Below are 212,467 nucleotides of genomic sequence, written 5' to 3' on the forward strand. Positions count from 1 at the left end.
AAAGATTTTACATCTGTGTGAGATTTCTGCCCTTCTGACATGTTATGTCATGTTATTGAGGTTACTTGAGGAGTGATTGAAGGCAAACTGGTGGTTTTGATGACAGAAACCTTCCCTGGGAGACCTGTGCCTCAGTCAAATAAAATGTGAGCAGCAAAACTATTTGCTGGTATGTAACAGCAGCAGGATTCATGGAAGGAATGAGGAAACTTCTGCACCTTGGGGCTCAGCTTGTCAGGGGCACATATTTATTCAATTTCTTATATAGAAAACCAGGTCCTTCCCAGCACTTCAACCAACCTTTCCCAGGCCACAACACTCTGCAAAGTGAAGGAAAGCTTTCTCCCCTGTGTGGGCTCTGGCAATGCCCACGGGTGCCTTTCCTTGTGTACATGGGGCCCAGGGTGGCAGTGAGGAGGAGCAGGAGCTGTGCTGGCCAGATGGGCACTGCTCTCCACGACCTGCCTGGGCAGAAAAGCAATGCTGAAGAGCTGGAGGAGCAGAGGGGAATATTTGGGATGTGTTTGGGTTTGACTTGCCAGTACTACACATTCAGGAGGATGGCATAAGAGTCAGAAAATCCCTCTTTGAATAGACAGATTATATTTGTATTTAGCTTGTGATAGTTTCTCTCCCTTTCTCCTCTTTACTGCCTAATCCACCAAACTTGCCAGCTGCTGCACTAAGCACACCAAGCAGTGGCAAAGGATCTCAGGACACATGGGGAAAACCCCTTGTTTAATCTTGTTCCAATACATTAAATAGCCAGTATATTTACCAAAGGTTGAGAGTTAAAAAGGGGATTTGTGCTCTACTGCATCATCTCTCAGGATGCAGGTAGAGACATTCCCTAAGCTTGATAGGACTAAACCCAGCCCCCAATCCTACAAGAACATCAGCTACCACTGTGCCATCCTACACCAAATCAGTGAAAGAAAACTGTTCCCCTCTGTTTCAGGCCTCTCAGATGGTGCTAATTTGCTAGATATCATATAAGGGCTGCAGCTAGCACCCAGCAAGTGAGTTTTAGAAAGGAAATCACACAGCTCCTACAATCTGGGTAAGGGGCTGTGCAGAAAATGGTGCGGGGAGTTTGCAAAAATATTCAGATAAAATAAACAAATAAAAAAGTAAGAACAAAAACCTCACAGCATGGTTAGAGACAGAAGTCCTGAGGCAAGCAGCAGGGTTGTTTGCAGCACAGCATTTCCCTGCAGCTGGGGCTGGAGGAGCAGCAGTGAGGCTGAGCTGTGCAGCCCAGCCGTGGTGACACAGCCAGGGACTGCAGGCTCTGCCTGGGGCTCCCTGCTCTCCCAGGCCTTGCCAGTGTTTACTTGGCCTGGGGATCCTCTGGAATCCGATGGCACAGGCTGTTCAAGAGTGCCCATTGCTGCTGTAGCCTGCTGCCACCTGATACAGGGTTTATGCCACTAACAGCGCCTGAGGAGGAGAATTGCTAAAAAGCAGGGGGAATATTTACTTTCTCCTGCTAGTGCAGGTAGCAAGCAGAGGATTTCAAACCCTTTGTAATCTGCATGTAGTCAGCTGCAGACCAAGCCTGGCTGGGGGCAAACAGAAACCACGGGATACAGCACCATGGGGACAAACAGCTAGAACACAACAAATGCTCAGGGCCAAGTGCTCAAAGAGAGGCTCTGCAGCAGCAAACCACTGCACTGCCTGCAGGGAGTGACCATGGGAGGGATGCCAGCCAGCAGGCTTATTGTCTTGGAAGAGCAGAAATGAAGCAAAAAGAAAGGAAAAGCCAATTAACTGTGAGCCATTCCTCATTCCTGTTCTCCAGGACAAGACCTATAGCCTCTCTACATGCACATATGCAGGTGTATGTGTATATTTGCAAACACACACAACCCCTGCAACTGGAAACCTTGCAGATTCCTAGGTCAAAGCACATTGGAAAGCCTAAATTGGTTAAATCAACACACATCTCAGTGAGTCCCAATTTCTCTGTAGCTCACAGCCTCACACCCATCACTACCACAGGTTCTCAGTCGAGCCAGCCCAGAGGCCCCTCTGCAGCCTCCACTCCCACGCTCCCACCAACAATAGAAACACAGAGCCGCTGTGGAGGAGTAAATACTTGGTATTGTTTGTCTTGACACTTGGGGAAGCACTGGAAAGTTCAGCCACCTTGCTATTTCACATTGCCCTGTTAGCATCCATTGTCAGACTTCCTCCTCCTGTTTGCTTTACAATTGCTCATCCCTTGGGGCAGCAGTGGGAAGGAGACTGGGCACGTGGAGCAGAGAGCTGCAATTTCACTGAGAAATAATAGCAACCCACCAAAACGTAGTGATTGCGTGGATGCATCAGCTCAAACGAGACAAGAACCGTTCCCAGTTGTGTTATTTCCAAATTGCTCCCTGCCAGTCTCTGTGCCTGTGATTAACCACGTCAGACTCAGCAGGCTGGCTTCAGCACCCCGTCCTTCTCCTGCTCATTAATTTCAGCAGCCATTCCCAGGGCGTGAAACAGCAGCGAGTTGTGTTTGTTTGCTAAAAGGCTGTAAAGCTCTGTGGATGGTGGGCTGAAGCCAGAAATACTGAGTCACACTGAGCTGCGAGTTCCTGGGGCTCCACAGCAGCTCCTGGTGTGCTGACCAGGTCCCACACTCACTGTGTGGATGCTGCACCTTCCCCCAGCCCCTCCTGCACATGCTCCTCTTTGCCTTCTCTTAGCTCACATGTAAAAGTAAGGTACCTAACCTGGCCATACAGGATCATTCCATTATTTCAGTTGAAAAGATTTTTTTGGAGGTCCCTAGTCCCACCTCCTGCTCAGAATAGAGCCATCTTCATATTTAGGTGAGGTTGCTCTAAGCCTAATGTGGATATTTGATCCCCAAGGATGAAGGTCCCACTGCCTCTATGGGCCCCAATTCCAATATTTGACCATTGGGAAATTTTTTTAACCCCTGAAGTTAAAGGGCAAGTCTGCTACTGCTCATTTAGACAAAGCATTGAACAGGTCAAAAAAGCTCCTCTATCGATTGTGCTCTGGTTTTCCTTCTGGCAAAACAGGAGATGAAGAGTTAGAGTTGCACATAAGACATGAACTGAGCTCTCAGGAAGTGTGATTATCTCCCCAATATCAGTGCAGCCACCCCAGCTTTTCAGCAGTCAAGGGGAGAAACCAATTGCAGGATTTATCACGTCAGATTCTGCTCTCCCATCAGACTGCATGGCTGGAAACCTCACCTCAAATCTTTTCTTTCTGGAAGCAGTTTTGCCTGCAGAGTCACCTGCTGAACACTCACACTGTGCCCTGTATGAGCAAGGCACACTCCTCCCACCAGCAGAGTGACACGATGAATGTATCCTTTCCAATAATATTTCATTTGAAAATCTTGGAGAAAAATAATTACTCATGCTCTCCATCAGAAAGGGAAAAAAATAGAGTGGTGGTAGCAGTGCCTGTAATTAAGGAACTGCCAGCATTTTAATTATAAACTAATATCTTCAGTGGCTGACGATCCAGCTGTTCAGCAGACCCGATAAAAGTGAGATTGCCAGTTCCAGAGTTACAGAGCAGCAATTAAGGTTTTAGTGAGGTTTTCTGTGCTCCTTGTTTATTAAGCTGTGTTTCTTGTTTGTTAAAGGCTTTGGGAAAATTTTGGTGAAGTCCTTAGGTGAATGAGTGGTGAGCTTTTCTTTCACTTTCAATGATTCCTGTGTCTCAGCATTGGGTGGGGACATCCTGAGGCCAGCAAGTGTCTCACCAGGCTTTCCCCCATCACACTAAAACCAGCTCAGTGCTGCTTTAACATTTTTCACCTTCAAGTCATTGGTCCAGCTCTAGCCCAGTATGAACAAGGAGCTTTGCTGAACCCTTTTTAGAGGGTACCTCAAGCACCAGTGGGGATTTATTTAGTTATTACATAAAATTTAGAACTATATTTTAAGCACTGAAACATCATTAAGCATAACAAGGCTAAGAACTCAGCAGTTTGCAATATTAAAAATACTAAAATCAGGATGAAGCATATCACTTCCCCAGCTTCTCCTTCTGAGCCACTGCAGAACGAAACTTTATGGTTTCATAAAAGTGATTGACTTGATGTTTTTCTTCATTCAGAAGAAAATGGTTCACTTTATGTTTTTTTTTCATTCAGGAATGCAGACAAAGTGTTAAGATGCTGTGGACATGGAGTGCCTCTGGGCTGTCCCTACAAGGATTCCCACTCTCCAAGCCCAGGCTGGAGCCAGCAGTGGGGCAGCTCACGGGGGCAGAGCAGCCACCAGCACACGGCTCAGAGGGAACCAGGATGGGCCCTGAGTGTGCTGTACCAGACAGCAGGATCTTGCTGGCTGCTCCCAGAACACCCAGGTTACAGCAGGAAAGGCTCATGGCAGCTGATGGGACCTGCCTGCACTAGGAGTGTGCAGCCCCTCCATCTCCTGACACCCAGCACGATGAGCTTGGCTTACACAGTCAGCCCTGTCCTGCTACAGGAGGGACAAAACCCCAGCCAGGGCATGCCCTGTCCTCATCTCCCTGCCTTTTCCAGCACAGCTCTCCAGTGAGGATCAGCACAGAGGCTTTTCCCTCTTCCCTAGCCTGGGGGCACCCAGGGGTGCTCACATTGCCCACAGAGATGTTCACTGCATGGAAAATCACCCACGCTGGCCTGTACTTGGGAGAAGACATTTCCATCCTGCAGGCCTGCCTCAAGGGAAAGGTCCCCACAGAGCTTAGCAGAGGCAGCCCTTGGGAATAAAAACCTGCTGAACGAGACTTGCTGTGTCTCAGTTACATGGAGTCAGTATTCCCAGCAGCACCAACACGAGGATGGGAAAATAAAGATGTGAAGCCTGTCAGGCAGTGAGTTTACCACAGTGCACCCAGTGCAGGGGTCCCTCAGATGGACAAGGCCCCTGCTGCCACCCACAGCCTCTCCCTTGGGCCATCACACCCCCCAGTGACCCTCCCAGTGACCCCCACATCTGGCTGGATGGCAAGAGAAGAGCTGTGATCAGCAGGCAAGGGCAAGGCATCAACCTCAGCTACAAGAACTGCTGGGCAAAAGTTCACTCATCCAGCTCCTTCCCACTCCTCCAGACCCTCCAACTCTGCTTCCTCCAGCAGCTGCTGCCTTCCTGCCTGGGTGTGCCTGCCCTCCCCAGGCTCTGCATCCCCCTCCCCTCTGCAGCTCCCTCATAAAGCAGCAGGACTGTGCTGTGCTGTTGGCAGCAGCGCCTCAGCCTCCACAGGAACACAGAAAGATGTGTTCCACAGGTGTCTGTGGGTTCTGAAAGGAAATGCAACCTCTCCAGGTTGAAGAGTGTTCTTCAGGTTCCTTGAAGAGTGGTAACCACTTTGGTAGAACTACCTTTACAAAGAGAGGATAAAATACATGCATTCTAGCCAAAAGGAGATGTCATAGAAATTGTTCCAATATCATCAACAGTAAATGCTTTGTTCCTGCATAAAAGCTCTAGGTAGTGCTGTCACATACATGAAAAGAAGAATGCTGCAAGTTCTGTGGACATAATCCCTACATTTCTTAGTGTACTCTACTGTGAAGACATTAAGTCCAAACATAAGACACTTAATAGCAATAAAATCCCAGCCTTCACCCTTTGCAGTGAGTCTATTCTCTGCTAGCATTGAATGTCACTGCAGCAAAGCTTGAAAAGAAAGATCTACACTGTAAAAACTTCATTATGAGGTTTTAATAATATGAAAAATAAATTCCTTGGCAAATGTTAGGGCTGACTGCTGTTCTGAGATGTAGTTATGCAAAATCTGCTGCCAGTTCAAATTAACATATCTCGTACTAGCCCTGGAATAAGAAGTGATCAGCTGAGTGATGAACAAGCCCCAGTTTCTGTCCTTGCTCATGACCTGCCTCAAGGCTAATCCTCCCTCCTTCACCACAGCTCCAAAGCTTGTGGAAAAGGTGTCAAATCATGGTTCATAAGGTTCCAGCATGAAACAAAAGTATTTTTTTATAGCTTAAATGTCACTAGTGCCTGCTAGAAGCTCACATTTGAAGTGCATTTGGTGCCTGCACTCTTCTGTGGAAGGGAGACAGATTCTTTCTGCCCCAGAAGAGCCCAGCCCTGGGCCCTGGGGTTATCTTTGTGGACAGCAGGTAACCTCACATGTACCTGTCACCCCTGTGCAGGGCTCAGTGCTGGCAGCAGAGGCTCATTTGTGTCTGGAGTAAACTGGAAGATTTGTGAGGTACTGGGTGCTATGACAGACCCCTGCATATTTGGTGTTGGGGCTCTCCAGCATGGAACATCATGCTCAACAACCTGAGGCTTAGAAAAATAATTTGAAATGTTGAAAACAGGTGCTTTGCATTTTTTTTTCAAGCTGGAAAAAAACTCTGGAACCCTAAAGTTGGATGTTAAAAAGACTGATGGCAAACCCTGAAGTCACTCATTTGTTCTGCACATACAGCTCTTTAGGCACCACAGGGTTCTTACCTATTTACTTCCAGCTCTTTGTTCAGGCCCCTTGTCTCATATTTTTAAAATAAAAATAACCAAGGATCAACCCTGTGAAAGGACTTGTTTTCCTCTCTGCCTATGTCTGTGTTGTCTGCATGGGGCTGCCTTGCACCTTGCCTTGCCCTTGGCCACCTTCTCTCCACTCACATCTGCATTTGGAGCAGAGCTCTTCTGGCATCCCCTCCCAGCAGGAGCAGAGCTCCACCTGCTGCAGCCTGGCAGGTTCCTGTGCTTGCTGAGTAATGACCCACAGTCCTGAGTGTAAAAGAGCAGCAAAAACGGGAGAAAGATTGCTGCTCTTTGCTCGCACTAATTATGGATGGCACTTTCAAACACAGGCACAGTGTTAATGTCAGGAAAGCACATTTCTGTCCTGTCTTTTCCCTTACTTATTCAGCACTCTTCTTAGGATACAGGAGAGAGCAACTCCTACATGCAATTTATATATATCTGTAGATATGTGTGAGAAATTTTTATTAAAAAGAGGATGACAGTTGCCACGGGAAATTATGAATACATGCATATATACATTCACTGAAATATGCACCCTGAGCCTTTGAGACCTTTCCATTTCTTCAAGGAAATACTTTTTAAAGAAGTGTGATACCCCCCTGTTAGATCTTGCTCAAACCAAGAGAACAGGGGGTGAACCTCAGTCTTCCTCAAGAGTTCTGATATAAGAGAACATGTGACAAAAGACACGTAAAGAGAACATTTTGTGACATGGGTATGTGAATAAGTTGTCTCCAAGTCAGCCATGGCACAGCTACTCCAATAAATATGCACTTACCCTCCCATTACTGCAAGGTAGGACATGGGGGTGGGTAACTGCTTTCTTTGACAACTGAGAGCATCAGCTGTCCTCTACAGGAGAGGGGATTGGGGTTTCACACCTTCCTCGCTTTCAGTGTAGCTAACAAAGACATGAGACAGCTCCACCTGAGATCTCCAGTCACTGACAAATTACACTGAAAACCCAGGGCTTTTGTGTTCTTCCAAAACTCTTATAATTGCTACATAAAAAATCAGTTTGGTGTAGGATGGTTTAATCAATCTGGCCCTGGGAAAACACAAACCAATAACTTCTGTGCAAACTGCAGAGCAGAGCCCTTATTAAAAAACTACATCAAAATCTGTGTTCAGTCCAGTCTATTCACGTCACTACTTTCATTTTAACCATGCTCACACACCAGAGAGTCCTGATGGATTGGAGCTGTAGGAGGTAGACCAGCAGATTGAAGAGGTTAGATGTATTTCTTTGTTAAAATGGGCCTGATGCTGTTCAAAGCTCCCATAAAAATTCAGCATGAGCATCTTCCTAAGCTCAGGGCCTTCATGATCATTCAGCCTTTAAGCAGATACAAAGAAAATTTTTCTCTGCCTCTCTCTGAATATATCCATCTTCTCAGAAGAAAGGGAAAGACTTTTATAGAGAACTTGATAAAATTCCTGAGACAGCTCATTAATTCCAGTCACTTCAGCAGTGACTTCCCTACCACTTGTGGCACTCAAAGAAGTTATAGATTGCCTTAGTAATAACAAATCCTATTCATTAGCCATGTCTCAGCACTTGCATATTAATATTTTCTGGCCTTGTTAAATATAGAAGCCTATTCTCTTTAATCTGTTTTTAAAAGGCATTTTTCCCTAAGGTTAGCCATGAAATAATTGATAATGATAATCATCCCACCTCCAAAAAGCTTGTGAAATTCCTCTTATTGCTGCTGGGAAGCTGGGGCAGGCCATTTACCTCCATAGGTACTGGGATTTTAACCCTATTTTGATGTGAAATTTAGAATTTTTTGTGCTGTACACTCTCCACTTTACGGAGACATAATTTAATCAGCAGAACTTTTCTCTCCATTACATGTGTGCATCTAAACAGGATCCAGTGGTGAGAATAGGAAATAATCACAAACAGTACAAGCGGTGGGTGTGAAGGACCTGGCACAACCCCTTGTCCTTCCTGGAGCTCCACACAGCACAAGCCAAGCAAGCACCATTCATCACACAATTACAGCAAGGTTTGGCTTGGAAGGGACCTCAAAACTCACCCAGTTCCAACCTCCCTGCCTTTGGGACCTTTTATTAGACCAGGTTGCTCAAAGTCCCAACAATTCCAGGGATGGGGCAGCCACATCCATCTCAAGATACTCTCAAATAACTCAAAACCAGAAAGACGTGGCAGCAGTAGCAGGTAAATTGATACCAAAGTCTCCTCTGCAGGGCAAAGAGAGATGTGGTCACTTATTTTTCTAAAATGAGAGCTGGTTGAAACCTCTTAACTGTGTTCTGTTGAGCAAGGCTTTTCATGGAGACAGAAGTTTTGAAGGACCTTGGAAAGAGGAGCTGTGTTGAAGAAAAGATCACTTCTTTAACAACAAAAAATTTAAAGTATTGGAGGTTTCTGTGAAAATTATGCCTCATGCTGTTAACTGTTAGGAACAGTGTTATACCATGAAATAGGAAATGGGACTTTTAATTTCTTTTATCAGCTTCCAAGTTCAGTAGCTTTAAAAGAATCTGGTAATTTCAGAAATCCACAAAAATTTTTTCCCTTTTGCACCTTAGATTAGATATAAAGAAAAAAATAGGGTTTTTACCATGAGGGTAGTGACTCACCAGAACAAGTTAACCAGAGAAGCTGTGAATGCCCAAATATCAAAATATTCAGGCAAAGCAGACACACAAAAATCTAGCCCTATTTTGAGGAAATTTGGCCATTCTGACAGGGCTGCAGGAAAAGAACAGAAGTCAGAAGTATTACAGGAAAACTCTCAATTATCAAGTGGCAGCCAAACCCTCCCCCTGTTACTGGCAATGCACCATAAACCAGGAGCATTCAAAGCCATGGCTGCTGCTAAGCTCCTGATTGTTGGTGTGGCAGTATTTTCAGTATTTATTATTATACTGAGGAGTTCCTGATGAACTCTTGCTGCTGTTTATAGCACGAGCCCAGGTACAGCTCATTTTCCAAGAATAACTTTGGCAAGATATCAGTATCTGTTGCAGCCTTTTGACAGCTTATAAATATGGTTGAAAGTGCAGCTGAGCAGTTTCAGACAGCAGAGCAAATAATTTCCCAGAGTTATCCACTAGGGCAGAACCCTCCCCATCTGAACACCCGTGGAGAAGGGAGCATTCCCACAGCTCAAGTTCCTGCTGAGTATTTCCATGAGGAAAAAAAGCACTTTTTTCTCTTAAGAAAAAAAAAAATATCAGTTTTTCTCTCCTCTACAGCCTTAAATGATTTTCTGCATGCTAAAAATACCCCAAAAATCCCAGTGTTCCTACACAGCACAATTGTGGCTGTCAAGCTGAGTCCCCAGGAGCCCACAGCTGTGTGCTGGAGCACTGATGGTGAGCATTGCACTTCAGCTTTTAATTCTGCAGTGTTAGTGACTCACCTCTTCTCACCTGACTCAACACACGACACAGCCACGACAAAAGTCCCTTTCCTGCTCTTTTGGGAGTGGCTGCCCACCCTCAGTACCTGTGCTGGATGCTTGATTCACTCCATTCAGGCTCTATGAACAGTGAATCAGCTCCTCTGTGTTCTCTGGAGCTGGCCCCTCGTGGGGCTGCACACACAGCTCTGGGGCAGCACAGCGAGACATAGCATCATTTAAATAATTTTAATAATTTAAACCATCTAAACTTCAGCGCCAGAACAGCCGAACCTGCAGCCAGCATATTTCACCACTAGGCTGCTGCAAGACTGACATAAATGCAATCACAAGTGTGATTCATCACTTTTAGAAGCTGCTTTGCTACGTTTTTCAAGAATCATGACACTCACTCATATAAATCTTACCAAGAAATCAATTACCTGCTGGCTATTACATTTATCAGCACAGGTTCCCAGTGATGTAAATGAGCATCTCCTTGCTGAAGCCATGGCAAGCACCAAGCCCACCCTCACCAGCCAGGCCAGCAGCCTGTCTCCTGTTAGGATGGATGGCAAAATACGAGCCTTGTACAGCTGACAGACATTTATGGAGGATAATTATGGAGACTGCAAGTACATCAGTTACTTTGACAGGTTAATGGTTTCTTTTTAATTTGATGCACAGGCACAGGGGTGACTGCGAATAATTTGCTTGTGTCTTTACCAGGACAGGTCCCCAGATGTACCTCATCCTGTGCCAGAGAGCAGTCCATCAAGGATGGGGAAGCTCTTCAAGCAAAATAAAGGCTGGGAACACCATCTGTGAAGTAAAACTCAGCCCAAGTGCCTCGTTTGCAAAGAACTACCCAGTTTGTGGTGGTGTCCAGCCTGAGCCAAGCCCACACATAGCTGGAGGCAAGGTGGCTGTGGTACAGAGCACTTGGAGCTACAGGATTTGGGTCCATGCTGCAGCAGGCAAAGGAGGAGAGATACCTGGGGAAGGGGATGCTTCTGCTGGGAATGGAGGTGGCTTTGAGCAGGAGATTGATTTTTGCCTCTATTTTCGGAGTTAAAAAAAGCCAAAACATAAATGCTCTTTTGCTTTTGACCTCAGTATGAATGCCTCACAGAATTACCTTGTCATTATATGGAATGTCATTATATTTTTAACATTCACCTAGAACTGGAGGTCTGGTTTGCTTTATCAGGCTTTCAAGGTCACTGAGTTTGTGAGGATCCAACTGAAGCTGCAGGTGTCAGTGTACATGAAATTATGGTATCTGTAATGTGACATGAGGCCTTTCCACACAGGAATATTTTTAATGTTTTTTAAAATCCTTTATGTTATTTTAAGTCCTTATTCAAAGATTGCTTTTGCAGACCCATCTGATTTTCCTGTGCTTCATACCCATCAGCTGGATTTCACCAAAAATTCAATTCATTTCCAAGAAATTTGGCCAGTGGAGCAGCTTCCCCCCCAGACACTACAGCTGTGTTACTGTGACCAGTCGTCATCCCCATGTTCCATGTCCCCAGGATTGCCTTTTTTGCTGTCTGCAATGAATGCTGCTGAGTAAAAGAGAGCAGTGAGTTTTTCATTGGTATTTGATCCCTTGTTTCTAGGAGTAGGATGCAAAGTTGGCTGCATTTCCAGAGTGGATGCTGACTCAGTGAGTTTTTACAGTGTCCTGTAACAATCCCATTGGCAAACATCACTCCCTGCACGGCCACCACGAGAGCCTGGACATGTGTGAGTGCAAAACCTACACGGCTTCAGCTTCTCTTTTTTAACCTAAATGAGGATAAGGAAGCATGGCATGGAAAATCCCAGTTTTGCTGGGATTTGAGGCAAGAAAATCCCCTCTCATCCCCCTGCTTGCCTCCAGCAGTATCAACACGAAATTGAGCTAATTTGTTAAGTGTCCTCGCTCAGAAAGAAAATATTCTTTCAAGGCATACAATTACTACACATGGCACTCATAAACAATGCCATGTTTAGCAATCTGTAACATTAAACATTGAAAGGAATTTTCTCTGATGGAGTTTGACAATTTTGTCCAAAAAAAAAAAAAAAATTTCTGATTAAATAAGCTGATAAGCTGCAAATAGTCTTTAATGGAAACAGATTTAAATACAAACTATAGTTCCTTCACACTATGCTGTAAATCACAAGGGAAACAAAATTCATTTGCAGCAGTTTTCAACAAGAAAACTTGGCAGTCTTTCAGCAAGTTTCATAATTGCTCTATTTTAAACTTCATCTTGAAAAAGCTCAAGATAGCTTTTAGTTTTATTGAAAGGTTAATTTCACACCTACAGAAAAATATCAGCTTTCCATTAGATCTAACAGAGTGTTAAATGCAAAAATTACAGTCCCTTCCCTATGAATGTGCAAAGTTTGTTGAATTTTTAACCCACCCTGATTTTCCATTCTGTCCTGGTGGAGCCAAGGCACAACAGGCATGGATGGGGCTGCCTGGAGCAGCAACACCAGTGGCACATAATCCCAAACCAGCCCAGGGTGAGAGCTGCAGGGCAGCACAAGCTGCAGCAATTTGGGTGCCAGCTCTGCAGGGTGGGGGCTGTGGTAGCCCCCACCTGAAGAACACCCTGCACAGAAAGCAAAAAGGGCACATTTCCCTGGGAGAAGGCTTGAACAACACTAATTCTTCACAGACTTATGCCAAGCATTTTTGATTTATCTCAAAAAGCACCATGGCATCTCTGAGCTCATCTTAGTGCTGGGAAGGTACAAACAGGGCATATGTAAAGAAGAAATTTGCTCATTCTCTTTCCCGACCCATCAGCTGGATTTTCTGTTGGAGTGAAACGTGCCAGTGGGAGCCAGCCTGCTCCCATGCTCATCTCCCACTGGAGGGGCAGGATTAGGGCACAAACAGTGAAATATTTCTGGTGGTAACACCCCATGCCACCGAGCTACACCGAGGCCATCACTTATTCAGGGTGGGGCAATGTTTCCCTGGAGCCAGTCCTGAAGAGCCAGAGGAGGCCCAAGAGGACACTTCTCAACATCTAGGGCTATACACCTTGTTGTAATTATTTGGTGACACAGCCTGAACTTCAGCCTCCCATGCTTTGAGAAAGTCCCTGTGAATGCGACACCTTTGTGGTTTTGTGTCTGGCAACCTGCACTTCCCCAAAAGCAGCACTTCCCCCTCTGCTTCTCAGATCCCAGCAATCCAACACTGAGAGCACTTGTAGCAGTAGTTTCAGACACCTCTGATGGATACAGACACCTCCTGGCTCCCAGAACCATCATCCCTCCATGCAACAAGTGCCTGTGTGAGCATGAGCGTGCACAGAGCTGGAGGGGGCGGCTGCAGGCAGAGAGGGGAGGGTTTGTGCAGCCCCAGGCACAAGGAATGCCATTAGGGAAAAGAATAGATTTTGCCTCCAAGAAAACCATGATTCAGTCATTACCTTATGGGGGGAGGGGGGGGGAAAAAGTCACACTGAATTTCATTTAGGTATTTTAAGTTCAGTCACACCAGAAATTACTTGTCAAGGGAAGAGGAAGAGGCAGGGGATTAATTTATCCCAATGAGTTGTGGTGCCATTATCCTTGCACAGTGCTCTCTGTCATTGCTAGGGGCTCCTGCCTGAGGAACAAGGGACAGAGGGATTGTTCCCAGGCCTCAGGGGATCTGCAGAGCTGCCATCTCCCCCCCATCTGACTGAGGTGCAGCACAGGGCCACTGTCACACCCAGCTGGGATCATGTGTGGGCTGCTCCTTGCCTGATCCAATTAATCACTCTTTGCAGACAAAGGATTAATGCAGCAGAAGAGACAGGTTTATTGTCTGTGAGTTACACCCTGCCTGTGCTTCTCTGTGGCAGGGCAGGGAGCTGAGAGGAGGCAGTGTGGCACAGCTCAGGCATGAGCATGGAAGCACCTTCTCCTCCAAAGCACCTTCCCCAAGTCCAGCTCGTTCAGAAGCAGCTCTTGGGTTTGTAGCACTTTGGGGAATTTTTGTTGCAAGCCTTAGATTCACAGAAATAACTGAGGGCATCCCATGCTCCAGGGTGTTGGCCTTAAAGCCAGTGAAATTCTCCTCCCTGCAACAGCAAAGCAAACCTCAGTGTGGCAGAGAAAGCCAGGCCTGCAAACAGCTCAGTCTGAATCCATCACCAGCAAGGGCATATAGAAAACAGCTTGGAGAAGCAGCTTTCATCCAGGTGTGGATGGGAGCAGCCAGTTGTTCCTAAGCTGTGCTCTGTGAGAGCTGGGACCTTGCCTTTGTAAAGGCTGGGATGGCTGGGAAGGGAGGCACAGCCCTGATAAGGAAGTGCCAGGCAAGAGAGTGATAAAATAACTGGGTTTCTTTAGCTGCTTGCATTATTTTTTAAAAAGAGCTGTAATTTCTCTCCACAATTATGGGAATGAATAACTTTGATGTCTTGGATTCTGTTGTCTAGAAACAGCAAGAAAAATGTAGCTTAAGGAAGAAGCCTTTTCAAAAGTAAGGCTTCCTTTTAACATTTTCAAGTTATCAGCATTGCCAGGTTCCTGGTAGCAGGTGAGCCATCCTGCAGGAGATGGATGGGCAAATGCTGAACAAAGGCTCCTGCAGTTCGGCTGAGTTAGTGGAAAATTGGAGTGGGGGGGGAGGAAAGTTCAGTCAATACTGAGAGCACCTCTGAAAGTCCCAGGTGAGCTCCATCCCCCATCCCAAAGGCAGATAACCTTTATATTCCACTCTGGTATTCAGTCTCTAGCCTTTAGAATTGCTGCTCTTCCAATCTTCCTTGTGTAAATCATGACACTTCCCCTTTTTATGATATTCTAATTAAGAAAACTGTGATAACAGTAACTAATTATGTCCATAACACATTTTGAAGTGCTCTCTCCGCCTGTCAACACTCAGAATGGGAGTCTAAACTTTGGCAAGGGTCCCAGAGCCAAAAAAGGGTCTCGAGCAAGATGCCACTAACCTCCTGTCATTAATCTCAGATAAAGAAGTTCCTATGTACAACCAGCAACCAGAATCCAGGATCCTTGTTCAGCTTTTCTGCTCCAGCTCAGCTACATTCTTCTAATCACTCACTCTGAAGCATGCAGTCATGATCATTTTACTATCTGATTTTCCTGAATAAATGATAGCTGTGTGAAAGAATTGTGAATTAGGATGGACTACAAAGCAGTATTTTGTCTTTTGGGAGATTCTGCACTGTGCCAATCCTTTAAAAAAACAAACTCCTAACAGAGCAGGGGAATTGAAGAGCTTCCCCAAATACACACAAACATGTCATGTTTTGTCACCTCAGTGTTTTGGTTGCAACATCGGTGTCCCAGCTCAGAGCTGCTCAGTGCAGAGGAAGCACAGCCTGAGGAGCCCCTCTTGCTGTGGCCAGAAAAGAGAAGTTAAGACAAGGAGTTTCCAGGTTGAGAGAATACAATTTCATTCTAGGGTCATACCACAGCAAAGTTCTTGAGCCCATTTAACAAGCTGAGAAAACAAACTCACACCTCTGAATTTCAGAAGTTCCAGCAATGAGCAGGGACTCTCAACCTGCTTTGCTGGGGCTTTACCAGAGAGGTGGTGGCCAAAACACCTCGTGGGAGGCACCTCGAGGTGTTGCCATCACCCACCAGCCTCCTCTGTCTGCAATTCCTCCAGGTCTTCCTCCACCAGCAACAGGCTGGAGTTGTGACTCCAGCCTCCCCCCACCAGTCCAAACTGGGACAGCTGCCCCTGCTCCCCAGTGCCTCCCTGCCCCACCACAAAGCACTGCTGGCAGCTGGAGCCCTGCAGGCACCTCAGCCTCCACGGGGGATCTTTGTGTTTCAAATGATGGCACACAGATTCCTGTATGTCAAACAGGGGGTTTGGGTTCCTCTGTAGCATCTCTGGCTAAAGATGTTTATACCATTCTCCCTCTTGGTTAAATTCCCGAGAAAATAGTTTAACACACTGGATTTCATATAGCTAAAAGAGATGTAAACTGTCTGAGTGCCACAGCCCTGGGCTGCACCTGCAACATCACAGGAAACCCATTTTGATAGAGCAAGGGTGCAATCTGCAGGGATCTGGCTGCCTAGATGCTGGGAGTGCCTCTCTAGGGAGTTTGAATATTTTGGCCATGTCAGGGCTCTGAATTGCAGCTTTTTGCAGAGAGTAAATTGATTATGTAGATTCACGTGGTCTATAGGACCTGTGATGTGCACAGAAGGTGACATAAATACACATTACAGTGCCAACAGCTTGTTTTATTTCAGTGCCTGACAGGTTACAACTGACATGGAAGAGAACAGTGATGAGCAGCCACTTTGTGAGCCCTCCCTGTAAAAGGCAACTGCACCCAGCAGTGGAACTGGTGGGACAGAGCTCCAGAGCTCCCAGCTAATCTGCAGTGCTGGGGTCTGGAGCAGCTCTGCACTGAGGATTCAGAGAGGGGTTGGTAATGTGCTTCGTACTCCCCTGTGCTCACTGCAATTAGGGATGTGTTATTGGTCATTTCTTTTGGATGAACTTGTCTGTGCAACGCAGCAGAGTCCTAGAGTCCTACCTCCTGTTTAGAGAGCAAAATGCATTAAAAGGACTAGGATAATGAGCCTATCAACCATGCTAATTTCATTTATGTTATCAGGGTTAAAAGCCACACAGCCATTGCCAAGCCCATGGGTGAAATTCAGTGTGAAAAAGAGCAAGTGTGAACTCAAAGAGCAGCCTGGGTTGATCAGGGCAGCCCAGCCAGGGGCTGCAGGTGCTCCCCACATCTTCCATCACACACTTGCAGAACAACCCCCTGCCCCTCTGTGACCCACAAGACACCATGAAAAACTGCAGACTCAGACCCCAAAACAGCCTGGCTGGCCATGCTTGGATGGGGCCAATCCAGACACCTCAATCAGCCCTTTACACTGAATGCTGATGTGCTGATTGAGGTGTCTGCACACTGATTGATGTTCTGTGTCTGCACACTGAAATCTCAGCCCACGGGCTGCAGCATTTGTGTGTAAAGTGGAAACGACTCTGGGATGGAGACTGACCAACACAGGCTTGCAAAGCAACAGTAGAAATACATTAGCCATTGCAAAAATTGTAGAATCATTCAGGTTGAAAAAACCTCCTGAGATCTTCAAGTCCAAACGTTACCTCAGCACTGCCAAGCCCACCACCAAACCATGCCCTGAGTGCCGTGTCTACGTGTTTTTTAAACTCCTCCAGGGCTGGTGACTCCACCACTTCCCTGGGGAGCCTGTTCCCACACTTCAATCCTTTTGGTGAAGACATTTCCTAATATCCAACCTAAACCTTCCCCAGTATAACTTGAAGCTGTTTCCTCTTGACCAGTCACTTTTCACCTGAGAGAAGAGGCTGACCCCCCCCAATCTGGCCACAACCTTCTTTCAGAGAGTTTTGGAGAGCAATGATGTTTCTCCTGAGCCTCCTCTTCTCCAGGCTGAACGAGCAGTGCTTACTTCCTGTTGATGCCACTTCATACACACAACTATCTATCATGGGAGGCTTTATATTTCTTTTATTCTATTCCATGGCAAAGCAAAAATAAAAAAAAAATAAAACTATAATAGCGGCCCCATGTGAGTACAGCAGGTTACACTCTGCTCAAGGAGTTTCTAGCAGCACTGGTGGTGCTGGGCTTCCCCTGGGAAGATGGAAGTTTCAGGGGTTAAACCATGGCTGCGCTCACAGGGATGGATTGGCACTGCAAAAGCTGATTTTTTTACACAACAGGAAGTGTTTCACACTCTGATTACAGCAACAAGAACAGGAAAGACTCTATGGAGTCTCTGTCTCGGGGTAATTTTGCACTAGAATGCAAGTATCTTCTAAGATAGTGTTGGTGGGGGGGCTAGTGGCCTGACTGGGAAAAGTGAAGGAAAAACTAAAAGAAAAACATCTAGGCTTCAAAAGGAATGTACTTAATGATTCAAAGAAGCTAAAGAAAAAAAAAAGAATTGTTTTCTTCTACCAAAAAAACAACTAAGCAATCAAAAAATGCTTCAGAACTTCTTGATTTCACAGACAGGAATTACTGTCTTACTTCTAGTGCTCTCTTATTCTGAGGAACTAGAATTTTACAGAATGAGACAAGTCTGTGAATTCTCACTTAATAGAAAAGCAAAATGTTTGGGGATAATTAATTTCTGGGAGTTTTAACCATACAATGGGATGCAACACAGCATCTGCTCCTTTGGCAAACTATTCCCTCACATTTGTTTTGGTATATCAACAGCTTTATTCATTATTAAGGATTATTCACATGCCAAGGAGAGATTGGCATTTCTGAGAGATGCTCACAAAATCTCCGTGAGTTTTAGCACATGCCTCCTTATTAAGTTTACACCAGAAATATGGCATCCACCATCCTCTTGTCCTCAAAAATATTTCTCTCATTCATCAGCGCATGGTTTAGATCAAAAGCAGAAGGCAGGAACAATTCCAGTCAGTGATCTGTGAGCAGTCCCTTGTCTGAAGCACACACATCCAGAAGTGATGAGTTGTTGATCACTTGGATTAAAAAAATAAAACCCAAAAACAAACAACCCTGGAAACGCTTTGTAAATTAGCAGCTATTGAGGGAGATTTAATTTGCAGCTCATCACCTGGCTGTGTCAGCTCCACACCGACTGCTGCTCCCACCTTGCTGGTGGTGGCACTTCCCCCTGAGACTGGTGTTGCTGTGATGGTGCTCCCTGCCCGGGGCCAGGGCGTTTGCACACACTGGAGGTGTTTTCCCCACCTTTGTGCACAGAACAGGCAGAAAGGTTATCAAATAATCGATAAAACCAGACCTGTCCCTGGTCTGCAATGAGCTGTACTTGAAATCGGGAATGTTTCCTGACACAGGTGCCCTTGAACTCTCCTGGCACACCCAGAGGAAAACCCAGCTCCTCTGTACACCAGCTTCTGCCTGCTGGTTCTTCAGGGCTGGAGGAACAGAGAGGCTTTGCCCAACCACCATTCCCACACTGACCAAAAGACAAGACAGCACCACTCTGCATAGGAAAACTTGGCCAAAAACACAGAGCAGAAGATGCCACTCTTCCCAAGGTGATAAGTGACTGAGTTCCATAAAAGCCAGAACTGATTCAGAAAAGGCAACGAGAGACTCTCCATGAGCAAAGCTCAGGGCTGACCCCTTTCACACAAGGTCCCAGAAGGTGTTAACTGCCATAATCCTCTCCCAAAAACTCTTAAGCCACAATTTCACAGACCTTTTAAAACCATACCCTTGAGTATTTTCATGCATATAAAAGTCTACTTTACTACCCTTGTAGGATAAACCCAGTAACCAATAATCCCTGCATGTGAAGTGTATCTGCTGCATTCCCATTCCCATGGATGCTGGGGTATCTCAGGCATCCATTGAGAGGCCACAGCTCCAAGCACAGCAAATTGAGGCAAGCTGCAGCAATGTGCTCCTCTGCCCAGTGCAGCAGCTCAGCAGCTGCTCTACAGCCAATTGAGATGTCTCTGCCTCTGGCAGAGGAAAAAAGAAACCCTACAAAGGCACTGTTTGTGAGTTACAGCCAAAGAACACAGTTGTGTCAGGCTCTAAGTTAAATCACTGCAGGCAAGGGTAATCTTCTCTCCCTGCACATACATTGCCATATCCTCTCCCTCTACTGCTCTGTTTGCATTCCCCAGCCCCAGGATGTGCCTTTTGTTAGATGTCACCATTTAGCAAGCACAGCACACCCTCCCTTTCATTGGGTCAAGCACAAGAATTAACATTTATAAGCTTTCTCAGCCTTGGACACCTAAGGTATCTTTCCATGACCATACAGGGAACCAAAGCCTTCTCCCATTTGGATCACAGCCAGCTGTAGCTTGGTTTTTTCATCAGACAGACTCAAAACCTGTATTCAACCCTGCAGGCAGGGCTGCCAAGAGCTGAGACCCAGGGCAGCACAGGAAAGATGCACATGCTGTCAGGGCTGCAGGGAAATCTCTGTGTTGATGACCACTTACTGCTTTGCCTAGCAGTCATTTACAGAAAGGGGCATTTACTCTGAGAAGGCTCCTTCTTGGAGCAGTGCTCTAATATTCACACCTGTGCTTTATGTTACAAGCTGCTTTTGGCATTTTCTAGACGACATCTCAATGAGTTGCTCGAAGATGCAATATTGCAAAGCTAAGGTTATTCATATTTATATCAGGAATCATTTACCCTTCAGAGGAAAAGGTGTTACAGAGTCAAGGAAAAAAGTAATATATAAGGTGGGGATAGAATGTGTGGTGTATGAGACACAGATTTCTGCAATGATTTAATTTAGTGAAATATGTTGTACTCAAGTGTTTAAATTAGAAACCTGCTCTGAGCTGAGGAACTTTGATTAGACAAAGAGAACAGTAATCACTTGGAGCACTGCATGCAAGGGCCAAGCAGCAACTCAGAATCCCTAATTTGTAAGTTATTTATGCACTGCAGAGCCCACACACCTTAATGGTTTAGATATTCTGCTTCATGCCAAATGACTAAGCACTCCTCATGTGAGCAGACTGTGACTTGCAGTCAGGTCATTTATCTTGTAAAAAAGAAACAGACCAGTCCTGACCTCTCTGCTTGGAGGTCTCTTGAGATACAGACATTTCAAGGTGGCTCCATTTCAAGATGCATCATTTGAGAGCCTGCTGTGGACAAGTTCAACCAGGCAGAAAGTTGCAAAGGTGTTTTTCCATATGCAAACTGTGATTATTGTTTTATGCTGTGGAAGAATTAACACATCACAGTGCACAGTGACCATGTGAGAGCTGCATCTAGAATCACTGTAAGAACCCAACAATAGACCTCTATTTCTATCATAGAATGGTTTGCATTGGAGAGGATATTCAAGATCATCTTGTTCCATGGGCAGGGACACTTTCCACTAAATCACATTGCTCCAAGCCCCATCCAACCTGGCCTTAAATGCTCTAAGGGGTGGGGCATCCACCTCTCTGGGCAGCCTGTGCCAGCACATCATCACCCTCACAGGAAAGAACTTCTTCCTAATATCCAATCTAAACCTACTCTTTCCATTTAAAGCCATTTCCCTTTGTCCTGTCACTACATTACCTTTAAATAGGTTTTGTAAAGTTATATAAGGTATGTGTGTTAGCCTGAGCTAACGAGCTGCCTACTCAAATACATCAGGAACAAAGCACCATCTCTCCTCCAGACACTTTAACTTGGCCTTTTGAACACAGTAACAGGAGCTGGAGCTCCTGACTTGCCTTCAAATCCAGGTTTTTCTCTGGGCTGGAACTGCAGATGTTACAGCTGTGAACTTCTTTCCTCAGGCTCCATCAATCAAAGCTGCTCACTGCAGGACCAGAGCCCTTGCAGCAGGAGGATGCACTTGGGCAGCCAGTGCAGGAGAAGCACAGCCTGCAGCAGCTCCAGGATGGGCTTCATCCTCCACAGCTTTAAAAGAAACCCTCTGGAAGGGAGGTTTGAGTGTCACATTCACAGCGTGGGCACCTCTGTCCACTGCATTCGAGAGCAGAGCCCCAGCATCCTGCACTTCTTTCTCAAAGACAATTGCCCACAGTCTTATCCAGGAGGGAGAGGAGAAATGAAAAGCTACAAACACCTTCCTGTAAGGCTGCACAGATACTGCTGTTATTTTAGTGGCACCAGCAGCAGCTGAAATCAGTCGTGTCTGAGATCAGCAGATCTTTGCCTGCTGTCTTTGCTGGTACATTAGCACTTCTCACATTAATTCATCAAATTAAGAGCCCTGCAGTAAGGCAAAGAAAACTTGTTGGGGGAAAAAAAAAATGTTGTTAAATGCTCCCCACAATTTTGTTTTGGATACTTCAACCAGCAGCATCCCTACCCTGTGGTGCTGCAGTCACTCAACAGTCTCAGGGATAAATCTGTGTGTGGGGAGTCAGAATAGGTTGGAAGAGACCTCTGTCCTCATTGAATCCAACCTCTAACCCAGCCCTGCCATGTTCACCATAAAAACACGTCCCTAAGTGCCACATTCACACGTTTTTTGAACACTGTCAAAGCCTGACCATCCTTCCAATGAGGAAACATTTCCAAATATCCAGCCTGAACCTCCTCTGGAGCAACTTCAGGCTGTTTCTCTTGTGCTGTCACTTGTTACCTGTGAGAAGAGACTGACCTCCACCTGGCTGCAACCTCCTTTCAGGGACTTGTAGAGAGCAAGAAGGTCCCCCCTGATCCTCCTTTGGTCCAGGCTGAGTTCCCCCAGCTTCTCCTCATCAAATCTGTGCCCCAGACCCTTTCCCAGCTCCCTTCCCTTCTCTGGACACGCTGCAGCCCCTCAATGTCCTTCTTGTGGTGAGGAGCCCAAAACTGGGCCCAGGATTTGAGGTGTGCCCAGGACAAGGGGCCAGTCCTGGTCCCTCTGGCCACATGAGCAGTCACTGTGAAGGCTCCCCATGACCAATGACCACAAACCCTCCTTGAAATCAGGCTCACACAGGGCATCTCCAGGACATCTGTTCTTGTAAAGATGAACCCTTTGTATCTTTGGACTTGTATTTCCAGACAGGCTCCTTGCAGTCCCAGCCTTCCTTCCATCCCCAGGGAACCATTAACTAATGAATAATTGAAATACACGATTTTGGAGCAGTGTTTCAGAGCTAGCACCACGTGAGCATTTGGCTGCTGCCACAGGCAGCTGGGGGAGGTGTGGGGTGTGTGTCTGGAGCAGGAGCTGATGACTTTTCCATAGTAATTACCTTCAGCAAGGCGCAGTCAGAGCGCAGCAGTGTGTCACAGGCAAAATGGCAAAGCAGCAAGGCTCTGCTATCATCACGGCCCCCCTCCCTCCAAACTAATGAGCTAGATTACAGTGGAGGAGCTTCTGAGGAGAACAAAAAGAAGAAAAGATATTTAAAAAAAAAAAAAAAAAGTGGTATGTGCCAGGAAAGTCCCAAACCCTCATGAACTATTTGGCACCCTTTGAGTTCTAAGAAGCAGGAAAGGAGAGAATAGAAATATTAAGTTATGAATAAGACTAGCTTTGTACTCTTTACACTTTCACTGGCAGTAAAGTAGTACTCAGCTCACAGATATTAAAAAAAGAAAAAAAAAAAGGGATATTTTTCAAGGATCTTCCACCACAGATACCAGTCACAGCTGCCTGTGGTGGGTGGCAACCCTGCTCTCATTAGCATCAATATCAGAGAAATGACAACTGTGAGACTAGGTCTAAGAGAGAGCCTACTAAAGGTTGAGAGAGCAGTACCTGTAAGCTGGAAAAAAGCTTTGTCAGAAAGAGCAGCAGCAGGGAGGGACCAGGACGTCTCCTGGCAGAGGAAGGCACTGTCACACCAGCAGAATGATTGCCTGCTCTGCTTAGCAGCATTTTAATGCCAAAGGGCTTTTAACAAAGCCCCTCTCGAAGGCACTTAAAGCTCCTAGGATGTCACAGGATGAGAAGGAGGATCTTTTAATGCATTACTAAACAGAGGGATAAAAAACCCAAACCCCACAAGACTAAGTATAAGCCCCAGTTTTTCAACAGAAAAGGAAAATATCCACTGACTTGTACTGCTCACTGCGGTGGCCTAGAAAGTCATTTAGAAGCAAAATGAAGTTTTTAGGTGAGATAAGTCAGAACAGTGAAAACTGGAAGAGATTTTATATGTGTATATGCACAGAGAACTATATTATATGTAGCATGTGTATGTTAATAGTTATAATTATACATATTACACATATTATAATATAGTCTGTGTGTAGATAAGTCAAAACATATTATATATATATTTAAATCAATATATTTTATGTACATACACAGGTCTACACCTAAACTAATACCCCACCCCATTTTCTGCCACCTTTCCCTGGGTACCAGGCTCCAGGGAGGGAGGCAGCACAGCAGCGTGTGGGGCTCCACAGCAGAACATCAGCAGAAGCATCTTAGCAACAAGTTAAATACACTCCCTCAGAGCAGAGCGAGTGCCAAACCAGCTGCTTGGGCTCCCTATGACCCCAGGAGCCAAATCCTCCTGTTCTCCCCTGGGGCAGCACCAGCCCATCCCCACCACAGCTCCCAGAGGGGCCCTGAGGGCAGCGCTCACTTTGGAGCGGCTGCAGAGACTGAGAGGTTGCAGCAATGGGTACTCAACTCTTCCAATGCATTCACTCATGAGCTGAAGTTCAGGCTCTTCTCTTTACATTAACAAACTGACTGTGTGCTCCCATCGATCTCCAGGCACCTTCTGGCCCCCGGTGCTCATCAGGATGCACACACCTAGCCAGGAATCTGGTTACGAAATAATTGTCAACAGCAAAATGCTCCCAGGTTGCAGCACAGCACAAAGACAGATCAGGAGGCTTCCAGCTCAAGGGGACAGTCCTGCCTTTCCTAAGCTCTTGCTGCTTACAAGAAAAAAAAAAAAAAAAAAAGAAAAGAGAAACAAGACCTCCATGGCCATTTCTAAAGCTACCAGGTTGCAAGTTTTGTGCTCAAGACAGCTGGACACCTGCACTAGATCATGGCCACCAACAATGTCCCATCTCCAGTATCAACAGCATTTATTTTCTGGTCTTTTAACAGATCTCTCATGCAAGGAGGTATTTCACATACCTGTAAGGCAGGACAGAACAGCTCTCCATCTGCTCAGCTGGGAAGGCCAACACCCTGACCTGTCTCCCAAGAGCTCTGCAAAAAAAGGGTGTTTGCCTTTAATCAGGATTTCTGAGCTGATCTGAAATATCAGCTGAGAGCTCCCAGTTAAATGCCTGAGGAAGAGCTGCTGAACATTTCTCAGGGGCAGAAAACAGGGGAGACCAAAGCCAAAATGTTGTCCTGTGAGGGCTCTGGCTATAGGTGGGGGTGAGGGGCAGTGGGGGTGTCCATGGGCTGCCACCCATGAAAGCTACAAGCAACTTTCCTTGGGAGCCCTTTGCCAATGTGTTAGATGTCTGCACCCAACAACATCAGGAAAATGATCACTCAAGATAGCAAAAGTCTCCAGTCTCAGCCTTCTTCCAAGTCCAAAGCCCACTGTCCTGTTCCATCAGTCTCTTTACTTTTGAGGTGAATCAAAGGGGAGGAGGTGAATCCCCCCAGCCCCTGCAGCACAAACCTGCCTCTCTGCCATAACTCCAAGGTACTGCCTACTTGTCCAGGGCATCAGCAGCCCCCAAACACCCACCCCAACACCCCCAGCCCCACTTTGCACCCACACACTGCCCAGGCTGGGGGGCAGCCTCTCCCTCCTTGGGGGGCAGCTCAGAGCACCATTGCTCCTCAACCTGAGTCCAGCACCCTGCACACAACACAAGCCTGAGGCTTCTGGATGAATTCAGTTCCATGTGGAAGAGCTTTCCTTTTGACCTTTGCCATCCTCCAACAGGGATAAGGAGTCTGCAATATAGCTCAGTCTCAAGGGCTGGAATTATTAGAAAAGAATTAAGCATTTCTCTTTAATTTGCTGTGCTTACCCATTCTTTCCTTCATATCCTTGAGCACTCCAGCACTGCTTGGCCTCAGGCTGCATTCAGCAGAAGGCTTTAGGTGCTCATTAATTAATGCTTAATTTGTGTGGGCCTCTGCTTACAATTCTTATGCAAATCCTTATCAAACTGTGTTCTGTTTTCAGCTGAGCTGGATCCAAGCCCTAAAAAGCTAAAAGAGGAAAGACAAATTGAGGAGTACATGTGCAGGTAATCAAGCCTTTCTTGTCCTCAGAGGTTTTGCAGCAACCTTGGGTCATGTGTACTATGAGTATAAATTTAGAGGAGAAATAAAGAGTGCCTTAATGGTTCAACCTTGCAGAATGCTGGAAAGCAACTACCAATAAACACTTACTGGTGTGTTGTTTATTAATGTAATGTTTTTATATGTAAATGCTTCTTCCCCTAGAAAGTAGATTTTTACCAGAGGAGAAAAAATGAGCTTTTTCTGTATAATTTAATCACTGCGTATGTTGCCTAGTGCTAACACAGCATTTGATAAAGCCACATCTAGTATGATCTGTTTTTAATTTGTGGTCTTTATTACAGTTTGTTGTAGCTACCTAATTAAAATTTGTCAGGGAAGTAATCAGCCTTATTTCTGCAGTGAGTTTAATAAGAAAGTAATTTTGCAATTTGGTTTCATTAATTAATTAGGCAAAACCCTATATAATCCATGTAGTGGTGTATAAACCCAGGGATGCCATGACACCAGCTACAGTGTCCCAAGAAAAAAGAGATATTTATGAGTGGATATTCTATCCCCACAGTGGTTTTTGCCCCTGCCAGCTTCAGAGAAAAAAGCTGTCACATAATGCTTCACCTGAATGTGTCTGCTAGTGCAGGTTTTCTTCAAACAAATCTCAGAAGAGCATTATGTGAGGATGAAGGCAGAAGAACTGGATCAAGAAAAATTCACCAACAAATGCAGGCAATGGGTCAGCATCTGTACATGGACTTTGTCCAACAGTCCCAGGTGTCCAAGTAAAGATGTCAAACTAAACAAATCTCATACCCCTGCAAAAACAAATCAAAAAAGCAGTCTGGGCAACTATTGGAGGAGGAGGAAGGGTCTCAGGGTTGAGTTGTAGATTTTTCTGCTTGTCCCTGCTGTAAGAATGCTTGGACTGCCCAGTTTCATTTTCCAAACTCAAGCAGAGACCTGGCATCCATCAGTTTGTCCAGTCAAGCTGCCTTTCCAGAGAGCTCCTTTTTCAGTTTGTAACATTGACTAATGCTTAGCAAGGCTCTCAGTGCTCACATGCAGCGAGACAGGACTCACTGAGATCAGCTCCCATGGTGCTTGTTCTCCTTTGCTTCAGTGATGCTTGAGTGCCCAGAGGCCAACCAGCCTCTGTGTGTGAGAGGCTGCAGGAGTGGAAGAGCTCCTGGTATCCTGTACATCATTTATTGATCATCTCAGGGCAATCAGAGGCTTGATTTTGCCCCCTGATGAGCTGCTGCATCTGTTTGGCTGCTGGTTTTACTGGAGGGGTAGAAACAAGTTCTCTTGAGGAGCTGCCCCCCTCCACTCGAGAGGTCCTGCCCTCTCCTGATTCCAGCAGCAGCTCCCCAGGAGCATGTGCCAGGTTTTGTGTTTCTCTACACATCAAGATCCAGCAGACAGCAGCCAAGAAAGCGGGATAATGGCAAGGGGAATGAAAGGAGGAGGGAATCACAAATGGGATTTGGTCCCTTTGTGCCAGGGTTTGCGCTGTGAATGTCAGAAATGTGAGGCTGCTCACTCTGCTGTGGGGTGAGAGACAGCTTGGGCATTGGGGTCCCTCAGTACTCCAGGCCCTGTCTGAGGCCCAGTGGATCTTTGATAAACAAGCACACACTCATTTGTTATAACCCCAAATTTGCATTTTGGCCCCGATGCTGTTGGATTTTTTTTGCTGTTTACCTTTGCTGGATGAGGACTCAGTTCTGGGGGTATAAACCCCCAGAGGGACAGGGGGGAGGGAATAGCAGGTGAGCAAAGTGAGCAGACAGCTTCACTGGAAACCTTGTAAACCACTGACTGCAGTAAAAGTCAATGCAGGATTAAAAGCTGTCAGTTCAAAAAGCCATAAACCACCACCTCTTCTACATCTGTGTTCCCTGACTGAGCTTGAAACAAAGAGATTTTATTTTTCAAGAGACACTTCAGAGCACTCCTTTGAGGCTCACAAATTATCACACTTTGCAGAGAACATAATTCTGGGACAAAGCTTTTCCTCTGCTCTGTGTGAGCTCCTAAGGTGTTGTACCACATAGCATCTTTCCAACACTCCTGGAGAAGTCATTCCAACATTCCTGGAGAAGAATTTCCTACCATGTAGCCACAATTTAACCACTTTCCTTGCAGGCTACAATGCAAAACTACCCCTCCCTGCAAAGAGACCTGCTGCTACAACCACTTGAGTGGATGTAGCTGCTGAGAAGCTTTCATGGGCCAGGACACATGGCAGCACTGAGGTGGGGTGTGCATCACACAGGTACTTTCAAAGTGTATGCACCCAGGGCATGTTTGAACTTACACAAAAAAGTAACACAACACTTCCTCTGAGGGAGGAAGAGACAAGGAAAACATCCCAGACTACAGAGTTCCCTCAGCATCCATAATCCAGTACCCCAGGTATGAGGTCTCACTGAAGGCACAGGAACAGCAAGAGAGTTGAAAAATGTACTTCTCTTCCCTGAAAGACTTATGAAAAATTGTACATACAGTGTGTGTGGCCCTGGGCTCCCAGAAGAAAGTTCAGCCTGCAGAGCCCTGGCCTGACTCACCTCCTCAAAGTCAGTGCACTGGGATGTGAGGGTTCCCCTGCAATCTGTGGGAACCCCTCAGAGATCAGACTAAAGCCAGATTTTAAAACCTTTCTAAATTCAGCAGGCCAAAGAGTTAAGGCCAAATACCAAGTAAGAAGTGACAGGGAGAAGCTGTAGGTGGGCTAATTAAAGAATGAGAAGGAGCCTGCCTTCCTGAGCTGGTATTTGGAAATGGAAGCTGAAGATCTGAGGCTGAAATTCTCCCCGACCCTCATTTCTCCTCTGGCAGTCATCTGAAAGCTCATATAAATGCAGAGATAATTCAGATTTTTCAGAACAGAACTTAAAGCTTAGATCCAAAGTCCACAGAGCCTCCCAAGGCTCATTCCTGAAGGGCACAAATTCCAACACAACCCCAAGCACCCAGAGCTCAGGTCTTGACTGGCTGCTCCTCACGCCACTTCCACTTCTGAGGGTACCAGACACTGACAGGATGCTCCCACTTGCTGAGGCAGAGGAACCTGCAGATTTCATCAGCTCAGCTGCTGCTCAACTCCTTAGCACTTGCTGGGCTCTATTCTGAGAAATCAATGACAAACTCTATTTGTTTCCAACAGGAGTAAGCTAGGAGCAAAATAAATCACAACAGTAGCCTTTTAAGCAAGCTCACAGGCAGCTCCCTGAGGATGCAGCCAGACATGCTGTCTGCACCAGATCAGCTTCAAAGCCAACAGCTGGGAGGGCTCAGGGCAGCCACAAATAGTCTGAGTTAATAAAAGAGCATCTTCCACAGTCAAGGTGCAAACTTCTGCCTGCTTGTAACTAAAAGAAGATGCTGAGGCTCTTCCAAGTACATCCTTCTGTTTTTGAGCATCAGGTGGGACGTGCAAGGACTGATGCAGATGGAGCCTTGCATGTCCCACTCCCTTTGTTCAGACACTCTTGCAGAAACTGTCCCAGTGCCCTGGCCTCTGTGTGAGGAGCCCAGTGTAGGCTGGAATCCAGCTCCAGCCCTGCTACACGTGCTCACGGTGTGCTTGGCTTTTCTGTGCCTCTTATTCCTTCCCTACCATTTGAACATCTCTGCTATTGAGTTGCTCAGAAATTGCTTCTTACTTTGAGTTTTCACCGTGCTTAGCACAAGGGGCTTTTGATCCAAGCCAGGGACTCAGGATGTTGCTCACAACACACCGAACTGGGATAAAAAGGGTTTGCACACAATGAGATGACAGAGTGAACTGATCTGACAAAAGGCTCCTAAGTCATTAATTCAAGTCATGCAAGATTTAGAAACATTTCAGCAATAACAAAAACTCTGCTAGAGCCTTAGCAATTTCAAAGAACTTTTTCTTAATTGGCTTCACAATATTTTTTTCCTTTCAGGTTTTTTTGGTTTTTGTTTTTTGTAAGACAGGGATGTTAGGAAACTTATGCTTCCAGCATCACCAGTGCCTCCCAAACAATCTTTTCAGGGCTGTGCTGTTTTCCTTGCCTGAGTAATGGGAAACCTGCCTAGAGACTTATACTCAGTCCATCTTCCTACCCCAGAAAAGGAGCATCAGCTGATATTTTAGGCTTTCACAAATCTACCTGGCCAAAAAGAAGGGGACAGGGAAAGAGACTGGGTAACACCAGGGACACAGTATCAGTATCAGTGTGGGTGACCCTCAGGGCAGTGGGACACCAGTCCCTCAGCAGGGGGATGTGTCTCTGAGCAGTCAAACAGACAGAAATGCTGCGTGCTGGCTTTGTCACTTCTTGCCACAGGCTGGATGCTGCCTGTTCTTGCAACCCACCACCACAGAAGGGGCTTTTAATAAGAGGTTAATAAGAGGTTTTATCTGTAGTTGTAAATGTTGTAAATGTTTAGCCTCCAGATGAGGCTGTGTCCTGGCTGAGGTGCAAACCCAGCTCCTTACCTGCTGAGCTTCATTTCAAAACCCACCATATCCATTTGCATTTCTTCTTTCAGCTCCATCCCACATTGCACAGAGACCTTCCTTCTCCAAACAATTGGCTGCTGGTCTTCTATTGTAGTCCTTCCTTCACATCAAAATCCATTACAAAACATTGTCTTAGCTCCTGAAAACACTAAGAGCCTTTTTATGTCACAGAGTTAAATCTTGTTACTCAGCTGGCTTTAATTTCCCTCTTCTACACGAGAGGATTTGATCCCTTCCTGTTAAAAATTCAAGAACCAAGGCTAAATCATTCTTGTCTTCTCCTTTCCAAGAAGAAGCCAAGGAGGAAGAAAAACTAAAAAGGCTCCAACGTTTTGCTGGCTCGTTCATCTTGGTAGAGTCTTCTTAAATCCTTACAGAGGCTGTTCTGCTCCTGGGGCATGAGACTACTTTCATGTCCCAAAGGGATGTCACAGTGGGATAAATGTTGGCTCTGAGTCAGGACTTTGTAGGTAGGAATCAAACCAAATATTAGGATGATGAACATTTCATACTCAGGCTCTTGCCCTAACCAATATCACTCAGTTCCAATAGAAACAATTTATTGGCCACCCTTGTTTCCCACCATCCCTGTTCTGGATCACCTCTCAGCTGCTTTCTGCTTTTCACAGTTTCCTGGAATGGCAGATCCAGCTGGCTGGCATTCCCCAGGTCATACAAGCACAGCACTGCCAAAGATGCCCTGCAAATGCTGGACTGGAAATTCCTTCTGTTGTGATCTCTAAATGAATAGAGCAGTTGGAGGAGGAAATAAAAGTAAACAAATGCTCCCTTCAGCAGGTGGGGTTAATGGTGGAGTGGAAACCACACAGACTAAAATCAATCTTCACCTAAGACAGCAACAGATGTTGTAGCCATTGCCCAGTGTGAAACCATCACTGGCAGTGCCCTGCTCAGGGCTGAAGCCCCTGTGGTGGCTGGGAGAGCCTGGGGAGCTGGGCAGCCCTGCCTCGAGGGATGGGGCTGCACATTTTGGCAGCTGCCTCTCCATCATCTCCCACACTATCGTAGGAAGAGGATGGAGAGGTCTGGGAGAGCATGGGCTGCCTTCCCCTGGCACTAACCTGGGCTGGGGTTGCCCCCAGCTGTTAACTGGTCTTGCACCCAGTGGGAGGCAGTCACTCACCCCCCCAAAGCACAAATGGAGTGGACACAAATCCCCGAGCACCAACTCTGTGGAGTGTTTCAAGAGAGGAGTAAGTTCAACCAGGTTTGGACACAACTTTATTTCAAGCACAGGGTATCCAGGCACACAGTGGTGGCTCTGTGTGTAGCTCACTCATGCTTTCCTCATATGGTGCCAAGCCATTCTTCTTTAAAATCACAGATCACTTTGTGGTTTTCACATTTTTGATCTCCTGCAGCAGGTCAGACATTAGAGTGAGACTGACTAACAAGATCATGAAATCTTCAAAATTAATTTTGTTCTCTGACTCCTCATCCAAGGAAGAAATTATTTCCTGGTATTTTGGTTTGTTTTCTTGGCCCTATGGAGGATTTTAAATGAAAACAAAACAAAACAACAAAACATGAAGTTCCTTTTTAATTGCATCATTAGATAAAAAGAAAAAGACATCTACCTATATAAACATGAATGTATTTTTAATTTTCCCATTCGGGTTGTTATGTCCACATTCATGTTAGTTTTTCAAAAGGTATCCAAAGAAATTCAAACAGAAATATTATTGCAATCAGAAAGGAGAACAACCAGTCCTCAAACTTTTCATCAGAATCCAGAATACATCTTTTAAATGACACCTAATCATGACTGAAAATCTGACAATGATGATGACATAGCTGGCAACTGCTAGGAAAAAAAGGGAGTCCTGTATCTTCATAAAACTGGGAGGAGGAAACAACCAACCAACCCTCTTAAATTAAATATTCAAATATATACAAATACATATTGTGAAGGTCTCAGAAATTGTTGATTTTAATGGCATAACTTTTGCACTGCTACCCTTGATCCTCTTGGGCATTCCTGTTGGAATGGATTATTAACATTCTGTAACATATCTATTATTCATATTTCCTTACAAAAAAACCTTGCTACAGTTCCAGGGTAGTTTTTTAGCTTAATAATTTCCAAACAATCTCAGGATCTCAAACTTAATTGCTTTCAGTGATATTTTCAATCCTTTTTCAATAAGGTGCCTGGTTTCTAATTTGGTGCCAATTTCCCCTCCCCAACCAGTCATGTGATTTTGTTATTTTTGGAAGTAAAGGTATTACCTCTCTCATTTACTTATCTGAGCTCTTTTTTATTAGTCCTGTATAGCTTTTCCTACCACTTGATTTTTTCCCCTTGTTTTCTTTTTCTTTTTAATTTAGGGAGAGAAAAAAAACCCAAAAAAAAAGCCAGCCACAAGTCCTGCCATAGCAGTTTTTCACCATGCCCAGCCAGGTGGGTGAGGGTTTTCTGCCCCCCTCTCCCAGGAGCCCCATCAGTGACCACAGCTCCATGGGACAGGGCTGGCTCTCAGTGCTAGCTCAGTGCTCTGGCAAACCACCAAACACCTCATTAAATGCCATGGGTTTCTTCTCTTCATAAATCCAGCCTCTTGTCATCATCCAAGGGTTTTAATTTGGTTGGTTGTTTCCTCCTTCCAGTTTTTTTTTTTTTGCAATTGCTCTGGTTTTTTAAAACAAATTCAAGCAGGCATCAGTCGTGGTTTATTGCTGTCCCCCTCCTTTGGGGACACAGGCTGTGTTAGACACAGGCTCAACATAAAGCAAGAATATATAAAGCTCAACATAAAGCACAGAATATGTTTGTACCAAATCCCTGGAGTCTCACTTGGGATTACCCCATGGACTGATGCTTGCCAAGCTGCAGGACAGAGCCTGAGCTGCCATTCCTGCACCCACAGTGCCCAGGCAGGGCTGTCCCAGTGCCACCCTCTCAGCAGACCCCCTCACCTGTATGAAATGCCAAAACTGGGACTGCAGTAAGCTCTTGGTGTCAGCTTTGCTGAGCTTGCCCTCAGGGTCAGCATAGTTGTTATACACCAAAGCTGCTGTAGCAAAAGCCTTTTCAAGGTCTGAGCCTTTTCTTAGAGCTGGAGGGAGGAAAAGTTTATCCAAAAAAAAAAAAAAAAAGGAAGGCTTCTGAGATATAAGTGAAAGGAATCTGTTAGAACCATCCTGGGTGGGTGGAAATCTGTGTTGTTTCATTAAAGTTAATGAGACTGAAACTGTTTATACCCACAGAGGATCTGGCCCAGATTTTATTTGGAGTGGGCCAGCAACATGCCTCATATCCCATGCAATCACACCCTGAAGGAAGCCTTCCTTTGGAGCTAGGGCTGTGACACAGCATGGGGCCTGAGACCCACCTGGTGTGTCCTGACCCTGGGCATCCAGTAAGGACCTGCCACACCATGGGGACAGGCCATGGTGACCATGTCCTGGATGCATTTGGACTCCCAGAGACCTGCATCAGGGAAAACATGGCCCATTTGGAAGCCTGGCTGCACAGGAACATCTGTGTCTGAGCATCAGTGCTGCACTTCAGCATTATGGAACACTTGGGATTTGGGCTGGGTTCATTCCCCCTGCTCGTGTATGACTCTGAAAGACTGCATGCTCACAAGCCTCTGTTAGCAGAGGTTACACAGATGATTTTGTGAATTTGTGATGTTTTATGAAAAGGTAAGCACAAGAAGAGATGTGACAACACAGGAGCACGTGGCACAGGGACCCGTGAGACCATCTTGATCTGAGGATCTGCACGGCCTCTGCACACCCTGTGACACTGCCAGAACTTTCTGCACGTGGGCTGTGAAAGACCTGAACCCCAAAGGGGCAATAAAGGGGTCCCCTTACCTGTTATTGATGCCAGCTGCTTGGCTATGGGTACACTGGTGGTAAGAAAGCAGAGAGGCACAATTATCACTCGGTAAATTGTGTCAGGTATTTAATTTCTCCATGAATGATTTTGCTCATTTCTGATTTATTTAATCCCCACAGCAACTCGGGGCTTCCCAAGGGAGAGTGTTTTTCCTTCACACTGGAAAGGAAAATGGCCTCTACAAGCAGCACAAGAACATCACACAGCTTCTAATCCCTCACCTAAGTGAGTAGCCTGGAGTTGTTACCAAAGCTGATTATTGATTTTAAGTGAGGGACACTGCAACACACTTCATGTAATTTCTTCATGAACATGAAAGAAGTCCCAGAGATTTGTCAGTTTTATACCCATTCCCAGGAAAGTAAAGAGGGGTCTGCCATCCCCTCCTCACCAGTGCTCTCAGTTTGGAGCAGGCACATGGCTTTTATTTCTAGCAGGATTCACATTTGTGAGAAGCACCTCCCTGCTTTCAATCAAAACCTGCTCACCTTGTGCTGAATTGCTAGAAACTAATTACAGAGTGTGATAGAGACAAACACACCCAGATAATGAGTTTCAAGACAAATGGCAGCTCACCCAGATGCCACAACAAAGCCATGACTTACCCCTTGGGCATGCCTGCAGCAGCTGGAGGGCCTTGTCTGGTGGAGGCAGGAGGTGCCTGAGTGACCGAGTACTGCTTGGTACTGGGAGCACTGGTTCTGCAGCCACACATCTCGAGGTCAGGCTGTTTGTGATCTCCAGGCAACCGGAGTGAGAGCCAGCAGGTGGATTGAGGCTCTGCCCCGTGGAAGCAGCCTGCTTGTAGCCATGCCTATCAATAATGTAAACACTTCCTAGGAATCGTGGAGCCAGTTAAATACACCGGGCAACTGCAGCCCTGGCAGCTAGTGGGGCTTGTATTTTACAGGGGAATTTGACAGAAACAAACCAAACTCATAATGGGACCTCGATCCTCTTAGACCTGTGGGGGTGTAACTTTGCATCAGGAATAACTTCGACACTGCATCCATTCATCTATACAAATTATAATTTTAATGAGACACTTTTCCTGCGTGGGATAACGTAACTTGCCCCAAGCTATAAAGTGAGTTATTCCTACAGCCAGAGTCGGAATCCAAGCGTTTCCTAGCTCCTGATCCAGCATTTATCCTAGGTGAGCACACTCCTACTCTAATATTTATTCCATTTCCCTGTCACAGTGCAGAGAGACCTGCTCTGCCTCCAAACCACTTCCAAAGCAGCATCCAGCACGGAGCCTGTGCTGCGGTTCCCACCCGAGCAGAGAGTGCCTGCTTCCAAAAGCAGCACGGAGCCATATGGCAGAGCACTCGCACATTAGCAGCACTGGAAGGGCTCCAATGAACTTTGTTATTTATTGGCATGGATATCGCTATTAGAAAACACAGCTTGTCACACTGCCTATCTCCATGCACGGGCTCCTCTCGGAGGATCCTTTGCCTAGAGGTGTCTAGACAGGATAACTTCAACTTCAAAGACCAAGCAGGCACTTTAATTCCAGGGTGGTCTGTTAATAGGTAGTGACTTCAACTACCTCATCCAGCTCATCGTTCCTGGTGAAAGGATACAACACTGATGTTAAAACTATCCATGATGAGACTTTATGTAACGGGACACACAAAGGAGACTGCAACAGATGGCCTAGAGAATTAAAATGTTTTCCTCATTTAGTAGAAGCTAAATTACTGAAGGCTAATGAATAAGGATGTTCACCACCTTACCGTTCCTGGATTTTAATTATCTTAAAAAGCATGGGAAAAGAGAACCTTTAATTTTCCATCTAAGAGTGTCATTACTCAAACAATTCAGAGCCTTTTTCTGAGAGGTTTAAGCTGTCTTAGATCTCTAGCGCATTCTTTAGGACTGGCTCATGAATAAAACAGAGCCTGTAATTGCAATGACGAAGCCAAAACACATATAATCAATGCTCATTATTCCATCAATTAACACACTAAAATTAAACAAGAATTCAGGCTTAGTAATCTGCCATAGGCTAAAAAAAAAAAAAAAAGTCTTGATATCATGTTGAAGTGATAATTCCCTTTCACATCTGTTGAACCATACAACGAGGCATGAAAAGCATTACATCCTGGTTAATATGTGGAATGGGGATGCTTGGTCTTAGCGTCCAAGGTGAAAAATGAGAGTGAGAAGCAGACTCAGTTGCCTGTTTATCAGTGGCAGGCAGTACTGTGAGCGGGCTGGCAAACCCGGCCCTCTCTGTTTTGGGATCTTTCCACCGTAGATCAGATTTCAGCTCACAGTTGTTTTAATCTCACCGACTTTTGAGAGCCTGAGCTCTAGAACAGGTGATTTGCTTTGCTGGGGTAGTAGCAAGTTCAAACAAACCTGGGGTTCATTATCCCTCTAGGATACACTAATTAGCGTATGCAGGAGCGTTTGTGCCTGACAGATAAAGGGTAGCATGAGGATAACCCTTGTCTTTGCAGATGATCAGCTTTGAAGACAGTGAGATTTTTGGCTGTTGCTCGAGTATTCTGGTCAGCAAGGTGTGTGTGGAGCCAGGCCATCTGCTCTGTAGCTATTTTGGTACACGCTATTTATGTTCGAAATATCCAGGTGCCTTTATCGGTCAGTTTTTAGCATGTTTCACACGTTAACAATCCTGTCTGCACAAAATACGCAACCTGCCACTTCAAACTGCAAAATCTTTACAGGCAGTTCACTTAAAATAATTGCCACTGCAAAAAGTCACAGCCTCTGCTTCACTTTTGGTATTTTCCCGGAGTTTTCCCCTCTTTTTTTAAGGAAATGCTGTCTGCATTTCGAGAAGGTTGATGTTGTGAAACGTGTGTGTGTGACAGGGCCCTGACTCCCTTGGAGATGACCTGGGCGGGGCAGGGCAGAGCCTGCCCACAGCAGGAACAGGCACAAGGGAACACCTGAAACAGGAGATACACTCACCCTCGCAGGCTTCATTTCATCAGCAAACCCTCAGGAGCTGCAGAAAAGAGCTGCTAACTTGCACCCAGGCAGGTGATGGCTTGAACTCCTCACTCAGAGAAGCCGTGGCTGTCCCATTGCTGGAAGTGTCCAAGGCCAGGCTGGACAGGGCTTTGAGCAACCTGGTCTAGTGGAAGGTTCCCTGCCCATGGCAGGGGGATGGAACCAGAAAAATACTATTGCCAAGTAATTTTCCCTCTGAGAAATGGTTTATTATAGGACATTTAAACTTCAGAAAGGCAGCTATATTCTTAAAAACCTAGAATCTCACACAACAATAAAAATGTAAGAACAGAAACTAAATGCAACAAACAGGATGCCTCCCAGCTGAACTATTAAAATTTCCTGTCAAAATGCTAAGGTCTTCATAATAATGATAGATGGCATTGACAAATGATGGGATAATCAGCACCAGATATTAATAGCAAAATACAAATTATTGCTGATGTTAGAGAATGCCAAAAGGAAAAGCTCTTGGGTTTAGCAGAAGTAGGGAATAAAAAGAAATCCTAAAAAAGAATATTTAAGTTAGGGAGAGCATGAGCTAAGTAGACCATCTATTCACATACATAAGGAATTTTGACTCAAATCTATCTTAAAACTAGTGGACAAAGGGCTAAATGCTTGTTACATCATATGGCATAATATGAGAAGATTTTTTTCAGAGAAGGATTAAATAATACATGGCAGTTTTTACTCAGTAGTTCTTCATCTGTCTGTCATATTAACTGTGAAACTCTGGAGATATTGTCAGGAGCAGACTACAGGGAGGTGCAATGCATGTTGATGCCACTGCCTCTTTCATCAGCCTATCACAGTTTCAGCCAAGATTGATGCAGGGCTACAGCCTGGATTGCTCTTTCAATTTGAGAGCATATAAAGATTGGAAATAATTAACCTAATCAGGTCAGGCAATTGCAACATGAATTCATGCAACAAGAGCACAAACTTTTTCCAAGTCTTACCCACCCCTGAGGCTCTGTTATGTGCAGCTCAATGGCCACACTGAAGGAATTTGGTCATCAGGAAAAGTATCCCACACACTAAAATCCCAACCCCCCCTAGCCAGGGCAGAGCCCTGTGGGCTGTGTTTGCACCTGAACTCATCCTTGTCTCCTTGATGTGAGGGGCAGGAAGTGAAGCAGGCTGCAGAGCCAGTGGTACCAGAATTACCCTCCCTGCCCTCTTCAGCACCCTCCCATGGAGGCATTGATGCTCCAGCTCTGCAAAAGTGCATCCCCTCCCCAGCCAAGAGCAATGGGGGAAACCCAAACCAGCAGGTGAATGTGCCCCTTCCTTGGCCTCTGAGGCACCTGGAGAGAAAGTTCTGTGCTCTCCCCTCCCTACCACACTCACCAGAGGTACCTGCCTCTCCCCCCTAGCTTCTCACTTGATAACACAAACATGCTCCTAACTTGGGTGGATGAGAAATGGCTATAAAGAGAAACACACGGGAAAACAGGAGGGACAGCACAGAAGATCAAGGAACATGTTTTTTCTCTCTCAGGCTGACCTAGTTATTTAACTAACTGGCAGAGATACTCACTAATGATGAAGCAGGAAAGCAACGAGGCTGCCAGCAGCAGTTTCACAAAGGATGCTCAAGTTGAGTTTGCTATTTGCCTTAAATTCAGGTAACATGTCTTTTTCATCAGTTGCTCAACCCTTGGCTATGCAGGCACCATCCCCAGCTGAAATAAACTTTCAATTTCTCAACAACTGCAAAAGGATGTGATAAGACTCAAATCCGGAGGAAGACAGAGGAAACATTCAAACACGTTTTCTTACATAAGACAGACAAGTGCATGCATAATTTTTGTTTTCACTTTTGCTGCTGCCATACTTTGTTAATCTGAGAAGCTATGGATGACGAGATTTTTCTTCCCTCCTAATTCAGAGTGAAGATTACAGTCCCCAAAGGGTAACAACTGGCTCAACTGTTCTGTACAGCAGCAAGGAACTGAGGTACCTGTGAAGATCTGGCCAGATCTGGGTAAAGTGAGGGCAAGTCTTCTTGTAACTACATCTTGTTAACTCTTGCACCAATTCTGCCCTTCATGAGAAAACCTTAGACCTGGAGTTACACAAATAGTACCCAAAATATGGCATAAGCTTAATTCTGCTCCCAGCCTTGTATTAGAAACTGCCCTTTCTCCAGGGGTGTGAACTCCAGAAAGCTGCAGTCCTGTGCTCACATGGTTAGACAAGAATTTCATCTGGTTTGAAATGCAGGAATAAACCAAAGCAAAAGTAATTTCCATCCCTCAGCATTGGATAGAAAAGTTTAGGAATGGGGCCTTGCTGATTTGGGTGGAAAAGTTCATGAAGAGAAAGCTAGTTGACATAAAAACTATTTCCAATGGAGAAGCTTAAATATGGGAGCTTAGTCTGGGATATTCCCCATCATCTAATAGAAAGGAAATTCAACAGAACAACAATAACAAAAAGAAAGAGTAGAAGCAGGACTATGTGGGAGGGGGCATGAAGAATACGCATCCTATCACACCCCTTGCCACACAAACAGATTTCACTTTCTCCTGACTTGCTGATGTCTAACTTTTTTCCAAACTTAAAAGAAGAAAAACCAACCAACCAGCCAACAAAAAAAAAAATCTCCCCAAACAAACAAACAAAACCCCAAACAACCAACCACAAACCCCAAAAACCCACAAACAAATTAACCAAGAGCAAAAATAACATTTTTCATTAACCCAGAAAATTGTATTTTGCCCTCATTTGAAATAGGAGAACATTTAGATATTCCAGTTAGTTTTCTCTACAACTCATACATGTTTTCTCTACAACACATAGCTTTCCAGTAATCCTCAAAACTGGGATGGTTACCACAGAACTGGACTAGTCCTACTGCCAGTGGAAAGAGAGGTAAAGAGGCAGGCAGGTATTAAACTGCACACTTTTAATTTTTTTAAAAAACTTGTGATACTGACCTTTAATGACAGGTGTCTGCAGAAGTGTTGTACTCCACTGTACATTACAACAATCCCCACAAAAGTGTTGGAAAAGAGTAAGAATATGACCAATAAGGTCAGGCACAGGAATAGTTATTTTTCTTTAATAGTTATCTTTGTTATTTGGCAGTGACATTTCAATATTAACATACTCTGAAAACATGCATTGTATGCAATAACTTTATTAGGGTCAAATAGATATCACAATATAGATTCATCCACTGAGTAGCCATAAATTGGTTACAACAATCATAGAAGAGACTAAGCTGTTTTAAGCTAAGATGCTTTCAACATTACAGCTCATACAATAAGATTATATACTGATACACTTTGATCTAGAAATGCAGATGATCAGTTTTGATTAGTACATTGTGCTTCAGGCTTTCATTTGTGTCAATGCATCCCCTATGCTGTAGCAAGGGAGGGTTGAATTTCCCAGGGAAGAATCCAAACAGGCTACAAGTCTGGCTCTGGCTCTCTTAGGATGAGTTCCTCTGAGCCTGGGTTATTTGGTCAATCCAGTTACATTCTCCATTAGCACCAAGCTAGCGCTCAGAGCAGCAACCTAACAGAGGGATATCTAACAATCTTGAAACAGCACGGACAGAAAGGTTTTCTTCTCGTAAGAGGGCATAAAGGAACATTTATGCTTCATAAGGTCACAATACGTGCGGTTTTCATGTTGCTGTGTCAAGCAACAGGGCGTTTTCACATGATTTTGTATACTGATATCTGCACCTCTGTTATCTTAGTTAAATAAATACCTTTGTAAACATATAACACAGTTACTTGGTCCTTATTCTCCACAGCTCACGTTAAAAGATTCACAAAACATCCATAGAAATAGTGATTTATAGAAGGAATACTTAGCTGAGTTAAATGGAATAAACATTGGTCAGGTACCATATATACTACTGAATGCCATTTCAAGGAAAAACAGTTTAGTTACAAAGCATTCAGAACTTGGGTAAGCCATATATTCAACTCTGCAAAATATATAAAAGATGCATACTTCTTTTAAACAGACATTTAACAAAATGTAGTGGCAGAAGTCGAGAAGTTCCATTTACACAGTCCAGACACCTGGTAGTATGAAACTGCTTATCCATGCACTAAATTACGGATGGATGACTCAGTTAACTGAAATAATAGTAAAATCTTCTGAAACAAAAAGGTATAACCAAAACAAATGCTTTGAAGAGTCACAGACAGGCAGTTTTGAAAATTTAGGTGCAATGTTACATGCATGGATATACAGAATAATCTGTAGAAATCATAGTTAAAACACTTCTGTTTTTCACCAAAATGCAGAAGGAAATTCAATTATATTATGCATATTAAATACTACAGACTTGAGGCTACAAAAAGCTTCTACCATCTTAACACATACAAAACTACCATAAAGTTATCTCTACAGTACGTACTACAACAGCAACCCCAGGTCACCGGCGAGGAGCACATCCCCTGTGTCTGGCTAGTCAGGGGAAGAAAGGCCAACTCCAGCCCACTGGTAACCTCCTAGCTGCCAAAGGAGGTGGGCTTAGACCTTCAATGGACATCAAACACCGTGTTGTAGTATTAATTTATGTAGAACCCTTAAAAATCTGGTGCCACTGAAACTTGAGACTTGTTAAACTCTCTACTCGTGAGGGATGCAAGAGCTTGCGCTGCACGAACCCTAAATTTGATTAGCGAAGGAGGTTGGCCCGCTCTGCCCATAGCTCTGGGACTGGCCATATTCACCCACCTGGCCATAGGAGCCTGGCTGGTTGTAGCCACCAGCTGGCCCGTAGCTGTCTTGGTTGTAGCCACCTTGGTTGTAGCCAGCGGGCTGCTTCTCCATGGTGTCCGCAGGGTGCCGCTGGCCTGAGGAATGCCAGCCCGTCTCCTTAAACACAAACCAAATGTTGCCTGCCCACAGGATAAAGTTCAAGTAGCCAAAGACCTGGGTGGGAAGAAGAGGAGCTTGTCACCAGCAGCCACAACCTAATGTTATGTCACAGCTCAACCTGATGTTATGGACCCCGCATGGTCCCTGGAGAAGGCAAAGCTGTTCCCAAACCCCTCCTTCCCACGGACAAGAGGAAATGGCCTCAAGTTGTGCAAGAGGAGGCTCAGATTTGTTATTAGAAAAAAATCTCTTCACTGAAACTATCGTCAAGCACTGGAACAGGCTGCCCAGGGAAGTGGTGGAGTCACCATCTCTGGGATAAGTGTAGATGTGGCACTTGGGGACATGGTTTAGTGCTGGACTTGGCAGTGCTGGCTTAGTGGCTGGAATCTATAATCTTAGAGATCTTTTCCAACCCAAGTGATTCTATGATTCTCCCAAAACCCACTGGAAATTTTTCTCAGCTTTGAAGAAAACTACCAAATTCACCTCTCTTAGGTGTGTAGCTCACAAAGTGTCTGCTTTGCTTTTTGTTGCCAAAAAAAGGTTGAGTTTTTAGACCAATTTTTTTTTTTTGTTTGAAAACATAATCTAGTTTAAAGAAGTTGTGGAAAGATAAAATTGAAAGAAACTAATTAAAAAGAGAGATCTTAATTGGTCAGGTGGCCTAGAGGGATTTTTTTGTGTTTGCTTTTTTTTAACAAGCTGAAGTCCAATTCTATGTTGTTTTTTTGAGGATTTTTAGAGAAATCTGTAAGGGAAAACCTTTCCTTCCTAAAGGAGCACACAGACCCCTTTGCAAAACAGTTGCAGTGAGTAAGTTAAAAGCAGAGGGGCAACCAATGCTCTTGGACAGACACTTTGCCTTCTCCCCATCCCAACCCTGCATACTCATCCTGCTGCTGCTCCACGGCAGAGCTGCTGTGAGTTACAGCCTGCCTTTCCCTGCAGCAAGACTCCCAATTAAATCAGCTACCTGGTTTACACCAGTCAATTCAGGTCAATACACGGGTAAAAGATGAAAATACATTTCAAGGTAAGGGTGAACAGCAGCAATCAAAGTCACTTACAACCGAGGTGTTGAGGCTTGACATAACAGGGCTGCGAACAGGCAAGCATTTGTTGGACTGCTGTTTGCAGGCAGACATCAGCAGCAGCACTTCATCAGGGTCAGTTGCAACCTTTACATCTGACAGTCCTTTAGCCCAAGCAGATGAGCTCACTAGCCACAAGAATGAGAAGACCACTGTCACAATGAAATCCTAAAAGACAAATTAGTTAGAAGCATTATACTGGTGTGTCCATTGGAAAGGAAAAAATATTAAAAGTCACCAGAAAACTGAAAGCTTGTGTCAGAGGAGAGAAATACCAAGAGCTTGTTACTTGGTGGAAGGTTGTCTTACTGTCACCACCCGCAGAGCTAATTTTCAGAAGTGCCTGACATGCCTAATGGGGCAGAGCCCCTTGGCTGACATTTGCACCTCTGGCTTTGAGGCAAGATTCTCACAAACATGTGGCTGGTACCCAGGATGCTGAACTGACTTGAAAATGTGGCTGTTCACAGCACCAGGCTGATGCATTGGGATGAATTACAAAATACACATGCCTGTAAAGAAGCTGGGCCCTCCTGTGGGCTGGGTCTTGCCCTGAGTACTCCTACAGACAGTCAGGGTGGGTTTCCAATAGGAAGTGTTTCTGTCTTTGGGAAAACCTGAAATTGGCTAATTCTCAGGTACCAGATGAGGAGTTTTCTCACCAGCCACAGGTAAGGCCAAATGTCCTGCTGCATAAGCCATGCAGCCACTAATTACCATGAGTGAGCAAGTAAACACAAGACTTGCCAAGCAGAGACTCCCTCCTGGCCCGGTAAAGCACTGGTTTCTAATTCCCATCCAGGTGATAAGAGGGGAGAAGGTGGGGTGGTCCCTCCAGGTTCCAGCAGCTCTGCTCTGATCCACTCTGCTCACTTTCCCCTCGAAAGGCTCTCGGGAGCATGCACAGGCATAAACTTCTCCCTGTCTTAGCCAGAACAAGTGGCCAAGTGACACTGTTGTTGTGTGGGTTTGGGGGGAAAGGAGGGAGGAGGTGTGATTTTTCAAGCTTTCTTGTGTCTTGCTAAAACAGAAGAGCCTTTCTGCTGTCATATTTCATCCCATCTGTCAGCCCACAACAGATGGCAGAGGTGCCAAAGTCTAACATACCACTAACTGCATCGCTGCGTCTTGATATCCCACCTCCCATGGGGCTGCTTCCCCTTCCCCCTTGGAAAAGAAAGGTGTGCATGGAAGGAAGGGAAAACACTCATTAAGAACCCAGTGTTTCAGGTTGCTTCTCAAAGAAATAAGCAGTCCCTAGGAAACACCATTCTCATCTACAAGCACACCTGACATTTGGGGAAGGAGCTCCCCGTGGCACCACAGGGGAGGCGGGTGAGAGCCTCCGTCATGACGGAAGAGGCACCAGTCGATAAAGCCGCCGCGCAAGCGAGCCATGAACAAAGGATGTCTCCACTGACGCAGATGGGATTAAATTAACTGTGCTTGGATGCTTTCCCAAAGGATACATCCTTCTCTTTTAACAATTTGTTCTCTGCAGGCCCATGTCTGCCACCGAGCTCTGAGTTCCTCTGACCTCCTTCATGCTGTCCAAATGGGCTCCCTTGAAGAGCGTGAAGCCCAGGAGCTGACAACTCCCGTAACACCACTCCGTGTGGGCAGAGCCATATAGCCCAGAGTAATTCTTCTCAGGGAGATTTCCAGCAAAAGAAATTACTGTATCTCATATGTCTTAGCAGTGAATGAGAAACAGATTCCTAGAGGCAACAGTTCAGTTGCAAACGTTTCCTAAAAATTCCAGCTGGTAGAAACAAGAGATGTCTGCTGAGCTGTGGATGATGATGGGAGATGCTCTTTATTTGCTGTGAGGTTTGACATGTTATCAACCCAGATGCCAAGCCCCCATGCAGTTTTGGACTGACACAAGAGATGGGGACACAGCAGAATTTTGGGGAATGTATTTTTCAAATGACAAGCAACCCAATGCCACCACACTCGGAGTAAACTAAATCCAGCTCTGTAATATGTGCACTGGCAGTGCCAATTAAAGAAATGCATAACAGCAGGTAGAAATTTGATGCAAACAGAGACAAACTGACTAAAACTAATGCAACACAGGAGATCAAACTTGCTAAAAAGAGAGAAATTTTAAAAGTGAGCAAAGTTCTTGAAGCAGGTGACAGCAGCAGGGGTACAGACCTGCTGTTGAGCTCATAGGCCCTGATCCCATGTTGGTGAGGCTCATTGCACAAATTACTGCATCTGCTTGAGCCCCTCAGTCTGACTGACTGGTACAGCCCAAAGCTGTAAGTCCTTCTAGAACATCCCATGGCACTGTGCAGTTGAGGGGATGGCCCTAGAGGCATTAAGTATTTAATATTATTTCTCAGGTCTTGTCTTCCCCATCACACCCCATGCTCCAGCCTTCTCCTGACTTCCTCTGCTCCCATGTGCCAGGGTGTTCAAAAAGTCTAAAACCCTGCCCTCTCTGCTACAAACTCTCCTACTTCAGAGAAGGTCAGAGCCTTGGGGAAAGGGTTCCAGCTCCAGGGGTTCCAGGATCAGCTCCTGTATAGAGGAACTCCCAAAAACTGCAGAGTCAGTCTGGGTGCAGGAAACACACTGAACCAGAAGTGAAAGATGGCACAGAGGGACTCAAAGAGGAAACCATGGAGCCTGCCCACCAGCTGGCCAAGGAGACAGGACAGAAAGGCTAATGGAACACTGGGACTGTTTCAGTAGGTGTCCTAATCAAGGCTACATGGCCAGACTCAGGCTCTTGGAGGACTTTTTCTGCCTCCTCTGTACAATGCAAGAAGCAAAATGTATGATTCTATGACTAGAGTGAACTTGAATCTTCCTATTTATTTGGAATCTTTGTGAACCTTCGGCTTTGGCTGGAACTTGAACCTCTCTTGTTTTCAAGTGGGTTTTCATTTCTGGCTCTGGCTCTGTGAACATTTTCACAGCTCTGGGTGGAACAAGAGTTACAAGATAATGACATGCTGAAAATAAAAGTGAATTTCAAGCTAAGCTGTTCTGTGGCTTAATGTCTATCTGGGGAATTTCTCCTTGGTAATTAAGGCCAGAGTGCCTGCACACTAAAACAAATCTTGCATTTCAATGTTTAATATCCCTATAGCATGGGTGAGTCTTTTTTTTTTCCTTTGGAACAAAGTAATTTTTTGTAGTTGGTCCCTTGAAGTGGTGTCTACAGGTCTCTTCAGTGTATATTGTTTTACGATTACACTACACTCCTAATTGCCAAATTTCTCTCTCAAATCTCAGCTGAGATACTTTGCTCTGCCTACAGATGCCTTTGGGAAAGAAGGAAAATAAGAACATGTAAAGAAAGGAAAAAACCAAAATTTAAAATACTCTGAATATACAAGGAGGGACTTTTTAAGATCCTGAAATATGTGCCAAAAAAAAAAAAATCAACTTGCTGCCTTTTTCAAGTTGAAACTTGTTATTACTGAGTTCGCCAAAAATGCCTACTTGGAACAATTTTAGATATTATACATTTTAGAATAGAACTGTGAATGCCTTTTCACAATAATTGAAATAGTTCTCCTTGCATCAAGCTACTTACTAGCTTCTGAAAAATGCCCCTTTTTGAAAGGGGCAGTCACTTACAGTCACTTAAGCCCCCTGAGCACAGTTTTGGACTGTCCAGTGTCTGGCACAACCTCATCCCACCAAGAGCCTCTGCAGAAGGTCCTCATTCACTCAGAAAGGGGACGTGTTTCATCTGCTCCAAGCTGGTCAGTGGCTTCATCAGCCCCTGAAGGCTGTGACACATCATGTCCCTGCGTGCCCTCTGTGCCCTGCTCTCCCTCCCAGCCAAGGCTGGCAGGATGGTCTTGGGCTGTCACGGCTGAAAACAGGCAAAACCTCAGCTCTGGCCTGGCCAGAGTGCTCCTGGCATCCCTCCTCTCTCACAGAGCTGCAGCTGCTGCCTTGTAACTGGCTTCCATGCAGGGCTCATGCTGCAAAACCTTTCCATTTGTGAAAACCCTCTCACGCATTTACAGCCTCTGAGGGAGCAACTCCTCAAACGCTGAGGTCCATAAACCCTCCTAGTCAGAGCCTGTCTAGCACTGCCAACAGGTTCCATGGCCAGCCACGCAGCAGCAGGGGGAGGTTTCTTTACCCAGCAGAGGCAAACCACTCAGAGGATTTGTTTCACAGTCACAACCATCCTAAAAATTCTAGAACTACCCCAGCCAGAGCCAGAGCCCTGGTCCCAGCCGGGAAAGCGGCCAACAGCAGATTGCTGCAGGCAGCAAACGCCTTCCCACAGTGGCATTTTAGCTCTTTTTTGGTTTGAACGAGGTCCCACCCCAGATTTGCTGCCGAATGAAGCTTTGAAAGAATTACATGCTTCTTGCAATAGTGTAAGGCCTTGCAAGCTCACTTCTGGCAGGGAAGTGCAGAGCCTTTTGGGAGGCCACCAGCATGTACAGCAAGGTCACCCTGGCTCGTGTTTGAGCCTGGCTTGAGCACAACTCTTTGAAATAAAAGAAACATTAAGGTTCTTCCTAATTTCATTTTTCAACTGTAAAGGATTCAGTCTTTGTTTTTATATATGGCTCTTCATTCTTTTCCTGTCTATTTTTGAGACAACTGGACACTGGTGAGGAAGTACAACATGTTTAATCAAAGAGGTGTTCAAAGAGCAGACCAGGGTGTACTTAGCTCACTAGATCTGCAACATATGTAAGGAACCAAATGTCTTTCTGCATAATGTGATTATTCATGGGACTCCAGATGCAAAGGAAAGATCTCATCTTCTTAAGATATAAGCATCTTTGTGAACCATAAGAATAAGATTATCAAGTAATCACTATAAAATTGAAGTATCTCTTTTCAGGGCTATATCAGTTACCTTTCTTGGCTGAATAATTTTATGCTTTTATATTAATTGACTGGAATATTAATAAAGTGATTTACATTTATACATTAATGCATGCGGTTTCTCATGGCCAAGCTGTAACTTCCCAGAGACAAACCTGAAGGCACATAGGGCTGTCAGCATGTGGATTTTAAATGGAGCACATATGGGGTAAAGAAACCATAGGAAAAGTAAGAAACCTCAGTGATGAGGACTGATACACATTGACTGTGACTATTCTTTCTTTTCTGAGAGACATATGGAAGCATCCTATCCCTGATCCCCTAAAATTCCAGCACAACTAGGTTGGTTACTCTTTGCTTGCAAGAAGCTCCAAGGTACAGACCTGAAGCAGAGATCAACACTGGGCTGGCAGTCCCAGGGTACAGCTCATCTCTGCTCTCATCACAAACCAGCAGTGCCTCCCCAGGTATGTGGTTTTAAACAAGTGGAAACCAGCTTAGGTTGGTTTGGTCTGAGAGATGGGGTTGTACTGAAAACTGGTGCCATTTTGTACATCACATTCTTTAACATCTAAGTCACCATCTCCAATTAATTTCTTTCAGAAGTTTCTGACTCTTGAGCACTAATCAGTCACTTGAGAAGTTGCCTTGCCCTTGTTGTACCCACCAAGGTGAGACCCCAGCTCCTCGCTGCACACGTGCACCATGTGGGAGTTTGCAATGGGATGAAAATCAGAGCAGTGGTTTGCAGAGCTCAGAAACACACAGCACGTTTCTGTGAGGCACTGAATCCCTGGTAACCTGCTCCTTGTTCCTTCAGAAACTGGGAATCCAGGGTCCTCTCTTAGTTCATCCATCTGTACGAACACCCTCAGATGATCCCTCAGGGAGCCAGCAAGGGAAGCAGGGGGCACACAGTGCAAGGACTCACTGCTGCCAGCCCTGTGGGAATGGATGAGTACCACAACCAGGGCCCTGTGCCACCAAAACAAAGACTTCTATCCCCAAAACCTGAGATGGGAATATTAGCAACAGAAATGGCTTACTGCAAAGTGAATAAACACACCACTGCCACTCAAACAGATAGGGAAGGAGTTAACTGCTTCTCCCACTGGAAATATTTCCTTGCTATCATGCCTCACTCCACACTGAACGCTAAAATATTTTTTCACAGTTAAAGTGATGCTTTGCTGAGATCTCAGCACATGCAGTTCATTTCCCTGTATCTGTATAAACAAAGTAATCTTGAAACATTTGTGACTGAAATTTTCCCTGCAAGTTTCTTGTGATTTAATGGTCTTTAAATTCCTTATAATCATATCTTCTGTATCCAGTCAGGCTTCTGCAATTTGGTAATGCATTGATGGTGTTCCGACTGCCTGCGCAGGGACTTATTGAAAAAATATTATAAAATTTCAAGTGAAAGGGGTTATTTCCTCTCTCGACTTCTCCTGTCATACTCATTTTTCAAATCCCTAAAATTTGTCAGGAGAAAAGGCAGCTCTGAGAGGGTGCTGCTTAAAGGCAGATGTCATCCCAGACTGAGAAAATATGAAGCCAAGTACAAAGCTTAAAACAGGAATGGTTTAAACTATGAAATTGTGATTGGGCACTGCAGCAGAGGCAAGGATGGATGAAACTATCATCTTCAAACTCTTCACTAAGAGAGAATTGGTAGTCTGGATAAGGTGCCTGATGCACTGATCCTGCCTGCTGATGAAACAGAACGAGGGCTGCCCTGCCTCCTGCACCAACACGTGCTGCACCACAGATTTCTGCTGCACTTTTCTTTGGAAGGAACAATCTCAGGGATGAGACATACTCACACATCTGATCTGATACACGTCAGTTCAGAGCAGCATCTGCCTGGAGCTGGAGGATACATTGCCTGCCTCCTTCACAGAGCTCGTGACATCCCTTAGGTGAGCACTGCAGCCCTGAGAAGCTGGTTTTCACTCCAAGTTTTCTTTTTCCTTGACCACTGAAATCCTCCTGGCTACAGCTGCCAGCCTTTTCCGTGGCTGGGGCTCTGCAATTTCTCTACAACACTACTGCACAGAGGGACTCAGACTTGTCCTCAGCCAGGCTGTGGTGCTGCAATCACTGCACTGGACAGTGTACAGGAACACCAGCAAGGATGTGCTCCAGGCAAAAAAGGTTATTTTTTTTCTAAAAATACCTAATACAACAGAGCTTGCAATGCACAGGAGTTGCAGGAGCATTTGGTTGGGGAGGATGGGACTCCTGTCAGGCATAACCTGACCATAATCCTCAGCCATCCCCAGAACCACTCACCAGCAGGAGCTGCTTTTACTGTAGGACCAAACTCAGAAGCGTTGTTATTTTCTGAAAAAATAAGGTCATATAGCCTTGGTTTAAATAGTTGGAAATTGCAAACAGAGGCTTTAGTAACAGACACTAGTTAAATTTAACCTGTAGATTCAATTACAATCTATTACACAGAGCAAATTAAGTCAATGTGACGTTAATGCTGTAGTGGATTTTGCCATGCATCCTGTGACAGACACGACTGCAGCAGCTGCTTCAGGAAAGTCCTGGACAAAGGCAAGTGGCCACATCATAAGGTGACATATTAATACTACTGGAGTGGGTGGATGCCAGAGAAAGCTGTGATCCAGTGGGAGACCCAAATAGAGAGAGAGGGCCCCTGCTTCCAAACCAGAGCAGCCCATCCTTCAAGGACTGCACCCTGTGCAAGAGTGACCCACGTCACAGCAGTTTTCAGAGGACATTTTGCCCATGGGAGGGACCCACGGCATAGCAGAAAAAACACTCCTCTCCCTGAGGAAACAGAAAGAGATCTCGAGTGACAAACTGACCAAAACCCTCATGCCCTGTCTCCCTGGGCTGTCAGTGGGAAGGAGGGAGAGACTGGAGGGGCAAAAAGGTGTTTTAAAGACATACTTTACTTCTCATTACCCTCCTCTGTCTCTGTTAATAATAGATTTACTTTATACCTTTAAATTTCAACCTGTTTTGCCCTCAGAGTGTTTTTTTCCTAGTCCTTATCTCAACTCATGAATCCTTCATTAATTCTTTTTTTTTTTCTCTCTTCTCTGTCCAACTGTAGCAGAAGAGTGTAAGCAAGTGACTCTTGTGGGTGCCTGGCATTTGGCCAGTGTCAAACCATGGCACCCAAGAACCCCCAAATCAAGAGGATTAACTTACTTTGATATGGAAGGAAAACTTTTTTTTTGTAATAATTCATCAGTTTTGAATTACACAAACTCAAAAAACCAGTTCACATCTCCCTGCAGCAGGAAAATCTTTCCCTCAGACTTTCAAGATGCTGAGTTTACTTTCCTACAGTTTAATCTTTTGCTAGCTGTTATTGTAGTTACTTCCTTTAATAGCTTCAGTATTTCTGCACCAGCAATTTATTTTTTTCCCTGTTATATAATCCTGATATTTCTTTACTGGTGGCTTTTAGCAACTTAAGTCTCAGCAAAATGTCTGGTTTCTGTCAGTCATAAACTTTAGAATTTTCTGAAATACAGAACTGATTTTTCCCTTACATGGGTCCTTGATAAACTCTCCCCACTTTCACACTAGGACTTCTCTGAAGTATTTTCTCTCCCTTAGTATCTTTCTCCTTGCAGTCATGAGGGAGAGGGCTGTCCATGGAAGGGAGACTGTGCTGCAACTCTACAGCCCAAAGATGGAGAGACTTGACCCAAATTCAGGTGAGGGTCAGCACCCTGTTCTTGGCAGCCCAGCAGGACCATGGGGTGCACTGACAGACAACAGACACCTGGACCAAAACAGCCCTCACTGGCTTTACAGTCTCAATTTAGGAGAAAATATATGCACAGCAGCATTTGCTTTTTATCACAAGCCTTCATAAATCAGTAAAAAGAAAAATAAATTCATGAACAGCTGCAGCATGATGGGTGCAGACGATGATAACTGGAAGGTTCATAAACCAGTGTGGAGACACAAACATGCTGGGAGCTCAGTGCCATGCCAGGAAATCAGCCACGTAATTCTCCAAAGCAAAATAATTTGGCTTAACTCTGCAATAATTAGCAATAAGCAATCTCCCTGACTAGGCTTTGATCAGGGGCATGGTTTCATCTGTCTGCTAGGACAATGCCTAAGATCTCCTCTTCCCTTTTTCCCCATCAATGAAGCTCTGCTATCACAGACATAGGGCTGAGATCCCTATCCTGCTACCACTCAGTTCATTATTTGTGTGATCATCGTCACTATGGGCAATGGGAGAGAAGCACAGAATTTCATGAGTATATGTGGGACTACACTCCTCCTGCATACAGCCTCTATTACCTCTGGTGATAAAATATTAAGTCACCATTATGATAAAAAAGCAGATGAACGCAGAGATGCTTTGGGCAGCAGAACACCTGGATCTCCCAAATCATGCCAAAATCCTCAACAACCGAAAAAGCAAGGTGAAGACCTATGCCTAAAAACACTGCAAATGCTGTAAACACTTACAATTAAAGGCCCTCTGTTGTTTTCACGGTACTTGTTCTGGAAGAAGATATAAACCACAGTGGCAGCCAGTGAGTAGAGGAAGGCGAAGACCGCGATGGTGACGAAGAACTCCGCCGAAGAGGAGAAGTCCCCTATCAAGGCGAGCGTTTCCCGGCGCTTGCCTTCACAAGTGGGAGCCTCAAAATTCACTTGATGCAACCTGGAAAACATCCCATAGAGCAGCAGGTGAAGTACAGAAAATGGAAACTGTCATCTGAATAAAGATGAATACATTTGCTCTGTTTCATTCCTGATGCACATTGACCCCTGTGAATAACTGGCAGCTGTGGGCTGTGCTCCTCAGAGCTGCTTGTACATGTGAGGTTACTTCCCTGTGAGTGCCAAGGTGAGCCTGAGCACATGAACACATTTTTTAATCAATTCCAGAGAAAAGTTTATGTTCCAGTGGTTTGGTACAACCCTCCCTTGTCCTCTCTGGGGTTTTGCCATGGCAACAACTGAAAAAAGGATAACATGAGAAACAGTTGGATTCTCAAATTCTTACAATCCAGGCAGCAGCAGAAAACAGGTCTTATCCTCAGTACTAAGCCCATGGGATACCCATGCTTGGACATTCACAAATTCCTTGCAGAAAATTGTCTAGTGCAGAGCTACCTGTGGCTGTTAGCCCATAGGGATGCAAGCCACACAGTGCTTCTACACTAAAGCCTTTTAAAATCAAGCTGCAGCAGAAATACACAACTTGGATCAAAGAAAAAGTCTGCATGCCCTGGTTTAAGCAACCTAAGCCCTAACTTTATACCCACATTTCGTTCATCAGCGACTGAGCTAATAGATTTATAGTTCTATCTGGAAGCTCCTGTGAGAGCCTTTTTCTCTGTAATAATTTTAATTTCTGAATCAGAAAAAGAAAGAGGATACATGGAGGGGTGATTTTGGCAGTTCCCCAGATTCACATCAGTGGGGACGTGGAGCCCAATAAGGGATCATGTTCTGCTCTACACAGGGTGAGTGGAGGGGACGAAGCCAGCAGCAACTAAAGAACTGATGATCTGCTGAGAACGGATTAGGCCTTCTGGGAGACATTCCTCTGCTCAAGGACAATTAATGTTTGCCACAGCAAGCCAATGGCAGCAGCAGCCATAACTGTATTTGGCTAAATAAAAAGTTAGTTCTCCAGAGCAAAACAAAGTATTCACAGCAGAAATCACAGAAGATGGGATAATGAACATTGGAGGCCTGGATGACTTTTTGCTTTTGCTAGTCCTGATTAAATGTACCCATATATGTAGGAAGAACCTTTTCATCAGTGGTTGATGAACAACGCCAGTTATTTGCCTCAGAGATTTTATTCCCAGTCATTGTAGTAGTGGTGGGATGAAAGCGAAACCCAAGTCCGCCCAGATTGCAGAGATGAGCAGTGGCTGAATCACCTTTCCAGTGTAAAGCCAGCAAAGCCTGATGAAATCTGAACACTTGAGAGAGATCCTAATGCTCATGATTGGTTTCCTGACTTCACTGTTTCCTGGCATCACCACACACACACTTTTAATCAGGGTTTATTGTTCTTTTCTAAAATTGGGGGATAAAAGGAGAAGTAAGGTTTCCTAGTGCCTGTCATGCAAATTTTGCAGTCTAGAGAGAAAGTGGTATTATTTTAACCATCACCACGACAATGGAAAGATTTGAAATGCATGATTTGCATGGTCTATAAAGGAAGCTTTCTCTGCTTTCCTTTTACAGCTGTGTGTTGGTTTTGCACAGCCTGGTTTTTGGTAGTGGGGGGCCATAGAGGTGGCTTCTGTGAGAAGCTGCTGGAAGCTCCCACCATGTCCAGCAGAGCCAGTCCCTGATGGCTCTGAGCATGGACACGCTGCTGGCCAAGGCTGGGCCAATGAGAGAGGCTGATAATGCCCCTGTGATAGCAGATTGAAGAAGAAGATCAAAACAAAGGGCACACAGGTTTTTTTCTAGCCAGAGAGAGGAGGAGGTGGGAACATGTGCAGGAGACACCAAGGTCAGTGGAGAAGGAAGGGAAGGAGGTGATCCAGGAGCTGAGGTTCCCCTGCAGGCCATGGTGAGACCATGGTGAAGCAGCTGTGCCCCTGCAGCCCATGGGGATCCACAGGGATGCAGAGATCCACCCACAGCCCCTGGGGATCCACAGGGATGCAGAGATCCACCCAAAGCCCCTGGGGATCCACAGGGATGCAGAGATCCACCCACAGCCCCTGGGGAGGTGCCCAGGCTGGAGCAGTGGGTGCAGGAGGAGGCTGTGACCCAGTGGGAGACCCAGAGGAGGGAGGGGGCCCTGCTGCCAGGCTGGAGCAGCCTGTCCTTGGAGGGCTGCACCCCATGGAAGGGTGACCCAGGGCACAGCAGTTTTGGAAGGGCTGTGTGCCCCTGGGAGGGACTCACGTTTGCAGCAGTTTTGGGAGGACTGCTGCTCGTGAGATTGGAACCCCAGGGCCTCACAGGGGAAGGACTCCTCTCCCTGAGCAGTGGAAGGAAACCTCAGGGATGAACAGTCCAAAAACCCGTGCCCTGGCTCCCTATGCTGTCAGTGGGAAGGAGGGAGGGGCTGGGAGGTAAAAGGTGTTTTAAGGGCTTATTTTACTTCTCATTATCCTCATCTGATTTTGATAGTAATAAATTCACTTTGCAACTTACATTGAGCCTGTTTTGCCCTTGGAGTGTTTTCTCCCAGTCCCTATCTCAACTCATGAACCTTTTGTTATTTTTTTTCTCTTTCTTCTGCCCAGCTGTGGCAGGGGAGGGTGAACAAACAGCTTTTGTGGGTACCTGGTGTTGGGCCAGTGTCAAACCACGACAAGCTGCTTGGGTGCTGTATTGAAATAGAACAAAACCATGTTTCAAAGCACCTTGAAAACTGTGGAAGGCTCTGTGGGGCTCTGGATCAGTAGGAAAGGTGGGCCATCCCTCCTTCCCCAGGGAATGCAGTGCTGTGCAGCCAGAGGCTGTCCTCACAGTCCTCGCTGGGGCTCAAGGCCAGGTTCGAGCCAGGTTTCACATCCCCCCCAGCCCACAAGTTTCAGTCTCGGGCAGGAAGGACACCAGCAATGGTGTGCAGAGCCAGAGGTGGGCACCACTGTCTGCTTTCACCCCAGCAGACCAAGGGTCTCCTTGTCAGCCAAGACTTTGCAACTCAAGGCCAGGAGGGTTTGCTTTGGCTGGTTGTTGTTGTTGGTCCAAACCTCCAAAGTTCTGGTTCTTCAGTAACTCATGACATTTGCTGTGTTTGAAGGGCCACACTCAGGTAGCACAGCTGCTGTTTTAGGGTCTTGCTGCAGGATGTGGGATCTGTTTCTCCAGCTGAGCCCAGCAAAAGCCAGGCTTTGCTGCAGTGAGGGGAGCTCTGTGGTCTTGCTACCATGGCCCCTCACACCACTTGCACAAGCACTGTGAAATTGGGCTGAGTTACATTAAATACAATCCAAGTGCTTTGGGGAAAAGAAAAATAAAAACAAGGCAATTCTGCATGCATTTTGTTGTGTACAACATGTCTTTGTTTTCTTCAGAAAGAAGAAAAAGAGTTTTCTTTCAGAAAGAAGTAGTGTTTTCTTCCCCTCCCCAGGAGCCCTGAAACTCAGACTGGACAACACGTAGTGTTGCAAGCAGCATCTCAAACTCCTGCATACCAAAGAGGAAATAACTTAGGGAAAATTTCTATCAAGACTTGGAGTTGCTGCCCACCCCTGCCCCTCTGACTGTCCACTGTCAACACATCCCAGTCTCATCATCAACAACCACCAGCCTTTATAAAAAACACGATAAAGCAACTAGATCATTTTCCTTTTCTATTCTCTGTTTGCTTGACTGCACCATAGTTCTGAATCATAAGCCAGAAAAAAGTGTTCATACATTAACACCACACTTGTACTTTCCCAGCAGTGCTTTTGTGGCCAGGCACCTGTCAGGGATACGAGATCACAGAAACCTTCTTCCATCAAGTTATTTTTATTCACTTACTTTTCTTTTTAGATTTCCTTGGCCTCTATGAGGATGTGCAGTAATTGGTGCCTCTTGTGGCCACCTCACCTCTGTCAAAACAACCGAGATCTCTGTTGTGCAAAGGGCCCCAAAATAGACCATGATTCAGACCTGGGAAGAGGAGCTGTGACAGGGAAGAGAAGTGAGGGAGCCAAGCCCTGCGGTGGGTAGGGTGGATGCTGGCTTTACATGATACATCTGAAAAGTTTCTTTAAGGCAGGGGAGGATCAGTGACAGAAGATCCAGTTTCACTAATAGAAATCTTTTTGATCTGGAATGGCATCTTCAAGAGAAAACTTTTTTTTCCCCCCACTGATGTTGCTGAGTCAGCCCTTCGAGGGGCAGGATGGTTTGGTGATGACTCACAAAACATTAATTGCCTCTGCCTCCCACTTTTGATGCAATTCTACCTGTTCTGTCTCTTACTACCTCTTACTTACTCTTCTTTCATCTTCTCTTATCTCTCTTTGTTTACACCCCAACTTTTCCTTCAAGTCACCCTTGGCCAGTGTTTTCCTTCTGCTGCTTTTCCAATTTCCAGCACCACCCCTCCATTCCACCTCTGACCTCCACTTGCTAAACAAAATCAGGAGCCCCAAGAGTGACCCTTTGCAATAACACCCTTGGCACTTTGTTAACATTTTTTAGGCTGCATTAACAGGAATTATTTTCACTGACTGATGGGCAATGCAAATAAGGAACATAACAGTAATGAATTTACTTAATTAGGCAAACCTTTCCCCCTGTAAGTTCTTCCAGGTTTTTTTTTTTTTTTGCTGTGTACTGCTCTGGGCATTGCTATTAATTCAGAAATAAAGCTGCTGACTTTGGAATGTGACCTTACATCCCCACACTCAGCAGAGCTGCACGAAGGTCATCCTCACTGCCCATTGTTACCAGCAGCATCCCCTTTGTTAACAACAACTGCCATGGTCAGGCCCAAATTCCCTCAAATTCACTTCAATCTGAAGCAAGTCCACCAAAAGCAGTCAAGTTTCTCTGATGAAGTCACAGTAATTAAGGGCTTCTGAGGTTTCTTCCACCACTTGGCAAACTTTCCATTGCTGTGGGAAATATGATGACAAGACAGCTGCATTGTCTAGCTTGACAAGATCAAAAGAGGGCAGGAATGTTTTACAGTGAAAAAAAGGGATTTTTACATTATTCCACAATAGCGAAGAGCAGTTACGTTTTCAGATGCTAATTACCCTTTTTATTGCTCTCAAAACAATACATGAAGGCAGACACAGTGAACAAAGCTACAGCTGTTACGTGTGCATGGGGGAGCAAAAGTTGTGCTCTCCCCATGTGAATGTGAAGTTGCCTTTTCTTCCTGAACTTCCCCTGTACAATATTCAAGCCACAGCTTTCCTTTAACCCTAGCTCACCATTTTTTTGAGCAGCTTAGTTCCCTTGATGATCCTTGAGCATGAAAATGTCAGAGCCAACTGCCCCAAAGATCTGCCTCACTCCTCCAGCACACAGAAGTGCCCAAGCAGAAGGGTGAGTGATCTAATTGTCTGATTCATCCCCCAACAATGCACACAGGGCTTAGACTTGAAGCCAAGAGAACATGCAATTAACACAAAAATGTGCACAAATATTATTGATGAACCAGCATAGATTTCCCCTCCTGGGCTTAGATCAATGTGTGGATTAATAAATAACAGATAAAGTTCTGCCTCCAAAAATTCTCAATGAGGGTTAGTGTTTCTCCATTCCTTTACTAGGATCTAGTGAAAAACAGGCATAAAAAAGCATTCTGTTTTGGTAGGTTGTCCTATTTTCTGAAAATAGCATCTTGTAATCCACCCTCCAACCTGTCTACAACATGCTGGAACAAAATCTGCAACACCCACACACGTGCTTGCAAAAACCCAGAGATCTATTATCTTTTCATTGGGCTGTGTTTCCCCCCTACTTGTTTCTGGTAGTCAAACTGTCAATTGTCTTTACTGTCTGCAAATCCCTGAGAGAAATACATCTCTAGAAATGAGTTACTGCAGTAGTGCTTGTGGAGGGGTTTCTTGGGAAATGTTTATCTTGGCTGATAATCTCCAAAATGAGGGGAAAATGAAATTTCAAAATACAGCAGTGAAATGCTGACATGCACAGAGCCCCTCAGCAAATCAAACTGCTCTGTTGAGGCACAAAAACATGACAAGGGTTTACATCTTCCTTTCCATAGGATACAGAGTAAAGGCATTTCTTCTACGTAGCCCTGAAAACACTGGATTTCCCTCATTTCAGAGGACTCTGCTGGTGTGTTTTGACACCGGTGCCTCCAGCCAGCCAGCCAGTCCCTGGGCAAATGTACCTTTTTGAGGTGCCAAATATGGATTTTTTGTAGGTTTAGTGGAAGAATAGAAATAAATGGGAGCCTTTCCTCACAGAGCAGAGCTCATCACTTCTGTAAAAGTCCTCTAGAGATTTTACCTACATTAAGAAAAACACTTTACTATCTGTAATAGTCAAGGCAGAAATCTGCCTGCAAATAAAAAGTCTTTTCTTTAAGGAAATTGGGGTCCATTGACTCTTCCAACACTCTTCCTTGTTCTTCTCACTGCAAAGAACACTTCCCCCAATGCTGGGCATTCCTGAATGTTTGGTGTTAAATCCTGCCATCTGCAAGGCTGCTCACACAGCAAAGAACAGGCTTCCTTCCAATCTTCAGGAGGAGGGATGGAGTGAGCTCTGCAGTTTTCCATCCTCCTCCTCTCCCCAGATCTGCTCTGCAATGACAAACTTCTGACTGGGGGGACCCTGCAGCATTAAAACCATTATCCAGCAATCCCCATAGGATCTGAATCTTTGTACTCAGGCATCCAGGGGCTGCTGAAGGCTCAGCAGACAGCCTGTTAATACCACACTTGAACACCTTGAAGCCATTAATGCTGAAGTTTTCTCCAGCCCTTCAAAGTCAAATAGCTGAGATGTTATTCAAGCCCTGGACAACTGTGGGGATGAGATGGGGTTTGCCCCTCGGCAGGACAGCAGCTGTCATGGAGGTGACTATTCCCTGGCCCTTTTGCACCTGTGCTATTCTGGTAAAATCACAGGTTTCTACCCTTTTGCTAACAATGACAAGACTGTTTCTCACCCCAAGCTGCTCTCACAGCTCTTTTCCCAAGATGAAGAAATTACCATTTACTCATATATTCCCATCCCTTACCTTTTTATTGCCCATCTGCCATGATGCACATCTCAGTGCTGCCTGCACATACCACAGCCTTTCAAAACTGAGATGCTTATCCATCCTTCCTAACTATCCCAGCAGTTTTCCACACCTCACTTTACCAGCTGCCCCAAAAAACAACACCCTTCCAGACTCCCCAGCACCCAAAGGTGCCTTCAGTACCCTCCCCCCCTACAGAGCAGCTGCACATTCGTTTCCACCACATGCCTGCCCCTAAAAAATCGGTTCGTTTTTCTCTGGAGACAGAAACCAAAATTAAAATTCACCATCTGACTCAGCAATCCAAGCCTGGTCTTTTGTTTCTTTCCTTTCCAGAGGAAGAAAGACTAGAGTTGGCTGATCAAAGAGTATTTGAAAATACTTCACTTTGAACTTCTATCCGCTCCATAAAATCTCTCCATTTATTACAAAATAATGAATTCCAAAGCCCACATCACTCTAGGATTATTCAACACTACCAGTCATTTCACACAAATACATATACCATCTTGCAAACATTTATTCCTAGCTCCTATCCTGGATATTTGAACATCCTAAAGATCTCCCCTTTCTCACAGCTGACCTAAGTGACTTATATCCATCCAAATCTATGTCCAGAGCAGCAAGACCAAAAAAAAAAAACCCAGAAGGTGCTGCTGGGAAGCTAACCAGGAAAGCTGTAGCAACCTGCACTCCTTTCTGGTTTATTTCCAGTAAAAATAATATAAAATATTTCCCTCCTAATACTTCCAATTTCTGAGCTCACCAGGGTCCCAGCCCTCACTAGCACATAGCTGTGCTGCAGATGTTTGGCCAGCACTATTTTCCTACAGTACAGGTTTCTCAGGACAAGCTGCCAGGCACAGCTGCTGTCCCAGCACACCACACTGTGTGCTGCACTGGGACAGGGACAATTCCCCCAGTGCAGGCAGCTCAGAGCAGGTTCACCACGATGCCTTCCCAGAGGTGGGCACCAGATGGGTCCCTTTGCCTCACCCCTCATTTCATTTCTCCTGTTAAGACAGTGAGTCTGAGACCCCCTGAGGTGCTCAGGCCTCTGGGCAGAGAAGCTATACAACCCTTCTGAGGACAGGGTCTGAAGGCATTGAACAGGGACAACACCAGTGGTGGGGAAAAGGCACTGGTGCCATACCCCCAGCTTGAGACCCCCCTGCAGGACCCACTCCCAGTGACTGCATGCACAAAGCTCTTGGAAAACAGCCTGCACAACATTCCTGGGGGAAGAAACATCTGGACTCATGCCAGCCGTGGGAATGAGGCTCCCCAGACTGTGCACGTAGCAGGAATGCAAACCCTACTACTCCATCGTAGCACCAAAAAGCCAACAAAAAAGGCTCATTATAGAACACACACTGCCAGAGTGCTCGGAAAGCTGAGTGGGTGATCCCAACCCCACTTCCAAGCCTTTATCCAAGACCCAGATTTATCTCCCAAGATAATTTCACAGCTCTTCTCAGGAACACATGCTGTGCAAGCAGAGCACAGTGTTCAAAGACATGCTCCACCAGTCTTTACAGCCCAAATATCTACCCAGACTGGGAACTTACATTCTTTGTGGTACAGACTGGTGGCATTATACTCTGATTTCCCTCCACAGAGCTATTTTCTTGGGACAAACTGCTTTCTAGTCTCTGAACTTTGCTACTATCTCTGAAGAATGGTAACCCTTAATTATCTTTTAAAAAAGTCATCAAGTTCACGGAACAAGGCAAACTACAGGACTTGGAAATGCCACTGGCATACATTTGCATCGCCACATAAATAACTATCCAATGTTACCTGGTCCCATCATGACATCCTAGCTGAACCCATAGCTCTTATGTCCCTCCTGCTGTCCTCTCCTCTGGACAGACACAGGAAACAGCTTCCAAACTAAGAAGCTCCTGTCAGAGCCAAACAAAAGCTTTCACTTGGAGAAAGAACATCTACAAATAAAACATGAGCAGTAGAAATCATAAAGAAAAGGCCTAAAAAAAGTCATTGAATATAATAAGACCATTTCTGAGAAGTGGATGTGTCAAATCCCTGGGCTGTGTTTCTGCGTGGAGCAATGTGGGACTGCTGATCCTGCGATCAACACATTCTGCAGCTGCTCACACCACCTCCTGTTCACCTTCCCTTCCACCATCAAATGGGCTATGAACGCCACATAAAAGTATTCCAAATTCTTGGGCATCACCTGGTGTTCAGCCAGAACCACCTGAAAGCATAAATGCTTCACCCTGTCACAAGCAGTGTTCACACACATTTTCATCCAGATCTACAGACCCTGAAAGCAGCAATTTCACCCCCCAGACCAACTGATATAATTACAAAAGCAATTCCAGAAGATGCAGCAACATTTACTCATTTGTGTTGTATTTCAATATTACTTTGTATTTAACTATAATTTTGTCAAGTATATTGTCCTAACGTACTTAAAGCAATCAAATTAAGTTCTCTGTAGAGTTTTATGGGATGAGTCCAATGAAACTCCCAGTCACAGTATGTACATTTGGAAGGATGTGACAAATCCTTTCCTCAGGGAGCTGTTGGGCTCCAGCACAGGCTGAGCATTGTGCCAGGCAGGAGCCAAGCAGACTTGTGGGTCTGCTGATGGAGCTGCAGACAAATTGGCAGCACCTTCACACCTTGAATAGTCCAGAGGTGTGAATCCAGGTAGGACAGGCACTGAGTGGGGCTGTGCTGCATGGGGATGGATGCACATCCTCTCCAGAGTTTACTGAATGAAAAACATTGCGTTTATCTCCCGACAAATAAATTAACATAGAATCCAGGAGTGAGAGGAGAACAAAGACATCCCATGCATCCCATTCCCTACAGTCCTGGGGAAATCTCCCTGCACAGCAAATGCCCATTTTGGAGCAGGGAGAAGGGGAATGGCATGTGTTTGATTGTCCCCCAGCTGGGCCACCTTGTGCCATCCAGGGTATGGGATCAAATGCCAAACAAGGCAAAGACAAAGGTTGGCTGCTTTCATTGCTTCTGTACTGACAGCATGAAAATGTGCAAAAATAAAACTGCAAGGGAACTTGCCTAAAGTCTGACTTTTAGGAAAAGCCTTTGTGGCAGGCACAGATAAAACACCATCACTGCACAATACCACAGAGACTATTCATGAATATATATTAAAAATTCAAATTCTGAAAAAGCTGCATATATTAACAAATTCAAAATCAACTTCCACTTTAAGAACAAATTTGGCCTAAAGAATTAATGAAGAACTTTTCTGGCACTAAACAGTTTTAAGCATAAAATATAGCCTCTGTGAAGAAAAATCAGCCAATCTGGATCAACTGGACCATCCAATTTCACAAAAAAAAAAAATCCAATTTTTGAGTGCCAAAAGAAAAGCTCTGCAATTTAACGAAGTTTTAAGAAAGTGTTCTCCCTTATCTGCAGCAGACACCATCACCAGAAAGTTTCTACCACTTTCCTTCCCCCTCCAGCTGTGTGCCCATGAGCTCTGTGCTCTTGCAATGTTTATACACAGACAAGGAGACAAGACCTGACCAGTCTGAAAAGGGGTGAAGCAAGACAAGCCTCCTCTATGGCCCCACTTCAGCATTCAAGGATGTGTTTATTTTGAGTTTTAAGGGACTAAAAACTACAGAGTAGAAGCAGGAAAACACTGATAACAGCAACTGAGATGACCTTAACATCTGGAGAAGTCATCTTGTCTGCAGAGCTGCTGCCGCATCACAAAAATACTGCCTGAACCCATGAGCTTGCCCTTGGTCATGCAATTAACTGGAGACTTCATGGTTTTACAAATCTTCCTGCTCTGACCTCCTCAAGCACTGAATTGCTGTTCACAGCCCAACACACCAGTGCCAGGAACGAGCAGAGGCTTTGCTGCCCTTGGGCTGCACCTTCTTGCCTGTTTACGAAACAGAGTGACCCAGAGGCCAAGCCATGAAATTATGGGGGTGGTGGCTGATCTCTTGCTTCAACAACACAGTCGTGATGAGGACCACATGCACAGGGTCAGCCTCAAAGAGAAACTGAAGATGTGGTTTTATCAGATTTCAGGTGGTTTTCTATTGATCTCATGCAGGAACAAAGGGTCACTAGAAGCATCTCTGGTCCCTCTCTTGTGAGAAAAGGGCACACACTTGCCTTTATCCACAGTTCTAAGAGTGCAACTGGCAGTAACAACCATTTTTTGCCAATCTTGAAGATTTCTACAAAGTGGGAGACATTTTGAAGACTGTAACTGGGGTCAGGAGGAGGCCCTCAAAACTAGAGGAGTCACGAAGTCATTCTTGTTTTTATCCATTTTAATCAAACCAGCAATAATTCCATCAAACTCTGACAATAGGAATCACATTGTACATTGTACTCACGGACAGCTGTTACTGCAGACCACAGCTGTCCACGTAAAAAAGCCCATTTTCTCCCATTCTACTGTTCCCTTTGTCTAAAGACAATATTTCCGAGTCAGTGTGGTCCTTGAAGACTTGTGGACATTGGAGAACACTGATTTGCAGTTTTCAATTACTTCACTAGTCTGTGACCATGCACAAGCAAGCAAAAATCACATCATGGCTCTGAATTATGGGATGCACTCTCTCATCACTAGAGCCAGTTATAAAAATGTGAAATATTCTTTCCTATTACAAACAGTGTTCATTCAAAGCTGCAAAGAAAAGTACTTCTTCTGCAGACCTGGATCACCTTTTCCCCAGCCCAGGAGATCATCTAAGAGCAACAGCTCTAACTAAACCAACAGCTCATTGATCAATGCTCAGTTTAGCTTTGCAAGCTCCGTGTTCAGATTGCTTCCAGACTTGCTTCAGTACAGAGACTTGACCAAGGTCTCTGATGCCTTCACTGCCAGGGAAGTGCTGCAGCCATACTTTAAATAGATCACAAAGTTCTTGCATTCACGTCACAATGGCATAAAATCTTTTAGCTGGCTTTCCATTGGGAAAAAGAAAAGATAGAAGATTTTCAAAAACTGAGCTGCGATTTTCTGGTTAGTCTTATAAATTACCAGAATGTAAAAATCCCAACTGAGAAAAAAAGGTCTATTTCCTAGTTAAAAATATATCTTAATGCTTCAATTTGCCTCATTAAGTCACATTAAATATGAAGATACTTTGTGAAGGCATCACAATCAGAGATATTTGTAACTTGAAGGACTTCCTGAATTTACTCAGCAGGATGCAACTTTATCTTCCTCATTAACACAATTTCCACTTTCCACTAACAGTATTTAAAATGTGGAAGTTCTGGTTAGGCAAATTATTCATTAAGGGGTCAAAAATCGGTATAAAAAGCACTTCTGAGATCAGAGTTTGAAACAGTTGTGGAAGAAAATTAAAGCCCTGACTGAGCCTTCAGTGCCCATCCTACATAGCCAGTTTATATAACAGGGATATTGGTGAAAATCTCCAGCTTAGCTGATGTATTATTGAACACTTTTCCTCATCAGTTGAGCTGTTAACCCCAGATCTGTAGTGCTAGATGAGGCTGTCACAGTTTGGCAAGAAAAGGGACTAAACTAATGCAGCTTTCACAGACCAACCTATTGCAGATCCAGAAGGGACCACTGTGACACAGCTTGTGGTCTTCTAAACTCCATCCAATCGTCTCTGCAACTTCTGCTTGTGCAAAATCTGCTTCCCAAAAGCACTGAGTTTTGTTCTAAGAAGTTCCAGGGTGGAGATTTATCCCTTCATTAAGCTGGAATAGGTCATGCAAAGTTTAACCAGCACCTCTCAGCTTCCCAGGAGCTCTGCCAAATCCACCTGGGAAATCCACATTTTGGCACAGGTTACACCTGAAGCCAGTGCACAACTCCTGCTGGCTTGCTTTTGCTCCTGTCTACACACAGGAGGTTTATGCGGCCACAGTTTGGTTTTGCAGAAGGGGCATCTTCTGTAAGATAAAGACATCCAAAATAAACACAAACCTTAAGGAGTTTCACTGACTCTGTGTTTTTATTCCTTCCTATCTCCAATGTCCCAAAAAGTCTGGGAGCAGAGCTCACCACAGTTGCCTGAAGTCAGCACTGCAGGCAACTACTTAGTTGAAAGAATTTCTATTTATCAGCAGCTCTCAGTCTCCCAGCCATCACAGACATTTATAATCTTTCAGCCAGAATGTTTCTCACTGAATTCTGAAGCAAGATTTACTACAAATGGATGACAAAAAATAGAAGGACAGTACACACTGGCACAGAAATGTGTTAACATTAGCAGGAGCCTTTTCCAAAGAAAGATAGATGCAAAGCTCAAAAAGTTAGATGCTTTCTCCTTAATTATAATTTGTAGCTTCTAAGTAGGCAATTTAGATCTGGCTGTCATATTTCAAATGGAAGACTAGACTACCCATCACATGCAGATGAGGTGAACGCTTTCAAGGGTGCTCAATGGGAAAGTCTTTATTCAAATGAGATGCTTGAAGTGAATGAAAAGCTCCCATAAAACAATTTCCTTTTCCTTCAGAAGGAAGAATCACTTGAAGAGACAGCTTTGCTAGCACACTGAAAAGATACTAATAGGTGATTTAGAATAAAATGGAAAACATTTGTTTTGCTCACTGCTATGATACAAAGATGTGCAAAGACATTTTCATCGGGGTCTCAAGTTAGCACCACCAGGAAATCCCACTCTGTCCTTCTGGTAACTGTGGCTCAGTGCTCCTAACACCTGCAGTGCTCCTAACACCACTGGCTTAGGTGAGACTGTTTAAAATTTAACAATGTCATCCTCCAGGCCAACTGTTTCCAAGTAGTTTTCACACATTTAACTTGGGGATATATTGTGTATGTAAGCTTGGGTTAAAGCACCTCCAAAAGCTACAGGCAAAGAGATTTTAGTCCAGGCTCTGCCTCAAGACTTAACAGGCAGCACACTTAGGGGCTTGCATTGAGATGGTTCTCCTTTCCCATTGCCCTGCAGACCCATCCAGAACATCTCTGCTCATGGGACTCCCACGAGCCACAGACCCCATCAGCATCACCCACAGCCAGTGTCTGGCACAGCATTCCTCCCCTGGCCAGGACAGGGCACAACCACAGAGAGCAGGTGATGGCATCAGCACAGAGTACCTCTCCCAGCACATCATCATGAGAGCACTTCTGAGATGCAAAGGTTCATTTAAATCTCTAGTTGAAGAGGCCCAAATATTTCAGTGCAACTCTGCCAGTTGCAAGTAAAAACATCAAGTTATGATACGAATAATTATGTAGCCGAAAACCTTCCATGCAGACTCAGTAAGTTAAGCAAAAAACAATACTTGCTTCTAGGATGACTGATGAAAAAGCATCTTAAAATAGTGAATACCAGTAACAACTCTGTACAGAGTAGGTGTACTATTCAATCACTTATCATCAAAGTAAACCCAAGAAAAAACAAAGTACATGATGCTGGGATCACAGAAAATAATAAACAAATAGGACCTTCACTAGGACTCTTATTACAAACAAAACATATTGCTTCAGGGCACTTGGATGAGTGACAAATCTAATCTGAAAGGGTGATGGACTGTGAGAGTAACAAATAATCCCAAGATGCTGAATTTTTTTTCCACCCCTCAAAGAATCATTGCCTGGGTGAGGGTCAAGTTAATGAACCTCTTAATGTGTGCCAAATTTGCAATAGACTGTGTATCAAGCACAGCTCCTAATGCTAGAGAAAAACTGCTACTGTAGGGCCAGAGAAATTGATTCCGTATTTGAACTTGTAAAACTTTCAAAATGCATATAGAGGTATCCAGAAGAATGATTTGTGCCTTAAAACATGAGGAAGGAAGGAACGTTTTGTGATAAAACTAGAATCAGGTCAAAATGAGAAAAAAACTCAGGTGAATATTTGAAACATTTTTTTAAATATCAGATTAGGCATGGAAGAGTCTGGCAGGATCTGTAGAAGAGTGTGGCAAAGCTCCAGGAAACACTGTTGAAGGTATTAGGATTTAGACTTCAGGTTAATTTCTAAATTAAAGGGTGACTACAGGGTCATCGGCGTGGGTTGCAGGAAACTTTAATGAATCAGTGTAATTGTGGATGGAAAAGCATCTATCTTATCTCCTGTTCCAGGAGAGATGGTGGAGCCAGGTTTGGGATCAATTATGTCAGTATTGGGAGGACCCTGCAGTGGTTACTGCACCCCAGTGACATGAGCTCAGAGCAGAAGCTCAGATGGGAATGGCTCAGCCTCCTCACACTCCTGACACAACCACCCTGCACAGGCACCACAGGGGCTTTCTCCAGGGATCCTGTCTCCCAGCCATGCAAAAGCATCACTGCACCAGATTACTCAGGTAGTGTCTAGTGATTAGTACACTTTTATGCTTTTTCTCACTTCCCCCTTTGGAAAGGGTAAATTAATCCAGGTCCAGAACTAACTAAGAAAGTGATTCCAGCAGAAATGAGAAGCAGCCACCTTGTGAAAAAGGTTTCTTTGGGTTTTCCTTTTGGTGCTCCACAATTTCCTGCTACCAGGGTTACAACAGCAGTAAGATAGCACAGGAGCCAAGTGTAACGTCTATATAGCCATAACTTTAAAAAAACCCCAAGACATAATTAATATTAGTTTAAAGGTACATTTCAAAACTCCCTGTCTAATTGTACTAATCATTTCTCTTGGACTCATTTTATTTCTTGCTGCAGACTTTTGCAATTTGTAGGTTGGGGCTGAGAAAAACCTCAACAAGCAGATGTGAAGATGCTCCTTTGTTTTGGGAGCATCTGGAGCTGCCTGCTGTGGAGTGCAGTGCTGCTTCAGTGCATTCAAGACTGGCCTGGGGCCACATGAATCACTCCCACACAACACCAGCACTGGTTTTGCCCTCGTGTGTCCTCCTTTTCTTTAGGAGGTGACTGGCCCCAGAAGCATGTGCTCACAAGTGCAATGTCCTTTCAGTCTGGAAAACTCACCCCCCCATTCTGATCTTGCTTTAATAGGAACCTTTTCAGGTTCCTTCAATCTCATTTCCAAAACATCCAAGGCTTTTTGCTTTGCCAAGCTGTCCTGTTCAGCCTTACCACTTTGTTTACCAGCTTAAAGCTCTCGACACTTGTCATCTACTGGCCAAGGCCTAGCAGTTCATCTTTTGGGAGAAGAAAATAAAGCCTCAAATTCACAGCAACAGAAATGAAAGCAGCTGGTAGCACGACTTTCTTTGTTTCAAGTCATGCTGGAAGGTGCAGCTCACAAAAAGCAGCACTCAGGTATTTTGACTGCTTCAGTGTCACTGCTGACAGCCCCAACAGCAGCGGGGTGTCAGATGCTCAGCAGCTTCTCTGCTTCCACCTACACCTCCCCCAGCTGACAGACAATAATCAGGACTGTGAAGGCATTTGAAAGGAAAATGCCATGGGAAGATGGACCTGAACACAAGACAACTGGTGGGAAATTCAGCCTACCTAACAATGCCTACAAGCCCATGCAGGGAGATGAGCCTCAGCCTCAGGAGCACAGTCTTGATTAGAGAGCCTCAACTTTTCTGAGCTGCTTTTTCGAAGTGGATTCACTGCTCTGAGATGTTACCTTTCCCAACTAATCTCACTTCTGTTTTTAGAGCATCCCATCTCCATTCTGTGGAAGGAGCACTGGAGAAAAGCAGAAATAGCAAACACATACGAAAGTCACAGGAATATTTAGATAAAACAGTGAGATGACACCAAGTTCCAAAGGTAGCACTGGGCCAGATTTTCCAGGGACACATCTGCTGCCTCATGTAATCTGCACATCTCTGGACACTTTTTGCCTATGCCTCAGGTTTGCAAACAAAATCCCAAATTGCACAAAATCTGAGTATATTCATGTTTCTCCTATAACAGCAGCTAAGTGTCATCTCCCCTCTCACCCACACATCTCAGGTATATTTGTACCACCCCATTGTGTGTGCCTTACATCCCATCTGTGCATGCTGAGTTCAAGGGCCAGCCACAGCCTCAGTTGGAGCCCTCCTGCAAATAAACCTTATTTTGCTTCATCTCTGCAACATGCTGGAATGTTACATTACCCATGAATTACTTCCAGTTTTCTAATAAGTAAAACTGTGGGAAACTGCAGATCCAGCCACTTTCTTCTAGAAACAATGGTCGATGTGCCTGCTGAAACACCAGGAGACACTTGGTAGCTACTTCTCTCTGTTTTATTAACTTTTAAAATAAAATACTATTTTATAACCATGCAAACTAGAAGCACTTCACTACAGGGTGTATTTGTAATGAATGTTGGAGAAATGACCTATTTGGAAGTGAATCAAATTACAAACTCACATAACTCAATTTTCTGGATCTCTCCTATGCATACTAAGCAGAAATGAAAGAAAATGTGGACATGTTCAAGACAAAAATAAACATTTGTAATACCAGGAAATGTGTCTTTTTTGAGTAATAAATGTATGTCAAGCAACAACATTTCAAGGAATCAAATTCAGTTCCCACTGTTTGGATTTTGCTGTATCTTAGAACATGCTAAAGAAATAGATGCTTTCAAGCCTGGTCTGTGCATACCAATCACAAGCAAAACAGCATGTGATTTCCCAAGGAAGAAAAATAATTTTAGCGTCATAGTGTATCAGACTTGAGATTAAATTATGCATTCTTTTCTTAATCATCTCAATTCCTTGAAGAAATCACTTATACAAAAGTGAGAGGTTTCTGCAGTGGACTTGACATATCTAAAAACAGAAGACTGTAGATGCTCTTTTGAAGCAGGATCTTAAATGGCATGAACATTATATATATAACACTATGCTACAGTTTTCAGATGTACTTAAAAAACATAAAAAACCTATAAAAACTGTTTTCCTAAATCACTAGGTTTAAAGCATTCAGACACCAAGAGATGCAAACAGGCAATTAGTAAAATTTTCAAAAAGCATTTCAAAGTTATGGTTCAATCTCATTTTGGTTTTTTACTTCCCCCTCCCTTGGAGTAGCTATTTCAGATCCTTGCTACTGCAACGTCGGGAAACCTCTCCCATTTCCAGCTTTAAGTTAATGGCTACACTACAATTTTTCATCATGTGTTGTTTCATTTTTTCCTTGCCATTTTCCATTCCCCAAGCTTTCCTGGCCTCCACAGGGCTCTGGAATCTGTCTTCTCCTCAGCTGAGCTGCCATGGCCCCATCCACACCAGGTCTGGCCAAATTCATTCCTCCTGCACAGCATAGGAATATTGCAGAGCCCCAGGCTGTTCCTTGACTGCAATGTGCTATAAATGAAGGAAAGCTCAGCTGGGCCAGCCCCAGCCCCCGAGAGCAGAACCGCCGCGAGCCAGCCGGGGTTACCTGAAGGGGTAGGCAAAGGCTATGTCAATGCTGAGGTCACTCTCTGACTTGTTTGCACAGTCCACACTGAGGCGCAGCTCTCCAGAGTACCCGCCGCATGTTGCAAATGCAAAGATTGCAAAAAGCTGTCAAAAACAAACAACATTTTTATTTCATTTCGTTTCAGCGACCACCACAAGCACATCCATGCAGTAGCTCTAGCTGCAGCACCAGCCCCCTCGGGTCAGGTTATCCATCACTCCTTGCATTTAAAGCATTGCCATACATTATTCCTGCACCCTTCCCAAAAGCAAAGAACAGTGACACATGAAGCTCTGCTGCCACACAGACAGACACATCACCATTTGCCCATGCCAGGCATCTCAGCTCTTCCCTCCTGTCTTGAATCCCATTTGGGATTCACAACACAAGCAGTTATTTGAATAAGAGAAGAAGACAAGAAGAGAAGGACGAATATTGACTGAACATAATGAGTAACTCTTAACCCAAACAAAATACTTGCAGAAGTACTTAAAAGGTGCAACCAGAAGTAGCAATAGCAGACCCAGACAGTTCACACAGCTGCCATCCCATTATATGGCAAAACACAGAACTAGCTGCCCCTCTCCCAGTTCATGTATGACAGAAAAAAACTACAGTGTTTTTTAAAATTACTTTTTCTAAATTACTACCATAATTCAAAGTGGACATGGAGGTCAAGTAAACTGACTGCAAAGCAGAAAGAATTCCAGACTTTGGCTGAAGTCAGGCAAACTGGAAAGGAACAATGAGCTTCAGGGGTTCTGATGCAAACCTATACCACATCTTAATCTTCCAGGAGAAAAATAATGAAGGAAGGAGCACACAGGGCAGAGACACATCAGCTTTTCTATCAATGGTTCAAAGAAATGAATTGGAAGCAGGCATAGGTATCTTCAAACATCAATGATGTAGGCTTCCTTGGAAGACCCTAAGTAGAAGTGGGGACAGTTTATTTATGCAGCTGTAATTTAAATTAAAGGACAGGTTAGATTTTGTTGATTGCAGCACTATAGCCCTGAAGTAACTCCATTAGCTTTAACAGAGTTCCTGTGAGATCTACAGAGGGGCAGATAAGGGAAATGGCAAGCAAATGCCCAGTCCCAGCCACAATTAAATAAGCTAAAATCACCAACCCAGAGGAAACAGAGTGTACACATCTGGGAAAGGAACCATGTTTTTGGACACTGAAAAATGATGCAGCCAGCAGATGTAATGGCAAAATAACAGACTGAAAATACAACAGATAGAAAAACTAGATCTTTTCTTGCTGCACAAGGTTTCGTGAAACATGCCATTAATCTTAGTTCTCCCAATTTGCAGCATAAACAAAGTCCCAAGTTTCACCAGCCTCCTTGGAATTCAGCTTTGCATGTGCACCTTTTCCCCAGAGTGACAGATTATTGGGGTGACACCTGAGCACTGGGGCAGGGACACCCTCCCTGGGTGCAGGAATGTGCTGAGTATGATGGAGCACAGGGAATAACAGGAGAATGATGCAAATTTCCACCCTGCCACTCACTTCCGATGTAATCAGGGCACATCATACATGGAGGATAGATTTGCAAAGGTATTTAGGTACCTAATGACAAGAGAAGTTCATAAAAACTTTGATGGAATCAATTCTTCTTGCTGAGCTTACTGCAAAAGAGGAAAGCTGAACTTCACTATGAATTGACTTGTTAAATATGAGCCACTAGAAAGATTTATATTTAATATATAAATATATATTTATAATATTAAAATATTTATATATAAATATTATATAATATATAAATGAATATTTTCAAATATTTCAAAATAAATATTTTCACTACAATTTAAATAGTGTTCTTTCATCCTAAACGAGACACTTCCCCTGTACACACAAGAACTTTCTGCCCTTACATGTAGCACAGCACTGAAAATCAGCATTAATCACCTCAGGTTAATTTGTGAGGTGATGTCAGAAAATAATATATTAAGGAGAACAGGAGAGAACGCTGACCTGCTTTCTGGACTAATTAACAGAGTTGCAAATGCAAATGTTTTGCAGGTACATAGGCACAAAGATTAACAGTGATATATAAAGAGGGAACTTGAAAGCCTGCGGTGTGAGACCTGGCATAAAGGAAGAGACATCGCCTCTCAGCGACCACTCTCAGCAAGGGCACAAGCAGAGGAAAGAGGTGCAATTGAATGCATCTCCTTTAATCACACACTAGAATCACACACTCAGCATAATGGGTGTCATCATGTTTTTTCACCAAGGGCACAGAGCCATGCCCCAAAACACAGCCCAGGCCATTCCTTCCCAGGAAGTTTCTCCTCCAGAATCCCCTGTTTTTCCTCTCCCCTCTGGGGAACATCCCTGACAGCAGACTCACACCTGGATCCTTGCTACTTCAGATCAGACCCAGCCTTTACTCACCTCTTAGCCCCACAACCAGCTCTTAACCAGAAGCTTCTCAGCGAACCCCTCCAGGCACAACCACCAGCTCCCACCCTTACCCAGGTCAAACTCTGCTCCAAGCACCAGGCAGCACCCACAAGGCAGGGGGGAAAAGGAAAAGAACCGTGCTACAGACTTTTCTACCAAACTTAGCAATGCCTCAGCCAATTCCCTGCTGATGGCTGGATTAGATGCTGCTGATGGCTGGGATCACCCAGCTGCCAGTGATGCCCAGCCAGTCCCCACAGCTGCGTGCTGAGGACATGAAGCACCTTTAGGAAGCATATTTACAGTTTCCATCAAGGGAGTGCAGAGTGAGGACTGTAAATCAGTTTCCCTGGGGGTATCTTGGCCAAGCAGCAGCATAATCATCTTCTCCTACCTCTGCATTTCCTCCTCCCCTCCACTCCAAGTTGTGCTGCTTTATGTTGTCAGAGGAGTGCCCAGAGCAATAAGCCAAGAATTACTAGCTGGTTTTTTGTGCACACAGTAATTCTGTGGCCATTTCAGGAATACTGTAAACACCACTGTATTTTATTATAGCAAGATTTGTGTAAATGGCAGTCGTAAACCCCATAATGGGAGCTTTATGGGCCAGATTCAATAAAACCTCCATCTGTGAGATAATTTTATTGAATCTGGCTGCTCTGAAATTGAAAAGTTTATGGAGAAAGGGAAAGTGTTTCCCCATTTTCCTATTTACTCTTTGCCTATAAATCCACACTCAGCACTAGGCCTATCTGCAAGGTGTGCTCACATCCTGCTTCCCCCCTTCACATGAGACAAATCTCCCCATGCACAGTTACCTCTGGTTATCCCATGGCTGCTGCCTGCCCAGGCTCAGGCCTGACAGCCAGCCCTGTGCCTGGCTTCCCTGGAGCAGGAATGGGAGAATCGTGGTGCCCTTGAGGCAACAAATCCTTGCTGCCCTGGCTGTGCCAGGCTACTCCTGCCCAAAAGAGTGGGAGCAGGGCAAACCCTCTTTGTGCTGTGCTCCCCATCCCTCCTGCAGCTGCAGCTATTGCCCTGCCATTGTTACACAGTGGGGAGGTTGGTGCCTTCACATGTTCCTAGACCCTTGCAGGAAGATGGAAAATGCCTGTCCCCAGGCTGGATCAGTGGTCCACATTCCATGTGGGATAACACACCAACCATCCCACGAGTTCAGTGTGTGCTATGGAAGCAGCTACCAACCCATCCAGTGAGGCCACAGACTGAAGGGAGGGAGAGCAAGGAACATTATTTGTGCTTCTCAGCACAGACTGGAGCAATGCACATCCCACATGTCCAGTCTAGCCTGGCTGGAAGATTATCCTTCTTCAGACACAATGCTGAAAAGACAATGAGTTTCTGTAAAGTGATTAACACCATTCCCAGATCCTGTTACGGTGATATTCCCTCTTTAACCTCCAGCCTCGGCCCAGACTATAGGTATATCTTTGTAATGAAGTATAATCCCACAGTATAACTTAACCAACAAAAATTATATTTATTATGGTACTGTGCAACAATAAACCAGCCTTCCCTGTCATATCAGACAAGCATGTTTTAAAGACCAGTTGGGTCCTTTGCACTTTGAGAAAAAATAGCAATGTAATACCCAGCAGAGCACAACACTGCTTCTCACACCAGCACAGGGCAGGGAAAGGTTCATCATATGATTTATGGGATCACCTCCCTTCTTCCAATGCCAGGTTTCAATACAATGGCAGTGAATCCTGTAATTCAGCATTCAGGTGCTGTCATTTATCCAGGCTGGTTCCTTCGTTTCCCAACCCAGTGGCCAAGGGGCTTGGGGTGTGTGATGCCCTGAGGGAGCCCAAGTCCCAATTGCAAATTAAACAGTTGGTAGGGCCTCAGCATGTGACCCTGGACATCACTCATCCCACCATGGAAGGGAAAAATAGGATGATTTCCTATCACTTCTCCCCGTTTGGCTTTGTGACAATTCCCCTCAGTGCCTGCTGAGCAACAGGCTCGCTCTGCACACCAGGAGAAGGCAGAGCAGCTCCTGACAAGGCAAGTTAAAAGGCTTATGTGGTGCATGTTACAGCTGAAACATCCTGGTAGGAAGACAACACTGTCATTTAGAATTGATGAAACTTCTATATAAACCACTTGTTTTTCTCTGGGAGCACGTCTGCCCTGTGCAGCAGCCTGCAGGCTGACAGGATGAAGCCATGCTGAGGATGCACCCCAAAACTATCCTGTTGCAAAGGAGAGGACATGCTCTGCCTGAGGGCTCCTTGGTGGGTCCTCCAGGAGGGCAAGATCTTAAGAAGAAAGTGTTAGTCTTGCCTGGAGCTGTGGTGGCCAAAAACAGGCTGTGAGGGACGCAGTTCACTGTGTGGGTTTTTGCCAATGCTTTCTCTTGGCACTGAGGAAGGAAAATGGGAGTGAACCTGCTGGATGCTTTCCCAAAAAGGTCCCCCCAGTCCCCTACTCCTGCCCTAACACCAGAAAGCCGAGGGGAACTCCTGACACTTTTAAAGAGCCGCCTGAAATATTCAAAACGCCTGCACTATTATTAGTCATTTTACATGTTCAGAGTGTTTTAAAAGCAGACCTATTTTTCTGGCATAATTTCTGGATCTGAGACCTCCCTTTCTCCATACCACCACAACAGAGAGACTGCAAAACCTTTGCCAAATGTTCCATTGCCTTACATTTCCCACTGTGGCCAAGAGCGTGTGTGGAGCGAGGAGGGAGCACATTGCTCTGAGGGCTCTGGAGACGTCCCCCCGCAGCCGGCATCGCTCACCCAGCAGAGCGTCTCGTTAAACTGAGATTATTTATTTATAGGGCAGAAACAGTAATTGAACGTTATTATTAGGGCTGTAAAGGGAAGGTTCGAAGGCACTAAATGACTGTATGGGAAACATTTACTGCAGAACTGGTGGCCCAAAATATGTCACCACTGAAGGATTAGGAAGCACTCTCTCTTCTGGGTCTCTGCCTGTTTCTTTTTTAAAATCTGGCATTTTTCCTGCACGAATCTGAGCTGCAGACTTCCTGGAATCACTTCTCCTACATACAAGCCTTTGTGCACTGGAGATTATCAGATTATTGACTTTGGGATTCCTAATTATATCAACTTGACTGGTTGATGAATTGGAGGTGGATGGCATCGCAGCCAACGCAGTTCAGAGGGGGGTGACAACTAGCTGGAGTAATTTTCCTTCAACAGCTACACAGGGAGAAAGCTGAAATATATTCTGCTCCTGCTGAGAAACAAACCCTAAAGCCATAGTTCACTGATTGCTGGGATTTAGTGTCCCCTCTCTTATAAATAAACAGCAGCATTGCTAACAAGACTCCTGTGCCAGCCCAGCCCTGGTCTGTGTGGAGTGAAAACCCCAGAGATGAGGGAGCAACTCAAAGTTTGGGCATGAAGAACCACATGTGTCTCTGTCATCCACCTGGAGGAGACCAATCTGCTCCACGACTCCCCCACAGGGCTGTGGGGCCTTCATGAGGCCATCTACAGCAGCAAACCTCTGTCTGGCATTTTAGAGCACCCACAAACAGCAGCCCTTGATGCCACGAGCTGGATGGAAAGACCTGACCCCAGAGCAGGCAGTAACCCCACAGCATCCTCTGTTTAAAACACAACACTCCATTTAATACTTAGCTTTGTTTTTCATGAAAAAAAACCCAACAACTTGATTTGATTCTTAATGGAAAGATTTATGGAAATGAAATTGGGGTATTTTTAGTGAGTTAAGATCATTTTATAACTTGGTTATACAATACTTTAATCCCAAAGAGACAATTTTCTGTCTTTTGCGTTGAAGAAAACCTTTATCTTTTTCATTCATCTTCCATTGATTATTCTAAAAAACCCATTTAGCTCCACCAAATAATGGTATGGTAGTCTTTTCTCATTATATTTTAATAGAATAAAGCCCAACTGTATATGACAGGGTAAGACAGCCATTTATTGGGGTAAAGAACACTGTTCCTCCAGATGGCCAGACAGAACCTGTGTAATGCCTTTCCTATTTATTAAGTTCAAAATGTAATGCAAGCTGTTTCATCCAGTATTTAATGGGTCAGCCACAAAGTTGAAGGCTAATGCTAAGGCTGGCAACATGCATGGAAGAGTTAACAGGCAGAAAATAGAGACACTTACAGAGCATCTCTTCTTGGACTCAGTGAAAAGCTGTTGGAGTACAAAGGTACTTACACAAGCTGGGCAGAGCTGCCAAGCTCTCCCAGCACCTCTAACCATTAGTCAAATGTTTGAGGTAAGCGTTTACATGAGGGTTTTTTAAACTTCTTAATATAAATTTCTTGTATAAATTGATTTCAGCACATGGACATTGACACATCGGTGACGTGTCTTCCATGAAACAAAAGACTCTGATGGGTGCTGCAAACAGGATTAGGAGTACCTGGGGTAATTACTGGGTGTACATGCTTCATTTGGGATGTATCACAGGAGTACTTGCAGCTTGCAGCCCTTTTCCCCTCTGGCTGCAGAACAGCCTGGAAGTTACAGCTCTTGCTCTGCAGCCTCCACAGCTTCCCCTTTGTGCCCTCTACATTTAAGGACACAGCAGCACAAGTTGGACAGACATGTTTTGATTTGTACATATAATCCCTGAATGACTCATGCTGTGACATATGTCACTGCAGCAGAGATGTGCTCCTTTTTTGGGCCTGAGAGCTTTTCTAGTCCTAGACTTCCAGCAAAAAAAAAAAAACCCCAAACAACCGTGGCAGTCTCTACCAGGATCCACACTGTGACAGTACCCAGAGCATCACAAGTGCCCAGAGTCCTGAGAGCAGCCACTCCCAGTCTGTGTCCCCTTCCTCTTGTTTCATGAGCTGTCTTGGTACCATGTGACCACCGTGGGCAAAACCATGGAAAGCCACGGTGAGGTACAAGAAAGCTTTTCTAATATGTCAAGTCAATTCTCATTTTAGTAACAGGTAATGTGCAACAACCCAACAAACACTCAGGTTAATGCATAAATATAACAGTTTCTGCTCCCTCCAGAAAACAACAGGTTTTGTGCAGACTTTATGGCCTGATTATATGAGATTTATTGTGTAACAAGTGTAAACATTTAATTATAAAATAAAAAAGGTTAGATGGCTGCTCCTTTCCTCTTTTGCTTGGTGGGTTCAAAAGCATCTGGGCTTAAAATGGCCCATAATGTAATATAAATGCATACAGAGCATAATCCAAGTTATTACTGAGTAGGATTTACTCCCTCTAATAATCACAGGGATTTACATTATGGCTGAGTGACATGCACACATGGGAAGCACTCTGTGAAGGAAAAGTGTCCCTGAACTTAATGACTTTAAACCCAGTCTGGCTGATGCAGGTGCAGGGACTCAATCACAACCAAGGCTACACCACACTGCAGCACTGGATGGCAGGGACCACAAACCAGCTTGCAAAAGCAGCCTTGTACACAGCGTGCACAACATCTGCCCTGGGCTGGGACAGGGCACTTCTCCCAGGCAGGGAGCCCAGGCCCATTCTCAGCTCTCCCAGCATCACCACCAGACATCACTGTCCCTTGGCAACATTCCGTGATGGATCCTGGAACTGTTTCCTTGCCTAATTTGTGCCTTTGTTCTTCCCATTAGCTTCAGCTCTCTTCCCAGCACTACTCCGTGGACCTGGGCTCCTGAGGAGAATTTTCCTGCTCTGGTGACAGATGCATGCAGTGGAACTGAGAGGCTGGAGCACTCCTCTGACCAGAAAATGCTCTGACAGCAGGGACCCCGCAGTGTGGCACAGTGAGGGGGCTGCAGCCCAACCCTCCCTGGGTCAGCACTGACGGAAAATGATTATTACAGGAGAGGCTCTTGTCCTTCAATCACGCTGTATTATTTATGACCTAATGATTGCCCATTGACTAGCAGGGATTATACATTCCTGAAGATGTTTCTGGGTGAATGAAAGGGCATTAACCTCATTATTATCACGTCCATGCTCATCAGAGGCCATTAGTCACTTCCTCTCAGCTCCCTAGGCTCCAGTGTAACTATCTGGTGTCATCTACTGCCTGTCACCTGCTGTCTCACACTCCTGCCCTGGCTCTGTCTCCAAACATGGGGCCCATTGCCTCATCTCAAACCAGTTTTGGATGGAAAAATCCACTGGAGTTGGCTTTGACCTCAACACCCACCTCTGTGCAAAAGGCTGGAATAAGAATTTGCTCCTGGCTAAATATCAGCCCACATGATAAAAATAATTTATTTTTTAATAATTAAGGTGATGGGCTATAAATGAACATTTGCTTTGCTGAGCTCTGGGAATTCACAGGGAACATTCTGAGCAAGAAACATTTTTTAAAATTAAAACCTCCCCCTTGTCTTTTCTGCCACTCCTCTCATACTCTGTCCCCAGAGATGGCATTGCTCTCCTTCCCACACTTAAATCATAAAAAGCAACACCTAAACACAACATATTTAGGAAATGCTAACAACATTGTCCTTATCTCACTAGCTCTGAAACACTTCATCTGGACAGGTGAAGTTAAACAGGACAACTACATCTTCCCTACATCTTCCCCCTTCCTGTGCTGCTCCACATCTCTTTCCTTGTCTTTTGTTCACACCCCTTAATTCACGTTGCTTGAAATCTGTACCCAGACCTGCTTCCAAACACAAAGAAAAAAAAATTTCAAAAATCTTGCCTGAATGTTCTCCATTTCCTTCATGGTTCAAAATACTTAATTCTGAGACAGCCAGTCATCCATCCTTTTCTCTCAGCTGCCAGCAACTGCTGCAAATCTGTGCCACTTCTCAATGTACTTCAAATCCTCCCAGACCCCAGAAAAGAAATAGACACTTGTACAAAACCGATAACGCATCAATATGTTTTTGGCCATTGCAATCTTTACATCTGCACTGCTAGAGGTGAATATCCAGCTTCTTTTTTAATGTGTAGACTCTGGCCTGTGGAATAAAGCCAGGACCACTAAAATAAGGAAGCAGAGAAAACACAAGCAGAATGGAAAAAGCAATTGCACATGCTATAAACTTAGAATCAGGTGAAAGCTAATTATGGCCATGCTCACTGAAAAGATAAGGACACAGGAAGGGAGATAGGCTTATTAATTATTTGTGTTATGGTAGCACTTAGAAGCCCCAATCCTTTATCTGGGACTAGCTGTACTATACACGGCAAACACTTAGATATATCTTTGGGTACTGGTACAGAGTTTTAATGAAAATGTGCAAATACTCTCTTCCTCCGCTTCAGCAGTTTCTGGTTTGTTAATGCTTTTAAAGGAACCCGAGTCTACCATCAGACTCATTCTGAGCAGCTCACAGGATGGTCTCATCGGTCAAAGAACAAATAATTCAGCATGAAGGCAGCCTGCACTCAGGGCTGAATTGGGCCAACCCCAGCAAACCCCCCAAATTGGGCATGAGCTGCATCCATCGCCATCCACATCCCCTGCTATGGGGGACAGAACGCTCACTGCTGCCAACAGAGATGTTTCATCCTCATTGACTCTGTGCAACTTTGATTGCTTTTCTAATTAAGATACATTTTATGGTAATCTACCAAGCCCCTTAGACTAAATCATTCACTTAATCTGTTGTTAGTGCCCATATGTTTACAGCTTTACAGCCTGCTGCAGCATATTTGCTTTGCCACGGCGCCGGGGAGTTTCGGTGACAGATGAGGCACTGCAGAGCTGTTCAGGTGGCACAGGGCTCTGCCACCCACCCAGCCTGTGCACGGACAGATGGACAGACAGCCCTGACACACACACAGCAGTTTGGAATAGAGAGGAGAGGGAAGGCACAGCACTGCAGATACCCCATGCTGATCACCTGTCTCCTCCTCTGTCTCTACAGATGCGCTTAGCACATCTTTCTCATTTTCTTTCCTTTCCTTGCACTGTTTGGTTTTTTTTTTTTCCTCCAAAATATGAGGTGGCACATGACAGGAGAGGACTGCTGAAGAGTTTCACAGTACTGTCACGTCTCTGGCCCCTGAGCTCATTTACCAAGGAGTTTCACTGCAGGTGCAAGGGCTCTTTGCAACCTTTTGGTCACATCTGCAAACTAAGGACAGGCAGAGCCAGATCCTCCATCTACACTGGACACTGAAGGAAATAAAGGTTGAGCAAGTTTCATGGTATTCCAGGGGGGTGTGTCCCCAGCCCCAACCTCACCTGCAGCTCAGACACATTCCAGTGTCTTCAGGCCTGGCACTGTGCCACCACGTGTCCCCTGGGCTCTCCTGCAAGCCTGCCTCCTGTGCAGGGACACACAGCTGCAGCACTGGCAGGCAGCAGCTTCATCTCTTCATCTCACATCAGGTGCCCACGCTGGCTCTGGATGAAGGAGCAGGGATGCACTGAACAGAAACGTGGCCCTTCCCTGTTCCCAATCCACGGCACAGCTCCCAAACGCCTGCATCCCACAGTGGTACCTCAAGCTCAGGAGGGACCCAGAGACCCCATTTCTGCTCAGACCAGCTGGGCTGAGTCTCCAGCCCACCCTGCACTAACAAGTCAAATTCACAATGTTTGAAACTACTTGTCCTCAGCTCGCTGAGGGAAAGAGAGCCCGCAAGCAAAATCAGGAAAAACCAAACTCCAGGTTAGGTTGTCATCTACCATCCTACCTTCACAGAAAAATTCCCTGGAAAAAAAATGGTCATATAATTCTACAGGAATTCTTAATAAAGAGTAACATGAAGAATAAAGTACCACCTGCCATCACCAGCACTGACAGGCAGCTGCTACCCAATATCAATACAAATACCTTTCCCCCTGTAGAGTTTCTATTGATCTGAACTGGATCAACAGAGGTGAGGAAAGTACTCACTACATCTTCCAAAGACTTGGCTAAAAAAAGAGTATCGGTCATCCAGAAGGAGACATATTTAAGAAATCAATCTTTTAAAGGGTTTATGGTATTTCTCTAGGAATTTTTTGAGCTGCTAGAGGAGCAGCCAGGAAGACAGATCTCAAAGGAAATTAGGCTCCTGGGATCCAAACACCCCTAAAATAATGTTTCAAACCCTGGTACACCTCCTAGCAGGGGACAGTGATGCCTCCATCCCACTGGCACAAATCTCAAATTTTCAGTCCCAAGGCTTGCAAAGAACCATGCTGGGAACCTGTCCCTGCAGTTGCACCAAGCCTAGTTTGCACACCAGCCTGAAGTCATGTTGCAGAGTGGGTATCACACTCCTGTGAGGTAATGGAGGCTGCTCCAAGGTCTGAGAGCTGAGTGGTGGTTGGTGGTACTGCAGAACAGCTGCCCCCAGACCTGCTACCACCAAGTAGGTGGAGATGAAGGATCACCAAATGTTACAGCACAAGGATGGGCAAAAGGAGAGACAAAACCCCATGAAGACTTCTGTATGTACAACATGATGAGCAGAGCAAGCTTGGCTGTCCCCCTGAGTTTGTGTCAGCCATAGCCTGTAGAGATGTAGGGCTGATGGGATCATTTCTGCTCAGCCAAGAGAAAGTCTTGCAGCAATACACTTAACCACATTTTCACTTTGTGCCTTAAGTCCCTTGGCTGCTGGCAACCTGCCCTCAGGGACAGGGATGAGACTTGCCCCTGCCTGCAGTCAAATCAGACATTTTAAGCCACTTTTCCTGCTTCAAAGCTATTAGGATGAGATCAACTGCCTTCCTTAATAAACCACAGCCTGGCTTCAGGACAGTCTGGCACCCCTGCTATGAGGAGTTATGTGGCACAGAAAAACCAGGCCTTTAGTTTTGCAGAGTAGGAGCAGGAATTGTGCTTTTTAGCCCCCTCCCCTCCTGGGTCACCCAAGCACGTTCTCTGACCATTGCCCTGCTCACCTCAAGGACTGCACTGAGATACCAGGGCTGAGCAAAGTTAGAAATGCCCAACGCTGTCCTCAGGCAAGCAGCATTATGCTTAGAAAGTGTGTGAGATGTGCATTGCTCAGACATCCATACCCTCCACACTTGAGGAGCTAAAGGGCTGTGAAAAAGACAATTATTGTTATGTACCTTGTTCTCTAACACAGTGGCACACAGCACATTTTGTGTACCATGTTTTCTGTGCCAAGCACACACATTCAAGCTATGCAGCTGCTCTAAATATATATGGTCCTTATGAAACAGCAATCACAAAAACACCAGAAAGCCTCTGAACTGAGTGCCTATTAACTACATTTTCAGGAACAAAGCACATGGGCTTGCCTGTGGAATGCCCTGGCTGCCTGTGGGATGCTGTGCACCCACACCAGCTCAGCCCAGCCAGGGCACAGACTCAGCAGAGCCTGTGAGCCACTGTTGAGGGGCACACCACCAAATATCCCTATCAGCTGCTCTTCAAGCAGGTGAGAAGGCACATAACTATTGCATTAAATAAAAAATAAAAAGGAGGGGGGGGTGGACAATTAAAGCTGTCCAAAAGCAGCTTAAAATGACTAAGCAGTTATTGTCAATTTGAAATTTCTCTCAAATTTTAGAAGAGTTTAGCTTGGGCTTACACAACATCCTTACCTTCTCCTGTGGGTTTAATAAACTCAGTTACAGCCTTCTAACATCTTATTAAAGTATACTTCATATATCTATTAGCATACCCTGTTATCATGAGAGTAGCAGACTATTCTAGGTTTAATCTGTTGATTTTCTGAGCAGATGCACACTCAAACATGTTCTCATAGCAGCTCCAACTTGTGCTACAGCTGGAGTTCTTAAAGACTTCTGGAGCACCAAAGCTATTGACTCCCATGGATACGGTTCAAGTATGAGAGAATTAAAGTGTCAATAAATTAACCAATATAATGCTGTAAACTCAAGCATTAGGTAGACTGAAAGTATTAAAGCTATACATCTTGTTTTCCTCAGCCTACTGTTAAAGTCCCTGACTTGTGCTGCCTGGAAAGCTCACCAGGAGCTGTGATGGGAAGAGAGAAATAACTGCACCTCGCTGTTATTCACAGGTAACAAGGAGGTCTCCAAGTTAACCAAGAGGGCTGAGGAATGAGGCTGCTGAGGTTTTGCTGTAAAAGCAAAGGCATGGAGCAGAAGGTCAGAGCAACAGTCTATTGACCTGTACTAATGATGTTTCACTCTGGAAAGTAAGATATTTTCTCAATTATATATTTTCTTTATTTCATTAACATATTTTGATAAGGAGCATGTTGCTGCCAAGCTGTCATACTTTAGATTGATCTAAGGTAATAGGCAGTCAGATTTCATACTTCAGCTTGATCAATATTAAATAGCTCTTACTGATTTTTTTCTATCAAATATTGCAGCATTATATTGGAGGCACTTTTGATTTAAAATATCAGAAGGAACACAATAAATAAGAATTCCTTTTCCCTTTAATCATCACTGTCCATATTTCTGCAGTAAAATGAAGTGCAAAACAAGTTTTCAAAGCAGGCAACCCTCTCTGCAAAGCCAAATACAAATGGAAAATATTTCAATGTATCTAAAAATCACAGAACAGTTTGGCTCAGCATGAGACTACAAAGAAACCAAGCCTAAACACAATTTTGTGGGCTTCACGATTCCTGAAAAACCCCACTTCTCCCCCAAGCAGTACAGTTACACAAATAAATAGAGATGCAGATAACTTACCGGAGCAAATATCACCATACACATTTACAAAAGGATTTATAATCCAACTTGCGTCTCCTGAAATAAAGCAAGGTTTGTCTCATACTAAAAATAAAGGCTCCCAAAAGCTTCTCACAGGAGAGAGAGAGAGAGAGAGAGAGAGAGAGAGAGGGAGGGAGGGAGAGGGAGCAAGCGAGCATCAGCTCCTTGCCTCGCTTTTTATGAAGCAAATAAGGAGAGCAAGAAAATCAATGCTGAGAGAAAGTGAGATGATATACCAATCAGGCAGCAGCCTCAGACTTGTTTGCAGAGGGATGGCAAAATGCTCATATTATTAGACACTGACTACACACAGCCTGAGCGGAGAAACTGTTTCCCCTCGACTGCTTTGTTGTGGTGCAGGTACCACCATGGTGGGCTGGGAGATGCAGCCCCTTCCCACCCACTGCTAATGCAGCATTGCTTTGGCCCTTGCGTGTGCTCCACAGAAAAGAATCAGCTCACAATTTTGGGCTGAAGTTGAAAAAAGCTTGTAGATACTCCAAACTGTCATTGGAGCAGTGCTTCTTCATCGTGGGGTTTGGGGGCTGTTTGGACTCTGTTACATTTTGAGATGCTTTTCACTGCACCTCAGACAGCTGCCCTGCAGCAAGGAGCCCATCCAGACAGGGGAAAAGACTTCTCAAGACTCCCATACCTTCATGTGTGCTGAGCTCACCCTGAGCTTGTACAGCACTAGACTTCCAAAGCATCCTCCTGGAATTTGAGCTTTTGTCCCCTTTTGTGTATCAGAGAAAACCAGTGGGAAACCCACAGGTTGCCTTGCACCAAGAGGGAAAAAAATTGTGCTATTAATCCACACAAACAAAACCTCTGCTGTGCTGCATGTGCATTGGGAGCAGGAGGATGTATCAGGGGATGAGCTCAGGCACCTGTGTGTGAGCTGGACACAAGGGTGGCAGGCAAACACCACTCCTTTGGGAAGGTGCCACATTTGCTCCCCCCAGCAGCTACACACGGACACAAACCCCACACCTTGTCACAGCAAACCTCCTCACACCTCTGCTCTGCGTTCAGGACATCAGCACGTTTACAGCAGGAACGGATCCATGGATCCCTCTTGGAAAGGTGTCTGCCCATGCCCCAACACCACTGGTGTGACCAAGGCTAAACCACACTGTGCTGTTTATTGATCAGTGCTGAGCTGATCACTGTTTTACCATCTTTTCCACCCACAGCATCAAACATTTATAAATACATGTGACACAAGGCAAATTTCCCTTTTATTAGGAGACAGAAGTTACATGCTGGTATACAGATACACCTGTGGGGTGACAACAGTTCTCTGCATTGCAAAATTGGAGCACAATTACTTTTCCCCAGTGGCTTGGGATTTACAATAAGTGCTGGAATTCACAGGGAACATTCTGAAGACAAAAGCAAGGAGGCTGAATTCATCTGATAATACAGTTTATCTGTCGGGGGCTGGCACTTCTAGCACAATCCAGGCACAGAGGAGGCTCTGACAACCCTTTATGAGCACAGTACTCCAGGCCCGTTTCCCACAAGCAGGAGCTGCACAGCCAGGCTGACAGATGTCACTGCTGTCGATGTGGCCCTGCATTTCCAGCAGATACAGCCTGATGCTGGTGGATGCTGTAATGAGGAGATGCTGTGATGCTCAGAGAGTTCCTCAGGCTAAAGCACTGCTCTACTGTGTGGTGCATTTTAACATCCACAAAAACATTCACCAGCTACCTGCACACTGCCTGAGCCCCAGCCACAAAGATTAAACACCAGAGCAACTCTGGTCTGCAGAGCTGGGCAGCATTTTCCTCCCCCTGCACTGTGAGCAGCCCTTTGATGCCTTATAAATGCAGGCAGGAGCTGCACTCTGCAGTCACGTTCATGCTCCACGTGGTCAGAAGTGACCAAGGACCACACAAAACTTACCACCCACTGCATCAGCACAAAGAGTGATGCTGGCTCTCTCGCAGCCCTGGGAGCTCTTCTCCAGCCTGTGGGTGCACACTGGTGGAGGATGGCAGGAGGATAGTCAGCTTGCCTCAGCTCCCCAGCTGATGCATCTCACTGCTCCTGGCCTTCTTCACTGCATTCAGTTCTCCAGCTGGCACTCAAATGCACTGTATCTCATGGTGACCAGCCTCTTGCTGCAAGGTGTGAGAGTAAATGAAATGCAAACACCTCTCATTTCATTTTCCAGTGAGAAAATTTATTTTCCCTTCCCACAGCTAACAACTGCTTACTTAAACTCACTAAAGTCTTCTGAAAACTTCGAAAAACATACATTAAAAGAGTTTTGCTGAGCTGAGAGCTGCCATATCTCAGCCCTCTAAAATATGTGTGCACATGGGCACCTGTGTGGGATGTAGGGATGCAGCTTTAGCCAGAGCACAGTGGGTTGCAGCAGATGAGGACCTGTCCTGTCACCTCCTCCAAACCACGCTGTAACACAGACTCCACAGGACACAGAAACCAAGGGCTGCTTTTTTTCCCTAACAGGTAACACACTGTGAATGCTATGGATCAGTTCTAATATTGCTGAAAGTGAATGTGCCGGTGTTTGCTGACAAGGCAAAACACTTGTCAGGCTGCAGCAGACCCTGCAGCACTGCAGCCTGGTCCTTTCTCCAGCTTTATTAGATTCCTTTTCCAAAAATTCATCTGGAATACTGGATGGAGCACTCAGCACCACCAAGCACAAGTGATGCTGCCAACACCAGCACTGCCATGCCATATCTCTGTGCTGTATCAGAGCTCTTCTGATTTTTGAGTTGGGAGTTTCAAAGCAAACTGAAAAACTTCCTGGGATTGAAGCCCCAAAGGACTTTAGGTACTGCTGAAAAGCAGTATACATCTAACAGATTTTCATCAACTTTGTGCAAGGTTCATGGCCAGTGTTGCTGAAAGGGATGCAGTGACACCAGCAACAGCACAGGCAGCAGCCTGGGAAGAGACTTATTCCCAGATACAGCAGGACTCAGGGGAGGCATCTGCATCAGGAGAGCTCACAATCACAGAAGTTGGAAAAGACCCCTGAGATTACTGAGTCCAACTTAATACAGCACTGCCAAGTCCACCACTAAACAATATCCCTAAGCAGCACATACACATTTTGAACACTCCCAGGGACAGAGGTTCTACCACCTCTCTGGGCAGCCTATTCCAATGCTTGGCCACCTTTTCAGTGAAGAAACTTCTCCTAATATCTGGCTCCCCACCACTCTTTGCTGTCTCTTCCCACCACAGAATATCCAACAGCCACACAGCAGAAGCCCAAAGGCACTAGCTACCCTTAGACCCTCTTATTGCTTCAGTGCTTTATCCTTAACGTGCTTGTTCACATTACCCCACAGAACCCCTGTTCATGCCTGCTCCTGTGGGTGTGTGCAGATTTACAGACACCTCTAAAATCACACACTGCACTGTGGAGATGGAGTTTCATCAGTCTAGTCATGGAGCACCTGAGCTGGAGCTTTTCCACATCAAGGTCCTCAGCTCTGCCCAAGGCTGGGTTGCCCTGCCCAGGTAAAGCCAGGAAAAAGGCAGCACCACCAAAGGCCCTTTGGACCATGCTACTGCATCGGTGGCCACTTTTCCATTTGGAAAAGTTAATTAATAATATTAAAGTGTCCACTCCACCTGTGCTACAGAGAAATCAGCAGTGGTGTCCAAGAAAGCTGGAGTCTGGCAGAAGGGCTGGAGCCCCAGCTGGGAGAAGATAATCAGCCTACCTGGAGCCACTGCTGTAAACAGCCCACCAGTACAGGGAATATTAAGATAGGCTGCCTGTTTGCCAACAGAGATTTTCACATTTCTCTCTCAATCTTTATTTAAATTTGGGAAGACAGAAAATTAACGGAATCTGAGATCTATAACTGGAAACCATTTGTTTTTCTTGTGGAAATGGAACGTTTCCTAATGAACTTCCCCTCCCCCTGTGCCACTCAGATCCGGATGCAAATATTGCTGCGAGTTTATCAATCTGCGGCTTGTTTCACGCAGTTTGCAATGCTAATGAGTAAACCAATTTTGACATATTATGTAAGCCAGTTTCTGAAACAGAGATTCTTGGCAGGCCAAATGTAAACACAGACACCCTCTTGCATCCAATTTAAATGAGCATGTTGCTGAAAGCACTAAGGGCTTGATTCTGTTGACTTATTCCTGATTTACTCCAGTGAAAAAAAAACGGGGGGGAGAAGAGAAAGAAAACTAACAAAAATATCCCTTCAATTCAATTACTAGTGCAGCAGCAATTTGCAAAATGGATCTAATTTTGTAACAAGGAAATGTGCTGGAATAAGCTAATACAGGGTGGTGACTCGGGCACCGTGTGAGCATCAGCTCAGCACACGCCCGGGAGCACACATGCCATTCCAGATGGAACTGAAGGGGGAGATGACAGCTCTCCTCTCCCTCATCCCCCTGAGCCAAAATTAGGTCCAGGTAGTGGCCCCCGGGTTGGACCAGTCCCAGAAGGTGACTCCTTCCAGCCTCTTGCTCTTCCACCAGAGCTTTGCAGAAGAACGGTGCTGCCTATGGGGGCAGCAGACACAGCCCAAGGGTAGCACCAGATGTTTTGAGCTGCCCCTGTCCCTCACACAAGGGCCAGCAGGAACCCAGAACATGAGGGAATATTTGTTCCAGCACACACTAAAAGTTTGCACTTCACCAGTGCATGTCAAGACCCCATGAATTACACACTGCCTTGTCCACCTGGCTCAAACCTGGCAATGGGCCCCAGTGCAGAAAGTCAGATGCTGTGATTAAGGGATTATATTCACTTTTTAAAGACTAGCACCAGAAAAATATGCTGGAAGGTACCCACTTTGGATGGCAGACTGCAACAACCAGCAGAACAACTCCCACTGACACAGGCATGAGCTGAAAGTCACAGGCTCAGAGGTAGGGGTAGGAAAAAAAAAAAGTGAGAGGGGATACATTTTTAAAAGCCTCTAATAAAAAAAGGCTCTACCAGAGAGATGAACAGGATTTTATTAAAGTGAGGAAGGGCCGAAATCAAATCTTTCATTTGCACTTTTCCCAGTACCATCTGGAGCATTTGCATCTGCCAAAAGCACAGCACATTTCTTCAACTCGTGGAACCAAATGGGGTAGAGGCAAACCTGGAGGTGGCCTTTGCCCTGCTATCAGCTCTGGGCACCTCCACAGTGCTCTAAAACTGAAACACATGTGTGAAGTTGAACCGTGATGCTCCTGCCATGACAGAGTAAAAGCAATGAAATCAGAGACATGCTGTGCTGGGAGGTCGGGTGTGCTGCCACAGAATGTATTTATTGTGTGTCAGAGATCCCAACAAGCACCAGAGCTGCAAAACACCACCTCACATTAAATTACCTGCTCAACATCACAACCAGGATACCATTTATCATACCTGCACCTTTTACATTACAAGGTAAAGGAGAGGAAAAAGAAGAATACTTTTAATCTCCAAGCAAATATCCCATCCTGAGCTTTCACAATGATGAAAACAACCCTGAGAGTTCTTCCCTTTGTGCTGTGCTGCATTTTCAAGCTATGATCATAAGCAGCCAAATGCCACACATTTGTTGGCTCATTAAGTTTCACCCTGCAAGTTTAACAACTGTGTATTTCTAAAGTAATTCACATTTTTTATGCCATAAGAGAAAACTTACTGCTGTCTAGACACAGAGGAAAAAAAAAAAAAAAAGGACAGTGCTTGAAAGGAGGGCAGCAGACAAGGAACATCACTTGAGATGTGAACAACAGGGACATGAGATGCCTGTACAGCCCCAGCATTGCAGGGCACAAATCCCAGCACTGCAGGGCTGTGGAAGAGCAGCAGAGACTAGGAAGAGAAGATGCCCTGAAGATCTGAGGGACTTCACAGATTTTTGTCCAAGTCCAGCTCTTTGCCAGCCAACAAACAGCCCCACTACTCACACTGCCATCCCAGCACAGAGCCCAGTGTGGGAGTGAAGCCCAGAATCACATCACAGCATGGACTCCCATCCCAGCAGGGAGATGAGGGCAGCAAGCAACCAGTGCAGACTGATGTGCCATAGCACCTCCCTCCATCCCTCCTGCTTATCTACACCTGGCACATTATAGTAACAGACAGGTAAATGGGGATTTAATTCCTAACATCTCATTTTTTACTGTAATTTTAAATGATTTGGAATAACTCCTGTGGTTCGAAGTCCACCTGTTATTCAGAGTTAGTCAATTTGGAAAGCTCTCACTGTCCATTCAAGCATCCCCCGGATTTCTCATGCTCAGAAGAGTGTTACTGCCATTGCCTCATTCCTAGTGCTTTCTGCATTTTTTTAACATTGTCCCATTTCTGCATGTGTTAAATACTAGATATGAAAACCATATAAAGAACAATCAGAAGGCCAAATGGATACTGACTAGATGATGAAAACAGCACGAAATAAAAGAGAATTGGATTATTTTCTGTTATAATTTTTATAGCTATTTAACAGGAAGAATGGAAAAATCTAATTACTGTCAACTGCAAGTTTTCAGCTACCCAGCCAGCAGCGTGCTGTTATTAAACTACTGTATAATTGCCTCTTTTACTGTGCTTCCCACAGAAGTTGTGTTATTTCACTCATAGTTAAACTCATTGGCTTCATAACTAATCCTGTCAATCGAAATCCCCAGGGGCTGGCGCAAGGATAAAAATAGCAAGGAGTTGTTTCTTCCCTCAGCTCTCTTTCAAAGCCCATTTCTGCAGGCACTGGGGCTGCAGCTCAGCACTGCCACAGACCTCGGCACTGGCCCGTGAATTCTGCTCCTACAGCTCAAAGGAAGCACAGAAGGGAGGGACAGCTCCTTCCAGCAGGAGATTCAGCCCCCTGCACTGTGCCTGTCCCAGGAAGGGCCAGACCTGCTCCCCTCTCCCTCCTGACCCAGGCAGCTCAATTAAGGTATTTGATGTTGCATTGTTTAACCTCACCTCCAAGCCCAGCTGTGATTGCCTGCCCTGGGACTTCTTGCCAGCCCTGGGGTTGATATGTCACAAAGCCTTAGGATACATGAAAAACATGGGTTTGCTCCTTCCCCAAACACTGGGACAGTCTCACATACAAAGCCCCACCAAGACACCCAGCTACCTGTTCAAACATCAAAGATAGCCACTGAGATGTCTGGTGGGCTCCAGGATCTTAAACTTCTTTCCCAGACTAAATAATTCTGTGCTTCTCCAAGATAAGTACAGTTTGTCTATGCACTTATAGGAAACTGCAAAAGGCACCAGATTTTCAGCCATCCAAATAGTTAAGCTCTGTCTGAACCCTTATTTGCTTCCTATACATCCTGAATTGATGTCCCTTGCTAATTCATGGCATGGTCCTTTCCTGGAGATGGTACTGAATTTGCTGTAGAAGACACAGCCAAAATCTCCTACCTCCCTCCTTCATCACTATCCTCCCTTCCCTGTGGGATACTCCTCTTGCCCAGGACATAGAAGGCCTAAACTCACTGCTTAGCTCAGGTTTGGGATGAGGTGATAGGGCTGGAAGGGGTGAGGGAAGATGGATTTGACCTCACACTCAGCCCTACAATCTGTCTCTCTAGAGACAACAACCCTGTGCTGGGGTTGCTCTCTGGTGGGCACGCACAGAAACTGCTGAGAGCTGGCACGGAAAAGATGCGAAACAACATTTCCCAAAGTGGAGTCCCAGAGGAAGGTGCCCACACCAGGAGGGACCCAGTGCCAGGGCTCTGCATGCACCTGGACCAGCTCCAGAGTCATTTGTCTTGCCTGGAGGAGTCCCTCCCTGTGCTGGGACTGACACACACAGACAAGAGCACAGAGCACATCAGCACACTCACTGCACCACCAGATCCATGTGGGAATCATGGGAGACTGGTTCATCTGAGGTGTTTTTCCTCCTGGGAGAACCACCACCCCGCCTACTACAGCCAGAGGCAGGGGGTACAGCATCCCAACCTGCAGTCAGCCTGCTCCTGGAGCCATCCTTGGGATGGACAACAGCAGTGCCCATCAACACTGGAGGGAGAGAAACAGAGTAGCAGTTTAAAAATGTGTAAAAAAAAAAGCTCACCCTTTCTCCCATCCCACAGCAAGGATGGACTAGCCCCAGCACAATGCTCTGCAGCCACACAGGAAACTGCTGCTGTGCCAGCCTGAGACACCCTGACTAAAAGTCCAGTGGGACCCCAGGGTTAAAAATCCATTGTGTGTGCTGTGAGAGCCCTCTGGGAAGACAGCTCTTCCCTGAGCTGTGTTACTCTGTCCTCCCCCATCACTAAACTTGCCTCACTGTTTAAGACAAGAAGATAGAAAAATCATTTTTGCCATTTCTTGGGTTGCCAAGAAGCACCGTGGTGCTCACAGGCAAAGCAGGAGAGCTCCCACCATATCCAGCCTGGAGAGCCCTGGTTTTCCCAAGGGCTGGGGGACTGCCTTGGCTGACAGAGCACTCAGCAGCCCTGAGATTTAAAATAAACATGGCCCAACACAGTGTTAGATTTCTCACCCATGGTGTTTGTGCAAATCAGCTCTCAGGCTGACAGACCTTTCCCTACTCAGAAAGCTGCTGACACAGAGAAACTGTGCTATGGCCAAAGTCACCCTAGTGGTGGCACTGTCAACGAGCTGCCACCTCCCTGCCAGCAAGCAGTGCCCACAGCCTCAGCTGTGCCAGGCACAGCGAGGACAGAGGAAAAAAGCACCAACACATCAGGGCTGAAGCAAAGCATGACTGAGAAGTATTCCTGTGTCCAAGTACAGGAAGAGAGTAAAGGACAAACAAGGAAAACAGGTTGCCAGGAGCAGCAAAATCTCCTATTGTTCCTACAAGTATTGGTGATGGCACAGCACACAGAGAAGTGTGACATAGTGACAAAACAGATCTGGTGGAATGAGCCAGCCTGCTTCAGTGGAGGTGACAATGTTTGTCTCCCCTTTGGATGCTCAGCCAGGTCCTCAAGGAGAAAATGGCAAAGCAATCACTCTTATAAAACACAATCAACATCCTTGGGGTCTGATTCTTCAAAGATTGAAAAACTGCCAGAGCTCCCAATCTTCCTCCATCTCCTCTTGACTACACTAGTTGTGGTGTGTCCATTTAAAATTGTCAGCTCTTCATCCTCAAAGAAGAGGAACAAGAGTCCCAGGCTGTCCTATGTTCTTTGTGAAGTGACGCAGTGTGTTTTGATGAATTCCCATGAAACAGCAGAAGATCCTTCAGGATGAATCTGGAAGAGGAGAGCACAGGCTGTGTAAGCAGTGGGTAAATCAAGGCCAGCCCAACTTTCCCATTTGCACAGTGGCCCAAGCACACAAGAAAACATGTGTAGGGTCTCTGTATTCCCCAAGTTAAAGTAATATGGATAAAAGGATGAAAATGTATTTCAATTGACTCATTAGTCAGGGAAAAAATGAAAAGGAAGTACATTACTGCTTCCATAAGTTCTAATTATCTGTGGATTTTAGATGCAAGAGCAAAACATCCATCTAGCTACCTATTTTTCATTAAACATAGTTCAATCTAAGAAGCCATCAACTTTCTTAGATGGAAGTAATTAAGGAAAGCACAGGCTGTTGTGTGTGCAGTGGAGACGGGAGGCTTCCCCTTGGCAAATCATATGCTCCCAGATGCATCCAACCCACCAAAGGCTTTCAGCCAGCTGTTAGCCCAAGGCTTGTTCCCAGATGTGGGGCACCCTGCTGCTCCAGCAAGCAACCCACCCATTGCTCCAGCTCCATGGGACATGCAAATCCTTCCCCCCTGCATAACTGCATCCATTACGGGAACAAAACGCAGCTGCTTCTGTGAAGGGCACACCATGCCACAGACGTGGCACAGGGGAGAGGTGTCTGTGTGTGCCCATTTCATGCTGCAGGACAGTTGCACTCAGCCCTGTGATGGATGGACTTCTAGTCACACCCAAAAAAGTAGCTGGTCCCTTGTAACACAACCAAGGACCACCAAAGAAACTCCACATGGAGAAAAAAGCTGAAGGAAAGCAAGGGCTGGGCCATGTGGTAAAAGGTTACCCCTCTCCAAGTGATGTCCCCAAAAGTGCAAGTGTAGGATGATGTGCTGGGGACATCTTCAGCTCTGTCTGAGACATGTTGAGTACTGTGTGTCATCAGGGTATCTTGTATTGCCCCGATGCTCAGAAAAATCAGTCATGCCCCTAACAGAAAGTAACATGGCCAATGCAAACACCAGGCAGTGTCTTACCTGCATCACCATCAGCAAGGCTCTTCCAAGCTTCGGCTTCAGGAAGGTCAGGGGCTGAGGTACTGTATTTCCCCTGTGAACGAAGGCGAATGGTGCATTTTTTAAGTTTCACATTAGGCAGCCACACAAGGTTGACCTTCTCTGTGGATCGCAGAAGGCTGTTCTTGTCCAACCAGCAGAGGCTTTCTGTGCAAAGCAGCTCACTGTCCTTGGGCTTTCACACATATTGTGTGTGTGAGATTCAAGTATTTGTTATTATTTCATGAAATGAGAACCCTCCCAGAAGCAGCACTTGGTTTACATGGATGACAACATTCTCCCACACCAGTCATTTCCAGTAAGGTATTCCACAAAAGTCTGTGTGTTCAGTACATGCTTGTTGGCAATTTATGCAAATCTAGTCTACAAATAATCCCAACAAATAATGCTAAGAGTGAATTTGAGCTGAGGCTGTCTGAGATCGCAGGTGTTAGTTAGGTTATCAGACACAGTGGGTGGCATGGTAATGTGTTCACATCTTAACTGGTGGGTATAAGTGAGAGGCTTGATCTACAACTGAAAGAAAAAACTGAAAGAAAAATTGAATATAGAGCACAACAGATATTGCTGAACAGATTCGCATGTGGGCACTTGATTTATCACAATGCCTACATAAATATGTATGGAGCAACTGTTTCAGAGAGGCCCCATGCATGGACAAGCCTGTAAAATTAGTTTTCTGATCTAAATATTAAAATTGGCCCTTGGCAAGTAATATATGTAGATGTCTTACAAAATCACTGTTTCAATTAATTTTACTGGCATCACCTTTATCTGTGCAAGAAGGTGAGAGAAGCATCAAACAGGCCTGAAAGCCAGCAAAATAAATTCAGAGTTATTTTCAAGAGGTCTGCTTGTCTCACAGTTAAGAAAATGCACCATGAGATGGAAAAACAGGTTTAAGTCCCACCTCTGCCAGGGTCTAATTTTTCTGTTAGGAAAGTAGGATGTATTTCTTGCAGCAAACACAAAGCATTTTCTCTTACTTCAATGAACAATCATTTTTTCTGAGCAGTTATATCAAACAAATTATATTTTTTGCATCCTCCAGTAGCTTTGTTTTACTGCAATTGTCATAGTTTAAAAAAAAAGCCACCAAAAATCAAAAAAGTACCTTCCCCCTTCCTTAAACCGATTAGAAACGTCATTCACATTACCCATTGAATTGAACTATTCCCAACAGCCACTCAAAAAATACATAATCACCATAATTACTGGTGGCATCTAATTAACATTCAGCTTCCTCTCTACAGCAGCTACAGCTGGACAATCCATTTATTTCAACCTAAAACTAATGCTCTCCTAATTATTTTCCATCTCACTAAGCAGCCCACCTGTGCCCGTTTTCCCCGACGGCTCCGTCTGGCGCAGCGCGAGGGCAGAGCTTGGTGAGCTCAGCCTGGAACAGCCCTGCTAACAAATGCCTGCTGCTAACACGGGGACCTGCTCCCACTAATTACACAGCTCCTGGCTCTCTTAGCCTGCTTAACCAGGATTCACCAAAAAAAAAGGTAAAACAGCAGCGAAAGGCTGCAGCCAGCCCAAGGGACTTTGTGCTCTGGGTTTGACAGGACAGGGCAAAGGATAAATGAGCCCATAAAATGCACATGCCTCTGGTTTGATGCTGTGGACAGTCTTCCAGAAGGGCATGGGGTCAGGGTGGACACACCAGTGGTCCAGAAGCCTGGCACATCCTGGTGCTGGTCTCCAGGCTGGGGCAAACCCTCTGCTCCCACCTTTGTTCTCCTTCCCTGGCCACTCTGTTGCAGCAACAGGAATAAAACTGCTCAACCCAAGTACTATTTTAAAAATAAAGACAGATGTAGCAGCATGCTTTTATGAACTGCCCACTATCAGTCACTGAATAAAATGAAGTACATGCAAATCTGTGATATTTAGTTGTTTCAGCCTACTCCTAGCCCTTTCTACCCCCATATCACTAATCAGGCAACTTTTTAATTCACTTTTCTTTTCCAGACATACATCACCTCTTGTTAGGAAAAGTAACGCCTGCTGTTGCCATCTAGATGAGCTCCAACTCATTAGCTCTGTTTCCTTTCAAAACTCAGCTAAAAACTTACTTTCTTTTTTGCTCACTCCTCTCTTTGCTATTATGTTTCTACTTACATTATTTCAGCCTGTAATGATTGTAGCACTCCCAGGAATGATGATCTGCAAAATTATCTTGTAATTGCATCCCTATTTGAACTTTCATCATTACAACAAAATATATCAAGGGGGATGAGATGGAAACTGACAGTTACTGGGGGAAGCTTTGGCTGAACTTCTCCTCAACTCAGAAATTACTAATGCCTCTTTCTTTCCCTTCGCCCCCACTTTAATTTGTCAGCTCTAGGGTGAACGTCTGAAGGCACCAAGAAGCCTCTGCTCAGCCCAGCCAGCTGGGTTCACAAAACCCCCAGTGACACAGTGTTCACCCCCAGCCAAAGTGGGTAAGACAAGTTAATGACGTTCAAAATCTGTGGGGAGAAGGAAGGAGCTCAGACAGCAAAATCTTGTAGACGTCACTTGCTTCAGAGATCAAAGAGAAAAATACAGCAGGTCAAGAGAGGTCATAAGAGTTGTCAGAGATGGCCTGAGTGTCAAGGGGAAAAAATACATCAGTGCATGCATATTGGAAAGTTATTTATGCGATAGTCAAATAATGGTTTTGATACCAAGGTAAGAACTCCAAGCACCAGGTAAGATCAGAAATTCAGTGTCTTCAGGCTGTGTGCACAAATTTTTCCCTTCCTCGTCACCTGCTGAGCAGTAAAGTGCTCCAAATGGAATGTCCAGACTTCCCCAAATAAATTTTCAATTCCACAAAAGATAACCTAATCTTGGCAGATGACCTGTAAAACCTTTTAGATACGGCCTTAGGCAGAGGACCAAATTTTATGGAAATGGTCAGTGCAAATCAAGCTAAGATGAGTCAGAGAATTGAAGTTCCAGCATTTGTTAAACTCAGGAGTTGCCCATGTACTCCCCTGACTATCCTGGAGCACTCATGTTTGAAAGACTAACTGCAAACCAGTGTACTTTTCTTTGCAATTTCTCCAGAAAAGAATTTAACAGAGTTAACACAAAAATCTCCAGCCAGCAGAACATTGCCAAGGTTCCTTAGGTGAACCTCTTGCACCTTATTTAGCTTTGTAGTGAAGCCCAAGTCTGCAGACACCAGGTTTTTGGGCTACTGGGCTCCCCACACCAGCCAGGCTCACATCTCCCACTGCACGTTATCTCTCATGGAAAGGGCACTCAAAACATCAGCAAGGAAACAGCCCTTGCAAACCCCAGAAGTTCACAACTCAGCAGAGGAGGAGGGATGGGTGGATTCTCTGGTTCTAGTGGTACATACACTATCTCTGCAAGTACTCTCAGCAGGGACAGTGTGGGACTTGGGAGGTTCCACTTATTTTTTTAATTTACTTTTACAAAACGTCCAGAAATGCAGATTCTTTGAAACCCCACTATCCTGCCCCATCAAGCTGAGGCTGTCCAGCAGGTTCACAATGTATTTGTACCCCTTGTCATGTTGCAGAGTGCCAGCCACAACCAAATTACTTCATCTGATGTTTAAAGACAGGACTTAAAGATGATAAAACATCTCCTTCAAACTAATGGCCCCCTCCAAAAGCCAAGCAGGTAGCAACTTATCACTTCCAACCTCAGCTAGCACTCACTTGCATTCCTATTCGCTTTCAGCCTCTTGTTGAGGCAGTTAACTCCATACCCATTCCCTGACACTCTCTCACTCCAAAAAGCAGTTCCCAGTTTACTGCCACAGGACTCTGCACTTGGATCTCAAGCTTGTCTTTACTCCCTTTCCTCTGCAGGGTTCTGCATGTGTTTGCATCTGGGCATGTGTTTTCTCACCCTGATGAATTCATTATTTATGGGGCTGAAAGAGCAAAGCTGCTGAAATCATTTAGCTCTTCTGCATGTCTCCCAAAGGCATAACAAACATAATGGGAAAGCAAGTATCAGGCTAAGCGGGGTTGTTTGAGGGAGAACACAGAAATGAACGTGGGGGTGCTGTGCAGCAGGTATGCCAATACAGGCCATGCTTTCCCCCCTGGTGTGGGGCTAAAACCCTCCTGCCCCTGTTCCAGCTGCTCGCAGGAATGCCCAGAGCAACCTGGAGCAGCACAGGTCCGTGTGCTCCAAGGGACGCTGTGTGTTCCCTGGATCATTGACATGTTCAGCTTTACCAGATCTGGCTAACGGCACTAGAGGGCAGAGCTGTTTACCCTCAGCACATCTGAGACAAGGGAAAAAACCCACGACTTACAGGCAGCTTCTGAATTCTCCACAGTGCTGTCCAACACCAGAAGCCTGTTAATACACAAAAGCCACCAAATATCTTTCCACTCAGAGTGACAAGCACAGGCATTAATGAGCCAACCAAGCGCCTGCAGTTCCCTGCTCTGTCTTTACTAAGACTGCAGACCTGGAGTTGTGTGACAGCCTCCTGCAAGGCAGCAGCAGCAGCTCTGCCTGGGCCTGCCCTGGCTCTCTGCATTCCAGGGTGCACTGGGCAATACAAATAACACAGGTCCCTCAACAGCAGAGGGAGGTAACAAAGCCTGTTCTCTTCCCATCACTGATGTGGATGAACAGGCTTTACTCATCAGGAAGCTTTGATCACAGAGACCAGAAATTATGGACCACACTGATGCTCTGCTGCCCAGACTTGCTGCTAAGCGTCTCAACAGATGGGAAGTGCTTCCAAGCTGGTGAAGCCTTCAAGGTTTTAGCTTTTGTTCTGAGCAGACGACCAGAGGCCTAGAGAACCCCTGTAGGTAGGCAAACAGAACTGTTTGAATGCACATCTACCCCATGAACCACAGGATTTACATTTCAGAGAGCATGTCCAAGAGCCACCACTATATCTCTTGGACCTCAGCTCACTGCGCTTAGCTCAGGAGGGGTGGGAAGGGCTGTAATTCCCAAAACTGACACTCTTGTGCTGTTACATACAGAGGTTTTTGGATGGTATACACTTGTTAACTTCAACAGACTTTTCCAGTGGCCTTGGTACTGAGAGCTCCCTTGGATGAGGATTATGGCCCTAAGAATCCCACTCCAAACCACTCATACATCTTTTTCTTCTTATTTCCCCAGTGCACACAGTGTGCTTTTCTTTATTATTATCAAGATCAGTCATCCTGCAGGCCTGTCTAGTGTTGAGTAAGGAAGCAAAGGACTCTTGCTCCAGAAAGTCATTGTTCCTTCCAGAGTCTAAGGAACTTGTTCATGAAGTACCACACTGCATCATACCCTAGCTCTGCTGCCAATGAGGGTACTTCATAACCAAATCTCTTGATTTTGAGAGGGGAAGGAAAATACCTGCAAAATACAACTCACAGCACAGTGCATTAATGGCTTAGGGAACAGCTTAGAATAGTGTTTGCTATCTTAATAGCGTGGAAAAAAGGTCTATTAATATTTAAAGAGAAGGAAGGAAATAATACTGGTTTCAGGTCCCAGTCGCATTTTGTCCCTTGCCACAACCACTTTATTCCACATCTCTTCCTCCTGGGCACACCCTGCATCTTCTTCTTTGCAGAGGAAAGGCAATGTGTTGTCTTATTTTTGTGCAGAATCTGATTTCAAAGTCATCATTGCAAAGAGGGCTGAAAGGACCCTCAGAGCAGAGGCCAGGCAGCTCTATCTTTTCTGGCAGATGTTTATCTAACTTCTGACTCCCAGTGACTGCAACTCCACAACTTCCTGGGGCAAATCTAACCCAGTGCTTCTCCATCTGCTTCTTAAAATTGTATATCCCTTAACAGCATGTCTTCTCCTCCCAACCAGCACAGACAAGAGAACTGCCCATTCCCTTCCTCTCCTCTCTGCAGCAGCCTAAGAGAACTCAAACGTGATCTTACCTCCTTCCAGTTACCTCTTTTTTCCCCCCTCACAGTAAACAGCCTGAACCCCACAATCTTTCTCCCCACAGCCTATACTCTCAGTTCATTTTTAGTGTCCCTTTCTTGACTCTGTTTTCTCAACTATCTCTTTCAGGCTGAAGCCCAAAATGTGATAGTTTCCCAGAATCTAACCAGCACAGAGCCAGGCAGGAAGGACTGCCTCACCTGCCCATCACTCAGCTCTCCCAGTTTGCTGTAGCCCCACACACAATCCGGCCACTTTGCAGAAGACTTCTTCTTACTTCCAGTCTGTGAAGCATTCTGTCCTCACCAACACCCTTCCTCAAAACTCCCTTTCCTGCAGAGTCCCATTCCAAGGAACTTGTGAAGCTGTTCCTGCACCTTCCCAAATGATGCTTGCATGAAATCAGACGGCTCCAGATATTTTCTCAGCATCAACCTCATCCCTTCACTTACCTTAAGGAGCAGCCTAGCTCTTTCCAATGGCTACGCAGAAAAATCAGACTACACAGTACAATTTAGTAAGCCTAAAATCTCTTGATGCCCTTTCACACTGACTTACCTTGTGCATGTTCTCAGTCCTGCCCCACAGATCTCTGCACAGGAGTTGTAGAGAAAGCAACAGCAAGGACCAGGCAGGTCTGGCTTATCTGAGCACATCACCTGCTCAGCTCACACCTGCACCAGCCACTGGGTCAAAACTGCTGCTCCTTCCCTCTCCCTCCCTTAAAAGCAATGGCTGTATGTGGTTCTGCAGTGGTAATTAATGATGGCCTCTTAATTTCCACTTCACTTGCACTGACCCCAGGCATGCTGGGCTTGGTGACTATGTCCATGCTCACAAATCCCAAGTGCACTCCAGGTGTGGCTGGGTTCTTCCTCAGCCCATCAATCACTGCTCCTTGCTCCTTCCCTGGACACTGGCTAGCCTCCCCAAGAGGCTGTGCAGTGCAGCTCTGGGATTGTGTAAAACCTGAGCAACATTTCAATTTGCAGACAAAATATCTTCACTCTGTCTACTTAACAATTTAGCATGCAGTTACTGTCTTTAAATACAGTGGGGCAGAGAATGAAGATGGATACTATTCCTATTCTTCAAATAGTAACTAATAAATTATAGTAGCACACTAATATTAGAGGGTTTTTTTTTCCTCTAGCCACATGATCCTCCTCTAATTGTGACTATGGCTATCATGTACACTGGTGTAGGAGCACTGTGCTGGACTCATTGAATTTACATTTCATCTCTGGGGTCTGCTGCACAGTCTCATGACCAGCCTGAAAAAAACACTTAACTTTCATAGAAACTGGCTCTGAAGTACAATAGACTACTCAGAAAAACAAAAACAAAAACAAACAAAAAACTTTATGAAAACTGAAAGTGAGAAACAGTATGTATATATGAATAATAATTCAGGAACAATATAGAACACATAAAAGGACTAGTTCCCTACCAAGGAAAACACAAAATACTAACACCCTGCATAAAATTAAATTAAGCCAAAGAAGGTTTAAGCAGCATTACAAAAATCAACATCCTTTTAATGTCAATGACCAAATATGAACCTGGTTTCAGCCACCTTCCAGGTTATTAGCATAATTTAGTAATTCTTTTGCCCAAACACACCAGCCAAACCTGCCTAGATGCATTTACAACAACTCAGATGTGGCTGTGCAACAAAATATCTGATTTGCACATGCAAATTCTCATGAAGACCATAAACAGACAATTGACATAGACAATTTTTAAGTGTGTGCTCAGAAGCTGACAATTTAATCATTTTAAGTGTAAAACAGCCTTTTTGTCACTGGGAAACACAAGGCCTGTCATGAGGTTATAAATGAAACACATAAATTGCTATCTGAGGAGTATGAACCATCAAAGCCAAAGAACACCAAGGTCTGGATGGATTTAAAATAAGAGCAAGGCTGGCACGAATCAATAGTGGTAAACAACAATTTAAAGCACAAATCTCTGTGTGCATTTGACTATACATACTACATATTAAACAAGACATTTATAGCATCACAGAATGAATCACAGACTGGTTTGGGTTGGCAGGGACCTTAAAGATCATCCAGTTCCAAGCCCTCTGCCACGGGCAGGGCTGCCACCCTCTAATGCAAGTGGATGTGATATTTCAGCATAGCTGGCCATGAAGGATCCTGTGGAGAACATGTGCAGGTGCCATTTCACGTGATGTTTCCCATGTCCATAAAAGCTGTCTCTCCCAGAACCTGTGGATGCTGCCAGTGTTGCCTCCCATGGCAGGGAGGAAAGGGATCCAGCTCGGGGTCTCTGATGCAGAGGATCTGGGCCTTTGGGCAGATGACAGATTGTTCTCCCCGTGCCCCTGGGTCACTCCCTTGATCATCCCTCTGCCTTGTATCTGCAACTGACTTCTTCCCATATGGCTTCCAAGTATTTTTAAAGAATTATCTCATCAGCTGACATTTTAGCTGACAATCACCTTGTATCTGCAAATCCAGATAGTTAACAAACCTATTTGCTTCTATTGTGAAAGTAGTTTTAAGTTCAGGAATACAAGCTTTACTTATGAAAGAAAAATAAGTTGCTTTATTTGTAATCTAGTCAATTGCTTATTTTTAAAAATATTTGCATAGTTTTGTTTAATTTGTAGAAACCTAAAATTGAGACTGAGATCAAAGAAACCAATTTCACCAGAGAATAGGTTTTATACAGCTCTGCAAAGTTGTACCATCGTCTGAAGACGTTTTAATTCAGGAAAGACCTTTACATTTCCAGCCTGCCAGTTTCAGTTAAGACTAATAATTACACTTGTAAATGGACTGCTGGCTCTTACCTGAACTGTGATTTTAATACCCAGCTTGGAGGTCACATCTTGCTGTTCATACTGGACAATTTTGGGCTAGGGTTAGAGATGTTTCTACAAGCCAGGTCACTTCCAGTATGTCATGGTTTGACACTGGCCAAACACCAGGCACCCATGAGAGCTGTTTGCTCACCATCTCTTGCTCTCAGCTAGGCAGAGGAGAGGGAAAAAAAATTAACGAAGTGCTCATGAGTTGAGATGAGGCCTGGGAGAAAACACTCTGAGGGCAAAACAGGTTCAAATTTAAAGATATAAAGTAAATTTATTATTAACAGAGACAGAGGAGGATAGTGAGAAGTAAGTCTTTAAAACACATTTTTTACCCTCCAGTCCCTCCCTCCTTCCCATCGACAGCATAAGGAGACAGAAAAATTCAAAATTCAGTAATCTTCTGCGGTACGTGATTTCAAATATACACAGGCCTAAACAATACTCTGTAGACATTGACACTGAGGGGTGCCAAAATGATTGCCTTTGCTCAGCTTTCACGAAATCAACACTGATTTATGACTAAAGCTAATTGCATTGAAATCAAATGGAAGTCAGGCTCTGCCCACAATTTTACACGCATTAAGTGCTGGGAGCTGATGGGGAAAATGGCCCATTATCCATAAGGCACATGATTTCTGAAATAACCACAGCACTACAAAATTAGATGACGCTGACCCTGTGGTAAGCAACAGTCTCCTCCAGAGTCTTTTTTGCTCATCAGTTGCCTTTTCTGCAGATCCACCTAGTTCTACCCAGGTTTCTCTAGGTTTCTCATTAACTCTGGTCCCAGTTTGAGGCTTATGGAGATAGGGCCAGCTGGAGCTTCCCACAGGAAGGTCAGAGTGGATTTCAGATGGGCCACATGTTTTGGAGCAGGTGGAATTAAAAAAAAAAGAGCAAAGGCTGTCACTTCCATAGAGCTTACAGCAGAAATAACAACAGTTATTTAGCAATCTTGTAATTGCAGGCGAAGTTAACAGCTGAGTCCTGATGGTGCTTTGATTTTAAAGCTCAGTCCTTGTAAACATACTGACTGAATTAAGGATATGGATATGGGCAGTGGGAGGCTTTTCCCCTGCGAAGAGCAGAAAACAGTTTGTCTTGGAAAAATTAATCATAAAATACATGCCTCTATTTAAACAACTATTTCCAAAATTTTGGAAGGGATTTCATCTCCTCTGGAACTCGACATTACATTTGGGTTAACAAGCACCAGAAGTAAAACCAATTAAAATTTTACAGTCAGTGAGGACAGAACCAACAGGGTATAACAGCCTTCCAGATTTTCATTGATATGGTCATGAAATACAAATATTTATGAACTGAACGCTGCCTCCAATAGAAAGAAAGAGTTCTTTTAGTGGTCCAACTAACCTTTCAGGATTACAAGAGAGGAGGCTTGCAACAGATAAACTGTTCACCCCAGCTCAGCCTGAAAGTACTTTATCACCACATGCATCTCTCCTTCATCACTGTTATGCAAAGGAGAATGAAAATGTGAGACAGAATAATGCTGTTAAAAAAAAAAAAAAAAAGAACAAAGAATCTGGAGATAATTGGAAGTGATGGATCAAACTCATACCATGCTGATTTTTGCCTTTTTCTTTTATATATTCTCTGTATTCTTTGCACATATATTTGAGGCCTATTATTGTATTACTGGCTAATTTTCCTAGCAGTCTTTCATGTGCTTTCCCTAGGCAGAAAGACAAAACACTTTCCAAGGGTCCCTATCTAACTTGGTTCCCCCTGGCTACCAAGGCTGAGAACAGCTCTTTGAGACACTTTTTCATGAACAAAGTACAACCATTACCAAGAGGAGGGCTCCAGAAAAGGATTGAACCAGAAGGGGGAATTACCTCATCACCTGTGCTTCTAATTGGGAATTCTTGTCAATAATGCTAATTTGCTAAATTTAAAGAAACTGTATTCACCCTGTGTGGGTGGGATTTTGTGGACTTTTTCCATATCTGCCCCTGGAGGCCTCCGATAAAGATCAACCTTTATATTACCTCCTCTACTAATATTATCTTGAAAGCGTGTGTTGCTTCATTTATAGGTTCCTTAAGGCATCAAACTACTGCACAGAAATATGCAAAGAAAGCCTTATTTCCATCATAGCATTGAGACTGGTGCATTATTAAAAGGAACAGCCTTGAGCTCCTGACATAAGAACAAAAGATCTTCTCATTCACAGCCAAGGCACAAGAAGAAACTCCTTGCCAGCATCTCATGGTCTGTGACCCAGCCAAGAACTGAGCCCAGATTTCTCCGTGGCAGTCCAGGATCATGAACACATCCTCCCTAGCAAAGGAAGGCTGGAAGAAATGCCCCGAGAGTACAAACACATACAAGAAAATTAAATCTACCTAATCAAGAAAACACTCCTCTGTGCCAGTGAAATGTAACATTGCAGGTCAAGAGGAATTTGTCTCATCTAATAAATGTCACACACGTTCCTCATGCTGCTCTGCACTACCTCAGCAATGTGCTGGAACCTGGAGAGAAATATGACAATCATGGCACAGCACTAAGCACTCACCCAGGGCATCTTCCACAGGGCAAATGGGGTCTGCCCAAGGTTCCACCTCAATGCCCTCTCTTCCCTCTCAGAAATTACCTGTGCCAGGTGACACTTAAGAAAAGGGGAGGAAAGAGTGAGAAGCCAGGACTGGTCAATATACAAATGCATGGAAAACTCTGAAATAGGTGCAAGTGCTGTATTCTTGTCTGACATGGCACAGGACTTAGCTTTTTTTCCTGCCCAGGTCATTTTCTTCTCCATACAGAAGAAGAAGGTAGGTGCTGCGACGTCTAGAAAATACAAGCAATAAACTTCATTTTAAACTAAGGGAAGGAGATTCCGGTTTGACCTAAAGGGAAGAACTGAAGGTTACTTGTGATGCTGAGGAAAAAAATCCTTTACGATTGCTGTACTGCTTTTCCCATTTATCAGTCTGCAGTTTTGTTCTACTTTTGTAAATTAGAATTTGTTATCAAGCACATTATTTTGTGTATCTACCTGGGTGGCATATGAATTGAAGCCTGAAGTGTGTCACAAAACCACACTTCAACCTCTGGGGAGCCCAGCCCAGCTTAACACCTCCTCAGCCCACAGAAGCCCATAGGTGCCAGACAGCAACAGCAGGATTCACAGGCAAGGTAAGGAGTGCAGCACTTGGGAGAGAAACAGGAGTTTTCTGATCATCAGCAGTGAGAAGGAAACTCATTTGATGCACTCCAGGAAAGAAGGGAGTGCACCTGTTAAGCCAGGGAGTTTGTTACAGTTGCTTAAACAAATATGGAACAGAAAACATATGCTTTGCTTTAAATTCTACTGTAAGGGACCACCATTTATGCTTTCACTGAGAAAACAGACTAAAATTCTTTTAATAGCTATGAAGACTGAAATGAAACTATACCAAACAATGTCAAAACATAGGTAACAAGGAAAATATTTTCAATTATAATTCCCTTAAACTGAATTGACACAGAATATCCAGAGGCAAGTTTCCCAAGGTGTGAGTGTGGGATTACACACAGGACTTCTGCAGCACCAGTCTGACTTCAGGGAGCATCTCCTCAGGTACTGCTTTGCCAGTCGAGCCACAAAAAGCTGGCAATGCAGAGAGGCACTTACCATGAAAAGCCCAGGAAGACAAAACAGTGGCAGAGAGTTTTGCAGAGCAAACCTGTGGCAGTTGGGATGCAGATGCTGTCATGCCACCTGCCAGACCATGGGCATGCTGCATCATCCCTGCCTGCACCTCCCTTTTACCTGCTGGGAAAAGGAACACCAGGCGATGAACACCAGAATGATGCTTTCCTTGTGATGGACTACAGATGGGGCTTCTGAAGTAGCTCCTTAAACTCACTTCTGACTTTCCTGACTCTCACAACGTGCACAGCATGAGGTGCTTCTGGCACACCCAGATAGCTTGGTGTGGAATAATTTGCTATGCCCAGGAATGTCACTGTTCACCTCTTGACAGCAGTGATTTTGCATCGTTCCCCTGGCACTGAAGACAATTGGTTAGTAGAATAGCTTGGAACACCAAGGAGCACTGAAAGAAAAATCTATTAACAGCAAGGGAAGTCTCCTAAGTGAGTTACAAAGCTCCAGTCACTGCAGAGGCCATGAAAGACAGACAGTGAAGTTCATTAAAGAGCTCTCAGCAAACATTCCTTGTGTCAATTCCACTCTAGAGTTATCCTCCAGCTTCCACCTATGCTGCCTGTACACCTGGTTCTTCTCGGGTGTTTCCAAGATGAGCAGCTCTCAGGAGAAGGCATTGCCTGTGTGCTCTCTCCAGGACATCTGCACCCTCAAAGCTGTGAACCATTCTGGGGCAGAGCCAATTTAGAAGAGTTTGACTTTCTCTAACCTATCCCTACCTCACAAGCAGCCATTCCAGCAGCTGAGCTCAGTCTGTTACAGCATTTCTCTGAGAAAACAGCATTGGATCTGGGCTGCATCAGGGAAAGACATATTTGTTCTTTTTGTACTCTCCATCCATGAGGACAGTCCCCTCTGGGCCAGGCTTCAAGCATGATCACTCCAAATATACACACATGCTGAGGACTGGCTGGACACAATCCTGCTTTTTACCCATAGTTGCCCATTTTCCATCAGTCCTCGCTGCTGAAGAAGATCTGGCTGCCTCCTCACTCACTTCTGAACATCTGAATTGATCCCCTTGTACTTGCCTTGAATTATCAGGGTGGTTGAAGTTCTCCAGATAAACACAATTCTCTTCATATGGAATTATCCCCCATGCACAGCTCCCCTTGTGACTGGAGCAAGAGGACTGAAATGAGTCTGAGAGCTGTGCACATTCAATATAAGGCTGAGCCTTTGAACTTCCCCATGTTTCTTTTCTGATTTTTGTTTTGTTTGGGCGGTTTAGTTTGGGTTTTGGTGTCTTCTTTTGCTGTTTTTTTTTCCTTTTCCATATTCTTACAGCATGTGCATTGGAGATGGGCAAATAAACTGTGGTAGTAGGTGAACAGGCAAAGGAATGGGGACTGAGCCATTTGCAACATTTTGGATACTACAAGAAAAAACCATGCAAAATCTTGGGTTTCTAAAATCCTAATGACTCCACAGCTGCTGTCAAGCACAGGAATTTGATCCCAGCAAGGAGGAGTATCCCAGAGGAGAGGTGATTGGCAGTCAGACTGTCCTCCTCAGCATCTCAGTGTCTCACTGCAGCAACACAGGCCCCTTCCATACTATTTAAAATCTCATTAAATACCACTCTTGTCATCCAGTACACATAAATATGCACTAATCCATGCACAGGAATACCTTTGGTTGTCTCTGATACTGGAGCTATAACCGATGGCACAGCAAATGGGGGCCAGTGTTCCTCATAGCAAATAGCTTTTCTTTGTATTCAACTTCATCACAAGTAGGTTTTTATATGCTAAATTTATGCAAGCAAATGCTATTTTGGCAAATTCTTTTGTCAGCATTTTTATGACAATGCATACATACAGAATATAATGACTCCAGCTCACTGAAGAAAAAAGCCAGCACTTCTGAGAAAATTAGATTTAGAAAAAAATATTCTGGTCTGGAATAATGGTTAGTATTTTCATAAAATTATTCATTGTTTCCTTCACTGGTGAAATGCATTGCAAATAAACATAAACAAAACAGAATTAAGGAGAAGCGGGTAAGTTTCTTAACAACCTGCAGACATCCCCTTGAACTTTCCCTGCCATTCTGACTCCACCAAGGTATGCAGGGAAAACAGTGCTCTGTCACAAGCTTGTGTAGTGCATGACCACCAGCACCAAAGCTGTTTGGAAGCTTTCCAAGGCCCTGATTCACCATCACACACATCTGTAGCACATTAAGCTGTGCGTTTGTTATCTTGGAGCTTTGAGATAAATAAGGTTTCCTATCTGACGAAATAAAATCACATTACTACTTTAAAAGGCATCACCCTAAGGGCTTGAGACCCAGGCAGATCATGTTAGTGGAGCTTCTCAGTCCAGTGCCTTGCAAGGGTAGAATCCCTTTGATCAAGGCTTGGTAGACAAGTAGAACCTGTTGCATCTGGAGTCTGCTCAGGGCAGAGATATTTGAATGCCCTGAGAGCAGGACATCCTTCCCCTGCAGTGCTTTCTGAAGTGGTTTCTAAGCCACACCTGCAGGGAGACCTGCAGCCCTCCAGGGCTCTGTCCCTATTTCTCATGAGGGTGGCAAGGCAGTTTGTTGCCTAGATAAGGCCAGATATCTGGTGTTTTGTTTGCTTTGGTTTGTTTTCCAAATATGCCATAATCTGTTGATCTGTGTAATGCAGATTACAGACCCTGCTTACACATAAAAATAGCTACTTGCTCGGTTAAAAGATCAGAATCAAGGTTATCCCAGGTCACAGAAAAAATGCAACATCTTTCCTCAAAACTATTTTAAAAGTAATTAAAATACTGACTTTCATCAACCTGGTGATGCTACATCAAACTGAGAGATGTTTTTATGAAGAATATTTGGAGTCCTCCATCCATGTGGCTTAATCACACGACCTGGAAAAATCTCTGGAATTATGATCCCATCATTGTTACCCCTAACATGTAAGAAAAAAGAACTAACACTTTTTAGTTTGCTTTTGTCAAGATTTTATGGGATCCAACATGAATACAGCTCCCTGGGCAAAATCAGGGAATTCCCAATTGCCAAGGTGGCCCAGCTGCAGCAATGCACAGTGAAACACAAACCAGAGAAGGCAGTGACAGTTCTCCCTCTGCGCCACCTTCCTGCCATGTGTGCCTGAAAGGCCATTTCCCAAACTAAAACTGGGGCAAACTACCAATTAAACATGGGCTTTTAGATCTTCATATTCCATCTGAATAACAGAGTACAGACACAAGTTGCAATGCTAACAAGTTTCAGTGCTTAGTATTTTCACCTTTATTGAAGATGAAGCATTAAAATGAAATCTCTAATACAGATTCAGAACAGTTCCAAAAAATTTACAGCAATTCCAACAATGACCCATGGAATACAGCAGATATACTTGGCCAGTATATTATTAAAAAAGTCACCTAGAGTGGAAAATGTTGAGCCAGATGAGCTCAAAAAGACATCTCTCAGTGTTTGGACCAGGAGAGCTCTTTATTGACTCTTTCTGCCAGGTATACACAGGCTTAACCTTGACTGGAACCAGTGGTCATCTTCATCCATTCACAGGCTGAGCTGCTCACACACCGCTATAAATGTCTATATATGTTAAATAAATATATATATATACACATTACGGCATAGATAGATAGATAGATAGATAGATAGACAGACAGACAGATAGATAATACACTGGACTTCACAAAATAAGCTTATACCAGGACATGCCTCCCCACTGGCCTTAGCACCACTAAAACTACACAAGATGTTGTACACTTAATAAACATGGTTTCACTGCTGTACAGAAAACAGCAATACACACAAAAATGGACACACATCTATTTTCAGCCCACCAGAATAAACAAAAAGATATGTAAAGAACTGGGAAGCAGGGAGATAATGAGCTGTCACAGTGAGTAACAGTTTGGCACCAGTGGTGCAGCTCTGAAAAGTCACAGTTACCAAATAATAATGTTTACTTCAGCATTTCTGTCAAGATCAACTTGATGCCTCAGGCAGTTTGGGGAAGAATCACTTAGTCAACAAGCAAAATCCAAATTCAATTGGAGGAAACTAACTAAACTGAGCAGGAAAGTCTTCCAAAACATTAAACTATGTCTGAAAAGACACCTTAGTACAGCTGAACTGACAGGATTTTGGAAAAGTCTCTCTTTCTCTGAATTTAGAACACTGGGATCTTAGGCTGTCCAAGAAATATGTTTTATAGTTCATCTCTTGCAATAAAGCCATCACTGAGAAAGGATAGCAGCAACCTTCCCGAGAACCCTTTCATGTCATTCCTCTGATATAATGCTGCTACATGTCTGGAGATGTGACTGTAAGGGATGAAAAGTCTTCAAAGAAAACTTCAAGGATCTTTTAATTGGTTTTCATTTTACAGAGTTTTGGGACTGTACATTTTACTTTTTGAGATGCACAAGGATTCTGACTGCAGCCTGGCTGAGTCACTCTTTGGCTCTGCAAGGGTGAACACCACCCTGAACAGTGGTGGCTGCACATCCCAAACCACTGCTCCATATGTGCACCATCCTGGCAGGCTCCCTCTGGGTGCAGGAAAGCGTCCTTACAACAAAAAGGGTCACTGACTCCAAAAACCCCCTAACCAGGCAAAGGTTTTCCTCCAAGTTAGACTCTGGTAAGCACAGCAGGTATGGATTAATGAAGGCATGCTATTATATTATTTTTAATTGGTTCCCTGTGTAAGATGATCCACATACTCACCAGTGGTACAAAACTTAAGAATTCTGATATGTAGAAATGGCATTTATTTTCTCCATAGTACACCAGATAAGATGCCAGTTGTACCTGACCTCTGTTACGGTCTGTTCTTCCCCAAATTTCTCATCCTTTACAGATAACACACTCCAGATGATGTGAGACGAGGGAATCTGCCGAATTCAAGCAGCAAGGCAAAGGCGTAGACAGTGTCAGGAACATGATCCTGCCTGCGCAGACGCGGAGCCACGGCAGAGCAGGGATGCTCCTGCCGCTGCACAAAACCACCTCAAACGGGTTTTATCCCTGCTGAACCTCGGAAAACAGCAACTCTGACGTGGAGCATTTCGCCCTTGTCAGAGAACAGCATTAACTCTGCAGCAGCCCGTTCAAAGGCCAGTGACTGAATCTGGGTCAGGCAGCGGAGTCCGGGTTTGGCCAGCGCCCGCCACCAGGTGTCACCAACTTCTTGATCAACGCAGATCTGATCCCAAAATGCCGCTCCATCAGCCTGTTTATCGCTCACGGGGACGACTGTCACACGTACCACCCATATGACCAGAAAAGACCGGCACCTTCCCCTCTAAAACCGCACGCTGTTTGTCTCTGTCCCCGTTCAGGTGTCTCTGGTTAACTCCCCTGTGTTTACAGTCACTCCGACAGCCTGTCACCTTACAGAAAAAGGGAACCCAACCCACCAGCAAAGTTTAAGTCCTGTCCCCATGAGGGATGCGGGGGACTGAGGGTGCTGTCTCTGAACAAGGAGACCCAAGCCTGCCCCAGCCCATAGGGAAACCTACTATTCCAACATTTGCTTTACTACCAAAAAACAACCCACTGAGCATTTATGGTCTAGATTTCCAGAGGGAGAACGGTTTGGGTCAACTCCACAATTCCAGCTGAAGAGCAGTTAGCTCCCAGATGTGTAAAACAAGGTATAAGACATGAAAGTTAAAAGAGTATCTTGGAAAAAGGTAAGGGACAACCGTAAAAAGCACTGTTATTTATCCTGATGTCCAAGCAAATGGTACTGCCCCAAAAGTGGGAGCAACAGAAAGAAAACCTACTCAGATGGGAAATATCATCTTTCCAGTCTCATATATTTATGTACATGTATGGCATTTAACAATCCAGGTAAGAGCTAGAGAGAAACCATACTAATACTTCTGCATCAGTTACAGAACTTTTGGGAAACAAAAAACAAAACAAAACAAACCACATTATCACAGGAGATAATCTATCCCAGGCTCCCAGTGAAATACCATGTATGGAGCAGGGATGCACAAAACCAGCACCCAACACCAGCACTGGGAATGCTGCCACTATACTCGGTGCCTACAGACATTGCCACACTTTGAAGATGATCAACAAGGAAATATTCTTGCAGCATCTGGACACTGCCTCAGCATATGAAAGACACTCCCGGAGGGACTCAAAACTCTGTGTTTATTCTGATTTGAGCTGCCATGCTTGCAAATGTCTTTAACTGGGAACAGACCTCCCTTACTGGTCAATAAGCCCCAGGTCCTTCGGCTGAAGCAAGCAAAGCCCTGCTGAGGGAAAAAATGCAGTGGCCTTGAAACCTTCAGAATCATATGAAATCAGGACTTTCTGTTCCTCTTCTCTATCCCTCTGATTATCCATCCCAATGTCAGAGCCTTGTCAAACACCTCAGAACTCATAGCATCCATCTGGCAGGGCCTCACGTCATCATATTCTTTCAGACTGTCACTATAATGTCAACTGAAGGCACCATCACAGCACACACTATACATTAGGGTCAAAGAGGATGTTGTCCTTATCTTCATATAAATGAATCCCTGGAATCTGAATTTTTTTTTTCAGATTAGGCCTTGCAGATGCTGAACTCAAGAGACAGACACAAAACCAGAAATGTTTTACTCTGCTTTCAAGGCATCACCTTACATGGCATCCATATCAGGAATATCTTCACTTTGGAGAGCCACCAAAGCCCCATATCAAGTTTAAGTTGAAATCTTCATACCAAGGTGGCAAGAAATGCTTCAAGATTTTCAACTGCATTTAAAAATCGGAAAATTTCCAATTCGAAGGAAAGCTGTAAGTAAAAATGCCTCCAATCCGTATTGATTCCTTTGATGTTATGTAAAATTTGCAGACCAACCTTGCCTAATAGCAACAAAAAATCTCAAGAGTATTGTACAAGACATCAAAAAAACCTTGTAATCTGGGACAGTAGAGATTTTCACAGTCTGAAAAGCAGAGGTGCTACCTGTGGTATTAGGACAGACATATGAGCTGAACTGTTCTAGTGAGACCTTCGACAGAAAGTGACCTTGGTGTGTTCAGTTCATTTATCACCAGGAGTCACAAATCTCTGCCCCCTCTCTGGTTCTCTACAGAGTGACACAGATGCTGCATGCTGCACATGGATTCTGCTGTGAAAGACGTAAAACACCAGAGATGCACAGTGAGTGAGGCAGAAACCTCCCAGGTTTGCTCCTGCTCCCACCATGGACCAGGGCAGCAGCTTCTGCACAAGGCTGGGATCAGGCCCTTTGCACAGGGAGCCTCAGAAAGGGCTGAGCTGTTTTTCCCAGGAAGGCATCTCCTCCTCTCAGAGTGCCTGGCTCAAACAAGCAAAGAGGGTTTGTGCTCTGCCTTGATTTTGCATCTCATTATCCCACTCTTCACAGTGAGCAGATGTGAGGAAGCTTTTCACTTTTTGGAACATTGCTGCATCCATACCAGATAGAAAATACTGCACAACACCAGAAAACTGCCCTAATACATCAAAGTGCTATTTGCTCTTTTCCCTTAACCTACTAGTTTAATCTAGAAGTAATTCCAGATCTCTTCCTCAGGAACCCTGGATTAAATTCCCAGCTCAGACACCCACTCCTTGCATAAGCAAACACCAGCCTTTCCTGCCCCTTGCTTTCATGCACAAAACAGAAGTGGTGACTGTTCCTACAAAGGCAGGGAGGATGCTTGGCAGTCCTTAGAACACATACAACACAAGCCACACTTCAGTACAGCAAAGGGTGAAGTTAGTGCCTAACTCACACTAAAGGGGTTTAATTGTGTTTTTATCAATGGTGAGGCACTGCAAGTCAAGAGCTGTGACAATATACCCTAAATCATACAGGATTACCACATTGTGTCAAACAAACATATAATTAAGGAGCTTTAATATGTTAACAGTTTGAAATCAGATTAGTGTTGTATTAGGCTAATAGAGTCGGTCCCCATTAATCCAGATCAATTGCTCAATTCTGTTTACTTGGATTTTTTTTTCCTCAGAATTTAAAAACGTAAATCTGATTCTCAGGAGAACGTGCACATGCTGTAGGGCAGGATGAATTCATCGAGATCTCTGGGCACATGGATAAACCAGGTGCAGCTTAACTGGTTCAACCACACAGTGAAACACTAATTCCTCGTAGTGAGATTTTTGTACCACAAGAAGAGGCAATGTATCTGGGCCCTGAGCAAGGTGCTGAGGCACCTCTCCACATTTACAAATGGCCCTGAGTTCTGTGTGGCCCCACACACCTCCAGGGCCAGTATTAGAGTCCAGCACCACTTCATGTTGCTGAAGCAGCCCACGGAGGTAATGTTGCTTTTGTACTCAAAATACAGGGATGCAAGGCACAGATGCATGTAAAATCTGCTGCCCAGCTTCCCTGGGCTACCCAAGCTTTAAACAAAAGAACTTTAGGGATCACACACATCATGACAGCAATGCTGGGATGTCTGCACACATCCACAATGCATGAACCTAAATACAAGGCTCACTCTGCAGCTGGTCAGAAAAGGTCTTTATGACTCCCATTCACAGCTTACTCGTAAGGATGCATGGAAGAATCCAGGCAGAAAGAAATGTGAACAGTGGGGCATGGAGGGCAACCAAGGCCAACCCATATTGCTCATGACCTGCACAGCACTGATGAGATTTAATCCAGCCTCATCTAAAGCAGCTTGCTATTGGCACATCCACACACCAGCAGCAGAGTGAAATCTTGTGACATTAAAGGTTTGGTTCAGATGTCAAACTCAGAGGTGACACTTCAAGGCCAGACACTGCAAAGTCGTTCCTACACATGCACATACTTAATTTCCTTATGTGTGCATGCACATGTATGAGTAAATATATACATCTTCTCCCTACATATACATCAAAATACATAATCTATCACAGAATTATTTGGGTTGAAAGGCACTTTAAATATCTTCTAGTTCCAACCTCCTTCCATGGACAGGGATGTCAGCTACTGGACCTATATATAGATGTATCCTATGTTGCAGCAGGGCGATGGCAAGATTTTACTTCTTAATATGGCTAAGGCAAACATACACATTAAAGATGCAATTTCTTTTCAACCAACTCTGTAGTGCTTTATAATCACAAAATATGGACTAGATTTACACAAAATCGACGTCTACTTGTCTTAAACTGATCAATTGTCACATTTTTCTATATCCATCCAAACAATTCATTTTAACAGCAAATTTATGCTAATAAACAAGACAGTTTCTAAGAAGACAAATTCTGTTGCTGTCTACATTCAAAGTACCATTCAGCCAGCAGGAGAGATTTGATTTACATTGCATGAGTATTGGGGAGTCACCCAAGCACCCATAAAACAACTACACACACAGAGGCTGAGTTCCAAACACTTAATTCATCACACTCATTCCAAGACAAATCCTGTGGTGCAGAGGGCAGGATGCTGTAGTCGCCTGACATATGGACACTGAGCTTTTATTCATGGCAAAATGTTATTCACAGTAGAGAGTACCAGGCCTTGATTTACAACACATAAATCCTAGTTCACACTGTTTATGCTACTGGGGACAAAACGTTTCCTCAGAAATATTGCTGGGAAAATGTCAAGCAATGAGTTATCTGTGATAGAGTGACATGGAGACGACAGGTTTTTGCTGAGAGTAAAATGGCAAAATACAGAATGCAAAAAGGTTTGGATGGCACTGTTTCTTCTGAAGTCTGAAGCTCAGTGCACAACACTAAAATGAAAACCCACTTGCATCTGTTCCATTTACCATGGAGTCATAAGCAGCAGTCAGATACTTTTTGTTGGCCATCAAGCAGTTATTGATGTGTAGGTCAATAAATGAAAATATTTTATCACAGAGATTTCATCAAGCACCCTTGTACCACCAGAACACAACACTGTGCCAGAGCAATATGGCACTTCACATTTATTGGTATCTACAACATGCAGCAGTAAATGACACAAAAACCCATGGCCACCAACACTTATCTTCAAGGGCAGCTTCAGAAAAATTTGCAGCTCTGCCCCTCTTCCCCACAGACTTTGACCACTTTCTGATGGCCAGGCATGTTCTCATTAATAGTAGCTACAACACCAGTATTGAACACAGCACTGCACGTGGGCATGTCCCCCCCAAGGGAAAAGAAGCTCCTCTCCATTTGGGAACACACCTTGGGTAGGGTGCACTCACTCCTGTCCCCTCTGCCCTGATACACAGATGCCTGTTGCTTCTGGAGGAAAACAGCAGCACCCATCAGAAAGCTCTGGGCAAACCTGTACTCTCCAAGACCTGGAATTTCTTCTGAGATCACCTTGTGAATCTTATTTCTTCCCAGGAGCTGCTTGCCTGACCAGTGCCTCTTCCTTACCTTTCCAACTACAATGAGGAACCTGCACAGAGCCAAGCCTGCAGAGCTGCTGGCTCCTCAGTTCTGTCTTTGCATTCAAATGCCTCTACATTCCTTCAGTCTTCAGTAGATAAAGCCACATGTCCCACTCGGACTGTGACAGTGCTGCCATCAGCCACATCATTCTGAAGGCTCCTGTCAGTGGAGTCAGTGGTGGGAGGTATTCCTGAGAATTCCCCCAAATGCTGTTGGGACAGCAGCAGGTCCACCTTCCCCTCCCACCAACAAGAGACCAGCTGACTGAGCCCCAAGAGGAACTGCCACTGATTCTCAAAATACATAGGTCTACACTAGCCCTTTCCTTTTCTATTAAAATTGAAATGATGTATTAAATGATGCAGCTGGAAAGGAAAGTCCCAAAGAACTGCTATTGCACATGTGTGTTTTTCCCTTAAAGCTTTGATTTGTCCCACATAATTGTAGACAGGAAGGATGACATGTTCTCTACAGAAATTTATTACATTGTCAAAATCCTTGCTCTGAGTTTTCAAAATGAACAGTTTTGCTTGAAAAAAATACTGTGCTACAAAATTTATACACACATGAAAAAGACTGTGTAACGCATCAAAATCAAAGTACTTCAGTTGACCAGATCTGAGTTTTGGGGTGTTGGTATCTTTTTTAAGGCAAACAGACTTTCAAGATTTAAACATTCCTTCCTGACTCAAAACAGACAAAATTTTGGCAGTCTTGCTTTTTTCAGTGAGACGTGAAGGCTGTTTCACACAGGGCTTTGCCAAGCATCACTGAGGCAGAAATTACCCTCATGTGTGAGGAGAGGGCAGATTGTTCTCCTCCCATGCCCCACACTCTGAGACAGCCCCTGAGAACATGGTGGTGGCCATACAAGGAAATGCCCAGCTGTGGCAGCCAGGGCCCCGCCCCATCCCATCCCATCCCATCCCATCCCATCCCATCCCATCCCATCCCATCCCATCCCATCCCATCCCATCCCATCCCATCCCATCCCATCCCGTGTCCTCCTGGATCTCAGAGGGCTGGAAGAAACACAAGGGCCACCAAAGACTCATGCTGCTGAGAAAGCACAGCACCAGCACCTCTCATCAATTCCTTCCTTTTCTCACAAAGCTGCCTTTCCTTCTCTTCTTCTCTCCATGTTGGCAGAGGAGCGTTGTGCTCCCAAAGGCTGCAGTTCTCTGCAGGGTGCCTGCAGCCACACCAAGTTGGCTCATTAGCTCAAACAGCTGTTCTCCCCTTCATGCATCTAAACAGCAGAGTTATTTTTAAGTGTGCCCATTACACCTGAAAAACCTCTTTTGTCTCCCTCTTGTATAGCATTTTCTCATCACACCAGGACTTTCCCGTATCTTTCCCTGCTATCGGAAAATTTAAAATCCAACACCAGGCAGGACAGTTCTCCTTGGCCACCTCTTTTGCTGTTTTGCAGGGTGTGGCCCAACCATTAATGGGTATTTTCACAAATAGAGCTTAACCTCCACAAATGCAGAATATTTCAGCCTTTTCAGTGTGACTGCTAACAGATTTAGCACCTTCATCTATTACCTGGCCCATCACACTTAAGATTAATCCAGTTTGTTGTACATTGAGAAGCAGACCATGCTGAAGAAGAGTCTTCCCCAGAAATCATACTTCTAGCAGCATGCAGGAGGAAGGAAATACAAGGACACCTGACAACCACCCTGCTATCTTGAGAGAGCCAAGTGTGTATGTCTACCACATTCCAGCACTCAAATGGCTCAGTTCCCAAGGGGAGACCAAAAGCCCTTACAAAACCCATCACAAACTTCACAATCTTCATGCTCAGCATGAAAAAAATGGGTTTGTTTCTCTCATAAGCTTTTCCTTTTGCACTTGAAACATGTAGGAAATACTGTGGTGCCGCTGGAGCCAGGATACTCCTTACACAAGGATCACAAAACCCACAGCCAAACATTTTATCCCACACAGAGGTAGAGGTTGTGGTCACCATCTCCAGCTCAACCTCCCCTCTTAGGCACTATTGTTTGAGTATAATGAGAGTTTAAATCATTGCTTTTAAGACTGCCACTTTTAAAAAATCAGATGGCATCTTGGTTTCATTTTGTATTCTGGTAGGAAGGAGGGAGGATCTGATGTTGCCAAATAAAAAAAAAAAAAAAACCCCACCAAAAAAACCACATAAACACTCCCACATTTGCTTATCAATATCAGTAGCTTGAACTAGCATTTTATTTGTGTTTGTATACAGTGACATCATTCAGGTGAGACCAATAATAAAGTACTAAGTGTCACAGGTTCAGAAGTAGTTTTCTAGGTAAAGAGCATTTATGAAGAAAAATCGGCATCACAATTCCATTCATACTCAAATGTGAGGAAATGAGTTGGCACAACCGACAGCTCCATCTTTTTGACATATTTGTACTTTGCTTTTAAAAAGTAATGCAAACACAAAGTAAAAATGTTCAACACAGAGGATAAAGAAATACACGATCCATGTCTCCCGCTCCCCACAGCTGGAGGTGACACATTTCCTCAAACATGGTATTTATCTTGGCATTTCTGAATTGTTCACTGTTATTACTATACTTTTTTCCTAAATACATGCCAAAGTATTACTTTCCAAATTATTGGCCTCTATTGTTAGTTACCTGCAATTTTTCATCTCCTGTGCAAGTCAGGGCAGTCACATGAAACTAAAGGCTGGAGTGTGAGGGACTGTTGCCCATGAAGCCCATGGCCTTGAGGGTGCCACAGCTCCAGGACTTCTCCAAAAACACACTGGGAGAGCTGCTGCCCAAACAAAACGAGCTGAGATCAAAGGGAGGGGAAGGCAAACTAAGTCATGGGGCTGTTGCTTTCTAGGGACTGTCCAGAAGAAGTGAGTGAGCCATTCTGGCCCTTGACTGACCAATTCCCACTTTCTCCCACCACCACAAAAGCAGGTTTTATGAGGAATTCACCACCTTGCACATAGCTACAGCCTCCGCAGAACATGTTGTTTAAACAAGGGACAATTGTTTGGCATTTGTGAGAAATGTGGCCAAGCCCCTTAAAAAAATGCTGTTTGGAATCATGTTGATGCATCATCCTCTTGCCACAGTATTTTTAGAGATCCCTGTGATTTCTAGCCCTTTCCAGGGTAGGAAAAAAATCACACTTTGGCCACCATGGGCACGTGTCAAGGAAAAGCAGCCACAAAGGCACCATAATATGATGAATATGTAGCAAATGCTGGTACCCTTTTGCTGTAAAACAGAGGGAACAGACACACGGAACATTTGGATCCAGATCTTCTTCCTCCAGGTACTGACTTTAAACACTTTGCAACAGCTAAAGCAGCACAAGGATTCCACATTCAGTTCTGAACTTCTCGCTAACCTTTGTGGTGGCATTAGCATAAGGCAAGGAGACATATTTTGACTCCCATCTGTGCAAATCCTCCCCGTGCTGCAGAATCAACATTCTGTCAACCAATTATTTTATGCTGTATCACAGCACCGGGGTGTGGGGGGGAGAGATGAGGGGGAATCATCACACCTACAATCAAAAGAGCAAGGTTTTGCAACATAGCATGTACTAAAGATGTCTGTCTTAAGTCAAACTAGCAGCCATATTTTATTCAAGAAGCATGTAAACAAATCTGGCACATTCATTATAAAAAAACTGTGTACCTAGCATGTTCATCACATTTCAGATATTCCATTCCTCCCTCCCCACTGAGCTCCATGGAGACAAGTCAATCAGAGTTAACCATCTGGTAATCCTTAGCCCAGGCTGTGCAGCTGCTACCTACCATTTTTAATCAGGGCTATGTCTTCCATTCATGCTAAATAGGAGGCATGAACAGCTGCTTGGCCAACACTTTCAAGCAAGCGCTCTCTCTCTCTCTCTTTAGTATTCCTGGCTTCTCTTCTTTTCAGCTTTACATTTTGCCCATGTTTTATGAGTATTCACTTTACAAAAAAAAAAAGTAATTGTGAAACGAGGAAAATGCTTCTGGTCGTTAAATCTTTAGAGAGTGTATCTGCTCTAAACAAGGTCCTGGGGGACACAGAGTCCAATCACAGGTTCTGATTTTAGAAAATAAAAATTATTGTGTCCATGGAAATACCTTGTTTGGGGTGGGAGTTTAACCTGCAGATCCCTGAAGAATGGTTCTGCATTGCACATTTCAGGTAGAGAAATTTTAAGCAAGTGAGAGGTAAGAGAAGTTTAAAAGAAGAATATATGGATTAATTTTTAAAATGGGCACAGCAATTCCCTAGCTTTCAGGGAAGGTTTCCTACAGGCTTTCCTGTATCCCAGCACCCATGCAGAAGCATCCCTGCCTCCAAGAGAGGCAGGGGACAGGCACATGCCAAACTCACCACCAAATCACCTGCCCCACCTCCTTTGCTCAGTTCCAGAGGAGATGCTTCCTTCCCTGTGAGCCATGCCTTAAGCTTCTCCCATCATCCAAAATGCTTTGGAGTTATTTTTGCAGGAAATCCAACTAAATGGCAACCAAATCTTTTCCAGACATCAAAATACCCCAGCACAGCACAGCAGTATCTCAGCTGCAACTGCTCCAAAAAGCAGCATGTATCGTGCCCAGGTGATGGGTACCAGCCCAGCTCCATGCTGGGCACACACACTCATCCCTCATTCTCTGCCTTGGATGCATCCAGAGCCATGACTGTAAATCTCTTACTGCAGTAACATGAAAAAACACCAACTTCTATCCACTGCCACTGCAGATTTGCTGCAAATGGGGAGATGGGTCATGACAACCCATGGTGATGCCATCTAGTAAGAATGACTCAGAGAATATTGGAAGCTGGCCCAGCAAGATTTCCACCTGGATTTTGTGGGTGCAGACACTGAGGTGTTGGCTCAGCCTGTTTGTTTAGGCCAACTGCTCCAGCACAGGTGCTTCTGTAGAACATGTTTTTACATCTGTTTTTTTCCTGAAATCCTCCTTCAGCCACGAGATGTTTTACATGTACTGGTCTTTCAGAAGAGCAGGATTTTGGGAGCATGGAAGTCACCCATTGCTTCTATACTCCATGCAACAATAGTCACAATTTATACCCCCCCAACAGTGCTAGAGAATGTTTCATCCCTGTAGAACATCATTACTTGCTCTATCTACCAACAGACAAAATCAACTTGAAGGTCATACTGAAAATAATAATAATAATTTTAAAAACCCACAATGATATAGATGTTAGAAAACACTGTCTTTATTAATTACATGTCACTGGGGATGTCAAATCTTACATGGCTTAATCAATTAGTTTGCCTGAACAGAAAATAAACAGAGGACATTTTCAGTATACAACAGTACATAAAGGTTAATGCAATCATGCATTCCTCTGAGCCCACCATGAATTCAGCATTTATCTTCCATATATTTGCCACAAGTAAAAAAATAAAGAAATAAGTTAGATGACAGGATGGTGTTTCATCTTGTGCAGGGAAAATTCCTCCAAAACACAAACATGTCAGAGCAAATTTTAAGAGAAAAACAGTCTAGAACTGTGGTAGAAGGACCCTGTGAAAAAATAGCTCTAGGATAATGAGTGCCATCAAATCGATAAGGTCCACTTCTCCTTATGGCCTTTATGCACACACACACAGAAAATTACTGCAAACATTCTGCTTTAATGGCATTTTAGTTTTTCATCAGCGATAAAAACAGTCTTTGCTGTATCTAAATGTGCAGATTCACTTCAACTCTTACATCAATCAGAGTGAATTGGAAGAATAAAATATGAATGCTATATTAGCCCTTCTGGGAAGATTTATTTCAATCAAAAAACTCCTCCTCATGAGTGATGGAGCAATGCATGTACATCTCTAAGCAATGATCAGGCTGAGGGCAGTGAAAATGGGACAGGAGAGGTGTGGAAAAAGACAGACAGTGAAAAGCACAAGTGCAGATGATTTCTTGACTGGAAAAAAATGCATAAAAGAGTGGAACAGTATTCTGCCACAAACCAACCCAGTTAAAGTGGAACCATGGGCTGTACATATCAATCTGGCCTTAGTTGTCTTCTGCTGTAGGTCAATATTCCCAGGCTGCAAATCCTGTGAATGTTCTCTGATAACCTCTGATGCACCCTCCCCCTGGTGCATCCCTTCATATAATGGAAGTGAATACAATTTAAATTTAGGATGTAAAACACAGTAAAAGCCAATCACAAATTTACATACACTAACCAAAGGTAGCACCAAACTAGAGGAGTATTAAAAGCCATGAGAGACTACTCATTTTATGGCACTTGCCCTGATTGTGCCAGCTGCTCTATGGGCAACACTGAGAACAGCAATACATTTCCAGAGGTCATGTGGCAGAAACTCAAACCCACCAACTCTTATACAAACTAGCACATGCCAAAACAGTGCAGAAAACACCTTCTGTGACTGAAGTGAAGCTCGAGAGATGTCCTCAGTCACTGCAATGCTACAGAGTTGTAAAAAGCCAAGCCTTGCAGCCAAAATACTCTCATGAATTATCCTAAGCAGCAATGCCCATGCTGTAGCCAGTGGTTGCTACTTCTGGCAGAAAAGCTGATTCTCTGATGATTGCTACACAAAAAAGGGACATCTTTTCTGACATGGAACCATTTCTTCCTCCAAGCCCTTGATTTCACTGCTACAAAATGAGGCTAGGGATGTTACCCCTTCTCCCAGCCAGGGATATATCCTGCAACTGGGAAGAGCTCATGGCACTTAAACCCCTTGATGGGCAAGTGAAATCGGTGAAATATCATTAATCCTCACAACAATTAATTCAGTATGGAGCAAGCCCTGGACAGACACACATCCACCACTGTAAAGATTAAGAATGGCTCTGTACTTTCACACTTAAACACAATGTGCACACCTACCTCAGATTTTAAAAAGTCTAGTGTGCTAATAGAGGATGTGCTGGGATGCTGAGCCTCAAACCCATGGGTTTAGTTTTAATAACTGGAAGGGTTTGGATTTAATAATCCAACAGATGGGGAGTATTTGTCATAAAGTAACACCTTCTCTTTGAGAAAAGTCTGATTTTTACAGAACATGGTCACAATAAAGACTGCATTCTTCCTTAGATTTACTCCTGAAAAACCTCAGCCATATCACAACCTCCCGGATGTGAGCTGTAATAATGGTGGTGGTGATGATTTTGTTTTCTCCCCTTCCCACCAAGTACACTCGTTATGAAACAGAGACTGAAAGGACTGAAAGGGAATTTCAGCATCTTTAATTCAGAAAACAGAATGAACTAGAAATCTGGAAAAATAACTTGTGACTAATATGCAGATTTTATCAGCTTGTAGATCGGAAGCCACAGTTTGCTGGAAGTTGTCTCCTTTTCTGCTAATTTGCCTCAGATGAAAAAGGCACTTGTGTTCTCTCTCTAAGTGAATACTTCACCTCAATGCCTTTTGCAGCATATGCTCAAGCTTGCAGTTACTATTGATAGAAGGGGAAAGAATGACAATTCTCAAGATTTTATAAAAATTCTTCATAAGCCAAAATGCTGCAGAATTTTATTTATAATTCAGATATTTACACTCAAACATCAGTCCTGACACCTCCCCTTGCAACACTCCTACCATAGGTGGAATCTAATTTTAATAAAGGCTGCGATGGTGTGTGTTCAGACTGCGGCCTCATCAGAGTCTGTCGTGAAAGCTGCTGATGACCATACAACAGTAGAAGTGTTCAGACTATTTTAGGCCAAATGTCCAGTGGGATATCTGAGAACTGCTAATTTGGAAGAGGACAGACACGTGATTTTAGAAAGTGTGCTCTGTGGTCATTGGCTGAAATCCTGGGAATATCTATGAGGAGGAGAGGAAGCTGGTTTAGCAAGAGGGCAGAGACTGGGGGAGCAAAGCCTCACAAGGGAAGAATGACAATGCTCTCTGTATCCACCATTTTTTGAACCCACCAGCCCCAGTGCTAAGGCATCATAAAGGTGAAGTCATCAACTATAACCTGAAAAAGAGGCAAAACCTGCATCATACAGATTATTCCTGCAGGATCAGACTCTCAACCACAGATTTCTGCAGCAGTCGAATCCTTGGTTTTCTCCATCCTAAAACCCACACATCTCAGAGGCTCTGTGACAGGAGGGACTTGCCCTGACAGACCATTACCCCTACCTCAGGTGTCAGTGCAGCACTGGGAGCTTGGAGGGGAAACCACAGGAGATGGTGCATCTGGAACCTGCTCTGTCCCTCCCACTCCTCCCCTCTGACCCCACAGCCACACCACAGGAGATGAGATGTACAACAGGACAGTGAGATGGGGCATTGCACTGCCCATTTCTCTGTTTCTACTGCTCTGATTGGAGAATTTGTGAAGGCATTTCTATCAGAAGATGGTAACTATGCCAAACTTTGATCCCATCAGTGTGTAACAGAATACAGCTCTGATTTCCATGCTCTTAGGCATGCAATAAACTAAAGGCACCACAACTAGGAGGTACATGCAGACAGCTATAGGAATGCCTTTGGCACAGTGGAAAACTATGAATTACACCTGGAAATAAAATGTCCATTTCCTAGGTTTTTTCCTAAAGCACCATGGTGTGGATAGATGCAGGTACAGGAGCTCACGCAATCTCTTAGACAAACTATAGATAGTTTGTCTAATAGACAACTATAGATAGACTAAAGCTATCAAAATATGTATGCAACATGATACTGTCATTCAGTTAACAGCACCACAAATGAGAGTCTAACACAGAAAATGTATCCCTGAGGAGTGTGAAATACATTAACTCCTTGATGCTCTTCACAATCCATTGTCAGCTACAGGAGGCAGGCCATAATATCCAAATCCCCAGCATCAAAGATTAAAGTCACGATACACAGCCATAATCAATTTTAATTATAACAATCACCCTGTAAACAGGTCAGGAGCTAATTGGATCAATAACTGAATTCCCACCAAGTGCAATGAGCTGCACATTCAGCAACCTAAGTTATCCCTGCCTACGGCTACAGAAGGAGTTTGTTCTCAGCATTATTGGGACAAGATCACTTTTAAATTGGCTGGGGCTGCAGATCCCAGCATTGCCAGCCCTCTGCATCCCAAAGGCTCACTGCAAAGGGCAAGTCTTTCAGAGCGGCTGCAGAGAGCTACCTACCCACCACAGAGGTCTTCATTATAATCGATATTTGAAGCATAAAACATTCAACAGCAGGATATTTTAACTCCTGAAACCAGTCAATTATGTTGGCTGAATTAGCCTGTGTGACTGAGTTGGTGAGTGCAATGAAGGAATAAGAGTGAAACAAAAGCCCTGTTTAAAATAGGTCGCTCCTTTAGAAAATTTTGTAATTACACACTGCAAATACATTTGCATGTTCAATGAGAAGTACGTTTCTTGTGATGAGAAAGCCTGGAAGAGCTTAATCAAAGTCTAGCTTATCAGCAAAGGCTAATTGGCTTCCATAGCACATCATCCATCAGAATCTAGCATTAGAGCAAGCTTCGCCAACCATTAGTTGGCAGAAAATCCCAATTTATTTTGATAACAGAGGTCTTACCTCCAGGGATTTCCATGACCACATAATCAGGTGGTGCATCAGTGGCTCGTCCCATGCCCTCCAGTCAGCATCACCCAGTTAATCAACTCAACAGTAGGGAAGATGGGAACTGACCATGATGCAGAGTAATTTGGGAAGAAAGAAAGGTGCAAGGGTGATGAATAATGAGTTCAAATCCTTTTCTTTTAAGAAAGAGTGCAAAATAGAAACTAATTAATAAACTGCCATGAGTAAAGCAACCCAAAAATGCAAAATAATGATGGACTGAAGTTTTCCCTACAGCAAGCTGTCATCTCAGTTTGTGAACTGTAAGGCTGATTTCCCCAGTGTTATGCAAAGAAACGGCCCTTTTTCTTTTATTTAGACTTCATATTTCAGCTACTGAGTGTTCTTTACACTAAGTTGGGTTTGCAGGCAAGGAATAAACCCAAGCCTTCTATTCCTAGGCATGATCTGCCTATGCAAAAATCTGGAATTATTTTAGGGAAGCACATCTTAGTACTTCCAGATTTGTATTTCCACCACCACAACACATGACTATAAATGACAACATCTAAAGACAGTCAGACCTTACAGAGGGCAGAGGCTGAAGACTCATTTATTAACGTAACACTTCATCTGAAATCATCTTACAACTGTATCACAGCTTGAAATTCTTATAATTAACCTAGTAGAAAGTACCACAAGATGCTATTGGCTTGGTACAAGACAACAGCAAGGAGACAGGACCAGAATTTGTTGCCATACCAAACTTGGCATGCAGGAAACATTATTGCCATTTCCATCCAGTGACTAATTCAAGGGTGAAGAACAGGTCCTGCCAGGATCACCTGAAATCATCTTGTGGCTGCGTGCCACCAGGCCACAGCCAAATACTGGTTGTTTTGGAGTCTCACATAGCGATAAAAAGACAATGAGACAGCTCTGTGTATTACAGATTCATCAGTACAGCACTTATCACTGCAAACCCGAGCTAATTAGCACTGCCCCACTGACAGCATCACACCAGGATCCATCCCATCCCCTCCACATGGCACTGCCTGGTGCTGAGTCGGTCCCCAAGGCTCACCCAGAGCCGGCCAAGGCCTGCTGGGGTGACACGAGGCACATGTCCCAGTTGCGCCTGTCATTCAAATCACCCAGCTACAAAACTCAACTACAACGGTTAAATACACGCAAAACAATCTAATTTTGTGCTTCAGAAGATCAACTAAGAGTCCTCTCACCATCTATAAATCCAAGAGCCAGACCTGGGCGATTAGGACCGCGTGTTTCCTAGGTGATAAGCCTTTCATTTTTCTGAAAGACATTTGAAATAGAGCATAGGAAGATTAATCCTCCCCAGAGAAGGGAGAGTTCACTGACTAATTTCTCTTGCATTTAGATGTAATAATTAGGCGTATTGATTCTTCTGCTTTGTTCCTTACCATTATAATGAAATAATTAAGATGACTTCAAGGAAATATTTGAAAGCTCATTTCACTTTGTCTTCTCAAACGTGGGCCACCTAACACTTACGTGCACACTCAAAGGGAAAAGCAAAGGTAGACTCTCGCCTTATTTATCTCTGCAATTCATCAGGCATCAACTTCAGGCAGCAAAGTGCTGCCTCAGGCTCCACTCCATTTGCTGCCTCTCATGACTATGAACAGCAACACAAATGAGATCCATCTGCAACCAGGACACACATTGCTCTGCTAAGCTCTCACAGCAGCTTGTTATCAAGGGGGACTGGAGAGAGGCTGACCCCCTCCAAGAGTTATGAAGAAAAAAAAAGCAATACTTGTAATTCCCCTTGAGGAGCCTCATGGTAGCGTTCTTACAAGATTTTACGCAAATGTTATTTCCAGTTCAAAATTTTTTAAGATTCTTGGAAGATAATGGTGAAGTGTCTACACTGAAGAGCACTCGTGATCTCTCCAATCTCTCAGACAGCAGTACAAGCAGGTTTTTCAAATACAAGTATGACATTATCCATGAAGGACTCAATCTTTGCATCCACAGGAGGAAAACGTTATAGAAATGGTTTGGGGGAGTTCCTGATGGTCCTCAGGGATGTAAAGCTTGGCTGAATGGATAAGGGCCTGAACAGTGTGCATTGTGCACATCTGCACGGATACTCAGGGAGTGCTGAAATTGGAACAATTATGAGAAGGATGAATGAAGATATTAAACATGCAAAAAGTTCCAAGAAAAGCCACTTAAATTGAAAAGGATTTTCTCATTTCTAATTCAACATTACTAATTCAACAGCTGATAAGAGTTCTCTGATCTCTCCAGCATGCCTCAGATTTAAACAATTTTAGGCATTTTTGTATTAAATAGTCTTTCAAATATTAATCTTGTAAAAACAGAGGGAAATGCATATGCATTTTAAAACATGCTTGCTTCACAAATACCACTAAAGCGAGCTGATACAAAACCATGGTCTCATAGCCCCTGAGGGGCCAAGGCAATGACTAAAAAGAAAGAGGTCATTCCTCCAAAAGCACTGGGATATGACACTACATGTGCTACATGTGGATGAGTGTTTAGGTCCAAAGGGAGCAAAGAACTTTCAGAAGTGCAGAAAGAAGTGGGGCATTTACTGCAGGCTGGGATTGAGCACTGCAGTATCTTGACCCAAGAAATGACATTGCAGCCTCTCCACATTTTGCTCTTCATGTCAAGCTCACCCAAACTCTTGTGACTGATGTAGCTCTGGCACAGTATGAGCTGTTAATGTTTAATAGGCGTCTCCTATACTCAGTGGTCACTGTGACAGCAGGGAACCAATGTTTATGATTCAACACTTCAAATGGAAATCTTAGATGTGGCTACCTCTCAACAGGAGGAAACATCTGAAGAATGTGTTTTTCTGATATTTTTATTTCCTGAGAAATGAAGGGTGCTTTCTGTATGACTCACATCCATGTTTTTCACTTGTGATATTTTTAAACTCTGAGATCCAGCACTGATTGGAATGCAAAAAGTGTGACTTTTCTCCCGTCCTACCCTAAAGGGCCTTTCAGCCAGGGACAGGTGACAGTAGGAACTGAGAGTGGGTCATCTCCAGGTTTACAAATGGGGGTAGAAAGCTTAAAAGAAACAGCTTTAGAATTTATGAATGTCAGTCACATGTGAAAGCTATAAGGTTTAATGAAAATGAGGTACACAGACTTCTTTCCTATGAGAACATCATGTGCATTTGAAAACAAACAGAAAAACCCATCCAGAATAAGGACTCCTTTCTCTCCTCTCCAGCCAAAAGTATCTTTACAGTGTAGATGAGAGCTAAATTTTAAAAAATGCAGTTAATTAAATACATAATTCAAAGAGATATCCTCATGATAAGTGATCCAATGCAGGTTTTTTCACATTAATTTCTTCTCACTGCACATTCCTTTCCAAATTCTGAATGCTTATATAAGGGCATCATGGAGAAACCCACACCTATCCTAGCTGCACCCAGACTGTGCAGATCTAAATTGTCCAGTCCTCAGAGAATCAAAAGACGCAAAAAACAAATAGAACAATGATAAAAGTTTCAATGTTTTGAAACTGCTCCCCAGAGTCCAGCTTCTCTTTCAGCTTGGAGAAGGCTGAAGGGCTCCTTGCTGGACCAAGGCTCACCATGAAATCTCATTGGTGGGCTAAAATGTATTTAGCATCAGGCCAATGTAAACACTGCCTTTCTTTAAGTACAGTTTAGTTCCTTTAAAGCACCATTCAAGAGACCTAAATGCCAGCCTCAAGCTCAGACAAAAGTAAGCGTTCAAAGGAAATTCACGGGCAAGGTTTTGCTCTGGGCAGAAAGATTTTGCTAATGGTTTCCCAAAACTTTTTGTTTTCTCCGCAGGAGCAAAGAAGCAGAGGAAAGTTGAGGCAGAAGAACCACACAAGCAGTCAGAACAACAATACAACCTGGAAACTCAAAGGTAAGAGAGGGGTTTCTGCCCAGTCAGGGGGAAGGTGGCTGCAGAAGCTCACAGAGTGCAGGAGCACACCAGGCTCCTCTGTACTGCCAGTGTGTATAAACAAGAGTGAATCACCAAAACATCTGAAGCAACTTCTTTTAAAAGAAATAACCTGCAAAGGGCTGAAAACCTGACTAACGATTAAGATCAAAAGAGGTTACATCAACACAGAAACCTATTCAGTCTATACAAAATGCCCCCAGCTCTCCAAGTGACAGGGAACACACTTTGCTTTGCAGCAACCCAGAACTGTACAAGATACAGAGTTTAAATACATTTCCATTCAGATAAGTTATCTCTTCCCCTCCTCACCAGCAGCTTTTAAAAGATTCATCTTGAACTTACAGCACTGGAGGGTTTTTTCTTCTCAGATTTTTAATTCACTGGCATCATAAAGACCTTTAGCAATTTGCAGTGTGAAGAGCACTTTCTCCTCAGATTGCCCTGCTTTGAGTCGGTTTGTACATTATGGTTACTTCATTACTTACATTGCGTTACCCAGGGACAAATGCAGCAGGCACTGCTCTCTGCAGCAGATGTGCCCCAGGGCCAGCATGAGCCAGATGTTTCCCAGGGCCCCACATCAGGAGCAGGGGCTGGGGCTGCGTTACCCCAGCTGCCCCTCTGCAGTGCTGAGCCTGGCACAGACCTCTTACCTTCCTTCTAGTTAGAAAGTGGGGTAAATCAGAGAAACTGCACAGGACACAGCCACATCGGCAGGCTACACTAATCAAAGAGCTGCAATTAGCAAAATAAAAAACAAAGAAACAAAAAAAGCCCCCCAAAACAATAAACCACCAAGCCAACAAAGCAAAAACCCCTAACCTATGGGAGACACCCAAATTCTCTTTAACTGCGGAAGGAACACTAGATGAACCAGAATATACATTCTTATATATATTCTTCCTGCCTGTTGTCATGATGGTCTCGGGTGTTTGTCCTCCTGTAAGTCAGAGGGATGCAAGCCAGACTCCTCAAACCCTCATGCCACGCTCCCCCCATGCAGTTTTGGCAATAGTTGCATGAGGGGTAGAGTCAAAAATTACAGGTTCAGCAACTGTGACCAACCAATGCACAAAGTTTTCACCCTGCCACCCAGTTACTGTCTAACAAAATGGCACCTGGGCCAGAAAATCCCATAGGTTTTCTTTAGACATGTTCAAAGCAGAGCATTCCCACATCTTGTTGCTTGACTGTTTCTTCCGTGAGATGTCTCTTTTTCATAAGCATTTGCCATCTCAACATGCTACATGTTTGCTTTAAACATCACAGACAAATACAAGTGGTAAAAATCAGAATAGACTGCAAGAATCTCACCTTCCTCTTTGAAGGTACCTGCACTTCCTTGGTGGGGTGGTGAGCTGCTGCAATACCAGGAGGCCAGTCCATAGGAAATATGTGACCACTATATGTGGCATGCTGAATCTGATTTTTCTGCGTACCACCATATGGAACAGAATCTCAGCGGCATCAAACGTTTACCTAAACTCCATTAATGTCTTCTGCAAGCCAATATTTATAGCATACACACCAGTAGCTGCTGTCAGAGTGTGTATAAATGTTAAACTGAACTGTTAAAGAAACATAATGACAGATGTAGAGATGCTGAAGAGTGCAATCTATTCTAATTTATGATAATTTATTTCCATCATCTGGAGCCCTATTCAGAAGAGAAAGCTGAATGCATCCCAAAGCGCATCATGGGGTGGAGTGTAAAAATCCCCAGAAAAAAAATTAAATTCTCTTTTAAACGAAGCAAAAGTACTCTTGTCCTAACACCCAGGACATGCTTAGCAATCTCTCTGTGCAAAAGCAATACAGATGTGGGGTACTCAAGCCCTGCCTCTTGGCAGCCCAGTGACACACGGGTTTCAGTGCAATCTGGGAATAGCTGGGAACTGTTTGTCCCATGAGAGATGTCTGATCACTGCTGAGTCACTACTTTTGGGGGACTAAGCTGCACAATGAACATTTATGAGCTCTGTCAGAGTCCCTCCAGCTGCATGAACAAACAACACTGCACCCATGGGTGGCCAGCACTAATGAGCACATAAATTTGAAGAGGGAAAGCCATTTTTAGAAATGAGTGAACTATGCTGTGGTGAGCTGTGTGGCAGAAAGAGCTCTTCTGTTTGATTTCTCAGCAACACAAGCTGTGCTGGATCAGTTCTGCCCTGAGATCCAAACCCCATCTCCCTCTCCTGTTGCTGTCATTCTGCTGTGAAAGCCATGGTGGAGAGGATGAAAAAAAGAGAAGGGGAAAAAAAAGCAGTGACAGCACTTGGCCCCTGCAGTGGGAACCACTGCTGGGCCGTGGAGGACCACGGGTGTTGCAATTCCTGGCTCTTTCCTGCTCTAAGGTCAGGGCAAATAAAACTCAGGAGACGTTGCTTTTGAAGTCTCACTCTGAATTTATTATCTTTATCTATTACAAACTCAATGAGATGCGAGTTCTCTCTAACAAGTCAAGAAAGTGCCCTAAAATGGTGTCTGCTTAAGGTTATTTAAGCCTTAATTATCCAATAACAAGTTGACATCTATGTTATTTATGTTTCTAACCCAATAATAATCACCCAAAACCTGCAGTGCGGACTTCTTTCACGCAATTGCAGAAAACCACCCAGATTCGAGAAGAAGAAAGAAGAAGGTGAAAAAAGACAACTAATCCACACCCAGAGTTCTCCATCTTGGTTCCCATATATCACCATACACTAAGATCCCAAATCTAAATTCTTCACCCTGTGAGATCATCCAGTACTATCCAAACTACACCCCCTTGATTCCAGCACTATCACTCATTTTTGGAAGCCTGTGTGAAGGCCTCAGGTCAAACGCAGTGCTTCCCTGACGTTCTGTGCCTGTCAGCAGAGAGAGTCCAAAATTCCCAGCATCTAGAGCTCCCACACACAGGCACGGAGCTCATTTTCATGGCATCATCCCTGCCTGGGAAGCAGCAGCGGCAGGAGGCTCATACCCCGTGGCACAGCCAGCGTCCCCTGCATATGTCAGCCCGCCGTGGAGCCAGCTCCTGCTGCCTGCCAGGGCCTCGCAATCTGGACAGGCACAGACTCGTGCTGGAGCAGGCGCCCTCTCTGCAGAGCTGCCTGCCACGAGTGACAGGCTGCACAGCAGCCCTGGACCCTGCACAGCACCCCTGGACCCCGCGCAGCAGCCCCGGACCCCGCGCAGCACCCCTGGACCCCGCGCAGCAGCCCCGGACCCTGCGCAGCAGCCCCGGACCCCGCGCAGCAGCCCCGGACCCCGCGCAGCAGCCCTGGACCCCGCGCAGCAGCCCTGGACCCCGCGCAGCAGCCCCGGACCCTGCGCAGCCCGTGGCGCCAACGCAGCACAACACGGAGGCTGAGGAACGCTGATTCTCTGCTGAGTGGACTGTGCTGCCCCTGCACAGCTCTGAAAACCTCCAGAGTCGGCCACAAAAAGGGCCAGGCACACAATAGATGCATAGACTACTACACCAGCATGTACTCATGGACTTATGTGTCAGGTGACTATTTTCAACCAAAACAATTTTCTGCATTTTAGACTCACTTGTTTTTTCCAAAAGTGTTGTCCTCTCTCCAAAAAATCTTGGCTTTTCTGAGTGTCAGTGTTAAGGGCTTGCAACATCTACCCAGGGAACACCACTTCTGTGCCTTCAGCAAGTTTGGGTTGGCCCCTCACACTGCCCCTGCTCTGGAAATCAGGTACCATAGCCAGACTGCCCCATTGCAATGGGCAGAGGGGGCCATCACTGACTCCTCCAGAAGGAAAGAGCCTGGGGCATCTCAGCAGGGTGTGCAGAGGAGGAGAATACAACCATTTCTGTAAAGAATATCTCCTTACAAAAATATTTTGTGTTGAAATATTGTAGTTTCTGTCACAAATATTCCTCCATTCATGATCTCACCAAAGTGTCAGTTTTCAAAGGAAATTAAGAATTATTTTTCCCTCAAGTAAATGAACCTTCTTTTCCCAAATCAGCTCTACCAGTGACTTCTTTTGATGTGGCAATGACAGTTTCTTCCCTCCCATCTTAGGAAAAACCCAAATCGCAAAGGACAAATACTCCACATGATCCTCAATCACCTGTCCCAGCCTATAATCCACAAGGAAACTCTTTCAATACTGCTCCTGCTGCTCTGTGCCTGGCTGCAAGGAAAGCCAGCTGCCTGCCAAATGCTCCCAAACTGGGCACTTGGCTGGGATTAATCAACGGATGTGCCCAACCAACAACATATAGCATTGCTTCTGTTCTCTGACTGAAGAATCAAAGTTTATTAATTATGCCACTTGAAATTAAATCCCTTCTGTCATAAATCTCCACTCTTAGCCTCAACCCTCTCAATGAGTAATTCCATCAAGGAAACTCTTCTTGCATCACCGTTCACAGAAGATTAAAAAAGGGAGTGAATATGTTTAGAGAGAAACTCTACTGAGCCATACTTGTGAGTAATCCCTCTGTCCACATGCCCGTGGGTCACCAGTTGGAAAAGGCAGCTTGCAATGCGCTCAGTACTTGGCAGTGCGCAGTTTTTGCACTTTTATCCATCCTCAAATGCATCCTTGCATCTGCGTGAAAGATTAGAACAAAATGCTGCTACGACACACAACGGCACACACCATGTGTATCAGCTCACCAAGATCAAAGGCACACAGCAGCGAAGAATTTAATTAAAACGTTAAAATTAAACAGGAAGGCATCCATTGTTTAATTTTTTGGCAGGCATTTTCTTTCAAACCGGGTCCTAATTCCATTCCAGCACGCAGACTGCCCTTGGAGATGGCAATCGGGAGAGCTCTGCCGGATTTATCAGCTGCTGGATTTGGCGGTAGGGGAATCCCACGCTTGCTTTGGCTTTCAAGCACAGTCCCTAAAAAAACACTAAGAGAAACTGCTCAGCTTCAAAGGATAATTATTGCTATATACATATTCTGCAGCAATAAGCCAATTTCCAGTATTAAACCTAAGCCCCTTGGGCTGGGCACAAGATACACCCAGGAGCACCATTTCCCCTTACAGTCCCAACAGGGAGGTGTGACCTTGCCATGTTCAACGACTTCAAGACACCCTTCCCTCCATAAAAAGGGTGTTTGAAACGGGGTAAAAAACTGATGCAGAGAAGTGGTGTTTTGTGTGCAACATGGCCTCTGTGTGGGGAGGAGCAGGGGTACACAACGATGTAGTTTTATACCTGCATGCAGATGAGGGCCTTGTCTTTGGTTTTGCTTTGAACATACCTCCAGCAGACAGCCAGGGAGAAGATGGTTCTGAAAACAGTTCAAGCAATGCTCAAGTTTGCTTGTTCAATAACTGTAAGATATTTTCTGGCTTCCTGGGGTATTTTGGGCTGAATGCTTAAGGCAGCCATAGACCATACAGCCCACCACAGGGAGGCTGAACCAAGAAGCCAGATGTCTCCTTGGGTTTTGGGAACCTAGAAAGGAAGCTTTTGCTACTTCTTTAATACTATTTGGGATGCCAAGAGGCTTTTCACCTAACACAAAGATTGTCAAACACAGTGTCAAACATGGGGCCCCAACACAAGCACCCAACAGGCATGTGATAAAGGATTTGAGCTGGGGCTTATCACTTCAAGCCAAAGATACTTTGGATTTGCATCACCTGAGAAATTACACAGGAGGGCAGAGCATTAACATCAGGGAAAGAGAAGACTGAGGACAAACACAATAAAGTTCTCTTTGAAATTCAAAGAGCTACTGTAGAGCTGTTACTATAAATTACTTCCTGATGTATCAATGATCTCGCCGATGTTGGGTAGCATTTCATTTTGAAATCTTCTGGGCAGAATTTCACCCTCAATAATTCAGACTTTTGAGTACCTCTAGTGAATATTCAGTCAGGCTGTTTGCAGCAGGCTCTGGTATTTCTCATAGAATAAAGATCAAGTTGACAGGTTGGGACTTTTGCAAGAGAGTCAAATCAGATTTATTTCTGACAGCAGGTCTGGGACTGCACACCTCTTCTCTGAAAATGTCTAACACCTCATTGAAATCTTCCTGCTTCAGTTTTTCTCCTGCTTCATTAGCACTATCTCCCTCCTACACATTTTAGTGACTAGGATGGGGTGTTCTTATCAGAGGCTTCTCCAATCCAGCAAAAAGCCCCATGTCATGGTCTGATCACATAAAACATCCTCACTAACTTCTGCCTTGCAATGGTCCTGCCAAACTGGGCTGGAACATCTGCACCAGCACTCATCCAGGTCCTGGAGACCTCAGAGCTCCCCCAGAGTGTTTATCCCAAGCCTCAGGCTGCAGCAGTTTATGCTCCCCACAGTGCTAGCTCAGCAGCTCCCACAGACTCTGCCACTAACACAGCCTTCTCCCATATCCTAAGGCATTCTGGAAAAGGCACAGATAGAACAGCTTGCTCAGAGAAACACATTTATCTATCCATTAGAACATCAGAAAAAAGGAAAGGTAAAACAATAAAGGGCAATGAGCTTGGGCAAACATTACTTTAGCCTTTCCTGAGCCTTTTTCCTGGGTCTTGCACCTACCCTGCTGCTTTAAGGGCCAAAGCTGACATTCATCTTGTGAGACCTTTCTGCTTTGCTCTCAATACGGAGGTCCATAACATTTGTTTCATGCCACAGATGGCTGCTCATCTGGAAAACCCTCTCTCCTTAGGGGCCACGCCAGTTTAATCCTCTGCTGATCCTTCTCCCCTGGCAGCATTATGAAAATACTTCACCACGGCAGAACCCAAGCTGTCCAACACAACACTCTGTTCCCTCCCACCACAACCAGAGTCTGACACACAGGAGTTCACCATCCATTCCAGCTTAGGTTTGAGCACCTGCAAATGTGTGCAAATACTCCATCCAAAAATCTGGAGCATGCACTCATGATGTGTCTGCATCCATAGGCTGCTAATGATGCAACACCTAAATATTTTTGTTTATATAAAATATTCTTAGAGAATACTTACTTAAATAAATGTTATCTATCAAAGCCTTTTGATGGCATAAATAATATCTACAATTATAATAATTGGAATCCCCATCATTTTAAGTGATTTAGGATTTTCCTTGAAAATGGGAGGCACTATAAGCTTTGTTAACTGAGTGATGTATTCAGAATGGGAAAGCGCTGCTTCCAAACACAAACCTGAGAAGTCTCTACAATGGCCAGAAGATAAAACTGTGCAAATTAAAGCAAAGCCTTACCGTTTGCCTATATTCAGTATTCTTTTGCTTTTGCCAAAAAGCAAGCAAGCTGTCACCTTAGCAACAATGTCACACTTTGCAGCACATATGCCACTTTGAACAAACACCTTAAACACAGCATCTCCACACTGTATGTTCCTTTCTATAATGTTCTTAACAGCACTCTGTAAATTCCCCCTGGGAGTAAAATCCATAAAGACCCCTCTGGCAACTGCTGGGCTGGACAGACAGACAGCCAAGTGCTGTTTTCCACACTGCACCCCAGGCCCATACTAAGAAGCATTTCCATTCGATGTCCCAGGGGAAATCTTGGCTTGCAGAGGTGGGGTTTTGTCTTCCACCACCAGCCCCATGTAGAGCCCAGTGTTACCTGTTTTCTGCCTCTCCTCCTTCCCTGCTCAGGACAAGGTCCCCTGGAGCAGAGTGGAGAACTTTGCCAAGCAACATCTCCTGCCCCTTGGGATCACACACAGTGCCATGAACGCAGGCTAAGCCAGGGACCTGAGCATCCAAATGATAAAAAGGGTTTTATTGGAAGCACCTCCAAGCCTGTCCTCTCCAACTGCAGCATCTGAATCCAGAGATGTCAACATGCAGGGCTTTTACCCGGAGCTCCAATTATGCAGATGCTGATTTACAGGAGTGATGACTGAAACATCGCCCTCATAAAAATTGTCAAGGAGACTTTAACTGTGTTTGTCTAATAGCAGAACCCTCTATCTCCACACATCTTATTGCTAGTTTGAAAGTCAGATCATTTTTGTTCTTCTTTTCATAGAAACCTGGTTTGCATATATAATCAAATTTAGCATTAATGAGTCTCTTTCCTCATCTTCTATTCCTAATGCTTCAAACAGCCACACTCGGATGAGAGCAGCCATTGAAATGGCTTACCATGAGATTTTACCACTTTCTCCCAGGTACTTCCACAGCAGCATGTAACTCCAAAAAGTCCTGCTCCTGGAGCCCTGTCTCTCAACCATATGTGCTAATCCTACATAATTATTTTATACCAGGTCGCACTCTGGGCCACTTGAGAAACACCAGGATTTAAATGAATTATTAGGTGACCTTTTAAAATCAGATCTTCCATGATCACAACATGGTCCTAAAATGGAAAATGGTAGGCATTTTCCAGATGAAAGATGTCATTTATTTGCAATGTGGTCAGGCACTGCTGACCTTTTCTCTTCCCCTGTATCAGCATTTGTACCATTTTAACAGCAACTTGCTGATAAGCACAGTTCTCAGTTTCCAACCAGATATGCATGCAGATAATCATGGATGTGAACAGCAAAGCAGCCAGCTCTCTGCAGACTGCATAAAACATGGGACCACAAGAGAGATTTCCTGTTCTTTCACTTGTGTTCTGGGTTTTCAGTTTTTAGAGCTCCCATCTTTCTTCTGCTACCTTGATCTAAAACCATATCTTTTATCAAAGCCAGAGGTTTCAGAATCATGAGACTGACAGAAGGTGACATTTGAAGACTACAAGGTAAAACACCATGTAGGCACTGCTAGCGCTTCTGCTGCCTTTATGCCAGTCCCACTGGCAGAGTGACGTGTGGCTTCCACATCTGCCTTCAGTGAGACTACAAAAACTTTTCAGATCCTTCCTACTGCACACCACAGAGCCTGATGTCTAACGGCAAAATCCACTTCCTGAGTTTTTCCTAATAAAAATAACTCATCTGACAGAGTTCCCTGCCTGCAGACTACCCCAATAAGTGCTCAGAAGTTGCAGGCCCAAAGCCAAGGACAAATGAAGCCTGTTCCCAGGGCTCAGGTCTCTTGGATGCTCACATCTTGTTGGTTCATCGTGGTAATTTTTGCCTGCCCAGAGCTGCAGTGTATTTTGCATGCATTATGCTAAGCTGCCTATAAGAAATCATCCAATTAATGACAGCTTACAGAGAAGGGTTAGTTACACGGTAATTACCTTTCTAATATTAAAATACCATAGAAATGGATTTACATTTTTTGATTTAGTGGCACATGTTTTACTGACCTGACACTATACATACAAGACCATTGAGGTAGCAACTGGGACCCAGTCTACAAGAACCTGCATCCCCAGGCAGACATCAAAAGACTTGACAATACATTTTTAACACGTGTATGTGCTTCTTACACATCAAGATGGATTGGCCCAACACTAAATGCAGCATCTGATCCTACCACTGTATAAGCAAAATCACCAGGCAATAAGAAATACTACTTTTTTTTTTAAGGCTTTTCTTTCAATATGTGGGTGGAGAAGATCAAACACTCAACTCTTCCACCCCGCATCCATGAGGAGCATTAAGGTTCAGCAAGCTAACCCTGCTCCACCAGCTAACTCTCTGCACACACCAGAGTAGCCAGCAGCCTTCTGGTTAAGCAAAAACCAAACAAATATATGCAAATGTGATGAAGAGTCTCAAGTAACTATAAAACATCAGGCCTATAATACACTAGACAGAGCAAACCACTCATCACATGCTTCATGCATGCATTACCTTCTTATTTCTTTCCCATTTATTTTCAGCATCTCAAGATATCTAGGCTTTTCTAGGGCACACTTGAAAGCACACAGCTACTTATGTCCATTCATATGCATGCAAATACAATCCAACAAAAGTGCTCCATGGCCAGATGAGCAATCAGCACTAGGACAAAAGACAAGACTTATTGTCTGTCATTCAAGATTCAGATTCCCTCTGCCTTCTCAACACACATCTGTGTGCAAGGCAAGAGATGCTAACTCTTTCAGAATCTCTACCATCAAGGCAAGCTTGAGTCGTGCCAGGCAGGCAACAGCCTGGCCTTGTTCCTGGCTCACCAGTCAAGTGATCACAGCGTGAAGGCACAGAGGCAAAGCAAGGTTAGCTTGATCTTGATCAATGTGCACCACACACAGATTTTTCAACCATCTTCATCCAATTTCCCCCAAAGTTTTGTTGTCCAAATGCCCTGCAATGCTTTGTAACGCTTTGGTACATCCCGTGAACTTGTTCACGAGCAGTGATGAAAGCCAGTTGTGCAATGCCTGCAATGTTTTTTTGCACAAAGGCAAGAAATAAAACAACTCAGACACATTTGAGTTCACTGACCATCCTAATGTTCACTTCCAAGTTGTCCTATGAAAAAAAACCAAAGTGTCCACAAGATTTGCCCTGCAACATAAATGATTCACAGGTGCCCTGATAAAAGCTGCACTAGCTTATAATATATAGTTACATATACAGTTATATAGTTTTTATATATATATACACATATGTAGTTAATATAAAGTTACAATGTGTCCTTTGTGCCCCGGCCCATAACAGCCCAGACACAGCTGGAAGTTGGTGGAGATGGGAGCTCACTGCAAGGTATTTTAAAATAACACCAACCTGTAGATAACCATCCAGGCAATCACAGCATCTCCTGACTGGCACAACAGTGGAGTTTCTGCATCCCTGCTATTTATGGAGGAATACAGGGAAACACATAATGGACTGCACTTCAGGTCCTGTTACTTTACAAGAAACTGGACAAGTATCAGGTTGCTTTGGGTTTGCAGAAGGAAAGTTGTTTGTGGCAATTCACAATGTAATTAAACACACACACCCACACACCCACCACCACCCATGCCCCCCTCCCACCCAGCCTAAGTATACAAAGTTCCCATTTTTACAAACATATTTTTGCCTGAGTACAGCAGGTAGTTCCTATACCCACCACACAGCATTGGAAGAGCCTTGCTTTTCACTTAATTTCCTCTTCTAGGGCTCCAGAAAGGCAACGAGTGCAAAACAAATAGACAAAAGTGACAAACTTGCTTGTCTTTCTCACTTTTTGTGGACCCCAATAAAAGCAGTCTAAACACATCCAGAGAATCACAAGACTGAAATTGATCCAAGGAGATGAATGGATATATTTCTTCTCTTTCATCTTTCCTTATTCATTATTGTCAGGTGCACTTATAAGAGAGTTATTTTTCAAATGAAGTTGTAAGAGTGTTTGTGACATTGCTACTGGTAGTGCCACAGTGGATTATCTGAGAAATAAGCTTCAGAAGAACATTCCTCTCATGCAAAAATCTATGGAGTAACAGTCAAGGGACTAAAGAGGAGCAAGAACAAATACAGCTTTTTAACAGCTCTTCCCTGCCCCCAGCATATGCCATGAGTTGACTCAAAGCTGGAAACACGCAGGCCTCACCCAGTACAGCTGTGTGCATTTTTCCAAGCTCAGATTTGTGAGCCACATGCTTTATTGCCAAGGCAGAGTTCAAAAAATGCAACTCTTGCATAATTGCTACAAGTTGATGTCTTGGTTTCTTTTCTTTCTCTTAACCTTTCCCAGGCCTGAGCCAATGTTGTCTCTTAATGGCTTCTAAATGCAATTTCTTGTCCGAAAATAAGATTACAATGTACAGGGGAAATACAAATGAAAACATATTACAGTGCTATGAATATTCAGAAGAATCAACCTTCTCTCAGCAGCTTCTCTCTGGGTGTTATGTGAGCATCAAAGCAGAAAACTGAGAAGGTCAGGTAAGGTCCCTGCTCCTCAAGACAGAGGTCCATGTCTGAGCCAGACCACAGGTAAACTGGAATCTGCACACCTAAAGATTAATTCTGCAACAGTTAGTTTCACATCTGAGAAACCCACAGCCACTTCAGTTGCCTCCACACCCACAAATGTGTGCACCCACAAACATACGACTTCCAGCAGTAGAGGTTCACTAATAAAGACATGCTCACCCCAGGGTGAGCCACTCCAAACCACCCAAACGAGTGAAAATTCAGGGCTGGTCTGCATGGACAAGCTGAGGACATTTTCAGCCTGCACCACCTCCACCCTACCAGCCTTTCTGAGGAACTCCCACAGCTCTGCCATCTGTGCTGCAACACCACAGAGCCTTCCCCCAGGCACGAGAGCCACCCAACGCCCAGAATCGCTGCGTCACCAGCTGGGCTATGAACTTTATTTCCTTGCAGATGCAATCTAGGACTCAAGTGGGAGGTGTTAAGGGGTGTAATTTGACTGTTCTGATCAAGTGCAACAAGGTCTGTGAGGCTGCTGGGGGACATGGAAGCGGACACAGAATTGACTGGAGCATTTGGTCTTCTTTTAAAGTTTAAAATTATGATTAGGCTAATAAAAGGAGTCTGAGGGAGAGGTGGACAATAAGTTGAGACTGGAAATGGTAGAGAGAGGTGGACAGCAGTTTGGAGGCATGGTGAGAAGAGAAGAAAGATGAGAGTAATAACATTAATTGAACAGAGATGGAATATCAGTAATCCAAAAAGCCTTTTAAAAATATTAAAAATATAAGGTCTACCACACTCTGAAATATCATAAACTAAACTGTGCTTAATTCTACTTATACATACATGCCAAATGGAGAGAAAGTAATTTCTCAGATCATCTTAAATATTAACACACTCTGCACCATTTCTCCTGTGCTCCCTTACTGCCAAGGACTGGCCCACCTTGGCCGTGTCAGAAGAGCTCTGTTTACACACAGCCGCGTGTGCATGTATGTGTACACACACAGGCAACGTGCACTTGCAGCGGCCAGAAGAGTTCTACTTGTGGCTTCCAACCATGACAAAGGCAGCTTTTATATTTGGCTGCTGGAAGAAGTTACAGACCCAGGAAAGTGCCAAGAGAAGAGTTCCCACTCGCTGTCCCGAGGATGCCAACACACTGACTGGGGCGGGAACAATTTTCTCGATGGCACAGCCCATGCCCATCAGCCCAGAGCCCTTCCCAGGAGGGCTCACTTTCCAAGCTCCATCAGACGTAGCCTCATCAGGCAGACAGCCAAAAGACCACGCTCCCAGCAGCTGTTTGCCATAGGAACAGCTTTGCTACCCATCCTTCTGCCCCGCAATGGGCACTGCAAGAGTGGATGAAGCACCCTCAGACCTGGGGCTCAGCCCCTGGATGTCCTGACTTCTCCTTGAGGCAGGAGCAGCAGTGCTGGGTGGGTTTGTAGAGCTCTGGGCTAAGAATACAAGGGACCTTGTCCATCCACTGCTGCATACAGGCGACCCCACAGTGGGGCCACCCTGTCCCATCACCCAGCTCCACAGGACCTGATGCTTCAAGGTGCCCAGCAGGGAAGAGGAGCTGCTCCTGGTGAGCAGGGACAGAGTCTGGGGCGATCAAGTGCCCCCGGCACACCAAAACACCCCCTCAGAGGCACCCTGGTCCAGGCTGCACGTTGCAGGTGCCAACATGTGGGTAAATGCACCCGCGCAGGGATGCGCCCCCCGAAATACACGCCTTACATAATTCCCCAGCCAGTCGGCGTTAGGGGAATGTGATTAATCCTCCATGACATGTTCTGAACTTTCCGTTCAGAGAGGCTCTCTGCTCCCGCAGACCTACTGGCGATGGATGTCATTTGACCTGCAGACTTCACTACGAATGAGCATCAGAGCAACACACAGTGACATTGCTCCGCACACCAATTATCCGCCTCCTTCCCCGCTCGGCCCAGAGACAAGTTTGCTAAATGCATAACGAGGATTTTGTTTTCCTCCGTGTTGGTGTTTTTGTTGTTTTTTTTTTTTTTTCCCTTTAAATTCGTTTACAGACAGCACAAGGATGGAGGGGGGGTCACCCACAAACCCAGCCTCAGCCCGCCCCGCCAGCCACAGCGCTGTAGGACGCGAGTCCCCGGCCCCTCGCCCCACGTCCCTGCCCAGCTCCCACCTGTTCCGCCGGGCGCGCACTTCGGCGCCAGCCCCCCTCACAACCCCTCAGCGCCCGGGACTCACCCACTCGAGCACCCTGAGGAAGGCCAGCGGCTCCTTCACCACGCGGAAAGTGCCCGCGGAGGCGAGCTGCGGGCAGAGAGAGGGGTCAGCACCGCGCCCGCTCCGCGCACCACGGCCCCCCTCCCCGCCCGCGGGGCTCCGCGTACCTGGTCCACCGCCTCCATGGCGCCGCAGCCCCGCGGAGCGGAGCCGAGCGGCGCGGAGCCTCCCGGAGCCTCCCGCCCGCCAGCCGGGATGCGCGGCGCTGCCCCCGCGCAGGCCGGGCGGAGCAGCCGGGCGGGGCCCGCGCCCCCCGCACCGCCCCGCGGAGCCGCCCCGACCCCCGCCCGCTGCCCCCGCCGAGCGCCCCGGCCGCCGCTCCGGCACTTTTTATAGCCGTGGTAATCTTTTGTGAAATTTCTGTGGGGTTGTTGTTTTGGTTTGGTTTTTTCTCTTTTCTTTTCTTTTTTCTTTCTTTTTTTTTTTTTACTTTTTTTTTGGTTTTTGTTTTGTTTTGTTTTTTGTGGTTTTTTTTTTTTTTTTTTTTAGTTTTATTTCTGGCAGGAAGGAGAAGGAAGGCATGGCGAAAAATAAAATTTAAAAAAAAAAAGAGAAAAAAAGAAAACAAACTGGCTCCTCACGGCGCGCACAGAAACTATTAATATTGCAGGGGATGGCACTCGCTGCCCTGTGCTCTTCCTTCCCCTCTCCCCCTCCCGGGACCAACGCGCTCGTCTCCCCCGCGGCCGCAGGGCTGCAGCTCTGCGCTCTCAGCCTTCGCTCGCTCCTGCTTTTCGAGCATTTCCTTGACAGCAGAACAGCGTTTTCTGCCTTGCTGTTGTCCTGGCCTCGTTTCCCGGCAGAGCCTTAACAATTCTAATGCATCCCGGGTGGCACAGCCCGGCAGGAGCGGAGGTTCCCTGTGTTCATCATCCACGCTCACTTAACAGCGTTTCCAGCTGCTTGTGACATTAAATCGGCACCGTGTGAGGATTTTGCGATGGAGCAAATTCCTGCCCCAGTAAAGGCTCAGGACACAAATCCATCACCCCATTTAAGAGCACGACAGGCTCTAGATTGAGACCCCGAGCCTGCAAATATTTGCATATTCAACTTCACTGCCACCCTGATAACCGGTTGTGCCAGCAGAAGGGCACCAGTGCTCAAATAGGATTTCGGCCATAAGTAGGTCAGAGATGTGCCTAAAAAATACCTGAAGCTTTTACTCCTTGTAAGGAATCAGCCATCTGCAAAAGTTAAAGTCAATTAGTTTTGCTCAAACTAAATCTCTATTATAAAAACCCCAAACAGTAATATAAACGGACTCTTGGAGTAAACAAGATGGGGGGGAGAGGGGGGTGGGGGAGGAGTCGGAAGAAGATGAATTTATGAAGTTTTCAGTGGAATTTGAGGCAGACGATTTTGTGTCAAAATCACAGATCTGGAACAAACTCAGCTGAAGTCTGGTAGCAGTGGGATTGGGTCCAGATTTTTTAAAAAAAAATTTTTTTTTTTAATCATATAGAAAACAGCTTTTGGGTCAGAATTACGTTTAAATTTTTTTCAGTTAAAAATTCTTGTATTTTCTGTGCTTCTTTCTTTCTACCCTAGGGAAAAAAAAAAAAAAAAAGAAAGAAAAAAAAGAGGATAATTTTTCTTACAAAATATTATCAAGTATGCTTTTATTTATTTATTTAATATCCTCTAGGAAATACAAAACACTTTCAGCAATCCTAGGAGCTGCCTGCTGGTGGCCCAGTGCTGTGGGAGGCAGAGTCTCCTCACAGAGGCAGAAGGACAGAGCATCCATAAATCTCCAAGATGCACAAGCAGGCAGGGATGCACAATCATCCATCTGACTTTCAGCCAGAACTTCTCCAACTGGTACAGAGATGCAGAGCCAGGTCACTGCAAGCCACCTGCCTTCAGGTCTCATGCCTGAAGAAGAAATTACCGTGGAATATCCCATGTTGGAAATGGCCCACAAGGATCATTGAGTGTGAATTAGTCCAGTCCCCAAGAGCAGCAGGGTAACCATTCTCCCCTCTGCAGAGATTTCCAGCTCTGGTGTCTGGTATTCCCACCAACAAAGCCCTTGGCTGTGGGAAGTTTCATCACTTGCTGTTTACTGTGACTCTCATGTGCTGTTTCCTTTAATAGGTTTCTTTCATGGAGAGACTTACAGCTGTGGATGTATTGAAGCAGTTCAAAAACCTCCCGAGAGATTCAAAAAAATGCTGAAACATTTAGTAAAGGCATAACTTAGCAGCAGAGTGAGGAAGATGTGAAGAATATTTTTTTCCTTAATTTTATCAGTAGTGTATTCTGGAAAAAACCACCTGCCCCATCTCCATTGACTGCCACAGAGAACTGGGAGCCTAATTCTCTAAACCTTAGTTACCTCCAATTATAAGCCTGAGATTTAAGTAGCACTTGAAATTCAGTCTTCAAAAATTGTCAAAGAAAGGAAAACAAAAGCAAATGCTCCTGAAATCTTTACCACTGGCAGGTTGTAAACTGGGATGATTTCCCCCACTGTTCTCTAGATCAGCACACTTGGGTTTTCAACAGATACAGGAGCTCCCTCATGCTGTTTTGGGGTTTTTTTTTCATTCCCACTCCACCATCCCAGCTGTGTTTCATCTTGGTGCTCCACAGTGCTTGGCCATCCTCACCCCATCTCCTCCACTGCCTGGAAATCCTTGCAGAACCATGGCAGGAACTTGGTTTATAGCCAGTGTTCAGTGCCTCTTCTTGCCATTATTAACTCTTCCAGCTGGCTATTAGCATTTGTTCTTGGATATGGCAGGGTGTTTCTGGCTTTCACAGCTTCTCTCACTAAATACTATCCCAGTCAGGTCAGAAGTGAGAGCACCTCCATCCCAGCTCTTGAGCATCTTTGTACAGACCTTGCTCTGAAAATGACATTAAAGTTCCACACTTTTTTGATCCTATGTAGTAATAGACACTCTGAAATGCATGTTATGGTTAGCAGACATGATAAATCTGCAATTACTGGTGATACAGCAGGAAGCTGTTCCCTGGGACACTACATTATATTCACCTTTCTCACACCTGGAGGACTGGGCTTGACATGCATGGATCAATAAAAGCCAGAGAGGTGCAGTTACAAATCTCCATGAAAAATAGGCTGGAAAGAGTCAGAGTATTTCATAGACACAGAGTCTCACTCACAGGAGGCTCCTGCTCTTTCCTTTCCTTGGAAAGGGTCCAGCAGTGCTGTAAGGGGAAGCAGCCAGTCTGCATCATTGCTGGGGGGCAAAGTTTTCCAGAGGACACCAGTGGAGCTTTAGTGCTCATCAAAAAAAATAAATTCAACTGGCTCAAGTCCTAATAGAGCAAGTTTAAAAGCTGAAGTCCTAATTTCAGAATTATCATTTTGTCCAGCTACAGGCAGTAATTTCTTTCCTGTTTCTAGGAAGCACATACCTTGATTTTTCATTTGGGTAGAAGGTGGGAAGCTCCCCTGATTAATGGCAACTGTGAGAACTGCATCTGTTAGATGTTATGTGTCAGTAGGACAAGCATCAATATGTGCCTACCCCTCATTTCTACCTTGGAAAGGTTTTCTCAAAGGGCTTTGCCAAGAGGTGTGTGTTGGACTTCTCCCAGGCTGCCTGAACCTGTGTTCTCATAAATAATTTCCTGCAGTGTGGGAAGCACCAGATCAGGTGAATTCAGGCTTTTGCTGCACACCACACAGATCTCTGGAAGCATGACTGTGCCAGCACCACTCCTCAGCACATGGCTCTGGATCAAATTTTCCCTGTGGGAATGGAGAAATAGCCACTACAAGATGGGGACACTAACTTAAAGGATGGTCAGGCTCCTGCCCTGCCCAGTACTGCAGCAGTGAGAGCCATGCCAGTCTTTTGAGGGGCTGGAAAGGACACTGAGGCTTTGTTTTTCCTTGGGATGTCTTTGATTTAAATCTTACTTCCACCTGCTGATGTGGAAAGCATAAGGGTAGTCTCTTGTTCTCCTAGGCTGGACATTAAAGGAATTCCAGGTGTATCTGCACACAGGTGTGTGCACAAGGGGTAAACAGTAGAAAAGGTATCTTTCCTTGCATGTGGCAGAGCACAGAGCCTACGGCCCATAGGTCATCCAAGCTGCAGCAGCAAGGGCCAGATGGTGGGGTCACCCAGTTTGAAGCAAATTTAAGGCAACTGGGGATAGCACCAGTGCAATTTTTTTGTGAGCAGTTGGGTGTGGAAATGAGGTCTCGCACACGCGCTAGGAGGACCATATGGCGTTTAGCACACCAGATTTCCCAGCTCCAGCCAGGCCTCAGTCTCACACTCTACCTGTCACTCTTCTCGAGATCCACACTGCTGAGGGTCACTTCATCCTCTCGGGGTCTCCATCAAATTTGTTTGCAATACATTATCTCCTAGAAAGGAGAGCTTGGTGCCATCTCTTGGATCTTTCAGTTGTTTTTAAATCTCCCAGTCATTTTGATTAGGTTTCAATATTTTCCCCTGAGGCTGTATTCTGCATCATGGAGCTTTTCACCTTTTCCTGGCACAGGAGAGTTCTCTCACCCATCCCAAAGCCAATTGCCAGTCATTTCATGGCTTGGCTTCACTTTTTTTGGTGTGTTCACTCTAAAATTTAATAACAGAAGAGCAACAAAATATGAGGCCTTGGGATAGCCAAGAATTGCCTTCCATGTGGGCAGGAATCACATATGGTGATAAATGGGAGAGACCAGACTCTTAGGTCCCAGCCAAGTCCTGTACCACATTTTCCAACACTCATAAGCTCCCTCTCCCAGTGCATTCTCAAATCCTAGGTGTACACCTCTGCCTAGAAATAATCCTTATTAAACCTAATTTCCCAGGGAATCTCATTTCTCAGTTTTCCCTGCGTGCAGATGATAGGGCCGAGCATGGATATCAATCCCCCCTCACTGTATGCTAAGGTAAATAACTTGAAATGCCACAGGACTGCAGAATATTCCATCCTCAGAAGCTCAAAAAAGTCTGCATACAGAAACCCACATATGCTTGTTTTAGAGCAAAATAGCCTGGAAAAAAAATGCACATCTCAATGTGTTGCCAGACAATAAAAAGTCTTCAGGATTCAAATCAGCAGAGCAACAAGGCTATTGCTCATTATTAAGCTAAAGGTACAAAAGTATTTTTGAAAGGAGCTTTGTTGAATCAGCATTTGTTTTTCTAGCAACATGCACAATTTCTTTAAACAGGGTTATTTTCAGAGTATGGCATGAAAATAATTATGGAGTACTTTCTAAAGGTTCAGTGATTAAGGCAAGAGCAGCCAGCTGTTTGCCTGCACAGCTGATGCTGACCAAAAGTATCATGTCTACAAGTCAAACTATCTTAGTAAGATTTCTAGATCTCACACAAGGCTCACAACTATTTCTCTCCTGATGTCTAAGAATAGATGCGTAAATAATCTTTAGTTTTTTGTTTTGGATTTCAGTTATTCGCCTATGAAATAAAATTCAAAATTATGTTATTGAAAGTCAAGATTTCCTTAGTCCAAAAGGTTTGCCTGACTTGGCTTGCAACCTTTGTTCCATGTACAAAAAGCAATCCCGATTTGATTTTAAAAACTAATCAGTCATTTTTTTTCCTTCCTAATCTTTCACTGCCATCCTGTCTTGTCATTTATGATCCTAGCTTCCAGAGCACATTGTCTGGTTTTAATCAAAAGCATTCTGTAATTAGGTTCCAGCTAATTTAGCTTAGACTATTTAAAAGCAAAAAAAATAACCTTGCTTCATGGTAAAACCTAGCTAAGTTTCAAAGGAGCTGAACAAGGGTAACTTCATTTCATAAATGTATCACTGGCAACCAAATTCATCCCTTAAAATCATGGAGATGTAATTTGTCCTGGCCATTTTGAGGGTGATTTTATACACAGGAACATGAAGAGCACAAATCAGCACGAGAAGAATTGCTGCAGTCATATTCAGTCTCTCCCCAAAAACCTGGGTCTGGAGCTCTAGAAGGGACACTGTCAGGGCTGGGATCCTTCAAATCTGACCTACTTTTCCACTTCATCCTTTACCAAAGCAAATGTTTAAATGATAGATTTTTTTTTTCCTTAAAGGAAGAGGGGAAAATGTCAGTGCACTGGCTCCAAGGAAGAGCTGCAGAAACCAGAGCTGCTTTGGGTTAACCACAGAGGAAGGGTCTTGAACCACATCCTGCATGGAGATGATGCCCTCAGCTGTCCCAGCCCCATGAGGGAGATGTCCCCATGCTGTGCCCTGGTCCTGTTTAGGGCACAAGAGCAATAACAAAACCCTAACCCACCTTGCTGCTGAGAAAAATCTCTTTTCAGGATAAGGAATTAGAGGGTCAGGACTATCCAAATGGTGGGGAGGACTCATCTAGCCAGCTCCAGGATTGAAAGGGAAATACCACAAACCCAAAATTTGCTCCGCAATAGTGGTATAAAGCACATTCACACCACTTACATCCTTAAGGAGGGAGGAGGTAGGCATACTGCACACACATCTCTGTATCCCAAGAGGTATCTCACTGTCCTTTCCTTGTTAGGGGAGCATTTAATTACCTCCTTCAGTCTGAATTAAAGCTCTGACAGTATGGTAGGTGCAAATCTCCCATAACACAACGTGGAAAATACAAACCCACCAAAATCCCCAAGTTCACACCAGCACAGCCTGCAGCTTGGAAGGTGTTTTTCACAGCTGGCTGTGTAAGATAGCAAATAAAAATGCAAAGGACAAGAACCATCCCAAACACCATCACTCTCCAGGGGATACCCACCCAACTCCCGGTGCACCCACAGCCCGGAGTCAGGAGCTGGTGCCCCATCACTTCAGAGAACAACAGCTCCTTCTCCTTAAAACTGCTGCTTGCTGGCCTGAGCTCTTACACAAACCATGAGAGGAAAATTCAGCCTCTTCTCCAGCCAGGGAAAATTCAAGTTCACGTCATCCTTTCCAGAGGGTGCCCCAAGCACAGGGCTGCAGATGAGGCCAGGCTGAGAGGCAAAGCATCATCTGCTGTGCAGCCCAGGCAAGGTCACAGCAGCAAGGGAGGATGCTCCAAATCAGATCAAAACACTCAGCAGGTTCCACTGGTGGAAGCCTGGGCATGCATGGCATTAAAGACAGTGATCTGCTTGGGTGTTCTTGTAAAAGGCACCTAATTAGTACTTGATGGGGGGATAGAGGAGTTTCAAGCACAGCACCAGTTCCTGTCATCTGCAATAGAATTTCATGAAACTTTTAGGAAATGAGCAGTTCTCTGCATCCTGCTTTCGGGGATCAGAAACATAAAATGAACTACACAAGTGTAAATTATGGGAAAGCAAGAATCTACAGACCTCAAAAAGCTGCTTGTAACATCCCTGAACATCAGCCCCCACTCTTGCCCTCCTTGCAGGCAATTCACACATTATCTTTGCTTTCCTCACACTGACTACGGTTTTCCCAAGTGCTTTCTCAGGCTCTGGGGTTGAACGAGAAACAGTGTTGTAAGCTTTCAGGTTTTAATAAGGAGGTCTCTGCATCTAGTTGGAAATTTTGCTAACCATTTGTCAGCATGTGCTGAAGCCATTATTGGTAACATCTCAAAACACGAGATTATTAATGTCATAAAATAAACTTTTTATAACTATAGGTAATTTTAAAAATTATCTGGGGACCTTTCTTTCCGTAACAATGAATATATTCTCATGCTAAATACTGTCTGAATTTCCTTCAGATTTGCAATCTGGCTAAAGCTGTTTTACCAGTCATGCTGGTTGTTGACGTACTATTTATAGCATTGTTGAGAACACTGAAATCCATTCTCTGCTCCTAGGATGATGTGTTTTTAGAATTGGGTTTCACCAAATTGGAACTAATAAAAAATAAATTTTAAAAAAAGGTCGGTTTTTAGGCTTGGTGGAAAGATTAAAAAAAAAAAAAGAAAAAAAAGTGCACACTTTTCCCTGGTAATTTCAACAGCTTTTTGAGTTCACTTTGCTTTGCAAGGCCCTCACAGGGAGGGGTACAGCTCACCCAGCACAGAACCAGCTCTTCCCAGCCCAAGGTGTGCTTCACTGAAGCCTAATTCCCCACCAAGGACTTCACAACAGCTTCACAGGCACCCACAAAAGTGGAGAAAGGACTGGATCCTCACCATTAGTCAAACTCTGATCAGGTTCTCCTCTGCCCCAGGAACAGTGAAAGGGGAAAGATCCTGCTCTCAATTTGTTTCTGAGGGAGTTTAGTTAAAAAATTAACCTAAATTAACCTAAAATTATTTTAAGGGCTGTAAAACACAGAGAGCCAGCCAGTGTATTATTCCTACTTACCAAGCAACACCCAGATTTCATACTAAGGATAAATTAGCCTTCTCACCTGGTTAGAAACACCCTTTTAGAGTTGTCCAATCACCCATCAGTCCCTGATGCTACAGAGAAGGTGACTTGGTTTTGTTTTGAAGAACTCGGACCCCACTACTTTATTGGAAAGAGAAACATCAGGAGACCCTGCAGGACAGAGAGCAGGCAGGGACTACTAACACAAAACCCACAGTGAGAGGGTGTTACCAAACAGAGGAAGCAGCATGAAATATGAAGTGAAAAATATGGGTGGAAACATAACAAAAAGGAATTTAAAACTCAGAGATCACAGCCCATCACAAAAATCCCAAATAGCTGCAGTTGAGCAGAGGTAGAGAGGGCTGTACTGGAGAAAGGGATTATATTGAGTTTGTGCCTCCCAAAGTCTTGTTAAGTCAATCAGCAAGGGGTGGGGAAAACACTGGATAGTCCCCCAGCAGGACAACTGCCTGTTTTTTGGAGGGGAGATGAGAGAGGTAAATAGAGTTTTGTGTGAGGCAGCAGTGGGTTATGCCCAGAGCTGTTCCTAAGTCTGGGTAGCACTGCTCAGTGTTTCCTAGTCTGTTCATCTTTATAGTTATGTGTCTCCCAAGAGACATAAACTTTTCTTTTCTTGCTGACGGTTATTTTTCTTAGAAATGGCAGAAATCTTGAGTTTTGAGACCTTAAAACAGTAGCAGCAGAAGGGAATTGTGCAGCATCTTCTTTCTTTCTGTTCTCCTGCTTGTATGTTATCACCTCTTGTCTCTTCCTCAAGCTCTGGCTTTTGACTTCATTTCTTGCTCCAGTTTTCATAAACATTTGAAGTCCTTCAAGGACATCTCTTCAGGTGCAGAAGGAGCTGGGGGCTATTGCAGCTCTCACAGAGTCATTCTCGGGGATGGAAAACAGAGGCTTGAGTCTGTGAAATAACTTATCTGGGAGAAATGAAAAGCTCAGGCTGTCCAAGGGCATTTGCTAGGCCTACAGAAGAATGAGAGGCTGGAGAAGGAAATAAAAAAAGTTCTTTTATCCCCAGGCTGTTGTCAGCAAAAGGCGGTGTAGTGATACTGTGCTGTGCTTCTCCAAATCTACCCTGGCAGGAGGAACTTCTAGAGCAGTCTGAACTTCATGAAGGCCACAGAGTTTATTTCAATGACCTCTGTACACCAGAACTTCCTGGAGAGGCTGGAGATGTGTAAAGAATCTCCATCTGTGCAAAGAGAATCACAGAATAGTTTGGGTTGGAAGGGACCTTAAAGACCATCCAGTTCCAACACCCCTGTCGAGGGCAGGGACACCTTCCACTGGACCAGGCTGCTCAGGTGGCCTTGGACACTTCCAGGGATGGGGAAGTGTATATAAATAAATAAATAAATACACACAGATGTATATTTGTACCCCATACTTTAGTAGGTGACAGCCCTAACATTTATAAGGAGCAGTGACCTCACTGGCAGTGTTTGCCCATGGCACTGTAAGCCATAAAAGGGCTGTGTGTGACCAAATAAGCAAATCCAGCTGTTCTGGTCTTAAGCAGGGAGCTCAGCAAGTGTGACTAGAAGGACAGGGTCTGGCTGTTCATGTTTCAGACCACAGCTTTGAGTCAGTGGTACGATACAGCCATGAAAGGGCACAAGTCTGAAGCTCAGTCTGTCTGGCCAGGAGCAGCAATTCCCTCCTGGCTGCTGTTGGTCCCTGGTCCAAGAGGCCGTGTGAACATCCCTACACTTCCCTGGATAGGTATCGTGGTGTGGGAGGTGTCAGTATAAAAGATAAAAAAGACAAATCCAGTCTCCAATGGACAAATGTTGGTATTTTCAGAAAGGGAGCTTGCTGTGTGGTTCTTCTCTCTCTTTTTGTCCTGACCCTCCAGAAGCTGTCACTGATGTGAGAGAGCCTTGTGAAATGGTGGTTGTGCTGTGCGAGTTTAGTGGTGGGGTTTTGGTTTGAACCTGAAACCAAGTCTGGGTTCCTGATAGAGAGGGGCTCTTGAGAGAGTGTTAAGATCCTCTGCTGAAATGTAGGCTGTCTTATGGTTTCTCTCTGAGGCTGGATCTGATGGTGCTGGTAGTGTTTAGACTGAAAGCTCTGTTGTGTTTTGACAACATCTTTTCCTGGTGTGACGGAGAGGAGCATATCCCAAAATCTGTCTCCCTGTGCCCAGACTTGTTCCTCAGCAGTATTTAATATTCTAGGTTTGGATGCTCTATAAATAAAGCAAAAGCCTCGTGAGCCTCTGTGGGACAGTCTCTTTCCTCTCCTCCTGATTTTAACACAGGAACCCTGGAAATTCAAAATCCAAATATGTGCATGAGAAAACTGGAGTGTGGCATCCAGCTTCTTCTACTCCCCAGTCCTGCTGTTGCACTGAGGGGGACCAGATCAGGGAGAGGCAGTGGCTGAAGTCTCCAGGCTCTTTGTGTGTCATATGATGGAGGGATGAGACATCACATGAAATGAAGGAGAATAAGAATAAATTCAGTGGAATTTGTTAAAACAAGGAAATTTTAATCTTAAAATATCAATGAGGTCTTAACCAGAGTGGATGAACATATGTATGTGTAAGAAGTGCCTGATCCAGTCCTTTTGTGCTGGAGGAAAAGATTTTAAAAAAATCAATCATGGGCAGGTAACAGATTGAAGGAGCAAAGGACAGGACTTCCCCAGCTGAAGGGCTGATCTCTCTCACAATTTTCACTCACTGTTGGAGGGTTTGAGGCCTCAGGACCAGGACCAGCTACATCTCAGAAGAAAAAATCATGGTATTTACTGTGAAAAGGTTGATATTGAATGTCTTAATGTGACTTATTGATTTAAAACCAGGGCCATATCTGCAGTGTCATACTAAACACTCTATCAGCTCCAATAATTGGATTAATTTGAAAATATAAGGTCAAGAGATTTAAATGCTTTTCAAAAAGTATTTCATAACACATCTTTTTTCCTTTGATGGGAAAGCAGGGAGAAAGCTCCTTTTATTCTACTGTAAAATCTCTATTGCCACAAACAACCATATCACCGAATGAAGAATGCAAATAAGCCACTGAATGAACAAAAATAGAACAACATTCTTTTGTTTTTAAAGGGTGTTTTTTTATTGTTACAACCCTTACCAGTAATGAAAATTCTCTGCACATAACAACAGGAGGAAAATAGATTCTTAGGACGATTTTCATGGGTCCCAAGCAGGACATCTAGTGCAAAATCTGCTCCATGTGAATATGAGAGTTGCAGGGTTTGGGGTGGTTTAGTTGTCATTCATCTGATTCTTTTACACCAATTCACTTTGTTATGAGGAAATCCACATTTGTCTTATAAAAGCAGAACATTTAGGTCATGGGGGAAAGCATAAATTGACAACTATTGATAAGCAATAAACATTTCAGTAATAGATGTTAAAATGCATGAATTTTGTATTTTAATGTTGTACTACTCTGGTATTTGAACTATTTTTTCTATCCTTTGTAATTCAGGTGAAATGTAATTCTAATTCACAAAACAACAGTTCATTCTCAACCCTCATCTATACAAAATCCCTTTTACACCTTTTCAGTAAAGCAAAAAGGGCCTCAAACTAAGATTATTTTGCTGGCACAACATGAAGAATGCAGTGAGTAAGATTCAGACCCCTTACCTAAAATATATCAAAACGGAAACCTGCCTGTTTTCCATGGTGTCAGGATAATTTTTGCCTGTATTGGCCTAATTATACGCATATTTACATGTTAATCTAAGTTTGCAAGAAAGAAGTTCCAAGTGAAAACCAGGGAAGCCTAAACATTAAAAAAAAAAATTATTATTATTATTTTGTTAGTTTTGTTGGGCAATTTGTCACAGAGGCTATTATTTAGCCAAACTAACTCTATGCTGCCATCATAATGCCTTGACATGCCTGGCTACACATACCAGTTAGCATCTCCATCCCTTGTGCCAGAGCCAGAGGGCACAAGGGGGTTTTCCTCCACCTCTGGCTTTGAAATTTGGATGGGTTTGGGATAGCAAAGAGCAAATTAAAAAAAAAAAAAAAGGATAGGGATGAGAAAGCTGTCACTCAAAGGCTTTAAATAGGTGATGTGAGCTCTGGAGAGAAGGATCTTGAAACCACAATTTTGAAGCGGAGCCCCAGCGCCTGGCGGGTAACCTGCCCCACTTCTCCCAGGCCATTCCCAGTCTGGTTTGCTGCGGGGTTGAGATGTGTGTCAGGAGGTTGGGGCAAGCTCAATTTCTGCCAGGGGTCAGGAATTCCCCTCCTGGCTGCATCCATTGCGCTCCTGCGGCTCCCGGTGCGTGCCCTGCCCGGGGATGCTGCAGCGCCCGCCCGGGGCTGCTCCGTCCTTCGGGGCCGGCAGCCCGCAGCAGCTGCAGCCGCTCTCGTTCTGATCCCACACGGAGCTAAATCTGGAACAAGTCCTCCGAGATCAGTGGTGCTTCCCTCGCACAAAGCCACTGCACGAAAGGCAGATTATCCCAGACCAGATGTCACTTTCTGCAGCCGCCGCGGCGCCGGCACAGAGCGGGTTTGTGTCTGCACCTTCCAAGTTGTTCCTGGGTTCTTGCCTTCACCTCAGCTTCAGCAAGAGAATCCAGGAGAGCCAGCCAGCATTTATTGTTTGTCTATCTTATTTTTTCAGGAGCTCAGTTTTGTTGTTCCTAAGCACAGGTCTGGCACCTTAAAAAATGTTTTGCTAAAATAAACCTTAGAATCATCACAGTCAAATTTAGGATACACAGGGATCAATAGTTTATATTAGGGGTGAAATCTTTCATTTCATCAAAAAACCTGGAACTGTTCCTCAAGTGACCACAACTCTAAAATATCCCTAAGTAAGTTTCAAGGCTTGTGATTAAATAATGAGATCTGTCAGCACCAGAGCGCGCAGAGTCCCCTTTTAGTCTCTCAGCCAAATATGATCATTGTTTTTCATCTCCCATTCCTTTCTCTGGTGCTGGCCACACATAAACTATTTTCTCCTACTGAACAGTCTTTTCAACAGCACCAAACCAACATGAAGTCCCAGGTTCCTTCTTGGTATGTCTCTGCCTCTCCCAGAGGGTGTGAGTAAACAAGCTTCATACTGTCCAAAGCTGCTGTCTGGGCAATTCACCTTTTCTTCCAGAATGAAGAAAAACCTTGCCTGGTTCTGATGAGCATATGATTTCCAAAGCTGGTTGCATTTAATTCAGAGTGAAGCAGAGACGGAGTTTATTACTTGTGTTGAAGAGTAATTTACTCTCTTGGTCGTGTGTTGGAAGCTGTGGGAATGGAGAAAAAAATGCTTTGTTTGAAAGCTTTGCTAAGAAAACCAGGTCCATATTGGATATTTAGCAGATTTGACATTTGATTTTCTTTACAGGTTATTGTGTTGTTGCTGAGGGAGAAGAAATGGTTCTGTAAGAACTTCTGTACAGACCGGAATACATTTGCTTGTGCAGGAGCCCTTGAATTTGCACAGATAAAAGCTTCTTCCTAAAGGTCTGTACAGTCAGACCCTGTCGCGTACATTATTGTGAAGAAAGTGAAAGAGAGAAGGTGATTCAAACATGACAAGATTTGGAGATTGCAAATGATTTGCACACCTTTGTTCCCACTCTAATCTGCGGCAGAGCATCTGGACCTCTGTTTTTTGGAGGCTTAGAAGAGCAAAGCATGTGTATATTCCAATGAACTCCTTTTGGTTTGGATTCAGGCATAGAAAGATATCAAAATAACATCAAGGATAGCAAGTGGACAAAATATACATATTTTTTCATTGTACAGATTCCTTAATGACACTATGCATATGCATTCTCAAATACATGTTATAGCTGTGACATGAAAAGCTCTCTTTGGAGCTATTTTGTGCAGGTGGACTAATTTGGGGAGAGAGAAATGGAGAAGACATCTGTGCTCCATTACACAGCTCGAGTTTAATTTTGAACAGAGAGAAATGGAGCAGAGGAGTGTGCTTTTCTCTATAGCTGGAGTTTATGCCTAGGGAGAGAGAGAGAGAGGTTTTTCCCTGGAAGTTCATACCTGTTTTGTCACCTGAGAGGGGCAAATTTGCCCATGTTTCTCCAAGCTTTGCTGTACCCTGATTGTGTATACCTCATGGGGAAAGGAGCAGGAATATCTGACATTCTCCTGCAGTACGTGTCGTATTTCACAGCAGGAGTTTAATGCCTTGCCACAATATTTTTCTTTAACACAGCATGCAAGTCAAAATTCCCAGTACTTTCAATTACTGGACACCTGAGTGAGGAAACTGCTGCTGACAGGATTAGCAGTGGTGCAGGGTGAGTGGCACGCAGTGACCAGTGAGGACTTTGGAGCGGCTCCAGGATTTGGTTTCTGCACAGGAACAGGGCTGGGCAGTGAGTGAGGGGTGGTCACAGGCCATCATACCAGAGGGGCTGGGCAGCTGGGGCTGCTGTTTGCAGCAGAGATGGAGGACTGGATGCTGTAGGAGTGTGAGAGCAATTCCAGAAACGATTGCTGGTGGCAATAGGAGTCCCGTGAATTTCCTGGGGGCAGGGTTGGGTCTTTGATTCCCTGCATGTTTCAAGCCAGATATTTCATCTTCAAGCTGCCACCAAAGGAGACAACCTATGTTGTCTCTTGTGCTTATCCAGCAGCATGAGATCTCATCTGATGTGATAATACGCTGCTGATTCTGGGAGCTGCAGCAGGTCTCCATCCGTGGCTGAGCAGCTCAAGCTCATCATGTGAATGTCAGGCTGCACCAATCATGGCATTCCTTTGGAATGATCCTGCATGCCACAGTATGGAACTATGAACAACAACCCAATTATCCCTCATTCAAGATAAATGGTGTGATCATAATGACCATAGATAACACAAGAGGTATCAAATGGCAGAGCACCAGACAGATCACACAGTCCAGGCTCCCCAGCTTCCTTCAGATGGGCGTGTGGTTTGTGCTTCCTCATTACAGGGCATGGTTTGCACAGAGAATAAACAATCCTTTAGATAGGCTGATGCTTTAGTACTCTGAATTTCGGGATGAGGACTGAGAGTACAGGTGAATATACCCTGGAGCACAAGGAAAAGCAGCTCACCTGAGGTAGGAGGGACAGAAATATCTGCCACCTCACGGCATCTGAAACTGCAGAGCCCCAGCTATGGTTTGGGTATTTGGATTTGCCTGTCAGGCAGAAGTTAAGTGATAACTAGTGCAATGAGTTCCCAAGAGGGTGCAGTGAGGGCTCTGAGATGTGGAGGGGAGGCAGAAAGGAAGAAAATTGCAGCCCGCTTGCTTCATATTTCTCAGGGTGTAAACGCCAGAGGAGGAAAAAGCTTCTGCAGCCTTCAGTTCCTTATCTTCAGTCAGAACACAATCCAAAGACATTTTTATTACAGTAAAAAAGAATCAAAACCAATATCAGAGTGTTATAAGAAAAAAAAGGGGGTGGGGGGGAAGTGATGGATACCCACAGTCAGTAATTGGCATCCAACAGATAATCTCACCTGTTACAGCATTTACAGTGGTCACCACCAAATAAAATGACACAAGTGCATGAGTTAAAAATGATGTTTGAAAATCAGTTGCACTGGGAAGGTGCACAGATCCAGCAGCTGAGGGGCAGCAGAGCTGCCATGCATCAGCAAGTTTTCCTGAAACTCCCTCATGCCAAGGTGCTGCTGGCTGCCCTTAGGTAGCTGGATGCCTTAGGGGTTTCACTGTAATTACTGCCCTACAATCTGTGTTCAGGAAAGCTGTGATTCTGAGAAGTCTCTAAAGTTTCTGATTCCTTAGTCCTGTGTCAGGCAGCAACTGTGTCTTGGGCTGTGCATTACATTTACATGCATACCCAGGCTACTCTTCAAAGGTCCTTTTGCACCTCTTTCTTCCATTTGCCTGTACAAAATTGAGAAGTTTTCATGACTAACCATCTGAGGTGGAATAACTCACTCCTGGTTCACCACAGAATAGCCTGAGCCCATAATCTCACAGTAGGAAGAGTTATGCCCCTGTGTTTAGTAACTGGGGCACTTCTTGTTTTTGCTCTGTGGGTAGAAATATCCTCTCAGATGCAAAATCTGAATTCCCTCACAACAAAATTCAGCAATCAAGAGTTTGACTAGCTCTTAGTGCTTCCAAAATGGATGGCATAATTAAATGATTTAAAGCCTGCTGTAATCAGGAGTGCACAGTCAATGAATATTCAAGCTGTTCTCATTGTTAGGGATGATAAAGAAACATCTTCTCTTTAGGTGGGTTATTATTTATTGTCTAAAGAGTCATCCAGAAGATGGTGCCACAGTTCTGCCTGTGAAATGAACACCAGCCCAGAAGAGAGTCCTTGCACAGAAAATAATATTTCATAGAAATTTAAGAGCAAACTTATTTTCAGGAGCAGTTCAGAGCTCCAAACCTGATATTGAGCCTGTGTTAAGGCTCTTACTGAAAACTAGGGCAATGTATCTTCATTGCTTTTGCTCTGTGTCACTCCAGGCAAGGTCAGCCAGCACAGCAAGGAAGAGAAAACCCTTCCCACCTCCCCATTCTCTTCTGAAAAAGGGACAGATCTTCGGGTATTTGTTAAACTGCTTGTCCTGGGTAGCAGCAAGACATCAAAAATGATAAATAAGATGAGGACAAAATAAGCCTTGTTCTGAATGCTTCACGAGGCTTCAGTGGCAGTAGGAATTGCAGCATTAAATAGAGGCTGTAGCTGTTTCTGTTGGTTAAGGAAGGACAGTGTTTCTGAGGCTCTGTGTCACTGAAGAAAATGATGAGGTCAAGCCTGTAGATCCTTGTAATGAGATTAAATAATCTGATTTCCATTTCACAAAGCTTTGCTCTAACATAGAAGGAAAAAATGGAAACTGAGATTGGTACAAAGCAAAATCTTTGCTCCTACCAAAAGCAGGAATTTAATTTTTTCTTCCATTACAATTTTCTGTTGTCTGAGGTTTCTTCTCTGTAGCTCAACCAATTTGTCATCCGATTAGTCTGATGAAGCATAGAGAAGTCATTTGAACTGTAAATTTTCTGCAGGCAAAATAAAATGCAAACAAGAAGAGCTTCCTGTGCCTGCCAAAGTGATGATACTCAGAATACAAATAAGAAAAAGCCATGCTGACAGCATAAGCTATTTTTATATTCTGTCATTGGCTCCCGGGCACAGCAGTTTGAACAGGACTGCATCTGTATTCCCAAACCCAAATAAACCATGTAGTCTTAAGTGAAGTTCATGTCTTACAGAATAGCTCTTTAATCACAGTGAAAGGATCCATTGCAGGAAGGATGAATCACGATGTTGATTCACACTCAAGCTGTACGTTTACTGTTTGGATTAACCCGGACACAACAGCTCGAGAGAGGAGGGTTTCCTGCTGCTGACAGGAGATGTGCAGGAGGAGCCAGCAGGGACGTCTGTGCTGGCAGCAGGAGCTGATGACACTTCACAACCGTGGTTCACTCCTGGACCTTTCAGAAGCCCACCTCACAACCTGGGTTTTTGTGGGCTGGGCACAGACACGTGAGCATGTTCAGGGTGTGGGTCCCCTGTCACCCTCCCACGGTGACACCCCAACCTCCCCGGGGTGGGGGGATTTCTCACCTAAAGGTCACCTCCAGGGCAAGTGGCCCCCACCTCCTCGCTTGGATGACAGGGATGAGGAGAGATGCTCGGCTGGGGCTGTCCTTTCCCACAGCCTTAGCAGCTCTCAGCTTCACTCTCACGTGGCTCCTCTCTGAAAAGCAGCTGTGGCCTCATTCCCTTCTATAAAACCTACAGCGTTCAGAAAACACAAGCTCTTTCTCAGCACTCTTACACTGCTGAATTGTTGTGCAGACATACGTCATGTACTCGTTACCTGCCAGGATGCACTTAACAACTCTGGCTAATTGCAATAACATCTTGCTTTTATGAACTGTTTGCCACTGCTGGACCTCAAAGACTTTTGGGAGGTCAGTAGCATTAGCAACAGGCAAGATTTCCTGCAGCAAGTGGAGCTGAAAGGAGCACTAATAGCACTGTAGCTAGCAAATGGACCATGCAGTGACACAAAGGCCTCGATCCTGCAAATTCTTCCAAAATAATCCTCTGGAAGATATTAGTGGAGCAACAGGAGACTTTTATGATGCAAAGGAACTGCTGCTTATGAACTTCTGGAAAGTAATCTGACTTTCTCTAGATAATCATCACAGGGGAGCTCCTGCCAAGCCAGGGAGTGTTTTACTATCCAGGCACTATTCATTCAACATATTACAATATTAGTTAAGTAATTCTCTCCTGAATTAGAAAATTACTTTGATCTCTACAACAAATATCTCTGTAAAGCCAGGAACCTGCCTGGGTTTGCACAGACATTCCCACAGCACTTTGCACTTCAGGAAACCATCCTCTGCTTCAGCAGAGCTCGGTACAGCTTCCCACTGGGGCTGGATTTGGCAGCCGATCATCCTGGAGGAAAGCCCTGTTCAGTTACACCGGGGGTAATAACCAAGCCTGTCACCTCTCTTGGGTTATGTAACCAAAAAAAATGTGCATTCTATTTCATCTGTAGGAAGAAGTTGGGGGATGGTTTGTTTTTTCTTTATCTCTTGTAACTCCATGGGGGAAGGGGGTAGATGCCTTCTGATAACAGGCCAGTTGTTAAAACCAGGTGGGGCAGTGTTTCTTATCTCTTTCATCAACTTTGTTCACCCTCTGTTGGGATATCTTCTGTTAATGGGCCATTAAGGCTCACCAATGACATGACACACCACCTCATTGGGAAATGCTCCACTCAGTGGGGAGGAGCCAACCATTCCCTACTCAGATATAAATAGGGACATAGGGACCCCAGGCATCCTGTTTTCCACTGGATTCCCAGAGGAAGATCAGACTTATCTCACCACCACTGAACCTGTCTGCAGGATCATCTGTACTCCAACAGAACCACATCTGTCACTCCTGGAGGACTTATTTGGACTGCTTCCCACACCCTGGCCAACAGGGTGTCAGGTCGTATCTCTGATTCCCTCAGAGTTTTCTAGGACTTTTGTTTGTTTGCTTGCTTTTTTGTTGTTGTTGTTGTTTTTGGTTTTTTGTATTACTGCATTTGCATTTTTAATATTCCTAGTAAAGAGCTGTTATTCCTATTCCCATATTTTTGCCTGAAAGCTCTTAATTGAAAAACTACAATAATTTGGAGGGAGGGGGTTTTACATTCTCCATTCCAAGGGAAACTCCAGTTTTCCCTGACAGATACTTGTCTTTCCGAACTAAGACATCACCAAATTTAAATGTAGTTCTTACTTTAGTTGGGAGTAGTTGCTGAAGGCTTTGCTGCTCCCCTCGCTGTCCCCAGCACTTGCCTGGCTGACTGCTCAGCAGCTGCTTGGGCTGTGTGGTTTTCTGGCAGCTGTGGGTTGTTCACTCCAAGAGCGGCACCGCTGGCTGCGCTGTGCAGGGATGATTGATGATCTGATCGGAGCCACGGCTGTGTTCCCACCCACACTCACTGCCAGCCCCTCTCAAGAGAGAGACACTGTCCTGCCATGCTCTGCTCTGATGAGTGACTACAGCAAAACTCCCAGCAAGATGAGTCCACCAGGCTTTTCACAGCTTTGGACAGGCCTGGCTATGACTTTATCCCCACTTTGCTTCTGAGCGGCTGAGTATGGTCAGGGTTGCTCCCAGTGCGTCCCAAAACCAGGAGTTCCCTGGCAAAATGCCTCCCACCCTGGATGCCCAAGGTAGATATCAGCCTGTCTATAAAATACTGTAAAAAGCCTTGCCTGGTGAGGATGTGAAAGGGGCCCTGAAAGGGTGAGTGACCAAACCTGGGGCCTGTAACACCAGTGATCTCCCAGGCCCCAGACACCTTGTAAAACCATCAGAAGTATAGATCCCATGCACCCTTTCTGAGGAAATGAAGCTTTTTGATAGGAAAGAAGTTGATAAATTGATTTTATTTTCATTTTTATCAGCCATTTTGCTGCAGGAGGAGGTGTGTTTAGGAGTTTGGCAGATCCTTTCTGGTGCTGGGAACTGGAAGGTGCTGCACCAGGAGATGTCAATGTTGTGGTGACTCAACCAGCATGCAATGAGGGCTTGTGGGAGAGCTCTGAACTGTAAATCCACTTGCTGAAATCCACCTGACTCAGGCTTGAAAGAAAGGAAGGAAAAATACTACCCAGATTATTAGCATTGACTTTTGCCTTTTTCATTAGGACTTCTCCCTGCAGGAGAAAAAAATGAAGGCAGAGCTAATGTCATGGATAAAATTGCAGCCTAAACCTGATTTTCATGCTCTATTTATTACAGCAGATCAGAGGTTTTGTATGAGATCCTTGGGAATGTAAAGAGCAGGGAGTTTGTTAGACCCAAGCAGCAGTTGCATATTTCTCCTGCCTCAACACAAAACTCAGCTGTTTTCTCAACCTGAACTTGGTCCTCATCCAAAAACTGACCTCAGGAATGAAGGTCCTTGTTGCTGGCTGGGAATGTGACCCCAAATGTCCCAGTCAGCTATGGCTGGCCTGGGGAGCAGCCGCTTTCCCTGCACGGGAGGGAGGATGTGTCACCCGGGTACTGCAAGAGGAATTATTTGGTGTTCAGCTGGTGCTGGTGCCAGTGCCAGTCTCTCCAGCAGTGAGGACAGAGAGAGCCAACAGCCTGGATCACCTGGAGAGCCCCTGGCTGGCTGGGCATGCCATGAGCATCAGGCACCTGCCAGGGCCACAGGAGCAGCCCGTGGGCACTTTGCAGAGCTGCTGGCTGCAGGCAGGCATTGTGGCAGTGCAGGAGGGACTCTCTGAGCCCCAGCACCCTCCGAGCTCCTTCCCTCTTTGTCCAAATGCACCCAGAAATAGAGCCCCGCTTCCTCCCTCCAGACAAGTGCTTTCCCCAGCAATGCTATTGTTTTTTGGCTGCTATTTCAGACGCGTGGTAATTCACTGGTGCAGCAGTTAGGAGCACGAATCCGCTCATTTTCTCTTTCTGGGATCCATCTGGGTGCCTTGGGGGTGTTAGAATTCCTCGAACAGGAAATTAAACCAAAAATCCCAGCTCCCAGTGAGAGGGCTGTGTTTCTAGCCCAAGCTTTGTCTTCCAGGGAAAATGGCCCCACTTATCAAGTTATCTGTGAGAATGACTAGGCCTCATGCCAGGAACGCTATCGGCTGCCTGCTGAATTACTCACTATTCAGTGACCTTTCAGCAGATTATTGGAATTATTTTGAATTTCAATGGAGGATGCTGGAGCCTCCTTGCTTTCAGGCCGGCTCTCTGCCCTCTATTAAATCCCTGAGCTGCCAGCACAAGCTACTGGGTCCAAGGCAATGGGAACAGTTCTAGCTCATGTGATGGCTTTCCATGTGTGTGATTCATCAGAAAAGTTGTGCTCTGAATCCAAAAGCAGGAAGACTGTCATGATCAATATTCATCAAAAGTGAGGTTTTGGGTTTCAGTAGCACAGGTGCAGGGTTTTCTTGTGGGATACCTCACGCTGAGGTAGATGCAAAGGAGCTGATCTTTTCTTGAGGGGGTCTGCATTCATTTGCACAGAAGAGGGAGAGTTTAGATTGATATTTCCTTACATGAACATAACAGAAGGTGAGGAGGAGAGAAAATAATTAACAGATTCAATCACAGAATTGTTTTCAAGGCTTTTCAGAGGTACTAGAGAAAGAAAATACCTAACTAATGAGAAGATTTTGAGTGTGCTGATGATAATAAAAAATGGCTCCAGGCTGGCTGAGTTTGAAACATGGACCTCTAGTTGGAGAGGAGCTGCTTTCCCAGCAGGACAGACTCCTTCTAACCACGCCAAGAAGCCATTATATTGTTGATGGGTCAGTGTGTGGAGGAGGGAAGAGAAGGACTGAGAGCTGTGGCTTGTGAACCCTTCCAGCAAGAACTGCTGGAAACTTCCTCCTGTGCAATCTTGTAGGCTTTCTTATGACTTTCTCTCCTATGAAGATTTCTTGAGTGTACTTGAAACTGAGCTGGGTTGTGTTGCAAAGACTTGCTAACAGCAGAGCCTTTTCTCTGCTCTTCCCTACCTGTGTAGGCAGCATTAGAAACCAGGATGTCAAGCATCTCAGCTATTGATTGATGACAAGCCCCAGGACAGCCCTTTGATGCCAGTAACAGCATCATTTCATATCCATTTACTGCTGTGACAATGTTCAAGTGCTGAAATACACACCGGAGGTTTCTAAGCCTGTACTCCATGTGATGGGAAATACATCTAATAGTCCAAAATTCATTTTGTACTGAGCTTCCAATAGCGAGAAAATTGTTTTTGCAGTGTTACACTTGTGTCTCTACTTTGGCTGTGCTGGGGTGAGAGTCAGGGAATGGGGCGATTTGCAGCCTTTATTGGAGCAAAAACCAACCTTTCCCCAAACAGTTTAATTTGTAACCCACTTATGTAGGACATAGGGTGGTTGTACACTCATTTGTGTGAGAAGAGACATATACTGCAATCATAGCTACATTTCTAGGAATTACACTACATAATTGCATCTGTATTACACTGCAGCCTCACAAACCTGGCAACACTTTCAGGGAAGAACAGCTGTTATAAAAGTCGGTACTTGGGAAAAACCCAATTAATACTTACATTAACTGAACTTACTATTGCAAAGCAAATGAGTATTTCTTATGTTTGCAATTGAGCAAGTGTAACCATTTAAATCGGTGCTGTTACTAGTGGCCAACAGCCTTTTTCTCGCCAAAGAGCATAACTCTGGCTGCGACAGGGCGGTAGGAAAATACATAAATACTTAACGTTATAGTACAAGCAATTGAGCTGCGTTTTGCTGCAATTTGCTCGGCTGCCACTTGATGGGGCCGAACGTCTCCTTTTGCGGCAGGAGCCGCTCGCTGCCCCGCTGATGGGCCCGGGGATGCGCGGGGAGCGCGGGCCAGGGCGATGGGCGCTGGTGCTGGTGGAGCTCAGGCTCCGTCTTTGGAAACCATCACCATCCCGGGAGTCTGTCGCGCCTTCCCAAATCTCACCGTGCTGCCCTTGCCTCCTCCTGTGGTGATTCCTGGTTGCACATAATAAAATTGTTCCCTAAACCCTTCTGCTTTGCTCAGGGAAAAAGTGGTACCTGTCCTGCAGCTAACAGCAAAGGAGAGCATCTGGCTCTTCTGGACAGGTCAAGTGGCCTCACAAAATGCACATGCTTCGCGAAGGAGCCAGGGGAAATAGTTTTCCTAACTTTACTTGCTGAGTATGTCCAAAACCATTCATGAAATCCTTCCCAGCAGAAGGGAAGTAATCTTCCTCCTCCCCTCAATACACCTGATGTAAAACATCCAGTTTGGGTTCCTCCAATTAAAAGAGAATGTGGAAAAATAATAGAGGGACTCTTGGAGAGCTGATAAGGTGCCAAGGGTCTGGGTACACACTAAGGGGCAGTGTGCTGGAACACCATATCTTGCAGGTGTCTGTGGAGGAGTTGCTGCTGAAAGGGGCTGTTGTCTCCTGCTCCCTTCTTGCTGGAGCAAACAGCCGTGGAGTTGTAGGGTATTAGCTGGGCTGACCACAGGCCTTGCATGTTCTAAAACTAATACAAAGAAAGGTTTGTGTCAAGGGAAATAAGAGAAACCAAACCGAAGCCTTGTACTGCTATATGTGGGTGGGGCAGGGAAGCCACACATCCGGGGAATGGGGCTGCAGAAATGGCACCATGGCACTTGGAATTAACTCTGTCTGAGCTGGTGGTGGAGTTGGGGCTCAGATGTACCCAAAAAAAGCCAGTATTCTGTTACATGTGCTCCAACTTGGAGTGTCCTTGGCTGAACTGGCAAATATGTGAAGGTTCATGAAGAAGAAACATCTGGGGACATGAAGAAAAAAAGAAAGTACTGTCGCTATGGGACATGAAATAAACCACACTGACTCTGTGAATTCTCAGAAGGCTAGAAAGAGCGAGTAAGGGGTTTATTCAAAATGCAATTTCTTTAGATACTATTTACAGAGACCAGTATGATTGGTGGGCAAAGTTAACACCTCTTCAACCACATTGGTTAACCCAGAGGGCCATCAAGAAGTCCCTCCTCTAAGAAGAATGAATAACATATACTTAACAAAACATCTGCTTTTGTTTACAGCAAATCGCTTGGGAAAGAAATTTCATAAACTAAAACATCTCAGGCATGAGATCAGGGCTAGAGCAAACCAGTGTCTGTGCCCAGGTGGGGCGAGTAGGCTCGGAGGCCACTGGAGCAGTTCTGTGCTCCAGAGTTTCCAGGCTGTGCAGCATTCATGGTCTGGCTGAGGGAGAGGTCTCCAAACTCCCCATTCCTTCCTTGGCGTCGCTTTTGGAGCGCAGCGCCCGACGGGGCCAGCGTCGCTATCTCAACACTCTGCTGTTGGTAAAGAAACTCCCTGATATTGCACAAACACGCCGTATGCTGGCAGGCAAAGCAGTGGTGCTAAATTGCTTCAACTCTGAGGATGAGTTTAAACACAGAGCTTTTTTTATAGCACCAGAAGCATCGCTGCATGGTAACTCAGAGATTGCAGCTCATTACCAGCCCAGCGCAGGAACAAGGCAGGATGGCAACAGCACCACTGGGCCAAGGGGCAGCAGCTTGTGAGGGAAGGGTTAATCAAAGGCTTTTTCCTCTCCTGTATGATCACAGCTACTTGCAGACAAGTGCTTCTAATTGCTTTCACCAGAGTTTATTGCTTTGAGTTACTCAACAGTGAATTGTGACCAGATGAGCAGATGGTGATAGAACAAGGGGGAACAGTTCTAAGCTAAAACAGGAGGGATTTAGATTAGATGTTACAAGGAAATTCTTTGCAGTGAATGTGATGAGGCTCTGGCATAGGCTGCCCAGAGAAGCTGAAGATGTCCCCAATTCCCTCAATTGTTCAGGTTGGACAGGGCTTCGAGCAACTTGGTCTAGTGGAAGGTGTCCCTACCCATGGCAGAGGGGTTGGAACAAAAAGATCCTTAACGTTCCTTCTAACCCAAGCAGTTCCATGATTATGTGATTCTCTGACTTTATATACCTTTCAGACAAATACAAAGTTGATTTGTAATACAAGTGAAATGTGGCATGTTTAACAGATTTGTACATCCATAAGTTGCCTTGTGATGGTGTTCCCAGGACATATTATTGGTTATGATAGTTAAGACATGATTATGGGAAAACTGGATGATGATTTCTAAAAGTTAGTTAAATGTGAGAAACTAGCATCTTTTTAGCACAACAGACTAAAGAGACAGTAAAGGTGCTGTTCCTCAAAGAGCAGAGCAGGCTTGAGCCTGTTCTATATATTCACAGCCTTTGAAACCAGTGTAAGGTTCTAAAGTTTAGCAAAAAAGGAAAGCTTGAGGTATTTTCACCACAAAGAAAGTCTGAGCACTGGGGAATAAATATGGGACATAAATAAATAGAATCAAAACACCAGGTAATGCTTTTAATGAGCACTTCTACTGTTAGTCAAGGGTGTATTATTTGGAACTGATTGCTCTCCATCTATCTGTTGCTAACAGGCTGAGGGACATAAAGCATGTATGGCAGAAATGGGAACCAAGGATGTAGCAGCAGAGAGTGCCTTGTAATCCTACCATGGATCTAATGGGTCACTGGTGAGCCCTGATCTCAGAGATGTCCTGAGTGGGGATATTGTGATGTTGGGGGTGTAAAAGAAAGGCCGATGAAAGCTCAGCTGCTTTAGCCATGCTGTGTACAGTGCTTAAGGGAAGGACCTTGCCCAGAAGCCCCAGCTGTAAGTGGCACAGTGCCTGTGGGACCTGCTTAGCTCACAGCACAGCTCTCTGCCTCAGCAGGTGATGTGGTTGGTGACAAGCAGTGTGGCACAGAGGGGCACAGCATGACACATCACCTCCCTTGGCCCCACCGAGCACAGCTCTGACTGATGCTGGGGCCTGAAGGCTTTGCTGCCCATGGGGCTTTGTGTCCAAGAGTTTGTCAGCCCTGAGGGGCAGGGGTGAGTGAGAAATTAGGATAACTGGCAAAAATAAGCAGATGTGCATTAAGTGCAAAAGAGCAATACTTGGTTGATTAACTTTCTAGGCCAGTGAGATTGCTGCAGCTGAAGGGGTAGAGCAAGTGCCTCTTGCAGACACCTCAGTTCCATCCCTAGCTATGGGGACACTGTTGAGCCTGCAGGTGCCCCTTGTGCTGTCAGCTGAGACCATCACTTTGTTGTGCAGGTCCCTCTGTGCCTTCCTCACTTCAAACAGTGGGGCTGAGAGGGGAAAGTCTCTGCAGAGGGATAGGCACGGCTGTGTGTTCACATCCAGCTACAAGAGCAGTGCCTGGGGGCTTCCAAAGCCAAACCCCTGGGCCAGTGATGCTGGCTCTGCTCCCTCCTCCTCCTCACACTCCCGTTGGCTGGGTGCTGCCTCTGGGAGGAGGAGGGATGCAGGGGGCCGGGAGTGAGGCCGGATGGTGCTGCCAGCAGAGCTGGAGAGGCTCTTATCAGTGCAACACAGAACCAGCCATGCATATTCATTTCATCCCCAGTCATTTTGATTTTCTCTGGGTTTGAGAGAGCTGGCAGGGGACCCCCCTTTGAAAGAAAGTCTTAGTAATAATCTTTTCCTGTTCCTTCTGCCTTTGCCTCAGAAACAAAGGATTATTTTACATATTTTACACAATTTTCTTGGTAGCATATCTGTGGCTGACATGGAAATGAAGACATTTTGAAAAGTAGCTGGTCCTGTGTTATTCCAGATCTCTGACTGGCTTATAATGCTCTGGGACAGCACACCCAAGACTGTAGGGGTCTGTGGAGGAGAGATTTTTATGAGAGCAAATCTCAGGAACATTTCTTCAAGAGGAACTTGAGCTCTTTCAAAGTGTTTAATGAAAAAGGCTGTATTATTCCTATGGCTACCTCAATTAAATATGTAGAAATAAATAATTGTATAAAAACCTCTAAACTTTTTAGCATGCAGAGAAGCTTCTGTGAGCCTCCCTGTCACCAACTCTGCCAGTGCTGGTGGCTTCCTTTAGTTGCCTTTCCATTTTCAAAATATCCCTACAAGGCCCAGACCTCTGGGAGGCAAAATGCCAACCATGGCAGGGCAGCCTCGTGTGGCTGATGCCAGTGAGGGGAGTCCCTGTCAGCTGGACGTTGGGCTCTTCTTTTGGTGTGCCTGTGCTAATTATCTGAGTACAAAGTCCTGTATTTCCAGGCACATTCACCACCATATAAATGTTGGATATTTGTTAAGTACCCTGTCACGCACAGCACTGTCCCATTGATTTTGATTATGCTCAAAAGCAGTTGAGCAAAAAGTAACAGGGGAATGTTTTAGAGTTCCCTCTACAAACAGCATTCAAATATCTGCACATTGTCCAACTATTTGTAGTAACATTGTGCTGAGTTTAACAAGATGAGAGGTTCATGCACTAATGCATTGACAGCTTGCACAAACTTTCCTTCCCTCAACCTATGGCATGCAATGCTTTCAGGGTTTTGAGAGTTTCCTACAGGAATGTGTTTTATTTCTCACTATTTTAAAGAACCATCACTAAAAAAGTCAAGACAACATAAGCTCGTATCTTGTCTAAGCATTACTTGAGTCTGTTGCTTAATCAATAGTATCCTTACATAAACAGCACCAGCTTGACCCATTTCTCTGCTCTGTTTTATATTTCCTTCTGCTTCCTTATCAGTCAAGAATCACATCTTGACACTTGTTTTGGAGTAGGGCCCTTTTTGGTCTCTGAGAGTGTAGTGCAGTGAAAGTTTACATGTGCTCAGAGAGAAAAGAGAAAGAATTTTTTGCTTTGAAACTTGCCAAAATTTGCAGGAAAATTCTCTTGTCAAGCAGAGGTTCGTGTCTTATTTCAAAGAAGGCAGCTTTGTTTCAAGACAGTGTGTTTGGTTTGCCCTGGCTGAGTGACTGCAGGATCCTTGGTAGGGATGTGGGAATGGCTCTGCACCAGAGCACTGCAGAACTTTGCCCTGGACTTGTCTCCAGGAAAGCCAGGTCTGCCCTTCTGGGTTTTTTGTTGCCTTTGTGGAAAGTGTTGCTGTCAAAGAGATTCTAGTGCCTGCTTTGCACAAAACACAGGCTAAAATACCTTCTAAGAAAGCCCAGTTTTTACAAAGAAATCAGGAGCATGAGACTTCTGATGAATTGACACGATTTCCTCCTTTGAAGCACAGTAATATTTAAAATAAAGGGGAAATTCTTTGTCCTTAAGGAGACTGCATTGATTTTCAACTATGATTTGTTAGTGGGAAGTTGAAAGAACCAGAAGTTGAGGAGAGGGTCTCTCTCTCACATCTGAAAACTAATTTTCTGTTGGTTTGTTTACCAGAATGCAAATGCAATAAGGCTCAGAAAATCTAGATTTGGTTTGATTATGCCTCAAGAAATACATTTGCTCTGTTTGGAGCACAATTCATTTGTGGCATTTTAATTTGTTTTACTTTTGATGTATTTATTGAGGTATGCAGGTGTTCAACAAGCTTAAGTGGGGAGTTTCACAGGAGAAGAGCTGTTATGCAAAACCCACGTTCAGGCACATTTGGGCTCTTCAACATTGCAGAGCAGCCTATAATGTTACAGAAGATCACATGTCAAGGGAAGAATCAACCCTGCTTTTGGCCTGTGATTTCTCTGCTTCTTTGGATTTTCATGCCCCAAGACTCTCTGAATATTTGATTCTTCACATGTTGTGGTTGCTCTCCCAAGTATGAGAAGCTGTTTAACTTGTTGCTGTCTCTTTCTTGACAGATCTCAAGACCAGCATATTTTCATATAAAACATTACAGTACAAACAGAAGACAACTCAGAAACACTGAAATACCACCCCAAAAATCTGAAGGGTTTTAGGAAGCAAATAGACAGGCATGGTGCTACAGCCATATGAGCTGTGACATGTGAAAGACAACTGAAGGGAACTTGGGAAGAAGCATTAAAAATACTCTGAGAAGTTATGAGGGTGTCCAAGATGATGAGAGACGCTTGGAAGGGTAATAAAAAGGAAATATATTATAATGAAAGATGGGAGAGAGAAGCAGTTTGCTCACTGCTGCTGGCACTGCTGAGCCATGCAGGGCAGCTGAGGCCTGATCCCCAGCCCGTGTGATGCTCAGGCACTCGGCCACTTCACAAGCTGACCACCAAGGGTGTAGATCAGGGCAGCAGTTTATGTAACACAGGATCACACAGCACCCAAGGGGACTTTTCAAACCCAAGGGGACTTTGGCACCTGTCACCAGCATCTAGGAGAAACATTCCCCCTAACTGGATGATTGCACTTGACATGTTGAAGGTGTGACAGCTTCATGTGTGAAACAGCACTAGCTTGGCTGCATCTTTGAAAGGCTGATACAGTGGGCACAGCTTGGAATGTATCTGAGAAGAAAAGGAGAAAAGATAAAGGTCTCATTAAGTCACTTCAGTATTTTACACTTAACAAATATCTTAGAAGGTTCCTGCTCTTACACATTTTCAGGAAATGTTTTTAGGAGAAGGAGAGATTAAATACGACAGCAGGTGAAAAGCTCCTTTTCTAGCATTACTTTAGCAGTGTAGTAAGCCTCTTGGAGCTCAGATGTGCTAAAATGTGCAGGAGGGGGATTTAGCTCATGAGAATCATGGGTTTAACCAGAGAGCAGTTGCAGAGAGATGCCTCTGAAGCCGTGAGCAGACTGGCATTGGGCAGGACCCGGGCTGTGCCCTCCCCTGTACCCGCAGAGAGAGTCACACGCTGGAGCTGCTGCCAGCACAGCTGTGCCACCTCCTCCTGCTCCTCCTCCCTCTCCTGCAGGGTGTTCTGGAGCAGACAGCCCAGCTCTGCAAAATTAACAGGGAATCAGAACAGGACTGGGGGGCGTTTCCTCAGAGAGAGGCAGAGAAGAGAGGGAAAAAAGAAGCACAGCTGCAATGAGTTGCCCCTTTCCCTCTCCTGGCTGCACACAGCTGGTCTGATGCAGGCTTGGTGCCAGCAATCCTCCTCCTGCTTCCTATGGCCAGCAGACAGATCTGGGTGACAGGAGCTGTGGAGACAGCCACTAGCAGAGTTGTGCCTCTTCTGGGAGGTGCCAGACACTGCTGAAATCCAGGAAATCAAAGTACAGGCAGGAGAGGGAGCAAAGCAACAGTGGGCAGGGGATGGTCTGGGAGAGCAAAGGCTTCTGTCTCAGTTTGAGAAGACAGGTGTCTGCCAGGGAAAATTGGGGCTTCCCTTGGAATGGAGAATGTAAACTCCCCTCCCTCTAAATTATTATAATTTTGCAGTTAATGGCTTTCAGGCAAAGTTTTGGGAAATGGGATAACAGTTCTTTATTAGGATATTAAAAATACAAATGTAGTAGTACAAAAACAAACAAACAAACCCTGAGAAACCCTGACAGAGTCAGAAATACGACCTGACACCCTGTTCAGGGTGTTGGAAGCAGTCCAAATAAATCCTCCTGGTGAAACAGATGTGGTTCTGCTGGAGTAGAGATGGTCCTGTAGAAGGGGTCCAGTGGTGGTGAGATGGGTTCCTCTGGAATCCAGTGGAAAACAGGCTACCTGGTGTTCCTGCATCTCAGTTTTTATCTTGGTAGGAATAGTTGGCTCCCCCCTCACTGGGTGGAGCATCTCACAATGGGATGGTGTAATGTGTGATGTCACTGGTGAGCCTCAATGGCCCATTAACAGAAGATTCCCTGTTAGTGGAATTCCCTGGAGGGTGGACAGTAGTGAAAGAGATAAGAAACACTGCCCCACCTGGTTTTAACAGCTGGCCTGTTATCAGAAGGCATTCGCCCTTCTCCCCCCCCGGAGTTACAAGAGATAAAGAAAAACATCTCTCTAACTTCTTTCAACCGATGAAATAGAATACACTTTATTATTTTTTTGGTTACATAACCCACCACAGATTCTTGTATAAGGACGCTGGTGACTGAGGGCTTTGCTGCCCTCTGCGTGGTGGGTGCTGGGTGCAGAGGTGAGCAGGAATGTCTGCAGTGGGGAGTGGAACCTCAGTGTCCCAAAGGTGTCAGGGACATCCCTGCAGCAGGGGGACAATCAGATGTGACGCTCTTGTTTGTTTCCATGCACATTTTCCCATGGAAAGTTGGTTCTTTCTCAGCTTTCCAGGCTGGAGGATATTTATTCCAGAAAACATCAGGCAGCAGGAATACCCAAGAGCTCTCTGGGGTCAGAAATCTGTGTCTGGAGAGGTGTAGGTTCCATGGAGGTGCCTTATCCACTGCAGACATCGACTGGGGCATGGCCCCAGACTCCAGGCACTGTGCTCCCCTCACCTGCTTGGGGAGCTGAGTTCTCGGGCTCCCACACTCATGAAACAGAAAGAAGCCCTCATGGGCTAAGGGTTTTTTTCCTTGCATGAGCAGTTTCTAAAGCCTGGAAACCACACCCTAATGTGATGATGATGGAGCACTGTGCTGCTGAGGGTGCCCACAAACAGCACAGGGCACAGAAATGGGAACCTTCTGCGTCATCCCAGGCTACACAGGCACCCAAAGGCTGTGATGGAGCTGGTGACTCCTGTCAGGTTGGTGAGCAGCCCTCATCAGATGTTCATGATGAATTAAGAGCCAGTGCTTTATAAAAAGTACTCCTGAATTAATTTGGTCCTTTTTTTCTTATACCTCTCTGCTTTTTCCCCTCGAAATGCATTTCTTTACACTTCATATTCTTAAAATTTACAATGGTGGGACAGCTGCTACTTATGAACAGAGTTCTGTTGATTTAGTTTTAAAAATTCACCATCAGTTTAATGATATTTTAAGAATTCTGCAGTTACATCAGGTGATTAAAATGTACAGGGCTCTTCTCAAACTTGCTCTGTGCTCTCTTTTCCCACAACCTGTGAAAGGGCCAGGACAGTCTCCAGGATCCAGGAAGAGGCTATGCAGCCTCTTCACAAGTCTGCAGGTGAAAATGAGCCCAATTCACCTGAAAGCCTGACAGGAATGCTCACCCTAATTTGCAAGCTGAGATAGCCAGCATTAGCAGCATTTTGGAAACTCAGAGCACAGCAGATGCCTTGTAATCTTCAGGAAAAGACAAAAAGTCTTCCAGAGGCTGATTTTCACTGCTCAGCTCTGTCCGAGTTTGCATGTTCCTGGGAAAAAGAGTTTGGTCCCTGAAGGGGATGGGTGCGAGACGAGAGCTCTGGTGATGCTCTGGTGATGCTCTCAGGTTTGCACAGTCTGCACCTCCCTGCTGGCAGCTGCCACATCCCCAAAAGCAGCAAATCTGGCTGCTTATTATCTCTGCCTTAATCACCCTGGGACATGAGCAGCATGACTGATATCCATGCACCCAGATGGCTCCCAGCCACAGCCCCTGGCTCCCGCCGGAGCTGCTTTCTCAGACCAACTGGCTGCACTGGGCATTATCTCAGAGACACAAGAGAACCAGAAGACACAGCAGACAATGTCCAGAAGTAAATAAATGCCCAGGCTGTAAGGTGCTGGAGTCCAGGCAAGACCTGCCCTTCCAGGCAATAATGTTTGGGTGGGGCTTTAAGTACAATAATTACTAAAAAACGAGGATTTTTATTCCAGAAGCACATTTTGCATGAGATTGAGACTCTCTATGACCTGACTCATATTTTATGTGAGTCTCTTTATCTGAAAGAGACCTGAGGGAGGAGAGTGTGTGAGAGTTGGGAGCATGTCACAGGGGTTGGGCACTGGGACACTGCTCCATGTCCTTGCCTTGAGCCTGCCTCCCAGATTCCCATCTGATGGACCACACACCTTTGTAAAGTCTAGGCAATCCAGGGAGTCTCAGAGAAGGCAAAACTGAGCAGGTGGGGAATCTCACATCATCTGAATTTCAGGAGAAATGTAAGGTTATCTGTCTTATAACACACAAACTTCATTCTCTTTAATGTTCTGCACAGCACTTGTGAGCAAGGGGTGTTTTGGCAGCACCCTGGATTCAAATGAAAATCTCTTTGTTCTCCCAATTGGTTTTGTGAAATTTTTGGACCCAGTTTCTCTAGTAAATGTACAGTTTGCAAACTATTTTATCAGTAGATGTTTTTATTTTGCAAGAATTACTCCTGTTGCAATTTTCAAACCACTTGCAAAAACTGTGAAGCACAGCTCTTCATTCCAAAGGTGTGACCTGCCCGTTCAGGCTTCTTATTAGGTTCTTTTTCTGAATTATGAAGTCTCTCAGTTTCCACAGGTCTCTTTCCATGTACTTTATGGATTCCAAGACTTCCTAGTTACAATAACATTATCTCATATTTTAAGTTCTACTCCACAGCTATTAACATGGCAGTTAATGTCTGGACCACCTTCCTGTTGTTGTGGTGGTTTCCTGGCTCTTTCTGCCTTGCTTTGCAAACAGCAAGCCTGCATATAACAGGTTATTTTTCTAATTGATAGATGACAGCTCCCCTCTCTGTCTCTTTGCTTTGGATCAATTTGTTCGCTGGTTTTAGTTTTGCTGTTAATTAACTTATGAGCTCTTACAATAATGGAGGTCCCCATTATGACAGTGTTTTTTGCCACTGCTGAGGATAAGGACACAAGTGCTGCCCTGCAGGTAAAGCTCATCCTCCTCCATCTCTGTCATGGCTGTGCCTGCTGCTGCCTGAGGCCAGAGGAGTGGGAATAGCTGTCTCTAAAGCCTCTTCATACCCAAACAATTCTGTAATTCTGTGATCTACCCAAATGAGAATCAAATGCCCCACAATTAAACATGCTCCACATCATTTTCTTTGAGTAGAAAATGTAATACGGGTACAAAGAGAAAGGAAAAGCCAACATTGCAAAAGATATTAACATGCCTGAAAATTAGTACCTAGTTCAAAAATTGCAGAATTTTTGTGTGATCTTTAGTTTTAAAATATATTTGAGGAAGAAGGCCCAGCAGCTTTTGAAAGGGCTGTAATTTCCATCCCATGGAACATGTACATCAGCAAAACATCCAGAAAACATGAAAAGATATGCAATGCAACAAAACCCTGCATCCTTTTTAAAATATTTGCCTTTAGACACTACACTTCTGTAAATGACTCACCCTCAGATTTCCTTTTGTATAACCGATGCACAACACACATTACAACGATGGGGAATATTAGAGACTTTAGATAAACAATCTTTGTGCTTTTTTCTCCACAGATGACACCTGTGTGACCTGGACACTCAGTATAACAGGGAGGACACTCCTGACGCAGAAGGGAGAAGCAGCTCCTGGGGGCAGAGCCAGGCAGCCCTGCAGTGTTGCTGGTGGTCTGAGGTGTGTGGGCAGCAGTGCTCAGCCCTGTCCCAGCACAGGGAGCCAGGACTGCTCTGGATATGCTGTAGATCTCAGGAATATGTTCTGTATTTCCAGGAGCTGTCTAGCTCTGTGCACAGATCACAAAATTACAAGCACTCGGCTCCCAAATGTCGTTAAAAATTTCTTAAAATCTGTCTGCAGCATTGTGCCATTAGATATAATTAATGAGTGTGCTGTGCACAGGGGTAACTGCTCAGATCAAAGCTGCAGCCATTTATTTTTTCTGTTGCAAACAGCAGCATCTGCAGAGCTCCCTTTAGTGACTCCATTTTTATTCAGTAGGCACAGCTTTGGCTGCCACTGTTTGATAAATTGGGGGGCAAGGGCAAGTTGTGGGCCAAGGGGTGAATGTGTATCTCTGAACATTCAAACAACCACGAGTATAATGATAGGAGGGTTGGTAATTATAGAAACCCAGTACATTAACTGGCAGAACATTAATGGCAAAGAAAAAATACAACCTTATATTCCCTCTGGCTAAGAGGGTAAATTGCATTTTTAATTATGACAAACTTTACATTTGTTATTATCTGTTATTATATTATTTATCTCCTTTAGAGTATTGTTGCTATGGTTTTCGGACGGCACAGAAATAACAACATGACTCTCCATGATGGTAAAGATGAGAGCAAACTTTATTCTTCTAAATTCTACTTTTATAGAGTAGTTCGGTACAAAGAACATCATTGGTTATTCAGCGTCTACACTCTTTTGTAAATATTTCTTTCCAGTAAACATGTTGGAAAAACACCACCTGCAGATAGTTTCTCACTTCCCAAGGTTTGTTTGAATTCCTCTTTAAGATTTCTCAGGCTAACATGAGAAAGTTGCTCGCTTGCCTTTCACACAGACACTAGCAGAGCCTGAAGCCTAAATTCAGACCAATGTCAGGCCCACAGAGTATCATTTAGATACCTCAGCTGTGGTCAGGATCCAACCGTGCTCTGAAGAGGTTATATTTAAGTCCCTGACATTTAGGATATTTCCTGCTGTCTTGGTCCTGTCAAGACAGAACTGAAGCTGATTGGGAAAAGGTCCGTGTGAGTGTGTGGAGGAGTGTGAAATGCAAATGTGAAGATTCCAGGTATATATTACTATGCAGCATCCTTCCTAGAATCATCTCAAGCACTTGCAGAAGGCGTCCCCATGAGGTCCCTGGGGTGTGCTGGGCAGCAGGGGCCTCCCCACGGGCAGTGGGGCAGAGTTGGGTGCATTCCTGGGCTGGAGCTTTGTCTCCTGTGATGCCCACACACACTGTGGGTGCATGGAACAGCTGGAATAAAGACTGGACAAAAACTGGCTCTCTCCTGTGAGTTGTGCACACGCATTTGTCACCCCTAAAAACAGGCAGATGGGAACACAGCAGCCCCTCCCATGCTGACTGTAAGTGGGGGACTTCTGTGCTCTGCCTGTGCAGCAGCCCCGAGGAAAAGCATCCCTGTCCCTGTCCCTGTCCCTGTCCCTGTCCCTGTCCCTGTCCCTGTCCCTGTCCCTGTCCCTGTCCCTGTCCCTGTCCCTGTCCTCTGCCTGTCTGCAGCTTTTGCCTGCCAGTGCCTTCCTGCATGCTGGACCAGCAGCCCCCAGCCCATTGCTCCTCATCAGCATGTGTCACCATAATTAACAAACGTGATTAAGAAGTGCAGAAGTGCTGGTGTTGCACCTTGTCACTGTGGCAGCATTTTCTTTTCTCACTTGGTGTTCTGAGCTAATAATTAAAGCTTTAAATTTTTAGCAGCTTCATGTAATTTGGAGCAAATTTTTCATGGCGTTCCCTGATGTTCCCTTCGTCCTCATGGTACCTAGCCCAGGCTGCTGCCACACCAATCAGTAGTGATTTTGTTGTTAATTACCGCATCTTAAAATGAAAATTAGATTTAAAATAATATTGAACAGAAATAAACTATGAACAAAGTATGTTCAACATACTTTTCAGGCTAACAGGAATGGCAAAAGAGAAACCTGTCCTCCTCATTTCTGGTTGTACAAGGATTTTGTAAGCTGTTTTCATAGAAACATAGAACAACCCAGGCTGGAGGATTATCTTCTTGGACTTCTTGAATGATCTGGCCCAGCCTCTATTCTTTAATACCCACCATAAACCAAAGAGCCCCCAACTTTTCAAGATATTTTGCTTTTCAGGCAGTATGTGGACATAAGAATAAAAATTGGTTTAAATAATTATTTACAAAAATAAATACTCTTAGGTCCTACATGGATGCATAACTGTAAATTAAACTCACAAGAAGAATTGATGAGAGTTTTGGAGCTCTAATTTAAGACATGACTTTAGGGACAGTGGATGGAAGTGAATAAAACAAACTGGGTAGCAAGGGGACCCAGGATTCTGCTTCACTTGAACTTTAAAAATACAGTGATTATTGCACAGGCCAGGAAACACTGGGCAGCAGAAAAATGAGTATCTTACTAGCAGCAGAGAAGTCAGTTGATTCAGGTGCAGTATAATATTTCAGCCTAATTTATTTACAGGTAAGAACAGTCACGGATAAATATTAGAGAATTGGAAGGCCAGAGCGAATTAGCCAAGGAAGCCTTCCAAGATCCAGAAATCAACTTTTGTTGCAGCAATAACCATTTCTAAAGGAAAAAGCCAGTAGCCCCCATGGCCCAAGGGGCTGCTGTGGATCAGTCACTTAGCAAGAGCCTGCACTTTGTCTTTTTGTCAGGTGTGAGTCCACTCTTCCCTCAGGTTGCACTCCAGACAAAGGGGTTTATTATCTGCTGCAGTCTGATTAAAACAGATGACAGAGCACTGCACAGAACCTTGTGGACTTTAACTCAAATTTAATTATGGTTCTTCCTGGAGTAGAGTCTTGTGGCAAATATTGCCACAAGTCTCTTTTGTGGCAAATATTTGTAATCAAGCACCTTAACCAACCCCTCATCAGCCGAGTCTGCACATTGGAGCCACATTTTTGTGCTACTCCATCAGCTCATCCAACTTCAGCTTTCATCTCCAGATGCCCTGGTCTAGAACAGTTTACTTACAAGGTAAGCCCGGGTTGCCTGTGAAGTATTAGGCGGCTTCATGCAGAGAGAATTAAGGAAAAAATCCCCTTTCTTCTGCAAGTGCATTCTTTTGAAAACCCAGGATGGGCTGAAATGCTCGTACTTTTCTTGGTTTTAAACAGCAACATCAACATCTGGCTCATTTTCTGGGAGTGCAATGCTTTGTTGTCCAGTGTGGATTAGTGAAAGCCTCCGTTTATTATCATTACGTCAGTAATGTACCTCATCCTTGCTCTTTGCTAACAGCTCCAGCAATAATCCCAGGATCAGCTGCTTGCTTGGGATAAGAGGAGGCTTGTGGGAGTGCAAACCCTTGGGACCTGATGACACCTGAGGGATCCAGAGCCTGTGGGGTGGAGAGAAAATCTTCATCAGCAAAGGTAATTGTGGCCCTCTTACATGCTAAATAAATTTTATGTTAGCACACACCCTGCAATCTCATCTAAAATCCACTATAAGCTCATGGATAAGCATAGCTGCAACTGCAGTGTGGAACTAGCTAATAAAGTGTAGGAGGCTCATTTTGCTTTGGTTGGTTTTTTATCCCCATGTTCACATTTCTGGCTTACTTTGTCATTAAGAGAGGTTTAGGTGATTCCTCGTGGCCATGATGCTGCTGGACCCCCATCAAGGGGTCTGTTCCTCACTACTGCTCTCCCACCACTGCTAACTAAGTCTCCCACACTCAGGAAAGACAAGTAGACAAAAAGAAAACATATTGTGTAGTTTAGCTGTGTACCCAGCACATTCAATACACTGGATTTTAGACAAAAACAGTCTGGCTTGACCTTCATCCCCATTTGTCAGGATTCCCAGTCTTTAGGGTGCAATGGAAGTAATGATCTGTGGATCAGGGGAAGGTTCCTGAGGTGTGTGTCTCCGAGGCCAGGAGCTGTGCCTGCAAAACCACAGCATCACTAGGCTTGGGACACCCACCCTCCTCTCTCCAGTGACCAGTGACAGCAATCTTTGGCAAGCTTTTGAGCAGCTGTCAGAACCACCTTGCTCAAGGGAAGGGAGAAAATCCAGTCTTGGTCTGGGTCTGGTGGCACTGCCAAATCCAGCTCTGTGATGGCACTGTGACTAAAGACTCAATCTTACATAAAATTCTAAAATTCAGCTAAACCCCTCACCCCACTCCATTTTGTATAGAAATCACAGAGTGCTTCAACTTGGCCTTCACAGCTTCTTTCCCCAGCAGGGCACAGAGCCAAAAAGCTCATCAGATCTATCAGGGCCAGTGGGATTTTCTGAGATGTGGCAAGTTTTGTAAGGGCAATTGGGACTGGGAGAAAAAATATGACAGGAAGGGCTCTAAAGGCTGCAGGACTGGGCTTATCACACAGGTTGGCTCTGGTACAGACCTCACTGGGTTGTGGCAGCTGCTGCACAGTGCCCATTAAAAGGCACTGCCTAATTCTTTGCCTACAGCTTTCATTACAGACTGTTAGTCCTTCGTTCTCAGCTAACATTGTTCTAAATGCTGAGTTTTGCAGGGCCTTTTTACAAAACTGCTTCAGTAACCTAGTTTGAGTTTAAAATAACCTTATTAGTAACACCTTAATGATAAGTAGCCTTCCTACATATGATTTGACTTCAAGGCATTGCTTCAGCGTTAGGTAATCTTCACAGTGGTTGTTTGAAGTGGGTGCTGACTGCAGTATTTTGAGACAATTCTGTTAAAAATGGAGATGATGCAACAAAAATTTGTTGATTCTTGGGTCTGGCACCTACTCAGTTCTTACTGGCATGAGGACCATTCTCTGCACTTCAGTCCATCAGAGGCTCCTTTGGGATTTAAATCTGGGGGAGCTTATCTTTCCAAATTGATATTAAGATATTGACATCCTCCCACAGCAGTGAGCCGGCTTTCCTCCGTGCCAGTATTTCATTTGAATTCCCTGGAGGTAAAACTTAGATAAGGAATAATAAGCTTTGTGATTCATTGCTCTTGTGTGTGGAGGAGAAAACACCAGTGCAATGGGAGCAGCACCATGGAACTGTAACTACACCAGCAAATACAGGGGACTAACAGGACCTGGCCCAGCTGCAGTGGGAAGCACACACCTATTTCCATCCATTTGCTCTTCAATGCCTTTGTGATGGCCCTTACTAACAAAAAGACCTTATTGCATCTCTAAGTACTTCTCAGGAAAGCTGGCACAACAGAGGAGCTGACAGTATTTGCTGCAAATGCAGAAGCATTTGGGATTTTCCTACTTTTTGCTTGATCAATTCTCATCCATTTTAATTCTTCTAATCACCTCCTGGCACTTTGCCACCAGCCACTGTGGGAGCTGGACCTCACTGTGACTCACCCCATGCTTATAGCAAGGGAAATGAGTGGACAAAGTGATTCCCATTGATGAAAGACAGGAAGTTTTCTCCATCTCCTGGCATTTTCCAAGTTTTTATCCAAATGGAAACATTCTTGGCTTGTCAAGCTGAAAGCAGAAGTCAGCTCAGTACCAGTGAGTTAATACATTTTTGCTAAAAAGAAGTGTGTTTGAAAAGACCTTTGCATGGAGAAGACTAAGGTGATAAATTACGTTGACTTGAAGGATGAATGTTTTTTCAAAACTAAAATCAGAGTTGCGCTTTGTTCAAATGCAGTACTGCAGTGTCTACAGACCCATCTTGTCATTATTTTTGTTAGAAAAGCTTTTTATTACAGGCTCCAGTTTTGCTGAATCACTTGAAGAAAATCCCAAGATGATTTAGCTGGTCTCTGCTCCCACTGAGTTTAACAAGAGATAAAACAAGTGGACAAACCAGGAGGGGACATGTGAGGGCACCTTGCCAGGGCCTCTGGGAACCCAGCCCCCTCTCACCTCCAAAAACAACTATTCCACCCCACCACATTTGCTGTGAGTTGAAAAATTAACCCAAAAGTAGGGAACCTAATGCTTTGCTTATCAAGACATCCATCACTCCGGAATTCACACTCATGTCCGTGGAAGCTGGCATTGCCCCTCATGTATCACAGCCCTTGGCATGGCAGAATCCCTCAAATTCTCAGTGCTGGGGGGAGGCAAGGCTGTGCCTGCCAGAAGGTGACCCCCTGCTCACTGATGAGCTGGTTTTTGCAGGCAGGTCCTGTGCTCTACCTTCAGCAAGGCTTATGCTGGCTGCGTCACGATGCTTAAAAACAGAATATGGCACCATGACTCATTCCATATAAACCTGTTAGTCCTAAGCACAAAGACGTGCTTAAAGTTGTTTGCTTCAAAGTTTATTTCCCTTCTCACAGAGCTGAGCAAATGTCACAGCACTGCATAACCCACTGTTTTTTGCATTAAGTTTTTCTTCACTTTGCTCTGTTAGTAAATTAAAATGGAAAATACCTGCAGGAGATCCAACAATTCTAATTGTGCTATGGAGTGTTGAGTGCATTGGAAGGCTGACCTCTGAGACTTCCAGTAATATCAATGAATTGACCCTCTTTGAAAGCCTTATTAGCTCTGCATCCTAATTCTTGAGTGGTTTGAGTGGTTTCTGCAAAATGAAAATTACAGCCCCCCATATCACTTAATACAAACACGCAGATCCTTTAGTTGTAGCCAAACATCTCAAAGATTGTTTACAAAGGTGGGTTAACACTGAGGTTTTCTGAGAAATTGAGAAGTCATGGGGTGAAGACATGATGTGTGAAGCCAGGCTGTCCTCCCTGATCAGAAAATGTTGAAGTTGTTTGCTTAAAAAGGGAGAGGGAGGGGACAGCCCCTCACCTAGAGAGGTTCACCCACAGCTTCTACACAAACAAGAGGGGCTCCATCTCTCCCACCACCACCCTGGGTGGCACCTGGGAACCCCTGGGAAATGTAACCAAGGGGGTCCATGTAGGTCCCTGGAGAAGGACTTTTTACCAGCGTGAAGTAGTGACAGGATGAAGGGAAATGGCATTAAACTGGAAAAAAAAGGAGGTTTAGACTGGTCATTCAGAAAAGTCTTTCCTGTGAGTGTGATGGGGCACTGTAACAGGGTGTCCAGAGAACCTGTGGTCCATCTCTGGGAATGCTGAAATCTAGATTGGATTGGGTTTGGAGCCCGGAACCTGGTCCAGTGGAAGGTGTGCCTACCCACAGCAGGGGGGGTTGAACTGGACAACTTCCACATCTCTTCCAACCCAAACCATTTTATGATTATGTGAATCTATGACAGTTTTGGTTTCAGGACAAGAAACCTGCTGACCCTTGCAGGGAGAGACCTGTAATTTCTTCTGCGTGAGAGACATGAGGACTTTCTGCTCCAAACACAGGGCTTATGGATACAAAAAGGCAAATCAGGTTTGCCACCCTCTCAGATCCTGACATGGACACTGTGGGAAGGAGTGTGCCCGAGGTCACTGTCAAAATCTCCCTCATCTTGCACAGTGAAAGCCAAGTCCTGGTGCTCTGACTGTCCAGGTGCAGCAAGGAGAGGTATGGAGGGACATTCCCATCACACATCTTCTGCAGCATCACCCAGGAACCTGATGTCCCACCAAAAGCTGCTGAGCCAATGCTCGAGGCAGAAAACCCTGGGAGACTCTATTGAGACAGAAATTGCTATTAGACGTGCACAGAGAAAAACATTAATTTAAACAGAAAATGAGATTAAACAGAAATTTAGAAATGCGGGAGATGGCTGGCTGTCTCACCAGGAAATTACTGTCCCTTAATGCAATTAAGCAGCCAGAGCCCAGAGCAGCTGGACAGATCACCCTGAGCACAGAGAGATTGATAGAGATGGATGCCCTGGATGAGTCCTGGAAGGGCCAACATGAGCAGGCACATTTGAACAGTGGATTGTAGAATGCTTAGAGGTGGCAGACACCTCCACAACATCAGAGCAGCCTCCTATTCATTTGTAGACTGGTGGGAGAGGGCTGATGGTCACCAACAGCAGGTGAGAGTCCCTGCACAGCCCCAGGAGGCCCTGGTGAGGAGGGTGCTCTCTGCAGTGCCACTGGGGCCTGGGTGTGGCTGGGGCTGTCTCTGAGGACAGGCTTCCAACACAAGTTCAGATGGGTCCCCCTCTGCACACACATCTCTGCAGTGACCACCCTCACCTTCTTTGTCCCTCCCTGATGTTTGCTCCAACTGGCTCTTTTGGGGCCCTCAGCTGGTGTTCATCCTGTGTGCTTTGCCCTGTGCCATCTCCCCAGGGAAAAGGCTGTGAATTAGCTTCTCCTAGCCCAAGGAGCTGTCATAAGGGAGCACTTTGCCAGGTTCATACTCCTTCTTCTCATGGGCAGCAGGCACCACCTAACCCAAACCTCACACCAACCCTGTCTGCAGCTGTCTGCCTCTCCCTCTGGCTCTGCAGCAGTTTTAGCTTTGAAATTCCACAATGGAGTGCAGCTGCTGAAAGAGAAGGGCTCCCCTCACTCTTTCCTTGTAAGGCTGAAAATGTTGAAGGCACTGGAGGGAGGGCACAAAAAGGCCTCTGAGTGGAAATGTCCATAAAGAGAAATAAATGGATTTAAAAAAAAAAGGATTTGGCTTTCTTCATCATCATTTGCAGCACAGACTAAGCTCTGAACATCTCCAAGGACAAAGTGTATTACTGATAACCCTCAGGAACAGGGAATAAAGTGTGTAATTGAAAGCACTGTCATCTTCACAGTTAGAGAACAGAGCAGTTAACTCAGATGGTAAAAAAATGTCAGCTCAAATATCCTTTTCATCTGTAGGTTGTTTAGTGCATATTTCCTATAAGAAACAGCAGGCAATTGTGAAAAGGTCTTCCATCAGGTTCCAAGCTTTCTGTAATCTTAAAATATATCTCACCAGCTTACAGCTATGTTCATATTTATGCTATTAATCCCTCTTAAATACCAATTTTAACACAAATTTCAGAAGCTGAAATGAGACATTTTTGTAGATGAGTGCTGAAGGTCTGAGAACTTTAATATCACATACTCTAGTATGAGAAATAGCAGAAATCTAATAATACAACAGTGTAGTACACATAATGGAAAGGAGCAGAGAACACTGAATCCTTAACACAGCTCCTCTGGAAGTGTTACAGACTGCCTTAAAACTGTGGGTAAGGAGGTGAGCACTTGGCAGCTTCTTTATATGAGTTAAAGCAAAAGATGTTAAATTATGCATTTCAAGATCCAGAGAAATCAATGAAAACTTCTTTGAGAACCCTTAATTGTCATGATTTCCTATTTTCTGTCTTTTACTTGTTCTCACAAAATATATCTTTATCCCAGCCTCATCTTTGGTGGAAATTTGGGGTTATCATACATTTGCAGAGTTCACAGTGGAAGGCAATTAGTAAAAGAGCTTGGGCAGAGGCCATCAATATTGCACTGCTTGATTAAAAAAAGCATCAGGAGCTGGCAGTGAACTATCCTGCTATTGGCAGGGGTTATTTAGTGCATCCTTGTTCCTCTGCAAAAATGCACATTTCCTCTATTGTCACAGGGTAAGATTCCTGGGGGCAGAAACTTGGGACATGGTTTAAAAAGTGAATATGGAACTGTGTGAGACCATGACACTTTTCCAAGAGATAAGCCTCAGATGCTGCTGGCTCCCTGGATTTGGTACAACAGAGCTAATTCCTTCAGGTCTTTACAGAAATCAGCGAGATAATTTCAGAAGTATTATTTGACCAATTATTTACTCTAATTAAAATGATTTTTAAAGATCAACAGTCTCTTTAGGCCGTATTGCACTTGCAGCAATGACGACATCAATTTGTAAACCCCTGGGATCACTATTTGTAGGGAGAGTGGCTCTGCCTTTTCCTTTTCAGAGTCATTGACTTTGTCTAATTTTCTTGTTTATTTTGTAAGGCAAATTTTCTCCCTCTACCTCTGCTGCTGTTTATTATTTTTAAATTAATGGGGTGTTTATCCATACTGCCCATCCTGGTGACAAAATCTTTTCTTCCCTATTGCAATAAAGCTTCTCTCTACCAACCCATGGTTTGCTTGTGTTGTGTGTCAATCACGTAGTCAGGGAGCTGTGATAAAGAGCACTGTAAATTAACAAGCTGCCCTGACCAGATTCAGTTCAGAGGAGAGGCCCCAAAAGGCCACCTTAAGAGTAGAGGCTGACTCTGAGTCTTGCAAGATATTTTGTGTTTTCATTTAGCATGTCTTCAGCAGCTGAGCCAGTGAGCAATCTCAAGGGACACAGGTTCTCAGCTCTGAAGAATATTCTGAGGTTTGTTTTCATTCTAAATGGAAGAAAACCCAGGCAGAAAACAACTTACATTTTTCCTGTAAACATATTTTTTTGGCTTTATTTGATTTGAGAACATGGGAGTATTTCTTTTCATTAATACTGGACCGTGTAGTTGTGGTACAGGACTAGGTTTTGTTTCAATAACATGAAAAAGCTATAGTCCAGTACTTATCCTATTATTACAGCTATAGTCTACTATACCAAGGTCATTTTGACACACACACACAAAAAAAGAGTAAATCAAAATTATTCACTTCAGGTTTCAAAACTTCATCTGAAGCCACTCTCCCTTGAAAGAGCATTTCTAATCCAGCTACTTTGGAATTATTTATTAGCCTAAAAATACAACCTTTTTTGGCAAATGCAGCCTAGGAGAAGGGGGGCACATTCCCAGACTCTTTCTTCTGCTGCATCTGCTGTGGAGAAAACCAACCCTGAGCTGAGGACGTGGATAAATTGTGGCTCAGGAACTGCAGGTCCTGTTTAATGCTGGGGCTGCACCCAGACTGCAGAAATATCCTGTGTGGCTCCAGCTCTGCAAGGAAGGAGAGAACAGCTTGGAAATTAATAATGAGGTTCAATCTAATTGAAAAGATTATCTTTACTTTTGGAAAGGTTAACATCCCAACTCAGCCAGTGACCTTCAAGATCTACCGTGGAAAGTCCAACAGCTCCGACGATCGTTACATAAATTATCTTCCCCAGCTGCAGAAAAATCACCACAGTTAACACAGTTTAGTTGTTAAATTTACTTTATTGTATTTCACACAGCCCTATTTACACTTTAAGGACACTTTGCTTCTGTCTATTAGAATACATATTGATTATTTCAGTCATAGAGTGCTGCAGTGCCACTTGCAGGACTATTTACAAGAGAGACAAAGCCCAGGTGTCCTGGAGGATGCTCTGTACTGCTGGACCTGAAAGACTGAATTTTAAAATAGTTAATAAAAGCAAGACCAACATGGAAAATGGCATGCAAATGGCCAGTAGCCAGTCTATGCTAAAGGTTTGTTTTCTAAGCGTTCATGTAAGGGATTAATTTAATATTTCAAGGTCCCAGAGAAGGACAAGAGGTCCCTGCCTGCCTTTGAACCCCAAAAGCAGTGCAGCAGTGTGACTGCAGGTGCCTTCAAAGGAACTGACTTTGAAGCTGTAATTTGGGGCAGTGCTTTCTCACTGTCACATTAATTATTAACTCTGGCTTCAAACCAGAGATTTGGAACTGAAACATTTCAGTTTCAAAACTGAAAAATTTCGAGGATTAACCCAAACATCTGTTCAAAGAAGAAATAATCATTTTAGAAAGCAGTAAGTAAATTTAGCTGAAATCTTACACAACTTCTTAACACAAAAAAATACACGCTCTCCAACAAAAAAAATATATTTACTTTTATCCTCCATTTTTCCCAGTCAAATTGATGATTAAATATTTAGAAAGACCAGTATGATTAATAAGGAGCAGCAGTCCATCTTGGTGGATTATTTCAATGTAACCAAGGTCAGGAATGAAAACTGACTGAGTTACTCTGTCTGCCTATGGAGAACTTGTGGGTTGTAAGTGAGAAATTGAAACCATTTACATGGGCCCTTGTAGGAGCTGTTAATGTTTTGGCCCTTTCCATGCAGCAAAAGTTGCCTTTTGCATAATGATCTCACTGAAACAAGTATTAAAATCCCTGCATAAGGTGTGTTTCAAAGGGGGGAAAGTATGAAACTTTCAACTGAAAAGAACTGAGGGAATGGAGAATAAAATAAGGGAAAATATGATGTTTTGGCAATTTCAAAAAGAAATATTTTTGGAAAGTTATAGAACTTTGCTTTAATACTTTCAAATGGATATCAGACTCTTCATTTGAAAGACTAGCTTTTTTTCTTTGTAAAAACTGACTTGAATTTTTAGTGAAAGATAATCATTAAGTTGTTTACAGTGAATCAGAGCTTTCCATTCCAAGCCAAACAAAAGTTTCAGGTATACCCGAATTTTTTTTCTTTAATTGTTTCATATTATGGTAAGTGTTCTCACTTTGGTCAAATGTGAACAACTTTGGAAGAAAAATACATTTCCACCTGCAAAGTTTCAGAGAAGGCACATGGCAACTGCACTCTTTTTGTGAGGAAAAAGATGAGGTGATAATGATTTAAAACTTGGGGTTTGCCTAGGAATAAAAGAGACACAGAGCAGCAGCAAATAGTTATAGTCCCTCCAAATTTCTCATTAGCTGTTTAATCCTGTGCAATGACATTTCTTTTTAAATCTCTAATTTTAAGTAACTCAGGTTCCTCTGAGTTCCTGTGGGTCTAGGACTGTCCTAGACCAGTTCCCCTTCCCTGAAAGTCCTTCAGTCTGGATCCTGGGCTCCAGCCAGCCCTGTGCCACGGGTGCTCACCAAACCAGGCTGTGTTCACAGGTCATGCAACAGTCAAAGGCAAAAACATTCGTTTGAATGCAGGTATTGGGATACATGTAAGTGATTGGTATTTATCCATCACAAATGGCACCAAATTTTTCTTTAGAATATAGTAACAGCTCAATTTAACTATACTAGAAAATATGTTTGCATACTCAAGGGCAGTATTTGGCACACATTACAGTGTCTATGGAAATACATGGTTTTATTTGCTTAGTATCTGAAATTCAATGGCAGACATCACACCAGAGCCTTGTACTGCATAGGCACATGCAGTCCCACGCCCTGTGGAAAACATTGTGTGATCAAAGGGTTCACTGGAGTTCACCATTTTATCTGATTCTAGGGAAGCACAGAGGATCAATGAGCTCCTGGACAGCTGAATGATTAGATTTGCTAGTACACAGCAATTCTTTTTCCCAAATACTAAATATTTGCATTAATACATAAATTCTACTCAGAAATGTCTTGCAATATTACTAACAAAAAAACCCATGGTGTTCCTTGCCCCAAGTTATCTACAATTTTAACATAACATGAAAATAAAAAACAAACACAAAAATGAGGACAAAGTTGTTCAGAAGGAAGAGAAAAGATGATGTTTTAGCTGATAAATGAATTTCACAGTCCACTTGCCCATGGATAGCACACCTCAAAGAACCTCATTTTTGCATAGTGTGCAACTCAATATCTGTGTAGACTGACATTGGAAATGTCAGGCAGAATTCCTATTGAAATCCACAATACTAATATGGATTTAAAATAATTCCTTTGCAAAGCAGAGAAGATGGCAACTCACGTCCATAATCAGCATAGAAACGCAGCTTTCTAGAGGGTGTAAAAATATCTGAGTGGGGACAACCCACAGAAGCTACTTAGCTAAATGAAAATGGAATTTAAAAAAAGAAAGATTCTGAAGGATCCTGCCTGTAAAAATAAATCCCATGTAGGAAGCAGCAATGACAGAAAAATCAAAATTGTCACAGATGACTCTTCCGCACTGTCAACACTAAAAAGCACTTGGAAAAAGGAACCCTCAGTTCAGCTCCCAAATTTTCTCTGGAAATAGCAACCACAGTAAATTTTAATAACTGCACTGTTTGCATAGGAGAAAGCAAAAGCAAGAACTTGCCCCAAAGCTGCTGTTTTGGGTTTGTTTCCAGGCCCAAAGGTTTTGTCATTAGTCCTAGACTTTATACTTCCATCAGCATGCAGGTCAGACCCTGAGAGGTGCTGCTTCTGCTAAGCCACCTATTCCTAGGGACAAACCAGGAAAGAGGGGTGAGGATAACCATTGTGATGTGCCCCAGGCAGGACTGGGCCCTGCATATCCCATCTGAGCTGCAAGATTGAGCCCTATGGAAATGGACAGTTCTCACTGATGGGTATTGTAAGTAAAAATATTAGGGGAATTTGATCCTCCAAATTAGGACTCCATATTTTTTTTACTGTGTTTTTTTGGGTTTTGTGGAGTTTTTTGGTTGGTGGTTTGTTGGTTGTTTTTTGGTTTTGGTTTTGCTTGGGTTTCTGTGGGGGGTTTGTTTGTTCTTTGGTTTGGTGGTGGGGTTTTTTTGGTTTGGTTGGTTGGTTGGTTGGTTGGTTTTTGTTTGTTGTTGTTGTTGGAGGGGGGGGGGGATTAATAATTTTGCACAAATTCCCTGGTGCTGCCAGGCTTGTTCCCTTGTACAAAACACCATTGGTTGTAGGGTTGCCACAGGGGCTTAGGCCTTCTTCTCAAACAAGGCAGTCTCTCAAATACGATGCCAATATTTTTAGACTTTCCCTTGCTATTACCCTCATTTACACCGTGGAATGTTACAGCCCCAGGCAGGAGGAGCCCTCCTCTCCCACCCACATAAAGCTCTGTGGCACTGCCTGAAATACAGCACCGAGCTGCAAAAATCATCCTGGAGATCAAGTGCTTCTGAGAAAATTCCCTTCTCAGACCACTGCAGATGGAAAAGAGGAAGAAAGGATGAGAGATTTGGACAGCCTCAGAGGGGTTGGTGCTGGTTTTCTCCTACCCATCACTGTGATGGAGAATGTTCCCGTACTAGTTTCGATCATGCAAATTTCTGCTGGTTCTGGGGATGAACTACTCACATGATTCAGAGCATGAGAAAGGTTTGAAAATAAATCCCCATATACATATGCTGATAACACTTAAAATATATCCCCAGAGTTTTATCTGGAGAAAGTCTGGGCAAGCCATTATGGAGTGACAAGGTAACGACCGCTCAGCTCTTCGTTTCTGCCTGTGTGACCATCCGTGTCCAGAATACAGCACCAAGCACCAGGCCTCAGCACAGCAAAGCTGAGGAGAACATTCCCTCTGACTCTCAAATCTTCTATTCTTCGTGGGACTGAGGCATTAGTGGGACACTGTGGGGCACAGATGCTGAAACACTTTATGGGAATAGACTGAAGCAGGAACGCACAGGCTGTGCTCCACCAAGACATAAAGTATTTCTGAAGCAAATCAATGAATTTTTCCTTTCTTTATGCACATGCATAAAATGTGGACCTGAGGTGAACACTAAATCACAGGGTACTTTCTCTCCCAGTCTAAGTAAATTCCCATTTGTTCCACGCTCAGCTCCTGCCGGGTATTTTTCATGACTCTTGTACTAAGAGGAATATCAGGCTCAGTTTTAGTATTTTTAACCAAATTATTCTGGCAGGCATGATGGAACACATGCTGCATATGGCACATGGAGAAATAGGTACATAGGGCCCATTAAAATACCACTTTGCCACAGTGAATCTAATAAAATAATACAAGTGGAGAAATTAGAATCATTAATCTGTCTCAAGGTCAAGACTCTTATCAGTGTGAAAAGGAAGATCTCTGAAATACGAAGCTTTCAGGAGTGCACCCAGGTAATAATAAATTTGCTCTCCCCCATCTATTTTTAAGCCCCACTGCTTGCTGGGTATACAGTAGGCACCTACTATCTTGCTGCAGAAGAGGCTTTGTCAGCATTACCATTATTAAATCCTGTTTTCAGAGTTTTATATCTTGCCTGTGAATATTTATTCGAGGCTCAGAGTTGATATTTAAAGTGTCATTTAAGAGGAGATTAATTCTTGGACAGTATTTTCGAATGCGTAAAGTTAGGAGTTTTGAAAGATGCATAAAAATAAAGGGAATTGGAAATTGACATGTTGCAATGCTTTTCCTAGTAACAAATATTTTCTGCCCCCTGGGGAACCATCTAGTTTTGTTTTTATGTAAGGCATAGACTTTGTTGTGGCTCATCAAGGGCTTGACTGAAACCAGCTCGTTCCCTTCAGAGGAGCCTGTGTTGGGGATAGAAACTGGCTGGATGTGAGAGGTTTCCACAGGGCATCACTCCACCTGGGTGGAAGTTCATACTCCCTGCTCAATAAAGCCTGTGCAGGAAATGTTCCGTGTAGGAAATGCTCCATGCAGCTCCTGGGGACAGGATGGCTCCAGGACAGACTGCCCAGCTCTGTCTGTGGCACGAGGGAGAGGGGAGCAGACTCGCTTGGCAGCATCATGGGCAGCAGACTGACAGTAAAAGCCACATGAGAGATCTGTGCCTGGCAGAAGGATCGAGGAGAAAAGGCCAGCTGTAAATGGGTCCCATTGCCTGGCTGTGTAGGTGGCTTCTGCTCCTGACTTGAGACCCCACCTCCCTGTTGACACTCCTCACCATGGGGCTCTGACCTTCACCTGCACCTTTTCTCCCCCAAAAGTATAAAATCAGGGACCTCAAATATAATTCCCTGTGAGGCACCAGCAATTAATATTTCTGATGTAAGCAGAAAGGTCCTTTAAGCATCCAGTTGATCCTGCATGCCCTACGAGGAGGGTTAATTTTTCCCACTTAACAAAGCCTGGATGATCAGACACAGCTCCTGCTTCCACAAGTGATTTATACAGCGCTGTCCTTAAACCAAGGAGAATGTTCCTCTTCAAACTGCGCAGCTTCCCAAGAGCCTGATGCTGATGCAGCACCTCAGAGAGACATTGTGACACTGCTCCTGGTGTCTGCAGGAAAACCAAGGTTTGATCCCTGCCTGGCTCACTTAAACCTCCCTCTGTCTTTCACTGTTGTTGTGACACAGCCTGGACTCTCACAACACACTTGCTGGATGTATCTGCTTTTTAACCTTACCTTCCTGCCCCAAATGCTTCTCTAATTGTTTTTCTTGATGTGAATTTAAATCCACCCTTTAGCTGTTCTTTATGAGGAGCTCTCATGCCTCCCAGAGTAGTGTATTCATTTTGTGTTTTATGCTTGCTCAGGAATGAACTAATTTAGCCAAGGCCAATCTAAATGACAAACTAATTTTTTCTCTAGTGGGCATTTAAACTTTAAAAAAAGCAGAATGATTGTAAGGGCTGTTTAGAGCCAAGTGTCTGGCAGGCGTGGCATTTGTCACGAGGGAAGACAGGGGCCATCAATCTAACTAAATTGCTGTGTCTATATGAAATTCTTGGCCATAATCAGGCATTGGAAAAAAACAGAAAACAAGCACAGATTTCAAGCTTCTCACCCTCAGCTTTGCAGGAGCAAAAATAGGAAATGTCTTGTGCCTTCCCCTCTGCCATTTTGGGATGTGTGCTCTTGGCAGAGGTGGACATTTGCCACCCACCCACGGTGCAGTAGGGAGGAGCATTACCCCTGGCCAGCTGCCTGCAGGAAGGGAGCAAGGAGGGACCATTACAGAACCAATCAGGGTCATTGCTTGGTCCTTGCTGCAGCCACAAGGGTCAGGAGTCCATTTGTAGAATTGTGGCACAATCCCCCAGAAAGGGTCCATCTCTAGAGATCTTCTGGCCCAGAGAGGGGGTGGAGAGGAAGAAGATGCAGGAGGAAGGACTGTGGAGCTGATCCTGATTTCCTGAGCTGCAGACATGAAAAATTCCCCAACTGGGTGTCTTACAGGTCCTAGGAAATGTGCAGTTCTGCCTTCCTCCTCCAAGTGATCATTACTTGTAAGACATGCTGGTCCAAATGGCCAACTGTTTCCAGCCAAAACAAATCCAGGGTTGCTTCCCTGCTGCCTGCCCTGGCAGGAGCTCAGGAGAGCTTCTCTGTGACAGTGAGCATGGAGTGTTCACCTCAGTGCACCAGAACTGGGGTGCAGAGATCATGCAATGATTGTGAGGGCTGTTATGTGTTTAGACCCCTCTGCTAGGAAAAAAAAAATATCCTTCTTCCCCAAACAGTGCAATAAGGAGCCTGACTAAATCCATCATTTTACATTTGTCCAACACCTCCCTCTCCTGTGCTGGGCTCTGTGAGTGGACCAGCTCATGGCAGAGGTTTTTTTGTTTGTTTGTTTTTGGTTTTTTTTTTTTTTTTTTGCAAAATGCTGCTGTGCAAGGGACTATGCAGCCAGGGCATGCAGGCACCCTTCAGCCAAACTGTCCATGCCAGATACAGTCAGATACTTCAGTAAAGCCCTTTTATTAGAAGGTTTCCCTACACACCTTCCAGCAAGCCTGTCCTAGATTTTTACTTTGCAAGAGCAATATACTGGTTCTGTCTATATTTGCTGGCCAGGCTGCTCCCAGGGTCACAGGACACTCCTGCTGCTGATGCAGAGTGGCTGCAGAGTCCTGTGGGAGGCTGCTCTGATGAGTTGCTCTCCAAATTATGTTTTATAAATGGCTTGTGGAGTATGGTTCCTGATGGTTTTTTTCCTTCTGTTCCCTTGCCTTGCTGAATAACAGGATATAATTTCATTTTAGTCAGGCTTACTCTGCTTCTACACATTTGCTTTCTCTTTTTTCATTATCCAAAGTAGTCAGGGAGATTAGATTAGGGTTACTTTGAACATTATTCAAGAATTCCAGCTTTGTCCAGTCTTCTGCTTTTGTTTTATGTCCCATCCCTATCCTCTCCCTCAAACTGCCAATCTGATTTTTAATTGATATCAATAGTTTCCTTATACTTGCTTTGTAAATCATACTCCCTTTGTGGAACGCTGTCAAACGCTTCCCTGCAATCGTGATGGATGATGTCCTTTATCACACACTTCTGCAGTAATGCCCCAATGTACTCAGGGAAGTCAAACACATTTGTCAGACAGAAGCCTTCCCGGATGAGTGCAGCAGTCACTCAAAAGTCTTGGTTATACCTGCTCCAAGCTTGGAGGGCACCTATCCTGCTGCAGATTTGCCCTGTTTCTGGTGTCTGATATGCATCATTTCATGGAGCTCCATTTTTCAGGTGGTGAAAAAAACAAACAAGGCAAGGTACTTGGAAGGGCAGAATTCTTTAAAAAGAAAACAAGGACAAACACCCAGGTGCCAAATGTTGCTTTCAATATTCCCAGCAGAGACAAATTACCACTATACCCACCCAAACTGTCCTTTTCATCTAGAGGATTTGTACATGAACATCTCACCAGCACTGGTGACAATGTGTTCCCCAGAAAGTGTGCAACACTGGAAAGATGAACAACGGAGTGTGGAAGGGCACATTTGTTGGACAAGGCCCTGGCAGAACTCTGTGCTGGCCCTCAGGCCCTGGGAGATCCTGTTGTCAAGGAATTCTATTGGCTACCAGCAGGCAAATGGTTAAAAGCATCTCCAAGATGACAAACAGCAGAGCTGGAAAACCTCAAAGGCCCTGCAATCTGTAGGTTTGTATGCTCTGGCTTCTCATATGGTTGGTTGGGTTACACCCTGAGTGATGATGCACTCGCTTGTAGAAATCGCTGTAGACATTAAAAATTATATCTGTGTCCTCATGTGACAAATGTCCCTTGGCAGATCCTTTCCCACATCCACATGTGCTTCCTCAAACTACCCTCATCACATGGTCATTGCCCCCTGGAAACAGTTATCCTAACTCTTCTGGAAACTTGAACAGAAATTTAGTCTTGCCATGTTTTTCTTTTTTTTCCCTCGCAGAAGAAGCGGATTTGACCCACTAGCAGTTATCGTAATTTAGTTTCAGTGTATTTCATACCCTGAAGTATATTAAAAAATAATTTCCAGTTACCCATCTGTCAGCCCCACTTTCATATCATCTGCAGGTTGGTTTAAAAGATCAAGTAGAATGAGGTCAAAGAAAGCCAAAGCAGTGCATTCAGCACCTTCTTTGGAGACCTCCACTGATGCTTAGTAGGAGGAAGGATTGCATCTGTTCCTCCAGAGAGGGGAACTGCAGTCCCCTCCCTCCCAGCTGTGAGAGGAGGGCACAGTGGTGCTGTCTGGACTCAGTGTCCTCCAGGGCAGCTCTTGGTGGTGAGCAGATTCCACAGCTCCTCTCAGTGCATGTTGTGCCTGCAGAGAGACTGAGCTCCTGGGTGCTCCTGGGGGACAGAAGATGGAGGGTTTGTTTCTTCACCTTTCTGAAGATTCCTGCTGCCTACTGATAGCACAAGGCAGAGGAGACATATGGTAGAGCAGACCACACAACCTGCCTGTCACACCCTGTATTATTATTTTTATTTGAAGCAAGACACACACCAAGGCTTTCCAGACTGCTGGGAAAGATGAGCTGCTTCCAGTCCCAGTGCTTACAGAAATTTCCCAAAGAAGCTCTTTACATGCAGCTTGGCATGCACAAAAGAGTATCAGACAGATAGATCAGGTACATAGGAGACATGCCCAATCTGAAAGCTACCCATCATCTTTTATAGGTGCTTTGCCTGGGAGTCATTGTTCAAAAAATCCTGATGGCACAATACTTAGATATGGCCTAGATTGGCTGCATCAAAACTAAAGGGGCTTTTAGACCAAAACTGCATGTGGCCTGAGCATGGGTAACTGCTCCAAGGGCAGGCCAGGAGAGTTTGGGGGCACCCTGCTTAGGATGGCAAATGATATCTTCTCGTGTCCTTTGACCTGAACTCAATTATCCTTTTTGCAACCTGTAAGGAGCAAAACAGAAACATTTTCTCTCAGAATGCTCCTCTGTGACCTGCTGTCCTTGGCTCATGTGAGGTCCAGCCCAAGGACAGCATCCCACTGATGTGACATGTGCAGGGGCTCTGGCTCTGCTCCCTGGTGTCTCTCCCAGGAAGGCAGCTGGACACCCACAGCTCAGACACTGCTGGCTGAGCCCTGCTATTCTGCCTTCCCCATATGCTTCACCCAAGGTGGGCACGAATTAATGTGTGCAACAAGTAGGTTCACATCACTTCTGCGAGCAGTTAGTCTGGGAACAGAAGTGCATTTTATTGACAGATAAGAAATTGAATTTTAATGGCAAACAAATGGTGAGAACAGTCTCTGCCACCACAGTCTCACAAAGAGACTTTTGACCTTCTAAATAAATGCTGGTTGATTCTCTGCATTAAATCAGCTAATCACCAAGGAGTAACTGTTTTATACCCAATGCACATAGATCTACTTTTTGGAGCATCGTCTCCCTTGTCTGGATGGATGTCACACTCCTCTGGTGGACAGGGAATCTTTGGATAAGCTCATGTACTGTGTTAGCTCTCATCAAATGACTGAAAAAATAAGACCAATTAAACGAAGATGTCTAGTGGAAATTTTAATCTTTATTCTAAATGATGATGGATGGCAGAGAAGGATATGTGGGAGAGAAGATCCCTGTGCTGTGTCTATTGTTATGAGCAGTTGTGGGTTAAGAAAATGTTTATCTGGTCTAAAGCACAGCACTTTGCAGAACCGACCAACAAGACCAAGCATGTCCTCAGCTTTTCACTATCTGCAGTGAAAGTGTTTCAGCTTTTCATCCTTCTATGTCCAATTGATTTCCTGCCCTCTGGTATCTGTCTCTATTATTTACAACACAGGGAAAAGCAATATTAAGCAACAGTTTCAATACCTGTGCCCAGTGCCATACTGAGCCTGATTTTCAAAAGCTCGTGTTGGTTCAGAGGTTTGTGGGGGTATTTATGGAAATCTTTTTTGAGTAAGGTTTTAAAATTGAGCACTTAATGCTGTGTAGAAAGTTATATACTCCCTCCTTGCCAAAAGTACCCCACTTTCACAAATTTGTTAAAGCTTACAAAATATCTTTTAAAGTCAGCATTTTTAGCATACAAAGGGGTATTGTCCCACCTTTTGATCAAAGCCCTGAACAGACTTTTTAGTGACATCTCAGTTACTGTAATCGTGTTCTAGTGACCTTGTGAAAATCAAGTGCATTGGTCCATGTTTCCTCCAAGAAAAATCCCAGCTGGTGATTCTCTGATGGCCAAGTAACAACTGAGGAGGGCCATGTGAGGAGGGCACTGAAGACATTGCTGTGACAGAAGGACTGAGCAAAGCAAGGCACTGAAATAAGCCTCCTAGACAGACAGAAAATTGGTGGCAAAGCTGATTTGTTACAGAGGAGATCTGTACAGGAATGTTCAAGCAATGAAAATTAATTCAGAATTTGAAATGTAGACAGTCTATTTCCCAATTGACATGGAAAGATTATCATCACTGTGTGTAAAGGCAACATATTCCTGCACCCATGCAGAAATCTCAATGGCAGAAATGGCTCAAGTCCCTAGGAATGCAAGGATGAGGGAAAAAAATGTGACAAACTGGAGACAACAATGTGAAGTGCCAGATGAAGTGTTCAACAGAACTGCAATATGCAAGAAAAAGCTTATTACATGAGGCATTAGCCCACTTAAAAACAATCAGATGGAAGATTTTCAGATTTCCAGGGCTGGATTTGGGGGTAGGGTTGCTCAATGAGCCTGGGAGGCTGCATATCACCTCAACAATTGAGTTTGTTCAGCAGAAATGTCAGAGACTTGCTGGGGAGAGCTAAAATGTGCATAACTTAGCAATGATCTTACACAAAGATCTTCACTTCAATGATTCATCAAAAACCCTCTAGACAGCTACAAAATATGAAACTTTAAACAATCTTCACTGTTGCTGCTGCCATTAGCATAGAAAATTTAAAGCAAATGTTAGTCATTCATTCAGACGTGGGCAAGAGGGCGCCTGGTACGTGGTGCAGTGCCAGGACCACCATATGCTGAGGTTCCCTGAGACAAGGTATTTACACTGAGACCTTTTCATTCTCAGAAAAATTCAAAAATCTGTCATGCACAGGAGCTGGGTGAGCAAGGACAAGTCTATCTGTCCAAGCTTAGGTGTTTAAAATACCTCTCACGTGGCAGGCTGTGGCCTGGGATGCTGGAGTGGGATTCAACATGTTTGAAAGAACAATCTATTCCAAGTCCAAAACATGAGGCAATAATGCTAAAAACTGCATAAATCCTAGATGAATAGAACTTTCTGGAAAGAGCAGATTTTACTTAGCAATCACAATCTCCTCTTTCACTCCTCTTCTTGAAAAAATTGCCAATCAACAATGAGCAAAGTCAACATCTTAGTCTCCCAGGTAAAGGTTTCCAGATGTTATGCCCAGTACAGTCCCCTGTGCCTCCTTTGATGATGCTGCAAGCTTTCAACAAACTGTGGTGGGTTTTCATCATGTTCTTCAATGCTTGCACAACTGCAAGGCCTTCCATCAGTACCCCCTTCCAGGTTTTTTTTGTATGAAGCAAGTGCTGCTGGTATGACTCACTCAGCAAATAACCTCCCTGTTTTGGCTGCCCTGACCCAGCCAGGACATGCAGAATGACAGCCACCAGCCCAGGCAGGCAGGGAGGGAGGGGCTCATGCCACCATCCCTGCACACTTACGGTGCTGCAGAGAGCCCAGGAAGCTCATCCCTTTTCCACACCACCAGAGTATATTCTTCTTCCAGTACTCTTTCCTTGTGACAAATTATAGCAATTCTGTGTTGAATAGCAAATGAACTAAGTTTAATAACCATTGGACAGCTCATAAAAGTATAAACCAAGTCACGAGCTGGTAGTGGGGCAGCTGTGCCTGGGTTTAATGCCTCAGCCCAAGAAAGCTAATTTGCAATTATCTCTCTGAAACACCCGGGTGCCTTTGTTTGATGCAGCCTCAGAGTGAGCTGCTAGTTCTGATGACTGCTCAGTGCACCTCTGCACTCTGCTTTTGGGCTGACATGCCCATTTCATGTACAGTGCTCCCAGTCCAGCCTGCTGATGTCAAGAAGACCTTGAATCTTTGAAGTGACTGACTGAGACCAATGGGCAGAGAGAGCTGCCATCAGAGGGCTGCAGGCAGACACTGCCCGGTGCCAGCTCTGTACCCCTGTCCACTCTGGAGCAGGGACACATCTGGGGTGACAGAGGCAACAGCACCTGTAGGTGCAGCTGGGGCTGCAGTCAGTGCATGGAACTGCCCCAAACCCAGGCCCTGCTGCAGCTCCCTGAGGTCAATGCATGTCTTGTTGCTCTCTGGCAGAGACTGTGTGCGCTCCCTAAAGAACATGAACTCATATCCAGGCAAGGCTCCTGCTTCCTTACAGAACTGATACCCAGCCTCAGGGGCTGCAGGGCAGGAAAACATCTTCAATATCCATTCAGAAAGTAAAGCTGTTTGTATTTCAAAAATTTCAGAGGAAATCATCTTTGCTTGAGGAGAGCAAGGGTGGATAACAATTGTTCCATTGCTTGTTAGGACACCATTGCTTCCCTGAGGCTAGCTCACAGCAGGAACCCTGGCCAGAGGGAGAGAAGCCTGTTTGTTGATTCCATGGCTTCTGTGTTATTTTTTTCCACATAAAGCAGCATGTTTTCTTTGGAAGCTCCATTCTTTTTATACAGAATAACAGCTTAACAGCATTGCATTCTTCCAAGAAAAGTGGTATTGACAGCTCTATTTTAAGTTTCAGACCAACAGGCTGGTAGGACCTATGAGCAAGGTAAACCTTTCTGAGGAAGTCAAACCACTGAACTGTACATTGCACTACCTGAAAATGCCAGCTGTGATCACAGAAGCCCATGATTTTAGGGGGATATTAACTAGAGAGTCAATAACATTATTTATGTTTCATGAAAAGAACTATTTCTCTCTAACTTTACAGCTGATGTGCTGTGCACGATGGTGTGACAGAAAAGGAATGGCTGAGCACCAACAAATTATTTATTATTTGTAATTTACAAACAAAAATAGAGGAGTGGGAAGCTCCAAGAGTCCCATATGCTTCTGGCACAAGCCCCAGTGTTTACAAGCTGACACACTTGTGGTCTTGAGAAAAGAGGGGGTTTCCAGTGGGAGAAGGACCTGTACAGACCACTTTTGGACAATTCCACAGGTATTTACAAAGATTTTGTAAATGCTCAGTTTTATTTGCAAAGGTAGTCTTTGCATCTTGTATCTCAAGCTTCTGTGAAACTGCAGAAATGAGTACTTGCTGTGCATGACTTTGACTCTTTCCACCATCAAGCAAGGTTATCAGGAGCACTGTTACATGAAATTGTTTCCAGAATTGTGTGTTTAAATTTGTGATGAACTACCAGAACTGAAAAGATCATTTAGAAGGAAAGCACATGTTTGGATTTTGCCAGGTCAGGTAATGAAATGAAAGCTTTAGGAAAGGCAGCATTCCCAAGGAGGGGTAGAAAAGAGCTCAGGCCTCACATGCATTCTAGGGAAGGAGGAAGGATGGAGGTGATATTTTTCCACTGTTACACTGCAGACCACACCACTGAGGTTTAAAATCTCTTTTAATGGAACACCAAGAAGATGGTTTGTGAGGTTAAATGGTGGCAGTGGCAGTGACTGTGCCTGAAGGCTGGAAGGAAGCCAGAGAAACCTTGAGCCCTGGTGTTTGCTGTGGTCTCTGCACTGTTGTAGTTTGATCTTCTGTGATCCCAAGTGCTGCCCCATCCATCACTGCATCACCCACAGATCAAACAACCCACCTTGGCCTTCAGCCCCCTTGCCTGTTCATATTATCTGGACATGTACTGCTCTTAAAAGCAGCCATGCTTGGACACCTGTGAAGCCAGGGAGAAAACAGAGATGGAGGTTGCTCTGATTTCTCCAATGCTTGGGTTTGATTTGATTCAATTTCTGCCGTGTTTGGCTCCAAACTTTACAAAAAGCATTTAATTTCCATTTCTATTTCTCCAATGTGCCTTTTGGGCCCTTCCTCTCATTTTTCCAGAAGTTAGATCCTTCCGTTTTTGTCTGGAAGTTGATGTTCTGTACATTGTACTGTAATCTTTACAGTACAGTGTACAGAACCTTGGACATCACAATACCATACCACACCCAAGGATAAGCCAGTGCAAGCCCAGGACATCTCCTACAGCAGAAACCCCTCCTGCAGCTTGACTCAAGATCCAGAGCATCCTTTTTTTGGCAAAGTGATTCTTCCCATTTCCAACCTAACTCTGACTGATTCTGAGTTTCATCTAGTGGTGGTTGATTACATGGATCCTTGTGAATCCCTCTGACTCAGGGCATTCTTTAATTCTGTGATTCTGCTGTCCCTAGAGCTCTCATCTTCTGACAGCAGTTTACTGAGGTGGCATCACATCTCTATGAGATAATTCAAGTGATTATTGAAGGGCAAATCGGGAAAAATTGATGGCCAAAGGGAAACAAGTGTTGTCATACAAAGGAGCATCTAAAGGCAGTGTGATAAAGGAAGTTATCCCTGACCTATTTAAACATTTCTGGCCTTGGGCAGCAAAGCTCCTGAAGAAATGAAATGCATAACAATGCCCAAATGACATTCACCTCTGCAATGCTGAATGTGCTTCATAGCTGGATTTGTATGTAATTCTAGGTTAATCACATTATCTCAAGCACAAGGTATACTGAAAAGAAAAGAAATCCAAGAACTTTATAATACTCATCAGCTACTTATGTTAGGCTAAAAATCTATGTTTATGTAGATGCTAATTATTGCTTTACTAATACTTCCCTGAATTTTGTCTTTTCTACCTCACTCTGGACATATTGCAGCTTGTGAACACATTGCATTTCTTGGATAACCCTCATAACTAACATTACAATTCAGATGAAAAGGAAAAATAAATGAAAGGATAATCTGAAATTCAAGCCAGAGATGTGAATGCTCTGTGTCTGAAGGACTGCAAGTGGGGCTTCTGCTTCTCCCAGCTGCTGTGGTGTCCTCAGAAGTGACGGTACACTGAGCAGCACAGTGACCTTTCCGTGCAAAGAGTTAGAGGAATATTTTTGAAAACTGATAGCTACATTTCTTTTCCTAAATTGATGCCTAGGCATCTGAATGTTAAATTATAATACAGGATGCAAAAAGCAATAAGCAGAGCAGATTGTCCCCAGCTGACTGATGATTGCCCCAAAGATAGCTGCAGGTAAATTCCATGTATTCATAACTACAGATTTTTTAATATGTGATTATCAATTGTCTGTGGCTTCAGACTGGATGCCAAAAATTTCTGGGGTATTCCTGTGTCATCCACAGTGCATGACTACAGGTTTTTAACGTGAAGATGTTGAACTGTATATTCAATACAAATGAAAGGGTGTGTTTGTGTGCATGTTCTGTTATTGTCCCTATGCTGGGGACCCTGACACAAACCCCTTTACTCCTCAGCTTCTGAGATGCAGTAACAACCAGTTACTCTTAGCTCTTAGAAAATGAGAGATTTAAAGAAATTTTCGTAACCTCTGTGAAAGAAATCTAACACTGGCTGGCCAAAATTGTACTTTAAATTACACTGTTTTGGCAGTCTGGTCATGCTTCAGTCAAGTGCCCAGAACAGAGCAGGCAGCTCCTCTGAAGTGCATAAACCACAATATTGAATGATGGCTGAGGTTTAAGGAAAACATCTCCCCATGGGCTTACAGTGCTCATCCCATGGATGAAGAGGAGCTTAGAGCAGCAGAATCACTCCTGCTCCTCGTGTTGGGTTTCTGATCTGGCTGTGCCTCTGCAGGGCAGGAATGAGTCATTCCCTGTATCACTGAAAAAATGGGCATTTCTGCACGCACGGACGGTGTTCAGACAACTGGGAGTATTTACTCATTTCTTCACTGCTGGCTCACAATGGGGCTGGAAATAAACAGCGAGAAAGCTTTTCCTTCCTAGGTGTCCTACTGACACTTGCAGAAGAGATCTTGTTTGAGCTTCTGTACCCAATCTTTCAAACTTCAGGTTAAAGTTAAATCTGAACATGAACTATGTGGTTTAATTATACGTATGCATAATTTTACATATATTACCTGGAATAAACATATATATTCTCTGGAAATAAGTCTTCACACATTAAACTGCACATGGGAGTGGAGCTGTTCTGCTGGATTCCTTAGCTCAAAAGAGGGAAAATTGCCTGGAACTGTCCAAATGTTTTGGTGCTGATGTTTGTTGTGTAGTACAAAATCCTGCACTTCACTTGACAAGCTTCAGCTTCATTCAATTAAAAAAATTAAATAATAGTTGCTCTTGAAATGGAGTGCTTTCAATAACCTAAATTTCACCAAGATTTATGGCCAAGTTTTGATATCTAATCACAATTTTTTGAATTATATTTATGTAACGAATATTTATATATAATTATAAATGCATAAATATATATTCATGGAAACACGTGCATGTTTGTGAATGCATATTGTGTGTACATACACATCTGCACATACAGATATAAAAGTGATCTTTGAGCAGATGTAGCCCACTGAGGAATCTCTTGGGTGCCAGTCAGGATCCTGATGCCATGCCCACATCTGGCAGGGTGCAGCTGTGAGGAAGAGGTGATGCCACAGCTGCTTCCCACTGCCCTGCTCCAGGCAGAAGGAAGGTGGGTTCCAGGCTGTGATTGGCATCCATGAGCTCCCAAACTTTTAACTCTCTGCCCACAGTCACTGGGGTATGCTCAGGAAATAAAATGGTGCAGAAACAACTCATCTGGATCAAATAAAAATGCTTACACCTAATGAGCCACATCTTCTTCTATGAGATACGAGAGGAGGAGCACAGTGGTGAAGGCATTGCAGGCTTTGGCAGGAATGGAAATGAGAGGAAAGGAGGAGGAAAAGCAGGATGGAGGTAAGGGAACAATATCCAGAATAGGGAACAGCTTGCCAGTTTCCACCAAGGGTGACAGGGGACGTGAGAGATTTTCACTGATGGAAAACTGGCATTGCCCTGCTTTTCAATTTTAACAAACCTTCTAATGATAATTGTAGTCTTTCTGTATTTATAGCAACCCAGTGTGTGTGTAGACAACAGCATCATCTACCAAGTCTTTCTGCCACGGTACAATTTCAGACATTATTTTTCATGCCTTTCATTAAAATATGAAAGGAGATAAGCAATATATGGCAAAATCATTTCCCAGTAGTAGGAGGGGAGAATCAGGATTAACTGGAGCCAAGGAGAGCCAAAAGAAAAACTGAAGGACACATTAGAAAGAAAAGCAGAGCTGTGCTCACACAAATTCCTGCTGTCAGCACTGACTAGTGCTTACAGGAATGATCAAAGGTGAGGAAAAAAGGAGAAAGGACTAAGAACCCACAAGGTTAATTTTTCAGAGAAAAAGACACACTGCAATAAGGGATCATGTCTACAATGGTCATGTTCAGCCAGGCAGGATTCCCACATAATCCCTTTCCTTAGTCTTCTCCAACAAACACCTTGGTAAAATTAAAAGCTGGGTATTTTAAAACTCCTGTGCTCAGCAGAATTAGTCAAGTGCTTCCTATTTGGATTTATGGAGTAAGATGGGCCACAAATTCCAGATTTCAGCCCAAAGGTTCTATTAGCATAGCAGATGCTGATCATGTGGCTGATTCCTGAGCCAAATTCCTAAGTTTTAGAGAACTGCACATTCCTGGTTACATCTAAACTCTCTTTAGACCACTATTAAAAGAGATGCAAAAAATCATTCGTTTTACCCATTCTTATGTAATTTTATTTAGTGTCTTGATATTGGTGAGGTCAAAAAAAGCTTGAGAATGATTTTAAGGAATTTCTACCAACAACTGATACCTTCATATGCTTTCAGATGCCAAAGGCTCAAAAAATTAGTAGGTATTATAGAGCAAAGTGTCTTATACCCAAATTGTCAATCTTGTATCTCCAAAGACACACCAGAACATTTTCCATGGATCCTGGATATTCTTTCCAAAGCTCAGTCTCCTGGCTGTCTCAGAGTTGTAAACCAGAGCATCATTAAAAGGCACTTTAGTCTTGGCTGTAATTTTTATACTGCAAAAAGCATTTGGATGATCAATTTGCATTAAAATAAGTTATTGAAAATATGGCAATTGCAGCCTCAGAACTGTATTGGAAATTCACTGCAGATGATGAACACTGATAGAAACGTGTCTGGGGAGGTGAGATTTACATCAACTATCGTAGGGGCCCACAGGTTTTTTTCTTTTTTTGTTGTTTGTGATTTTATTTTTTGTGTCCTGTGACAAAACCATGATCATGTCTTGGCTTCAGCCAGCCGGAACACCTCTCCAAATCTTCCCCTTTCTGTCTACCTAATGAAGCCTCCCCCACCCTCCAAAGCATAAATTACTGTTCTGGAGAGAAGCTACCCGAAAAATGTCATCACAGCATTGAAATATGTAATACTTTGCTTACTTTGTAATGTCAGTGAAAATAAAGGAAAATAGTTTACTATTAACTTTCAATGTGCTTACAGCTTGGCTAAAGTATTTTTCAGTAGCAAGGAAGGCTCTAAGGCATTTTTTCTCTCTGGAAAGTAGTAATATTAATAGTTTCATAGAGATGATGTCCTACAGCATTGAAATTGATTTTCTAGCTCAGATGTGTAAATGTTTTCACCTTCCCTGAGTGATCCTACCATGGTCTCTTGTGGAGTGCTGAATATTGACTGCTGATACCTCTAAGAATATCCAGCAAGTGATGAGAAGAACCCCTTTGGTGGGGGAAAATGGGAGGCAAAAGGAAAACTGCCCTGTTTTGCTGAAGTGCCTCTAGATTTTGATAGTGTCACTGTGGCTGCAGCAGAGGTGAGGAAGATTATCCCATCCTCCAGGAGGGCTGTGGTTGTTCCTTTGCAGTCTGGCATCGTGTGCTGCACTCCACTGACATCACTCATCACCCGTCCTTCAGCGAGGTTATCTAATGATGGTGCTTTCACTGATATCCCCAATGGTCACAGGACAGGACTTCTGGTGTTAATTCTTTAAGAATCAGTTAAAAATAGCAATGGTGTTACAAGGCTAGGCAGGAAGGCTGTGAGAGATCTTACGGAGAATTGCTAATCAACATCTGCAGTTTCATTTCTCAGTCTTTGACTGTTGTTCCTTTCTCACGAGTTTTTAAACAACAGCACAGTGAAAGATTTGGTGGTCAAGTTAAGGAAGTTATAAATATTTTCTACTTTCTACAAATTTTAAGCACTTACAGAATTAATTTTCTGTATAATTTTGCCTTTCTCAGAAGTTGTAAGTGCTTCAAAGCTAGCTGGAATTTCCATTTCTATTTAGCATTTGTCCACTTCATCATTCTTCAGTTTGCATTTTAATAAAGCTACCAGAGGAGTCTATTCAAAATGAAAACTAAGTCATGTTCTTTCTTTGCTAAGACAAAAGCATTAAAAGGAATCTAAGCATGGAAAGTGAATGCATTATTAGGGGATGACATTTCTGAGCAGTGAATAATGATCCTTGCAACTGTGACTTAATCTCATGAGAGGAAAGCTCTTGCTGCCAGTTCACTGCTGCTGTAATCCAAAATCTTGTGACCCCATGGACCACTCAGCAAGTACATACTGCTTTTCATTGTCTTGTCCACAGATGTGAGGGGTTCCTGCATTTGCTCCTTGGCTTCCTCCACTCCTGCAAAGGCACCTGGGGTGGTACCAGTAGAACACAGGGGGAGGGTGGACAAAAGAAAGATGTAAATGCAGATACACTTTTTTGAATGTACACTTCATATTACAGCTATTGGTTGATGACTTTCTTTTTTATGAATTTAAATATGCAAAACCCAATTTCCTAAAGCGATTTTGTACAGTGATGTGCTGTGGTACTCTGGGCTGAGAGAGAAGGTCTGGATAACAGGGAACTGCCAGTGTGGAGTGAAGGTAAACGCTCATGTAATCTGAAAAGAGCAGAATGTTTTTTCAGTCTGTCACGAGTGTGTCACAGTGCAACAGTGTTCCTGAGGCTGCCAGGGGCAAGGCAAAGGAAACAGCAGTTATTTCTCTCCTCTTGCTGGTCTGAGTATGGAAAACCTCTGGTGGAAGATTCAGCATTTGCTTTCTGCTTCCTTCATGAGTGCCACGGGCACCAGGCTGGGTGCCGTGCCCTGAGCAAGCCCTGCCAGCTCCCAGCAGCACCATGTGGCTCCTTCCTTAGGGCTGGGAGGCTCAGGCCAAGGACTCCCCCACATCATCCCCTGCTTGGCTGCCTCAGCCCTGCCAAAAATAACATTTTAGCTGAGAAAAGCAGCAACGGGTGACATTTCCTCTACCCACTCCAGGATGAAAAGCACCCTTCCATCCTCCCTATCACCTGCATCATTAGTTTTTAATTCCTCAGTGATTTCTTTTTCTTGCTCTGCATTTTCCTTCCTGTGCTCCTTTGTGCAGGGCTGCTGGATTGTAACGTTACACAACCACCGCCAGCCGCCTGCCTCGGGGCGGCTCACCGTAACCCAGATGTGTCACATGAAAGGAGAAGCTGGGCTTATGACACTCAAGAAATGCTTCTGCTACATCTAAAGAAACCCAACCTTCCCAGCTTCATCCTAATAGTAGAGCTCAGAGTAATCCCTGCACAGGTCTCTGAGCTGCTGAATGAAAAGGATTCTTGTTGCTGTTTTAGGGGTGCTTTTCTAGCAAGTTTTGGGTAGTTAGGAAGAAATTTGAGAACTACAGCACGTGGAAGATTGAAGCATCACTGCATCCCACACCAAACCCCAGCACTAGTCACCAAGACTTGATCAGATATAAATTGCTCAGTCATCAATCTAAACTGATTTTGGTCAAAGCCCCTATCAAAACATTTGTAGGGCTTGATCCATGTTTCCTCATACAAGAGAGCTCTAATTATGCCACTGTGTATGGCAACCCATTCCCATGTCCTGACCAAACTAGAAATACTGAGAAAATACTAGTTATTCTGACATGTGCATCCCAAGGCACTTGGAAATTCAGGCATTATATATCTGGTACAATGAATAATCCAGGATGAAAAATCCCCCAAAGTGTAATATAAAAGCAAAAGAAACATCATAATACCTTGCTACATAAGCAAATAAAATGAAATTCAAGCCAAAACTTCCTTACTTCCTTGAAATCAATGAGTCTTCTCATTGATATAGTGAATAGGCTTTCAATCAGACTATAAGTGAACCTCTGTTGCTGATGGATGTCAGAAATGTGTTTCCTAATGAGAACATTAGAAGAAAAATAAATCCAGCTTCAAAATATTTTCCCATTATTAACTATTCCATGCCACTCTGCAATGTAAATAAGTATTTCTGCTGTTTAATAAGTATTTGGCATGAAGTTACAAATTACTTTAAAGGAAAATGCATCATCACAAGCTCAGCTCTGCATGTCAGTGTAAGTTACTTTTC

The 212,467-nt window shown here is 44.5% G+C and overlaps 2 protein-coding genes across 2 annotated transcripts; both read right to left on the reverse strand.

Annotated features, from left to right (window-relative positions):
* Nucleotides 1-31,193: 31,193 nt before the first annotated feature.
* Nucleotides 31,194-34,632, reverse strand: SNTN (sentan, cilia apical structure protein). The gene is made up of 4 exons (XM_063411803.1): nt 34,452-34,632; nt 33,822-33,856; nt 32,916-33,055; nt 31,194-31,483 (listed from the first exon to the last, which is right to left on the reverse strand). Exons 1-4 carry the CDS (start codon nt 34,559-34,561, stop codon nt 31,325-31,327), a joined length of 444 nt encoding a protein of 147 aa, XP_063267873.1. The 5' UTR covers nt 34,562-34,632; the 3' UTR covers nt 31,194-31,324.
* A 5,334-nt stretch (nt 34,633-39,966) lies between these two features.
* Nucleotides 39,967-145,279, reverse strand: SYNPR (synaptoporin). The gene is made up of 6 exons (XM_063411705.1): nt 145,133-145,279; nt 144,987-145,052; nt 70,541-70,665; nt 52,080-52,278; nt 42,762-42,953; nt 39,967-41,745 (listed from the first exon to the last, which is right to left on the reverse strand). Exons 1-6 carry the CDS (start codon nt 145,148-145,150, stop codon nt 41,479-41,481), a joined length of 867 nt encoding a protein of 288 aa, XP_063267775.1. The 5' UTR covers nt 145,151-145,279; the 3' UTR covers nt 39,967-41,478.
* Between the last annotated feature and the right edge of the window lie 67,188 nt (nt 145,280-212,467).

This window comes from Prinia subflava, chromosome 14 (assembly GCF_021018805.1).
Source record: "Prinia subflava isolate CZ2003 ecotype Zambia chromosome 14, Cam_Psub_1.2, whole genome shotgun sequence".
In the NCBI taxonomy this organism is placed as follows: domain Eukaryota; kingdom Metazoa; phylum Chordata; class Aves; order Passeriformes; family Cisticolidae; genus Prinia; species Prinia subflava.

Bases quoted from the DNA above. Each gene is read 5' to 3' on its own strand.
- SNTN (XM_063411803.1), bottom strand. From the start codon at position 34,561: ATGTGTGGCTGCAGAACCAGTGCTCCCAGTACCAAGCAGTACTCGGTC. The intron at 33,056-33,821 runs GTAAGGGGACCC...TCCTCCCTCCAG, and splicing joins GCAGCTGGCATCAATAACAG to CTCTAAGAAAAGGCTCAGAC. The intron at 31,484-32,915 runs GTGAGGGGGTCT...AATCCTCCATAG, and splicing joins AGTTTTGGCATTTCATACAG to GGCCAAGAAAACAAACCAAA.
- SYNPR (XM_063411705.1), bottom strand. The intron at 70,666-144,986 runs GTGAGTCCCGGG...TGTTTTTGACAG, and splicing joins TCCTCAGGGTGCTCGAGTGG to CTTTTTGCAATCTTTGCATT. The intron at 42,954-52,079 runs GTAAGTGTTTAC...TTTGTCTTTTAG, and splicing joins ACAACAGAGGGCCTTTAATT to GATTTCATTGTGACAGTGGT.